The sequence below is a fragment of the Ahaetulla prasina genome, chromosome 5 (genome assembly GCF_028640845.1).
Source record: "Ahaetulla prasina isolate Xishuangbanna chromosome 5, ASM2864084v1, whole genome shotgun sequence".
NCBI lineage: Eukaryota > Metazoa > Chordata > Lepidosauria > Squamata > Colubridae > Ahaetulla > Ahaetulla prasina.
The window spans coordinates 97,359,157-97,647,514 of NC_080543.1; the positions used below are offsets into that span (position 1 = coordinate 97,359,157).

The following is a 288,358-nucleotide window of genomic DNA, read 5'->3' on the forward strand; positions in this document are numbered from 1 at the left end:
CAATTTTACTGGCTATTTTTCTACTATCAATAATCAAGTTCTCTTCTGCTTTTCCACTCTTCACTTCCTTAAAGCAGCAAGTCTTTTCCTCCAGTACATTCCATAGCTTTAGGAGACTGAGAAATTATAATTAAATCTAAATGAGCCATGTTTCCATTTAGAGAAAATACTAGTGAAAGGTAAATGGATATTCACGGTTATTCAATTTAAGATTGCCTATGTCAACTAGGTGAACATTTGAACTGTTAAACTACTAACCAGAGCATATAAAACATTTGGTAGACCAATTCTTGAATACAGCTCACCTGTCTGGAACCCATACCTCATTTCGGACAATAATACAATTGAGCGTGTCCAGAAATATTTTACAAGAAGAGTTCTCCACTCTGATTACAACAAAATACTTATGCCACCAGACTTGAAATCCTGGGTTTAGAAAATTTAGAACTCCGCTGCCTTCGACATGACCCGAGTTTAACTCATAGAATCATCTGTTACAATGTCCTTCCTGTTGAAGACTACTTCAGCTTCAATCACAACAATACACAAGCACACAATAGATTTAAGCTTAATGTGAACCGCTCCAATCTTGATTGCAGAAAATATGACTTCAGTAACAGAGTTGTTAATGCCTGGAATGCACTACCAGATTCTGTGGTCTCTTCCCAAAATCCCCAAAGCTTTAACCAAAAACTATTGACCTCACCCCATTCCTAAGAGGTCTGTAAGGGGCATGCATAAGAGCACCAGCGTGCCTACCATTCCTGTCCTAATGTTCCCTTTGATTGTATACAATTTTGTATAGCTATTACATACTTATGCTTATAACAATATAAAAGCTGTCTGCCTCTGATAAATCTTCCAAGATATAATTAATTGTAAATTGCTAGCAGAGAATACCTCTGCAGTAACTTTTGGGGGTTTCAGCTTGTAAGCCTGTTGGACACTTTAAGGATTGAACTGGATTTTCTACATGCAAAATATATAAATTGAGTAAATAAATAAATTAAAAGCATGAGTTGCATTGCATCACAGAGTGAGAGAATGTGCGGAAACAAAATACAAGAATGGGCTAATTAAAATAATGATCTTATATAGCACTAGACCAGGGGTCTCCAACCTTGGCTGTCTGAGGAACTCTGGGAGTTGAAGTCCACAAGTCTTAAAGGGACCAAGATTGGAGACCCCTGCACTAGACTGATCTGAGAAACCTTCCTCATCTGCAAAATATAGGCTGCCTTTGCTACTCCCAGATTAACTGAATTTGCAAGTTCAAAATCAAAATATAAAATCAAGGAGGACAATGCATCATGTTAAGATATAACCGAGGCTTCCCTCTTCTTCCTGAAAGGGGCTAGATATGAAAAATGACAATGGGTGGAATTTTAATCATGTGATTACAGGGATACTAGCAGCTGCAACTATGAAAGCCCATTGTAAATTCCCCTTCTTCAGCACTGTTGTAATGAAATGTTCACTAAACAAATGGGCATTAAGCAAGGACTACCTGTACTCTAATCCTTTTGGAACACCCCTCCCCGCCTCTTAATCGCTTGTTCAGGACAAGATTTGAATTCGATCACACTAAGAAGAAAATAGCAACACATTGATCGATATGGCAAATGAACAGGCATTTCAGAAAAGAGAAGAGGCACAAAATCATGGTATCCTGCTGTGCCGGTTGGGGGGGTTGGGAGTGGGAGGCACCGTTTATCTGGCACCTATCTCTCTGACCGGTCACAGACGGTGTTGACAGGGGGGCAGAGGTGAACCGCGAGGCACCTTACTTGTGGGGTGCCACAGGGGTCGATTCTCTCGCCCCTCCTGTTCAACATCTATATGAAGCCGTTGGGCGAGATCATCAGTGGCTTCGGGGTGAGATATCAGCTGTACGCTGATGACACTCAGCTGTACTTTTCCACCCCGGGCCACCCCAACGAAGCTGTCGAAGTGCTATCCCGGTGTTTGGAGGCCGTACAGGTCTGGATGGGGAGGAACAGGCTCAAGCTCAATCCCTCCAAGACGGAGTATCTGTGGATGCCAGCACCCCGACACAGTCAGCTGCAGCCGCAGCTGACTGTTGGGAGCGAGTTATTGGCCCCAAGGGAAGGGGTGCGCAACTTGGGTGTTCTCCTGGATGCATGGCTGTCGTTTGAAGATCATTTGACGGCCGTCTCCAGGAGAGCCTTTCACCAGGTCCGCCTGGTACGCCAGTTGCGCCCCTTCCTTGATCGGGATGCCTTATGCACAGTCACTCATGCTCTCGTTACCTCTCGCCTGGATTATTGCACTGCTCTCTACATGGGGCTCCCCTTGAGATGCACTCGGAGGCTTCAGTTGGTCCAGAATGCAGGTGTGCGGGTGATAGAGGGAGTTCCACGTAACTCCCATGTAACACCTCTCCTGCGCAGACTGCACTGGCTACCTGTTGCCTTTCGGGTGCATTTCAAGGTTTTGGTTACCACCTTTAAAGCGCTCCATGGCTTGGGGCCTGGGTACTTACGGGACCGCCTGCTGTTACCTCATGCCTCCCACCGACCCGTACGCTCGCACAGAGAGGGACTTCTCAGGGTGCCGTCCGCCAAACAATGTCGGCTGGCGGCCCCCAGGGGAAGATCCTTCTCTGTGGGGGCTCCTACTCTTTGGAATGAACTTCCCCCTGGTTTACGCCAAATATCTGACCTTCGGACCTTTCGCCGCGAACTGAAAACATACTTGTTTGTTCGCGCGGGGCTTTCTTAGACTGTTTAGATTCTGAATTTAAATTTTATTTAAGTTTTAAATTGGGGTTTTTTAGATTTTAAATATTTTAATTTGTTGGCCAAATTGTATAATAAGTCTTTTAATTTAATTTTTAATTGTACATTGTTCATTTTTATCCTAGCTGTACACCGCCCTGAGTCCTTCGGGAGAAGGGCGGTCTAGAAATCTAATAAAATAAATAAATAAATAAAATAAAATAAAAATTACATACCTAACATAAGATGTACCACAGAGATAGAAACAGCATAGATAATACAAAGGAGGCTCACCTTTCATTCATCAATTACAACAAGGCCCTTGACTATGTAGATCATAAACACATTAACACTAATGGGTATAAGAGAACATCTAATAATTCTTGTGAGACATCTTTACAATGATAAGTTACTGTAAAAATTGAATTTGGAGAAACAGAATGGTCAGTGGTTGGATTCAAATATTTTAACAACTGGTTTGCAGAGGGTCAGGTTGGCTGTCGTGCGAGACGTGGCCCATCCCTGTCCTCCAGCTCTTCTGCACATGAGACAAGCCTCCCGCAATGGCCAACCTGACCCTTGGTGAACCAGTTGTTAAATTACAACCCCCCTCGCTATCAAAGTGGATCCTGGGTGCTGCGCTGCAATGGAGAAATGGGAAATGGAGCATCCGGCATGAGGGAAGGAGGAGGAGCAGGGAGAAGAAAGAGGGAAAGTGGCCTTCTCTCACACCAGCCGCTCCGTTGCCCATTTCTCCATTGGAGAGCCTCACCACACCGCGGAACTTGCCCCACCCACCACCGCACAGATGCCTTCATTTCTTCCAAGCTTTTCTTTGCCTACTTGATTTTCAGGACCGTCGTGTTTCTCCATCACATTTCTCTTCATGGTGTGCAGGGAAACAAGTTTGTGGGACTAAAAAAAAGTTCAATCGATCAATTCCAACTTTCCGAGATTATTTTTTTTTCACGAGAAGTTGGAATTGATTGATTGAACTTTTTTTTTTTAGTCCCACAATTTTTTTGGCAAGAAATGCGACAGAGCTGGAAATTAGGTAGGCAAAAAAATGCTTGGGGGAAACGAGGGCATCTGGGTGCCAGGAGCTGAAAGGGGCCCATCTCTTTCCAGCAGCTGCCCAGATCTGCTGGAGGGAAGGCTGGCATCTATTGGCACTTAAACGTGGTGGCATTCTAGCTCTGGCCAGGAGGAGGCAGCCGGCATGGACGCTGCAGGCAGGACACCCGGTTTCTTTAGCACCCTCCCAACCCTCCGGTTCTTTGGCCCTGGGCTTCTGCCTTGTGTGAAGGCCCCACCTCCACTGCCTGAGACAGTTTTCACCTGAGTGATGTGATCAAAGGTTTCTGTCCTTGCTCCCTTGGACTTTTGGAGAGGTGTTTTTTTTCCCCTGCCTGGAAGGAAGTTGAACAAAAAAGAAATGTGTTCGCCAAACTCAGCAAAAAATTAGGTATTGGTTCTACCGAACCTGTGTGAACCGGCTGAATCCCATCAATGAGAATGGTGTATATGAAAGGGTGTACATGAAAGAAAGCATTCTATACCCATATCTGATTAATATATAGGAATGACAGGAACAGAACTGGAATAAATGATATCTGGCATCAAAATAAGGTGCCCAAACATGAAGAATTTGAGATATGCAGATGACACTACTTTGATAGTGGAAAGTAAAGATGACTTAGATGTTGCATCATGAAAAGAAAAATGGTGAGAAATTGGGATTGGTCACTTATTTGGATGTAGAGGCTAAGACGCTAATTGACTTAAGTTTTCCTGGTCATAAAGGTAGTATATTCTTATTGTGTATATATAGTTGATGGTAATAGTGGTAGATTTTGTTTGTTTGTTTGTTTTGGGAGATAAAGATGGATAGTATGCGGGAAAGAAAGAGGAAGTTAATTCTAGCAAAGACAGCACTCATACTTTAGACAAGATCAGAAAGAAAATGACATTTCAACAACAACAATCAAAGTATGAAAACACAATAGCTTTGTCCACTTATAATATATACTTCTGAAAGCTGGATACTAACTAAGGATGAGTGAGAAAGAAAAAATGAGACTTTGTGGACTTTGAATTACAGAGATGGTTACTAAAACTATAATGAAATGCAAAAAGGATCAAGCGATTTGATTAGGAACATATAAAGATTTCTCCCAGGAGTAATAAACTGCTAGCACAAATGCCTCTGCTTGGGGCATGTGATGTAAACAGATGATGCCCTGGGGAACAGGAAAAATATTCTTAGCAAGATTGAGATACATAGAAAAAGAAAATAACAAGCAAGGATAGGAAAAGTGATATCACTGGAATGTCCCAGGAAGTATTATAGGTTTTCACCTGTGGTAGGTGGAGGTGGAAGGCACTGTCCTTACCATTATCATTATTTGGGTTTTAGTCAGTGGCATCTAGCAATAGCACTTAGACTTATATAGCACTTCACACTGCTTTACAGCCCTCTTTAAGCAGTTTACAGAGTCAACATATTGTCCCCAACAATCTGAATCCTCATTTTCCTGACCTTGGAAGGATAGAAGGCTGAGTCAACCTGGAACTGGTGAGACTTGAACTGCCAAACTGCAGGCCGCCGTTAGTCAGCAGAAATAGCCTGCAGTACTGTACTACATTCTAACCATTGTGCTACCACAGCTCTTCTAACTACTATGATTACATTATGTAATATAATAAATGTTCTGGTCTCTAATTAAAACTTATAGTTTGGGGGGCAACTTTCAATATCAGTGCATCTGAAGTTTTCAGAAGCCATATGCTTCCTTGGAGTCTTTGGCTGTCTAAGAGATGGTATATCTTTTCCACTGCTTGAAAATGCATAACAGTTAGCTTCATTTTAGGAATCACTTATGGCACCTTCTCCCTGTTCCTCATGGGAATTAGTTATTTCTAGGTATAGCCATTCAACAAACACAAAGGAGAAATCAATTCCAAACACATGTGTACACATCTCCCCTCTCATTACTGGTAGCTTAAAAAGCAAGGTCTTTAACTGTAGTAATTAAAGCAGAAATTGCTTTCCTAATACGGAACTCTTTGGTGTGGTAGCTTTTCATTAATTGTACAGTATGTGGGAATGATCTTGGGAGAAAGGAGGAAGAGCTGTAGACTAGACAAGGGTCAGACAAGAGGCAGTGAGTTTACAGAAGGAGTAGGAACATGGCCCAGTTGTCTCAGAAGATTTCTTGATTGTAAGCTGTCTAGAGTAGCCTCCAGCAGCATATAAATTTAATAAAGAAAAATTGCCATATTAGTATATAAACTAGACTCCAATTAGTTCACAAAAGTTATTCAAACATCAGGCTAAAACACATTATCCTTCACTGTGCAAACGTTTTTTCCTTATTCCTTCAAAGATGGATTCTATATATCCTAATGTTCTACAGATCTCACAGGGCAAATTTCAATAAGTTCTAACAAAATAAGACTAAGTTGTTCAGAGGCTGTCTAATTTACTCTTTTGGGGCACCAAATGTTTTTAAAAGGAGTTATGAACTATATTAGCTGTCCTACAAACTAGAGATATAGTAGGTATAATGCATAATTCAGATTTCATTTTCTGCGATGGAGCTGTGGTGGAGCAATGAAATGCAGTACTGCAGACTACTTCTTCTGACTGCAATTTGGCAGTTCAAATCTTACCAGGCCAAGGTTGACTTCGCCTTCTATCCTTCTGAGTAAAGTGAGGAACCAGATTGTTCTGGGCAATACGCTGACTCTGTAAACAGCTTAGAGAGGGCTGTAAAGCACTGTGAAGTGGTATATAAGTCTAGTGTTATTGCTAAATGTTACTCACAGCAGGAATAACATGACTGGGAATCTTTAGTTTATTTGCTCTGAACAAAATAGAAATCTTTTGTAACATCTAATACATGCTAATTCATATGATATCAATAAACTTCAGATCTGTTGACAGCGCTGGTTAAAGGAATTAAAAAATATTCTCTCTCTTTCTCTCTGTCTCTCTCTCACACACACACAAACACACACACAAACACACACACATACACACACACACACCAATATTTGGGGGAAGGTATATTTTTTATTACATGCCAATGTTTTTAAATAATGCATTGTTTTCTTGCCAGTAACGCAATGCTATTGAATAAGTCAAATGCAATGTTTTCGTTCTGGTTTTTAGTCAGACAGGTGTCCAAAGCATCTCGAAAAAATCAGTTATAGGCTTACACTCTAAAAACACAACACAACGTAATATTAATGCATGTAAATTTATTTATTTATTATTTATTATTTTCCTCCATCTCCTAACCATACCACTCAGTCTGAAGTGGGGGGAAAACATCAACTCAAAAAACCCTCAGTTAATAAAAACCAAGTAAGGAATTCCATCCCCCAATTTTTTTCAAAGGAGCAAAATGAAACAGGAATTCCACAGTTAAATTATTAGTCATAGCAGAGAAGCAATCTTGACTACATCTCAGGCTACTTATAACATTATGGAATATGTAAATAATTATAAAATTATGGAATATGTATCATAACATCCCAACCCTGCAAGTCTTGTGAATATCAAGATTGATGTCAGTCCATCAGCTGATGTGCTGCGGAATCTCCAAGATTCTTAATGATAAAAGCTGGAGATTTAGAGTTTCGGTTTTTCTTTAATGATACTAGATAAAGGTGACTGTTGCCCTCGCCCTGTCTCCTTCCTACATCTGTACTGATCTTCTGCAAACAGTCCTTGGTTGAAATGTTTGTGCAATGGAGCCATCAAACATGACTCATCAAAGGTCAAGGACTGTAAAAAGATATAGAAAGTCTGACTAAAATTATCGACTACAGTAAGAGCAATAACCCTTTTCCCTATAGTAGTACAGCTTTGACTGCGACCAAAGACAGAACTTTACAGTGCTAAGGATTTATTTATTTTTTTGAATAAGAATCAACTGAGATCTTCCCGAGCTAATGGGGGAAACTTTTCAACCATATTACTTTACACCAGGGGTGTCCAAACTTGGTCCCTTTAAGACTTGTGGACTTCAACTCCCAGAGTCCCTCAGCCAGCAAAGCTGGCTGAGGAAGTCTGGGAGTTGAAGTCCACAAGTCTTAAAGGGACCAAGTTTGGACACCCCTGCTTTACACAAATAAAGCCCATCACTGCAAACAACGCAGCTTGAGAGATCTTACAATCAATGAATTATTATTTCCATCATGCCTTATTTTCATTATCATCACACTTCTTAATTTAAGTTCCAGAATCGCATCAGATAGTAACTGATAGCTGGCTTTGGTTGATCTTAACAAGGTAAATAGGATCAGACCTGGTTAATACTTTGATGAATTACATTCAGGAAATCCTAGGGCTATAAGACAGAAAGTACATTTTTTAAAATAAAATCCAGAATAATACAATAGAAATTCACTTTTGTTTAATATGCACTCAAATAGCAGCCAAGCTTAATTAGTGACTTTTCATAAAATGCATGATCCTATTTTGACCTTTTTAATCACTTCTAAGCAGTCCTTTAATACAAAGGGTAGGGGAAAACACTGTTATATGCGTGTAGTGTGTTTTGTGTAATTGTGCACATATTTTATGTTTGAACGTATATCCAACAAATGTGATTAATGCCTTCTCATTACACAGAAGGAGTGAGACCTCTAGAATTTAGACTTTCTTTTATATTTATATTCCTACCCTTGTTTAATAAAATATATTGTGAATGTTTGATGAAATACTTTTTGTATATATACATGGATGTTGGAAAGGCTTTGCCTACAGCTGGATGACAACTCCCATCAACTGACCCAGGGGTGAAATGCTCCCTGTTCAGACTGGATCACATGATCCGGTAGTGATGGCGGCGGGTGGTTCAGAGAACCGGTAGCAAAAATCTCTGCCCCTCCCCCCCACCCAGCTGAGCTGCGCGATCATCAGAGGTTTTTTTGTTTTTTTGTTAACTTTTAAAAGCATTTTTTTTCTTCGGCCGAAAAAAATGCTTTTAAAAGTTTAAAAAAAATCACGTGGCTCAGCTGGGATCGTCAGAACCCTTTAAAAACATTTTTTCAGCAGAAGAGGTTGTAAAAAAAAGTTTTTAAAAGGTTCCTCTGGCAATCCCAGCTGAGTTGCCTGATCATCAGAGGCTTTTAAAAGTATTTTTTTACAACCTCTTCAGCTGAAGAGGTTGTAAAAAATGTTTTTAAAAGGTTCTGGAGATCAGGTAAGTCTGCTGGGATCGTCAGAACCCTTTAAAAGCTTTTAAAAGGCTCCTCTGGCGATCCCAGCTGAGTTGCCTGATCATCAGAACCCTTTAAAAGCATTTTTTACAACCTCTTTGGCCAAAGAGATTGTAGAAAAAATGCTTCTAAAAGTAAAAAAAAAAAGTTGGCCACGCCCACCCAGTCACATTACCCACCCCCCACCAAGCCACGCTCACAAAATCAGTAGTAACAAATTTTACATTGCACCCCGAACTGACCTAATATGGCTGCAATGAGAGCTACAATGTATCACACAAGAGAGCACAAAGATGAGGAAGTAATGTGGTCCCATCACAATGATCAAAGGCAATTTATCATAATGGATGGATAACATGACAGTGCTTCATAATTCGTTTTGGACTAGTAAGATGCAAAGTTACTCAAAAATCAAAATGGCAGGAAGCACTAATATCAGTACCTTATTTAATGGGAAAAGCAGAAGGATAATCAGCCTCTGAATCATCAGACATTTATTGTTGTAGGAAATGCAGTCTATTGACGCAGAATGTTGTTATTTTTTTACAAATGTTCTTACCTTTTGTTTCAGTTTTTTACTGAATCATTAGGACACAGGATATATAGCTAATACGACTGGTATATCATTTCAAGAAGCAAACCTTTAAGCATCTGTGTTAGGCTATTCTTGATTTATACTTTCTAAAGTTTTTCTTTGAAAATTCTGCCTAGAATTTCAAACAAAACCCCAACCCCATTGCTACCTATCATTTAATTTTCTTATTAATATTTGTGCCTAATTCCAGACAAAAATAATCTCTCAAACCACTTGAACCCTCTCCCAAAACTTTTGAATCTGGCCTCCATGGGTATTCAAAAGTTGCTGTTTGAATTATACCTCTTAATAAAACTGAAGTGACCAATATTAAACAAGGAGCAATCCTGTTAGCAATTTAACTTTAGCAAATGAATTTTAAATTCAATAAAAATTTAGTTTCTCTTCTAGGTCAGTCTTTGTAACTTTTGGCTGCAAAATGATTGTGATGTCACAAAGTATCAAAATATTCAGGTGCAGGTTTTCAACTACTGTTACGATAAGTGCAGTCTACATTTTTCAGTAATGCACATTACTTTGAAATGTGAGCATCTTTACACTTGTGAACTTATCTCCTTAAATCTGAATCTTTTATTTTGCTAACATACATAGATATCTTAATTCAGTGTTCCTCAATCATGGCGATCTTAAGATGTGTGGACTTCAGTTCCCCAAATTCCCCAGCCAGTATGGCTCAATCATCTGTCTCAGTGCCTCAACTATTTACTTTCTGAAAAATATGCATTTGAGTCAAAAAGTGAAATGGAGTTTAGATAAGAAAAGGATGCTATTATGTTGGAGTTCTATCTCCATTTTTACCATGGATTTAGATCCTTGGAAAAGTTTCTTTTTAAATCTTCACTGGTTTGTTTTCCTCAAAGACTGTTTCTTATGACTAACCAGGAACAATCATGATGGCTATTGTACTTAGGCACCAAGTAGATCTATTGGAGATATGTTCATAAAAGAAGGTAACTTATAATTCATGGTATCAGGACTATGTATAATCATATTAAATGTCAGGAAATCAATTTTAAGTAAGGAATTTAGGGAATAGGGACCCAAAATAGAGCCATGAAGTTTCTGCTACCATGTTTCCTGCTGCAGCTGGGAATCCAATTATATATACTCTGCACTACATCATGATTTACTGACCATAAGGGGGCAGTGAAGGATTCGTACCCTAACCCTCTTTGTCAGGCTCTCTGCTCTTTCTCTAGTCTAGGAGATTGTAATCTTCATAAGATTCCTTCAGCCTTTGTTGGCAGGTGTGCACCCATAGAGCATATGTTCTTGGACTCTCCTTTCAGAAGGAGGTTGAATGAGTAGTAGGCTTTGCCTACTCACTTTATGTAATGGAAAGCTGCCCAGAGTCATTTACTAAGATGGGTGGCTATAAAAATCAATCAAACAATCAATCAAACAAACAAATAATAAATCTACTTTCTATTATGTTTCTGCCATCTTAATCACTGTTTGTATGAGTTTCCCACAACCTCCAACAGTTCCGCTACCACAGACCCACAGCAAAGTGTGATCTTAAATACAGCTGTATGAATTTCTGCAGCCTTAAAAAGCCTCTGATTTTTATTTCAAATACGACAGTGGTGAAGGTGGCTGCAGATCAGTTTGATATGAACTATCTCCACTGGATCTTAAGAAAAAGAGTATCAAAGGAAGTCTGGTTGTGTTGAAATCTTCAAAAGTGGTGAGATTAATATTTTTTAAAAAGATGTTATAAATGTGATAGGATTATCTTCACCACTTGACCAGACAATAAATATCTTATGTGCTAATGAAAGTATATATTGGTAGTTTTCACATAACCGTGATAATTGGCACTTAGAATTTCTATCGCTAAGTGAAACAATAATAAAAGGTGGTGTCCTATGACCATGCTGCTTGTGAAGGCAGTCCCCGTTACTGCTGTTAAGTAAATCAACACAGGTAATTAAACATGGAACTCAAGATTACTGAATGGCTGGATCACAATCATATGATTGTGGGGTGGTGTGGTGGCCAAAACTGGTCGTAACTACTACTCATTTAGTGCCACTGTAAATTTGTAAAGTAGTTGAATGAGTGCCCTCCACACTTCTGCCCATATTAGGGACAGTGGTATCTAGATAAGTGGTATCCATTTTTTTTATTATGAAGTGCTTTTTTTCATTTGAAATTCCATTCTATACATAATGCCTATAAGAAATTAACAGGGAAAGATAACTTTTGATATGAGATCCGTCTCTTCTAAAACATATATTTGAGACTAGGTTCCTGTATCATGATGGGTTTGCTTGTTTGAAATCTAGTTCTTATGGTTTGATTATTAAATCATGGATACCAAAATCAGGGTTTTAGTAAGATGTGCAACCTCCCCTAACTCCCTCTCCCCCACCCCCAGATTAAAATCTAACCAAAGTTCATGAATGTCTTCTCTCAATTCTCTTGCTGAGTAGAAAGGAGCCCCCAGGAATTGGTATGGATACCACTACATTATCTTTATTCCAAACACAGTGAACTTGCTATCTTCTACAGCTGCTTGAGTGGTATTTAACACTGTTGGGTGTCACTATGATAACTGGTATAAACAGCATTTTACTATATACCACTGCTGTAAAATCCCCATTACCTTCTGAAAATTGAATGAAATGAATGAAATGAAACAAATGATGAAATGTTGCAAGGTCACCATTTCTTGGAGGTATTAGATCATTTTTATGGACACATCTTATGGAAAGATGTTTCCTTTCATTGAGGATTTTTCTGAGCATATCTATTATAGTGAGATATGAAGGATCACTTGAGCCTTTCAAATAATCTCTATGGGGTTGCTCCTGACCACCAGATCATTTGATCAGATCCTTTCAGTCTTCTTCTCCAAAAAATTTCAACAATATTAAAAAATGTGTGATCTACCTCCTACACACAAAATTAAATTTTCAGGCATTTGCTAAACGAAATAAAGGAAATGCTCATGTCCTACCCGTTTTCTTCATTGGAATTTCTGAAAGTTTTTAATAGACTTAAGAGCACAATTCATATTGAACTCTACTGACACTGACATGGATGTCTTGTCTGAGGTGCTTTTGAAAACTCTGACATCATCCCCATCACCTCCAACATTACTGTCATCACTATATACACAACCATTTTTGTGAAGACTTGCCCTTACAGTTTAATTCTTGTCAGAGTTGAGGCAATGAGACACAGGCATAGATAGATCTTCAACTGGATCCACCTTCAAGTACTCGTTTTGTACATTTTGTTTAAAGGGCAGAAATTCAGTTTATACCTTCAGATTTTTCCCCTCACTTGCCCTTTCCTTGATTCTACCAAAAAGTTACATGTGTAGGAAAATTTAGGCAAAGTTAAGAATGCTTCAGTGACTGAAATTACAGTCTGTATTTAACTCTTCCACCAATATGAGCGGGGCTTTGAAAGACTTCCATATGACTCAATTGTGGTTATGTTAATCTAATAATAATAGATATTGGAAACTAATATAATAATGGCCTCCATCCTGTGAGCTGAGCAATGGCAAAGTGGTACCCTGCTGGTTGACCCTATTTCTGAGTGTCGGTTACTTTAAACTGCCAAATAAAAGCAGCTGGAAAATGTTACTAATAGAAACTCTATGATAGAGTCACCCTACTGAGTAGGAGGATATAGGACAATGTACAATCAGAAGCTGTAAATTGTTTAATAATAATAAATGATTTGTTAACAACATTTAAAAAGTTAAGCACCCACCAAGTTCAAACAGCTTTTCTTCTGACTGAACAATTGGGTGGAGCATTGCATGCAAGTCTTTTCTTGTATATAGTCACACAGGAAAGACTAAGACACTCTTTTTTGGGGGGAGAAAGCTCTGATGTCTGGAGCTTCATGCACAGATAATGACTCCCTATAAACAGTAAATTGGCAAAGATATTCATGGTGATTGTTTTTGTGCAGTTCCGTTGACATAGTTGTGGACATGGTTTGCTATTATCTTCTTTTAGATTTTTTTTTAGTTCCCCAGTCTAATCAACAGCTCTAGAATTCTCAAGTTTTCCAATCAAGTATTTAACCAGGTTGATCTTGCTTAGCTTCCAAGATCAGTCAATATTGGCTACATGGTGTCACTTGCTGAATGCCATCTTCCCACTATTACAGGGGTCTTCAACCTTGGCAACTTTAAGACTTGTGGATTTCAACTCCCAGAATTCTTCAGCCAGCTTTGCTGGCTGAGGAACTCTGAGAGTTGAAGTCCACAAGTCGTAAAGTTGCTAAGGTTGGAGACCCCTGCACTATTATATTACAAATCTTAAAATCTTTCATTTTTTTCATGGTTAACATCTTAGTCCAAAACATTTTGACACAAGACTTGGACCTGCAAGGAAATCCATGCTTATTAGAGTGTTCCAAATGCCCTTTAATGAACTTCCTGAGCTATTTCTTGTGCCCCATGTGCTCTTTTTCTGTTCATACTCCGCAAAGATAGGAAGGTGTCAAAGAAACTGAAATGAGGTTTCATTGAAGACTATAGTATGTTGAATAATCTTTATCTGCCATGGAAGATCTGTGGTAGATTATGCACTTGCTCAGGTTGAACGGAAATGCTGTTTTATGGCTGGCTAAATTTGAATTTCCTACCACACTGCTCAAATGCTTCACATTTGTTTTATTGCTGTTGAAACAGATATCAGTTATAGTGATCCAGGTCAGAGGTGGGTTTCAGCAGGTTCTGACCAGTTCTGGAGAACTGGTAGTGGAAATTTTGAGTGGTTTGGAGAATCAGTAGTAAAAATGGTGACTGGCCCTGCCACCATCTATTCTGTGCCTCCCAAATCCCAGCTGATCGGGAGGAAATGGGGATTTTGCAGTAACCTTCCCCAGAGTGGGGTGGGAATGGAGATTTTACAGTATCCTTCCCCTGCCATGCCCAACAAGCCATGTCCACCAAGCCACACTCACAGAACCGGTAGTAAAAAAATTTGAAACCCACCACTGATCCAGGTATCAATCTACCATCTACTGCAGTGGAGAAAGCAGCAGTAGAGAAATAGTGCATGAGCTAAATGGAAGTACAGATGTGGCTTAAGTGGCAAATAAATGTACATTTACATTTCTGAGTGATTATTGTTTTTGAAAATATTGAGAATTAGGGAAATTTGCACTGGACAGCAAGGGGAGAGAATTGGGGTTAGTTCCAGGATTATTAGCTTTGAACAGTTTGCAAAGACAGGTCCCAAACATATGGTGCCAGGATTCCAATTTGGAGTTTTCAGGCTATTTCAAAGTGAAATGTATTGTTTCTTGAACTCTCACTAACAAAATTAAAATCGATCATATTATTTGGGCCCAAATCAAAGCTGCAAAAAATGGCCAGTTGACTGCTTAAGGTATGTGGGTACCCTAAGTCGTGGGTATCCATGTTTGTGTCTATGTTTGTGTCTGTGTGTAAGGAAAGAAAAGTGCCAAAGAACTTTATATGTATCATTGCAACATAAAAACACCACAACACATATTTCATCATTTTGGAGTCACCGAGTTGAGGAACAAACACCTATGTCTGCTGTATAAGTTGTGGCAACCTGGTGTGTACAAGGAGACCTACAATAGGTGTCTATTGAGACTAAAATTCCAGGATTTTCCAGCTACCAAAGATTCAAGATAGTAGGGGTATAGTCCCAATATATTATAGGATAATGGGATAAAGCAGGTTGCTGTCAGCATTGCATTTGCAGTATTTAGAGATGAATAATATGGGACAGTTAATCAGTATTGGAACTCCGTCGCCTTCGACAAGACCTAAGCTTAACTCATAGAATCACCTATTGTGATGTCCTTCCTGTTAAAGACTACTTCAGCTTTAATTGCAATAATATAAGAGCAACCAATAGATTTAAACTTAATGTTAACCGCTTTAATCTAGATTGCAGAAAATATGACTTCTGTAACAGAATCATCAGTGCTTGGAATACTTTACCTGACTCTGTGGTCTCTTCCCATAATCCCAAAAGCTTTAACCAAAAACTTTCTACTATTGACCTCACCCCATTCCTAAGAGGACCATAAGGGACATTCACAAGAGCACAAACGTGCCTACTGTTCCTGTCCTATTGTATTTCTTTTTCTTCTTCATATATATATATATATATATTCAAAAAAATCAACAAATATTTTCTTTTTCCTGAATGGATGCTGGATGTTAATATGAAATATATTAATTGCTAGCTCATTTTTTATCAGCAAATTATCTGATACATTAAGGACCTTTGGTGTGTTGTTTGTGTGCAGAAAATAACGATCCATGATTGTGATAAATGAAGTTGACACTGCTGTCTAAAGCACTGGCCCTATCCTGAGAGGCATATATAAAAATCCTATTTTGTTTTGCAAAAATACCTCTCCCCTTTTATACAGTGGTTTAACTACACTAGTTAGCATCTTTATCTTTGTACCACAGAGTCATTCAGAAGGTGGATTTAGTTGTCAGGCAGTTTTCTGATTTACTAGCTACATCCATGAAATCAGAGATCAAGTATTTTGCTTGTTTGCTTAATGGCGAATCCCTCCAAAAAAGTTGGCTTTCAGTTATCTTCTATGTTCTGTAAATCTGAGGTGATGCCCAAGTGGAAGAATAAAAGAACATATCAAATAATATCCATGTAAGAGAATCAGAATTCTGGATAGGTTCTAATAATTAAAACTTCAAGCAGATAATATGTTTTTTTAGTTTAGTTAACCAATGATATTGATTTATTCAGAAAGGTGTGTAGGGCCAAAGCCAAACTCAGGAGCAATGGTCACACTCAACAGAGAAAAGGTAAGAACTGCTCATTTTCATTCTGTAATTTCCACTTTTGCAATACATTGAAACAGTTGACACCTCTGAGAAAATAATCCTCCTTTATATGAGAACCTACCTGACCCATCTAGAAATAATAACAGGGAAGCCCCAAAGTGAACACATAGGAAAGGGCATTGTAATGCATAGGCAAATATTTATGATTACCAAATGGCAAACACCTTGCAATAAGCTTTGAGTTTTGAGGCCCTACCTTGCTAACTGAGGATAGAAGCCTTCAGGGAACTTCAGAGTAATTACTTTCTAGTCTAAGACTGTGAGACTAACTGGACCCCACCCAGAAAATAAGGAAACTGAGAAAGGCTCTGGGCTAGTGTGTACAACCTTAGTCAGGTTTCATGATGAAAGTGAAAAGAAATATCTTTAGAATAATATTAGTTTCAAATTCTTCCTATAAAACAGAATCTCCAAAGTCCTATTTGGGCCTTTTGTTTTCCAGTTAGATACTTATTCTTGTGAGATGGGAAGAAGGGTAATTTAAAATTCAATGAGTTTTAAATTTCCCACAGCTATAAATAACAATGATGAACTGCCATCAGTCTGGCTAAATTATTTGACACACCCTAATCTGCCTAGGTGGGGGGGTCTGAGTTTTCTCCCTTTAGCCCAAGCAAAAATAATGTTGCTTTAGACCTTCTTGCCCAAAGTGCAAAAGTTATGATTTTAAGAAGTATAAAATTAATTATTTTAACAATCCTAAGATTAGCCAAGTGATTGTATAATTCTGCATGGTGGGAAAGAATAAAGAATTCCTTTTTAAGCCAATTACGTAAACAAAATCAGTCAATTAAAAAACAGAAGCTCACTGAGGGGAAAAAGAGAGAGGGATACATACTACATACATACTAGCAGGGCAAGATCTTTGAAATCCTACACAGCTTGTTTCCAATGGAGTTGAAGGACCATCACCTTCAGGTAGAATTGACCTGCGCAGTATAACCATGCCAGCTGAGGACCAGGATCATTTCCAGAAGGTATGAGAGAGGTTACATTGAAGCCTAATGACCATTTTGGTGGTAACCTGTTCTTGGTGGAACAGTCTCTTTCTAGTGGACCGTCTGTCACCATCTGTGGCATCTCTTCACAAGTTTGTTGAAACAGCGTTTTCCACAGGGCATTTGAAAAAACGTACTGGCCAGTGCAAATTTGGAAGATCTGGGTTTTTAGGATTATTTTTATTGCTGTTGCTTTGTTTATGGTTTTAGTTGTTTTTCCTTGTTATTATGGTAAACCATGAGAGCTGCAGTATTCAGCAGGATACATATGAAAGAATAAACAGGAACAAAACTAATATGGTTAAGCTCACCTTTGACTGTAATCAAGAATGAGTTAATCTGAAAGCTACTAATATAGCTGATATCATTGTTGTGTTCATTCTGCAACTGTAGAATAAGACAGGTCTGTGGCCTTAAATACCAGAAAAAATATCCCAAACACTCCTTTTAATTCAGCATGCCCACAGGAATATAGAAAATAAGTCACCTGTCCTCATTAAACAAATACATATATTTTTTATTATATATTGTATATTAATGTTTTAATGTTTGATGAGCTGCCTAGTATTATTGGCTATATATACAAAATAAATGTTGTGCAATATTGTGATTTGTCATTAATTATTGGCATAATGCTATCATATAGTTTATAGACCTAGATTTTTTTGATTTTTTTTTTTGAAGTAGACACAACTATTAAATACAGAGATTTCTCAGAATGGCATCAGCACACAAGTTCTTTTGTTACACATATATGTGATGTCATGACACAGATACAAAAACCGGTTGGGTTATGACATTACAATGCACTTTTTTTTTTCATTTGCCTTCCCCCTTTGAACATCCATGTTTTGAAATAAAATCCCATGCCTGGCTCTTAGATAAATGAGGATACACTTTCACTGGAATTCTCTTAGAGATGCAAGTGAATTCCAGAACACTTAGTTTAGCATAGAAATCTATGTCAACTTTTTGATTTCCCTTCTAAGAGAAAAGCTACCATTAATGCCAAGCGTTCTTAAAAAAACACTTGTGGTGGTAATTGCTTTCTGTTCTTAACTGATGCAATAGTTCTCGTGGGACTGATTTAGGACCATGATAGTAACCACCAGTGCAACTAATTGCATTTAAAAAGGAAAACAGGGAAGCTTCCAGATATGACAGAGACAACTTTATTTGAAAATTTTCATACTCCAAACCATCCATTTCCAGTTAAACTTACTCTCTGAAATAAGGAGAGCAAATAATTCTGTTATAACTAAACTCAATGTAGCTTTTCTGTAGCTACATTGTAGCTTTTCCCTGGAAGAAGGAAAGATGCCAATATAAAATCAGTAGGTATATTCAAGATAGCTACCTTCAAAACTTATTTCAACAATACTACTTTTAACTACTTGGTCATTGTGGGGGTGGTAATAGTAAAAGGGAAATATTTATTATAATAAATATAAAAGCAAATTATGAGAGTCAAACTCTGAGATCAAAAAATAATATCTGGAATATTAAAAAAAATGTTTTCCCACATTCATTCAAGTACTCAATTTGTGCAATTATATTGTGGCCATTTACAGGATTACTATCACAAAATAAGGTGCATGTATGAGTTTTCTGGCATTTATACAGCAATTAGCGAGCTATCATAAACAGACTGCAAAAATCTGCATGACCACTAGATTGCAGCAAAGAGTTAGAGTACCCTACTATTTTGCTGCCATTTAGAGTATGATTATATATTTTTTTAACATAGGTACAGTAGCCCTCTGCAATTCTCCCAGTGGTGAAATCCAAATTTTTTTACTACGGGTTCTGTGGACGTGACTTGGTGGGTGTGGTGTGGCTTGGTGAGCGTGGCAGGGGAAGGATACTGCAAAATCTCCATTCCCACCCCACTCTGGGGCCAGCCAGAGGTGGTATTTGCCAGTTCTCCAAAATTTCCGCTACTGGTTTTCCAGTAGCTGTCAGAACCTGCTGGATTTCACCCCTGAATTCTCCCCTTCACAGTCTTTATTTTATGTAAATAAATAGTCATCTCTGTATCTGTGTTGCCTATAAAAAAGGAAACCACTGAACTATGGAAAACATTTGAATCAAAAGTTAATTGCTGATTAATTTTTTTCATCAGTGACCAAGTGAGTGAAGTACATATTTGTTTTAATCTTAAGTTATTTTGGCAACAATATGAAAAGAAAGGCGTTGGAAAATATTAAAGGTAGCCTTTCCCCTACTCTTACCATGAATGACAGGATTTCCCTCCTCCTTTCTTCAAACATTTTAAACAGAGACCTCTGTTGAAATGCTGGCAGTATTTATATGTATCTTTCCTTCACTTTTCAAAATCTAGAGGTGATAAGGAAGCCTCCTGTTGGTAAAGCACAGAAAGAAAATATCATCATGCTTCCTGAGTTTTTCAGAAGAGTCTCTGAAAAAGACCTTTTAGGAAACATTCCCTGAGTGGGGAAACTTTTCTCACAATCAGTGAAAAAACAACATATAAAACCAAGCGAATAAAAATTGAGACAGCTGAGTGGCCGTGGAATCTGCACTGATGGGAAGGAGATGAGAATGACAAACCAGGTGAGTAGCATGTGGATAGGGAACAGAGCAATGGAGGAGCAGAACAGGACAACTCGCCTGTTGAGCCACAGAGCCTCTGGTGGCTCAACAGATTAATACAGTCTGTTATTAACAGCAGCTTGCTTGCAATTACTGCAGGTTCAAGTCCCAGCAGGCCTTCCATCCTTTATAAGGTAGGTAAAATGAGGACCCAGATTGTTGGGGGCAATAAGTTGACTTTGTATATAATATACAAATGGATGAAGACTATTGCTTGACATAGTCAGAGAAGGGCGGGATATAAATGCAAATAAAAAAAAAACTTGCAGCACGACAACTTGCCATGGGACAATCCAAGAAATACTAAAGTGAAGTTAATTTCAATGGAACCCTGGCCAATAATATAAAAAGGAAGTAAATCCATAAATACAAAAGTTACAATAATTTAGATGAAAACAATAATAAAAGTAACTGAATGAAATGATTAATATGTAGTGTTAAACTGGCCTGCAGTGAGTTGCCTGTCCTGTGGCGAGTTGCCCTAGACTGTTTGCTACAAGCAGCTATTGAGTCCATATTGTTGGAAACTTAAATAATATCCAGAATTATTCTAAGTGTTGCACCAAATTATTTTCTAAAATGATCAAGAAGCTGAATTGGCCCAGTAGATATCCAGTGGGTGCCAAGAATTAACATTCCTCCTGCTGGATTCTATAGTTCTTGTTTCAAATGAAAATGTTGAGTTCTTGCTTGTAGATAAGATAACCTTCTTGTAACATCCACTCATTCAACGCTTTGACTGTCAGCAAGAAAAGCCAATTGGAAAACTGACAGGAGCTTGTAAATGGTGGTCACATGACCATGGGATATTGCAATAATGCAGGATTCATGTAACAATGGCAACTGGAACTGCCCAAACTGCCATTGTTAAGTTGGTATGGTCACTTGATGACCATGACTTCATGATCTTGTAGCTTAGTGAGTGAGTTCCTAGTCTCAAATTACTGTTGGTAAACGATGACTACTTGTACTGCTTAGAAAGGTGATCTTTCTTCCATTTGACCTAAGCAACTGTTAACTGCAGCAAAGCAAATTATTGTCAAAGCTAAAGTCTGATGGGCTTTCAGGTGAATTCAGCATGAAATCTATAGCACAATTGCTAGATTTCTTAAGAGGCTTCTTGAAACTCTTTTAACTAATGATAACTAAAAAAAAAAAAAAAATTCTAGGCATTTTGGATCAGACCTAATATGAGCTCCACAGGCACAGGTGCTAATCTGTTCTCTGATCCTATGAATATTCTCTAGGAAATTCCTTTATGGGTACAATTTACTCTAATTATGGGGATTGTTTTGTAGACTCTACAATTTAAGAATTCTCAGGAATTCAATGATCCTTCAGGAAGAAACAAACAAATAATTCAAATAAGCTGTTTAGCACTTGGCAATAATAGCACTTAGATTTATATACTGCCAGGGGTGAAATCTAAACATTTTCCCTACTGGTTCTGGGGGCGTGGCTTAATTGGTGGCATGGCTTGGTAGTCAGATGACTGGGTGGGCGTGGCCAATAACAATAAATAATAAAATAATAAATGAAGTATACAAAACAATAAGAGGTACCAAAAACCAACTTTCACATTTTACACACACACAGCACAACACAACTGACTCACACACAATGTAAAAGCAGCTGCACTTCACCCAAAATGGCCCCTGCAACAAGCAGGAACCTCACACAGCCACAAAAAGCTCAAAAACCAACTTTCACACTTTACACACACACAACACAACACAACTGACTCACACACAAAAAATGCCACATACAACTTTGTGAGATTTTGTGTGTTTGTATGGTTAGAGTGAAACACTACAGAAACACACCAAATCTCAGAAAGCTGCACAAATATTTTATTTTATTATTTTATTTATATATTTTAGATCAGAGGTCTCCAACCTTAGTAACTTTAAAGTTTGTGGACTTCAACTCCCAGAGTTCCTCAAACTGCTTTGCTGGCTGAGGAACTCTGGGAGTTGAAGTCCACAAATCTTAAAGTTACTAAGATTGGAGAGCCCTGTTTTAGATAAAAGCAGCTAAATTTAAAACTTCCTTAATTTTAAATTGCTGTCTAAAAAAAAAACTCCTTAAAAAAAACCCAGTTAACTCTTTTTTAAAGCCCCCCCCCTTTACTTACCCAATTGGAGGCAGGCAGATTGAGTTGCTCACCAAGGAGATGGGTTGCAGACAGGTAGATTCAGTTGCTAGCTGATGCAATTGATTGCAGCAGCCGAAGCAAAGCAAGGCTTTGCGAACCCGAAAGGAGCAGCAATTAGGCAAGTGGGGACAGGGTGATTGGGTGGGCATGGGCAGGGGCTGTTGTACGAGGTTGTAAAAAAATGATTTTAAAAGCCTGTCATGATCAGGCAACTCAGCTGGGATCGTCAGAGGGAAAAAAGTTTTTAAAAGGCTCCTCTGACAATCCCAGCTGAAGTTGCCTGATTGCCAGAACCTTTTAAAAGGATTGTTTTAACAACCTCTTCGGCCAAAGAGCTTGTAGAAAACATGTTTTTTAAAGGTTCTGATAATCAGGCAACTCAGCTGGGATCACCAGAGGAGCCTTTTAAAAGCTTTTTTTTTTTACAACCTCTTCGGCCAGCTGAACTGCGTGATCATCAAAGGCTTTTTTTTTTACTTTTAAAAACATTTTTTCGGCTGAAGAAAAAATGCTTTTAAAAGTAAAAACAAACAAACCTCTGATGATGGCCCAGCTCAGCAGGGGTAGGGGGCGGAGCCAGGGATTTTTGCTACCGGTTCTCCGAACCACCCGCCATCCTACTGGATCGGGTGATCTGGTCTGAACCGGGAGCATTTCACCCCTGATACTGCCCCATAGTGCTTTACAGCACTCTCTGAGCAATTTACAGAGTCAGCATATTACTCCCAACAATCTGGGTCCTCATTTTACTGACCTTGGAAGGATGGAAGGCTGAGTCAACCTTGAGCCTGTCAGGATTGAACTCTGGGTTATGGGCAGAGTTTGCCTGCAACACTGTATTTTAACCACTGTGCCACCAGAGTTCTTCTCCCTTTTGCCCTTTCTTTGTCTCCTTATAAGCCAGGGTGGCTGATTTTTAATTTACTATTTATTTATGTGCTTCAATTAGCTTCAGTATACAGTAATTGTAGAAAAGGTGCTGGTTATTTTGGAGTGAGATTTGCTGTTTCTTGTTCTACTTAATATTCAGATAGAAATCCTGTCATGTTGTTTCAACAGAAGAAATGTCTACTACCAATGTAAAAGCAGCCTTTACCTTAATTAAATGAATGAAATGAATTTATGGGCAGATTTTTGATGACGTAAGTGGCAGCTAAAGAAACGCACAAACAGCTTTTAAGCAAGCTTTATTTACTGTCAATATGCTAGTGGAAACTTCAATATAAATGCAAACAACAACTTTGGTTAGGTGATTTCTGGCTGCAGACAGAATCTCAACAGTTTTGAGGGTTTCCTTGAATTTTATTTCCATAACAAACTAAAATATGCATGTTAATTACATCCTTATAATTAACCAATTGGTGTCTAGATGACCTTAAAAGCTTTACTATTGAAGGTCAACCAAAGAAATCCTGGCTTGAATCAGATTTATAGCACATGAAATTAGGCACTGCTATCTTAACTATTTCTATTAAATAAATGCTATAATATTTCTATAGTGTAATACCTTTCCCCACCATTATGCAACTGAATACCAATATGATTAGATTTGTGCATCTACAAACATACCATCTAGCAAATTCTGCATGGCCGTCTTATAATCAGATTCACATATCATTTTGGGATTATATATTAGCTTGGAAAAATCAGGTAAATACTAGACACAAATTCTGTTGGTCCAATCTTGATTTAAAACAAATGGGAAGGGCAAAGTTAACCAAAGCTGCTACACATGGTGAAATGCTTCTACATAACTATTTGTGCTCTGTGTGTGCATCTGTATGTTAAAAGTGTTAGGCAGGAATTGTAATTGTAGAGAAATGTATAGTTTATTATTATATTTATTTTTATATATGCAAAGTTGTCATGGGTTTGATGGAGAGGTGGGTTTCAGCAGGTTCTGCCCAGTTCTGTACAACCGGTAGCGGAAATTTTGAGTAGTTCGGAAGATCGGTAGTAAAAATTCTGACTGGCCCCGCCCCATCTATTTTCTGCCTCCCAAGTCCCAGCTGATCGGGAGAAAATGGGGATTCTGCAGTAACCTTCCCCTGGATTGGAGAGGGAATGGAGATTTTACAGTATCCTTCCACTGCCATGCCCACCAAGCCACACCCACAGAACCCGTAGTAAAAAAATTTGAAACCCACCACTGGTTTGATGCCTTGATTGTTCAGGATTGAGTCGGTATTTCTGTAACTCTAAACTGTTATATTGTTTATATTGATTTTTTAAACTTTCTTATTATAGGGCATAAAACCTGCTTAGAACTCTCAGATAGGAGCAACGTATTAGTGAAAAAAGTAAAGACTTCTACAAAGTCTGACTCTAAAGTTGAATAAGCATCTGTTGCTCTTTTCATTTTGTTTGGAGCTATATAAACCAAGGTCTTGTTTTGACAACCTACAATGCATGTCTGAGGTTGCTTTTGGCTGGGATCACACAAGCCTGTACTTTGTGTCACCCTTAAACATTGACACTCAAATTCACTGATGTTTGTGCCAATGAAATACTTGAAGGGCTAAATAAACTTGAAAAGTTAAAAACACACAAGTTGTCATGATCCCATTTATCATGTCTGAATAAGCAGGATTCCTACAATTTTATCACTCTGTTGGCTTATAGGAATTCAAGAAGTTTTTTTTAATTACTCAGTTGAGTGAATGTTTATATGAATTGAACCTCTCTCCTAGCTAAATAAATATTATTTTTTAATAGAAGTTCTCTTTGAAACAGGTCGTGTCTGTTTGATTATTCTACGAACTGGTAGATAAAGTATATATAGGCAGTCCTCCACCTATAACCATTTGTTCAGTGACCTTTTGAAATTATGAAGTGCTTTATATATGGTGGTTATAATCAGTCCTTGGAGTTCTGGCTATCCGAGCTTCCCTATAGTCATGTGATCGTGATCAGGGAGCTTAGCGTCCTTTGTACCCTCCCCAAACCATTCCTGTCATGCATCTGTTTGCAGTTTCATTCACTCTCTCTTGCACCCATCCCCGTCCCTCCCTTCCTCTCCAGCCTCTTACTGCTGGATGACCTGGGGCTTGCATTTTTCTGCTGGCTCCTCCACTGATTTTGGTTAGGAAGTTGTCTTGTCTAATGAGTGTAGGATTCAGTTAACAAAGGCAACTGGAGTTGCAGTAATTGCCACTGCTAAGCGATGTAGTCATGCTTTATGACTGCATTGCTTAGTAATGGAAATTCTGGTTCCAATTGCCAAGTTGAGAAATACCTGTATCAAAAATCACTATTATTATTGTTCTTCTTCACTGTCTCTTTTTCTGCTTTTTTCCATTTCCCAAGTTTTGTAATTTTCTTCTCTTCTAATGGATTTTTGTTTTAAATGTGGCAAAATATTTTGACAAATACTTATGCATCTTACAACATTTCTGCTGACTTGTAGAACAAAGACCAGACTTTAGGTCCTGGCTGAAGGACAATCAGGGTAAGATCTGAAAACTGTTTTGCAGAATCTTTCCTGCTGTAGCAACGCAGGGCTATTAGCAGCATGTCTACTGACTGTGGACACACATTACAATCCTTTTAATTTCAGTTTCAGGTTTGGTGTTTATATGACATTTAGCCATACTACAGTTTTAGATGGATCACAGGAGTATACTCAGCAGACTTTAATTAGTATTGGAAGATGTTAATAATATAACTGTTCATATCCTGAACATGGTGGTGGTGGGGAGAACTGGTAAATCATGACGACAGCTTTGAGAATGAAAATCGACATATTTATTTATTTAACAGTATTTAGAGCCTGGATCAATCCCAGAGGACTTTTAGTGGCACGCAACATCAAGAAAATGAAAACCAAAAATCCAAATAATGCCAAAAACAAACTAACAAGAGAAACTCCGAATAAAATGCAAGAGAGGTACCCAGGTAAGTCAGCTGAAATCAAAAGCATATTGAAGTAAAAGAGTTTTAACCTTTGGAGTGGTTGGTGGTCCTAGTTGCACTGATGATGTTACTTAGTTTGGGAATGAAATGTCTACATGAAAAAAAAAACACCAAGTTCAGATAGCACTAAGGACCCTACAGTTCAACACTGAGCTACAAATATTCTCTCCTTTCATTTTTAACCTGTTTCTGGATCTGTACTAAGGTGGCTGCTGCACATATTTTGGGGGCAGGGAGGGATATTTCATAAAGTGATGACTATTACACAGAAGGCCTACCATTTCAGCTAATGCCTATAAACTTCACAAGGGAGGGAATTTTCAGCAGTTTCTCCCTCTCTCAAGCATTTATTCAGATGATTAAGAATTTACCAGTACATGAATTCAGCTGTAGACTCCACCAGAGTTTTCAGAAATATATCAAGTGGAAAAATGTTTATATTGGATTTATGCCAACTTAAAAGTATTCAGGTCATATACCTGATCTTCTTCTATTGTGTCCTTTGAACACTAGAATTCACACTGACTATATGCAGAGTATTTTAGTGGAAATGAAAGAAAATAGAAGAAAATATTTCTCGCTTCTACTTTTGTAATGGACAGCATCTTTACGCATCCTGAAATGTTCATTGTTTATATAAATATAAACAATAAATAAATAAACTTTAGGGATAGTTATTTATTTGAGATGGTATGCTGCCTTAATCCTAGATGCTAAGCAGTCTGCAGGGCAATAAAATAATATTCTGGAATAAAAATAAATATCTCTACTTTTCTCTCTATATCCTTCAAGTCAGTCTTCACTTCTAATGATTGCATGGATAAGTCCCTGAAGTTATCTTGGCAACATTTTTAGAGGACCTTTGCCCTTATTTATAGTACTTTCTAGGACTGAGAATGACTAGCCCAAGTTCAGCCAGTTTTGTTCATAAGATGGGAATAGAATTCAGGATGTCCTGGTGCCTTGAGAACTATACCAAACTGGGTCTCTTGGAATAAAATCAAAATAATCAATGATAAAAAAATATAATCACACTCATTAGCACTATTCCTATATGTTACTGGGCTACAATGTGGTTTGTAGCAGTTACAAGAATGCAGAATAGCACTGCATTAACAGCATTCCTATATGTTAATGGAGGGGGGGCACTGGACTTGCTATTTCTAACAGAGTGGGAAGATCCTCATTTCTAGGAGCTAATCTCTCCCATGTCTGTCAGGATAGGGCCCAGAATGTGCTGTCTTGACAAGCTGATGTGGTATCTCCCAGATACTGTCATGTGTGACACAGGACAATTATGCTCCACAGCAAACTTTCTCAACCTAAGCACCCTGCAGACTTCTATTTCTAGAATTCCCAGCTGACCTAGATCTTGATAAGAATTTTGTGAACTGGTGTCTATACATCTTGAAGCTGTGTAGCATTTCAAAAGCACTATTATTCCTGAGAAAGTTCTTCTTTTAAAAATTAGATCATTTAAACTACCTACACAGAATGATCATTGCAAGGACCATTACAGTTACAGTATCTTTTTATATTAAATAGAATACTATCTTTTTGAATCATTTCAACTACAGCTATTATCAGCAGGATCTGATTGTGAATTCTGACTGAAAGACAAGCTCAACATTTGTTTCAGATTCTGAAAGCTATTTCCTCTGTTAAGTGAGTTAAAACAAAGAATTTCAATTTGAAAAAAAGTATAAAGGTATCTCTATGCGATTTCCAGCTGATGTTATTCAGATGGTATTCCACTATTATCTTTAAATTACTAACAATCAGCCCTTTTGTAATTGGATAAAAATTCTGTTTAAAGCAGATTGCATTGAATGAATTTCATTGATGAACTGAATAATCAAGGTAAAAATAAAAACATGAAAAATACTTCATATTAAAAGGATGCTAATTCTAAAAGTGAGCCTTAATGAAGATAAAAATTTTTAAAAAATTTGGAAATACACTGATGGCAAACAGCAGCAACTTTTTATTCAGAAATTAAACAGACTAAATCCACTCTCTCTTTTTGTGTTCTTTGCCCAAGAATTATTTCACCTTCTAAATGCTTCTTTGATGCACACCAGTTCCATACAGAGGAAAGCTTCTAACGCAATGCTATAAAGACAAAAGAGAAACACACTCACCCTATGAAAGAAATCAATGTATCCATTTAGGATTAGGGAAATTACAGAAAAATGTGTGATTAAAGTAGACATATTCAAGGATAATATTGGAAGACATCTGATAAACGTAAATGAAATTACAGAGAAAGATAGGAATACTATACTGAAACCCTTTACAAATGCAATTATAAAACTGTAGTCAGTAAGTGAAGACTATCTATATATTAAGGAAACTATTCTACTAACAATTGAGATGGAGTGGGTAAGTGGACTAGGTATCAGGTGCAGATGACTATACAATTTTAAAGCTATAGAAGAAAAGGCAGTTAGAGCGCTAACAGCATTATGGCAAAACATATGAATAAGATAAGGAACAGGTAAAGACACCTGGCCTAAACAGGTAATTATACCCTCAAGCTGACTGCACCTATGCAGGTTTATTTGGCACTGTTACAAAAATGGTTTGCCATTGCTTTCTTCTCAGCCTAGCTAAGAAACTGAACATACTGATATATATTTTGAGAGAAGACTATAAAGAAGAACCAGTGGTGCTTGAGGAGGAATGGGCTATTAACACTTGGTAAATAAAAAAGCCACAGAAGTACAGGTAGACAAACTTTCACACAGAGCTATTACAAAGTCTGGTATGGAAAATGCATGTCAGTCCTCTGCCAATACATATAGAAAAAGCAGCCTGGCCTAAAGACTGGAAAAAGTCTCTCTGTATCTTAATCCCTAAAAAGGGACATTCAAAGTATGTTCCAAATAAAGGACAGTAGCTTTAATACCATCTGATTTGCCAGTAAGACTGTATTGAAAATTTTGCAGAAAACCATATAAAAACAGTTTTTTTCAAAAACAAAACAAAACAACAACAACAACAACAAAAACCAGAACATAAGATCAGCCAGCTAATATGAGCAAGATAGTTTCAAAAAGAGTTCTAATTCTGTTTTATTAACTATACCAAAGCTTTAGATAAACTTTAGATTACATCATTTGGGAAGATTGAATGAGTTAAAGTGAATGGATATTATATCACTTTTCCTATTTAGTGCATATACTAAACAAATACGTCATGTGAATGGCAGGTTTTGAACTACACTAAAGAATGGATCAAATTTGTGGAAGAAATATCAATAATTGAAATATGCGCACAACACTAACTTGGTTGCAGAAACTGAATCAAGGCGAAGTATGATTATTTTGAAAGGAAAGCACACAGATAGGATATTAAGGGATCTGACTGAATATGAAAATATCATCATCATCATCATCATCAAATTTTATTCATTAAACATTAAACTCAGTCAACGGAACATTTAAAAAATTAAAATTTGTGATACATTTTTAATATCATTGACCCCATGGACAACGTTCCTCCAGGCCTTCCTGTCCTCTATCATCTTCTGGAGTCCATTTAAGCTCATGCCTACTGCTTCAGTGATTCCATCCAGCCACCTCGTTCTCTGTTGTCCCTTTCTTCTTTTGCCCTCAATCATTCCCAGCATTAGGCTCTTCTCCAGTGAGTCCTTCTTTCTCATTAGGTGGCCAAAGTATTTGAGTTTCATCTTCAGGATCTGACCTTCTAAAGAGTAGTCAGGGTTGATCCCCTCTAGGACCAACCAGTTTGATCGCCTTGCAGTCCAAGGGACTCACAGGAGTCTTTTCCAGCTCCATAGTTCAAAGGCCTCAATTCTTTGGTGCTCAGCCTCAGTCCAACTTTCACAGCCATACATTGCAACCGGGAAAACTATAGCCTTGACTATACACACTTTTGTTGGCAGGGTGATGTCTCTGCCTGTCTAGATTTGCCATAGCTTTCCTCCATATTTACTTCATATTTACTGGGCCTTTTTTATAAATTGCTGGTGCAGTAGAATTCTGAATCTGAATACATCAAAATTGTGTGATCAAATGGATATAGAGTTTGAATGCAGAAATATAGATGCAATAATGAAAATTTTAGTGGAAGAACACTGAATTACTCTGAATATTACAGTTAGAGAAAATTAGTATATTATTTTATTATTAGCATTTCTGATTGCTAAAATGAACAGTTCATTTTCTAAAAATTGTTAGGAATGAGCAAGCGAGATCTATTTTTCATATTTTGATAGTGGCAATGCTGTAAAGCTCAACAATTCTGGAAAATGATCATACCAAAATGAAATATCTTTTAAAACTTGAATACCCATTTCAATCTGTAACATTCTTATTAAACTTTACTAAAACATATTGTATTATTTTATATATGCTAACTGCTGCAAGAATATTATGTGCTTTTTTACTGGCAAGGTCACTCAACAGAACAATGGCTGACTAAATTGTGCAACTGCTTCAACTTCACAACTTCATAACTGAAAACAAATATTTCAATTAATTTAATTAAAATTGGGAAGAATTTCTTGATTACAACTTAACACATGGATTTGTATTGCATCAAAATGTAGTTTACTGTTCTTATATGCACAGAGTCTATATTCTAATTTCACAGGGTATCTAATATTACTAATATAATTTACTAATTTCTTTTAGTGATTTATATTGTGGTGACTATAGTTCTTGATAATTCTTAATTTAGAATTAATAGTGATTTTAGTCCTTTAAAACAATCAAATATATTCAGTTATTTACAGTTAATTGTATTACACTGGAAAATTATAATAATTTCTAAATCCCTTGCTCACTGATTTGTTTTGTACTTTTTATAGTCCCTTCTTGTATTTTAGTTATCTCTGTTTGTATGTTTTGTGTGACATTCAATAAAAATACCAAAAGCAAAAAAGTAAACCTGCAGAGTAGAACATCAGAAAAGTAAGATTATTTCAACTGGAAAACTAGGAGAATTTAATGTAAACAAGATGACTGAAGTAGTTAACAGTTACAATTTTCTAGGGCCTAGAATTGATAAAAATGATACAAAAGAAATTCAGGAAAGAATAACAATGGACAAAAAATATTGAAAAGGCTAATGAAATAGAGGAATTTTAATCAAGGCAAATTTTTGATTGGCCAATTCCATTGTATTCCCCATTATGATCCATTAATGTGAGACATAAACTCTGTACAAGAACAAGAGGAAAAATATTGACTCATTTGAGTCACAGTGTGGAGAAGTCTGCTTTGCATCCCTCAGATAGCCAAGAGAATCCGCCATTCAGTACTAGAGGAATTGAAGCTCATTGGCCAAAGGGTCATCCAATTAAAAACTATTATACTTTGAACACATCATAAAGGCTGCTGCATATATGTACAAGATGACAATGGCATGGGCATGATGGAGGGAAGGAGAAAAAAAGTGTTAACAACGCATGAAGTGGATAGGCAGAATACCAGATGCCAAATAATGCAACTGCAAAAACTGTGTAAGGGGATGGAACAGGTTGAAAAGCTTTTATCTATACAGCCAACAAGAATCAACTACTGTATAATGTAATGGAGTGTTAGAAGAACAATCTTTACAATTGTGATCTTGCCAAAATGTGTATTATGTTTAAAACTGAGTTTAGGAAAAAAAAACCCAGTATGACTCAGAACTGGAAAAGGAGTATGACAAGAATGCATATAGTCCTCATATGTAATTAGCTATAGGGAATTCTCTCTATATATTACTAAAACTTTTGTTTCTGTATCATTGAATGGGGTGAACCTGTGCATCACAGGGCAATAAGGCAACTAAAGTACCTCAGATGAGTTAATTTATAGAATGTCTCGAAAATTTGGGACCATGACTCCGGGAACCAGCCTCTCTTTTGACCACTGGAGATCAGGTAGACCAATCCTGCCTTAGCCCTCCAGAGGCCTGGTAGCCAGGTCCCATCATTGGCTGTTGGAAGGGGGTCAGTTGCAGTCAAACTGGCAGGAAGTTGGAAGTCACTCCTGCTCCCACTACTTTTTGCCCTTAGTCATTCTGTTTATTTAGGTAAGGAAATATCTCGAAACAATGAATCCACATATCAGAGGATCTAGATACTATAAGAATTGTCAGTACTGGAAAATAGGTGAAAATATAGATGAAATATGAACCCTAGATGTACAGACAATGCCCTTTAATACTAATTTTTTTTCTTGGACCCATGAATTAAAATGTACTGATTGTCCTACAGAAGTAAGGAGATTAATTCTATGAAAGAAGGTAGCCCATATCATGAAACCTATGGCTATTTCAACAACAACGAACATAAGAATAGTTAAAAAAAGTATCAATGTAATGTAGTACTCAAACTTAGTACCACAATTTAGCCCAAAATTTATGTTAAGTGAGAAATTTGTTACGTGAGTTTTGCCCTATTTTATGACTTTTCTTGCCACATTTGTTAAGTGAATCACTGCAGTTCTTAAATTAATAACAAGGTTGTTAAATGAATCTGGCTTCCCCATTGGCTTTGCTTCTCAGAAGGTCGCAAAAGGAGATCACATGACCATGGGGATGCTGCAACGGTCATAAGTGTGAAAAATGGTCATAAATCATTTTTCAGTGCTGTTGTAACTTCGAATGGTCACTAAATGAACAGTTGTGTCGAAGACTACCTGTATAACTGTGAAAGTGCACCTAAGAAACAGCAAGAAAAAGAAGACAGATACTTCTGAATAAGGAATTTGGAGACAGTTATGAGGAATACCACAGATGATGCAAGAAGTAATAAATTCAGGCCTGGAACAAATACAGACTTATTGTTCCCTTGGGGCAATGATCAGCTTAACAGAAACTCACATACTTTGGGCATGTGAAACAAATGGGTGGTGGACTAAAAAGAATTATTATATGGGAGACTGAGAAAAATAAAAGGGAAAGCAATGGATAAATAATGGCTATGATAGGATCAAAGATGTTATTGGAATGTAAGCTAAAGTCAAATGAAAATGGCAAATTATTTCCCTACAATCACGAGAAGTCAACCCCCCCCCCACTTGATGGCATCTAAATAACTAATCTAGTAGTTTCTTTTCCTTGAATCTCAATTAAAAAAGACAAAATGAAAACATTCTGCCTGAAGTTCTAGAGAACAATTTATAACTGAACTAATACAAAACCAGAAGAACAATGACTCTTATTTTTCTATATTCAGTTTTTATGCTTTTAATATTTATTTGTACACAACCCAGAGTGGTGAGGAAAAAAGGCAATTTCTAAATTTGATAAAAGAATGAATAAATAAATAAATAGTCCAAAGTGGTCCAAGGCACTCTGATATTCGTCATAGTATGACTCAGATGGTTTCAGTTCAGGGAATTTATTACTCTATAAGGATAAAAAAAATATAAGGACAACCTAGGTTTCATTGAAAAGTAGGTACCTATAGCAGGAAGCTACCTTTCTTAAGTTAGGCCCCTAATGTATTTAGATACTTTTGCCAACTATGTGTCCCAAGGATGTGTTGGAGAATATTCCCACAACCCATAATTATAAGGCTTCAAGGACAGTGGTGAAATCCAATTTTTTTACTACCTGTTCTGTTGGCATGGCTTGGTTGGCATGGCTTGATGGGTGTGGCTTGGTGGGCGTGGCTGGGGAAGAAATCTCCATTCCCACCCCATTCTGGGGCTAACCAGAGGTGGTATTTGCCGGTTCTCTGAATTTCTCAAAATTTCCGCTACTGGTTCTCCAGAATCTGCCAGAACCAGCTGGATTTCCCCCTGCTGTAGGAGTCACCTCAGTTTTTGTTATTGGGAAATAGAGTCTACATTAATTAGATCTGGGATTTTCTGGAAGTGGCTTTCCTACCCCTTCCTGGTGATGTCATATAATTGCCCTGAATAAAGAGATCATACCACAAAGACAGAGGGAATACAGTAGTCCTCCTATTGTATAATCAAAAATTACTGGTGGTATCAGGCCTACTATGATCAATGGCCTCTGGCAAGCAGGTTTGAGGTGAATAGGATCAAGCAACTCTTAACTACCAGACAGCCTTCCTAGTCTTTTTAATTAATCAGAGCCATTACTGATTTTCTTAATGAGTGCCTATGTATTTTAGGAGTTATGTGTGCTAGACTAGCACCAGGGAGACTCAAGTTCAAGTTCCATCTTATGCAGGCTGTAAGGTCAGCCTAGCACTGTTATCTCAATTATTTATTTTTTTATTTTTTATTTTTTTATTTGTATAACAGCATACATAAGCATAAGCATGAAGCAACTATATAACATATAAGCATATATATGAATATAAGCATGTAATAACTATATAAATTGGGTATAATGAAAGGAAACAGTAGGACGGGAACGGTAGGCACCTTTGTGCTCTTATGCACGCCCCTTATAGACCTCTTAGGAATGGGGTGAGGACAATGGTAGACAGTTTTTGGCTAAAGATTTGGGGATTTTGAGTAGAGACCACAGAGTCAGGTAGTATGTTCCAAGCACTAATAACTGTTATTAGTTTCATGTTTTCTGCAATCAAGATTGAAGCGGTTAACATTAAGTTTAAATCTATTGTTTGCTCTTGTATTGTTGTGATTGAAGCTGAAGTAATCTTCAACAGGAAGGACATTGCAATAGATGATTCTATGAGTTAAACATACATTTATGAATTTATGAGTTAAACATAAATTCACAGGATTGTTATTGTGGTGAAAAATAGGAGGGGAGTTTTAATTCCTGATTGAAAGGCACAATGTAAAACAAATGAAAAAACCCCCAACAACTTCTGGCTGAGTCCTAAATGATGGGATGACATAAAATCACTGTTTTAAATAGGTTGTGGAGGATTTTCACACCAACTTGAAAGAATGACACTGACTTGCGGGCCTTACGATCATGATTGTTCCCACCTAGTACATCTTTCCCTCACATAAATGAAACAGTTGCCCAGAGCCTGCATTGTTCAGGAAGTTACCTAGAGATACCTTATTTTCTGGAGAGCGAGGCCTAGGTGGAAAGCTCTCCGAGACAACTTCTATCCATTGTTTTGGGCCACACCCTGATTGCCTATCGATAGATTCGCTCCAAGGGAGATTTCCCTAGGCAGCCTCTGCCTGAAAGCAAGAGACGACACCCCCTCCTCCCCTTCTTCTTCTTCTTCTCCCCCCCCCCACTTCCATTTACCCAGAAGTGCTTTGGTTGCGCGTGTTTCCGCTGGGTTTTCCTGTCGGAGAAAGAAAGAGCGAGCTGTTGGCTTCCTCTGACTTGAGAGTTTATTTTGTATCCTTTCGCACCTCTTTCCTCCCAGCGCTCGCTTTGTTTCCCTTTCCCAGCGCCGGAGGAAGCTCCCGTGGAAAAACCAGTGTCTCTGCGCTCAGGGCGCAGCAGCAGCAGGAGGAGGAGCAGACAGAGAACCAAGGGGTGGGTGGGGGGAAGGAGGGAGGCAGGGAGCGACTGTGTCCGGGTGGCGTTTTATTGTTCGCGTGCTCCGGTGGGCGGGTGGGTGCGAGTTGGTCTGCGCGCGCGCGCGCGCGCAAGAAAGCCGCCGCCGCCTGCCCTTCTCCCACCGCCGGCTCTTGGGTTCTTATGTTAGATGTAGCTGCCTGGGAAGAGACGCCTCTTGGGAGCGCCCGCTCTTTCTTCCCGATGGTGTGAATCCGCTTCAGAGCGACCTTCGCACGAACTGAGATCGAAAAGGAACTATTTTTGAAGCGGCAAAGAAGTCACGGTAGCCCTACATTGCTCGGTCTCCTCTTTCACCGTAAAGCAAAGCAGCAGCCTCCACCGCCCTCCTTCATCTCCATCTCTCCATTGAAGAAGAGTTTTACCCCGGACTGAAGAAAGCAAGAAACGGAAGGGCGGAGAGAGAGAGACAGACAGAGAGAGAGAAAGAGAGAGAGAGAGACAGAGAGAAGAAAAGAAAAGAAAAGATCTTTCTGAGAAGCAGACACAGAAAGAAAGACAGACCGACAGAGACAAATCAAAGGGGTGACGCTTTATATTTTCGCCGTGGCGTGCTAAGTGCTTGTCTCTTTATTTATATAGTTAAGAAAAATAACAAAAAGGAAAAATGGCGAATGACTCTCCTGCAAAAAGTCTGGGAGATATAGACCTTTCCTCTTTGCGGGTGAGTGTGACTTGGGGCGAGGGGGGGCGGTGAGGATGGAAGGGAAAGCAAGGGAGAAAAGGGCTGCTTGCAGACGATCCTTGGCCGTCTTGTCTCCCTCCCGCTATCCACACAAAGCGGGCGACGTCTTCCCTGGCGTGGCTTTTGTTGTTCGGAGCTGGGTTGGGGCGGAGGGGGAGGGAAGGAAGGGAGGGAGGCTGAGAGGAAGACTTGGGATTGTACATTGCGGGGGGTGGGTGGGTGGGAGAAGAAACCTCTGTCATAAGGGATGGGTTGTTACACCCTTAAAAAAGGCCCTTTACTAGTTAGCTCGTTGGCTTCCCATTTTGTGCCCTGGGCAGAAGCGAGGGGAGGATGAGTCCAGTCTTGGGTTCCTTTCCTTTGTTTGCATGTATTGGCATGTGCGTAGAAAAACAGGGTGAAACAACTGCACTGCTAAACGGTCCACTCCAGTGTGTGCATTTGGGGATCCAGCAATAATTGCCTAAAGATAACAATCATGTCTTCTCTCCCCTCCCCTCTCTTTCTCCCAACCATCCTTTCATTTTCCTCACCTTTATTGTGTAGGATCCTGCTGGGATTTTTGAGCTGGTGGAAGTGGTTGGAAATGGCACATACGGGCAAGTTTATAAGGTTTGTGTTAAGGTTTTTTTCCCCCTTTAAAAAAACCAAACATATTATGTACATTTTCCTCCTGCACGAGTAGCCATGATGTTGGGCCATCCCTGCTTTGTGAACAAAAGTTAATAGAAATAAATTTTCTGTGCCTTTGTGACAGGGATTATCAGCACCTGTCCTTGTTTTCAAGGGACCCGGTTGTCTTCATAAGTTCATAAGGCACCAACTCTTGCTGCCCCTATGTTACAAACCAAAACTCTTTTTTATCTTTTATTTTATCATGTGGTATTTCCCTGTCTCTGCACTGGGCTGATAGTGGAGTGGAGAAACTGGGGGTGTTCCTGTCATTATCAAAAATGATCAAATAGCCTTGCATTCAAAGAAAGAACAGCCGGCTTTCTTTGTTATGAATTTGTCAAGGTGTGAGGAAACTGGCATAATATTGTCTTCAGTGTTACCTCTATAAGAGGGTGTGGATGAAAAGGGTGGGGTGAAAGTGGGGAAAAAGAGTAGGAAAGGTTATTCTCAGGCTGGAAAGCAGAAAAATCAAAATTTCTGGAACAACCTGTTTGACAAGTAGATGAAATGGGGGGGGGCACACCACTCACACAAACATCCACAGACATGGGTAAGATAAGTTGCTGTGAAAGTCTTCAAGATATATACCCCCTTTAGAGGAAACAAATACTGCAATATCATGGGCTGTGTAATGTTTAGTCACCTATATGACTAAGTTTTCCAGTATATATTGTTATGGGAGTGAAACATCAGCCAGGGTTTGTTTATATAAAAGACTAACATTAATTTGAGGAAGTAACAAAATGTATTTCTTGTGCTATGTTGCAGATCTTAACAACTGTTGTTCATCAGTCATCGATTTTCATCTCTGGGTATATAGTAGAAAAGATGCATGATTGTGAACAAGTAGTTTCTGACATGTACTTGTAGATCATCTTCATATCTTATTGTTATTGCTGTATGGATTGGTATACTGTTTGCAACTGTAAAAATATTGCAGTGAGCTGAATTGCTCTGGCCTTGCTTTAGACAAAAAGAACTAGGCCTATGTAGGAATTGAATGAATCACTATGAGTCTGAGTTTGAAGCTGATTTATAGGTGACCTTTTGATACCTGGTTTTGAGTCTCATTTTTCTGCATTGTTATTGCTTGTGAAGGTTACATCATCTTGGGTGTGTCTTTTTCTGCCTCCCATTCCCCAGAATGGAGTTCAGTTGTATGAATGTATACCTCACTATCAATTAATTCAAATCTTGCAAAAGACATAATTTAAACTTAAAATATTGCAGGCTAATTAGTACACTTTTGGAGTTGGCAGAAGGTTGATTGAAATACTTTGGTTTGAGTTGCAAAGTTTTTCATGAAATGGAAGTACTGGTGGTACCTAAACATTGCTAGACCTAATATGAATAAACTGCATAAATGTCTGTACCTTGAAAGAAGACAGTTAATGTAAACTAGTGTAATTCTTCTGATAGGCTATTTCGATTTGGTAATATTACAATGGGATCAAAATGGTTTGATCCTCTCTTATATGCACAAATTTGCAGTGAAAATTTTAATGCCTTTTTTGAAGGAGCAGCAATTGATTGGGTTTTTCTTAGTTTGTACCTGTATCCAAATTTGTGTGCCTTTTGTTAGCCATAGTGATGCTGAAGATGGGGCATTACAGAGCAGTTACTTCATGAAACTTTTCAGTCTTCATTTCTTCCTTGTAAATTGGTCTAGTCTAAGATGTGGAGCAAGTAAGATAAATTTATACTGTGCGATTAATTTAATTTAATTTCCTTTCTTTTATGGGTATTTTTCTAAAGAGTTTGGCAACAAAGCTGCGTAATAAACCTTAGCAGGTTGTATGAGATGTTCAGACCAAACAGAAATTAAGCTGACATTTTGTGCTAAACTATAGCTTGCTAAATCCTGATTTATTATTTGCCTTTGGCTTGACATGCTTTGTGACCCCATAGTTGGCTGGGCTTATGCCGTATAAACCAATATTTGCTTCAAACAGTATATTGGTAAAAGACAACCAAAGCATTTTATAGCTTAATACAGTGTGTCAGTGTGACTTTACAAAAGAGTTTTATGGAATAAATGTGTTTCCCAATTTGAACAACTTTAAGCTGTATGGCCCCCAATTTCCAGAATTTCCTAGCCAGCATGGCCATTCTAATAATTCTAGCAGTTGAGTCCTCATGCTCAAAGTTGCCATGGATAGGAACCACATATTTATTCCACACATTCTCTACAAAACACAAGACAAGACAAGAATCATATGTTCTTCCAGAGGTGGAACTACAGCTCCAGGCTTCCCTAGCTACTAAGCCTTAGCAAGCCTTCCCCACTGAAGGCTGGTGAGAACAAGGATAAAAATTTATCCCCCCCCCCACAAAAAAAATATTTGCTAGATCTAATGGAGTGACTCTCAAAAAGAGATTTGAGAGTTTGCAAGAATTTTAGTTGTGCTATTAGAAAACAATTCATATAACACTGAATATAGCCTTTAGTGTTTAACAAAATGAAGAAGGATGGCTACTCTGAAGTGTAAATAATGGATTGTCTTCTTTTTTCCCAAGAGTGCTTGAGATAAAGTAGAATGAAGAAAGAGACTAATAGTTTCCTTACTTTTACTGTTAATTCTTTTCCATATAAGTTCAGTTTAGGTAAAAACCATAGTTTTGAGCCCTTTGTGGAAGCTTTGCTTTGAAGTTTAATTGATATGAATGATTAGCTGCTGTGGTGTACAAATTAAGACATTTTTTTTCTAGAAAGCAGGATAGTGTTAGAATAGGGAGAGTAAAATCCTCTTTATCAATCTGAGGTCAACTGTTTCTCAGCTGAATGGCATGTACAGACTTGCTCACCAGCATTCATGTTCTTATTGCAGAATAAGGAGCAGCAACACTATGGATGTGTTTTCTAATGAATTGGGTGCCCTGATTTTTCTTTGAAAGGCAATAGAATAAAACAAATATGAAGCCCCAAAATAAATTAATTATTCTAAGGGGCATTTGAATTAATGATGATTTGGATTTAGTAAAAGGATTGTCTGCATATTATTTTAGGTTCTTATATTATGTGTTGCAATAAAATAGAAACTTGTAGAAAAAATTGTAAAAAAGAGTTCACCAAAGCTTTATCATACATCTTAAACAAAATCCTGTAGTTTAAAAGATTTAGATTATTGATGGTATTAAATCTTATTGCTCTATAATTCTTGTGATTTATTTATATTTTTAACTAAGATCCATTAATAAATAGTTTTAATATCTGTGAAGTGATGAACTTCGTGGATTTTACTTCTGGTTGTTAATCTAAGAGAGAGGATTTCACTTGTGGTACCTTCATGAGAGTAAGTGTATGAAAAACTCATATGAATTGAGTCAGTGACTGGTGGTATTTTAGAAAAATAGTGATATTCAACTTGCTGTTTGCTTTGTTACAGACGTGATAAATTATATTTTTCACAAAGTATCTTGTCTGTCTGTCTATCTGTCTGCCTGCTTCCCTGGTAGGTAGATTTCCTGCCTACTGTGGGAAATCTTTATTTTGACTTATTAGCCTTTTATCATCTGGAATTGAGTTTCTAAATACATGTTGTTTGGAAAAACCAGTTTGACAATGATAATGTGTAAAAGACAGCTGAAGAAAGGATATAACCAACGACTTTCCTCCTGTAAAGCACTGAAATAAAAGCGAGGCACTGGAAAAACAAGTATCCTTTGCAAACAGCTGCTGTAAATATTTCCCATGTCTGTTCAAAGACCCCAGCAAAAGCTAATGATTAGGAAATAACGGGCAATAGTAGGCTTGAATACCACAGGAAATGTGCCCTTATAATTGGGAATGGACTCACGCTGCTGCTCTCTAGAATCCTTGTGAGACAATCTGTTGTGAAGGCTTCTTTTACTTTATTCATATTTCAGCATTTCAAGAGCACATATAAATTATGCATGTTCCCTGTGTTTTTGGAAAGGGATGTAATGGGGAAACCAGTTGTGTGTGAAAATACTTTGAACAACTTGAGACATTATACTTGACAAAATATTTTTTCCTGTACATTCTACCTCAGTGAAGTCTTTATCCTTTACTCTGGGATAAGAATTCTGCTGTTTATTCCTCTGCTGCTGCTCTATGTTAAACATTCTGACTACATTTCTCTTTTGTTCATCTTTTCCCCAACTGTGGTATGCTTTATGTTCTAAATAATGTTTCATACATGTGATGAAGTGGTTGTAATCCACAAAAGCTTCTTTACTAATAAAATTGTTAGTCTTTAAGATACCATATAACTCCTTGTTTTTGTTACAGTATGCTAACATGTCTAGCCACACTTAGAATTATTAGAAATTACATATACACAGTTTTGAAGTTACTGATATCGCCATTGTTTATTATTTTTTTTAAAAAAATAGAGTTGGCTAATAGTACCCCTCAATATTGTAATAGGTGTTTCTTTTTAAGTAGATAAACAATGTTTCTGGTGTTCAGTGTTTCAATGTACAATGTTTATTTAAACATGACCATTGCGGGTTAGTAAATAATTTTCTCCTTTAAGAAGCTTCCCCAAATCTGGTGTCTTTTTCATGTATTTGCCATTGTAATTCTTAGTATGTGGTACCAAAAATGGCAGTACTACAACATGGTGGAATTGAAAATGTCTGTAGCGTGGTTGGGTAGTTGTCCAGTTTAAGTGAATTTTCCCACATTTTTCAGCACTTATAATATCAGCAAATATACGTTATATGTTGCATAAATGAGTGCAGGAGCCTTGTAGGAGGAGAGCTATGTTAAGATTATCATGGGGAAAAAAGTTTGCTTTAGCATCCTTTCCGCCTAATACATTTTATTAAAAGGCTCATATGCTTTTGTGAGATGTTGTTTACTTACTCAGATAAGCAAAATGACGCCGATGCATTAAGCTGGTGTTTCTAGCTTAAATCTTAAATATGTGTAAAATGCATGTATCTCCCCATTGATGGAATGTGGGCAATTTTCTATGGATCTAGTCCGATAGAGTTTCATGATCATACAAGGGCTAAAACTGATGAGAATGTTATCAGTTAGTATTATTTAAAATTGGTATGATATAGGTTGCCCATGAAATTAGAAATCCAAAGGTGGCTGTCTTTGCATATTATACATGGGCAGTGATAATAAAATGATTAAAGATGAGTTTTACAGAAAATTTGTACAACATTCTGATTTAATATATCATAGGGAAAATGTTTAGTGACAGAATGGTATGAATGAGTACATGAGTGAGTACGGATCTTTTAGAGAACCAATGTGAATGAATATGTGATGGGGAAAGACCTATTTGTTAGAAAAAATGTTTTTTGTAAATATATACATTTAGCCCAAATACTACTTATGTATACGCCTGGAAAAATAATTAATCATAAAGCATGATTTATATGACTACTTAAAGTGATTGAGAAAATTGGTGGACAGAATGATGATGAAAGATTTTGAATATGGAAGAGACCATTATTTGGTGTTATTAAGAGATGGTCTTGGGAAAAATGGGAATGGACAAATAGAAAAGAAGTGAATGCACTGAAGTAGTAGAATAATTGCAGGAAGGAAAACTATAGGCCTCTATTAAAAAGTATTAGAAAGATAGATTAATATCCAAACAGAATGTAAAAAGTAAATATTAAGAAAGATGATATGGAAAATACTTGGGATTGAATGAAAATAATTAAAAGAAGCAGAATAAGTGTGGAACAGTTTTTATGGAAGGGAAAATTTATTTTGGAAAGTAGTCAAAAGGTCTAAGCAGGGAACCTTCAGTAGATTTAATTAAATCTAAATGTAATTTAGATTAAAAATAATTAAAAGAAATGGTATAAAATTAATTAGGTTGAAAGTGAAGTGAGGTAATGTTGGAAGGTGCATTTTAGAAATTTCTATGTAAATGATAGTAATGTTGTAAAGAGTGCAATTGAAATAAGGAATGTAAATTTTTAGAAGTAAAAAAAAAATACTAAATGCAAAGAATAATAATGAAAAATAATATGATAGGTGTAGATGGCAGTGATGGAGAAATGTTAAAATATGAACCACTGCTGCTTTATGCAAGATAAAGAAAGTGTAGACCTGATTTTTGCTCTTCAGCTGGTAATTAAGAAACCCATGAGTATGAATTTAGGTTGCTTTAGAAAAATCTGTATGTTAAAGTAAATAACCTTGAATTGTTGCATACATTAGGAGAGGGTAATGGTTGCCTCATGGATAAGAGTGGCATATGATGGAGGTAGAACTCAGTGTTTTTCTAAGTTGGCAATTTGAAAATGTGTGGCTTTCACCTCCCAGAATTTCCCAGCCATGCTTTGCCATATATCATGCCAAATTTGGAAAACATTTACCCTAGTTGTTTAAAATATTTATGGAATAAATAAAAAATTATTGTGATGTTAAGGAGGGGTGTTGTTGGGGATGTGAATATACATGTGTATATTTTACATGAAAACTCTCAAGAATTTGAAGTCAGTCTTCACTTCAGATTACATTTTCTAATGCTAGTCACTAATTGGACCTAAAATTAATGTATCAGAGTTGCATCTGACAGGCAAAATTGAATGAATACTTACAAGTTATACATAGAGAGTGAGAACTTAGAGTAAACACATGAATTTTATCATCCAATGTTAGCAGATAGACCTGTTATATCATGGGTGTCATATGCGATCGCGTCACGTGATGTATCATGATATATTGTGACATTTTTTGTCTTTGCGGAGCAGGGTGGGCGTGGCCTGCACATCCAGCCTATGGGTCACCAGTTTGACACTCCTATGTTACATTGATGCTATGTTATTCTTTCCATAGTATTAAGGAACTTTTTTCAACTTTTTTTTTCTTTTCTAAAGGAATTTCTTTCAAATCCTTGTCTTAAGTAGCTAAGAAAAAAACTGAACAACAATTACTGGTATATAAAAATAAAAGTAGTAGCCTTCAGCTAAAGTACTTTTATTTTATATTCCCAAATAATATGTGTTGTATGGAAGTGTATTATTTAATCAGTATGCCTTGTAGGATTTTTTTTAATACTTTTGTGCTTCTCCATATAACAACAACAGAGTTGAAAGGGACCTTGGAGGCCTTCTAGTCCAACCCCCTGCCCAGGCAGGAAACCCTACACCATCTCAGACAGATGGTTATCCAACATTTTCTTAAAAATTTCCGGTGTTGGAGCATTCACAACTTCTGCAGGCAAGTCCTTCCACTTATTAATTGTTCTAACTGTCAGGAAATTTCTCCTTAGTTCTTCTTTCCTTGATCAGTTTCCACCCATTGCTTCTTGTTCTACCCTCAGGTGCTTTGGAGAACAGCCCGACTCCCTCTTCTTTGTGGCAACCCCTGAGATATTGGAACACTGCTATCATGTCTCCCCTAGTCCTTTTTATTAAACTAGACATACCCAGTTCCTGCAACCGTTCTTCATATGTTCTAGCCTCCAGTCCCCTAATCATCTTTGTTGCTCTTTTCTGCACTCTTTCTAGAGTCTCAGCATCTTTTTTACATCGCGGCAAAGTGATGTAAAAATGGCAAAGTGATAACCACAAGAGTGCTTTAATAGTATACTTAATATTGTATATAGGGTGTAATAGGGTAAATGGGTGTAAAGAATTTCTGGTCAAAGCAGAAATAAAGTCAAGGGCCCATTGATGACTTTCTGCACCATCGTATATGGAGAACTGTTAAGATATGCTATTACAAAGATAATAGGTAGTATGTGGTCAGTTAAGAATGAATATTTATTGAAATCTGGATGGATGTGTGGTTCTTTATTAGATGTTGGGAGAAAGATAAAAATATATTCAGTGTAGCTTAGTATGGAATTCTTAATAAATGTATGTATTAAAATAAGGAAGAGGGAAAGGAGATATAGGTGCTGAATGAATTAAATATAAATATGAGTGACCAGAAAGAAAGGAGAGAAAATATTGGATGAAGTTGAAGAGAATCTGAAAGAGACAGGTAAAAAACTTAAAATACAAAGGTGTGCAGAAGTAGGCTTAAGGGGCTGTATATTAAGTATGTGCATTCTTTCTTTACTTGTGGACAGTTCCTTAAAGGAGCTCTGTCTCTTCCTTGATGTGCACATAGGATCAAGCAAATGCTGATTGGAAAGCAGGGTCATTATGGGATAGTGACAGAGTATGATTTTTTTCTGATTGTGCCAGAAATTGAGGTACAGGGGATTCTTGTTATTTGTGGGAATTAACATTCTGTAAAATCACCATGAACACCGAATTAGTGAATACCAAAATCTCAGATGGGAGTGTGTTTGTTGGATAACTCAAATTTTTCACTGTTCTTACTGTGCATGAATGACAGTTCTGTGATTGATTTTGCAGTTACAAATAAATGTTAACAAGTAGATAAATTCACAAATTTGGAATTTGAAAATAATGCAAATTGACTGTATTGTCTAAAGTGGGCTCTCCAATCTGCTTGCAGTATTGAAAACCGACTGTAAACTTAAATGTAACTATTGTAGAAAGTATACATGATGTTTGTGTTAGAACACAGAAATATTAGGGATTGCTTTTGTTTTGAGAATAGTTATAGACCTATGTGTTCTAACTTTTCAGAGAAAGGCAGCAGGGGAAATAATAAGCAAGATTTCTGAATCCAGTTCAGAAATCTTTAGCTACTTGTTCAGTAATAAATGAATGTTGTCTGACAACTATGGAAAAGATGTAAAACAATTTTAAGTAGAAATAATATTTAGAACACTTAATACTTCCTTATATAGTGATATGAGATTATGTTGAAACACCTTGTTTAAAGCTGCATATATGAATAAGCATTAATTAGATAGATTCACACATTAAAGTTTAACTATTAAACTATTTTAGAGCATATGCACTGACAAATTCATTGTGTGTCCAATAACACTTGGCCAATAAAATTCTATTCTATTCTAAAAATTTTATTCTATTTGTAGATTATTAAACCACAATGCTGAATTTAAATACATTAAAAACAACTACATATTTTAGTGTGATATGTCACTCTAGAATACTTTTACTTTTTTTCCCATTGTCTCATATTAATTCTGATTTAGGAAAAAAAACTATCTTGCCATTTGAATAAATATCTATTACCCAAAGAATAATACCAATATTATATTTTTGTAGTTCCCTCCCCCCGCCCAAATGTGTCTGTTTTTTAAAGAACTCTGCATTTATCATTAATGGAACAAAAGTACAATTTTTAAAAATGAGTTTTTCAAGACTCTGGAAACATTCCAGATTCAGGAATTGATTCAACTCTATAACTCAGTTAGAAAATAAGATTTATTCAGTTATATTCTCTCTGCTGAAAGCGGTTTAGCTTTCTAACTGTATGGGTAATTAAGCAGTTAGTGTCAGCTGTGCTGGGAAAAATGTTCATCACTGTTTGATCATGTGCTAAGAAAGGTATGTGGAGATCTGCAGATGTTATTATAATATACAGTACCAAATTAGGACTTCTGCTTTGAATTAATGCTATATGTTACGTTGCATAAAGGAGAATTGCACTATTTACAATTCTGAATTTATAGACAAGGAATGCTAGAAGAATATCTAGTATAGCTCTTTAGCAGAATAGGGTGTTTTATTAGTTAATTCCTGGTTAATTTTCCTTGGAAATTCTTCTTAAGTACTGGTATGATGTTAACTTCTCAAAGATTGAGCTTTATTCTATGAATGATTTCTTATACCAAGATTCAAAACTTACTTTCCAAACATAGATCTATGAACAACAACAAAAAAAGTAACTTAGGGGGCCTCCATTTAAGTATATTAATTATGATTATAGTTAATAATCAGTACAGTGGTTCCAAAAGTTTTATGCAGTGTTACAACGTTTATAAAGGAACCTGTTGCATCTAGCCAGTCTTGGTTGATCTCTAGGGAGCTAAAACAGAGATCAGCCTGAGTAGAACTTGGACCTGATACCACCAGCAAAACCCATAGCTGTAGTTTAGAGTGGGAAGTTAAACAAGCATTTGGGGGAAAAGCACTGAAAACCCCTTTTCATATTGTTACCAAGACACTTACCTGGATAGGCCCATAAAATCATTGATGTCAAGCTTGACACAGGGGAGATTTGCCTTAATCAAAGATGTTTCCAAGGGCACACCTTTCATTGTTTTAAGATGTTCATGGAATTTAAACAAAGCTAAGAAGATTTAAATTATGCATGTCAGAACAAGAAATCCAAAAATTTTCAGTAGGGCTGAAAATATATCTTAAGTAAGGTAAGCTGCAGGTTATATGGAGTGATCCTATATGTCCTGTAAAACTGTAAAGATGTATTGTTGTAGTCACCACAACTTGATGGCAGTTTTTCCTTCATGTCTCTAATACGAGGACAGGATTTCATGCTTCACTAGATTTAATAAAAGGCTGTTAAAATAGCAACCTAGCCGTGATGGGGAACCTATGGCACATGTGCCAGAGGTGGTGCACAGAGCGATCTCTCTGGGCACGTGAGCTGTCTCCTGTTGCTCTTTCGGGTTCCGGCACTCCAGCCAGCTGGTCTTCACATGCGCAGGAGTACCGGAAACTGGAAGAATAGCTGCCCGGTGTGCATGTGCGCACCGGGAAGATGATCTTCTGGTTTTCAGCGTGTGCATGCACACTGGTGAGCTGGTCCTCATGCGCGCATGCATGCCAGAAACCAGAGGATTAAGTAGCCAGTGCGCATGTGCGCAATGGAAATCAGAAGATCATCTTCTTGGCCCACATGTACACCTGGCAGCTGCTCTTCCGATTTCTGGCATGCATGCATGTGAACTCATTTTGGCACTTGGTGCCGAAATGAGATCACACATAAGGTAATGCTCAGTGGTGGATTAAGGCCCACTGGTGCCCTAAGCATGACAAATCTTGATGCCTCCCTCCTTTGTACATACTGTACAAACAAAACCATTTTTTTTCTTTCTCAACTTTGTGGTTCCCCCTTTGGGCCTGATGTCCTAAGCATGTGCTTAGTCTGCTTAATGGTTAATACACCACTGGTAATGCTACATCTAGAACTACTGGTGTTCTCTAAGAGTGTTAGAGCTAATCTGTTGCCTGATGTTTAACTATAACATCTAATAACATCCAATTCTTAGTTAAATGTAGTCCAATTCTAGATACTTTCTGATGTTCTGTTGACTCTTGGGAGATATTCACAACTTATTTGTTGGCAATATTGTTGAGTCCTTCAATCAGTCCTTGCAAAATCTATATATCTGAGAAGTTTTGGTTTTTGGATGTCATAAAGAAAGGCATGAAACCTTGTTTCTTCTGGCAGAATAACACATTGCAGAGAAAAATTGGGCAGTTATATATGAGAACTGGAAGAAGTTAGCTAAAATCTTTCAATCCGTCAAAACTTTAAAATGTTTCTTTTATTCTGTTTGATGAAAGAAAAGGCCATAACTACATTTGTAAGTAACCGGAAGTCTTTTATGGACTTTTTGCTTATAACAGAAAAAATAAGTTATTGATTTATTATGGGTTTGATTAATTAGAAATCATATAATATGCAAAGAATGGAGCCATCTATAACCTTAGAGAAGATAACATCTAAATGCATTTATATTTGCTCTAAAGAAGATTGTAAGCCACCTTATTTTTTCTTTTTCTTTCTTTTATTTTCTTCAGTTTACTGATCACTTTTCATGTACTTTTCTTTTTCTCTTTAAATTAGATTGTTTTTCTTTGTAAAAACTTCTTCAATACAAATTAATTAAAATAAAATTACTTTTATTAAATGTATATAGCTGCCTATTTCACTGTATTGTCTCTGGATAACTAACACAGTTAAAAAAACAAGCAACAATGAAAATAAAACTTAACAACCAATGTTAAGACAGTTGAAGTACAGTAGTGACCAAAATTGTGGAAACCAGTGGTGAAATCCAATTGCTTTTACTACCGGTTCTGTGGGTGTGGCTTGGTGGGCGTGGCTTGGTGGGCGTGGCTTGGTGGGCGTGGCAGGGAAGGATTTCCATTCCCACCCCACTCCAGAGGAAAGGATATTGCAAAATCTCCATTCCCACCCCACTCTGGGGCCAGCCAGAGTTGGTATTTGCCGGTTTTCCGAACTACTCAAAATTTCTGCTATCGGTTCTCCAGAATCTGTCAGAACCTGCTGAATTTCACCCCTGGTGGAAACCTTTTTGGAAAACTGTATTTTTGAAGTTTGATGGCTAATAACACCACTTTTTTTTGGAGTTTCAAGATAATCATATTCCACTGCTGGAATGGCTTGGGCATAGCCCAGACCTTAACCCAATCAAAAATATATGGAGCTGACTAAAGAAACTTGTTAGTCAGAAGCGACCCAGCAATAAAACCCAGTTAATAGAAGCAATCATTCAATCTGGGTTTCACATTATAACAGCTGCAGAACTAAAACATTTTGTTCACTCCATGGGAAGATGTTGTAAGGCCATAATTCATGCTAAACGTTACCCAACTATTAACTAACATGGCAATTTTTGTATATCTCATTTTTCTACATGTTTCACTTTTATTCTTTACACTGTAACTGCTATTCTAATAGCAAATCCTTCATAAAAGTTCTTGATTAAATTATCTTTCCATTGATATATAATTTTATGGTACTACTCCCCCAAAAAAGTGGTGTTATTAGTTAGTTTTAGAAAATACATTTTTCCCAAAAGGTTTCCACAATTTTGGCCACTACTGTAGCATTAATGTAACATCTGGGCTCTGACTAGTCTGATCCTCAAACCCAGTAATACTTTTTACTGAAATATTTACTATTAATGAAATGATTTATAGTTTCTTGATTTCCTAGTGCAATATTACATTTCATACAATGATTTTTTTATAACAGTATTTAGTATTTTCTTTTAATTTATATATATTACTGCTTGAATATAAGAATCATGTGTAAATATTTTCCCTTTTTAAATATGGAATTTTTTTTATTAAAAAAAGTTTTACAATTTTTTTTAACAATTATTCCCCCCCTCCCCCCGAGACTTCCCAGAACAAAATACAGGGTATAAAATCTAACAGTCATAAACTAAAATACAACAAAAACCATAACCCATAGTTTCTCCTCTCCCTTTGCACCCTTAACTCCCCTTTCCCATTTAAACAAATACATTAATATAATACAATTCCCAGATTCACTCATAAGCTATTTGGTACTTTTTAGTCTGATACTTATTTTGAATATAGTCAATCCAGCTTCTCCATTCCAACATGTATCTTTCTTGAGAATAGTCTTTCAAATATGCAGAAATTTTAGCCATTTCTGCCAAGTTCGATACTTTAAGTGTCCATTCTTCAATTGTAGGTAAATCTTCTTTTTTCCAATATTGCGCAACCAAAAGTCTTGCAGCTGTTATTAAATTTAAAATCAATTTAGTCTCTATTACCATACATCCCGTAATCATGGCCAATCTGGTTGTTTAAATTTGGAATTTTATAGTGCTAGTCATAGGAGTCTTCCAGGATAAACTGCTCAAGGTGCTAGATAAAAACTTTTGAAGTGTTTCTATTTGGTTTTCAAGGCCAACTTCATTTAATGTTTGTGAAATGAACCGTAGGCTGAGATCAATACATGGCAGCTTATGGTAAATATGCACACTTTTTTTTCTTTATCCCACTTTGTTTTTAGAGTTGTTAACAGATTAAAGGGATTTTAACTGACTAATAGAATTTTAAAGCATTGATTCACCATAATTACCAGCTTATTGTGAAACTTCAATTGGGGTACCTTCTGAATATCCTTGGGTCCTCTTGCAGCTGAGATGGTTAAACAGCCTAGAACAATTCTGTCTGTGGATTGATTAATTATTATATGTCAGAGTCTGTGGCTGCTGCTTTTCATAACAAGCCAGACTTTGTTCTTATGACTTTGTTAAAATGATGAACCTATGTGTCCTACTTTGTAAAAGAAAAGAAAAAAAAGCTTTTCCAACACACCCAGGAAGGAATCTTCTAGAATTTAATCAGTCTTTTTGATGGCTTATTCTATATAGGAAAGAATACACTTAATGCATTTTCACACATACCTCCTTTGTGAAAAAACTGGAATTCTAAAGAATTTTTATTGCTGCATAAAGTTAATCCAGTCTGGGTATGTGTCATTTTGTCTCTACAGTTTATCTCTTGCATACTTACAAAATAAATTAATATGGGTAAAGTGAATGTAATATGCTAACTTCTTAATAATTGAGGAATATTTTTGTCTGAAATCTATGTAGAAATGCACCAATATGGGAATAATGGTTTTGATTTTAAAGGGTGGACACATTATTGTTTATTCTTAGCAAATCTCTTAAGAAGATATAATGATGATGCAATACATCTCCCATAATATGTCTTCAGGAATACAAAATACTGATTTGCAATTCTTTGCAATTCTCTAAAGACAGCCGTAATGCTGTTTTTTTCACCTTTTTACTACATAGTTCCTTAGTGTTGTTAAGACTGAAGGAACACTGAAATATCTGCTCATTAATTTGAAGCACACATTTTTTCTCTGTATTGAATAAGATGTAATAGTAAAAAGTAGACCATTTAAACATTTATCTGAGAAATTTTCTTCCTCTTTGTACTTAAGAAAATAATAATAAAAAAAACATTTAAATATTTTGAAATCTAGAAAAAAACAGGTTTGGGAAGAATGCTTCCATGGATCTAATAGTTGGTTAAATACTTATTTAGCATTATTGCAAAAACAAAATTTTCTCAAATTATTGAAGTTTAAATAGGTACGTATTCTAAGTATAATATAGAATTGTAGAATTAAATCTTATCATTTGGTTGCAAAACTTCGAAATTACATTTTTTATGAACAATTAATTATGGATGTGCTATTATTAATAATAATAACAGAGTTGGAAGGGACCTTGGAGGTCTTCTAGTGTTTAGATTTGCTTTTTATGACCATTGCACGGTCTTTGTATAAATATCTTTCTGGATCAATTTATGGTTGCAAATATTGCTGAATTTTAATACAGCTACATTTTGAAAGAAACGATTTCAAATCTTCTTTGCAGCAGTTACATAGTAATTATCTTCTCTGCCCTTTCATAAACTCTGTTTCTCCCATAAACAATGTTTTTAATCAATAAATCCCAAAATCAGCAGTTCATTTTAATCTATGGTACTTTCAGTAAAAAAAAATTTCAGCCTTTTATAAAAGGAGTTGTAGTTCCCTCCTTGATCCACAGGTGAATTTGTCCATTTCTGCTAACTGAGCCATCTTATGTATTTATTTTTTTATTAATTAAATGTTTACACTACCCATCTCCTCTATAAGATGACTCTGACAGCCATTACTTCATTATTGATGCTTTTAGTCTTCCATCTTTGTGCATATAATAGTTTCACTGCATTTAAATTCTCCTTTTTACAATCTAATCTACATAGGCTATTCTTAAGAAAATTATGCTATTACTACACTCTGCTAATTCGCTCTGTAGCAGCAAACCTCCTGAAATTGTAAGAAGTGTCAAAACAGCCCAAGTTAACTGTGGCTTTTAAACACTAGTTTGGCTTTGAAGAGAACTTTGCTAAGTATGTCATGTGGAAAATCAGTCAAATTGTGGGGTTTTGATATTACTGTACTGAGATTTTGATTCACTTAAAAAATTAACTATGCAATGTGACATGTTTGGGTCACCCTTATTTGCCATACAATACAGACTGCTCCCTTAGCAGAAACCTGGTGAAGGCTTTTCTTCTTCTCTGCTGACCCATGGAACTACCTGCTATATTGTTGGGAATTGCATGAGGAAAGCTGTACCTCTGCTCCCCAACTGGTGTTGAAACCCCTCCAGCTAGCCCTACCTTAGCTGCAGACTTCCTCGTCCTTTTCTTGCTGCCCACTGCTGTCAGATTCAGCCTTGGTGCAAAGCAGCCAATCACTGCTTCCTTGCCACCAGTTGATTGGGCATAGCGACCAGACACCACACCATCTACAGGTCCCTGGGAAATGCAGTCAGAAATGACAAATCACATTACTGTGGCTGGAGCCAATGGTGTAACAGTGCTGAAAGGGCCACAACTTTGCCAAATTTCAATCCCAGTAATGGCTCCTAGATTTTGGACGCATTCATTAAATTAACCCATTTGAGATAGACTGATTCAGAAACTATTGTCCTGTGATCACTGTTTTACCAAATGGAAAGTTACAAAGAGACAGCAGAGTTTTAGTAGTATATGGATGTAATGTGTTGAAGACCATGAGCTTCTTAAATGTATGGGGGTCATAGGCTTGCTGTTTTGACAAATTTACTGTAGACTTCAGCCCTGGTCTTCAGTGTTTTCTTTTTAGTACTTTCCCTTTGCTTCTTATATATTGTATACTGTGATCTTAATGGATTTGGAGTTATATGGGAAAGTACTAAATTACTTTTTCTTTACTTATAGTACAATTGTGTGTATTTGATTTGTAAGAAAATACAGTATACAGTTTCAAACTGTATATTGCATATTTTACCATCTGTTGCAAGCCACTTGTGGAATGTGTGGGAAAGTAAGTAGGGATGTGAGAGAGACTGAACTGAAGATATATTTTGACAGCCAAGCTATTATGTTGCATGATTTCTTGTGCTTTGCAATGCATGTGGTCCTTCCCCCAAGTATTTTGACTTCACACTGCATTCATGAATGTTCACTATCCTGGTGGCAGCAGTTACAAGTTACTAGTCCTGCTGTTCTGTTCATTTATGTATCATTCACATTTATATGCTCCTTTCTGCAAGGAGAGTAATACAGCTCTATGGAACCTAATGCCTTTCAATTTCAAGAAATATGTCATAGAGTTCATTTATAAATTTTTCTGGATATTGACTTTTAGTATTTGTGTGAAATTAGTGCAAGGAGTCGTGGTGGCACAGTAGTTGGAATGCAATATTGCAGACTAACTTTGTCCACAGCCTGGAGTTCTATCCTGACCAGTTCAAGATTGACTCGGCGGCCTATCCTTCTGAGATTGGTAAAATGAGAACCCAAATTGGCAATATGCTGTCTTTGTAGACTGCTTAGAGAGTGCTGTAAAGCACTGAGGGACAGTATAGAAGTCTAAGTGTTTTTGTTACTGCTAAGGAATCTTCATTTAATGAACCTATATATTTTTTTCCTTCAGTTAGTGAGGTTTCTAATATTAAAAATGTAAACTCCTTGTTCCAGTCCAGTGCATTGCAGACTACAGTTCCCATTATCCCCAGTCAGCCAGATTGATGGAAAATTAGCAGGACCCAAACTAGTTCAAAAATAAAGCTTTTAATTTAGAATTCCAAGTTTGGCTTATAAATTTATTTTTACCTTAATTTCTCCCCCTTCCCCCCATTAAACAATACATGCAGGTAGTCCTTGACTTATGATCACAATTGAGCCCAATATTTCTGTTGTTAAGTGAAACATTTGTTAAGTGAGTTTTGCCCCATTTTACGACTTTTATTGCCTCAGTTGTTAACTGAAGTTGTTAAGTTAGTAGCACGGTTATTAAATGCATCTGGCTTCCCCATTAGTTTCCTTGTCAGAAAGTCACAGAAGGTGATCATGTGACCACACAGGCCATTGCAACCATCATAAATAACCATCATGCCTCCCACCGACCCGTACGCTCCCATAGAGAGGGACTTCTCAGGGTGCCGTCTGCCAAACAATGCCGGCTGGCAGCCCCCAGGGGAAGGGCCTTCTCTGTGGGGGCGCCCACACTCTGGAACGAGCTTCCCCCGGGTTTACGTCAAATACCTGACCTTCGGACATTCCGTCGCGAACTGAAGACACATCTCTTTATCCGCGCGGGGCTGGCTTAAATTAGATTTAATGTGAAATTTTATCAATTTTTAAACGGGGTTTTTAGTATGGAAATTTTTTAATTTTAGGCTAATTTAAATAAGTTTTTTAAATGGTATTTTAATCTGTATATTGTATTGTTTTATCTTGCCTGTACACCGCCCTGAGTCCTTCGGGAGAAGGGCGGTATAAAAATCAAATAAATAAATAAATAAATAAATAAATATGAGTCAGTTGCCAAGCATCTTAATTTTGATCACATGACCATGGGGATGCTTCAAGGGTGTGAAAAACAGTCAAAAGTCACTTTTTTCAATTCTGTTGTAACGTTTAATGATCACTGAATGAACTGTTGTAAGTTGAGAACTACCTGTATATGGATATAAAAATTTGTACATAAAGTTCTCAATTTACGACTACAATTGGGCTTGGAAATTTCATCCACTAAGTTAACCTGATTTTATGACCATTTTTCCTGCAGTCAGTAAGCAAATCACTGCGATTGTTAAGCAACTGATATAATTTTTAAGCAAATCCAAAGTCCTCAATTGACTTTGCTTGTCAGAAGCCACCTGGGAAGGTCACAAATTGCAATTATATGACCTCAGGGTGTTTCAACTATTATAAGTGTGAGTGCCATAGCCCACACTGAGCGGGTTATGTGATGGTCGTAACTTTGAGGATGGGTTATAAGTCACCTTTTCCAGGTCTGTTGTAACTTCAGACCATCATTAAAGGAGTGGTCATAAATTGAAAATACACCCACACAGATTATATGTACAGATTGTTTAATCTAACTATTTCCATTTGTTTAATCCAGGGGTAGTCAACCTTTTTATACCTACCGCCCACTTTTGTGTCTCTGTTAGTAGTAAAAAAATTTAACTGCCCACCGGTTCCACAGTAATGCGCCGTGTATCGTTGTCTTCGCATGCCTATCGCACATTGTGGATTGGGTTTGGGGTGGGGGTGCTGGCTACCAACTCTGCTTGTCTGTTATAGCTGGGTGGTGTGGGGGGAAGATGCACAAGCTATTCTGGGATGAGGCTCTTTTGTTTGTGGTCACACTATAGCGCCATTTAGTTTCACTTACATAACGTGAACTAAACTTATGCACAGGTGATGCAAATAATATATTTTCAGAAATTTAAATTGTCGCAAGGAATTTTATGAAAACCTAATGAAAATGTTTTTAAATAATGCTATGAAATTTGTTTAAAAAGTCAATTTTTTTAAAAAAGGAAAGTGCTTCAGTATCAGACAAAACCTCTACCGCCCACCATGTAAGCGAGAACGCCTGCTACTGGGCAGTAGGGACCTGGTTGACTACCACTGGTTTAATCTAACTTTTACCAGACAATGTGTAGTACATTCTTGTATTTAAAAAAAGCCTTCCAATATATTTTAGACTATTTATGAATGCATTGAGTATTTCTGATTAATTAAAGGTTTATATTAATTATATAATTACTGGGAAAAAACAAATCAAACATGCTTTTTGGAGGCTATAGAGAAAGCTGAACATACTTTAGAAAGTTGAAACAAGTTTCTGAAAGCATTTATATAGGGAAACAATTTTAAAAAAAACATGTTTAAAATAATTAGCAGTCTATTACTTAGTAACCCAGCACATGTCTGTTAATACTTCCTTTCATGGGTCTGTATCAAATTAATCAGTGTTCTACCTTGCACTTACTGAAATTGTAGCAGTAAAATCTTTAAACATTGAGCTAATTGAAGTTATCCTCTATCTTTAGGAATGCATGGATGTATGTCTGTATATTCTTTGAGATACCATTATAAAATATTTTCAAGCCTTTTGTAGATTCTCAGTACAAAACAACAACAGTATAAGCATATCGAAAAGAAAAGAAACCGAGTAAAGCCTATTGCTTTGCCTCCTAAATCATAATCTCAAATTGAGATTGTGCTGAAGCATATTCTTTTTCTTTCAAGAAAAGGAAGATAAATGGAATTTGAGAAATTGATTAGACCTGATGGGCTGTGATGAAATTATTATAGTTCTTTCCCTAATATGGATACTCTATTTTCTTTCAAAAGTATGTCTACCTCTAGATTTGCTTAATACAGAGTTGCTTAATACAGAAGTCACTTAAGTTTCCCTAAGAAAACATTGCCAAGTATATGTGTAGTTTGCATCTTGGTACATCTTTCTAAAACTTGAATTCTGAACCAATAACATTGAATTACAGAAGCTATAAAAGGCTTCAAAAGCAAGAATCGTTGACTTGATTGGCTTGCTGTCAGTGTTAATTGTGCCAATCTCATATATCTGTTGAGAAGTATTTAGACTACCATAATGCTATCCAGAACCATTAAAAATATGGCTTAACTGCTGCTCTAAAGAGTTCACATATCATAATTTACTGGTATTCCAAAGATTGAAGTTGGCCTTGTTTGAAGTCATTTTTTAATTTTCTAATTTTCTTTTTTTAAAAAAAAATAATAGTTGAAGTGGTAGTGATGGACACAATCGGTGCAGTCACATGCTATAAGCTGCTTGCAAATACCACACTGCCTTTATCTGGTTTATGTGGTGATCTTCAAACACTTTTGAAGATAATATATTAGTCTGCATGAAGTAAGATAATTGTTGAAGCTGTTGAATATGTCCAAAAGAATTGATTATGTTCTTAATATTTATATATTCTGAATTTAATGAGAAGCGTTCTCCTACTTTTCCAAAGGAATTTGAGGACATATTATGGAGCTTCACAAATTGATATTCATGAGGCTTGGTCACTCACCCAATGGTCTGGTGTTCTCCCTTTTTAGAGGAAAGAATAGATGGGTACATTTTTAGAGATAACGTCTGCAGCTGATCTTTATATTTTATTTTATAAGCATGTTTTTATGCTTTAAAAAGTTGGTTCTGACATTTTGCTTTTATTTATTTAATGTTAGTGCTGCCCAATTCTGGAGCAACTCTTGAGCTTTCCATTATTTAATTGAAAATATTTTAAAATGTAAAACTGAGGTGGTCTGGCACATTTTTGCTCTGGGATATCATACTAAACATACAAGATTGTATGTCTGAAAACTGAACAACCTTCAATAATTTTAAAAGGTGTTTCTTATTATGGAGAAGAAAAAATAATAACACCCTAGCTAATAACTTTGAATAGACCTAGATTGGGTTTCTGCCTTAGAATTGGTAAACCATCCATTCACCATAGCAAATGCTAATTTAAATGTTAATTTTTCTGGTTCTATAGTTCTATAGCTTATGCTTATTGAAAATTATTGTTCCTGATAATTCAAGATATTCTATAATATCATACAAGTAGTCCTTAACAACTGTTCAAAATTATAGTGGCCTTGGAAAAAGTGACTTACAATCTGCCCTTGAAATTGCGACCATCATCCTACCCTTGCAGTCATATGTTCACAATTTTGGCGCTTGGCTCGTATTTATGATGACTCCAATGTCTTGCAGTCTTCCCAGCTGGCTTGCAACAAGCAAAGTCAATTCAGGAGGCCAGATTTGTTTAGTGACCATGTAATCCACTTCAGGACCACAGTGATTTGTTTAATGACTGGGGTAAAAATAGTTATAAAATTGGATTCAATTACATAATAACTTGCTTCATGACTGCACTAATTTACAATAGAAATTCAAGTGGCATTTGTAGTCATAATTTGAAGACTACCTGTACTGTTGTATTGATTATTTAATTAATTTACGTTTGTTGCACAGTTTAATATAAATTAAAAGGTGTGTGACATTTGGCTAAAAAAAATGGAAAATATAAAGTGGTTTATGGACATGATGGAAACTTGGATGGCTTGCAAAAGAGAAATGTATGGAAAGGTACAGTTAACAAGGTTGGTTGGTACAGACCAAACTCAATTATACTTATTTTTCTTCCTTCTATTATGTCTGTAATTTCTTTGACTTATTATTTTTTCATTTTTTGGCTGACATCTGAAGATTTAATTAATCCTCGCTATGAAATAGATAGATTTAAAAATTCAATTTGTATCTTGCATGTATTCAATTGATAACTATTTTATGTCTTAAAAAAACCTTATATTTTTACATAAAAATCAAGGCTAAAATACCCTAAAAAGCCTAACAAATAAAACACCATAAATAAAATAAAACATTTGGTGTTTTATTTGAATGACTTTTACAGTATGTTTAGCCATTATATTGATTTGGTATGAAGAGCTTTTCTCTGAGTTGCATGTTAAAATATGATGACTTATTCTGTTGATTTATATGGAAGTCATATAGTACTTCGTAAACATTTTAAATGGTGAAGGGAAGTGAGGCAATTATAAAATTTATGAGTTCATTTTTGTATTCATGCATTGTTTGTCAGCAATTATAATGAGATATTTTTTATGTTGTCAATTTCATATCCTTGTCAATCAGCCTTTAAAAATAAACTTAGTTTAATCCTAACAAATGTGTACAATGTGAATTTAAAGCTTCTATAGAGGATTGAAATGGTCTTTTTCACAAATGAAATTGTCTGTGGGCTTCTGTTTGAATTTCACACAAGTGCCTTATTGGTTAGGATAATTTTATCCTACATTAGATCAATGGGAATCCCATGAGATTGTCCGAATTGAACTAACCGTTACAGACATCTAGTTTTATTAGGGAAATGTTTTGAATAATATTATTATTGTGGCTGTGGGAATTGTATCTTTAATAGATTGTATCTACAGAGTAAATATATGCAAATGTGATTTTCACTGGATACACTGACTGAAGAATTTGAATGATCAAAACTTATGTTGGAGACAGTGCTGTTTATATTTAAACTGAAAATATTTCACAGTTTGACAGCCATATACTTGCAACACTTGTTTGTGTGTGTGAGAGAGAGACAAAGTGGATAATCTTATGATCTTTGAATGGAATAAGTATAGTACATAAGAGTAAGCTACTATGTTGGCATGTGTACATAAACTGAAAGTATCTTAGTCTGTTCACATTATTACAAATGAATGAATGTAGATCTATTTCTAGCTTGGATTAATTTGCAGGCTTTTGCAAATTAAAAAAAAATCTTGAATTCTAAACTAGAATTTTAAAATCTAATGATGCAAAGATTTATTATGTTATTTTATTTTGAATTGATAACATCAAGTATATTATGAATTGTAAGCTGGCTAGAATTAAATGGAATGGGGTAATATAGGAAAAACTTTTAATTAACATAAATAATGTTTTTTAATCAATGGCCTGTAAGCATAAGATGAACATCTTGTGAATTCTTTTATAGAAAAGTTAAACAGAATTATGTGGGTGTCAGGTATAGACTAGACAAAGATGGAAGCAGCTGGTGGTTGACCAGAGTAAAACCAGTAGTGACCTTCTTGCTCATAACCTCATTAAAGTCCCCGAGAAAAACACGGCTGAAACCCCTCTGCCCTCTGGGTCAGGAGGCCCTGAAAATCTCACCATGAGATGTCTCTTTTTTGCAAAAATGTAGCACTCTCTCCTGTGGAGACTTGTAATTGTAGTGTGCTTAGCAATTACCGAAAGCAGCTGCGTGGGTTAATTCTATAAGCTAATAACACTTTCTGATTTATCCCATACTTGATCCATTATATTTATGTATCATTGCTTGGTTATATGTACCTATTGTCTCCTTTCCTTTCAACCATAGGTTTCATGTTCTATAAGATAGCAATCTTAAATTTTGACTTTAATTTTCGGTTGCATTTTTATTTCTGCTGCTTCATGGAGCGCAAGATGCATCTTGTTCTACTTTCTTTAAAAAATTGTTTAAACATATTTTGAAGTAGGTTTGGGCTCAAAGGGGAGAGTGATAAAATACAATTACCTTGGAAAGCTAGATGGGCATTTGACCCCAGTTCTGCTTATTTTTTCAGGTAACCTGGGAGTTTGGTGTAAAAGGACATCTAAGTTATGGAAATGATAGAACAAATACAGTATCCTAAGATACAGGGTAAAAATGGCCAGGATCTTTTTAGAAAGAAGAATGAGTTAGACCTCCACTTGTGGTGTATATATAATTACATTTAATTTTCATACACCAAACTTGGCCAAAAATTTCCCTCACATTTTAAAAAACTATATATGCATAGGAAGAAATTCTAAAATGATTGTCCTACAATAAAATTATGCACAAAAATGTAAGCATCACTTGTGTGCACATATTTACTAATATTCATTTTGATATTCCCATATTTTGGGGATAGATGGTGTACAGTCTGGCTTAGAAGCTCAAAAAATATATCAGAGATGTTTCATTTTCCAAAAGGTATTGTAGTAGGTGAGCCAGTGCTTGATCCATAAATTTTGATCTTAATATTTTATTCTTTCAAGGTGTACAATAATGATTTAAACTGTTTACACATACATTGTTTTAAAATTGGATCAGATTTTAATCCAGTGGTAGGTGGTATGTGTATTAAAGTATGTGTGCAATAAAGCAACAAAAGATAAACTTTTGTTTTCTTCCAACTTTTCCTTAGTGACTTAGCATTTGAGGGTTCCCAACATTTTATTTAGGAGACCAATTTGATGTGGTTGGCAGTAGGCTAGAAACCAGGTGACTGTGACTTCTAGTCTCAAAGCCAGCTGTATGACCTTTGGCCAGTCCCTTTTCATCAGCCCTAGAAAGGAGGCATACTTCTGAAATAGCCCTAGAAACAACTTCTAAAATATCTCACCCAAAAAACGATAGGGATTTCTCCAGGCAATCTCTGAGAATCAGACACGATTGAATGGAAGACAAAAATATTTACTTAGATAGGCACATTCATATAACAATAGAATATTTATTTCCCATTTCTGTATTTTTATCTACTCTGTTCAATAATGGGATTTCTTATCTATTAAGCTAAATATGGTTTTATGAAATGAATTGCACATCAGTTAACATGTACATAGATGTTGTATGAAATGTGAATGCATATATTAAATATTTTAAAAGGTAATGGACAATCTAGGTTTCTTCAGTGTTACAGTTGATAAATTGTTCAATAAGAAATCTTGATAAATTAATTTGATGGTTTGAACTGCTAATAGATATTGCCTGAAAGTTTGTTACTGCTTTATTCAAGCCTTGTTGAGACTAACACACAAATGGATTGATGTGGAAGAGGAGAAAGAACAGGTGGCAAATACTGTGTGTTCAGGGAACAAATATTAAATATATTAATATAGTGGATATGGTTTTTTTAAACAAAAAATCATGAAAGCTTTTGTGAATCAGGGATCTTCTAGTATTTTTATATTGCATTCCAGGCAATTTGCTACCGTCTTTGCTTAAACCTAGAAGTGGAAGGGACAGATAAATTACTTATCCCATGATTGTAAAAGCTTATTTCCTGAAATGCATGGTTATAATACTATACTGGATGTAAAGCCTATTGTTTTGTTTTCAGATTCTTTTTAACATTATACTTTGAACAGGGTAATCCTTGATGATAATTGTAAACAGAGTATGACAAGCGATTTTAGTACTTGATGCTGGCTCCAAGTACATTCAGGATTTTTCTTAACAAGCAACCTAAAATAACTGAGGAAAGATTATATGTTAAGCACTGGAATATCTAATTCCAAATGAAACTTGCTCTTGTGTATTGGTACATTTCTCCTGTGTACTGCTTGGAGAATCCAAGCATGGGTTCAATTCCATCTGATTGGCCAGAGACTGAGTTGTAAAATCTTTGGCCACGCCTCTTTCTCCCGGCCGAGCCTCACTTTTTTTCAACTCAGTCGGCCTAGAGAGACACAAAAACGAGATGATCCTTACAAATTTGATTGAATTGAAGGAAAAGAAGTAGAATTAAAAGAAATGCAAGAAGTTGCTGTGGGGGGGTTGCTAGAGCGCGGCAGAGATGCAGTTTATCTTTTTGTGCTGAGATCAGTGCCGTGACTGTCACCATTACCACGTGGTTGGGAAGATTGCAAAGACAACAAGCAACGTTTTGGGAGCTGAGCCGGAAGGAGCCCAGACATTGTGTGACTATCTGGAGACCAAGAATTCGGTCAGCAGCAAGGGAAACGGCCAGGGAGCGCGCAAGTAAACCGTATTGCCGGTTTTAGTGCTAATATCACACTGCAGATGTTTGTGACCATGTTGCCGGTCTCATGCCCTTTGCCTCTGCCGCTTCTGCTCTGTGCAGTGGTTTTTTTGGTGCTTACAAACTGTGTTGCTGGTTTGGCACCCAATTGAGGCTTGGATTCGCAGTGAGTACCCGGATTTATTATTTGTGGGTCAGATTGCCATTTTGCAATCTAACACCTCAGTAATTGTGATCTTATTCTTCTGGGCCCAGTTTGTCTCACTGCAGATAAGATTAGCAGTTGTAACTTAAGATGGCGGCCCGCAGGGAGTCAATTAGCAGCGTTTCTGCTGAATCATCTCCCAATCATCAGGAAGCTGAGGTTTCAAAGCCCAGGAGGGCCAGATTGGTGTCAAAAGGGCCTTCTACCATATCTAAGACCAAGGGCTTGAGATCAACCTCTTCTGCTTCTGATAAGGATGCAAAGAGCTTTGGAAAAGCAATTTGCAAAGGCCTAAAAAATGGCAGAGGCTGCAAAAGATCCAGGAGTCCCTGGGAATTTCAGGGCAGTTGGATTTCCCTTGGGAGGGGAATTGGCCCTCCAACCTTTACAGGATGATCAGCTAAACTCCTAACGTAATTATGAACCTCCAAGAATTTCAGAACCTTGCCCTTGAGAAAGAGGCTGCGTAGCCCAAGTGCTGTGGTGGCTGCACTTCTCATCGAATGTGCAGTAATATGTCGTGCAGCAGGCCTGACTTGATGTTTATAGGCCAGTGCGATGCAGGCTTTCAGCCAGCGTCCAATGGTAGATGGTGAAACTTTCTTGCCCATAGACCTGGACTGGAAGGAAACAAAACAGCAATTCCAACCGTCTGAATAAGGCCGTCTGCTGTATATACTTGCGAAGTGCCATGCAGATTCCAGCGATGTTCACACGGATCTCTGGGCTTAGAGCAAAAATCTGTCAGGATCAGTTCTTGTGCCCTGTGAAACCAAGTGTTGTAATTGGTGGGCATAGCTTGGTGGTCAGATGACTGGGTGGGCGTGGCCAATAACAATAAATAATAAAAATAATAAACAAATATTAAAAAACAATAAGAGGTACCAAAAAACCAATTTTCACACTTTACACACACACAACACAACTGACTCCTGCACAATATAAAAGCAGCTGCACTTCACACTTCACACAGCCACAAAAAGCTCAAAAACCAACTTTAACACTTTACACACACACAACACAAGTGACACACACACACACACATACACACAAAATGCCACATACAGCTTTCTGAGATTTTGTGTGTTTGTGTAGTTAGAGTGAAACACTACAGAAACACACCAAATCTCAGAAAGCTGCACAAATATTTTATTTTATTATTTTATTTTACTTTTTTATTTTATTTTATTGTGGACTTCAAATCCCAGAGTTCCTCAGCATTAGTTGATCACTGAGGAAATAGATTAGCTAAGCAATTGATTCTGTCTGGCTGAAAGTGAAACTGGGGCTTTCCGGCTGGAAAAAAGCCATGCGTTCATCAGTAATCAGGTAAGTGCCTTAGAATCTCTACTCTTGCTTGTAGAAAACATGTTTTCTACAAGTAAGAGTACAAGTAAGGTTCTGCTGATGAGGAACTCAGGTGAGATCGCCAGAGGAGATTCTAAATTTTTTTTTTAAGTTTAAAGGCTCTGCTGATCTCAGCTGAGGGGCAGGATCCTCAAAGGCTTTTTTTTACTTTTAAAGGCATGTTTCGGCTGAAGAAAAACCGGCTTTTAAAAGTAAAAAAAAAACCACCCTCTGCTGATGGTGCAGCTCAGCAGAGGTGGGTGGGGCAGGGCCAGGGATTTTTGCTACCGATCCTCTGAACCAGCAGCTGCCATTACTACCAGATCGCGCGAGCCGGTCCGAACCAGTAGCATTTCACCCCTGGATGAGGCCATCCTTCATGACTTTCCTCTGATTAACCCATAATGAAGTGAGATAAGCTGTGTGATAGAACACTGCATTTTCTTCTCTGTATAGACTTACTTATATTTATATTTGCCACCCATCTCATGTCAAACAATTTTGGGAGGCTTAGAACACAATATCCTGCAAAAACTGAGGAGAGAAAAGTGTTCTCCGGAACTTCTATGATAAAAACATTGATATTCCTTTCTTGATTTCCACTGTTATCTTCAGACTCCAGGATTCTCAAAAGAAATCTCAAAAGAAAAGACATGTCCTACCCTCGAGCCCAGCCAAGAATCTAATGTGGCTTATTCTTGTATAGGTAGATTTGATGATTCTTTTTCTTCCAGCTGTTTAGATGGAAATGAGGGAGAGGAAGCATGGAAAGAAAATGTCCATCACAGGTTCTGTGAGACCGTTATCCCCAAACAATTTCATTCTCCAGTGCCTGAAATTCTGTAAAGCCTTCAGTTCAAGGGAGTTTAATTCCAGCCCAGCCATTCGCATAGGGCCGCGGTGTGGCTCAGGCTGTAAGAAGCCTGTTATTAAACACAGCTGCCTGCAATTACTGCAGGTTCTAGTCCCACCAGGCCCAAGGTTGACTTAGCCTTCCATCCTTTATAAGGTAGGTAAAATGAGGACCCAGATTGTTGGGGGGGGCAATAAGTTGACTTTGTATATAAATATACAAATAGAATGAGACTATTGCCTTACACAATGTAAGCCGCCCTGAGTCTTCGAAGAAGGGCGGGATATAAATGTAAAAAAAAATAAAAAATAGTAATGCCAAGTTATTATCTGTGGACATAGAAGTGATTTTCCTCCCCCTAAGACATATACTCTAAGAAAAGTCTTTCAGTTGTCTGATATTTTAAAACCCCTATTTATAATGCTTCTGTAAACTATAGGTTACAGGCATTTTAGATGATGATATGCCCTGCTTTCTGAAGGTAGACTCAATTACTTTCCTCTGAAGGGGATTCATAATGACAGTATTCTTGCAGTCAAGAGAATAGGTCCAGATCCATGTTTAATTGTGTGATTATATTGCAGAAATAATAGAATGTAGATTCTCTTCCTTTGCCCCTTTTATCTCAATACAGAATCATAGCTGCAAGAGATCTGGAGCCATAGGTGATGGTTGAACTTCCAGCAGAAATAATAGCATATGCAAAAGCAGCTTATGATGCCCTGTGGAAAGCAACAGTTGCTTTTAAGATCTACCAGTAAGAGGCAGATTTTGCCTCTTTGTTTACCACTGTTCTCTCCACAACGCTGAGGTCTGAATGCTTAGGAGTTCATGTCAGTGTGGGTTTCACTTACCTTTGCTACTGGTTTGCTTGCTTACGCATGCACAGAGCGTATTTGATGACATCTGGGCGGCCTCCTGCTACTGCAGCTACCTATTTACCTGAACCGGTGGCAACCCGCCACTGGTTCATGTGTTCTAAGACATAACTCACAATCAGTTACAAGTTTCCCAAATCACAGCAGAAAGAAACACTATTGAATGTGTCAGGCAATGATAGCAGTTAACACTGCCAATTCCATTATCAGAAGGTTCTTACAGTGCTACTCAATTGTCTTCAAGGAACCAAAATTTATTTATTTATTATTCATACTTTTATACCGCCCTATCTCCCTAGGGACTCAGAGTGGTTTACAGCCATATAAAAAACATAAATATATACAGAGTAAAACATTAATTTAAAAAACTTATTATATAGGCCAAATATTTAAAATAGAGATATAAATAATAAAACCCCATTTAAAACCAGATTTAAAATTTAAACATTTAAAAATTTAAAATTCTAGTCCAGTCATGAATAGTGATTGAAAATACATTCTGGATTTGCAATGTAATACAACAATCTAGGTTACAGCCAACATAGGGACTTCACTAAATCTCCAAGTAGGGTACTTGCCATGCCAGTTGCTAGTATTACTTGCGGTTTCTAAGATTCATATATCTGGGCTGCCACTTCCAATAAACTGCCCTGCTGATTGCTGTATCATCTCAGAGAAGAAACGATTGTCTCAAAATTGACAGCATATGAAAATTATTTTAGACTTTGTCCTATTCCCAAGTTCGAGGAAGCATAAGTTAAATAGTTAATCAGGTCAATGTTGCATACCCAGGCTACTTCATTGACTCAATTTTATGAGCCCTAATTGATTCATAACAACTATTTGCCTGGATTCCATTACAAGGTTTGCACGGCTGGTGGATTGATGGACTTCAAATCTCATTCTTGGAGTTCAGTTGATAGGATAAGGATATTTCATTCAGAAATTCAGTTTTCTACTATATTGATACCACATGTCAATATTAATTCATAACAATATGGCCTGAATTCATGTGATATGCTAATACAGAACCAAATTATATTTTCTTCAAGGATGCTAGAATAGATGTAGCCTCATTTTTCTCTCTGTCTGTCTGGGTAAAACATATTAGTGCTCCTTTAGATTGACTGAATCAGTTCCTTGCATTCCCCAGTTTCCCATAGAGATAACTTTGGCTTCAGATACCCTGGAAGGAAATAACCCAAGGGTCTTCTCTATCTTTGTCTGTTTTCTTCCCTACTGATCTTTATGCTGGACAGTATAAAGGTATTGGAGAAAAGTGAAGTCATCCTGCTGTTCCCCCCATGGTATTTTGAATTGATATAGCTGCTCCTATACCTTGATAAACTCTAATCTCCAGATGAGATTCTTCACCAAGGGTTTCAGTGTTTATTTAGGTTAGAGCTGTTGTATCTTCATACTCAGAAGTTGTAAAGTGATTCAGTTTCCCTCCAGGCTCTCTTAATCTTCTCTAGAGTTTCGACAGTCTGATTATATGTTGTAATCCGGTATGCTATCTACCAAAGGAGCAGGAAATGGTGGTGGTTGCACAGACTGTGTGAGTCAGTTCCTTAGATACTGACTTTGTGCAAGTTGTCCTTGACAGTACATGTGATTCAATACATTTGAAATGAGAAGTCTCAGTGATGGCATTAGTTGTCTTAGAGTTGGATGATCAACCATTTGAGCAGAGGACATGCTATGTGAAGAAATTGTCCTGAAATCACTTTCTGTTCAAAAATTTCTCTCCTGGGATTTTAGATGATCCTATAGACCTTAGTATATCATTCATTCAGAGTTCTTTGCTCAGCAGACATAACATTTCTTATCTGGACAGTAACTTTCCTATCAGGTAGGCAGGTATTTAGGTCAATGAGGGGTCCTTAGTGCTCTCTGAGCTTGCTTTTTTTCTTGCAGACGTTTCATTACCCAAACTAGGTAACATCATCTGTGCAAGCAAACTCAGAGAGCACCAAGGACCCTTTATGTCAATGCTGAGCTACAAATAGGGAACTGCTCTTCCAGTTTCCAGCGCTCCTGTGCGTGCACGCGCTTCTGTTTTGGGACTTGGTGCTGAAAAGATTTGCCAACACTGCCCTATACCATTTCAGACAGATGATTGTCCATTGTCTGAAATGTCCTTTCAAGGAGTCTTTTCTTTAAAAAGACTCATGGTAAATCTTGCTACTCATTGTTTCATTTTGGAAAACCTCTTTTAGCCTTAATATGCTTTTATTACACCAACCTGGCTCTCTTTATGTACTATAATAGAATATAAAACATGTCTTCCAGAATTGTGTGCCTTCATTTTATGCTTCATATTTAGAATTGCTTCACTTTCTTTGAATAGGAAATGAGCGGGTGTGTAAAGCTGGAGGCAGTGGAAATCAGCCATATGAATGTAGCAATCTGGCTTCTATTTATTGGTTAACCAGGAGAAAGAAAGTTAGTCACCTGTCCAAAGTTTCTTCACTTCCTGTGGGCTAAATCTGGAATAATTCACAGGGAATAATAAATATACAATGGGGAGCAAGAAAGATCTTGAAGGGATCTTGGGAGAAAGGGTATTTATCATTGTACAAAATTCAGGAAGAATACCAACCAAGTGATAATTTGCATGGCAGATACTAAAATTTGACTTATATATTTTGTTCTAGGACTTAATTAGAGAGTTAAATAAATTCTAAGGGATGGCAGTTTTGAGAACTGAAAAATTATGTATGCCTATGTGTGAATGGCTAAAGAGGTGAATGGCTAAAGAGTGAATGGCTAAAGAGATAGGTAAAGAGGTAAAGAGGTGAATGGCTAAAGAGGTGAATGGCTAAAGAGATAGCTAAATAGGTCTATGTTTGCACTTATAGGAGTTTTGATGAGACATCATCTGGACAGTGATTCATTGTGTTCATATGAAAAACTGTCTCAGAAATACATGTTCTTATGTTATCCTTTGTAGTACTGATAAGAACTATTGGCCAGTTGGGGATTGTCTGCTGTCTAATTTCTGTTAGCAGTTTTCAGAGTATGGTTTGGGGCACTCAAGGCCCTTTCTGGGGATCTTTTAATTTTAAATTTTCTAAATTTTAAATTCTAACAAAATATATTGATAAATACAACCCACAACTGTTCAATATAAACCAAAACTGTTTAGGGTTCTCAATCATTTTTAAGAAATAAAGGGCTCCTGAGACCAAAAAATTTGAGAACCGCTGATCTAGGAAACACCTCTGTTCATGTGGAATGGATTTTTCGCATAGTTATTGCTGAGCTGTAGCTAAAACCAATCTGCCTTCTATATATTTATTTAGGTAAATGGTCTTTTGGGATAGTCAAGGTCCACCGGATTTTGTTGAACTTTTTTTTTTTTTTTTGCTAAGCTAATTCGTGTTTTTGTGTGTTAAGGCAGAGCTTGACAGTCAGGGAGGTCAAAGATAAATGTTAAATTGCTGTCTCTAACTTTTACAATCAGAATGACTTTGTTTTAGACCCAGAATTTCTTGTTTAGTAGATGTACATGACTACTATAATTTCAACAAATGTTTCTTTCTTTTTTTTTTACTGAATTGCTATTATTATTTATTAATAAATTGAACTAATTATTGGTAAGGGTTAACAATATTCCAAACTATTGTTAAAACTATTTCTGAAACAGAAATAAGAGCAATGTACTTCGTAGAAATAATACCTCTTGATTTGTCTTGAAAGATTGTATTGTTTGGGATTATATTGAAATTACATGGAACATAGCCTATCACATCCCCAAAATAATGTGACTTTAAACTGGGGACATAGGAAATGAAGATTCAAAATTAGATAGTCCATTTTAAATTTGGGCAAAAGCTTACTTTGTAAAGCAGCAAGGTGGATTACTGTGATGTGCTAACTTCTATAAATCCACACAAATCATAGTTTGCTCTAAAACTGAATGTTGGGGATTTGTCTCTCTGGAAGCCCCTTTTGGAATTTGGAAATACCTATGGAGACAGAGCACCTGGTAATATAATGGGGTAAAGTGGCAGCTTTAGTGGCAGAGTTTCAGTTTAATCACTGGCATCTATAGAAAGATAATGGTGGTAGGGTGGGGTAGGGAACCAGTGCTGTTGATAGACAGTGTAGTAAGATAATGACATGAATATTTGATTCATTGAAAAAATGTTTCTTGAGTTAATATTTATATGCATTACTGTACAAAGGCAGGGAGAGGCCAGGTACAGCGATTGGCGATAAATCTTTGAGGTGACTCAGGCCCTGATGCATGGAAATTGTTATGTCATAGCCTGGTCAGTGAGCTTGAGCAGATTTTGTTCCTGAACTTAACTCTTAAAAGTCTTCCTTGTTCCTTTCTATGGTTCTGGTTTTTAAAAAGTTTCCAATACCTTGTGTAGTTTCCTACCAATTCATTTTATGAATTTATGCTAGTTTGAAGTAAATTTAACTATAATTTCATTTCAGACTCTTCAGGATAGAAATACAGTGTTACTGTATTAACTCACTTGCTCTCTCTGTGATTTCCAGCTCCTCGCAGCTTCTGAAGATTGATTTGAGAAGGAGATTGATATTAAGAAGCATAATTGGAGAAGATGGAATGTTTTAAATAACTGATTAAAACACAGTTTTCTTGAAGTGGTAATATGTGCTTACTAGTGTCTAAAAATAATCCATTAGTAATATTTTTCTCATTATTGTGTATTATTTTAATATAAAAGTATGAAAGAAAGAAATGTCACCAAAGCCCTTAAAACATTTAATAATATCTCAGGGCTAAATTTCTAAAGCACACTAGAATCTCTCTTTCTCTCAAATAACTACAGGTAGTCCTTGATTTATGACAGTTGGAACCAGATTTCTATTGCTAAATGATGCAGCCATAAAGTGCAACCACATTACTTAGCAATGCAGTCTCTTTGCCATCATTAACTAGATCCTATTGTCATTAGGCAAGGCATCTTCATGCTAGCTTCTCACAACCAAAGTCAGTGGGGAAATTGGCAGGAGATTGCATGTCCCAGGATGTCTGGCAAGTAAGTAGGGAGGGAGAAAAGGGTGTCCAGGGTTGTAGTGCAGGTTCAGAGAGTATTTGCAAGGGTGTGAGGTAGGGTGCATGTAGTGCACAAGAGACATGGAAGGATGCACAGGGAATTCATGAGAGATATGGTATGGGTTTAGAAGAATGCATAAGAATCACATTATGGGTTGAGAAGGGAGCACAAGAGGTGCAGGTTGGGGTGTGTGCTTAGCGCTGAGAGGGATTCACAAGAGGCATGGTACAGTTGGGAAAGGACTGCAAGGGAGAGTCGGGGAGGATGTGCCGGATTGAAAATGTGCATGAGGATGTGAATGAGGTGTGGCAATGGTTAGGGAGGTACTCAGTATGTGTGTGTTTGAGTGAGTGGTTAGCATGGCTGAAGTGTAGAGGGACTTTGGTAGGGCACATGGGTAGGGGAGACTTAGCCCAAGAACTTCCAACCTTTCCTGCTGGCTTCCCCATTGACTTTCTTGGAAAGCTGGCAGGGAAGATTGCAAATGGTGGTATATGATTGTAGGATACTGCAACTGTTCATTATTAATTGCCAAGTCTCCAGATCATGATCACATGGGATAGTCAGATCTCTGGACCAATTGCAGACATTGTAATTTCAAACTGTTGCTGAAAGGATGGCTGTAAATCAAGGACTATCTTTGTGCTTATAATATAGATTTAAAATATGCTTGAAACTGAAAATAGCTGTTGCTATTATCTCCTCCAAAGGAGGAGATAAATAACTTTTATTAAAAGAATATTTTACAAAGATTTAAAACAGAAACAGAGGAAGAAATAGGAAAAAGTCATTACAAAAGGGTAAAAGAAAAAGTGAGGATTAACAAAAAATGGAACAAAAAAGATATCTAAAAAAGTGACCTCAGTCTTCCATCTCCACCTCTCCCATATTTGTATGCCATAGTTTCCTTCTTTCCATAAAAAAACCTTTTTAATGAATAGAATACTGAAATCAACAATTCATTTTATCAATATTCAGCAAAAAAGTCTATAAAAGTTTTCTAATTTTTTGCAAAAGAAGTTGTAGTTCCCTTCTTACAAGTCAAAGAATTTCTGCACTCAGCTATCATTACTGATTCTCTGTAGACTTCCCATCTTTGTGTGTATAATAGTCTCTCTGTAGTTACCATATATAAACTCAAATTGTCCATGAGCCTTTTCTAGGTTTTCCATAAGTATCCATAAATTCTAATAAAAATTTCTTTTATCTGAACTTTTTAAAAAAAACTCTGCATTACCATTTCTATTTCTCTACTGTATCTTGTCACTTTTGCACAAGTCCAACATTCAAGATAAAATGTCCTTTCATGTTTTTCACATTTTTCAACAGTGACAAGAAAGTACCTTTATACATCTTAGACAATCTCTGTGGTATCATATGGAAGATCATTTTCTGAAAGTCAGTTTTAAAAATATGATTGGTATTAATTATCAAATAATGTAAAAAAAAATCCAAAAAAGAAAACACTTTAAAAATCCTTGACTATTCATTGTGAAGAAAACAATATGGCTGGGTCTGCATAGCCATTTCTGCTCAAGGGAAACTTCATAATAAACAACAGAACAATAGTATTTTTCTCAAAAATCTTGGCACAAGTGTTTTATTTAGTTCTTGTAAAATGAGTTCTGTCAGCATTTCTCATCCTGGTGTCTCCAAGATGTATTAGATGGTAATGTTACCAGGAAATGCTGTCGGGAAATTCTGAAAGTTGTTGTCCAATACATCTGAACAACAGGATTGGAAAAGCATCATAAATCAATTCATCTGTTTTGAAGATGTTAATATTCTACTAGGAAAGCAAACTACTATGTAAATAGATAGAGACCCGCCCCCCTAAAAATATGCTTCACTATGATCTGCTTGTTTAAAAACAACAGCACAAGAAAAACTGAATAAAATTAGACTGGATTCAGTTATACTTTTTAAAATAATTATTTGGATCTGGTGCTGGGCTTATAAATGCATGCTATGGTGCAGATATTTCTGAAACTGCCTACTTTGTTTTAATTCCTTGTGAAAAATGTTTTCACTGTGGTTTGTAAATGTATTATATGACTGAAGATATAGAGCAGTTGAAAAGCTTTATTCTATGAAATGATATGGAAATAAACTTTGGGAATAGGACATGTTTTTTCAGTGTTCAACATAATAAAGTAACGTACTATCATTACATGGACATTGCAGAATCAAAGCTTAACTAGTTAAGTTTTAGGCACTTTGGGTTTGTTTTAAAAACTTATGTATAATTCTACATTGCTGTAGCAGAACTACTTGAAAAGAAACAAAAGACCTCCAGGCATCTGGGATAGGTTTATGAGATTATTTGCAGAATAACTTGCTCATATTCACTCAGGTTGGAATGTATTTCCTCAGAGTCGAGGGACATGCTAGAACGTAATAATAGCTCATATCATTAGTCTTTTGATCTGCCGGAGCCTGAGAAAGTGGTCCCTTTTGCCATCTCTGGGCTGGATTTATGCCTAGCTTGTTTCCTTTGTGGAACTAGAGGGGATATGCAGATGAATGACTCTTTGGGGGCGATAGGAAGGGCAGTATCAGAAGGGCAGTGCTTCACTTTCTCTTAAAGAAACCAAATCCTCATCCTTCGTTTTTAGACAACTTCTGCAAGAGGCGCTGGAGATGCATAGTAAATGCATAGCAAAGAAGAAGAAGAAAAACTTGTAGAACACAAGATATTTAGGTGCTGTCACTGATGACAGTTCTGTTCTGCTATCACTGATGACAGCTTCTAAGCAAGAGCTTGCAAAAGTTCAGACAAATAGTTGCTAACAGATAATCTTGATGAAATGGCATCTGTGTGTCTAGATTTGGAAACAGTTGAATGACTGAACAAGAAGAATCCCTGGCTAACCAAGAAATACTGTGGCATGTGTGGAAGCTGAATGGTGAAAATAATAGCTTGAAGACTATTTGGAAACTTCAGTTATAATGCAGTAGAATGAGGCTTGGTAGTTTTACCACGTTATACAAACTCCATTGCTTGCTAATAGTTTCTGAGTGCAATTCAGGGTACTGAATGCTATTTGGGGTTTGGAACTTCAATAGTTTAATTATTTCCTTTCCCCATTAGGTTCTGCCCATCATATCCAGACAGAGACTATTTGCTGGGGAGATTCCCTCTTTTCAGGGGATAGAGCAGGAGGGGTTTGACAGTGGGCATTTTTTGTAGCAACTCCCTTCCTCTGGAATAATTTCTCTCCAAAGGGTATATAGATACCTGGAATGTCTTATTGACAGAGTTTAAATTTACTATTTAAATCTATTAGAAGTGTCTGACAGTTAATAGACAAAATGAATGTATGTATTACAGCACGGGTGTCAAACTCGATCGCGTCACAGGCCGGATCGTGACGTATCATGACGGTTTTTGCCTTTGCGGAGCCGGTGTGGGTGTGGCCTGGATGTGATGTATCTGGCCGCAGGCTGCCAGTTTGACAGGCCTGTATTACAGCTTAACATATGTTTATAGTTAAATCTTTGGAGATACCAGATGTAGAGAAAGTGGGAAAGCTGTCACTATGTGCTTTTTTGAGATCTCTAAGGGTCAGTGATCTGGCCACTTCTGGAAGTAGAATACTGTGGTCCATTGGGTGGATCCTTATTATCCTACATCTTTTATCTTTATGTCAGCCCATATGTTTCACTAATCTTGCTATCGTTGCTCAATAGGAATGCTTTTTGTTGCATTGCATATCTAAATAGAAGTAATTATTAGGATGTTGTTTTAGAAAAAATAATAAAGTGATAACAGGGATATGTCACAATCTTGTAGGAAAAAATGAATGAAATTTTCCTTTCGTTTTTCAAAAGACAAATCAAAATTGCTTGAAGGTACTGAAGATCCCCCCACCCCCACATGATTCTGTATAGTTGTTGTACCATTGCATATGAGACACTAAATATAGATTTTTGTCCACGTGTCTTCTATAAAGCCTGAACAGGGAGCTATTCTTGTAATCATTTTTCAGCTCCTAGTGATAGTTTATACTGTGTGGTCTAAACCACTTTAAGGGTGATTGCTCAGTAATTATAACTCATAGAATTAGCTGCCAGTGGTAGAATTCCACAAAATAGCTTTGTGTCTAGATGTGTCTAACCAAATACAAACAAACAATCCAGAAATAAGGTGATATTTTCCCTGGAAATGGCTTGAAATACTGAAATGTACAACTTAAAATCATAAAATATTCTGAAATTTTAAATATTTGTTTCAAGAAATAAAGCAAGTAAGAGGGATAGTTTCACTCATAAGATTGCAGATACAACTTTGAGAGCTTTTATATTTATAAATTTATATAAGTTCTATTTTTTTTGTTTAAGAGCTCTATGTTGCTCAATAAAAGCTTAAATCCTTTCTTTGTAAGAAATTTGGAGCTTATTTAGATGATTATCAAAATGTTTACCTACATTTGTAGTAATATAGATTTATAGTAAATAATATGGACATTGAAATGAGTAAAAATGAGTATCAAAACTCCTGAATCTGTAAGTAAAAACAGATTATTTTTTGTCCAGAATCTATTGAAATAGCTAGAAATTATTACCTCTATAAAAATGTTCTAAAAATATTTTAGGAGATGAATGAAAATAACCCTATAATTTTGTACGGAAAAATTAATATTGTAAAAATAAACTTTTTTCCGGACTGATACATATATTGATAAAAAAATAGCTATTTTGATTCTGCTCAAATATTTCTAAACAGATGGATAACTTGTTCATATTATGTTACAATATTATTTATGGATATTTCCCTTTACTGAGCAATATTAAGTAGTTGAGACGTCGTTGACAAACTAAGTTTTAATAGATGAATTAAATGTTTCTTAACCTGAGACTTTTGCTATGTCTAAAGTAAAGTATTTATATATATTAAAAAAAAAATATTTAGCAAGCCTATTTTATAGTTTGGACCAGTTGACCAGCAGTTACTAAACTGAAATCACTAAACATTTGGAAAATATATTCAATATGATATTGAGTTTATACAACTTTCACTATTTCGTTTTTCAAAAGACAAATCAAAATTGCTTGAAGGTACTGAAGATCCCCCCACCCCCACATGATTCTGTATAGTTGTTGTACCATTGCATATGAGACACTAAATATAGATTTTTGTCCACGTGTCTTCTATAAAGCCTGAACAGGGAGCTATTCTTGTAATCATTTTTCAGCTCCTAGTGATAGTTTATACTGTGTGGTCTAAACCACTTTAAGGGTGATTGCTCAGTAATTATAACTCATAGAATTAGCTGCCAGTGGTAGAATTCCACAAAATAGCTTTGTGTCTAGATGTGTCTAACCAAATACAAACAAACAATCCAGAAATAAGGTGATATTTTCCCTGGAAATGGCTTGAAATACTGAAATGTACAACTTAAAATCATAAAATATTCTGAAATTTTAAATATTTGTTTCAAGAAATAAAGCAAGTAAGAGGGATAGTTTCACTCATAAGATTGCAGATACAACTTTGAGAGCTTTTATATTTATAAATTTATATAAGTTCTATTTTTCCTTTCTTTGTAAGAAATTTGGAGCTTATTTAGATGATTATCAAAATGTTTACCTACATTTGTAGTAATATAGATTTATAGTAAATAATATGGACATTGAAATGAGTAAAAATGAGTATCAAAACTCCTGAATCTGTAAGTAAAAACAGATTATTTTTTGTCCAGAATCTATTGAAATAGCTAGAAATTATTACCTCTATAAAAATGTTCTAAAAATATTTTAGGAGATGAATGAAAATAACCCTATAATTTTGTACGGAAGAATTAATATTGTAAAAATAAACTTTTTTCCGGACTGATACATATATTGATAAAAAAATAGCTATTTTGATTCTGCTCAAATATTTCTAAACAGATGGATAACTTGTTCATATTATGTTACAATATTATTTATGGATATTTCCCTTTACTGAGCAATATTAAGTAGTTGAGACGTAGTTGACAAACTAAGTTTTAATAGATGAATTAAATGTTTCTTAACCTGAGACTTTTGCTATGTCTAAAGTAAAGTATTTATATATATATAAAAAAAAAATATTTAGCAAGCCTATTTTATAGTTTGGACCAGTTGACCAGCAGTTACTAAACTGAAATCACTAAACATTTGGAAAATATATTCAATATGATATTGAGTTTATACAACTTTCACTATCGCTTTTCTGTTTTGTTTTATTATTGTGCATGATAAAAGGTTTTCTGAAGAACTGGAAAATAAGCAAAGTATTTGGGAAAGTATTCTATCATTTAATGCCTTTATTTTGGAATGGTTCTTATGGTTAACAAGACTGCTGTTCAGCTGGCAATGAATAAAGACGAATAGAGTTAGAGATACCATTGGAATGATACCATTGGAAAGAACCATGGAATGGTTCTTATGATTAACAAGACTGCTGTTCAGCTGGCAATGAATAAAGACGAACAGAGTTAGAGATACCATTAGAACATTTTTATCCTGTACCTAAGTAACAAGCATAAGAAATATAGTGACTATTGATTCTGCTATACATGTGAAAGGAATTATTGAATAAGCATTCAGGAGAGCTTTAAATATGTACAGTTATTGTAATTGCAAAATAGATAGCCAAAATGCATGCTATGGAGGTGAATGCAACCACAGATACAAAAATCTTCTGTTGTATTCATGTTAATATGTTGTCTTATATGAAGATAATGAAAATGGTGTCTGCATTTGTGAAACTAGAAAACATTTAGATGGGAATATCATTATTTGACTTTTACTGTGTCAGTGATCAGAAAGAAACTTCAAATTACCCCACCCAATGAAATAAGAGGCTAACTAATAAAGAAAAAAAGATAGTCACTATGATGTCATAGGATAGTCCCACAAGATAAGTGACAAGGTTAAAAAGGTTAGCTTGATATTATGCATTTATTTCATTTTTATACACTGCAGGTAGTCTTTGACTTATGACGACAATTGAGCCCCAAATTGATAAGTGAAACATTTGTTCAGTGAGTTTCGCCTCATTTTATGATTTTTTCATGTGACAGTTGTTAAATGAATCATTGCAGTTGTCAAATTAGTTACATGGTTGTTAAGTGAATCTGACTTCCCCATTGACTTTGGTTGTGAGAAGATCGCAAAACCTGATGATTCAGCCCTGGGACACTGCAGCCATCATAAATATGAACCAAAGTTCCAATTTGGAACTTTGCCAAGTATCCAAATTTTGATCATGTGATGCTGCAATGGTCATAAGTGTGAAAAATGGTCATAAGTCATTTTTTTCAGTGCTGTTGTAACTTTGAACAATGAATAATGAACTGTTGTAAGTTGAGGACTACCTGTTTATATTACTATTTAAGCAAAATTTTGACATTGTTGCTGATATATTTTTCATAAATAATCATTAAAAAACTGATTTGTACTTTTGAAAATGCTGACATTTTTTCCCCTAATTTTGAAGCAGCCTTGGCATGTGAATTAAATTTATGGCTGTTCTCTTTTATGTTGTAATGGTTAATTTCTGGAGTATTTATGGATATTTCTGGAAATAATGATGGAGGACTTTCATATACTATAGATCATTTTTAGAATTACCAAAAGACAGCTATTAAGCTATTAGTTAGTATATAAATACTGAGTGAGGTAGATACACTATCATTCAACATATATCTTCCAAAAACTCAGTGGAAATCAGTGGAGCTCTGTGTTTTCAGTTTTTATCAAGCATCTGCACTTGCCTCATCATCTTAGTCTGGCCATATAATGCCTGCAATAAGATTTTGTAATGTGATTTCATATCCACATTAAGAAATTATAAATCTAATTACTTTTTCTTTTTCTCTTATATTTTCACCATTCCCTTTTTAAAAAGATTGTGGTGGTTGTCATTGGATTCTAAGGATATTTCTTTTTAAATATATTTTTGCAATTTTAGGCAGGATATATACCTGTATAAATAGTTCAAATAGCTGAAGAAGGTAGTAACTGAGAAAACTAAAGTATAGAAGAACTACAAGTACAGGCAATGATTAACACAAGATGTTCTTTTGCAGTTAAATTAACTGAATCCTGGAAAAGGAGAAGAATGTTGATTTTAGGATATCCACTTAGAGTGATTGCAGGATTTAATGAGAGTAGGAGTGAAATGAAGTGACGTACAAAATATACAAATCTTGTTGAGGCTTGTTTTGTGACCAATGCATTAACAAAATATAGAGTCATAAGAGGAAATTTGCATCAGAAATTAAAAAGGTTACAAGAGGTAATGAATACTTCTTTACACTTGTTCTGCTCCAGTACTCTTAATGTACAATACTAAAAATATTTTTTAAGTTTTAAGGAATGGACATTGTTGCAGCCCTCTTTGGATGGCATGTTGAAATGTTTCGTTTTTATTATTATTTTCCTTTAAGTATTTCCCTGAAAATAAGACCCTGTCTTATGTTTTTTTGAACCCTGAAATAAGCGCTTGGCCTTATTGCCATGTCAAAAGACCGATTGGGCTTATTATCAGGGGATGTCTTATTCTGGGGAAAACAGGGTAATTGGGGTACAGGTAGTTGTACCGCAACTACTCCCCAACTGTAATGAACTTTGCCCATCACGGTTGTAACTTGTGACAGTTGTAAAGTAGATCAATTGTGACCAACTGATTTTATGTCATTATTTGCAGCAGTTATGAAGTGAATGCCATGATTGTTAAGTGAACTTCTCAGTAGTTTTCAGCAGAGCTATCATAAAAAATGGTCACGTGACTTTGGGATGCTACAAATGGCTGTAAATGCAGTCATGTGACCATGGGAATGAGTCTGATTATCAGAACTTTGAATCCAGGTTGTAAGTACCCCCTGAAATTACAGACACTAAGCAAATGGTCGTAAGTCGAAAACTACCTGTATAGGTATTGAAGAAATGGACAGAACAAAGGAAAGGAGTATGCAGGTACTATGTATTTTGTTGCTGGTGTAATAAATAAAAATATTAAGCCATATATTTGTAACAAAATTCATTTTATCTTTATTTTGTTACACTTATTTCTGTTGCTGGTTACTTTGCTTGAGCATTTCCTTTGCATTCAGTCTTGTTATTCAAAACTTTAGATATTTCTAACTAGCCTTCTACCAGCTTTATGTTCAGAGGAAGATTTATTTCCAAGGGTACTATGAATTTCATAGTGATAACTTTGACAGTTCTGTTTGTAAGATTCATAGGTTTTTAAGAAATATTGATTGGTATTTGTTTTAGATGGATCTGGAAAAGCATCCATGTAAATTATAGTACTAGATTTCCCTTTTTGTTACCAACAATACATGTCATTATATAAAAGTATATTTTGAACAATCTTACTTTTTCCTCAGACGAGATTGCAATACATTTAGATTTGTTAACCACAAAAGAGACTGATTTATTTATGTACTATTTATACATATAACTTAGGTAGCCACCCATCTCACAGAGATACTAGGCAGTGAACAGAAGGTTCAAAAACAAACAAAAACACAATGCAAAATAAATGTACAGAACAAACAATATAACATATGTGGGAGGATTAAAATACTCCCACTTTTAGTACAAAGACCAAAGCAAACAATCAACCAACCAACCAACAAGGCACATTTAACTGCCTAGCCCAAAGCCCTGAGAAAACACCCAGTTCTCCAATGCTTTATAAATGGTTAATAAAATCAGGGCCAAGTCCTATGGCCCATAAGATGGCACTCTCTAATAGAAGAGCCACCCTGCCAGCTCTGGGTATGCAGGGACAATTAGAGAAATACAGACTCACTAATAATCTGACGTGTGATGTAGGGTTTTATAAATAATAACCAGAATTGAACCCATAAATCTACAGGAAGCCAATAGATCTTTTGTTATCTTGGCTACATAAATCTATCACTAGATGCCACAAACTTCTGCATTCTGGACAGTTGCAGTTTTTGAATGTTCTTTTAAGAGCAGCACCAATACAGAGAGCATCACAGCAATACAATTGGGAAATGACTGAGACATGAGTCACTTTGAACAGGGTTTCCCAACCCAGAAGCAAACATAATTCTCCTGAGAGATAAATGTCTGAACAAAACTCTTCTAATTATGGCTGCTACTTGCTTTGAGTCTAAGAGAATCCCCAAATTGCTTATCAGTTTTGTCTGAGGAAGAATAATCTCACTCAGAGCCAAAGGTAGAAAGTCTGGATTTAGGGGATCTCCAAACACATACCCTTTGGTTTTGCCAGGTGGAACGTAAGACCATGTTCTTCCCTGTGCAAACCCCCACAGCCTCTAGAAAAGAACCTCCCTGGCATCACATGATTAGCCTGGGCAGAGATGTATATTGGTAGTATTGATAAAACCTTACTCCATGTTAAGAGATAATCATATTTAACAGCTTCATTATAAGAAAAAAAATGGATAGAGAGATTTACCAGTAAGGGCAAATGGTACCAAGCTAACAACTGCATGCAAATAGAATATTAAAAATTGTGAGCTGTCCAGGGGTGCTGAAGATGGGTGGCCATTTAAATATTTTATATAAATAAAATGCTTTAGCAAAAGATTGGTAATAATTCAGATTTCCTGTGTTTAAAACTTAACAAGGTATTCATGCAATATATGGGGTATTATCCAATCTGAATAGAAAAAATAATAAGTTATCAGTTACTTTAGAATTCTTGCTGCTTTTGCTTGATGCTTTTATTCGTTTTTATTGAATTCACAATATTATGTTATAAATGATAGTGTGAAATTTCTGCATGGTCCACCACCTAGACCCAAGCCAAGTTCTGGAAAGACATTTCTCAGAAGGATTATAATCCTGATTCACATGTATTAAAATGTGTACCATAATAAGGAAAACTACTGTCATGCACAGAACATTAAAATAAATTTTAATGTTAAAATCTTAAAATAGCAGGCAATTCCACTACAGATTCACTCACTCTTTTGATACAGTTTTAATTTTGATGTGGTTGTCCAGATGAATACATATTCAACACTTGAGAATCCAGGAGTCTAAACTTTTCAACTTAGCAATTTCTTTGCCATAAGCAACAATTAGGTTAAGACTGCTGAGTTAAATGTTTGCTGAGATGCTTACTTTGTTCAACTGCTGTGATGATTAATTAATCTGTAAAAAGATATAGAGTTTGTTTTTCCATCTAAGTCAGCATCTTATCTTGTTTGAAGTAAACCCCAAAAGGCATAATCTTTGTACTAATATTGAATTTAACCTGAGCAATAATATTTAGCTAAAATTACTAAGAGTTTGGATAGAGAAATTCTATTATCGATGTTATTCAAATTTTTAGCCATAAGATTTGTTCAGATATTGAAGAAAGCTGGTGATGAATAGGACTGTGGCCTGTAGTGTTAAACCATTTGTTACCTCTTATTTCCTTTTGCTTTCATTAAGCATGTTAATTTAACCAAAAAATGCAGTTGCAAAGAAGTTGTTCATAATACCGGTAGTGTAAGAATTCTTAAAATACTGTAACACAGAAATAACATTTTTATAAAATCTAAAATTGCTTATTTTATAGCTAACATCTGCAAATAAACTACCTCAGTTTATTCTGTAGCAATGAATTGTAAATTTCTTACAATGACAACACATTTTACAGAATAAACAATTATTGTGCATGCATTCTTTGTATGTAAAATTCTTTAAATTACTCCATAAAGATATACCATAACTGCACAAGCTAGAGGAGCAAAAATGTAGATGAAGCATACTTCTGCAGTTATGTTATATTGTTTGTCTGAAATGACACAAATTGCATTTGCCTGAACTGTGCCAAGCCCTCATTGACCCAAGTAAGTTCGATATGTTTTTTAAACTCATGCTTGAATTTATTAACGCTAGATGTTAACTCCATCATGATTGGTTCAGCTTTTAAATATAACTTTTAAATACAGGCATTTAAATGAGGAATTAATATTTTACCCACCTTTTATGCTGTTGTCTCAACATGCATGAATTATTGTAAAAGGAGTTTCATACATGTCTCAACATGTACAAATGACTGTAAAATGTTAACAAATATTTAAGCATAGAATGTATTGAATTAAACAGGAGTAAAACCAAGTTATTTACTATGTAGTCCACATATGCCTGACATCCGCACCTGTGATTTCTAGTCTCTTAGCCAAAGGGTAAGAGAACATTGCTCTAAATTGCTGAATTTAAATTACGAAATTTCAGTTAAAACTACAATTTAATGCAGATATAATAAAAACAACATCTGAGTTGGATTTTTCCAGCTGATTTCAACTGTATGCCTTTAGATAGATGTGCTTGGCTGCAGCTTTCATTCTCTTTCAATCATGATTGGCATGCAAGAGTATAATAGAGTAACCTAATATGTGTGGAGAGCACCAGATCTGGGAAAATTGCAAGAACATAATCTCGTCTTCTAAAATGATCCACAAAATATATCTTGATTTCATTATCTCATTCAGTCTCTTCCTTTCAATAACCATTATTACCCCAAGAATTCCATTTCAGAGGTAACAGCACAGTGGGTGGACTTCTGTCAACCATATTTTCATTGACCTTACAAATAATCCTGGAATTCTTTTTTCTATAATGTTGAAAATGTTGAAAATTTTAACAATAAAATTAATGGAATTAGCAGTGCGATCAAAGCCAGCCTACAACTAGTTTCAAATTTCAAAGGACAATGGAAATATATACACACCAAAAAGAAGGTGCAGGAAGAATCTGCCTAATTGGAAAAACTGGACAACACTAGATCTGTGAAATATTCAAGAAAGAAATTGATGAATCTGGAGTGACTGCTTAAGCACCAGTGGGAAAAACATGCAGTTATTACCCAGTAAAGCTAGATTTATTTTATAGAAATTTATTTTCTTCACCTAAATGGCTCCTTTTCCTTATGATTCAAAACTAATTCTTATAATAAGAAATCAAAGTTCTTACATTACTTTTGATGAGCTCAGATTATATTCAAATAAGAAGGGATCATATGTTACCAATATAAATATATGCAATGTGCTTATCTGAAACTAATTCCCAATGTATGAGTTTCGAATAAACATTGATTGATAACGATTGTAAATTTATTTGGTAGGTGACTACTAAAATATCCTCCCAAAGGTGGCATGGAACGAGAATTCTTAATAAGATAGTATAGTTGCAAAGGAGAAAGGAGTACAGCATAAATGGTTATATATAAAAACAGCCCACCATTTTGAAGGTAATGCCTTGAGGAATTAAACTGCTGTAAAAATACAGCTGAAATGTCTAATTCAAGATGCAAATACTGTAAAGAAGAGGAAAACAAAAACCTATGCTTTTCATTGTAGCCTTTGCTGCTGTCCAAAGTAGAGCAAGCAATTAACATTTTTTCCCCCCAAGTCTTCTCATAAAATAGTTCTCTGTGTGAACAATTTATTCTTTATAAACATTCTAAAGCACAAACTAAGGACAGGGAATAAATCATAAAGACCAATTAACTTCATCTCCAGTGACAAATGGTTTAAAAGCATTAATTCTATGCATAGAAGTAGGTGGAAAATAAAATTGTAAAACAGTTTATGGTGCACGTGCGCTTGGGCACTGCAATCATCTCTGTTAATACACAAAATAAATATCTTACATGTTTTTCAGAATGTGCATGCCCGACATTAACAATGGTGCTTAAAAGTTAGTGAACTCTTGAAAACCCAGTTAAACAAATGAATAAAAAATATTATACTTGCTCATTGATTTAACTAAAATGATCCAAAGCTATATATTTCTATATCCAAAAAAAAAAAAAAGGATGTGAAACTTAAATTTTAGTAACAGGTGTGCCTAAATGGTGGGTTTCAATTTTTTTTCTACTGGTTCTGTGGGTGTAGTTTGGTGGGCGTGGCATGGCATGGTGGGCATGGCAGGGGAAGGATACTGTAAAATCTCCATTCCCACCCCACTCCAGGGGAAGGATACTTGCAAAATCCCCATTTCCTGGGACTCAGGAGGCAGAGAATAGATGGTGGGTGGGGCCAGTCAGAATTTTTAGTACTGTTTCTCTGAACTACTCAAAATTTCTGCTACCAGTTCTCCAGAACTGGTCAGAACCTGCTGAAACCCACCTTCACATACACACCTATTCCCACTCTTGGAAGGGGAACAATGGTATTTGTACAACCTCCATTTGTACATGATCTGTCTTACAGTGGACTGGTAGAGTCCAAACTCTTTGGAAACAGTTTTCAAACTGTTTGTAGCCTGTTGAGCTTCCATAACTATATTTCAAGGGTCCTTAGAACTTTTTTTTGTGTGAGCCATAGTATGCTTTCACTTCCACTTGTGTTGTGGAGATAAAACTTGGATACTGAATGTTAAAAACAGGACCTCTGACACCCAGACTTACCTCTAATTACTTCTTCAAATGAAATGATAATCCTAAAATTTACATATTTTTACAGCACCTAAATTTTCCTTATTAAATAAATAAACAGTATAATGTTTCTGACTCATTTGTTTAAATTTATCTCTTTATCTAGTTTTGGGATATATGGAGAACAGAATTTCATATTTTAAGTTACATTTATGCAGCAATGTTGAAAATTCCAAAGGGTTCATGACCTTTTAAACTCTGTAAACTTTATTTTTCCTACTACCAATATTATAAAAACAAAACAAAAGAAAAATTTATTTTTGTGCCAAAATATGTTATGTGTGTGTACACATGTCATTTTATTGTAGAGCTGTTTTCTACTGAATATCTCAGCTAAGCTTTTAACAGACCTAATGTTATATTTTTAACCCATAAAAAGATATCATACATAAAAAAGTTACCACCAAAACTGCGGCAGATCTACTTGCTGATGTAATTATCATATTGTTTTAAAAAAAGCAGTTGCAGCAGGTAATACCGTAGGCTGATTTTCTTGGGGGAGTAGGAGGGAAGCTGGGCTTTCTTAGACAGGAGACCTACAGGATTTTAATGGCTTCTGTTAGAAACAAGAGTTTACAATCCAACAATCATATTTCCCCATGATGACTTACAGTATAAGACTGACCTGTTTTCTGCTTAAGCAAGGGATTGTATTAGAAGACCTCCAAGGTCCCTTCCAACTCTTTATTCTGTTATTTGATTTAGGTTTTGTGTCACATGTGTCTTTTGTATTTGTCTTCCCAATTGCCTGGAACTATGGTGATTTCTGAATACAATGACCTACAACTCCCTGGTCTGGATAATATGAGAGGCCAATTTGTTTAAGAGGAATAAAAATATGAAAAAAATGTAAGCATTGTAATAATATAAGCATCTATAAATGTGATGGTGAACCTTTGGCACGTGTGCCACAGTTGGCATACAGCGCCCTCTGTAGGCACACGAGCCATCACCCCAGTTCGGCTCTGCCGCACATGTGTGTGCCTCCCGCTGGCCAGCTGGTGGTTGGGTCTCTGCTGCGCATGCGCGGGGTACGTGCAGGGGTGCATGCATGCACAGGGGTGGGTGCATGCAGGGGGCTGCACATATGCACAAGGCACGTGTGGGGGGCGCGTGTGCATGCAGGGGGGGCATGTGCCTGTGTATGTGCTGGGGGACGGGGCACATGCAGGCATGCACACATTGCATTTTGAGGGTTCGGATACGCGCGCCCTTTGGACATGATTAGCCCATGATGGTTAGTCATCACTGATCTATAAGATCAAAGGGCTAAACAATTCCTTGTTGCTTAAACATTGGAACAATTTCTTTAAAAAAGAGTTCATATTGGTTCTTCATTTGGTTCAGTCAAATGAACCAGTGGTTTAGTTCTGAACTGCTTTTAATATTTGTATTTAAATGTGAATAATCATAGATCAAAAACATTAATTATATACTTAAGACCTCTCCCATAGAGTCAGCTATAATAAATACATCAGTTTTCATATATTTGTGCAACCATTGTAGCCTTTTCTAGTTACATATTCATCTGTATACAGGTAGTCCTCGACTTAAAGCAGTTCATTTAGTGACTGTTCAAATTTAAAACATCACTGAAAATATGTGACTTATGACCATTGCAGTATCCACATGGTCACATGACCAAAATATAGACAATTGGCAACTGATTCATATTTATGACAGCTGCAGTGTTCCAGGATTATGTGATCAGCTTTTGCAACCTTCTGACAAGCAAAGTCAATGGGAAAACCAGATTCAGTTAACAATTGTCTGAGTCTTCGGAGAAGGGCGGGATATAAATTCAAATAAAAAATAAAAATAAAAAAAAATTGTGATTTAACAATTGCAGTGATTCACTTAACAACTGTAGCAAGATAGGTGATAAAATGGGGCAAAACTCAACTTGTTTAGCATCGTGAATTTTGGGCTCAATCATGGTCATAAGTACTCAAGCAGCATATGTACTCAAGCAGCAGTTCTTGGACACAGAGTATCCAACTTCATAAAGTTGCATAAAGTTGCCTTCAAATCAAATAACATTTTATTATGGTCATAGACTAGCATAGAAAAGGTAGAATACAAACAGTTAATAATTTTAAAAAGTAAAAAAAATAGAATACACATAATTAAAAAAACTATTATATGTAAAACAAATCTTAAAACTATATATAACAATGTACTCCATATATTGAACATAAAAATTGTTATATGACTAACTAAATCTAGTTAAGCTTACCGGCTTAATATTTTAAAATGTTTTCTGCACCTATGTTAAAATGAAGGTTAAAATGAAAACAGGCTTATGTTAATTTTCTTTTTGTTTTAAATTGATATTATTTTTTCTGGAACATGAATGTTGCAACAGATACTTGTGGCTTAAGTATTGTGTAGGCGGATGACTGTATAACTTATCTTTTTCAGCTATTCCTATAATGATGTGGAAGATATTGCTCACTTTGAAGAGTCATCCTAAGATCAATAACATATACTCTTCCTCCTTTAAGAAATAGTTTTTTAATCCAAAAATTTTCTTACTTTCTCCAGAGTCCTGTATCACAAAGATTATAAACCACCAGTTTAGTATAGCAGGGTTTTTTCCTTAGCTCACTCAAGCGTATGCTTGATGTTGTTCAGTCTCCTGTCTTTAAAAAACTTTCAAGTACAAAGCACAGAGTATATAGAGACTTCACTGTACATTGTTTACTTCTATTTCAGGCAGAAATGTTACCAAGCTGTGACATTCATAGAATCCTATATTTTACATTATAGTCTAATATTTTCTATTTTGTGAATTGTAAGCAATTTTTAAACTTCACTGTTTCTTTTAAATTATTGCTTAATTGCAGATTGAACAGCTATACATTATTTAGTGTAAGCAGTGTCTTTTTCATTAGTGAAGACACATGTCACTTATGACCATTGCAGTATCCACATGGTCACATGACCAAAATATAGACAATTGGCAACTGATTCATATTTATGACAGCTGCAGTGTTCCAGGATTATGTGATCAGCTTTTGCAACCTTCTGACAAGCAAAGTCAATGGGAAAACCAGATTCAGTTAACAATTGTCTGAGTCTTCGGAGAAGGGCGGGATATAAATTCAAATAAAAAATAAAAATAAAAAAAAATTGTGATTTAACAATTGCAGTGATTCACTTAACAACTGTAGCAAGATAGGTGATAAAATGGGGCAAAACTCAACTTGTTTAGCATCGTGAATTTTGGGCTCAATCATGGTCATAAGTACTCAAGCAGCATATGTACTCAAGCAGCAGTTCTTGGACACAGAGTATCCAACTTCATAAAGTTGCATAAAGTTGCCTTCAAATCAAATAACATTTTTATTATGGTCATAGACTAGCATAGAAAAGGTAGAATACAAACAGTTAATAATTTTAAAAAGTAAAAAAAATAGAATACACATAATTAAAAAAACTATTATATGTAAAACAAATCTTAAAACTATATATAACAATGTACTCCATATATTGAACATAAAAATTGTTATATGACTAACTAAATCTAGTTAAGCTTACCGGCTTAATATTTTAAAATGTTTTCTGCACCTATGTTAAAATGAAGGTTAAAATGAAAACAGGCTTATGTTAATTTTCTTTTTGTTTTAAATTGATATTATTTTTTCTGGAACATGAATGTTGCAACAGATACTTGTGGCTTAAGTATTGTGTAGGCGGATGACTGTATAACTTATCTTTTTCAGCTATTCCTATAATGATGTGGAAGATATTGCTCACTTTGAAGAGTCATCCTAAGATCAATAACATATACTCTTCCTCCTTTAAGAAATAGTTTTTTAATCCAAAAATTTTCTTACTTTCTCCAGAGTCCTGTATCACAAAGATTATAAACCACCAGTTTAGTATAGCAGGGTTTTTTCCTTAGCTCACTCAAGCGTATGCTTGATGTTGTTCAGTCTCCTGTCTTTAAAAAACTTTCAAGTACAAAGCACAGAGTATATAGAGACTTCACTGTACATTGTTTACTTCTATTTCAGGCAGAAATGTTACCAAGCTGTGACATTCATAGAATCCTATATTTTACATTATAGTCTAATATTTTCTATTTTGTGAATTGTAAGCAATTTTTTTAAACTTCACTGTTTCTTTTAAATTATTGCTTAATTGCAGATTGGAACAGCTATACATTATTTAGTGTAAGCAGTGTCTTTTTTCATTAGTGAAGACACATGTCACTTCCAGGCAGGTACTAAATAGGTTCATTGCAATTATTCTTATTTATGAGATATATTCTGGGAGCTAGATTTTATTACAATGCCTGTAATACTGTAAAAAAACCTGCACATAGGGCTTACTATGAAGTCCAGTTTTGCACAGCGAAGACTAGGTATCTTACCCATTAAGCATTATCAGAAAACAGTTATTACTAGGGGCCTGATCAGTATTTGCAATCAGTCATTAGCAAGGTTACAAATATTACCCTGAAGACTATAGAAATTAATAGGATATTTATAGAAATATGGTAGGAGCAGTAGAATTATCTGTAAAGTATCCAACTTACATCAATAATTCTGGATAATGATACAGTGATTAATAGATTGGAAGAATTTCAATGACATACCAATATCAAAAAAAGGAGACAAGGGTTTGCAAACTATTGTATTATTTCTTTAATTTCACATATTAACAAAATAGTTCTTAGTTTCACCCAACCTAGATTTGAGCCCTGTATGGAAAAGGAGAAATATTTAAATATTGATTTATGCTCAGTTTAAACAATACCAAGGAATAAGATACATTATTGCTATTGCAGCTTGGATAATTAAGAAAGCAAAGAATATCCACGCCTAATCAATTTGTGCTTTGTTGATTACTATATAGAAAGGCCTTGGACTGTGTTGACTATGTCATGCTGTGAAATGGATTTAGGAAAATAGAAATCCCAGAACATCTTACTGGGTCATGAAAAACCTATATGTACACAGGCCAGGAAGCCACAATCTGGCTGAAACATGGTGAAACAAACTGGCTTCAAAGTGGCAAGGAGCAAAAGAAGGTTATATATTCTCTCCTATGTATATCGAGGGAACCTGCACATAAGCATGATTTTAAATTGATATTATTTTTCTGGAACATGAATGTTGCAACAGATACTTGTGGCTTAAGTATTGTGTAGGCGGATGACTGTATAACTTATCTTTTCAGCTATTCCTATAATGATGTGGAAGATATTGCTCACTTTGAAGAGTCATCCTAAGATCAATAACATATACTCTTCCTCCTTTAAGAAATAGTTTTTAATCCAAAATTTTCTTACTTTCTCCAGAGTCCTGTATCACAAAGATTATAAACCACCAGTTTAGTATAGCAGGGTTTTTCCTTAGTGAAGACACATGTCACTTCCAGGCAGGTACTAAATAGGTTCATTGCAATTATTCTTATTTATGAGATATATTCTGGGAGCTAGATTTTATTACAATGCCTGTAATACTGTAAAAACCTGCACATAAGCATGATTTTAAATTGATATTATCTTTTCAGCTATTCCTATAATGATGTGGAAGATATTGCTCACTTTGAAGAGTCATCCTAAGATCAATAACATATACTCTTCCTCCTTTAAGAAATAGTTTTTTAATCCAAAAATTTTCTTACTTTCTCCAGAGTCCTGTATCACAAAGATTATAAACCACCAGTTTAGTATAGCAGGGTTTTTTCCTTAGCTCACTCAAGCGTATGCTTGATGTTGTTCAGTCTCCTGTCTTTAAAAAACTTTCAAGTACAAAGCACAGAGTATATAGAGACTTCACTGTACATTGTTTACTTCTATTTCAGGCAGAAATGTTACCAAGCTGTGACATTCATAGAATCCTATATTTTACATTATAGTCTAATATTTTCTATTTTGTGAATTGTAAGCAATTTTTTTAAACTTCACTGTTTCTTTTAAATTATTGCTTAATTGCAGATTGGAACAGCTATACATTATTTAGTGTAAGCAGTGTCTTTTTTCATTAGTGAAGACACATGTCACTTCCAGGCAGGTACTAAATAGGTTCATTGCAATTATTCTTATTTATGAGATATATTCTGGGAGCTAGATTTTATTACAATGCTTGTAATACTGTAAAAAAACCTGCACATAGGGCTTACTATGAAGTCCAGTTTTGCACAGCAAAGACTAGGTATCTTACCCATTAAACATTATCAGAAAACAGTTATTACTAGGGGCCTGATCAGTATTTGCAATCAGTCATTAGCAAGGTTACAAATATTACCCTGAAGACTATAGAAATTAATAGGATATTTATAGAAATATGGTAGGAGCAGTAGAATTATCTGTAAAGTATCCAACTTACATCAATAATTCTGGATAATGATACAGTGATTAATAGATTGGAAGAATTTCAATGACTTACCAATATCAAAAAAAGGAGACAAGGGTTTGCAAACTATTGTATTATTTCTTTAATTTCACATATTAACAAAATAGTTCTTAGTTTCACCCAACCTAGATTTGAGCCCTGTATGGAAAATGAGAAATATTTAAATATTGATTTATGCTCAGTTTAAACAATACCAAGGAATAAGATACATTATTGCTATTGCAGCTTGGATAATTAAGAAAGCAAAGAATATCCACGCCTAATCAATTTGTGCTTTGTTGATTACTATATAGAAAGGCCTTGGACTGTGTTGACTATGTCATGCTGTGAAATGGATTTAGGAAAATAGAAATCCCAGAACATCTTACTGGGTCATGAAAAACCTATATGTACACAGGCCAGGAAGCCACAATCTGGCTGAAACATGGTGAAACAAACTGGCTTCAAAGTGGCAAGGAGCAAAAGAAGGTTATATATTCTCTCCTATGTATATCGAGGGAACCTGCACATAAGCATGATTTTAAAATTGGAGCAAAACTATTCATAATCTGGATTACTTTTATGACACTATTCTAATAGCTGAAAATGCAAATGTCCTGCAGCTTCAGTAATGAAAGGAGCATAGTTTAAAAAAGGGACTAAAATTGAATGTAAACAAAACCAAATAAAATGACAACAGATAGAGTAACCAGTTTTAGAACTGACAGCGAAGATGTTCAAATAATGGACAGCTTCTGTCTTTTAGAATCAATAATCAACAGTAAAGGAACCAGCAGTCAAGAAATATGCTGCAGACAAGCACTTAGAAAAGTAGCAGTTAAGGCCTTGGAAAAGATATTCAGTTTTTGTGCTGTGTCTTACCCACAAAGATTAATATGGTCCAGGTGATTCTATGAAAGAATGAAGGGATAATAACATATTTTAAAAAGAGAAAGTTGGACTTTGAAGAAGCTGGTTAGAAAGAGTGTATCTTTGAGCTTTGGTTTTAGGGAATACTCATAAAAATTGCATGGATAACAAAACAGTGGATCATCAAATAACTCAGCACAGATTTTTTACTTGTGGCACTAATGAACAGGTTGAGATTATCATGCTTCGGATACATTGTATAAGTATTTTAGCTTTCTTGAGAAGTCCATAATGCTGGAAGAAAATAGAATAAGAGCATAGCCAGCAGCAAGGTGGAATTTAGTGGTAATGGTTTAGTGGAAGATCTAAAGACCAGGTTGGAACACATCATCTTGCAGAACATCTATGTAGTTGCTTAGAGTTCTACACTGACGTGATGGAATATAATCAAGCAATAGGGTTTAATATCTCTCTTCTACAACGCCTCAATTTTTATTTGTCTGAGTTCTCTTGATGGTGTTATTCTGAAATGGGAAGATTGTTGTCTCATTTCACAGGAAATGATTTAAGAATCTTTTTTAGCTTTGCCATCAGAATCGGTGGGAGGAAGTAATGGCTTCAGGAGGACCTGTCTCCACTGTAGCATAGTTGGCTCACTATAATATTCTCTACCTTGATTATGTACTATTGCAAAATCAGATTTTTTAATTTTAGTTTTGACTACTGTAAATACATTGTAAAATTGGAAAGCTGATGCCCTTGAGATGCAGACACTTTGGGGGGATGGTGTTATTGAAATTGATACTGTCTTCTAGCAGCACTCCCCAGTCTGGTGCTTTGTAAAGATTTTTGAAATTGCAGATTTCAGTACACATAGTCCTTGACTTTTAACAGTTCATTTAGTCACTGCTCAAAGTTACTGTACAATGGCACTGAAAAAAATTACTCACGACCACTTACGACTGTTATAGCATTCCATGATCATTGATCAAAATTTTGGACACTGGGCAATGGATTCATATTTAAGATAGTTGCAGTGCTCCAAGGTCATGTGATCACCTTTTGCGATCTTCTGACAAGTCACTGGGAAGCCAATTCACTTAATAACCGTGTCACTAACTTAACAACCACAGTGAGTCACTTAACAACTGTGGCAAGAAAGGTTATAAAATTGGGCAAAATTTACTTAACAAATGTTTTACTTAGCAACAAAAATTTTGGGTTCAGTTGTGGTTGTAAGTCAAGGACAATCTATATATCCACTCCAAACATCTGGATGATGTCAGGTTATTGGAAGCTATCTCAATACTTTTGAGATACTATAATTTGAGGCAATTTTGAATATTTATATTTGAAAAAATAATATATTGAACCCCATTATATGACTACAGCAAGGTGAACATTTTAGAATTTATTTTTCAAAAATCCCTGCTTCTGAAAGCCACAGGTGGTTAGATATTCCCAAAACATTATGATAAAAAATTGCATTATATATTAATATGAAAGGCTGGTTGAAGATTGGAAATAAGATATTTGATTTGATGTATTAATTTGATTTATCAACTCAAGATACTATATATTAATATTTGGGGTGGGATAAAGATTGAGGAACAATTTTTCCCTTCTATATAGTAGGGATTAGATCATGAGTCTTCAGATTATTGTACCATTGTTTTTTGGCCTGAGGCAGAAGCAAAAAGCATCCAGGCAGTTTTATTTTTAATGTTAACTGAGGAAAAAGTTTTGTTGAAGATGGTAACATCATTTCACCTCAGAAATTAGAAGAATTTAAGAAAATGTGGCAGAAATTAAGTGCAATGGCTTGTGACAAAGATGTAGAACATTGATATCCTTTTTAAAATTTCATACCTTATAACCATGATGGCGAACCTATGGCATATGAGCCGGAAGTGGCACACAGAGCCATCGCCCATTGCTCTTCTGGGTTCTGGTGTGCCAGTAGCTGGTCTTCACGAGCGTGGGAGTGCCAGAAACTGAAAGAGCAGCCACCCAGTGCACATATGTGTACTGGGAATATAATCTTCTGGTTGTGCATATGTGCGCCGACCACCTGGTCTTCTGGTTTCTGGTGCGCATGCATGTGTGAAGACCAGCTGGCCAGTGTGCATGGATGCACAAGAAACCGGAAGATCATCTTCTTGGTACTTGCACCAGGAAGGCTGCTCTTTCAGTTTCTGGTGCTCCCACGTGCATGACGACAAGGTGGCCAGCGCTCAGGAACCCGGAAGACCAAGGGAAGCAGAGCTGCCAGCCAGGATGGGCAGGCCGGGGTTTCCTTCCCTTCCTCCCCGAGCGGGCTTCTTGTGTGGCCTCAGCCCACAGAACCGACATGCTTCCATGATCCAGAAAGGTTTGTACATGCTCCCATTTCGGCACTCAGTGCTGAAAAGGTTTGCTAACTGCCTTATGAGCTTGCCATGGGTCAGTGTTTGACTTCTTGAAGTTATAAGAATAATGCAAGGTTTGGCTTGCTGAGGCTGATACCTAGTGAACAACTGAAAATAAGTTAACCTTTTTTAATGTCAGCTACTGAAAATGGAACAATTCAAGTGATAGACCGCTATTCACAATTAGTGCACTTGAGCTGGAAGAAGTTATATATTTTTAATGTAAAAATAACATTAGAACTCACTGATACTTGGGTTAAGTAGCTTATGTCATCATTTAGTGTAATTGTCTGGTTCATACAAGCAGTGTTTGTTAGTAAAAGAAGAAAACTTGGTTTTCAAACTGAAATTTTGAGTTTGGGGCAGAATATTTACAGACTGTTGTATTTTCTGATTGTAATGGTTTAAATAACATTTAGCTGAAAAGCACATTTGATTTGTAGCTGAGAAAATGATTTTGGGGTAGGGCTGCTTCTTTTCTCTAGTTATACTTTCTACTTCAAAATGACCCTAACCAATTCTTAGCTGTATGATAGCTTTACAGAACATTCTATTGCAATTGATCATAAGGAAAACAATGTAAATATAAGAAATCTTAAAGAATCTTTATTGTAGAGAAAATAACTTGATCTATAGCATCTACATTTTGGGGATCAACTGTTAATAGAGGCACAGATGACTTTTGTTTCTGACAGTTAAGCGATAGCTCACTTTGTGGGATTTTTAAATGCTTCTTGGTTTGTGGCCTTAGAAGATTTATAGGGTTGTTGGCTTAGTGGCTTATGGCAGTGGTCCCCAAACTTTGGGCACCAATGACCAGTTCCATGGAGAGAGGTTTTTCCGCAGACCAGAGGGAGTGTGCCTTTGTGTGCTGCCTGCATCCCACTGATGGGGCTTCTGTTGTTTGTGCGGACTGGTTGTTAGCATGCACAGACTAATTTATGCTGTAAATTGAAAGGGCTATAGACACATGGGTTGGAATTTTTGCACACTGTCAAAAACTATAATCCTTTGTAGCCAAAGCATCTTGTGTCATGGATTTGTATTGTGCAATAGTTTTATTAAGCTATTTGTTCTATATTATTTTCAAATTACATACACACAGAGATATAGAATAAAAAGTAAACACAAAGCAAGTAGTGGGTAGCAGCTCCTGTTGGGAAAATTAGCTTAAGTTTTGTAATGTATTTCTGACATATTAATCCCTACTAATTTTAAAATATATATCTTGATATTTAGATGTTAAATGTTTATGTGGAATAATGATTCAAAACTATTGCTTTATACTGACCAAATCAAGAATTAAGATGGATTAAGTCATCTTAATTAATATATGCTCTGTGATAGTATCTGATTTGATCACTTTTATGTACAATGGTCATTTGTTCATTACAGCTAATCCCCGGGTTACGAGTCTTGATTTAGCGACCGTTCGAAGTTACGAGATAAGCGCCCCCTAGTGTTTACGAGCAATTCCCAAAATTATGAATGCTGCAGCACCACAATTGTTCACTCTTACAAACAACTGCAGGTCTGCAACATTCACACTATTCCCCATGCCCCCACTCCCCACAGCTGCTTCCCCCTTCCATCCTGCCTCACCAGAATCACTTATCTTACAAGGTCTGTCTCCTTTCTACCACAGATACCTTGCTTTTGAGGGAGAGGAGAGTTGATGGAAGCTCCTGGGTGCCATAATATCACACAAGTTCAGGTACACAACCTCTTTTGCAAAGACTAGATGCCTGAACTCTCTCAAGATCATGGACCCCAGAAACTTTCATTCTCGGTATGAAAAGTGTTTGCGATGTCTATCTCCTGCTCCTTCCCCCAACTCCTTCCCACCACTACCAGGGCACTTTTCAACGAGATGGAGACTTGAAGGAGACTGGAAGCTTCATGGAGCGATTCACTCGGTTTTGAAATGCCCCATAGACACCTAGGAGGCCTTTGAAAACAAAGCAAATCCCTCCATTTTCAATGGCCTCATAGCAGTGTATGGGACATTTCAAAACAGAGTGAATTCCTCCATTTTCAAGGTTGTCATAGGTCTATGTCATGTTTCAAAAGAGAGCGAATCCCTCCGTTTTCAAAGGCCTCATAGTTGCCTATGAAGCATTTCAAAATGGAGGGATTTGTTTTGTTTTCAAAGGCCTCAGGGGGCATTTTAAAATGAAGCAAATCCCGTCATTTTCAAAGGGCTCATAGGCATCTATGGGGTGTTTCAAAACGAAGAGAATCACTCCATTTTCAAAGGGCTCATAGGTGCCTATGGATCATTTCAAAACAGAGCAAATCCCTCCATTTTCAAAGGCCCCATTTGCACGCAGATGAAGTGTCAAGTCTCCATCAGATCTCCATCTAGGCGAAAAGTGTCCCAGTGGTGGCAGAAAGGAGTTGGGGGAGTGGGGGAGAGGAGTAAGAGAAAGGTGCCATAAACACATTTTGTGCCCAGGAGCTTCCATCGAATCTTCTCTTCCTCAAAGTGAAAGAAACCATGGCAGAGAGGAGACAGATCTTTGCAAGGTAAGTTAGTCCCACGTGACAGGGGAAACATGAGGTATCTTATTCGGTTGGGGAGGCCTTGGGGGCCTGTTCCATCACAAGCACACACCCCCTCATGGCCTTCCCCACCCTGAGATATCTCATGTGCACTTAATGAACTGTGCATTCACCCATGCATTAAATTAGCGAATGCGTGGGAGAAAGCAGGAAGTGATCTCCTTCAAGTTATGAGATTCACTCCCACGAATCCTTGAGGTAAAAATGGAATGGGCAGGCTCCATTACGTTCGTAACTCAAGGACTAACTGTACTACGTTAAGCAAAAGTTATAAACCTTTTTGTAAAAGCTTATACATATGAGAGTTTAGCATAATTTACATATGTTTTTAATTGTGCAATTTCCATGTTATCCTCCCAAAGTGGGAGTTAAAGATCCTTTTATCCATGGAATATAAGAGCTGCGGAAAAGCAAATTGGAGGCATATGTGATCTTGCGTTCTCTTCCCTCAACAAAGATGAACTACAACAAAGAGTTGCAACTGTTTTCTCTCATACCATTTCCCAATAATTAATTTATCCGATATGAGATATACAGTGAACAGTGAGCCTCCCTTGTACAGTTCCAATATTTTTAATTAGTTTTCTTTAGTTAAATCCAATTTGACCCATGGTTAAAAATTATGAGTTTTTATTGTAAATATTATGATTTGGCTGTTTTTAACCTTTGAAAATAAAGTCAGACATAGATATAGTTACAACATCATAAACATGTGAAAATAAAACTTGTTTTTCAGAAAATATGTATCATTCCATCCCTTATATGTGGGACTCCCTTAACATCTGGCCTGAATACCTGGTGTCTTAATGGCTCAGGTCTTAATGGTCTTACAGGGCTTCCAAATAGTGAATCACTTGGTCTGAGTTAATATCTAATAATACAAATAGGTAACATATAATATAAATAAAAGAAATAAAAAGAAAATGTATGGAAATTTGCATAATAAATACAAGTCCTAAATAGTCAAAAGTTACGGTATCTTCTTTCTATTCTGTCAAACAGCAAACAAATGCAAATATTTACCAGCAGTTCATACCAATCTGTTGTTCAAATCAGATATAATTTAGTTTTCTTAAGACTTAAGCCATGTAATATATATTTTAAAATATCAGGAATATACCCTAACTTGGAAACTAAGAAGCAGTGATCACTAAAGCTGTATTTGCAGTCCCATGAATTTCAGAGCAAATGATACTAAATGTCCAAATCATAATACCAACAAGGTGCTTTAAACCAGTTCTTATAAATATTTTGTGAGGTAACCAATTTACAAACAAAGCAACTACTTACTGCATTTTAAAATCGAAAAAAAGCAACTTCAGAGTGTTATAACAAGTTTTAAAATCATGCTATTCAGACTTTTGTTCAAAATAGCACATAAGGTATTGATATCAATTTCATACTTCAATTTATTGCAAAGATTATTTGCTTAAGAGCCTTAGTTAATGTTTCCAAAACTTCCATATATACAACTTCGAATGTAAAAGAGAGTCAGTGGGGTATAATGTTAAGCTGCTGGACTAAGAGTGGAAACACCCAGGAAGCTGCTGGCTGACCTTCAGCTAGTCATTTTTTCTTAGCCCCCAAACAGCGTCAGGCTCTGCTACAATCTAGCTGAACAACAAACCCCTTGTTGCATCCTACAGTCATAGGCTCCCTGTAAGAACCAGGCAAGCACAGTGCAAAAAACAAGTAGACTCTACAATCATGCAGGACAAATGTTTAAAAACGCAACAAGAAAACTTAAAATGCAATAATTGATCAGTATCAGTGCATCCAAGGAACAAATGTTTAAACTTGAATAAACTAACCAAAAGCAATCAATTGTAACTCAAACCCTGTTTGAAATTTTACCTAAAAGCGCTTGGAAAGGGCTAAGCTGTTTCATTGTGATAACATGAAGAAGTGCCAGAGTATTTTTTTTTAAAAAAACCCGCTTTCACTAGCTATCTTAAAAAGCCCGATAATGTAATATAATAATTGGATTCATATATTATAAAATTATTTTTCTTAAATATAGTTTTGCAAAATCCTAAAATAATACAGGTAAGCCTATCCATCTTTTTATTTTCATTTATACATCAAATTTATATAGCTACTACTCTCATAAATGTGACTCAGGGTAGTGTAAAACAAAACAAACAAAAATAAATGTGTCATTATTAAAGAAAATTAGACATAAAAAAACCAAGATTTGTCTTGCAGGCTAGCTCTGCCCATTGCAGGTTTTTGATCCTGACTGGCTCAAGGTTGACTCAGCCTTCCATCCTTCTGAGGTCGATAAAATGAGAGCCCAGATTGTTGGGGGCAATATGCTGACTCTAAGCTTAGAGAATACTGTAAAGCACTATGGAGGGGTAAATAGGTGCTGTTATTTTTGCTATTGCTTTCCTGATAAAACTGTTCAAAGCTAATGGATTACAGCCTTGAAAATTCACTTTGGCGAAGAAAAATGGTTAGATTCGCCTTAATTTTGTATAGTAACTCATAAACTTGTTTCAAAATATAAATGAACTTTGGAATGAAATACATTTTAATTAAAATTATCTTGCCCCTGATAATCAAATGAAATCTAGACCACCTTTCTACATCTTCTTGTGCCAAAATTGCAGTCAAATTGTGTTTACCAATTTAAAAAGCTGTTTAAGAAATGTTATAACAAGGTTTTTTAAAAAAATAAATCAGAACACAGCTTAAAGGCTGAAGTCTTGTGACATGAGGTCTGATTTATCCCAGTTGGCTGTTATCATCCAAAATCCACAGCTGTTTGCTCTTGCTGATTGTTCCTTGCAAATGAGTAAAATGCCTGTCTTTCATTGCCTTTGCATTCAGAAGGATCAGTCACTGATCGTAAGAAAGAAATATTTTTTCCCATTGCTGAACTATGTACATCGTGACACCATCTCATTTGAATGCTGCTGCTGAATTACTTTTAGCAATGACAACTCTTGTCTAACAACAACAGCTAGATATTTAGTAAAGTTTCTCTTAAACATGCATTGCATATTCTACTATGACAGAACTTTTCCATAGGCTTCTAAAGGTGTTCTTCTGAACAGCCAGCAAATAGAAACACGGTTTTAGCTTTATTAAAGCCATTTGTGTAGACAATTGTAGTGGTGGATTTGCAGTGCACTTAGTCCTTTCTTTGCATTACTCACATGGGGAAATTACATCTGTGAAACATGTAGGGCTATGACAATCAGAGAGGACAATGTAGAATCCTATATGCTTATCATTTTTTATTAAATAAATTATTTTTTTCTGCAGAGAAGAGAATTAAGGCCAAAACTTCTATAGAGGCATTCTTATAGGTTGCATCATACTTGGATGTGTGGTGGGATAGTGTACATATAACTGTGGATGTAGAGAAACACTGAAGGCCGATAAAGAACTATATGTATTATACAATTAATTGATTATACAATTAAAATAGTAGCATTTGTTTTCCTGCAACAGAGATCTGCATTGTTTTTAAGAAGACAGGTGGAGTCAATTCATATACCAATACACTCTAATTTTGTTTCTTCACTCTTTGAATTCAAAGAAACTCTTCTAATAATGGAAGATGTGCCTTTAAGTACATAGAAATACATTACGTAGACATTACATAGGTGTGCCTACTGTTTCAATTAGTTAAAGCAAACTTTCTAATGATTCAAACTTGAGACCTAGGGATTTCATGGAAGTGTCTATGTATTGTCATGGTGATTACTCTATAACATGGGTGTCAAACTCAATCCTGTCACATGACATATCGTGACTTTTTTGCCTTTGTGGAGCTGGAGTGGGCCTGGCCTGCATGTGATGCCTGCAGGGCACCAGTTTGACAGGCCTGCTGTGTTAAGATCCAGCATCCCCCTGAGATTTGGAAGGCTCTCAACTGTTGTTTTCTGGAAGGTCAAAACCTAACTTTTCCATCAGGGGGAAGTGTAATGTATTACTGTAAGTTTTGGCGGGAGTTTTAGGCGGGAAATATCTCGTTTCTGATTGGATGCAGCCTCAGGCTGAAGTGTATATAAGGAGAGGTTTTTCTCCAGAGTTTTGCTGGGTCACACTATATTAAAGAGCTGTTGTCACTAACCTGGTCTCCTGCCTCGTCAATACCCAAACTTAACATTGGCGACGAGGATGGGATATTGAGGCAGAGCACCAGAACAGAGCTGAACTCACTACGAGAATCAAACCCAGCAAGGTGACGGCGAATGCAGCGATGACCGGCTACACGCCACCCACTCCGTTTGACCCTGCCCAGGAGACATGGGGAATATATATGACCCGTTTCGAAAGTTTCCTGGAGGCAAACGAGCTACAGGGAGTCTCCGACAACCGCAAACGGGCTTACTTCATAAGCCACTGTGGGTCCGCAGTCATCGCCGTCGCAGAAGCCCTAGCGGAGCCAACACCGCTACACTCCGTATCGTGGCAGACCCTTCAGACCCTCCTGAAGAATCACTACGCACCAGCCCCGTCCAAATACGTTCGACGGAACGAGTTTGGGGAGCGCAGGCAACAAGAAGGCGAGTCTATCAGCGACTACATGGCAGCCCTGAGACAAGCCTCCAAGCATTGCGAGTACCGCGATCTGGACGAAGAGCTGCTGGAACAACTTATACGGGGGGTCAGAGACATCCGTTTGAGGAGACGGTTGCTAGCCAAGAGCAACCTGACATTGGCAAACGCTCTGGACGAAGCCAGAGCCCATGAGATGTCCAACCATGCAGCAGACACCTTACAAAAGCGACTCACGCCGATGGCGGGCGCAAAGCCGAGCACAGTCCACCACGAAGAAACCTATCGTGAGTCAACCAGCGAAGAGGAGGAAGAAGTCCACTACACCGGAAAATCGACAAAGGAAGACCCGGAGGAATGCGGAAGTTGCGGGGGGCGACATCAGCGCCAAAGATGTAAGTTCAGGGACGCCATTTGCCGGCGGTGTGAAAGGAAGGGGCACCTGGCTCAAGTCTGCCGAGCACCCCAACCTTCCCGCTGAAAATTCAAATCGGCCAATCAGAGCGGCTCTGAGTCAGAGATGCAAACCCCACATTCCCGCCGAATTTCAAACCAGCCAATCAGAGCGAGATCGGCGAGGCGACCCGCGATTGGCCAGGAAAGAAAGAGCGAAGTCAAACCGAATGACTGTTACCATAGACCACGCAGCTACCCGCATCAAGAAAAGATCTTCACAAACCCGACAATTGAAGGCGTACCGTGCCGACTGGAAGTAGACACAGGATCAGCTATCACAATCATGTCCTGGGACACTTTTGTGAAAGCCTTGCCGCACATCGCAAAGCGCAAGCTACAGAAACAACGGCCCGGGTGCAGGATTACCAGGGCAACCGCATCCCTGTTCGAGGGACAACGACCGTCGAGGTCAAGTACGGGACATACGAAAAGACCCTGCCCATCACGTTAGTCGAGGGAACCTTGCCAAGCTTGCTGGGGCTAGACTGGTTCCGGGCGTTGGGAATGGGGTGACTGGCGTCCACGGAGCGGATGCAACCTGCAAAACGCCCTACTGGAGGAATTCGCAGACGATTCGAGGACCGTTTAGGCAAGTACAAGGGACCCCTATCTCCTTCAATTTAGACCCCAAATAGCTCCCATTAGGTTAAAGGCAAGGAGGGTTCCTTTGCACTCAAACCTAAAATCGACAAAGAGTTAGATAAATTAGTCAGCCAGGGATACTAGTGCCAGTTGACCATGCCAAATGGGAGACGCCAATCGTCACCCTATAAAACCAGACGGGTCCATAAGGATTTGCGCTGATTACAAGGCTACCTTGAACAAAGCATTGCAAAAGAGCGCCTACCCAGTTCCAGTAGTGCAACACTTATTGCACTCACTAGGGCACGGACAAGTTTTCGCCAAATTAGACTTGGCACAAGCGTACCAACAGCTACCCGTAGATGCTAGCACAGCTGAGGCCCAGACCATTGTAACGCACCGGGGTGCCTTTAAGTGCACCCGGTTACAGTTCGGGGTGAGTGTGGCCCCGGGGCTATTCCAAAATTTGATGGAGCGGCTCCTACAAGGGTTACCGGGAGTCGTACCCTATTTCGATGATGTGTTGGTATCAGGGGAAGATTTAAGAGAACTGGGGAAGCGATTAAGGAAAGTTTTGGCCATTTTTAGGTCGGCAGGATTAAAAGTCAAAGCAAGCAAGTGTCAGATAGGGGTCGAATCTGTTGAATTTTTGGGCTATAGAATAGACAAAAAAGGGATTCACCCCACTGAGAGCAAAGTCAAGGCGATAAAGAGAGCCCCAGCACCCAAAAACAAGACAGAACTCCAGGCTTTCCTGGGTCTGGTAAACTTTTACGCCGTGTTTTTAAAAGACAAGGCAACCGTTGCTGAACCGCTGCATAAATTGCTTGGAAAAAACACTGCTTGGTCGTGGGGGAAGTCAGAGAATAGGGCATTTGAGGCAGTAAAAAGTTTGCTATCAAGCGATAGCCTGTTAATACAATACAACAACAGACTGCCGTTAGTATTGGTTTGTGATCGTCCCCTATGGAGTAGGAGCGGTACTTAGCCACAGACTCCCAAACGGCACTGAAGCCCCTATAGCGTTCTATTCACGAACGATGTCCCCGGCTGAAAGGAATTACAGCCAGCTAGATAGGGAGGCTCTCGCAATAGTGTCAGGGGTGAAAAAATTTCACGAATACGTTTTTGGGCGAGATTTCGAAATTGTCACTGATCACAGACCGCTATTGGGGTTACTGGCTGGCGACCGCCCAACGCCAGTAGCACTCTCACCTAGACTGACCAGATGGACTATTTTTTTGACCGCATACTCCTACAAGCTGCAGCATCGGCCTGGAAAGGAGCTGGGGCATGCGGACGCATTGAGCAGATGCCCATTGCCAGGGGAAATCGAGGACCCCACCCCGGGCACACCCGTTCTACTAATTGACTCTTTGGACTCGGGGCCAGTCACATCGCAGGAAGTGGCTCGGCCTCCTACCGGACGTTGTTTTAAGGACTGTAATCAGTTGGGTTCAAGGGATGGCCGCTGCCGCTAACGTTGCAAGGAATTTGTAAAGAAAAAAGGGGAATTGTCTGTGCAAGGGGGGTGCCTGCTCTGGGGGGATAGGGTGGTAGTTCCAGAGAAGCTGAGAAAAAAAGTTCTGGAACTCCTGCATGAGGGTCACCCAGGAATTGTGAGGATGAAGGGTTTGGCTAGGAGCTATGTCTGGTGGCCCCTAATGGACAGGGAAATCAGTGACAGGGTTGGCCGATGCCAAGTATGTCAGGAATCCAGACCACTACCACCCACGGCCCCAGTTTTGGAGTGGGAGAAACCCCAAGGCCCTTGGTCCCGCATACACATTGATTTTGCCGCCCTTCCACGGCCAAACATTTCTAATTGTGGTGGATGCATTCTCCAAATGGCTGGAGATCATCCTAATGAAATCCACAACCGCTGGAGCTGTCATCTCAGCACTAAAACACCTTTTCGCCACGCACGGGCTACCGGACACCCTCGTGTCCGATAACGCCCACAGTTCACCGCAGCATTATTTGAAGGGTACCTGGCTGAAGAGGGCATCCGACATGCCCTCTCAGCGCCGTTCCACCCTGCGTCGAACGGCCTTGCTGAACGCTTTGTCGGAGTGCGAAAGAAGCGCTATCACGAAGCGGCCCGGCGATTGGCAGGCACAAATCGACGATTCCTAACCGTCCAACACAGGACCCCTGTGTGGCCACCGCCGCAGCCCAGCCGAGCTATTAATGGGCGGAAGCTACGGTGCCCGCTAGACCGGCTACACCAACTACGTACAGGACGGGTTCAAAACAAAACCAGATAGAATCCGAGAGTTAAACATAGGAGACTCGGTGTGGGCACATAATTACAGCGACGGCCCTAACTGGAAGAGGGGATAGTCATAGACAAACGGGCCCCAAATCTTATCTAGTGGAACTAGACGATGGCAGAATCTGGAGGCGCCACATAGATCAATTAAGAAACAGATTGAGCGATAAGGCAGAATTAGGCGAGAACAGCCCTGACTATGATTTAATTAACCCCACAGCTGACCGGAGCCAAGAACAAACAGAAAGCGTAAGCAAAGAACCAAACAGAGACTTATCTGTGTCAGGCGAGGTCCAGCGACACCCTCCGGTCCCCCTTGTGGACAGCAGGTCCGAGCCGGCGAATAATCCAGGGCCGGATGGCGGGAGGAGGAGCTCAGAGGAACGAAAAGTCCCTCCGGCAAGCTCGACTCAACTCCAGAAAGTGAACTGCGCAGGTCCGGGAGAGTCAGGAGACGCCCCACGTACCTGCAGGACTACGTAGAGAAGTAATATGCAAATATTGGCAAAGTGCCTTCTGGGAGGGAAGGAGTGTAATGTATTACTGTAAGTTTTGGCGGGAGTTTTAGGCGGGAAATATCTCGTTTCTGATTGGATGCAGCCTCAGGCTGAAGTGTATATAAGGAGAGGTTTTTCTCCAGAGTTTTGCTGGGTCACACTATATTAAAGAGCTGTTGTCACTAACCTGGTCTCCTGCCTCGTCAATACCCAAACTTAACAGGAAGATACTGGATTATTAATAGAACCTGGTTTGGATACCCTGCATTGTCAAATAGTTTGTAGGGGCCTCAGTGACGATCATGTCAACCCATGGGGGAAAGATGGCCAAAAGTGTTTTACAGACTGTAAAGTACCCTTTTTTGGCAGTCAAAACTTCAATCCTTAAATGACCAGTAATAGAATAGAATAGAATAGAATAGAATAGAATAGAATAGAATAGAATAGAATAGAATAGAATAGAATTTTATTGGCCAAGTGTGATTGGACACACAAGGAATTTGTCTTGGTGCATATCCTCTCAGTGTACATAAAAGAAAAGATACGTTCATCAAGGTACAACATTTACAACACAATTGATGGTCAATATATCAATATAAATCATAAGGATTGCCAGCAACAAGTTATAGTCATACAGTCATAAGTGGAAAGAGATTGGTGATGGGAACTATGAAACGATTAATAGTAGTGCAGATTCAGTAAATAGTCTGACAGTGTTGATGGAATTATTTGTTTAGCAGAGTGATGGCCTTCGGGGAAAAACTGTTCTTGTGTCTAGTTGTTCTGGTGTGCAGTGCTCTATAGCGTCGTTTGAGGTAGGAGTTGAAACAGTTTATGTCCAGGATGCGAGGGATCTGCAAATATTTTCACGGCCCTCTTCTTGATTCGTGCAGTATACAGCTCCTCAATGGAAGGCAGGTTGGTAGCAATTATTTTTCTGCAGTTCTAATTATCCTCTGAAGTCTGTGTTTTTCTTGTTGGGTTGCAGAACCGAACCAGACAGTTATAGAGGTGCAAATGACAGACTCAATAATTCCTCTGTAGAATTGGATCAGCAGCTCCTTGGGCAGTTTGAGCTTACTGAGTTGGCGCAGAAAGAACATTCTTTGTTGTCCTTTTTTAATGATGTTTTTGATGTTAGCTGTCCATTTGAGATCTTGCGATATGATAGAACCTAGAAATTTGAAGTTGAGGACCACCTGTATATTGACACTATCAAAATGTTTGATTTTAGCAGCTTATATTTATCAATTTTTACATTTCAAGAGCTAGTATTAGTAATATCATTATTACTGATATAATTAAATAAAAAGGGCAATAAAATTACACAGTATGTTTACTAAAAGATTAACATTAATATCAGATCTTTCCTTGTATGTGATTTTTTTTTCTTAAATCCAGCATTATTTATATACACAGGGAGGGATGTAGGGATGTAGGGAGATGTACAGCAAAACTACTTTACTTTCTCAATGTTGTTTTGATATTCCTTTTTTTTAATAGAAACAAAAAGAAATGAGAAAAACATGGTTTAGGAGGCCAATTCAAGTTAGCAATCTTTGCAGCCCCATTGCATCCTGCGGCAGGATAATTGCAAGGGGAAAATATTGTCTGGAAACTTTACTGAATTTTTAAGATATCGTCCCAACATCTGTCTTATCAGCTGAAGGGTAGATCATATTGCTGATGTGTAATTAGACAAATCAATTTGTTTTGTATTTTTATTTTATATTATGGTCCAAGGAACAAGTGAAGAATTAAATGCATTAAATTTAGTGGCATGTTGGATCTGGGAAGAGGAAGAGTCTGTGAAAGTAAATTGATCTTGTGATAGCATTGTATGTGCTCCTGTAGCCAATCTCAGAATCTTCCATATTATTCATACAATATTAAGTCTTTCATAATCAGGGTAGTTAATGATTCCCTCTAGGAGAAAGTGGAATGATTTATTTATACCATATAAAGTAAAATCTTTTAAATGATATCAAGATAATAAGCTGGTACACTGTATTAGACTCTGTTGAATTTTTTTTTAAAAAGCAATGCTTTTAATGGAAGCTTTCCTCCCCCCCTTCACCGATGATAGCGATAGCACTTAGACTTATATACCACTTGATAGTGCTTTACAGCACTCTCTAAGTGTTTTGCAGAGTCAGCATAACAATCCTGTAATAATTGTGGTCCTCATTTTATCAACCTCGGAAGAATGGAAGGCAGAGTCAACCTTGAGCCAATCAGGATTGAACTCCTGGCAGTGGGCAGAGTTAGCCTGCAATTCTGCATTCTAATTACTGCACCAGCTATTCCCACCACTATGATACTAAGTTATATACTGTCTGCATTCTGTTTGCATTGAACTCTGTAGTACATCATCATCTGGATTTGAAAAATGGATCCATCCATCCGATTTTGATTAGATGAAAATTAATATCTAGTGTGATTTCTTGTAATTAGGTGTCTTAATTGCACTGGATAGCATTCTTCAAGCTAGACACTGATCAATCCATAATACTACCAATAATGTTGCAAAAACTGAGTGAATTGGGGGTGGGTGGGAGAGAGACCTTCCTGCTTTTTCTCACCCCTTATTATTTTACAGTTGAATTTACAATTCCTAAGTTTTAGTGATCCAAATAAAAATATAAACAGGCCATGGTTTATGGATTCTTCCTCAATGTATTATTGTTTTTCTAGCTCTGTTAATGAGGGAAATTACAAAGGCTGTTTTCAATTCTGTCTACTGAAACAAGAAAGCTTATGAGTTTTAGGAGGCTCCTGCAATGTTGCTTTTTAAATGCATAATGTTTTATATAAACAAGTTTGATTGTATAAGCAAGGATGGTATTTATGACATTCATTTTCTAGTATGCAAGAGCAGAATATTGGAAACAGCTGTGTACAAAAAGACTTGGTTGTTCTAGGTCACTGTATTATTTAGACCTTTCCCAAATTTTAGACAAAAGCTTTTACAATTTTTTTTTTATTCAAAAAGTTTTACAGAAAATTTTTTTCCCCTTTCCCCCCACCTCCCCTCCCCCCTCCCTTCACAACCCCCCTCCCCCCCCCCGACTTCCCGGAACGAACAAAAGGTATAGTTAAAAATAAAACAAACATATGCTAAAAAAATTTCGTCCCAACTTAATTATACCCCTACAATCATTAATTCCTAACTTCCCCCGAAAACAATAAAAAATAATACATCATAATCATTCAAAAACAGTCTGATAACTCTTAGTCTGATATCTACTTTGAATATAGTCAATCCATTTTTCCCATTCCTTTAAGTATCTTTCTTGCGTATTGTCCTTCAAAAAGGCTGATATCTTCGCCATCTCAGCCAAATTGGCAACTTTCAATATCCATTCTTCTATTGTAGGTACTTCTTTTTTCTTCCAGTATTGTCCTATTAGTAATCTTGCTGCTGTTATTAAATTTAAAATCAATTTAGTCTCAATTACTATACAGTCCGTAATAATTCCCAACAAAAAAAATTGCGGCAGGAACTTTATCTTCTTTTTCAAAACATTTTGTAAAATCCACCAAATTTTTATCCAAAAGACCTTTATATCCTTACAAGTCCACCAAATATGAAAATATGTAGCATCATCACAATTACATCTCCAACATTTTGCTTGCATATCTGGGTACATACACGATAATTTCTTAGGCTCTAAGTGCCATCTATAAAACATTTTATAAAAATTTTCCCTCAGATTCTGTGCCTGCGTGAATTTAACATTTTTAATCCAAATTTTTTCCCAAGTTTCCAATAATATTGACTCCTGAAAATTTTGTGGCCAAGCTTTTACAATTTTAAGTAGATCTTTTGGTGACTGGGCTAAACCATTTTGCATTGGAAGCATGCATTTTTCTCCTGAGTTATGGTTTTTTCTTGAATCACAAAAGATTACAAAAAACAATACTGAAAGATTTGTCCCTATTCTTCAGACTTACTAGATTTCAAACAAAAAAAAATTCAGTGTAGGTTTCAGTTGAAAAATGAAGTAAGCAAGGCTTATTATCTTATCTTATTATGTACAGGTGTCATTGAAAGAACTTGAAGGTGGAAGTAATAGCTGAGCTGGGAGATATATACATTGTCATCAGCACAACAGAGGTATATCTCTAACCAGAAACTATTTCACATTATTGCCCTAAATAAGGACAGATTTCATAATCACACCAACCCAACCAATCCATTGGGTCTAAAATACCTAGAATCAAATGAGAAATTGTAATTGTGTGATGAATTTGAGAGTAAATGGTATTAAAAATAGACAAGTTAATGTGAAAGGACTTACATTGATTAATGTAAATTCTGTTGATTTTCATAGGATCTGCTATAAATTGTGTATCTGTGTTAAGTTCTCATTTAAAGCTCTCCAAGCTATTGACTGTATGGGTTTGTAGTGCAGAGACAATAATAAAGATAATTGTAAAGAACTGAATAAGGGAATGAGTGAAGTAAGGGAAGTGCTTGTTCTGTATTAAATTGAATGGGAACAACATCAGGGAGTAGTTGGAAAAGTTAGTTATGCTGTATTACAACAATTTGCCTAAAAGCAAACTGTTATCTTATTTTAGTATCATAATGATGTAGTAGGAACTTAAAATTTGCCTTTTAGGATTCCACATAGTATCTAGTTAAATAACTAGCCAGGGCCGGGATAGCTCAGGCAGTAGAGAAGCCTGTTATTAGAACACAGAGCCTGCAATTACTGCAGGTTCGAGCCCGGCCCAAGGTTGACTCAGCCTTCCACCCTTTATAAGGTAGGTAAAATGAGGACCCAGATTGTTGGGGGGGCAATAAGTTGACTTTGTAAAAAAATATACAAATAGAATGAGACTATTGCCTTATACATTGTAAGCCGCCCTGAGTCTTCGGAGAAGGGCGGGGTATAAATGTAAACAAAAAAAAAAAAGTTGCATTATGGAAAATCTAATTTTGGCACAAAAGCATTCCTGTTTAGTAACAGTAGGCTGAGAACTGGGTGTATGATTCTATTTGCATTGGCTTGACCTCTGCATTTTTTTACCATCTGCTTATCAATGTGCATCTATGTGGTAGTACTTGATTTCATTTTCTTACCCTAAACTTGTGAACTTCTGAAAACCCTTAGTATAAGTTCACTGTCTGCAAGATTTTGTCTTCTAAGGATCCATTTATGTTAGGTTGTAAGTAGCCTTTGTGTTTGAATCTTGGATTTGTTCCACTTCTGCTAAAAGAACATAATTCCACAATGGTAATGGATAACTTATATTCTTGTTGGTGGACTTCAAGTCCAATAATTCTTCACAAGACTGCTGATTTGGCTTATTGCTGTTGAAGAGAAGTAAAACACAATGGTATTATAATGATGAAAATATTGTAATTATAGCAATGTGGGATAACAGATATGCAATGAGTAGAGATGGGCAGCACACAAGGTACAAGTCTTTCTTCCAAAGATAAGGAACTGTTTATTGACTTTCAGGAATAATTTCACATGGATCTTAGTAAATTAAGACAGTCATGTCTTGATTTATATTTACATTTAAATAGGAAGTATTTTGTGCCAGTTGGTTGCTTGGCAAGGGCAAATGGACTCTGGTGTTCTTTAATTAATAGTTTGAAGCATTGCAGAAACTATTCTTTTTAAAGTTGTAGGACTGCTTAAGTAGTCAGACATTTAAATACATGCTATGCTGCAATATGCTGTGCTGAAATATTGTGCAGCCTCTATCATAAAGCATTTGTTTGAACTGAGATACTTTTGAGTATTGCACTTCCTTTCCCACAGTCTTAACTTCTCATTCCACAGATTCATAATATTTTCCTGCATGGCCTGGGGAAAGCAAAGGAAATGTAGACCTTTCCTTAAGGGAATGAGAATGAAATTTGCTTCAGTGTATTTTTGTGGCTTATAGCTGCAACCTCAGGACCTTTGAAACTGCTTGGTTTTACTTCTCCATCCCCCAAAGAGGAATGTCTTCTGATTGTAATCAGACTTAAGGGTGGGAGCATAAGGTAGGGATAATCTTGAGCAAAGACTCTGAAGTCTGTTTTTCAGTATTCTTCATGTCTGGTTATCTAAAGGTGTTCACTTACCCAGTTTTTAAAATACTGTACATTGTTTTAAAATTAAATGAAATTGTGAGCAGACTGAGTAGCACAAATAAAGAAGGAAATCCTCTTGTTCTTGGTGAATCCTTTGTCTAATGCTTTCTTGAAAATTGAACGACTATTACATTTTCCCATTCACTGGTGGTAGGATAAGAGAACATGAGTCACTCTTAGCCTTCCTGTCACTTTACTTCCTGCAGTAAAATGAAAGACATAGGAATCGCTCTGGGAACTAAATGACCCAGTCAGCAAGGGTTACTTGGGCTGCCTTCCCTATTAGGTTTTCCAGCAAAGAAAAAGAAAAAGAATTTCCCTCTTAAGTCTTGAAAGCTATGGCTGTAGTTGCAGAGACAATTCTTCTATGCCCGATTTACTTATTGGAAATTGCCAAAAATGTCCTTTTGATTCTTTGTTGCCATTTAAAAACTTTTAAAAGCATGAACTTATGTCTACCAAATAAAATGACTATCTCAGCCTTCCTGATCTGAAAATAATGGCAGCAGTGTACTTTTAAGTCCCTAAATTAGAGAAGTGTGATCATACTTAGTTCAGCATCCTGTTTCCTAAAGTGGATTGCAAAGAAATCACAAAGCCAATTGTGCTTTTCCGTGCTGTTTTCCATGATGCATATTATTTCTGTTGGCTGTAGAAATACTTTGCAGAGAAATGAAAGGCACAAAATACTTGCTTTTTCATAAAAATCACATCTTTTCAAGGAATTGCCTAGGAAATTACATCATCAAAGTTTGAATGCGTAGGTTTACTATCAACAATCAAACAGATACCTTATCTCTGCACTCTGGTCTTTTGCATATTGAAGTCACTATTAAGAGTTCAGAATAATGAAGAGGTTCAAACTGGTCTAAAGAAATGGACAAAATCACTAGTGTCAATAAAAAATATTTTTGTTTTTCTGTAGTGGTTTCAAAGTGGTTTCAAAGGAAGCAAATTTCACTGGGGGTTCATGAATGTGGATTATTGAATTTTACTTTATAATAAATTTTGAATTGCAGACAATTGGAACTCCTTGTTGGTTTTCCAAGAAATATATTTGTGATGTCCTCATTTATAAGACATATAGATAGTCCTCAACTTACAACTGTAACTGAGCTCAGAATGACGGTCATATTATTAGAGTTGTAAGTCAAGGCATCACATGACTGGACTTGGTTGTTGTTGTTTTTTGCATTTTTGCAGTAGTTGCTAAGTGAAGACTGTGGTCATTAAGCAAATCAATTTTCTCTAACAGGAATTTTTTGTCAGAAACTGGAAATAAATCCTGGAACCTCCCCCCCCAAATCATGGTCAGGTGATCACAGGACACTAAAACAGCCATAAAGACAAGCTAAGTGTCTAAAATGTAGTCACATGACTGCAGATGTGTGTGTGTGTGTGGCTGCCGCATCTTCAAAACTGGGTTATAAAAGCTTTTGGGAATCTGTCATAACTTCAAATATTTGTTAAGTGACTGGTCATAAATTGAGTACTACCTGTAAATGTATATGTATACTTACACTTTACTTTTAGATTGTTGGGGGTGATAAAGCTGTATACTGAGACCTTAATGTGTTCTTTTGAACCTAAAACATTGGCAGATTAAAGAAGATTGTGGACTGGGAAGTTAAGAAAGATTGACACTTCTGATGCTTGTCTTCAGACTCATAGTAAACAATGTGGCTGAGAACTGATTACTGTGGATTAGAAGAAAGGGTCACTGATGGCTGTCTTTAATAACAGTCATTAGGTTGGTGTCACTTATCAGTCACCTTTGTGAGAGTCACATGATCTTGATGCTTTTGTCCAGCTCTGCTCTCTGTATGTGTGGAGCATCATGACATGCATGCAAGAAGAGTGCACCAGAATGACAGAATGCTCCCTTCACTTGTAGACACCACAGGCGGCCTTGTTTTCCCAAAAATTAGTTGACGAAAGGCTGTACACTGTACAAATGTTTACCTACAATTCTTCAGTTGAAGAATATATTTTGGCAGTTCTCTTAAAAGGCAAAATGCTGAATTATTTTTATGTTTAAATCTACATTTTTTTTGCTTGTTATAAACATTTTGAATGAAATAGATATTTTGTGAAACAATGAGCTGCAAGCGATTTGATATTAATCTTCTAATTAGTAATGTGAAGTGTAAAAATTCTTTCTATTTTTTATTAGGGTCGACATGTCAAGACAGGTCAGTTGGCAGCTATTAAAGTCATGGATGTTACTGAGGTAAGTTTTGAATTAAGACGACTTCTTTTTTAAAGAATAATGTAAGAATTGCCTTGGCTCTGAACTTCATGGTGAGAACTTTTTATTCAAAGTCATGTGTATAGAAGTTTGGACGGGAGCCAATGTGAAATACGCACCAATCTGAGAATAAATGTACGTCCTTTTTTAGGTTGAAAAGGAAATGGACCTAATAAAGGTCTCGAAGGCCCAAATTCAGAACATCTGCTAAAATATCGAGCAGATTGTTGGTATATTTCAGCAATGTAAAGCAGGAGTTGTAATGGACTCAGGGGGATTTATTGTGGAGCGTTATATGAGAATGGGGAGGAATTAACATAGCCAGAGAGACAAAAGTATACATCTGTAATTGAACCATGATCTTTCATAGTATCAGTTAAAAGCTCTGGAAATCAGTTTTTAATTTCAGCAGTATTTTAAAGATTGGAAAACAGAAAGGTTTATCTAGGAATGATATATCTATAGTTATATAGATATAACTTATAGACTTATATATTTGTCAACTGTGTTTTGTTAACGTAATAGTCTGTAAAATGTTTGAATTCAAACAGCTTATTGCTTCCAAACCTATTTAGTACAACTAATTTATCCTGAATTGTCTTTGTTCAATTGGCAGAATAGTTAAATTAGCTAAATACAGCACCTCCTGGGATCTCATGTTCACTTCCTAACTTTAATCTGAACACTTATTTTAGTCTTGACCTATATTTTTTAAAAACATTTCGGTTGATAAATTGATTTGCTCTACCAGCAGGGATACTAATTTGTAAGCGAACAAGTTAGTTGATGATTGTGAAATTCCTATATTGTGAGATAGTTAGTATTCTTGAGGGAGCTATATGAAAGCTACACAGAGCCACACAGAACCATACAAAGAAATTTTGTACACACAAATTTTCTTTAGAATAAAATAGAATAGAATTTTTTATTGGCCAAGTGTAATTGGACACACAAGAAATTTGTCTTGGTGCATATCCTCTCAGTGTACATAAAAGAAAAGATCCGTTCATCAAGGATCATTAGGTGCAACACTTATTGATAGTCATAGGGTACAAAAAAGCAATCAAGAAACAATATCAATATAAATCATAAGGATACAAGCAACAGAGTTACAGTCATACAGTCATAAGTGGAAGGAGATGGGTGATGGGAACGATGAGAAGATTAATAGTAATGCAGAGCAGTGTTGAGGGAATTATTTGTTTAGTAGAGTGATGGCGGTCGGGAAAAAGTGTTCTTGTGTCTAGTTGTTCTGGTGTGCAGTGTTCTATAGCATCGTTTTGAGGGTAGGAGTTGAAACAGTTTATGTCCAGGATGTGCGGGGTCTGTAAATACTTTCACAGCCCTCTTTTTGACTTGTGCAGTTTACAGGCCCTCAATGAAAGGCAGGTTGGTAGCAATTGTTTTTTCTGCAGTTCTAATTATCCTCTGAAATCTGTGTCTTTCTTGTTGGGTTGCAAAACCAAACCATACAGTTATAGAGGTGCAGATGACAGACTCAATAATTCCTCTGTAGAATTGGATCAGCAGCTCCTTGGGCAGTTTGAGCTTTCTGAGTTGGCGCAGAAAGAACATTCTTTGTTGTCCTTTTTTGATGATGTTTTTAATGTCAGCTGTCCATTTTAGATCTTGTGATATGGTAGAACCTAGAAATTTGAAGGTCCCTACCGTTGATACTCTGTTGTCTAGTATTGTAAGAGGTGGTAGTATGGGAGGGTTTCTCCTAAAGTCTACCACCATTTCTACAGTTTTGAATGTGTTCAGTTCCAGATTGTTCCGGTCACACCACGAGGCTAGTTGTTCAACCTTCCGTCTGTATGTGGATTCATCATGGTCTCGAATGAAAACGATCACTGTTGTGTCATCTGCAAAGTTCAGTAATTTAACAGATGGATCGTTAGAGATGCAGTCATTGGTAAACAGAGAAGAAAAGTGGGAAGAGCACACAGCCTTGGGGGGCCCTGTGCTAATTGTACAGGTATCTGATGTGATTCTGCTTAGCTTCACCTACTGCTTCTTGTTTGTTAGGAAGCTTATGATCCACTTACAAGTGTGTTCAGGTACCGCTAGCTGGTTTAGCTTAGTTAGAAGAATGTCTGGAATGATGATATTGAATGCTGAACTAAAGTCTACAAAGAGGACCCTTGCATAGCTCTTTGGAGATTCAAGATGTTGTAGGATGTAGTGCAGAGCCATATTAACAACATCATCTGTTGATCTATTTGTTCGGTATGCAAATTGAAGGGGTCTAACAGTGGATCCAAGATGGTTTTCAAGTAGGACAGCACTAGCCTTTCAAAGGTTTTCATAAATACAGATGTTAGAGCAACTGGTCTGTAGTCGTTCAGTTTCTTAATGGTGGGCTTCTTCGGCACTGGGATAGTAGAGCATTTGAAGCAAGAAAGAACATAGCACATCTCTACTGATTTATTGAAGATACGGGTGAAGATGGGGCCAATTGGACAGCACAGACTTTTAAGCAAGAAGGAGTTATCTTGTCTGGCCCTGGAGCTTTTCCTGGCTTTTGTCTGTGAAATAGGTCTTGCATTTCCTTTTCTGTGATCACTAGAGGTTGTGAACCCAATGGATGGGGTCAGTTGTAGGAGGCTTGGCTGTTGTTGGTGTGTCTGAGATGGGGGTTGTGGAGATAGGTGGCTATAGTTTCCTTTCAAACCTGCAGTAAAACACGTTCAGGTCATCTGCCAGTTGTTGATTTCCTTCAGCCTGGGAAGGAGGTTTGCCGTAGCCGGTGATATTTTTAAGAGTTTTCCACATGTTTGCTGGTTCATTTATTGAGAACTGATTCTTTAAACTCTGCAATAATCCACTTGAAAAAGAAACATCATTAAAAGACACTGAAAGTGTCATCAATGTCATATCAAGAAAAATAATTGCTGCAGAAAAAATAATTGCTACCAATTTGCCTTCCATTGAGGATCTGTATACTGCACGAATCAAGAAGAGGGCCGTGAAAATATTTGCAGATCCCTCGCATCCTGGACATAAACTGTTTCAACTCCTACCCTCAAAACGACGCTATAGAGCACTGCACACCAGAACAACTAGACACAAGAACAGCTTTTTCCCGAAGGCCATCACTCTGCTAAACAAATAATTCCCTCAACACTGTCAGACTATTTACTGAATCTGCACTACTATTAATCGTTTCATAGTTCCCATCACCAATCTCTTTCCACTTATGACTGTATGACTATAACTTGTTGCTGGCAATCCTTATGATTTATATTGATATATTGATCATCAATTGTGTTGTAAATGTTGTACCTTGATGAACGTATCTTTTCTTTTATGTACACTGAGAGCATATGCACCAAGACAAATTCCTTGTGTGTCCAATCACACTTGGCCAATAAAATTCTATTCTATTCTATTCTATATGAAAGCAAATGAATAGTTTGCTTTAACAAAACAAATCAGTTTATTCTAATATTGTATCTTAAGTATAATTGGATTCAACTATTTATTTTCTCCAATAGGAATTTTGGTTCTTCCATTCACAAAAAGAAAATCTTAATTCAAAAATGCTAATATGTATTACATAGTACCAAATTAAATAAAAAGAACAGAGATATCAATAGAAAACCTGAAGATTTTGTGATTTTTAAAAAATTCTGTAGAATAGAATAGAATACCTTTCTTCAAAAATCTAGGAATAGTTGTAAAGCAATTGCAAAGTGAAGAGCTTTGTAATTAAATTAATGTATTTTGGGGGAAAATACTTCCTGCAAGTCACCTTTTAAATCTCAAAAAATGCAGCATGGTTAAGATACAAATTATTCATGGTGCTTAATCATTAAGCTGACTCGACTCTGTTATGAAGAAATAATTTATATTTGCATGAGATATAAATATGAACTTTATGTCATCAAGTTTGCAAAAAACTTGACTCTGTTATAAAGAAATAATTTATATTTGCATGAGATATAAATATATAAATATAAATATGAACTTTATGTCATCAAGTTTGCCAAAAACTATATGAGTGATATCTATGTCACACCAGTGAGTTGCATTATAATGAATTTAAGGGCATTATGCTAATACTCAATACATTTTCTCCCAAATTTATATTTGAATGTTAATATAATGCTTTTTTGTGCTTTTGAAATTTGTAAAATTTATTTTGTAATGGGCTTAGTGGAATTGGATCTGTTTGAAGTTTCTAGTGATATTTGTCAGCTATATGACAATAACATTGTGATTTTGTTTTATAACTTAAGACAATATTTCTGATTTAAAAATATGGTCTTGTTTTGTTTTACTTGTAGTAGCATAAGACATGTAGAAATATTGTTCCAGTTCCCATTGTCATAGCAGATAAATATTTGCAACATGGGTGATGTATGGAGAAATGAACAACACTGGATTATGGAAAGTTTGCCCCTTGCTACAAAAGTTGGGGAAAAATGTTTATTGACTAAATGTGTATATTGACTCATAAGTAGCTCCATAAAATCTGTACAATGACTTTAAAAAATTGTTAGAGGACAGCTTTCAATATGCCCACTCAGCAAGTCCAACTGAATTCTTGAGACTGAGAGCCAAACACATCTGGAATTGGAAAACATTCTTATAGTAGGGATGTGTATCAGTATGTAAAAAATGGAGGCATAATGCCAAGAGCTTTGTAATGTGATCCTGCAATAATGAGTGAGGCTAGGTTATCCCTAGTATTGTTGTCTAAGTTTCCTTTCTTTTGTTTCCAATCTAGTAAGTACTTCTAAGTAAATAATCACCAAATGCTATAATTGCTTAGTTGAAAAGGAAACACTGAATTATTTTCATTAACATGCTGTTTCTCGTCCTAGTCCTTCTTCTTATTCAGTCAGTTGTCCTGAAGTGAGCTTTGTGTAGATGAAATCATCAAGAAGGCATGTCTTTTTATTTCATCTATGGATAATGCTGACATCTGATGAACCATTTTTAGTCTTTTTGCCACCCCTTCCATATTTTATTAATTTTGTTGTAATTTTATATTTTATGATCATTTTGGCTGAACAGGCTTATTAATGTTATTTTAAATGAATAATTTTTTTTTCAGTACATTAATTGGGAACACCTATATCTGAATCTAATAATTTTTGTTTCTTATTGAGAATGAGAATTAGAACGTGTGAAGACTTTGGTATTTATCATTATTAAAGATTCATACAATGACAAGTAAATGAAATCATGCAGGCTTTATAATGTGTATAATGTGTATTGTGTAATGTGTATATACACTGCATATTTATTCATAAAATTGAAAATATTGTTTTATTTCAAAACCCAAACAAACCATCATGTTCTAGAAATTGTGCTAAACTCTGTCAGGTCAACCATTGCAAGTGGTTATGCATTTATGACTGTTATTGAACCTGGTAATTATGATCATAAGTCATGACAGTATAAGGCAGGTCATCATATAACTGGATTCTATTTATGACCTTTTTTGCAGCAGTCATTAAGCAAATATCATAGTTATTAAGCAAACCCATTATTGCCTGTGTGGGTTTTTTTTCTGTAAATGGGAAGTGAATGCTGGTTCCCATAATAAATCATGTTTGTGCAACTGTAGGGCACAGCAAAAAAAGCTGTAAATCTGGGCCAGTTGCTGAGGGCCCAGAATATAGTCATGTATATATGATGGTATAATAACTTGGAACCGGGTCATAAGTAGTTTTTTGGGGGGGTAGGTTCTATCATAGCTTTAAAATGGTTGCTAAGTTACCAGTCGCAAAACCAGGGCTACCTATATTTGCCATAACTGGAACATTTTGGTTATTCAGGTTTCAATTGAAACAAAACAGAAGAGGCCAAATAAGCAATGGTAGTTTACATCTTTCCAGCTTCTTCACAATTCACAGTACAGCATAACTCACTGTTGAAATGGTCTTCAACCTTCTCAGTGTTTTCCCTTTTCTCTGTCTGTTGGTAAATACCTGCATAATGTATCCCACTGATGCCTGGCCTGGGACATCAGAATGGAAGGCATTGAGAAGATTGGGGAGCAATTGGCCATGTATATGGTACAGTGGAAGCTGTTGACAAAAAGCAAGAACATTGTCCTCAATGACATTAGCCATTTTTGCTTGGAACAGCCATTTTATGCATTGTTATAGGCCACTACAAAGATGTTTTGTCCCATGCATGGATCAGAATATTTTAAACATGCATGGTTTGGTTTGGACATAGAAACTGGCTACTCTGTATACAGAATAGTTTATGAGCAGAACATTTTATCTGTTCTAGTAAATTAATCAAACTCGATGAATTGGTGATAAATGATAGGAATGAAAAAGGCAGTATCTTATTCAAACCAGATTGAGTGCCCTTGCTACAAAATGATTTCTGGCAGATATTCATATGTGTGGAGCCACAGAGAACTGTGACAGTGAATATTTTTAAAACTTTGTTAAGCTTTTGTCTGAAATGTTTACAATATATCTTTTTAAAACTAAGTATCATATTGTGAAAAATGGCATATTCTTTTTTGAAAGTAAACGTTTTTGGAAATCTCAGCTCTACTGCTGTTCAGAAATCCAGAATGCAGTTCTGATTTCCATGCAGTTAATTAAGACTGATAAAAATCCAGACACTGATCACTATAAGCTCAGCATATATACAGGTAGTCCTTGCTGGTCCATAATTGGGAACAGCAACTCCATCGCTAAGTGGCACAGGTATAAAGTGAAACATCATGTGACTGTCTGATTTACATCAGTCCCAGCAGCCCTTGTTGAGGCAATCACCGTGGTCGTTCAATATGATGTTACATGACCATGACTTGAGACTTTCCACCAGCTTCCCAAATAACTTGGTCAGAAGCTAGCTGTGAAGATCACAAATGTTGATCACATGACCCCGCAACACTATGAATAACATAAATATGTGCTGGTTACAAAGCACCTGAACTGTGATTGTGTGACTACGGGACACTGTGAAGGCTGCAAGTTCAAGTTCTGGCCGTAAGTCTCTTTTTTTCAGCACTGTCATAACTTTGAACAAGCAGTTGGTAAGCTAGGGCTACTTGTATTTCTAACACATAAATATTAATTTGTGTATTTTTTGGTTAGTAGCGAAGATGATAATTTTAATATTCTATATAACATTATGAAATGTTTGAAAATATAAATTTCTGGTCACCCTTTTTATCTATTATGTTTATATTATTTATGTTTATATTAATGTGTTTTTGTCAATTGTTGTCAATTGTAGCAACAATATTAATTGTTGCTAAATATAAATCAGATCTTTTTATCTATGAAAACAAGATTTTAGATATTCATGTTTTTGAAAAATGAGTTTTGAGCATGTATAAAGGTCTCATCTTGAGTTTTCATATTGCTAGATGTTAGCCTAGAACAGACAGAGCTGCACACATGTATAACATAAACCATAAAAATATAACATAAAACAGGACATAATATGTCTAAACACATAGATCATGAAAGTAATCATACGTGTACTATATAATATAACTTATTAAAAATCCTCCTGAAGGTCATTTATGGAAAACACTGCAACTCGCCTGTCTCAGTGACTGTGCAATCCTTGCATAAAGTTTCAAATGCTGATCTTAAGGTTTAAGTAGGGACAAATGTACTATAGGTAAAACATGTTCCTTTGGATCGTCTTTGGATCGTGTTTTTTTTGGTGGAAGATATTTAACTAAAATTACCAGTCATTTCAATTTTTCATAGACCTTAAAAATAGGAGCATTATTGTAAATAGGTATTTCAGTTAGAGTACTGTAACGTTATGGCATCTTGACCATTTGGCTAGGATCAAGTATAGGGTAAGAGTGATGTTTATTCTTTGCACAAAGTTATAGTAGGGGTGGAGAGAAGTCCATTTTTCTATCCTAAGTAAAAAGCCTCTTATTCTTCAGATAAAATCATACTTCTTACTGTTAATTTCTTATATTTTCATTTCTAATTAGCACAGTTACATATTGTATGGTGATTGGCATCTTTTAAATTAGCTCCAAAATATATGTAATAGAACTAGGTAAACAATTACTATAAAGCTCATGCTGTATTCAACTCATTAATCTTGAAATTGTCATAATGCTTTGAATAAATGCTTAATACTTATTGCTCTTGAATGATGAAGTTCACAGAGCTACATTTTGCAAACTGTAACCTCAGCTGAAATCCCTTAATCTCTCTCAGCTGCTGCAGTCTGTTCTGAGCGGCCTTACAGATGAAAAGGAGTCTTTGATAGCTTTCTGTCAAGGTCCAAGGGATGCTGAATCAGGGCAGCATCTAGCCGTTAATGGGCAACTATGGATCACAGCAGTAGTGATACAGTTACTCTTTGTAAGTCAGCTCTGGACATGTATTTATATAACTTCCCTGCCTTCCATGTGCTTCTAAGAGTCTTTTGTTTTCAGAGGTAAAGCTAAGCTCATGAACTCAAGTTCTGAGTACTAAACTTTATCTTAAAGGAGACGGAAGAGGACAATTTAACTCTGGAATAAATGAAATAATTATTTCCCCTTGATATTTTGCATTAATTATTTTATTTCATCTTAATTATTTTAAAATAAACACATTTGCTTTCAGACATTGATCATACCAAAATATTTTGATAATGTTTCAGTTAACTTTTACAGCTTTCTAAAATGTAGTTGCTCCAGATGCTTGGGGTCAGTGATGCAGATTATTAAAATAACTGAGTGGAAAGGTAAAATAAATAACATAATGACATTTTAGGATATTATTCTGTCTTGTCTTTTGTTTTCCTTCTCCCTGGCAACTGTGCATGTTCTCTGTATATTTAAGAGGAGAAGGAAATTCCTGTTGACTGTCAGATTTAAACTGTTGTTTGGTCCTTTAGTCCTGCATTCACAGTTGTGTTTGTTTTGAGCCAAGATGTCTTGGAACATCGTGGTTGAAATGGCAAGAGGTAGAGTTTCCCGCTTCTTTAAACAAGTCCAACACTTTGCTTTTATGTAGAAGCTGTAGCCATGGCAACCTATGCATGGAAGCACAAAAAGGCTACTTTTAGAACTTTAAGCTGTCACCCCTTTCCAATAATAATTTTCTTGAATGAGTGTTGTGTATCTTAATCCATGCTCCTCACTACTCCTAAGGAAATGTAGAAATTAACAACTTTAAAAAGTTTATGGATGTGATTATCACAAGTTTTAAATCTGTAATAAATCAGTTTAGGAAGAAAGATGGACCTATTTGTCTGGTTTTACAGGAAAGTCTTCTTTCAATGATTGAGGCAAATAACTTTTTACATGCAGATGGCTTTGCTTAGCCTTTGGGTGGAACAGCACTGCAAAATAAGCAGAGATAAGGCAAAAAAAATCATGATGTCACTGCTTATGTACTTTATATATTTCTCCTTCTGTCACATTAAAATTTGCGTATGTCTTCCATGCTCTAGTGTAGAATATCATTTACTGTACATAGTATTTTAGAATAGAACAACAGAGTTGGAAGGGACCTTGGAGGTCTTCTAGTCCAATCCCCTGCTCAGGCAGGAGACCCTATACCATTTCAGACAAATGGTTTCCCAATCTCTTCTTAAAACTTCCAGTGTTGGAGCATTCACAACTTCTGGAGGCAAGTTGTTCCACTGATTAATTGTTCTAACTGTCAGGAAATTTCTCCTTAGTTCTGGGTTGCTTCTCTCCTTAATTAGTTTCCATCCATTGCTTCTTGTCCTGCTTTCAGGTGTTTTGAAGAATAGGTTGACTCCCTCTTCTTTGTGGCAACCTCTTAGATATTGGAGCATTGCTATCATGTCACCTCTAGTCCTTCTTTTCATTAAATTAGACATACTTGATTCCAGCAACTGTTCTTTTTATGTTTTAGCCTGCAGTCTCCTAATCATCTTTGCTACTCTTCTCTGCACTCTTTCTAGAGTCTCAACATCTTTTTTACATCGTGGTGATCAAAACTAGATGCGGTATTTGAAGTATGGCATTACCAAGACATTATAAATTGGTATTAACACTTCACATGATCTTGATTCTATCCCACTGTTAATGCAGCCTAGAACTGTGTTGGCTTTTTTGGCAGCTCCAGCATACTGCTGGCTCATATTTAAGTGATTGTCCGCTAGGACTCCAAGATCCCTCTCACAGTTACTACTAGATATAAAAGAGATTTTATATCTCTTCTTTAGTATTCATTGTGTGGTACACATTATTAATATTTGTATTAATATATTCCAGCATGCACATCCATGTTGCTGTTGTCTTCTGTGGTAAAGGCCTTATGCAGAATTAGAAAAGACATTGAATCAATATTAACTGGATTCTTTGTTATCAATTGCTGTTGGAGAAGGCTGGTCAGCCAAGAAAAATAAACTAATGGCTCATCAGATGTATCCATCCAGAATTCTCACTCAAGGCACAAATAACCAGGCTCAAATTATCCTATTTCAGACACATTCGGTGAAGATTTAGCTGTGAATGTGACAGAAAAGAAGAGGACATTGGTGTATGAGCTTATCTACAGAGTTGATGAATGTGTAGTTGGAAGACATGAAAAACCAGGCCAGGGACAGATTGTCATGGAGAAACTGTATGTGGTTTCTCAGTTGATACTGACTTGGTAACAAAATCCACTTTGAAACTTTTTGTGGAAGGAAAGAAAGAACATATATAGGAATTTAGCTTATTGGAGTCAGGCTCAGACATGAAATAACCATATCTCCTAGATGCTAGAATCAAATGGCTACAGCGTATTCCTTGTTTTGTGTAGTATTGCAAGCAATGAAATGGTAATAAAAGTGGCTTGAACAACTATGGCACAACTGGATAGATGCAGTGAATCCTAGTATCGGCACCATTATAAAATTCATGGCAATGAAGGAAAAGAAAGGACATGGGTTTTCTACTTAATTGCTTCTGTTGAAACTGCCCAAAGGAACTTTTCAGAGCTGAGCCAGGCTCCAGACTACAAATAGTAATGTCAGCCTTCTTACTCCAACTAGGCTTGTGAGCTTTTTGCAAATACAGTTGCTTGGAAGCAGATATAACTCTTAGTTCTGTTCATACAACTACTTGCCTGTTAATTTATAAGGCTGTCTAAACATTCTGCCCTGCCAGTGATTATTTAGATCATTAGTATTTTTCTTTTCTTAATCAAATACCTTGCTAACTTGGATTTGGATTCAATTTTTTCATGAAGGCAGACTTATTGATCAACTAGATAGGAAAGAGACAGGAAAGTGAAATACAGGTAGTCCTCAACTTATGATCACAATTTCTGTTGCCAAGTGAAACAATTATTAAGTGGGTTTGCCCTGTTTTATGACCTTTCTTGCCACAGTTGTTAAGTGAATCATTGTAGTGGTTAAATTAGTCAAATTGTTGCTAAGCGAATCTGACTTTGCCATTGACTTGGGTTGTCAGAAGATTAAAAAAGAGGATCAGGTGACCCTGGGCGACTGCATTTGTTATAAATAGGAGTCAATTGCCAAGCATCTGAATTTTGATTACATGACCATGGGGACATTACAATGGTTGTAAGTGTGAAAACTGGTCATAAGTCAATTTTTTTGTAAAGCCTTTGTAACTTTGAATGGTCACTAAACGAACTGTTGTAAGTCAAGGACTACATGTACTAGTGATATTCCTGGTTTTCTTGATTACACCTATACAACAATGTAAAGTACATTGTTTCAGTACTTAAGAGAGCTGTTCTTTCCTATCCCTCAGTTCAAGCTGAAAGTGAAACAGGGAGATATATGCTTGTCCCATCACAAACTGTCCCAAGGATGTATAAATAGGGTCATGCAATATTTTATCTCCTGTGTTATTTGAAGTCTATATGAAGTTGTTGTCAAGGTTTACAGCTGCCTTGGGAGATAGTTGTCATTAGCAGGCTGATGATGCTCAGTACTAATAATAGTTTACTGCACATCTTTGTTTACATGTCTCCAGATTCCTAATAGCTGAATATTCAGGCAAGATGGAGCTCTTACCAGTTCTGGAAATGGATTGGTGAATTCAGAAATATATCTGTTCAATAGGGTTTCTTCCTTTTAAGGAATGAGTCTATAATTCAGGAATTCCCCACCATCCACCACTGACATTGATTGGGTAGCACATCAGATAAGTGGTGAGAAGGTTTGCTTATCTCTGCTTTTGCTGATAAAGCAGGCACATCCATATATTAAATGACCAGCTATATACTCACTACTTCTAGCAGCTCTCCAGATTCTGACTCACTACAGAACTCCAGGTCTTAGTCAATAGCTACCAGTAGTTTCAGATCTAAAATGGCCTCTCAGTGAGCCTTCTGTTCTCTGCTGTTCCACATCCCTCTCCCAGTTTTTCAGAGAGTAGCAGCTCTGAATGAGCCGATTTGAATGGCCCAGTTTTGTTTTAATAGAATAGCAAATCACAAAGTCCAGTTGTATTGCACAGAATACAGTAGTCAAAGCAGTTGACTACAGTTGCCCCTCTGTTCAAAGTACAGTACAAAACAGCATACTATTGTTCCATACTGGAAATGAAATTCAGTTTTGTTTTAAGAAGAGGACACTCAAAGCTGTTGCATTCAAGCGATTTTTCATAGTCCTATTTATTTGATATTTTCACTTTTCTGAAATCTAGAATTTATTTATACTTGCTGGATATATTAGCAAATTACATCCACACTGTAATCCTGTGAATTGATAAACTGGTAGATGTAAGGTTACTATTGCTTTCAGTGTTGCTCTTGGATTTGGGGATCTCCCCAAAGTTGCTTAACACTGAGAACTTTGCAAACTGCACTATCCTACTTGTTATTCAGGAGTATACCAGACATTGCAATGTATTCTTTTTGAAGAATAGTTTGTTTTACAAATCAGATTATGCTGAAATCCCAAATGCATCTGAAATGGTGATTTATGGTTAGCATGTATACAGCAGCCATTCTTTCTGTGTGGTCCTAAAATCTTCTCTCCCCCCCCCACACCCTAGCATGCCTGTGGAATTATTTTTTTATCATTTTTACTAGGACATCAATTAATGTTAATATAGTATCGAGTTTAGCATATCTATACATAGGATTATTTGAATATGGCAAGGGTTATTTTAAATAGAAAACAAATCCACTGAGGAAAATCAAGACTCTAAATGAAAAGGCTACATTTTGGGCGAAATGAGCATATCACCAAAACACTACTTGGGACACTAGAGTGCAATTCCTAGCTGCAGAATAGTTATCTGGGACCCTGCCATTATGTATTTACCCTATAACACATGTACAAATTACAACTTTATAATTTTCATTATAAACTATATTATTGTATCACTCTTGCATTTTTGTTCAAATCATAAGCATGTTTTATCATTAGTTACAACATTATTTGGTTTTCTGGGTATACTATTTTGTCATATATTTTTCCCCTCAGCTGTAATATTTTTCAATAGGAGGAAAAAAAATAATTTCCCTTATTTGTCTCCAGTGTAATATCTTCATTTGTACGTTGTCATCTACTATATGCATTAAGATGTAAACTAATTTTAATAGAACATTAATAAAACTAGGAGATTTGTTATTTAAAGTAACTTTTTCAGCTAAGCCAAAAGTTGTTTTAAAGCCTATTCATACTTTATATTCAAACTCTGTATTGGCAGTTAAAATTATGCTGTGCATTTATGCATTCTGTGCCTATCTTTGCCATGCAAACATCAATACCCTTTTTCTCTTTCAGGTTTGCAGTAATCATGTTTTGCTATCACATCTGAAATGGACAGGTGGTGCTTACAATTAAGCCCAATTAATTGTGAAAATTATGATATACTAAGCCAGATCATTTGACCGATAATTTCCATACACTGTTCAATGTTCTCAATTTCAGTTCCATTGTTATCCCTAGGCAGAATAATCAATGGCAAAAAATAATAGGCATAGATCATGTACTTGAAACACCATATTTTCTAAATGTTTGAGAGAGACCCACAGACAGAAACTTGATAGAATAAAATTAAAATTGTGTTTTAAACTTTCCATATTTAATAGGATTACCTAGATTGTGGTTGAAAGATAGACTAGTACAGTAGTGGCCAAAATTGTGGAAACCTTTTGGGGAAAAGTGTATTTTCTAAAACTAACTAATAACACCGCTTTTTTTTTTTGGACTATTACCATAAAATTATATATCAATGGAAAGGTAATTTAATCAATAATGTAATGCAATAACTTTTATGAAGGATTTGATTTTAGAAGAGCAGTTACAGTATAAAGAATAGTCTAAAGAACGTAGAAAAATGAGATATACGAAAATTATAACCATAGAAAAAATGAGATATACAAAAATTATCACCATGTCAGTTAATAGTTGGGTAACGTTTAGCATGAATTACGGCCTTACAACATCTTCCCATGGAGTGAACCAAGTCTTTTAGTTCTGCAGCTGTTATAATGTGAAACCAAGATTGAATGATTGCTCGGTTTCATTGCTGGGTCGCTTCTGACTAACAAGTTTCTTTACTCGGCTCCATAGATTTTCAATTGGGTTAAGATCTGGGCTATTCCCAGGGCATTCCAGCAGTGGAATATGATTCTTGAAACTCACCCCCCACACACACACACAAAAGTAGTATTATTAGCCATCAAACCTTGTTTAAAAGTCAGTGCTGACCAATTGGCCCCGATCTTTATTCGTCTCTTCAATAAATCGCTAGAGATGTGCTATGTTCCTTCTTGCTTCAAACGCTTTACTATCATCCCAGTGCTGAAGAAGCCCACCATCAAGGAACTGAATGACTACAGACCAGTTGCTCTAAAATCTGTAGTTATGAAAACCTTTGAAAGGCTAGTGCTGTCCCACTTGAAAACCATCACAGATCCACAGTTAGACCCCTTGCAATTTGCATACCGAGCAAATAGATCAACAGATGATGTTGTTAATATCGCTCTGCACTACATCCTACAACATCTTGAATCTCCAAAGACCTATGCAAGAATCCTCTTTGTAGACTTTAGTTCAGCATTCAACACCATCATTCCAGACATTGTTCTAACTAAGCTAAACCAGCTAGCGGTACCTGAACACACTTGTAAGTGGATCATAAGCTTCCTAACAGACAGGAAGCAGCAGGTGAAGCTAAGCAGAATCACATCAGGTACCTGTACAATTAGCACAGCCCCCCCCCACAAGCCTGTGTGCTCTCTCCACTTCTCTTTTCTCTATATACCAATGACTGCATCTCAAATGATCCATCTGTTAAACTACTGAAGTTCACAGATGACACAACAGTGATTGGTCTCATTTGAGACAATGATGAATGTTCAACCGCAGGTTGAACAACTAGCTCGTGGTGCGACTGGAACAATCTGGAACTGAACACAGGAGAAACCCTCCCTTACTACCACCTCTTACAATACTAGACAACAGAGTATCAACGGTAGGGACCTTCAAATTTCTAGGTTCTACCATATCACAAGATCTAAAATGGACAGCTAACATCAAAAACATCATCAAAAAAGCACAACAAAGAATTTTTTTCTGCGCCAACTCAGAAAGCTCAAACTGCCCAAGAAGCTGCTGATAAAGTTCTACAGAGGAATTATTGAGTCTGTCATCTGCACCTCTATAACTGTCTGGTTTGGTTCTGCAACCCAACAAGACAGACACAGACTTCAGAGGATAATTAGAACTGCAGAAAAAACAATTGCTACTAACCTGCCTTTCCTTGAGGACCTGTATACTGCATGAGTCAAAAAGAGGGCTGTGAAAATATTTACAGACTCCTCACATCCTGGACATAAACTGTTTCAACTCCTTCCCTCAAAACGACGCTATAGAGCACTGCACACCAGAACAACTAGACACAAAAACAGTTTTTTTTTCAACCGCCATCACTCTGCTAAACAAATAATTCTCTCAACACTGTCAAACTAGTTACCAAATCTGCATTACTATTAATCTTCTCATCGTTCCTATCACCCATCTCCTCCCAATTATGACTGTAACCTTGTTGCTAGTATCCTTAAGATTTATATTGACTGTTTCCTAATATGATTTGATTGCTTATTTGTTACCTATGACTATCATTAAGTGTTGTACCTTATGATTCTTGACGAATGTATCTTTTCTTTTATGTACACCAAGAGCATATGCACCAAGTCAAATTCCTTGTGTGTCCAATCACACTTGGCCAGATAAAGAATTCTATTCTATTCTGGGGAAAAAAAAAACCCACCTCAAAAATACACTTTTCCCAAAAGGTTTCCACAATTTTGGCCACTAGGGTATGGTATGGAGAGAGAGATGAATTATATTTGTTTCATTAGACAAAAGCTTGATTTTTCTCCTGCCTGATTAGTCTTTCTGCTATTGTTCTTAGGCAAGTATGGTAAATGTAGATGCCTGCTTATTGTCAACAGCTCTTCTGTTGGTTATGAGGTCATGTCTGAGATAGACACAATTACCTTGTGACTCCCTTCATTATTGCTTATGTCTACATTTTAGCTGCAAGGTTTCTATATATGCCTGGCAGCATTGATGTAAATATCTGACCCAAGAACATACTCTTATCAGTCCTATGACTGCTGGTACTGCACTACAAATCTGGTAAAGAAGACTTTATCTTAAGTCTTAAGACTTAAGATAGGTATGTCAAGGTACATTAAGTACAACAGCACAAAATAATCCTTGATGCTGAATAAATTGATACTCACAACTATGCAAAGCTTACTAGGATACAAAATGGATAATAAATAGTTATTTGTTTAAAAAAATATTTTAGATCTGACTTTTAATTTGATTCAGATTATTAAGAGTTACTAAAGTATTTAGCAACAAATAAAAAATAGCTCAAATTCTATGATGAACATACACATTTTATTGCTTGCTATTATGTAAAAATAAGCTAACAGATCTGATAAAACCTTTAGATTTTTAAACCAAATACCTTAAGTTTGGGTTATGGAATGGATCTAAATAGAAAGTAAAAAGAAATTTCTAGGGCATCAAGGCCTTTTAAAGACCTCCTCATTATCTTAATTCCCTCAGCTTCAGGGACCCAAGGCTATTTTCTGTTTCAAATGAATAAAGAGTAGCTATTGTAGTTACTCTTTCTGCAGGTAGAAGTATCTGACTGATCTTGTCTGGGCCAACAAGCTAAGCAGGCTGAGGCTTAATTAGATCTTGGATGTTAAGTACTTAGGCTATAAGTGCCAGACTAGGAAGTGGGAGGAAAAAAAATCCAAAAGATGACAATGATAAATCACTTTCATATTAGAGCTAAGTAAATTGCATGGACATGTCCACAAAGGCAACTCCAAGACTTTGTTTTAAATATGGCAGTTTTTTTCTTCATATGTCTAGGATTAGTGAAAACTGTGTGTGGTGGAGCTGTCTGCTAAAAATAACACTTCCTTGGACAGATTCACTCTTTTTCAAAGAAATCACTGTAATGGTTATTTACATGTTCTGAATAAGCTACATGTAGCATAATTTAGGCCAGTGTTTTTTAAACTGAGAAACTTTACAATGTGTGGACTTTACTCCCAGAATTCTCTAACCAGCATATTGGCTAGGGAATTCTGGGAACTGAAGTTCACATGTCTTAAAATTGCCAAGTTTGAAAAACACTGAGCAAGGCAACAATGAACGTTCTGAATGCTATTGCTTTTAATAAAAGGATAAAGTTACCTCCTTAAATTAATTTTGATTTTAAAAAGTTTTACTGTGTTTCATTTAGCCCATAATTTTTGTTATAAATTGTCTACATATTTATTGCAATTAATTATTCAGCAAAAAATGAATAAGGTTTTGTATGAAGTTCTGATATAGTTTTAGGAACCAATTCTCTCTCTGTCTCTCTCTCCCCCCTCCCTCCCTCTCTCCCTCTCTTTCCCCCTCCCTCTTATCCATATCATAAATTGCTGCTTCAAGTGCTGGAGAATTAAAAATATAGTAGCACAGATTGAATTCATGAAGAACCAATTACAATTATGAAATTAGAATAGGTGGTGCCTTACCAGTGACAACAAACAAATAAGTTTTCTCAAAGTAATTACTAATGAATTGGAGCCTCTTACATTTGCTAATTAGACTAGACAAAGCTCTGGAAAATAAAGAAGGAGGCATGTGGATAGTAGAAGACTTCAAGGTGTGAATACTGTTATTTTGTTCTTTGTCAGTCCACCCATCCCTACTCCAACTTCCTTTTTTTGTTTTTCCCCCCCATGAAAGTAGTCTGGGTATATATCAGAAAGAAGGTAGCATAGGCAGAATCAATTGTAATGTAGTATTTTATAGATATATTATTTTTATAGTTATTTTATATAGATGTATATCACACACATCTGTCTTCTGTCCTGATCTTCTATTACATGCCATTTCTGGCAGACATTCATAAAGTATGATACTACCTTACTAATTGGGCAAGCAAAAAACTGTAGCATTGGTTTTTGCTGGAATTAAAAGTGTTTTAGCTATGTTTTAACCTTACCTATTGTGTATAATTCCCTGACATTATTTGGTGCTGATTACATATAAGGTTAACTAGTATTCTTTATAATGAAACTAAAGAAAAGTACCTTTTAAAATCAGCAACAGAACTGAACACTATACTGAAAGAATTCAGAGTGGTTTTTATTCAAGCCTGAAAAGCTACTTTCAAACAGATTCAAAGCTTTGGGCATGGCAACCTGGTAACAAAAAACGTTGCATTCTTTAACTTTTTTTGAAAAGGAACCAGAATGTTTCCATGCTGATGTGAACCACACTACTAACATTTTATATCATTGTCATCTGTCTGACTTGACTTGTCTTCAGTTGGAATCTGCTCCTTATGAAATAATAGTTTTCTCTGGTGTCATCACTAGTGCCACAGGAAGTCTTTTCTCATGCTTGATCATGATACAGGCACCTAGTTGTTTTAAAAATAATGTTAACCACACGTCCCCCCAAAAATTTGTGTCCTTATTACGTAATGACTGACTTAGCTTTAAAAGAATAGACAAATTCACAGTCAACAATTTTTAAGTGGCAGCTACTCTTATGCCCTAGGATGAGATGCAACTTATCAATTGACATGAAATATGTAACAGGATAACTATTGCTGATAGGTTCCTGTTTTGAATTTCTCATAGATGAAAACTTAGCAAGAGATGCAACATTGGATAGGCGTCTGATCTTTTCCAGCAGATTGAACCGTATTTTCTTTGTACTCTGTTTTCTTGAGGTCTTGTTAAACTGGATTACATATACTTTTGTCACTTCAATGTAGCAGGAAGTTTGTAAACGTGCCTTGGTTTCCGAGAGCCTCAGGAAATCCTTTCTAATGTGTCCATGATGTTAAAAAAAGTATATATTTTTTAAAAATACTATGGAGACACCAGAAAGTGAAGCTGTTAACAATGTGGTGTTAGACTACAAGCTAAAAGTTCCCAACAAATTATAAGTTTTGTTATTTTGAATTCCAAAACATACTTCTCAGTGTTCCTAAAATCTTATTTATATGGCATCTAAAATATACCTCAACTACATTTTCTTCTCTTTCTACCACAGGTTAATTTAAGGTTTCCTCCATTTGTCCTAATATAATTCCCAGGCCTTTTTTCTTTGCTCAGGTAACTGGCCAAAATAGATTCATGGCCATGGCCATGAAATTGTATAAAAGTGTAATATAATATTAATAGGTTCTTTTCACAGGATTTTGATTTTAGTTCATTCTATATGAAAAAATAATATTATAAAAATTAAAATAACTACTTAATTCATGGAGCTTTTCAAATTCAGGTCTGTAAAAAGATTTAATTTCTGTTACTTGAGCTTTGTTAAGCAAAGTAGGTCCTATTTTTTCTTTATTGCATACACTTTTCTATCCTTGTATTTTGCTTTCTGAATTTGGATTATATTCTGATTCACTATTAATTAAAGCATACTTATCTTAATAGGTTTTTATGAACAAGAATCAGGAAAAATTCAATGACAACATAAGAAACAAGATTTTTTTATTCTTCACATGCATCCCTGGATAGGAAAATAAAAACGTATTAAGTGATAGCATATTTGTGTTTCTAAAAACCTTAAAAAATGGTGTGATGCTGTATCAGTAGCCACCAGATGTCAGTGCAACAGATCCTATCTTAAGCTGATTGATTTTTTTCTGATTCTGTTTTGAACAGAATATATTCTGTAACCTACAACCGTGCAGTAACTATATATTAAAGATTTAGATATATTGATTCATGACAAGTATCTTAACTATTATTAGAAGGTAATATTAAAGATTAATACTAAAATTAAATAATTATTAATTCAAAAAGTACTGGTATTTCTTTATTTCAAACATTGGACTGCGATTTTATCTACGATTTTATGAGTAATGAAGAAAATGTTTTGGAGGGAATTTTTCATTTGGTTCAGAGTAATACCATATATTTTATCATCTACTTTTTGGTGCTGCTGCTTAAAACTATAGTTTTCTAAAGATAGCCATCTACAATGCTCTGTATCCCCTTTAACATTTTTAAATGTTCAGCTACATGTGTAGAAGACCTAAGTCTTATCCTAAACTAAAAGTATTGACTTTATATTTGAATCACATATCACCTTTCCTTGATCTAACTTTCACCAGACCCAAACCAATTTTAAAAAATCAAGTAGGACACAAACAGTTAGAAAATAGGTTCCAAGAAATATAAAGACTTTACTTCAGAATTTCAAATGTTAGTTTAAAATGTCAGTTATGGGACAGTTTTTAATTATGGGAATCATATATTATAAAGAGCTTTTGCAATTTAAAAAAAACTATTATACTAAATATGTGGAATAAAAAAATTAAGCAAAAATATATGTGGACTAATGAAATATATATAATCACTTTCTAAATAAAGGGATAAAAATATCACCCGTTTGCTGGGTACCTAATATACAGTTACAGATTTATCTTGTTTTAAAGGAGGGTATAGGCTTTTTTCCCTATTACAATCTGCTTTACTTTTTCTACCTATTTATTTAATATATATTATATCCCTTCTTTTTATATAAAAAAGCAAAGTATGGTAACAAAGTGAAGTAGTGCCTGTAATTTTTAAGAGTTCTGCTTGATTTAGGTAGCGAAATACTTTCTGTAACTAAATTAAGATCCTGTCTTATGGATTGCTAGCAGTCCTACTTTGCAATATATTACGGCATAACATTGGTTACTGTAAAGCTAATAAGTTAAAAATATATTTGAGAATGTATCATGTATATTGCAATAGGCTCATTATTGTTGTTTTTCCAAGGATGAAGAAGAAGAAATAAAGCTGGAAATCAACATGCTGAAAAAATATTCCCATCATAGAAATATTGCAACGTACTATGGTGCTTTTATTAAAAAAAGTCCCCCAGGACATGATGACCAACTGTGGGTAAGGACATCTTTCATGAGTTTGCATATAACTTTTCCTCTTAGATCTTGAGAGCATCAGGTTAAATAAACAGGATTAGAATGCAACAAAGTCTTACAACATTCTAACAGAATTAAAAAATAAATTGCACATTTGTGTGGCACATCGTTATACATTTTTGTGACATGATTTACTGACAGCAAATATTTATACCTGTGTTCTGTAGCAGAGCAAGAATATGAAAGTAACTATTATATTCCTGCTTTTAACACTTAATAGAATAGAAACACTCTTTTAAGTTAGGGCAAATTCTTTTTGCACAAAGATTTTAGTGAAATTAGTATTATTACAAAAACAAAGAACTAAATGCTTTCCAGAGCTAGGTTTGTTACATCTATTTAGACAATCCAGTGCTTTACTTAAAATAAGGAGCTATTTATTTACTTCTATTTACTTTGCGCAACAAAAGTAACTTTGCTCAATGTTGGACATTTTTTGAAAACTTAAAAAAGGATTTCTCAGTTGCTTTGTGAGAAACAGTGCTCCACATGACGGCAGAAATGTCTTCGAACAGTGCTGATTCAACAGCCTTGAAATGGAGATGAACACCACCGCATATAGTCAGCAATGACTAGCAGAGTAAAATCCTTAGGGACTCCTTTCCTTTGCAAGAAAAAAAATATATTGATAGAATAAACAGGTTTCCAAAGGAAGATTTACAATTTTACCATGCTTTGTAATAGCATGTTATTTGTTCGTAACAATGTGAAATCTCTGTCTATGGAGATTCTCAGTCATTCAGGTCATGGTTGTCCCAAAGGTGCCTTTTTAAGAGGCAATTGGACTTTCTGGTTTTTCTCTGAAGACGTTTTACTTCCCATCCAAGAAGCTTCTTCAGAGCTGAAGAAGCTTCTTGGATAAGAAGCAAAATGTCTTCAAAGAAAAACCAGAAAGTCCAGTTGCCTCTTGAAAAAGCAGCTTTGGAACAATGTGAAATTTTAGCTGACAGTTCTTTTGTGGGTGTTGGCCTTAATATACATTGAGTTCTTCCCCCAAACCTAAGAATTTATATTGTGTTGGCATAGTAGATGTATGGATCCAAACAGCATGGCCTTTATTGACAATATTGTCAATGAACAAATTTTCTATGTGCCATCAAAGATTTTTTGGTGTACCACCTAATGTGTTGATAACCATTGAGATCACTACAACTCGTTTATATCACAGTTTTTGACTACTTTTTGAACTGTATATTCCCACCATTTTTTCATTACTAGAAAAGATGCAGTGCCAAAAGTGGTGAATATTGTTTCAATCAAAGATCTTCGTATATACCTTAGTTTTGTAGTCTTGTTATTTATGTACTGCATGATTATCTGTATCATGCAGTACACAAGTAGGGTTTGCACATAATGATAAAAGAGCAGTCTTCACATATTACCAACTTTGAAAATTGAACCTCAGTAGTATTGTTTGGTATCACTATAAATAGGGACAGTTAACCAGAACGTCAGCTTTGGAAGCCATATTAGGCCGGAGGCTTCCACGCTGCCACTTTCCCATGTGTGAGAAAGTAGGAGGGGGGATTTGGTAGAAGGGACCATTAGACATAATAACATTCTTCCTACTGGTCAAGGTCAGGCCGAGGTTACATCTGGAGAAGGAGTGGTCGGAGTGATATCTCGAGATGGGATGGTTGGCGATTGGAGCATGTGTTCGGCAGAGGGATCAAGGGGGTAGTGATTTTGGAGTTTGTCTTACTGAGGATAAACCCGGATCCCCAGATTCGGAGTTTATCCAGTTGTGCCAGTTTATCTATGATAGTAAAAGAACTTTGAAAAATGGTTGCTTCGGAGTCTTTTCTGCAGGAGGGGGTTTTCTGGAACGCTGACACAGAAAATGATAGGAAAAATCAGTTAATGTTGGGGAGCAACAAAGAGGATGATTTTATGGAAGGTTCTTATAACTGGTTAATTTAGGTTAAGTTAGCTAGTTTTTACATAGAAAAGAGCCAAGGCAGAGTAGTTAGACAGCCAGTTTAATCTTTTATAATATAATGTACAAATATAGCCATGAAGTGTACATCTTATTCTCTGAATGCTAATAGGCTGATATGAAATAGACCTATAATTGTCACTGAGGTTTAAGTTATAATACATATGATACATTCTTATGGGAACGTACTTTATTTCAGTAAATTCATCCAAATGACATGTCGTATATGGACTGAAGGTACTATGAACAATTGTTTTGCATTGTTTTTTTAGCTTGTTATGGAGTTTTGTGGTGCAGGCTCTATTACGGATCTTGTGAAGAATACAAAAGGAAATACTTTGAAAGAAGACTGGATAGCATATATCTCCAGAGAGATTCTCAGGGTAAGAAACATGAAAAATACATTTCTATTTAAATTGTTAAATTTTAAATTCTGCTTTAACTTTGATAAGTCTTAACAATGAAGGTTTTAACTTAGAGACATATGAAAGACAAACTTACTATTTTTAATAATTTTTAAAGGTAAAACAATGATGTAACAGGGTGCATTAGAAACTGTATCTGCCTAAGCAGGGTGTTGGACTAGAAGACCTCCAAGGTCCCTTCCAACTCTTTATAGGATAGGATAGGATAGGATTGCATTGCATTGCATTGCATTATTTGGTACAGCCTATGTTTACAGCTTACTAGAGTATTTTCTTAGTCCTCTAGAAGAGTAAAATACAACCAGGGCTTGCTACAACCTTGTGTACAATTCTGCAAACTGCAAAGCATAATTAAAACCAATATATATATATGTTTTCTGAGGTTTTCGCGGGTGTTTGTATGTAGATCTTTGGTTACACATTGCTCCCAGAAGCACGAAGCTGAAGCCTGAAGCAATCACACATTGCTCCCAGAAGCACGAAGCTGAAGCCTGAAGATGACGAATGAGACTTCGTCGAAACGTCGCCAAGACACTTCCAATTTTACGCGGGAGAAAACCCGAATAACCAAAGATATCTATATATATATATAGATATAGATATAGATATAGATAGAGATATAGAGATATAGATATATATATATATGTATGTATATATATATATATGTATGTATATATATATATATGCTATCTACCCAAAAAAGTAACCAAGATAATGTACAAGTATAATGAACTTCATATGAAGGAATTACCTTGAAGTTAATTGGAAGCATTACTGTTATAGTTATCACTGATGATAAAAAGGGTTTTTTTCCATAAGAGAGATTGCAACTGTATCAGACTTTATACACATTCATGCAGACGCATACACAGAATAGAACTTTGCATTCCTGACCAAACAGTATCTTTAATCTGCAAATAACTAGATAAGGTTATATTCTCCCTTATATAGAGAAATCTCTCTTTTTCAGAATACATTACTACAATAGCTTGTGTGATCTTAATTATTGAGTCAAGTTATTGTCATTCCTATTTTATATTCTATAATGTCTTGCTATAATGCCTTATCTTTCTGTACAAGAACCTGGTTTTATTAAGTTCTCTTTATAAGTCTGATCCAAGCAATCATATTTTTTTGGTAGAAATTCATGATTACTGGTCATGATAGTATTCCATTCATAAAAAGCAGTTGGTTCAAAATATACTTTGAATTTCGTTGATATATGAATGAATGAAAAGAAACAAAGAATTGTCAGGATTGTGTGTGTATTTATAAATTATCAGTTATAGGTAATATGTCAAATAACCAGGTTTCCTTTCAAATTATACTTTGCTTGCTATATATATTATCTACTCTTGCCAGTAATTTTCCATAAAGATCTGTAGATTGGTTTGTCATACAGAACCTTAGACCTTATAACATTTGCTCTTATCAAGTATGTTCCAGAAATGTTTTATAAGTTGTGAAGTTGTTATATATATTAAACAGTCTAAAATTATGCATGCTCCTTTCCTTATGTTTTATGAGTAGTCTGTGTTAATAAAACATATTCTACAGTTCCTCTTGCTAAAGAACATAGAACAAAAAACGGAATAGCAGTAATAATTTGGGGAAAACATAGACTGTAGTATGACATACTGCAAGCCTGAATGTTGCATATTTAAGGAAAAAGAAACAATGAATTGTTTCTCATGAATTGTCTTGCTTTTTTTTTTAAAAAATGTAGGGATTGGCACATCTACATGCCCATCATGTGATTCATCGAGACATCAAAGGACAGAATGTATTGTTAACAGAAAATGCAGAAGTGAAATTAGGTAAGTTAATTAGACTGTTCTTAATGTCCTTCTGGCTTGTTATTTCATCTCAATTATTATTTCATCTAGTAACAGCATAGCTGGAGAGGTATTGAGAAACTATCTGAATAGTCAATACTATTCAAGGAAATTTTGGAGAGTGTGAATTTATCATAGTTTATTTAGTAATAAACTAAATTTATTTATTTATTTTTATTTATTTAAATTTTTATACCGCCCTTCTCCCGAAGGACTCAGGGCGGTGCACAGCCAAGTCATAAAAAACAGCACAATATACAATTAAAACAAGAACTTAAAACGAGCATAGTTCATAAATGGCCGGAATTAAAACAATCAAATTTAAAACCCTTAAAATTTATAAATAATATCCCCAATTAAAATTGTATAGAATTAAAAATTTAAGCCAGTATAAAATAAATAAACCACCATGAGACGTGGTGGCTCAGTTGCTAAGATGCTGAGCTTGTTGATCAAAAGGTCGGCAGTTCAGCAGTTTGAATCCCTAGTGCTGCATTACGGGGTGAGCTTCTGTTACTTGTCCCAGCTTCTGCCAGTCTAGCAGTTCAAAAGCACATAAAAAGTAGAAAAATAGGGACCACCTTTGGTGGGAAGGTAACAGTGTTCCGTGCGCCATTAGCGTTTAGTCATGCCGGCTACATGACCACAGAGACGTCTTTGGACAGCGCTGGCTCTTCGGCTTTGAAACTGAGATGAGCACTGCCCCCTAGAGTCAGGAACGACTAGCACTTAGGTGCGAGGGGAACCTTTACCTTAAATAAAAATTTGTAATCCTCTAACTCAAAATCACAGTTAGTTACTTTTTAACATTTCATCTGCTTTTTCTTCCTTTGAATTTTAATGTCTGCCCTTTGCTGAAAATACCTAATTTGAGTATGTTAGGATATTGGATTTGAGTATGTTAGGATATTCTTGCATTAGTGCTTAAGATCCAAGCTATTAAGTATATAAAAACAGTGCTGAAAGGGCCCAACCCATAATAGAGCAAAATCATTTAAAGATCCTCTGGCTTACTCTGCAACTTAAGACATGAGACCTATTATTTTCTATCATAGTTGTTAATCAAATCACGGATTATTAAGCGAATATGGCTTCCTCATTGATTTGCGTGTTAAAAGCCAGCTTATGGTCTACTGACTGCAGGAGTCTGTAACTCTCATAAATGCAATCCAATTACCAAACACCGAAATGCAAACACATGACCTTGGCAAGGCGTATGACCATGTCAAGGATAGTTTGTAAGTCATTACAAAATGGCATCACTGGATGAGACATAGTGGTTCAGTTTCCTTTGGATAACTGGTTTGAAGTTTTCTGCCAATGTTTGTTAGGTCAGTCCATCAGGATTGTGGTATAGTTTTAACCACTGGTAAAGATTCACAATTCCAAAAGCTGGATTGACCTCCACATTTTATTGTATTTGGGACACAGTGAGTAACTGAAAATGCATCTCAGAATTTTTATTTTATTTCTAAGATAGCCTTGCTGTTATATGTTCATAATTTAGCCACATATAGCATTTGTGCTTGGGCTTTAGCTGCAAGCAATTGAATTGAACCAGGATTATTGAAGGTTAAGATGGAGGCAGTGTAATTTGTTGATGGAGATCCCAAAAATTTTTGCAGAGGGTTTTTTTAAAAAGCACTTCTGGAAGAGGAGAATGTCAAAAGGAAAGTGAGAGCAAAATAGGCATGATAAGTTTGATGAGAGGGTGAAGAAGTAGAGAAACAGAATCTGAGAATTTGCAGAGGAGAGAAAAAGGGGTGCTTGAAAATGGAGTTGGAGAAAATGGAAAGAGAAGATAGAAAATTTATGACTGTGTAGCTCCCTTGGAATCCTCTAGATCTTTCTAGACTCCCCTGATCTCCCCTTGATTTTACTGGCTTAATTTCTTGGTGCTGTCATCGATTGGAGCTAAGCCTTAGTCCAAGAGCCTGAGAGTTACCAGATGCAGCTTTGAGAGATTGCTGGACTTCTTGATAGAGGTGGAGCTGAGGAAGGAGATGAGTTCTCCTGACTTTGCCGGCAGCTGGACCTACTCACATGGATAGGGCGAGTTGTCCCATTCCAGAAAGGGAATCACCATGGAGAGGACCCTTCTTCTTGGTCTTGCTAGATGGAACTGCACTGCCTTTTTGGCAGCTCCAGCACACTGCTTGCTCATATTTAAATGATTGTCCACTGGGACTCCAAGATCCCACTCACATTTAGAGAGAGGGGGTGGGTGGGTGGGAGGATCTTGGTCTTGGAATAATGTATTATTATTTTCTCCTCAATATAATCATTCATAAGTGATCTTTTAAAACCAATGGCATCTTTTAAGAGAAGTCAATGGAAGTGGAAGTCAATGTCAGAATTACTGCTTCAGTCTTATGTTTTGATGAATTTTAATGAGTAGCAGAAGCAGATGTTTGTTTATTGTAGTGTATTTAAGAGATTCTCTAGATTTGTATCAGGGGTGAAATCCAGCAGGTTCTGACAGATTCTAGAGAACCGGTAGCAGAAATTTTGAGCAGTTCTGAGAACCAATAGCAGAAATTTTGAGTGGTTCAGATAAAATACCAAATACCATCTCTGGCTGGCCCCAGAGTGGAGTGGAATGGGGATTTTGCAGTATCCTTCCCCTGGAGTGGGGTGGGAATGGAGATTTTGCAGTATCCTTCCTTTGCCATGCCCACCAAGCCACGCCCACAGAACCAGTAGTAAAAAAGTTTGATTTCACCACTGATTTGTATGCATACTTTCTAACTTATTGTTACTTTCTTTCCACCCCAAAAATTCCTTTAGGATTTATTGTGATATAGTACAATTGTTTTTGACGATCTTTAATCTTTAATATGAGGCTGGATTTAATGAAAAATATTGTACAATGAAAAATATGATGAATTGCATACATTTTAATGGCATTCCATTTGCTTCAATATTTAATTAATTGCCTGGCTTGTATTAATTCACTATAATTGCACAAGATTTCCTCAATTAATCCTTGAGAACTTACTTTCATGTGTTTAATTATCCATTTCTTCCATTTGAATATAGTGGATTTTGGTGTTAGCGCTCAGCTGGACAGGACAGTTGGTAGAAGAAATACTTTTATTGGGACACCTTATTGGATGGCTCCAGAAGTTATTGCCTGTGATGAAAATCCAGATGCAACATATGACTATCGAGTAAGAAAAATATTAATAATTGTGTTTTATTTCCAGTACTTTCATCCATTAGTTTTGTAAACAAATGTCTTTATTTCATAAATAATCATTAAGGTTTTGTAAGGAGAGCATTATATTCCTTCTTTTGACTAAGGAAGTTTTCTTTTTAAATTGAGGAGCAAGATAAGCCAACATAACCTGGAAAAATAAATCTTAGATCACACGTGATAATCTCAAATATGTCAAAGCTTACTGTTTTAGATAATAAATGTTGCTCATTTTTTAGTATTTCTGTTGTAGGAAACAGAAAAGGTAATCTTTTTGGACTAAAGTGCCACCAATCAAGTGATTATTTGGTGGCTCCTGCTGAGACAGAGAGCAGATGCTCCTTCTTAGGTGTCATTTTCCTACCACATTCATGTTCCTGCAGCTTTTCAAACAGCAGAGGCCTAAACTCCTACTTGGTTTATGTGTGGACCTTTGAATCAACTTGACTCCTGGGGACTACTTAGCAAATTTACACAATTTTCTTGGGGCCATTGTTCAAAAGTGGTTTGCTCTTGCCTTGTTCCTAGGACTGAAAAAAGCAACTGGACGAAAAAAAGTCACTGGTTTCCATGTCTAGGGTAGAATAAAAATTCAGAATTTTCTCATTTTTAATTCACTATTGTTAACCACTAGTCCTAACTAGCTGGGATTAAGTGATCATGAAATCAATCTTAAGAGGAAGTTGTGGTTGTACAGCTGAATCCTGTTAAATTAAATTTTAAAGACTGTCATGTTAAATGGATTTCTTGTTTTTGAAATTGAGTTTGCTTCTTCAAGACCATTTTGAAGAAGCAAACTCTTCAATTACAGAAATATCTGAGCTTTATCATAGGAAACTAGTTGGGAAAAAAGATAACTTGGTATTTAATGTTTTCAATTCTAGAACTAAGTATTCATCTTGCTGAGGAGCTTGAAATTTTTCAGAACCTTGGGGAATATGATTTTACATCAGACTAAATACAATTTTTAAGTACACCTTTGTTCCCCAATGGGTAATTATTAGTATATAATTAATATACTAATAATTAATGCACAGTATTTGACTGTGCATTAATGTGGAATAAGAAGGCCAGGAGATTAATAATATTGGAGATAGTATCAACTGTTTATAATTGAATGGTCTGTCATACAGCAAAGGGTAAATATGGAGATCATTGATATAAAATTGACTTCATTAGAAATAATGAAAAGGGGGATATTTTACTGCAATACCTGTTAGATTTCATAAAAGAACAATAGTTTGAGGTACAGTTGTTTCCAGCTGTCCTTTATATCTGTGTTGACAGATAGTTTATTTTTTCAGTCCTGAAATGCCAATAAGAATAAGACAGATAGAAATTAAATTAAATTAAACCACCTGACTGATGATTACCAATTTTCTTTAATTTAGTCATACTGGTCGGGTGTGATAGGAATTACAGTCCAACATATTTCAGTGATACTAGTTTGACGAAAGCTGTGTGCAGCCTGTTACAACTTCCTAAGTTAGTATTGGAGTAAAGGAAAAGGTCTCCCTCCCTCCCTCCCTCCCTCAGTTTTTCCTCATTGCTATTAAGTGACTCTGTATTGGTCTTCAAGGTGTATTCTATTATTGGCTATGTCTGCATTGAAGATAAGAGACTTTGCATTGTTTCAGGTCTGATAAACATTTTCAAACTTTTTTAAAATAGAGTTCATTTTTCTGGAGTCTTGCTAGTTAAAAACTTACAGTAGTAGGCTACTGAGGAGCAGCATGTCCACATTCTTGAATCTCGTACTCTGAAATTTATTTTTACATTTAGTTTGAAATAGAACAAGCAACATATTGGCAAAGATTTATAAGCTTTTTATAGTAGTGTTCTTGAATGTTTTACAGTACACTTAATGTCCTAGTAATTTAATTTTGCACAATCTTTGCTTTCCTGTTGATGTAACGCCCATCAATTTGGTTTTGGTTTCTGAGTAATTGCATATCCAAAACATCAGAAAAACATCTGCTAGAAAAATATAGCCGAAAGATACAGAATTTATATAAATGTTATATCCATGGTTGGAAAAGTGTTGTTTTCACTTTCAGATATATAGGAAATCTATATGAAAACATGTGAATACAAGTATTTGCATTATTTGTAAAAAAAAAATGAAATATAAACTTTGAAGCGGAAGAGATTTAAACTGCAAAGATGCTAGACATTGTCCTTCATAAGTTATTTTAATTTTTTATATTTACATAGGTAAATAACACATTTCTTATTTTTTTCAGAGTCAAATTAAAAAAAAACCTGAAACTATTTAAAAACAGTGAAGGGGGATTGTAATTCCAGTATTTCCTTTATAATATGTGAGCTATAATTGACTGAGAGAAAAGTGGATAATGTGTTTGCTGACATATGGTCTCCCTTTGTAGAGTGATCTTTGGTCATGCGGCATTACGGCCATTGAGATGGCAGAAGGCGCTCCCCGTAAGTGATACATATATATTATTTATTTATCTGATTTCAGAAATGCAACCTATTCTTTGACTTACTCTTTGTAATCTAAATGTACCCTTGGAATATTTGGGAACACAATGATCCTCCCACTCTAAGACAGAAAAAATATGAGGTACCATAAATAGAATTATTAGGTAGCTGTGACAAAGCCTAATTTTGCAGTGATTGTGCTAAGCCAATAGAAATCAAACAATAGAACAAACCCTGCAATACAGAATTATTGAATTGATATTAAATCCATGCAAAATTTCTGATGAGGTATTTGATTCTGAGACAGTTTTTTTAAAAAAAATTACATTTATATCCCGCCCTTCTCCGAAGACTCAAAGCAGCTTACAGTGTGGAAGGCAATAGTCTCATTCTATTTGTATATTTACAAAGTCAACTTATTGCCCCCCCAACAATCTGGGTCCTCATTTTACCTACCTTATAAAGGATGGAAGGCTGAGTCAACCTTGGATCTGGTGGGACTAGAACCTGCAGTAATTGCAGGCAGCTGTGGTTTTTTTTTAATAACAGGCTTCTTGCAGCCTGAGCCACACCGCAGCCCTTTAATAAGTTAACACTTATTCATTGTAAGAAGAAGGCTATGCTGGTCTGTGGAGGCAAAAGATAGCTAATCTGGTAGCACCTTTTCCAACTAACACATTTTATTTAAAAGCATGAACTTTTACTTCACTTCAGTCCAATCAAATGCATGGAAGGTCTGAATTGATGTAGAATTTAAAATAAGTAAGGGATGGTGGGTGGGGAATGGGAGAATAGTTGGTTATACAGATGTATGTTTCATGTGGGAGAAGTTACAGTTACCTTATCAATTAACAATTGTTGTTAAAAAAACAACAACATAGTGGGCAGTTGAGACTTTGTGAGATTGCCTGAAACATTTTATGTATGTCAGTTCAACACTGCTTGATGTTTGATGTTCCCCTTCATCTGATGACAAACAGCTTATGGCTTTGAATAAAATTTGTTAGTCAGAAAAGGTGCTATTAGATTCCTGATTTTATGTTATTAGCAGACTTAATGTTTAGTGTTTATAGAATGCCACAGAGCTTATTGTACATGGCAAATCCCTCATATACTGTTTTGCAAAGGAAATGAGTGTTTGGTCTCTAATTTCCAGGAGCTATGTGAAGAGGTAATTGTTATACTTAGCTCTAAGGCATTTTATAGAACAGATGGTGCCTCTGAAATCACAGCACCTCTCTCAGCGTAAACACGATTCTATCCTCTCTTTGATCTACGGTTGTCAGGTCTATCATTTTTATAATCTTTTGTTCTTGTCATAATCCCATCATTGCTTAGTTTACAATGTTAAATATATGTAGATATAATTCAATAATACGATAGAGCTGAAAAATCAACTATGCAATTTTTTTTTTAGCCCTTTGTGATATGCATCCAATGAGAGCCCTGTTTCTTATTCCCAGAAATCCTCCTCCACGGCTAAAGTCCAAGAAATGGTATGTGGGATTTGTGTGTGGGGGGGGGAGGTTGCTTTTTCTCTGATTTTGCCATAGCAGTTTCGGTCACAAGACAGAGCTTTCTTTACATTAACCTAAAAAGTAACTTAAGGGGACATGATGGCTCAGCAGTTAAAGACCAGTAACCGTCCAGATATGAGACCCAAGCACCACGTGACGGCTAGTTCCCTTTACTTGCCCCAGCTCCTGCTACTTGGAAGTTTGAAAACATGCAAATGCGAGTAGATAACAACGGTGGGAGGATAACAATGTTCCATATGCCTTGGTGCATAGTCATGCTGGCCACATGACCACAGAAATGTCGTCCTTCAGCTAAGAAATGGAGATGATCACCGCCTTACAAAGTCAGACACAACTGGACAGGGGAAACATTTACCTTTGTAAAAAGCAATCTACAGAGAGATAAAATAAGCTTTCTATGCTAATGAATCTTGACAATATGTATTCAGAAATATGTCAGGGTTCCAAGTAACACTCCCAATGAACAAACCCCCTGACAAAATGAATATGCAAATAGACATTTTCAGTCACTCACACAGGCACACACAAACACAGACAGACAGCGGACAGACAGATAACAGATACTTGTCTTTTGCATTCTTCCAGAATCACAGGGCAGGGCAAGTTAGATGGAGAAAGAATGAATGGTTGGTGCAAAGTATGGTGAATAACTTTCATTTATAATGCTCAAAGAAATTATTATTAAATAGTGACATGCTAACAGATAGTTTAGTCATTATAATTTCTTAATAGAAATTCTTTTTTTTTAAAAAAGAAAGAAATTCTCTTAATTTTTTTATCTAAAATAGAGTAAACAGAATAACAATGTCACTGATTTTTAGCTTGACCATTGCTTTGTTAAAATGTGTGAGGCTTTCACTATCATAATTACAAATGAGATAAAGAGCAGTTACTTTTCTTTCCAGCTGAAGGAAAGCATACTTTTATAGTAGAACTGCTTTTATACAAATTGGCACATTAATTCTCACTGGAAAATTAAACCCAGAATTTTGGTGAAATTTAACCTTGACAGCAAGTAGTGTTTGCTGATTTTTAAATCTTATATTAAAAATAATGGGAATTAATTTGAAGACTGAAATGAAAGTTCACTGTAAAATACACTCAGATATCAAGTTGAGATGCTTCCTTTTTCTTTAAGACTTTGAATAGTTTGTTTAATTAGTTTAAACAGAGACTTGAAAGGCTGGTAATATTGTAGTCAAGGACTCTAGCTTAATACAAAAAGGTAATCCTTTCAAAGAAATTGTACTTAACTGTTATGCTGCTCTTTAACCCAAGAATTCTGTTTCATTAGTAAATACCGTATATACTCGAGTATAAGCCGAGTTTTTCAGCACGTTTTTTGTGCTGAAAAACGTCCCCTCGGCTTATACTCGGGTCTATACGGCTTATACTCGAGTTTTTTTTTTTTTTAAGCCCCTCGGCTTATACTCGAGTATATACGGCTTATACTCGAGGTTTTTTTTTTTTTCTTTTTTTCACATTTTACCGGACGGTGCGGGGAAGCCCTGCCGGTGCAGTGAGAGGGCGGGGCGGGGGAGCCGCCAGCCTTCTCAGCTGAGGGAGGGAGGGTTTCCCCAACCGGTAGGTGCCTCATTTCCCACCCTCGGCTTATACTCGAGTCCCCAGTTTACCCCAGTTTTTGGGGTAAAATTGGGGACCTCGGCTTATACTCGGATCGGCTTATATTCGAGTATATACAGTAAGTACTATTTGCAGTAACCATCATATAGTAATGACTTTATACAGGGTCAGGTTTCAAAACACGTCACTACTGGTTCGCTCGTGGGCAGGCTTGCGCGTGACGCTTCTGTGCATGCACAGAAGCATCCAGGTGGGTGGGCGGAGCTTCCCACCACCACCACTACCGGTTCTCCCAATCCGGTGCGAACCGGGAGCAACACACCACTGACTTTATAGACATGTGCAGGTAGTCCCCAATTTACAACAGTTCATTTTGTGATCTTTCAAAGTTACAACAGCACTGAAAAAAGTGACTTATGTCTGTTTCACACTTATGACTATTATATAGTTATGTGATCAAAATTCAGCTTGACAACTGACTCTATTTATGATGGTTGCAGTGTGCCAGGTTATGTGATTCCCTTTTGCAATCTTTTACGAGTAAATTCAATGAGGAAGTTAGATTCACTTAAAAATCATCTTATTAACTTAACAACTACTGTGATTCACTTAACAACTGTGGCAAGGAAGGTTGTAAAACAGGGCAAAATTCACTTAATAACTGTTTCATTTACTAACAGAAATTTTGGATTCAATTGTCATAATTGTCTTATATGGACAACTTATATGTACTTACTTAGAATGGGTTGTAAAATAATAGTAAAATGTAGACACAATGAAAACAATACAGTTGGACTAGTACAGTATTTCTTTTGACAGAGGACTGATTTTTCTAATGCTTGGAAGATAATTTCATTTGGTGCATGTATATTGCTTGAGCACATTCTGGTATTTAGCCTGTATAATTTTTAAGTTCAGCCTGATTAGGGAAATACCAACTCTTACCATGTACACTAGTGGTGGGTTTCTACCGGTTCGCCCCGGTTCAGGCAAACCGGTAGTGGAAGTGGCAGCCACCAACCCGGATGTCATCACAGATGCTCTGCGCATGTGCAGAAGATTTTACGCATGCACAGAAGTGCTGTGTGCGAACGAAGCAAGAAAGCGCATGCTCACAGTTCCGAACCAGTGGCGAAGGTAAGTGGAACCCACTACTGGTGTACATACATACATACATGAATGACCATTTTACTCACAAAATTAATTCACTCTGTAATAATGTCACAGATTCTTTTTAAAACCATGCTCAATTAGATTGACCCAGACTCGAGGGAGATCCAATTTTGCTAAACTGTTCTTTCACAAATATTTTTTTTCTTCAGTAGTGTGAAAAATATCTCCAAGGACTTGTCCGAAGACGTGGTTTTCAACATAATTAAGATTACTCTCTCTTGACACCTTAACATTCACATTTCTTTATTTGTAGATTAGAAGCAAATTATCTGAGTCCCAGAATGTGCACTGTATTGCTGGTTGTTCTAAAAATTTTAAATGTTAAATATAAATATAGTATTTAGCATATAGAGGATTCTTAGTTGATAAATCCATACTTTCCCGAATAACTGACATATATATTTCTTTCTTTTATTTATTTATTTATTTTGCTCAGGTCAAAGAAGTTCTTCAGTTTTATAGAAGGCTGTTTAGTAAAAAATTATATGCAACGACCTTCTACAGAGCAGTTGTTAAAACATCCATTTATACGTGATCAACCAAATGAAAGACAAGTTAGAATCCAGCTTAAAGATCATATAGACAGAACCAGGAAGAAGAGAGGAGAGAAAGGTATGTTTTATTTTTGAAAGTAGAATCACATTTCTCTATACATAGAATGTAAGACTACATTAATTTTATACTAATTAATTAAACAATAAAGACAGCAGTTCCTTTATAACATAGATGGGAACAAAAGGGAGACACAAAGGAAATCAGAAGAAAAAGAAAAAGTTAAGCCAGAATTGCAAATTCAAAAGACTTTTTCTGCAATGCGTACTCAGCAAACAGTACAGTGGATACTATATAGTAGACTAATTATACACCATCAAAGATAAATTGTATGTGTGGAAACTGCTTGTTGTGATTTCTGATAAGTGATTTTTCCACCCAGCCTCACTTCTAGCACTATGGCAGACTACTTTGGAAACAGAAAAGGAATTGTGAAAACTATTTGGCATGGCTGTTTTCTGTTTATATAGAGCAGTGGTAGTCAGCCTGGTCCGTACCGCCCACTAGTGGGCGTTCCAGCTTTCTGATGCTGTCCGATATTGAAGCAATTTCCTTTTTTTTAATTTAATTGACTTTTTAAAAAAATTTCATAGCATTATTTAAAAACATTTTCATTAGGTTTTCATAAAATTCCCCATGATAATTTAAATTATTATGGACCTCTGGTGGCTCAACGGACTAAGTCTGTCTGTTATTAACACAGCTGCTTGCAATTACTGCAAGTTCAAGTCCCACCAGGCCCAAGGTTGACTCAGCCTTCCATCCTTTATAAGGTAGGTAAAATGAGGACCCAGATTGTTGGGGGCAATTAAGTTGACTTTGTATATAATATACGAATGGATGAAGACTATTGTTTAACACATTGTAAGCCGCCCTGCGTCTTCGGAGAAGGGCGGGATATAAATTCAAATTAAAAAAAAAAATCTGAAAATATACTATTTGTATTGCCTGCGCATAAGTTTAGTTCACGTTACATAAATGAAACTAAATGGCGCTATGGTGCGACCGCAAACAAAAGAGCCTCGTCCCAGAATAGCTCGCGCATCTCCCCCCAAACCACCCAGCTGTAACAGACAAGCAGAGCTGGTAGCCGGTGCCCCCCCCCCAAACCCAATCCACAATGCGCGAGAGGCATGCACAGACGATGATACACAGCGCATTACTGTGGAACCAGTGGGCGGTTAGAAAATTTTACTACTAACAGAGATACAAAAGTGGGTGGTTGGTATAAAAATGTTGACTACCCCTGATATGGAGGGTCAAAAAAATGATTGGTACTAACACTTTGCATCTGAAGATCCTAGTTTTCAATCCCGTGTCAAGTGACCAAGAGAGTTGTCTTACTTGCTGTAATATTTAAAAACGGGCCAGTATAAAATTTTAATATTTAAATAACAGCAAGTCTATTCCCTTGATGTAGACTATTCTATATGAACTATACAGATGAACCTGAGAAGTAGCACTATCATGTAACGACATAGAAGAGTGAAGTCTTCTTAAATTTCAACTTTAAGTTTGCGTAAATAACTTGGTGTTAGTTTATGGGCCTTTTCTCTAAAGTTCATAAGGAAACCATACAAAAGCACTTTTTCATATGAATTCTATAAATTTTAAACATGTTATTCCTGAAAGCTTTTAAGACTTATTTGTGGACAAAATTACTTTTCATGGAATTTGCTTGAAGAGATTTGTTGCCATTGTTTATTTCCAATTTCTGTCAGATGAAACAGAATATGAATATAGTGGAAGTGAAGAAGAGGAGGAGGAAGTGCCTGAACAAGAAGGAGAACCAAGGTATTGTAATCGTGGTATTGGGCTAGTGAGAACTGTATTATGACTATCTCTGTGAATGAGATGTATGGTATCTAAATTTGATAAACAGGTAAATATCTCAAATATCTAAATCTGATAAATAGGTAAATATCTCAGAGTCTTTGACAACCTGGTATATTCAGAGATCTTATACCAGTGATGGCTAACCTTTTCCGGACAAGGTGCCCAAAGCGCGTGCACGCGAATCTCCAAAATGCAATGCGTGCGTGGCTCCCTACATGCATCCCAGCATGCGCCCTGCCCCCGCACATACATGCACAGCCCCTCATGCATCCTGCACATGACCTCCCGCATGTGCCCTGCACATGCGTGGGTCAGGATTCCAAGTAACAACCCCAACGGAAAAAAACTCGGAGGCTTGCCATTCCTCAAGGTTCCATTTTATTAGAGATGTCATATTGGCACATCTGGGGAAACCTGAATCTGCAAGTTTCCAGGTTTTCCCCACCCAAAGGAAAGTTCAAGTTCCTGCCCAGCACGCACAAGTTCACCACATGGTCCAATCAAAGCACCGTCTCAACTGGAGATGCCATGTTATTATGACTATATATCACCCCTGCTCCATACAATCCCCCTTCCCAGTTTCCCACAGCAGTAAATGTGGCAGGCCTGAAGACCAAAGGTAAAAGATGGCTTCCAGGCCTGACAGCATATGTGCTCCCCTGCGCATGTGTGGCAGAGACCAGAAGAGCAGCTGGCCAATGGGAGGGGCGCATGTGCAAGTGCAACAGAGCTGATCTGGGGTGATGGCTCACGTGCCCATAAAGACGGCGCTGTGTGCCACCTCTGGCACATGTGCCATAGGTTCACCATAACAGTCTTATACTTTTATAAGTAATCTGAGCCAACATGCCGAAGTATCTGGAGGTTGCAGAAGCTGTTTTAGAGGTAGAGCACAGAGAATGATTTATGTAGCATAAATCACTATATAGTTGTGAAGCTCTTTAGCTTTGTGGTAGCCTTTTAACAATAGAAATTAGAACAATGCTTTTCTAAAGTAGTTTATAGAATGACAGTATACAATAATACTATTTAAGTTCTTCAATATCTGTAATGCAATCTTCTCTAAAAGGATACAAGGAGCCATTATTTAGAATGGATGTTTTGTGGTTATTGTAATTGGTCTTCATGCAGGTCCATATCATGCAGGTCAGCATTATGATAGGCAGTGTGTTGTGTGTCCCTTGTTCACAATTAATGATGTTTTTTACTGGTTCATTCAAATGCCCATTCAAATGAATGGGTTTGCTTTACGATTACCACATTTGCTTAACAACTGCTGTGAAAAGCACTGAAAAATTATTTGGATGCTTCAACTTAATGACCACATAATTATGATTGTAATTCTGGGCTCAATTACAGTCATAAGTCAAGGACTAAATAAATCATTGATTACTTAGTAGGAAGATCTTGACTGCTCAGACCTTGGATATGTCTTGAGAACTTAACCTGAGTCACAATAAATAGTCAAAACACAGAGTTGCTTGATACTACATAATCAATAAAGGTAGTCCTTCACATGTATTCAAAGTTACAAAGGCACTGAAAAATGTGACCTTTTTTCATATATAGCACCGCTACAACATCCCAATGATCACATCATCAAAATTAAGATGCTTGGCAACTAGTTCATATTTATGACTGTTGCAGTGTCCTGGGATCATATGATCACCTTTTGTGACCTTCTGACAACCAAAGTCAATGGAGAAACCAGATTCATTTAACAACAATGTTACTATCTTAACAGCTGCAATGATTCACTTAACAACTGTGGCAAGAAAAGTCATAAAATGGGATGAAACTCACTTAACTGTGTCAGTTAGCGATAGAAAGTTTGGGCTCAATTGTGGTTGTAATTTGAGGACTACCTATACCTGCTAAATACTAAAATTCAGGCATTTTTCTGTTTTCCTTTTGTAAGTTTTGAAATATTCAAATTTCTAAACAAAAATGAGGCTTTGTTTTCTGTTGGCTTGACTCTCTTGTATTTCTCTACCATGTTTCCAAAAAGCACAACTGTGCTTCTAGTGTTTGTGAGAAAAACACGGAAGATGTAAAAATAAAAAAGTTTCCAACCTTTGTTTAGTTATTTGCTTAGACTTAACCTTTTTTTCTCATGCAGTTCTATTGTTAATGTGCCTGGAGAATCTACCCTCAGACGTGACTTCCTGAGATTGCAGCAGGAAAACAAGGAGCGTTCTGAGGCTCTTCGGAGGCAACAGCTGCTACAGGAACAGCAGCTCCGCGAGCAGGAGGAATACAAGCGGCAGCTGCTGGCAGAGAGACAAAAGCGCATTGAACAGCAGAAAGAGCAAAGGAGGAGACTAGAAGAGGTAGAAATGGGTCAAGGTTGAAAAGGCACACTTTTTTTAAAATTGTCTTTTGTTCAAGAACCAAAGGATTGAATTTAGAATCTATTAAATGACTGCATGAAGATGTCAGAATTTATCACTCAGTGCCAGAATTCTTCAATGGAGCAATAGTGTTTGGTATTAGAAACTGCAATTCCCATGAGGATTTGCTTGCTTTTTAATACTGAATCCCTTCTGCAAAATTGAATTTAAGTATGAAGGTATGGGTAGGATAGGAATGGAAAAATAGTTTGATGATTTTCTGATGTCATATAGGCTGTCGATAGGATACTACATGAGCTAATAAAATTAGCCATGTAATAACAATAATCCCAGGTTTAAAAAAATCCCTATATAGCATAGCAGCTGGATTATTCATTTAAAAAAAAACTTTTTTCGCCCGTATTTATATAATCAAACAAAAGAGAAAAAAATAGAAAAAGGAAAGAGTTGGAAAAGGAAACAAAATGAAGTAACAAAAATATTATATATACCTAGACTTTTCATACTTGCAAGTTTTATACAATAAGAATAACTACACAATATTTGTTTATCGTTAAATCTGAAATAACACAACTTCATATTTGCTTCTCCACTTTGATCCCTGAAAAGAGTTAGTAACAATTAACGTTTTTGCAGTTTACTAAATGCCAAATGACTTTCTTAAGGGATTTGCTATTTCCCTGATCTGGAAGATTTTGTATGTTCATTTTTGCCTTTGTAGTCTTGCATAAATAGGCTGGAAAAAACAAACAACAGCGTCTCATTGTTTTTCCTGCAGACCCCGCAGTTGCTAATGTTGCTATCCAGTTGTTACTGAATTAAATATTACAGGAACAAATTCAAATATAAATTTGATTAATTAATACATACTGCTGAAACTATTTTAGAATTTTTAATCAGAATACTTAAAACATTTGAGTGTGCCCTTATTTTTAAACTGAAGATTAAAGATCTGATACTATTTTGGTCCATTTTAAAGTATCACAATCTCAGACTAAATAAATCCATGTTTATTTTAAGAAGGATCCCTTATTGGCCTTTCAGCACCAGGTATAAGTAGAAAAATACACACATTATTTAAATTATAATTTTTAGTGACTGCAGAGTTTATTAAAATAAAGCACAAATACATGCTTGCATCCCCATAAAATGGTGCTTTTTACTGCTATAAAATATATCTGTTTTTTTAAAAAAACATTAGAGATTTGTGGAACAAAAATGATTTCACCTGATTCAAAAGTTTTTACAGGATAGAATTCATGAATATGTATGTAGATTTAGGCATATATACCTACCTGGTAGATTTAAAAGACACCAAAAATTTTTAGCGCAAAAAGTACAATGAAAAACAAAATTATAGGCATCTCTTTTGAATTCTGGATCCCCTTGAGAAATAGACAGTAGAAGGGAACACACACTTCCATTCAAAGTGCAATCAAATCTTTATCTCTTTGGAAGAATACAATTATTACTGTAAAAAAGATGAAAAACTACTATATGAATCATCAATTCAGTTTTAGAGGATAGAAGCCTTCATCAGATTAAGAGCCATAGCGACACAGTAGTTAGAATGCAGTATTGCAGGCTGATTGTGCCAACTACCAAGACTTTGATCCTGATTCGCTCAAGGTTCACTCAGTCTTCCATCCTTCCAGTGTTGGTAAAATGAGGGCCCAGATTGTTATGGGCAATATGCTGACTCTGTAAACTGCTTAGAGAAGGCTGTGAAGCGGTATATAAGTCTAAGTGCTCTTGTTATTACTAAATGCATATTTCGCAAGCTTGATACAATCTCATTTTAAAAGAAGGGTCATTTCCTAGTAATCATATTGCTTACTAAGTGTAGGATATTTCTGCCGAAGGGAAATGTTACATTTGAAAAAGGCTATTAATAAATCTATACAGAAATACCTAAAAAGTTAGGTAAATCGGAAGAAATACAAAAGATTATCAAGTTTGAGATTGTTAAGAATGTTAGTGGTGTTTTAAGGGTAGATGTGTGTGTTTACTGGTAGGTAGATAAATGAATAGATGTGTGGGTGGATAGACCAATGTTGGTCATTTGATAAAGAGAGTCTTTTGGACAGGAAGCTCATATAATAGGATTGGGGTTAATTATATTTTTAGAAGCACTGTAAAATGGAATGTAAATCAGAATGTAAACCTAGACTTTATGAAGCAGTAACTGATAGTAGAAATTGACAGTAGAAACTTTGGATCAATTTGATTAAAGATTTTTTTAAAGGATTATGTTTTTGATGAAAAGGATTATATTTTTCAGAGAATTTGTGAGTTTTCTTTCACTCAAGCTCTCCAGTAATTTTCTTTTCAATTTTAAGTGTTATGTATCTGATTCTTACAGGTAGAAAAGCTCTATGGGCTCTGGAGATTATATCTCTTGCACAGGCATTCCTGTTGCAGCAACAAATGGAGCACCTCATAACTCTGGTTCAAAGTTGGTCCAATTAATTATAGTATTGGCATACTCAGTGAGCATATGGTAACAAAAATCTCTGGAAAATTTTTCCTTATTTTCCTGACGAAGAGCAATATCTCTTCATTTAGCACTTCAGTGTGTTCACTTAACAGCAGAGCCACAAAATTAGCACTTGGTGTATACTATGCCCTCTAAGTTGTTCCTCAGCATGTTGATTTGTTGGTCATGCCTGAAAAGCCACCAAGCTGGGGCTGACCCCGTCTTTCTTTTCTAAATGCAAAAGTGGACTTTCTTAGGATGTTGTTATCATTGCATTAAAATATTCTATAAATCCATAATAAATTCCTCCTATAGAGCAACTTTGGGAGTTTTCTAAAACTATTCAAAGTTGATAATTCCATTGTCATCTTCACCTAATTGGCAAGTAATGATACTGCTTCTGTTCACTGTTGCATCAACTATCTAAGATTTTTCATGGTGGCAAGAGGTACCTCAGTATTTGAGAAAGCTCCACTTTCTAACATGTGATCTTAATACTATTTCACATGTCTCATGTCTGCAAGTAAATCTTTATCTATTGATTGATATTGGTACTTTCTATATTATGTGGTTCAGAAGCACAACAGAATGACCACTATGACTTGTTTATTTTAGATTATTCTTTTGTTTGTTACTCAGACTCATCAGTCTATATCTACCTTTTGTCCAACTGAAGAAGGACCTTATATTTAACAACTATTATTCAGCTAATGATTTAGGTGAAGTTTTCAAACAGTTCCTACTACTGAAATAAGATCTGATATTTTAACTGGCTAGTTTTTAAGCCAGGAAGGAAGTTGTCCTTCCTCTCTTGTCTGTAAGGTGACAGAAGTGCTTCATTTTCAGTAACCTTTGCCAGGCTACATTGATAGATGCTTCATAAGGGCAGTTCTGAGTATTGACAAAAAAAGGCTGAGAATACACTGGGATGAAGGATAAGAGCCGTGATGGTGCAGTGGTTAGAGTGCAGTACTGCAGGCTACTTCTGCTGATCACCGGCTGCCAGCAGTTTTGGCAGATCGAATCTCACCAGGCTCAAGGCTGATTCAGCCTTCCATCCTTCCAAGGTGGGTAAAATGAGGACCCAGATTGTTGGGGGCAACATGCTGACTCTGTAAATCGCTTAGAGAGGGCTGGAAAGTACTGTGAAGCGGTATATAAGTCTAAGTGCTATTGCTATTGCTATATATAAGGTAGCAGTTTTTCTTTTAGGGTTGTCAATAATCAAGCCTGCATAGCACATACCATCATTTTTCCTGGTGAAATATGGCATTTATGCTCATTTCTTTCCTTAGGACAAGCAAATGTTAAGTGGTTTTTTTTTCTTATAGAAACCAACAAATAATAGTACCCAATTTCTTGCAAGAGTGACTCCGTTCAGTTTTATGCTTGGTTCAACTCCTTGGTTTTATCTCAGGTACCACATCTTTTAGCAGAGGATCTTCCTTTTGATGCTGAAGGCTCTCTTCATTATACACTGGTGGTTCTATGAAATGAATGCAGAAATTGAAAATGGAAGGGTGTGAGATAATAATGTTTAGAAACTCTACAGTATTAACAGGTCTTACTTTTCAGAATTTCTTCCTCTCTTCCCAGTCACATGCTTCCTAAGGAAGAGGTCCTTCAATCTGCTGTAACAATCAGTTATTCCAATAGTAAGGCAGGGTGAGTTGTTATGAGTAGATGAGATTATACTCACCATTTAGTTTCAGCAAATGCTCTAGGATTGTCATCAGTGTGCACTAAGGGTGTCTAGCCTAGTCCACTCTCACAACATGCCAAAAGTCTTCCACACTATATCAATTAGTGTTACATGAATAGTCTGAGAGAAACCTCTGTACTGGCCAGAAGTATTCTGAAGCCCATGAATTGCTTCATTCAGTTGAATTTGGGTGGCCTTTTAGTTTGACAGAGCAAATCAGAACACTTCCGTGACCGTATCAAAGTAAGACTATGTTGTTTCACCACAGCCAAGTATGAACAGTGACGAACAACACCACTACAGTCTTTATATAGGCAAACATAGTAGACTCTGTTCCTGTTCTGTCTAGTAGTATTGGTGCTTCAAGGGGACAGTGATTCAATTTGCAAATAGCAACAGGCATCAGGCAAAAAGCACTGTAGTAGACACATAATACCACACATCAGTGGATGTGTTATCTTCAACCCTACTTTTTAGAAAGGGGATTGTCAAATTGGAGCATATTCATTGGAGAGAAATCAAGATGATAAGGATTGCAGAATTCTAGATGTATGTAACAGGAACAAGAACAAAAACAGGACAGGACAGAATGTAACAAGAATAAAAGGAACAAGAATAAAAATAGGACAGGACAGGACAGGACAGGATAACAGAATTGGAAGGGACCTTGGAGGTCTTCTAGTCCAAGAAAAGAACAATTTATGAGGAATCACTAGAGAGAGAAGACTGCAGGAAAATATGATTATTGTGAAAGCATTAGAAGAAGGATCAAGTAGAAAAGTGGAAGAATTGTCCAGTATCATGCCAGAAGACAGAGACAAACTAAAAATAAAAGTAGATTTTAGATGGAATCGGGAGAAAAAAATTATTTATTCTTGAACTATTCACCAGGAGAACAAATTATCCTGTGAAATAGTGGATTCTGCTTCACTGGAATTACTTAGGCTGGTTCACTGTCTACCAGGAATGCTGTAATTGTGGATTCATGAGCTAAAAGGTTTGAACAAGGTCTGTTCAAATCCTTATATTCCATGATTCTATGAATAAAGATTTTGGCTGCCTCAGGAAGTTTTCTACTAGGATAAAAGAATGGCACTTTGTTTCAGGAATAGCTGCTGACTGTTTAGTTATATTTTCAGTTCCTTTTTAGTAGGAGGCTTTCATCTCTCCATGTCTGTTTTCCTGTGATCTCTCTGTAGATCACCTGCCAGTTAATCCATGAAGCACAGACTAATTCACCTGAACACAAAGCATTTCCTTAAGGAACTGATTATTCTGTGTTTCAGTCTATATTCTTGCAGACGTTCCTGACTCTGAAATAGGGTTTGTCAGTATATATTCATGGTTTTGATCTTGTCCCTTTTAGTCCTGCAGTTTTCAGCATAAAATGAACTACTTTTATCTTTTAAAATAGCCTTAGGTAATTCTGGATAGTGTACAAAAATTAAAAACCAAATAGAATAAAATTATTAATAGCAATCCAAATAGCCAAGGTTGAAAAAAACAAACATTATATCAGTCATCAGTTAACTAGTGGAACTTGCTGACATCTTAGTCCAAATGCTTAGGAGAAATTCTTTGTTTATCTGGTTCATGAAATTGCTAGAAACAAGTGTCTGATGACAGCCTTGCACTGTCTGTATGGAAGCAATTTTAGTACTTTTCCTATATTTGGTGATTTCTTATTGACAAGCATAGTATTCACATTTTCCCACATGGTAGCCAACCATTTTAAAATATTAGCAATTGTAATTGTAGAAGCGCATTTCTAAAAATTACTCAGATAATCCTGATTCAATGAAAAATGAAATTTGACTGCCACCCTTCTAAATGGTGCTGGATTGCCAGTCTACTGATTATGCTGGATTATGCAATAGAATCCATAGGTTCTGTATTCTGATTTGATCAGTTGATAAAAGAAAGAGATTACTATATTCACTGTTACTTGAAATGCAGCAACAGAGAAGAGAGCGTGAAGTTAGAAGACAGCAAGAACGGGAACAGAGGAGGAGAGAACAGGAAGAAAAAAAACGATTGGAGGAGCTGGAAAAAAGGCGGAAGGAAGAAGAGGAAAGGAGAAGAGCGGAGGAAGAGAAGAGAAGAGTGGAGAGAGAGCAGGTAAACCTGAAACAGTGTGAATCAATTATGTATGTTTTCTCTTCCTTCTCTTTACTATAGAAGACACTAAGGAAACTATTGGATACAGCCTAAAAAAATATTTTCCATCAGTCTGGATAGTGTATTAGTATAGTCATTCCCTATATGACTAGGGTATGTAGCAGTGTTGCAGACTATTAAGAGAACACTAGTTTGGGGGACCTGGTTAGGAATATGGGAAAATCTGAACTAATATTTTACGATGGATTCCGTCTTCCTGATTCCGGGCAGTAAGTTTCTTCCACAAAGTCACAACATGTAAAATATAGCAATAGACTTACTTTATCTGCTTATACTGAAGCAAATGACTTTATTTAAATGATTTAAATGTATTCATTATCAATATTGGATCTTTGAAAAAACTATATTAGTTTCTCAGTCTCATACACAAATCTTGCCTGTTTGAAATATAATTTGTATATAAGACAGAAATTGGGGATATTCATATTGGAAAAATATACTAAGCTTTAAGAACATCACTGTGCTATTTAAAATTTATTGTATTCTGCTATAAAGTTTATTTGGGCTTTGATGTCAAATAACATGTAATATATAATGGAATTTTGCAGAATACATAATAATAGAAATGTTGTTTTAGAATTGTATGTGATACTGCACTTAACAGTGTAGTTTAGCTTCTCTGAACTTGGCATTTTCCAGAAAGTTTAGAACTGCAGTTCTCAGAACTGCTAGGTGAAAATGCATTTGGAGAGGGCTAGATTGGAGAAAAAAATTTCCCAAGTTATTTTTGGGAAATACACGTGCAGTAACAGTCAGTTGTGTAAAACAGATAAAAAGATGTTCTCCCTGAGTAATTTAATTGGGTCTTAGGAAACCATATTTTCATGTAGCTGAAGAAGTGCATCAACCATCTGCCATTGTTTGCATGCAGCTAGAGATGTATTGTTAACACACACTTTCCAAAATGTACAGGTAGTCCATGATTTACAACCATTTGTTTAACAACTGTTCAAAGTTATGACGCAAATGAAAAAAATGACCTACAACTGGGCCTCACACTTAGTAGCCATTGTAGCATCCTTGTGATCACGTGATTAGAATTTGGTGCTTGTCAGTCGGCATGTATTTACAATGATTGCAGTGACCAAGAGTCATGTGATTGCTATTTATGACTTTCCCAGGACTACAGCAAAGTCAATGGGAGAAGCTGGATTCACCTAATAATTACAGTATTTGCTTGAGCATAGTAAAAGTCGTAAAATTAGGTGCAACTTACTTATCAGCCACATCACTTAGCAATGAAAGTTCTGATCCCGATTGTGGTGAAGTGTCAAGGACTACCTGTATTGCTGGCATTGATAGATTTTATTTTTAAAAAACCCATATCGCTACAAAATGTTAACTCCACTTAATTCTGGGTATGCCAGGATTGTATAACAAGCTTGTATGCACCTTTTTTTTTTTAATTTTGTCTCGTAAGATTTCAAGCAGTCTCATTTTGCCATTGCATTGCGTCATTAATTCCTTTTGTGTTCACTGTCTTTTCATGTGTGTTTGAGTGCATGTGTTTACTTTCCCTCATTAATTTGCACGACAGGATGTTCTTAGCTTTGGATATGTTGCTGCATATTTTGACTTGGCTTAGGAATCCAGACTTCTGGAGTGTCACTGAAAATGCATTTGGAGTTATATCTTTCTCTAGTGGATGTTTTTTTATGTTCTGTCATAACCACTACATACTTCAGATTGGCATTGTCTGCGTTGATGATGAGGCTAGGATCAGTTTATAGTTGAGGTTAAGGTTCTAACTGACAGATCTTTTTGGTAGAAAGCTTGCAAAAGGGATGCCTTAACTAAGCCTGGCTCTAGTTGTTGCTCATGGTTCATCTTAAGGTGCAAAACTAATTCTGTTATTAAAAATGCATGTGATTTTGTGTTGGCTGTGTTGATAAGACTTGCTAGTATTAACTACCAACCTGTTTTTTAAAATTCATTTGCTTGTTTTTAAGTCAAAATTCTACAGGCAAGATTAGCTTTTCCTAGGCCACAATTTCTTTTCCTCTTTTCAGTTAATTTTTTGGAGGGAGGGTCTATAATGGATTTTGCTCAGTCCTTACTTTAGCTGATAGGGTTTTATTTAATTGTTCTTTAGGGAGTCCCATTATTAAATTTATTATTGAATTGTCACCTGAAGGTGAATTGGGATAGGTGGCGTTTTTCTTTTTCTTTTGTGTGGTGTTGTACTCAGGTGCTTTGGTTACATTCCTGTTGTGAACAATTTTATTGCTGGGTAATTTCTATGTGACAGGAGTATATCAGGCGACAGCTAGAAGAGGAGCAGCGGCACCTGGAAATTCTTCAGCAGCAGCTGCTCCAGGAGCAGGCCATGTTACTGGTAAAGCACCGTATCTGTTTTGTTAGTAGCTACTATTCGGGATTGCTTTCTCTGACCGGTGTCCCAGGTTGTCTTTAAATGGACACAGCTGAACTTTATGCACAGTAGAGCCTGGCACAAGAGCTAATCATCCTACAGTGTGGATGGGCTGGCAGACCTATGTGAACCATGCTGTATGATGATCTGACAAGCCAATCAGTGAAGATTTTTTCCCCTCCCTAAGTTAAATAAGTTCCGGTTTGGTAATTGACTTTCTGAACAACCCTTCTCAAAAGAACTAGAGTGCAGGCCATGTTATTTTATTAAATATTGGATATAAAAGTCAGGGTATTGTGTTTTTTTTGGCCCTCCCATTCCCCCCACCACAACGAAACCACTCTACCCTTCAGTGGCAAAATAGATTTATGACTGTGCCGATCACAGTAGGTTAAATAATACTATGCCTGTAAGTACTGAATCTTGTTAAGTGTAGCGTAAAATGTTTTATAAATTAAGGGAAAACATGTGCTCTATTTGAATGTAATTTTGAAGTTTGGTATATTTACTCACATTGGAACTGCAGCAAAATGTATAACCGCCAGAAGATAAGCAAGTGCCCGCCAACGTGGTGTTCATATTTTGACCTGTTCTCTCAAAGGAATACAGATGGCGAGAGATGGAGGAACACCGACAAGCAGAGAGGCTTCAACGTCAGTTGCAACAGGAACAGGCATATCTTTTGTCACTTCAGCATGATCACAGGAGGCAGCAACAGCAGCAGCAACAGCAGCAGCAACAGCAGCTCCAGCAGCAAGAAAGGAATAAACAAAACTATCATACCCCAGAGCCTAAATCCCATTATGAGCCTACTGAAAGGCCACGGGAGGTAAATTCTATCTCAAGATATTAGAACCAGTGTTGCTTTTAAAATATCTATCAGAATGTATATAAAGACCACCTTCCCATAAGAATGTCAAGAGAGGAAGATGAGTGTGTCCCATTACCCGTCTTGGAGGAAAAGGATAATTTTTAAATATACTTTTACAGAATGTATACCCTGTATGGTGTCTTTCCTTTCATAGAGCACCAGCAGGTGGCATGTAACCAATTTCTATATTTGAGGTTTACCCAGGAAAAATACATCAGGGACCAGCAATTTAGCCCATAAAATCTCTTCACTTCTCAAAACAATAGATAAGATAGCTATAATAGTACACTAAAGTCATATGAAATTTATTTGAAATTTCACTAATATTACACTAAAGTCACATGAAATTGATTACCAATTGCTATGTTGCAGTCACTTCTGAAAAAGAACCTCTAGTGAATGTACAAATCAATTTTCTTAACTTTTAGCAGTGAGAGGTCTGTCGTGACTGGTAGAATTTGGATTAAATAAAGCCTAGTAAAGATGGAAAGGGAGACATCTAATTTATGTTATTGATGTGGTGGCTTAGTGGCTAGGATGCTGACCTTTCAATCAGAAGATTGCCAGTTCAGCCGTTCAAATCCCTAGCACTGCATAATGGAGTGAGCTCTCATTATTTGCCCCAGCTTCTGCCAACCTAACAGTTTGAAAGCATGTAAAAAATGCAAGTAGAAAAATAGGAACCACTTTGGTGGGTAGGTAACAGCGCTCCATGTGCCTTCGGCATTTAGTCATACCAGCCACATGACCATGGAGACATCTTCGGACAGCAGTGACTCTTCAGCTTAGAAATGGAGATGAGCACCATCCCTAGAGCCAGAAAAAAACAGCATGCATGTGCGGGAGCACCTTTACCTTTCCCTTATATATTTTATGGCCAGAAAATAACACAGTAGAGGTCTTCTACACACCATTCATTAGTGACTATTGTATTATAGCATAATTTATATTATACCAATGATCTCAATAAAGATTTTCTATTATATTAATCCATAATACAACTGATGATAATGTGACAATTTACCAAATAGTTTCATGGATGTATAAACATGTTTTGGGTGCAACTTTATTACTACATTAAAGATTACATTTTTGGAACAACTTCTGGAGAAATTTGAGGATTGTACTTAAGGCTTTTAGAAAGCATCACAAGACTCCAGGGCCCAAGTTCTAACAAGCTTCAACCTTGTTTAATTTCCAAGTCCAAATAAAGTACCCTTGGGATACCCAACAGGTACTGTTGGGATAATTTTCACTAAAACATATTTTTCACAAGAATCATGTGATATCTTCAGGTTAACATTAATCCTAGCATGTTGAACTGATGCTGGACACTGACCATTATATGGAAGAAAATGTATTTATTTTATTGTATTTAAAGTGTAATCCATCCCAATCTTAAAGAGCAATGGACAGTAGTAGAGATGAGCATACTGTCTTATTGGGCTGGGAGCTGGATAATAAGCTTGGGATTCTAGATTACCACTGTTATTTGTAGTGAGTGCAATCTGTTGAGTTGATCAGAAACATGATGCTTATAGTTTCTCTGGAAGAATTTAATTGCAATTTCTAAGAATCATCTTTTTACTATGTCAGTTGAGTCTACATATGGCTTTTTTTCTCCCCAGGTTGATGACAGATATAGAAAGAACAACCAGAGCTCCCCGGAAGCCCATTCTAAACAGGGAAGCAAAGTGTTAGATCCACCAGTGCCTTCAAGATCAGAGTCCTTTTCAAATGGAAATTCCGAGCCAGTTCAGCCATCATTGCAAAAACCAATGGAATCGCAGGTAAAATCTTTGTGAAATGTATGATGATGGGATGGGAAGAGCAAGAAAGAGTTGGGAAGTCACATATATGAAAACTAACAGATTATATTACACTGGTATATGTATGACACCCTAATAGAAAACACTTTTCCGTATTTCTGTGTGGGACTCTTGTTCTTCTCCCTGATAGGCTAACTAACACTCCATTAACATATGTACTCACAGTAAAAAGCATATTTTTTCATATCTTTTCTTGGCATTTCTTGAAAATTTATTTAATTCCTTCTGAATTTGATATTTTGAAAGAAAAATTCTACCTCCTTTTCCATTTGATAAAATTGATTTTTCATGGCATGCATAAGCAGTGGATAAAATAGAATCTTGCTCCTGTTTAATGCATTTTTATACAGCATTCTTGAGATAATAGTTTAATTAACTAGGGGAAAGGGACACAATTTCTGCCTCAGGGACATGTTCAGTTTCTGAAAGCCTTGAATGCAGTACCTAGAGTCCTCCAGAGGTTGCTATCAAAACACAATATTTAATGTACTGGGGACTATTGTTAAGTACCTGACTTAATCATTAAGTGTATTAATTCATTCCAATTTAATTAAATGGAAGTGAAAATGAAATGAAACAACATTTAATTTTGTTTCTATACTCCATTTAAAAGCAAGCTTGCTCTGGTAGAATGAAAATACTGATGAGAAAATTCAATGAGAAAATTCAAGCAGGTGGACACAATTTCCAATCTTAAAGCAGCATCTAATGACCAATGTGTGATCAATTTCCTAATATGGCTTGCTTTCTCAAGATAACTTTGGAGAGACAATGATCTCTCCAAGAGACAGATTTAATGATATAGTTTACTGTGTATTTAAAAACAATTACAGATTTTTGTATAGATCCATCTGATAAGTTTGTCTTTGTAAAATAATATATGGTTTTTTTTTGTACCTTTATGTTGACAGTTGGCAGTACTAAGTCAAAACAGTACCATATGGTACTTGTAATCATCAAAAATACCCAACTATTTCTAACTAGGAAAATGTTGGAAATCTTTTGGGGAAATTATGTTCAGAAAATATAAGCTAGTTATGAATATTTGTGGTAGATAAGAGTGTTCAGTTTTTAAAAACTATTTAAAAGAAAGTTCTTTTAAAATCATTATACTCTTCTAAAATATATTTTATGTAATATATTTATGCTATGGACAGTTCTAAATTTACAAGAACTTCCTTTAGTCATCCTTTTCTTTCTAAAATTCTATGAAACTTATTTAGGTTTCATGTTTGAACAGCTTCTGATACTAAAGAAAAAATGTGGGCATAGTTTAATACTACAGGTGCAGTGATAAATTTTTATTGTAAAGTTTACCTTGTACATGATAGTAAAGTGCATATGATCATATTTCTGTGGTCTCTAATGTGCATATATGCAAAAAATATATACAGTATATGCATATATCACATATTACATTATCTTTGTATGTGCATAAGTGTGTACGTATGGTGTTTACAGTGTGTATACACAAACACACACACACGTTCACAAGGGCACATATATAAACAGATATAAACTAGTACATATACTTGCTGAAAAAGAAACATGTAACTCATGTAATTACATGTAACTCTTCCATAATGCCTAAATTCAACATATTTCACATTCTGAATATACCAATAAATAGTTTCAAAGCCATTATATTTACTGGCTTCTTGGTTGCTTTTTTTGACTTCTGCTACTACTCCAAAATTTGATTCTTTTATTGATGTTTTAAATTTGGTATACGACGTATTTGGGACCTTGGCCATACGTTAGAACAAGTGGGATTTGCTGTCATTCCCTTCCAGTGAACCTATATGTTCAGAATATGCTTTCCGACATGCCAGTACACTACGTTCACAGCTTTTCATGTTCTCTAAGCACTTTCCTTGCTTTAAGCCCATTGATTTCATCATGTGCTTGCCTTGCTTCATATCTCAGATGTGACCATCCTGCTAGCTAAATCCTTCTTGCCTTTTATTCTGTGTTTAATTGAGAAAAGCCAGTTGTACAGAACGCATTGAATGTTCTATGTTTTGTTTTTTTTGTAAGGTACAGTGGTCTCACCTGGCATCTCTCAAGAACAATGTTCCCCCTGTCTCACGGTCCCATTCCTTCAGTGACCCTTCTCCCAAATTTGCACATCACCATCTGCGCTCTCAGGACCCATATCCACCTTCACGCAGTGAAGTGCTAAATCAAAGTTCTGACTCTAAATCTGAGGTACCTGACCCCACCCAAAAGTCTTGGGCTAGATCAGACAGTGACGAGGTGCCTCCAAGGGTAAGAAATAGAAAGACAGAAGTTTGACTTCTTTAAACCAAAGAATAACAGAAGGCATGTGCTAGGTTTTTAATTAATGAATACACACCTGTAGAATACCAGAAGCAGGCAATTTGTGCTTTTAATATGTTCATATGCCAACCCGGGAATTTTTTTTAAGAGTAGTATATAGTAATAGTTCTTCCTCCTCCTCCTCTTCCTTGTTTCTTTTTTTTCCAATAAGAATTTGCCTTTTGAAGTAGATGATAACAGAAAATTGAAGATCAGCAAACATTTATAAGCTGTCTACTATTGATAAATAAAATATTTATCATGCTATAAAGGTAATATCCAAGAAAGCACAAAGAAAAAAATCATAGCCAAAAGTTTATTTCTTTAAAATTCCTTTAATTAACTTAAGTCAGTAAATATATTAAGATATTATTGACCACAAAAACATTGTTTTAATGTGATTTACTTTTATCAGATATAATCTTGCTTTCCTCCTAGTCTGCCTTTTACTGATCCATTACTAAGCATTTGTTGGTTCCTTAGAGCTTAATTTTCTAAATCCCCATGCTATTGTAGCCTATTGCTTTGTGAATCCCTTGCTTTAAAGTTCTATGTTCTGTCTTGATTGTCTGTGAGTGGGTAGTTATTGGTGTCTATGCTAGCTATTTACTAAACGTCTTATTTTTTCAGCATTTTAAATGCAGTCCAACTGGGTTTATGGGTTCTATAGTTGGTGAACATTTTAACCAATAGAATTACTTTATTTAGATACTAGTAATATAATTTTATACATTTAGTAATATATCTGTGTATATATTTATGTATATTTTCACAGGAGCAAAAACACCTTAGTTTTGCCCATGCAACACTATATTAATTATTTTTATTCCCACTTGTTCACTCCATAAGGTACCGGTGAGAACCACATCCAGATCACCTGTGCTATCTCGCCGAGATTCTCCACTACAAAGCACTGGGCAACAAAATAACCAAGCAGGTCAAAGAAACTCCACAAGGTTTGCAATGTTTTCTTCCTACACCATGATTGAAGGAGGTGCACTGGACATACCATGTTCACTCAGAATATAAGATTTGAGTGGTATTGATTTTTTTTAAGCCAAAGTCTGCTATAGCTAAATAATCTCAAAAGGGGTATTTATACCATTAGGAAGTAATAACATCTTAATGACTTTCCAGCACCATTTTCCTTCTGAAGAACTGTGCTAGGTTATCATGCTTTGGCCTCTTTTTTAAATATATATAATATGTCAGAGAATGATAGCAAAAATAATAATTTAGATATTCATATTAGAGTTAAACTTATTATTTAACTTCATGGAAATACCAGAAATGATTGCAGAAGCCAGTTATATTGGCCAGTTTTAACCAATCTCCTCTTTAAATAATAAGTTTTTTAATTGATATTTTATTCTGTATTTATATGTACCTTTTTATTTGCCTGTGAACCGCCCTGAGTCCCTAGGGAGATAGGGCGGTATACAAATGCGAAAAAATAAATAAATAAATAAATAAATAAATTTAATTCTGTTTAATTATGACAAATAAGTGGGACATTTTATGGGTTAAAGTAACTTACATCTGGTCCGTCAGATACCAAAGTTTTAGCAGTTCCTAATCATGTCTCTTATACCTGTTTTGTGATTTTGTCAGCTTGTGCAGACTGAGAATGTGAATTATATGTATAATCAGTCTCTTAGGCACATGCATAGTTGCATTAGCTTAAATTGTCTAATTTAATCATGAGAGACCTGCAAGAGTAGGTGATAAATGTGTTGAATTTGCAGTGAGACTTTCACCGAAAAAAATCCCTCATTTGATTTCATCATATTAAAATATTGGAAGATTTTGATGTTTCTCATTTTTTAGGCAAGAAGGGTATGATGATTTTAGCTTTAGTCATTTGTAGACTCCAGCTTGACCTCTAGAGACCCTAGAGGTTATTTTAGAATATAGACTACATTTTCCCAGACCCACAATCAACACAGCAGTTTATTTTTCTTTTGTCATCAGCCCCAAGAAAATTACTAGATCTTTAGGCGTATATCATGTGACAGGCTAGATCAGGATCAACATATTTATTCATTTATTTTAAATCCTGCCTTTTCCCCAAAGACTCAAGGCACTATACATAACATTCCATTGTTCAATTTTTCCCACAAACCTGTGAGGTAGATTGAGCTGTGTTACAGTCATTCAGTAAGCTTTCAATGGTCAAATCAAACACTCTTTAAAAGAAGAACGAAAGAAAAATTCACAATCTGTTGCAGTGTCCCATAATCTAATGTTTGAATGTGATTAGTTGGAAATGGTAGTCTGTACTACCATGGGTTCCAGTTTAGGTTGGTGGATTATATGGCCAATTTTTCCTCAGTTATATCACAAGTGGATTACAGTAATGTACTCTATCTGGACTGTCTTTAAAGAATCCTGTGAACTTATACTGATCCAGAATATAGAAGCAAGTATGTTAATGGATACATATTCATGCATTGATATTATATTAATATTCCCTTCTAAATTTATTGCCAATTTGCTTCTTGGCATACATTAGTATTGTGATTACAACTAGTCCTCAACTTACAACCACAGTTGACCCAAGAATTTTTGTTGTAAGTCATTGTGATCGTAAATTAAGTCACTATATATGACTGGACTCAGTTTTATGTACACTTTTAAGATGGTCATTAAGCAAGTCATTGTGGTTGTTAAGCACATCACATAATCGTCAATCCAAAGTCATCTTATCCAATAGGCAATTTTTGCCAGAAAGTGGCAAAACATGATCATGTGATCATAGGATTTTCCAACTGGCCATAAACAGGATCTGGTTGCCAACTACCTGAAATGCAATCACGAGATTGCAGGGATAGTCCAAAAGTCTTAATGTCAAGGATGGCCATGAGTAGCATTTTCCAAATTCATCGTAATTTTGAAAGGTCTTAAGCAACTGGTCATAAATTGAGGACTACCTGTATAACTCTAAATAGCTTGGATTCTAGAGGCCCAAAGAAGCATCATATTTCATAATAGCTTGGAGATAGTGTTTGAATATACTTTTAGTAGTAAAGAAGAATGTGGACAAGAACACCATCCAATTTCTAAAAGTCCGGAGAGAGGCTAGCAGAAACCTGTTCTTGCAATTGCTTCAGTGGTGGGTTTCAAATTTTTTTACTACTGGTTCTGTGGGTGTGGCTTGGTGGGCATGGCTTGGTGGGTGTGGCAGGGGAAGGATACTGTAAAATCTCCATTCCTTCCCCACTCCAGGGGAAGGATACTGTAAAATACCCATTCCCTTCCTAATCCAGGAGAAGATTACTGCAAAATCCCCATTTCCTCCCGATCAGCTGGGACTTGGTAGACAGAGAATAGATGGGGGAGGGGCCAGTCAGAAGTTTAACTACCGATTCTCCGAACTACTCAAAATTTCTGCTACCAGTTCTCCACAACTGGTCAGAACCTGCTGAAACCCACCTGTGAATTGCTTGAATGTAAGTGTTGTTCTAATTCAGAATCAGTCCTGAATAGATTTTAAAAAGATTATTTCCTATACCTCACCTAAATCAAAATCAATAAGATACAGGTGTCCAATGACATAATTGATAATAACTTTCAGATATGTGGAATGTATTCTTTGTATTGTGCTGGGGTTTTCAATGGTTTAAAATTATACCTAGGGACATATTTTTTCTTTAAATAAATACTTGCTTTATTATTTTTTTCAGTTCTGGAAATACAAGAAGTTTTGATAAAGCATGGAGTGTTGCAAAGTATCTTTTTACAAGGGTTTAATTTTGCATTGTTGAAACACACACTTTATATCTCAAGGGCAATGGATCAAAAATAGTAGACAGTGTAATTTTGAAGATGAACTTTCCAGAAGCCATGTTTAAGCATTAGCATAAAATAGCTGCTAGACGCACATAAACTATATTTGCGTTATTTTTGTTGGGTTTTTGCCTTTATTATGTTCTATTTGTGGATTGATAAGATCAGAGTTCTGAAATGTAGAGTTTTGTCTTTTTCAGAAAGGTTATAAGCAATACAGATTAGATTATTAGAGTTTGAATAATATAATTTGGGTATCCCCACGCCTCTTCTTATTTTAGTTGTTATCATTGCTAACTATTCCCATGACTTTGTTTTAGCATAAACTGCATCACCTTCCAAAAGGAAAACACAACATGTACAACTTATTTTTTTCTTATTCAAACAGGTCAGAGCTCTTGTAAGGACCATAAGGTCTAAGTAGCTTCAGGAGTTGGAAATGGCATTCCTAGTTGATAAATAACCCTCAGTAGATACCAACCTCGTTGGCTTAATTTGCCAAAATTGCTAAATGTTTTCAAATTGTTTGACTTTAGTTTTTATGTTCAGAGTGACTCTTTAAGAGGATATAAATTAATAAAATAGACTTAAATGCAATGACCAAAGGGTGATCTTATCTGCTAGAAAATAGAATAGAATAGAATTTTTTATTGGCCTAGTATGATTGGACACATAAGGAATTTGTCTTGGTGCATATGCTCTCAGGGTAATAAAAGAAAAGATACCTTCATCAAGGTACAATACTTACAACACTATGCTGCTATACAAGATGTTGCTAAAACTGAGATTAGGGACATTCCATTTCAAATTGTTCATAAAAATTTATGTGTGTCCTTAGGTTGGCCCTTATCCCTCAATCTTGCCTGCCTATAGAGTTGTTATTAAAATAGAAAGAGTCCCATGTGCAGATCCAAGGGTAGGAATAAGAAGCTTGATCTAGGGACAGCAGATTCACTTCTGCAGAGACAATCAATGGATGAAGTTAAAAGAAAGATGCAAAATGTCTTTTTATATTCAGGAAAAGACAGCTGAGGAGAAATGCTGGTTGAAAATAGATTAACTTCTGAAATTATTCATGCTATTTTTTTATTGAGAAAAGGCATCGAATTAGCAGGAAGGAGAAGAACAATCTTTGTCTAAGCTCTTGTAAATCAAGCAGGAAGATCTAGCAAGCCTAAGGTTTCCAATCGTTGTCCAAGAAGAGAGGCAGGATATAAATTCTAATTTAAGAAGAAGAAAGCAGGGTCAAATTAATATTTTTTTTTTAAAAAAAAAAATCTCCTTTTTAGCAATATAGAACCTCGGTTGCTCTGGGAAAGAGTGGAAAAACTGGTGCCAAGACCAGGAAGTGGAAGTTCTTCGGGATCAAGCAATTCGAGTTCACAGCCTGGTTCCCATCCAGGCTCCCAGAGTGGATCTGGAGAAAGATTCCGGATGAGATGTAAGGGGGGAAAATACATTATTCTCATGAAGGCATTCCAAGTTCATTGGAACCAGAGAGAGATTTTGAATGAGATATAAGCAAAAAACTGTTTCAAGTGAAGAATAGCCATATGCTACAAAAATGTAACTCTTCAAAACAATATTTATTTATTTATCTATCTATCGTCTGTCTGTCTGTCTGTCTGTCTGTCTATCTATCTATCTATCTATCTATCTATCTATCTATCTATCTATCTATCTATCTATCTATCTATCTATCATCAATGCTTGCTTGCTTGCTTGCTTATTTATCTCTCCCCAAAAGGAAGTTTTTACAACCTATGCTTAACAGTTGCAATAAGAGTAGCAGACTTTTCCTATATGATGCTGAGATTATACTGGCATAACACATACACTTGCATGCATTTTTCACACACATATATTCATACATACAAACACACATATATACACAAACACTTTTCTGTTTCCTAGTCATTTTAAGTTATAAGAACTATGTATGTAGGGAAATTTAAGCAGAATTTTAATCTGAGAAGAATAACTTGGAATATGTTGATAAAGAAATGTACAGGTAGTCCTCGGTTAACCATTCTTTCAGCAGCCATTGAATGTTATGTTGTCACTGAATGAGAAAACTTGGGATTAGTTCTTGAAGTTACGACTGTCACAATATCCCTCTGATCATGTAAGGTGCTTGACAATTTATAATTATGATAGCCACAGTGTCCTATGGTCATACGTTTTTCATTTGGAACCTTTACTGCCAACTTTCAACAAACAAATGAGACTGGCAGGAGGTGTAAATGATGATCAGATGATGACACATCTAATGACCATGTGGGATTTTCCTAATGACAAGTAGAACTACCAGAACTGCCATTGTAAATTGTCACACTAACATAACATCACACTCAATGAGTCTGTAGAGATTCTCAGTCATCCAGGTCATGTTGTCTGAAAGGTACTTTTTCAGGAGGCAACTGGACTTTCTTGTTGTTATTTTTTTCTTCGAAGAAGTTTCACTTCTCATCTAAGAAACTTCTTTAGCTATCCTGTCAGAGCTGAAGAAGCTTCTTGGATGAGAAGCGAAATATTTTCAATGAAAAAGAACAAGAAAGTCCAGTTGCCTCCTGAAAAAGCACCTTTGGGGTCACACTCTATGGCCACATTCTTTGGTAATGGAGTTCTTGGTCTGAATTATTGTTAACCAAGTACTACCTGCATTATTTCCATATGATTTGTTATTAATAGGGAGTCTATTAATCAAATTTTTAATAATTATTTTCTGTTTCAAATATTTCAGAAAAATTTTCTTATTTATTGTGTTCCTCCTAACAGTGGTTTTGTTTTGTTTTGTGCAATGGTAGCAAGAACTGTCTGATTGTTTGCTGCTTGTTCCCATTTATTTTCTAAATCAGATTTTTTTTAAAAAAAAATAACCTGGCCTTTTGTGTTACTTGATTATTTAGCATCATCAAAATCTGAAGGTTCCCCTTCACAACGTAATGAAACTGCAGCCAAAAAGACTGAAGAGAAGAAAGAAATCTTCAGACCTTGCAAACCTGCGGTAAGGCTCCTTCTGTTGCTGAAAGGCCAATCTGTACAGATAATAAAAAGACATCCATTTCTTCTTTCTCCTAGCTGAATTTCATCCAGCAGTAAAAGGGATGTTGCCTTTCATTTCTATAATTAAATCTGTACTCATAGTTTCCCACAATTATAGTTTTCCCATACATTAAAATTAGCTTGTTTATTTATGCACTAATAGAAAGCTTTCTGAAGCTTTCTAGATTCAGCGGGGCCAAATCTAATTTGATTCAAATATTCAAAAAATTAATTTGTTTCCTTAAATCTCACATTTGCCTTTTTCTTCCCATTGATAGATATCATTTTGACTTTTTGTGGAAGACCATTTATCTGATTCAGCACAGATGTTTTTGGTTTTTATATTACTGTTTCTTATAAAATTTAAAGGAAAATGGGGAAAAACAAGCTGCTTCTTTCCGTTATCCTGATTCTTATTTATAATCCCATGTCACGCTCTTATTTCATGCTCTACTTTCTTAGTCATTCATTTAAAATTTAAGTAAGCCACTGCTGTAATTTTAGTATCTTTAAGACCCAAGATAACTGGATTAGTTCCTGAATTAATGTTGCAGTTTAGTTATGTATTTCATTCCGTCATTTAAATGTTTAAGAACCCAATGTTATAATTTTAGTATTGTGAACCTCCAAGATAAGTGCCTTAATTCCTGTACTAATTTTGTATTTTACCTTTCTTTCCCAAACCATGCACCATACCTTGGTCCAATGTTGATTTGCTTATTTTGACATGTGACTGATCTTTAGGGAGAAGTGGTAAGTAGAGTTAATTATGGAATAATGTCAAACCTTAACATGACTTAATTTAAATTTACAAAACTTCCCATCTTCTTCTTCCACAAATGGTCATTTGAAACTGCCCCCCAAAATATATGGAAACTCAGGGACTATTGCTAGCAAAACTGGGCAGAATATAGCAGGTACTATAGGGATTATATGATAAAACTAAATTAAGGAAGTTTATAGAAAAAGAAATCCATTAAATTACATCCATGTACTATCTCAGGTGATGTTAAATTTCCAATCCTGCTGTGAAGTTTATATTAAGTGAGTTTTGCTTTATTTAATTCTATTAGAATTAAAGCATTAAAACAAATACCAGTTTATGAGTATTTCCTAAAATCATTTACGGCTAGGACGTTGAGCTTGTCGATCAAAAGGTTGGCAGCTCAGCAGTTAGAATCCCTAGTGCTGCCGTGTAATGGGGTGAGCTCTTGTTACTTGTCCCAGCTTCTGCCAACCTAGTAGTTTCGAAAGCACGTAAAAAAATGCAAGTTAGAAAAATAGGGACCACCTTTGGTGGGACAGTAATAGCGTTCTGTGCGCCTTTGGCATTGAGTCATGCTGGTCACATAACCATGGAGACATCTTCAGACAGCGCTGGCTCTTCGGCTTTGAAACGGAGATGATGATGATGATGATAATAACAATAACAATAACAACAACAACAACAACAACAACAACAACAACAACAATAATAATAATAATAATAATAATAATAATAATAATAATATTTTAATTTGTATACCGCCCTTCTCCCGAAGGACTCAGGGCGGTGAACAGGCCAATAAAATACAGACAGAAACATACACCATAATTAAAACAACCCTTAAAAAACTGATTCGATATGCCAGAGAATTTAAAGTACCATTACACCCCATAAAAATGACAGGAATTTAAAACCCACAATTAAAATTTAAAATTTAAAATCAGGCCAGTCCAGCCATATGGAGTAAATAAGTTTTAAGTTCGCGGCAAAAGGTCCTAAGGTCAGGTAGTTGTCGAAGCCCGGGGGAAGCTCGTTCCACAGGGTAGGAGCCTCCACAGAGAAGGCCCTCCCCCTGGGGGCCTCCAGTCGACATTGTTTGGCTGACGGCACCCTGAGGAGTCCCTCTCCGTGGGAACGCACCGGACGCTGGGAGATAGAGGCCGGCAGTAGGCGGTCCCGTAAGTAGCCCGGTCCTAAGCCATGGAGCGCTTTAAAGATGGTAACCAATACCTTGAAGCGCACCTGGAAAACAACAGGTAGCCAGTGCAGTCTGCGCAGGATAGGTGTTACGTGGGAGCTCTGAACCGCTCGCTCAATAACCCGCGCAGCCGCATTCTGGGCTAGCCGAAGTCTCTGGGTGCTCTTCAAGGGGAGCCCCATATAGAGAGCATTGCAGTAGTCCAGGCGAGAGGTAACGAGAGCATGAGTGACCGTGCATAGGGCATCCCGGTCCAGGAAGGGACGCAACTGGAGGATCAGGCGAACCTGATAAAAAGCTCTCCTGGAGATGGTTGCCAAATGATCTTCAAAGGACAACCGACCATCCAGGAGCACGCCCAAGTTGCGTACCTTCTCCATCGGGGCCAACAACTCGCCCCCGATAGACAGCCGCATCTGCAGCTGACTGTACCGAGATGCCGGCATCCACAGCCACTCCGTCTTGGAGGGATTAAGTTTGAGCCTGTTCCTCCCCATCCAGACCCGTACGGCTTCCAAACACCGGGACAGTACTTCGACAGCTTCGCTGGGGTGGCCCGGGGTGGAAAAGTACAGCTGAGTATCATCAGCGTACAGTTGGTATCTCACCCCAAAGCCACTGATGATCTCACCCAGCGGCTTCATATAGATGTTGAACAGGAGGGGTGAGAGAATCGATCCCTGCGGCACCCCACACATGAGGCGCCTCGGAGTCGACCTCTGCCCCCCTGTCAACACCGTCTGCATCCGGTCAGAGAGGTAGGAGGAGAACCACCGATAAACGGTGCCTCCCACTCCCAACCCCTCCAACCGGCGCAGCAGGATACCATGGTCGATGGTATCAAAAGCCGCTGAGAGGTCTAATAGGACCAGGGCAGAGGAATAACCCCTATCCCTGGCCCTCCAGAGATCATCCACCAGCGCGACCAAAGCTGTCTCCGTACTGTATCCGGGCCAAAAACCGGACTGGAACAGGTCTAGATAGACAGATTCATCCAGGTACTGGGGTAGCTGACATGCCACCACACTCTCTACAACCTTCGCCGTAAAGCGAAGATTGGAGACTGGCCGGTAATTCCCTAAAACAGCTGGGTCCAGGGAAGGCTTCTTGAGGAGGGGTCTCACCACCGCCTCTTTCAAGGCAGCGGGAAAGACCCCCTCCCGCAAAGAAGCATTTGCAATCCCCCGGAGCCAGCCTCGTGTCACCTCCTGTGTAGCCAGTACTAACCAGGAGGGGCACGGATCCAGTAAACATGTGGTGGCATTCAGCCTACCCAGCAACCTGTCCATGTCAGATGAGCACTGCCCCCTAGAGTCGGCAAGGACTAGCACGTATGTGCGAGGGGAACCTTTACCTTTTAGAATAAAAGTATCAGTTAATTAATCGGATCCAATTAATTGGAAAAAACTGTTGAAACAAGCAGTGCTCATCATTAATTTTCCAACATTATTATGATATGCTTTTTTTCCTAGGATTTAACTGCTTTAGCAAAGGAATTGCGGGCAGTGGAAGATGTACGACCACCTCACAAAGTGACAGATTATTCATCATCAAGTGAAGAATCAGGAACCACAGATGAGGAGGAGGATGATATGGAGCAAGAAGGAGTTGATGAATCAACTTCTGGCCCTGAAGATGCCAGAGCAGTGTTAGTTGTATTTTTCCTATTTCCTTTATCAAAGAATCTTTGTAATTTATAGGGTTGTCCTTTGTTAGCATATACTTCTAAAAAATAAACTTTAAGAAAACTGTATAATAAACTGAGAAAAATAAAAGGCTAAGTCCATGATAACTAGACTTAGTTAGCCATGCCAACAATAGCAATTCATTTAATTGCATAATCTCTTAAAACGGGGGTTTCCAACCTTGGCAACTTTAAGACTTGTGGACTTCAACTCCCAGAATAACTCAGCCAACAAAGCTGGCTGAGGAATTCTGGAAGTTGAAGTCCACAAGTCTTAAAGTTGTCAAGGTTGGAGACCCCTGCCTTAAAATACAGGTTTTTCACGAATACGTAATAAGTGATTCTTTAGAAAGTCCATAGTTGCAGTTATTTTAATATTGTAGTGGATCTTGAATATTGAAGCACCAATGATAAAATGTCGTCACCAAACAGATCCACTTTGAACCTCAGCAATGGAGAAACAGAATCAGTGAAAACGATGATTGTGCATGATGATGTGGAAAGTGAACCTGCTATGACCCCTTCCAAAGAGGGCACTTTAATCGTCCGACAGGTAATGAATCTTTCAGGATGTAATTTGTTCCTTTTCATCCATTCCTTCATTCTTCATTTATCTTTTCTCATTTTAAAATTGGTTAGAGACCCAGATGATAGCCATTTATGAATAAACAGACTTAGAGCATGCAAAGAGAATACTAGTTTTCACCCATTGTTTCCACTGTGTGTTGCATGCATACATTGGAATGACTGTTGTCTGATTCTACAGTGTTTATTTTAATCTCTTCTAATGTGGAATAAAAAAACCTGTAGATGTTGTAGCAGGAACCTGGTATAAAGCCAGTTGCATTTGTATCACTTCTAATGGCATCTTAAGAGAAGGTAAAAAAATCAAGTGGTGAGACAGCCCTGAGACAGTAAAATAAGGATCATCTAGTTCATTTTAAATCACTTACAGTTACACCACACTATCTCACTGCAGAATTCAGCTTACACAAGAATTTCCTATCTTGGCAGGATTCAAGACTAAGGCAGCTTATCTTTAGGAAATGTTGGGCCATAGTCTTGGTTTCTTAAGAGATTATGTAAGAAACTATTGAGAAAATGCCTCTGTTGCCTTGAACTTCCTGGCATATTAGGTTAGGTACATCAAAGTGCATGAACTTTACTAATTACATTTCTTAATTTTCAAGTAAATATCATTTTTGTAATTGAGCCCCGTATTTAGATGGCATAATTATGGTTTAAACAGCTAAATTAGGACATTCGCCAGAATGATAATTGAATGCAAGCATAATAGCAAGAAAAGTCACAAGGAGAATGCACATAGGTGCCATCATAGATGTGATCTGTAGAAACTTAAATTTGCCAGTAAAGAAATTGGCTTTGCAAGAAAAACAACACTTAATATAGTAAGCCCCACTCCACAGTGAAGGCTTGTTTGATTAATGCGTTGGTTGAAACATTTAAAATAGATCATTTTGCTAGGGGCATAGACTTGTACACAGCACTTGAGCAAGACAAGTGTGCCTGTTTTTTCTACAGAGTACAGTTGACACAAAGCGTGCCAGCCATCATGAGAGCAATGGCTTTGCCGGTCGTATTCACCTCTTGCCAGATCTCATACAGCAAAGCCATTCCTCCTCCACCTCCTCCACCTCCTCCTCCCCATCCTCCAGCCAGCCGACACCCACCATGTCCCCACAGACACCCCAGGACAAGCTAACTACTAATGAGGTATGTCTTGCACCACAGCTGGCTGCTTTCACAGGGTTATAAATGTATTTCCTATTAGATAGTATCCAGAAGATTTCCAACTAGTGTCCCTTCTGCTGCTCTTCTTCCTGTCACTGTCCCTTCACTCCCCCAAAGTAACACATTTCAGCTCTTATGTACCAACCCTCTGAACTACAGAATTTTTACCCCAAATTTGCCAGTTGACTACTATTTTGTTTTGCTTTTTACAAGTGATTAATTGCATGGCTTTTGTATCACCTAAACCAAGTGTTTTTATCACTATTTCTTTCAAAGTTATTTTGGGAAGAGTGTCTATAAGTAACCCTAGTGTGATTGGCTTTTTCAAGTAACAACGCTGCCTGATTTAGCACAGTGCTGGAGAAATATGCACATAGAGAGTCCTTACCTTGGAAAAGGATGTACTATATTACAAAGGAAGTTTTCTCCATCTAGCCATAAGTGGAACCTAATATAAATAATAATAATAATAATAAATAAATAAATAAATAAATAAATAAATAAATAAATAAATAAATAAATAAATAAATAAATAAATAAATAAATAAATAAATAAATAAATATAATAATAAACAACAACAACAACAACAACAATAATAATAATAATAATAATAATAATAATAATAATAATAATAATAATAATAATAAATAAATATAATAATTTCTTTTTAGGAATCACTAAATTTGTTTTATTTTAGAATGTTATTTAAAATGAGCTGTCTTTGTTTTTAACATATGGTTCTGCTCTGACAGGAGTCTTTAAAATAGGAGGCTGTTTTCCCAGAATACAAATACCTTTTCAGTTTACAGGCTATTAAGAGGTGTAAAATGTTATCTGCTGGCAATAAAGAAGATAGGTTAAATTACTGCATGTGAATTCTTCTAAATACAAATTTTAGCATAGGAGCAGTTTTATTTCGTTCTGTAGGCTAACACTTTATTGATTCTTCATGTATGAGAGCAATGAAACTCTTTTGAAATTTGTTACCACATGGAAGTTAAATACCCCTGTTTTCAACCACAGAGCAGTGGTCCCAACCTTTGCATCCCGGCGGCCTTGCGAGGGGGGCACCAGGCACACGAGTGGCAGACCAGTATGCACATGTGTATGTGCAGATCAACTTGTGCAAGTGGTGGATGAGAGCATGCAGATCAACCTGTGCAAGTTGAGCTGCATACATGTGTGCACTTGTGCTGGTTCACCATTCACACAAGTTGGGTGCGCACGCACATGCGCACCGGTCCGCTCACGCTGCCTGATTCCAAATGAGGCATGGCCTGGTAGTGGGCCATAGCCTTGGGATTGGGGACTTCTGATTTACAGCTCTTTTTCAGATTTTCAATCCGAAGCAAAGCATGCCACAGCAATAATAGGCTAATCCCTGTAAAATCACCACAAGATTTAAGAGTTTAAATGGCATACAGCTAGTCACAGGATGCTTAAAACTGTAATGGCAGCTCATGTTTAGTAATGCAAAAAGGCAGTCTGGCAACTAATTGTGTAATTTTCTGGTAAAAGTGTCTGCCATTTAAATTCTGAGGGAAAATTTTAATTGCAGTTTGAGGGGTTGGTTCTGAACTAAGTTTTGAGATGAAATCTTTACCCAGCTTCCATCATTGTAAGAAATCTTTACCCAGCTTCCATCATTGTAAGAGAATGAGGCTAATAAACCACAGTAGGTATACCTTGTAAACAGCAATTAGATTATATGCCTCATTACTTCCTGAGAATAACTTATTTCACATTAGAAAAAGGGAAATCCTTATATATTGCTTTTTAAAATCATACAGGCATTGTCAACCACATGACATGAAGCACAGTGATGTTGCTTGTCCAGTAAACAGTTAAAATGTCTGAAAATAAATCTATTTAATGTAGAAATTATGGTAAATGACCAAAGCTAAATACTTTAGAAATAGATGTAGATTGCATTCAGATAACAAAACAAATTCTATATAGCATATGCTGCTTTGATTACATGTGCCGTTTCCTCTTAAGATCAGATGCATTTAACTAGTCATGGATATTTTGTCCATTTAGTAGGTCATATAAACTAAAAAAATGAAAAAAAAACCCAGAAAAATAAATATGGTACCGGATTCTAGACCCTCAACTTAAGCCGCTTTCACATTTTCCTAACTCCTCTGTGAGTGTAGTTCCTAGCATACCACTTCCTAGTTACACCTACTATTAAGAGGGCTCATTATTTGATAAGTTGTATAGTTTATACATTTAATCTTCTTATGAAATGAAACATATGACACCCAAGCATGCATTCAACTGAACAGAAAGGCTATCTTCTTTTCTGAAATGAATTGAAATTTTGTCAAGATGCTAAACTATAAATGTAATTATGGTTTATATCAACACTTAGATAATATCAGTATGTAATGAGAAATTCTGTATCATGTAATGGCCAGTTCTATTTAAATGCTCTGTAAGCAAAGTAAATAAAAATGCAGTTTGCGCAGTTCTTTTAGGTAATATAACAAATGGAGTCCCTTATTGACAGTAAAGCTTGCGTTGAGGACCCAGATTGTTGGGGCAATATGCTGACTCTGTAAACTATTACAGAGGGCTATAAAGCACTGTGAAGCCTAAGTGCTATTGCTATTGCAGGTATTAATGTAACAATGATAAAGATCTCCCTAATTCTTTTTTCTAATAAAGTTTTTGAAAATAATATTTTTGCACATCATTTGATACAAATAGATTGTATAAAATGGTTTTATTCTACTAGTGAAAGCTTCATTTATTTAGCATGAACTTGCTTAGCTGATATTCATCCTATGGTAAAAGGGAGCCTTCCATATGAAGAAATCTTACATCAGTAATTGCACAGTACGATCAACAGGTAGCATAGTGTGCTAGCCTCATTATTCTCTTAATGTTACAATATATATACTTTGTTTCTGGAAAAAATACATCTTATGGAAACAAAATAATATACAAATGAGAAAAAACATTTTTTGTTAAGAGGCCATGGTGAAAAATATCCAATGATAGAAATTTACTTGGAAAGAAGACTGAACAACATGAGTGGAAAAAGCATGAAACAATTTAAATGTAATTTTTTTTCTGGATCAACTTTATATGGCATACTTAATTTTTCACTCCTGTCATTCTCTTTTAAGATGCAGCACAATCTGTACAACATTTAACCCACATATATGACAAGTTTTAAAAGCCATTCTAACAGTTTCATCATTTCATTTTCCTTCCTTTTTTGTGTTTTTCATGTTTGGTGTTATAACAAGATGCACCAGTGCCTTCATGTCATCATTTACACCTTTCCCCTCCTAATAACTCCACTTGTTTAATACTGTCTTAATATTTTTCTGTGAAAATGATGGTGGAAGAACATGCTGCAGCTTTCTGGCAAGAATCTAATTTTCAAAATAAAAATGTAAAAAAATAATCCTAAAAATCATCGCAAGTTAAAATTATAAAGCTGATTTTTATTTGCTCATACTTGGTTGCATATGGAGGATATATTTCCCAATTGGTTACTGACAGTATAAAAGACACAGGGCAGAAATACAATATAGGAAGTAATACAATGAAATTAAAAAAAGAACAATTTGTACAATAAAGTCCAAGGTTTAGAAAACAGGGCCTCCTATTTCAACAGCAGAAGATTCTTCTAAGTTTTAGTGTAAAGCTTAATACATTCAGAATACAGTCTGTAAAAGCTGAAGCAAAGGCTGCTTAGTGGACAAAACTTATCATAGCAGTGATAAGCACTTTAAATTTTACTTATTTTTAAGAAATACTGAGGTTGCTTCTATATAGGTAGCGCTTGGGGAAAGGGAGATAAGAAAGCTGCTGACAATAAGGCTATATAGTAACAGCTAGATGAAATGTCTGTTTCTTTAAGAACGAAATTGTTTTATTAAGATGATTATTTGAAATTTACATTGCAGACTCAGTCCGCTAGTAACACACTGCAGAAACACAAATCTTCATCCTCCTTCACACCTTTTATAGACCCCAGATTACTACAAATATCTCCATCTAGTGGAACAACTGTGACTTCTGTTGGTAAGTTAAATGAGTAGCAACAAATCAATAGTATAAAAATATTTTTAAAAGTGTATATACATTTATAATGTCCCTTTATTTTAATGTTTTCATTTATATTTTTCTAAAGGCAAAACCCAAACATAATTATTTTGAGATCATTGAGATCTTTAACATAATGTGTTCGTGTAGGTATAACATCCGCATATTAAGATTACTAAATATTTTTCTATTTTTCACATTTTTCTCTCTTCTATCCCTCTCTGCAGTAGGATTTTCTAGCGAAGCAATGAGATCAGAAGCAATAAGGCAGGATCCAACCAGAAAAGGATCCGTTGTTAATGTCAATCCTACAAATACACGGCCACAGAGTGATACCCCAGAGATCCGCAAATACAAGAAGAGATTCAATTCTGAAATCTTATGTGCTGCCTTATGGGGTATAGAATCTATTGCTGACTGCTACTTCATTCCTATATTTGAAAGTTGTAGGCTTATTCATAAAATCAAAAATCTATTAAGAGTATAGAAGTTGTGCTGGTTTTGTAACTGACTTATTAATTAGATCTGGATCTAGTCCTACTTATGAACTTGGAAATTAAGATGTGTTTTAATGATAAGTCTTGATTTGTCATATTTAAATGTTGTATTAATAATTTTAATGGCAAGCTTTGAGTCTAATAGTAACCAGTAAAATTGTTAACAAATATTAACTGAACTGAACTGAAAATTGAAGCTGAGTATGAACATTTCTGATGCAGGGCTATGAAGTATTTCAAAGCCATTTCTGGGCTATGAAGTATTTCAAAGCCATTTTATAGGTTTAAACCATGGTAATATTTGTTGGATATTTAAATAGCTAAATATTCCACAATAGCAAATCCAAAATCCAATTAACTTGTGTTTGTCTTAATCTTGTTTATTCTAGGAGTTAATTTATTAGTGGGGACAGAAAGTGGCCTGATGTTATTAGATCGGAGTGGTCAAGGGAAAGTTTATCCACTAATAAACAGAAGGAGATTTCAGCAAATGGATGTACTTGAAGGTTTAAATGTCTTGGTGACAATATCAGGTAGACAAAAGTTATTTTTTGATAACCTTAATAGAAGTATTACTAATGCGCTGTGCCTGTATTTTACACTTACAAATGTCTGCTTCCTGCATGAAGAACAAATAATATTAGAAGCTAAATTTTTTACTATATGATAATAGTTTTCATTTTTTCCCAAAGAATATTTGATAAATACACTATCTGATTAAAAATCTGATGAATATTCAGGAGTAATTATAATACCTGTTTTTATGATCAAGGTTGCTATAAAATGGGTATAAGCTTATAGAATGACTCCATTGTCACAGCAGTTCCTACTATCCTTCATTATCCTTGCTTACATTATGTCTTGACTAAAACTATGTTGCTTTATGACTGTAAATCACAGCTTTAAAAATTGCTACTGGATTACAAAGTCAAACTGCCTTGTTAACCGTGAGAGCAAGCATATATAAATTGTAAAGTTTTCTGGCTTATATCTGTTTCATGATATATCATAGTCCAAACCTATGCCAAAACTCAAAGAAACATGGTAAAGGCAACTCTTATTTATACTATCTGAATCATTGATAACTTTTTTGATTTATATTACTGGCATCATTCAAACTGAAATGATATAATAAAATAAATGCCATTCAACCAGGATTGGTCTGAATGATGAACATATAAACTTGCATGCTACCTTTCATTCATACTATTCCTGTGACCAGGAATAGTATGAATGACCAGTTGTTCATTCTTTGACCAACCTAGTCTACAGGGCTCTTATTGTGGGAGGAAAATGGAGGAGGATGTGCTGTGAGCTACTTTGAACTCCTGAAGGATAATCAGAATATGATCTAATAAAATAGCTGCTACTTCTACATAAAAACATTCTGTAACCTGATTTCTTCATATTAAAATTAGGATATTTTGTTGAAGAAATTTTATTAAGACATGACTTCATTGTTAAAGGTGAAATGTTAATTTAATTTAGTAAAAGTTCAATATGAATTTCATTTATCAATTTTTAAGAATGGATCTATAAAATTGAAAATATTGAATAATCTAGCTAAAAAGTAGCCCCTCCCACCCCACCTTCAGTGAATAAATGCATTCTGGAAATAATAGATACAGCATATGAGTTTGCATAAATATATTGAAACTTGGAAATGTGGTTTGGAAATATGTTGCAGTATTTTAATTAAAGGTATACTTTCTAAGTAGAACTAGGGGCAGCTAAAATGATAACTGGATTTGAAAAATTGTCTTATGAGAGGAAGATAACATTTGAAGTGTTTAATTTAGAAAAAAATGAAAGAAATTCTAGAGGTATCCATCCATTATACATGGCTAATATATACCTTGTTTTCCCAAAAATAAGACATCCCTTGATAATAAGCCCAATCAGGCTTTTGAGCACATGTGCTATAATAAGCCCGCTCCTGAAAATAAGCCCTCCCAAAAATAAGCCCTCCCCAAGAATATTTAACCGCATGCACAGCTGGTCCCTGTCATTTCCTCCGATTAGCGTTAGGGAGACAGAGCTTGAAATCAGGTAAGATGGCAAGAGGAGCCCTGTCTTGTTCCATGCGCCCCAAAATAATAAGACCTTCCCGAAAATAAGGCCAAGTGCTTATTTTGGGGTTCAAAAAAAATATAAGGGTCTTATTTTGGGGAAAACACGGTACTATGTGGTTACCATAGTTATTCTTTTAATAGCAAAATCAGTACTTCTAGGCAAATTAAATGGCAGGAATTTTAAGATTAAAAAAAGAGTAGCACTCCTTCTCAAACTTCATGAAGTCACCAACTTAGCTGACTTTGAAAAGTATCAGACAAATTGATTGAGGATGAAATTATTAGCTGCTAAGAATTTAACTATGTTGGATTAGGTGAAGGGTGGATCAAATCACAGCTATAGAGGCCAACTAGATGCTCTTACAAAATTTGCATTTAAGACATGGTGCTTTGATTCAAGCTCTATCTTGCATAAATTGGCACAACATAATTAATAAGTCATTCAGATACAGAGGAGCAGCTCTGATGATTGCTACATTCTGCACATTTTCTAGCTAAAATCAGGTAACTAGAGCTGTACATATAATTCTAGTTCAGCCATTTGGGATTGTACAGGCATTAATGTATTTAGCAAGTTTATTTTCACTCTTTCTTAATTATTTCTAGTCATGCCTGGTTGACATTTTCTATTATTGTTGATTCTTTTCCTGGTTTCTACTAGCTGAACAAGCTTGGATTATTATTATTTTTAGTTTTATTTGGTGGTGATGTTTTTGTTTTTTGTTTTGTTCCAAAGTGAATCACTTTGCATTCGGGCACATTGAATTGCATTTTGTAATAATTTTATAATAACGTTTGTCGTAATAAAGTCAGTTCATTCAGTTTGGACAAATTATTTTGTAGCTACTTGCTAACTTATTTTAGTATAATTTAGTATCTGATACAATTTAGGCACTTTCATATTTGTCACACTTTTTAAATGTTTGCTTCAGTTCTTCATATTCTCTCCTAAATACATCACTTGCCCACAATTCAGTCACAAATCTTGCCTGCCATTTCAGTGATGACAGTGGAGGCTATATAAGGTTTTAACGTGAGAACCACAGAACAGCTGTTATATAGAAAAGTCTTCTAGAAGTTACTATTGCATTTACATCTTGACATAACATAACATAACATCAGAGTTGAAAGGGACCTTGGAGGCCTTCTAGTCCAACCCCCTGCCCAGGCAGGAAACCCTACACCATCTCAGTCAGATGGTTATCCAACATTTTCTTAAAAATTTCCAGTGTTGGAGCATTCACAACTTCTGAAGGCAAGTCGTTCCACTTATTAATTGTTCTAACTGTCAGGAAATTTCTCCTTAGTTCTAAGTTGCTTCTTTCTTTGATCAGTTTCCACCCATTGCTTCTTGTTCTACCCTCAGGTGCTTTGGAGAACAGCCCGACTCCCTCTTCTTTGTGGCAGCCCCTGAGATATTGGAACACAGCTATCATGTCTCCCCTAGTCCTTCTTTTTGTTAAACTAGACATACCCAGTTCCTGCAACCGTTCTTCATATGTTTTATCCTCCAGTCCCCTAATCATCTTTGTTATTCTTCTCTGCACTCTTTCTAGAGTCTCAACATCTTTTTTACATCTTGTCTAAGCTCCTTTTGATCATGTGATTGGATAAAAAAGTACAGTGATAGATTTTGCGCTCTTTTGTGTTCTTAAGGTTTTTTTAAATAAATGAAAATATTTCATGTTTTTATCAAATACAACTATTCTATGAACTTCATTTTTGTGATACCTCTGTGCTTATATTACTATGTTACTCCATTACTCAAGTGAGAGTCATCTCTAGTAGATGATTCTTTCTTCTAAACAGATTACTGGTCCTTGGGTGTAGGGTATATTTTCTTTTAAAATGTAATTTAGGAAGTTTGCCTTCATATATCTTGTATTTGGAGTAGGAATATTATGGCTACTTAAGCAATTTTTTAAAAAAGTTGAAGTTCTGAATAAGAACCTCTATGGCAGATAAAATTACGTGGGATAGAATCATATACAGGTGCTTCCATACTGAATTATTCTACATAGGGTAATAGTGTAAACCTTGCCCTGTTCTTAAGAAAATACTTTATGCCTAGGTAAGAAAAATAAATTGAGAGTTTATTACCTCTCATGGTTAAGAAACAAGATCCTTCACAATGATCCCGAAGTAGAAAAAAAACAAGGTTGGACAACTGTAGGTGATTTAGAAGGTTGTGTACACTACAAAGTTGGTGAGTAATTCATTGTCTTCATTTGAAAGCAATTCTAGTTATAAGTGAACTTCCTAACAAAAGAGAAATTTTGATTTTTATGAGTAAATCATATGGCATAAAAATACAGCTGTATATTTCACATTTTCAAAATAAATGCACTTAAGAATGCCCTGTTTTGTTGAATTTATATATATTAAGGCATGCTTTAATACAAACAACTGTGAATTGAGCATGAAGCTCATATTTTCCTCTTCCTTGGCGTCATCTCATTTCCTAAAATGTTCTAAGATCAAAGCATAGAGAGAAGTAATTTCCTGTCCCATACATTGTTTTACCAATTCTGAACACGGCAGAGATTAATTATGTATCAGGATCATACAGTATATATATAGTTTGACCCTCTTATTCTGTTGGAAAATATATAAATGAAACACCAGGAAGTCATTGACTGCTGCCGAATCTATTGCAAAAAAGAGATGCCATCTAATTTTGGGTCTGGTTTTAGTTTTATCTTAAAGCTAAATCCATAATAATCATTCTCTGTGGATTGGCTTTCTTTCTCTACCTACCAACATTTCTAATCATTTCTTAGTATTTATAAGTACTGATAATTGTTTTCTCTCTCTCCCTCCCACATTTTATCATTAAAAAAAACTGTTAAGAGTCATTGAATACTTTTAAGAATATGTCTGAACTAGAGTCTATATTTAATGTTTCAATGAAGAAATAGCAACCTAGTTATTTTAGCAGGATACATTATCTTCTGATCACTAGGGGAATTAATGTATACACACACACACACACAAATACATGCACCTACTGTATTACTGCCTAAGGAATAAAGTAGACTTTTAGTATGTTTTATATGCAGAAAGTAAACAATTATAATTATTGATATATTTTTATGTATCAATATTACCTACATATAATGTTAGGGACGCGGTGGCACAGGGGCTAGGACATTGAGCTTGTCGATCGAAAGGTTGGCAGCTCAGCGGTTCGAATCCCTAGTGCTGCCGTGTAATGGGATGCGCTCCCGTTACTTGTCCCAGCTTCTGCCAACCTAGCAGTTTCGAAAGCACGTAAAAATGCAAGTAGAAAAAATAGGGACCACCTTTGGTGGGAAGGTAACAGCGTTCCGTGCGCCTTTGGCGTTGAGTCATGCCGGCCACATGACCACGGAGACGTCTTCGGACAGCGCTGGCTCTTCGGCTTTGAAACGGAGATGAGCACCCCCCCTAGAGTCGGCAACAACTAGCACGTATGTGTGAGGGAAACCTTTACCTTTACCTTTAATGTTAGTTATCATTATGTAATTTGAGATAATTTTAGAGCAACAGTTCATAATTTTGTGAATTAGGCTATAAACTCTCTGATGTGTCTATTTATATTTTCTACAATACATATTGAAATTTGATGCCTTATCAGCTGTATAAAACATTTTACTTAAATAATTTTATAAAATGTTTTTGTCCTTTTTAATTTTAGTAAAATATGAAAGAATCAAATTCTTAGTAATTGCTTTGAAGAGTTCTGTGGAGGTCTATGCCTGGGCACCAAAACCATACCACAAATTTATGGCATTTAAGGTAAGAATCCCTCTTTCCCTTGAAATATGTTAAAAGTTATTGAAGAATGTCAGAGTGAACTAACTGTCAATAGTTTTTAACTGTGATATATGGTGTTTTAAATAGAGGCCACTATCCATTAGGCAGTAACAAATCCAAATTCACCCAGTAGTATTAGGGAATACTGCTATTCTAGAATTGAAATATAGCTTATATCTACCACACTCTTGGGGAACTCTTGAGTTGATGTGATTTAGGTCTATGGCTATTAAGTAAAAAACTGATTCTTCAAGAGAGACATTAATCCTGTAAGGAAACCAGGAGCATGACTTGACATCTTTTCTTGCTTCCTTTATTTTTATATAAGGATAATTGCTTTTATAGAAACATGGTCTGTGTATGAGAGATAATATGCTGGTGTCCTTTAGTCATGAGACTTGTTGCCAGTTCTCCAGTCAGAAATGTTGCAATTTTCCACATTACTCTTTATTTTCCTTTCAGTTCGTAGGTTTTTATTAAGCATGACTTTCCATGTACTAAGTTTTAAATTAATAATCATGCAAGATGAGCTAGGCAGCACTACATAGGAAAAATGATATAAGACTTTGTTCATTGATCTGCTTAAGAATATTCAAGGTGGAGAAAGGGAAGATTATTAAGAAAGAGATGAGGGAATCAAATGGAAACAAAAAGGGTTGATAGGAAAAAACTAGTCACTTGCTTGCAGTCTTAAAGTTCTGAAAAAATGACAAACTTACTTAAGGGTGAATTTTCATATAACACTTTTAAAATATAACACTTCTCCCTTTTCTTTTAATTGGTATTTTTCTTTTTCATTTATGTAAAAGTTCAATCAGTACTTTTTTCAAAGGAAATGAAACAGTAGCGATCAAACTCAAAACTTTTGTAAAGGATTGTAAAAATCATACGATTATCTCATCTAAAAATATGAGGGTCATTCTTCTATTTCAAGTTCATTGCCATATAGCAAGTGAACAATAATGATGGAATCAATGAATACTGCTTAGTCCATTCCAGATGAAATATTTTCCATAGTTGTTTCCAAAATAATCTCTTCAATATATATGTATATATTTTATTACTTAACAGTCATTTGGAGACTTGGTACATAAGCCATTATTAGTGGATCTTACTGTAGAAGAAGGCCAGAGACTGAAGGTGATCTATGGTTCCTCTGCTGGTTTTCATGCAGTTGATGTGGACTCAGGATCAGTGTATGATATTTATCTTCCAACCCATGTAAGTATGTAGCATTGTAACCATGTTAATTAACCCATATTTTTGATAATGGACAAAACACATCATTCAAAAAATACTAAAGGCAGAAAGGATGGCATATAATTAATAATTTATGTCCCAAAGGTGCTTTTCCAAAAGACAACTGGACTTTCTTGGTTTTTTTGTTTTGAAAATATTTCACTTCTCACCAAAGAGGCTTCTTTAGTTCTGAAATGTTTTCAAAGAAAAAAAAACAAGAAAGTCCAATTGCCTTTGGAAAAGCACCTTTAGGATAACTGTGACCTGGATGATTGAGAATCTCTATAAATAGTAGAGAAGATGAAGATTTTGTGTTTTGGTAAGCAATAAATAAAAGAAGAGCTGTGTGACACAAATCCATTATATCTGAGAACATTTATGATCCCATAGATTATTTCTCAGTCTAGGACAGTGTTAGTCAACCTGGTCCCTACCGCCCACTAGTGGGTGTTCCAGCTTTCATGGTTGGCAGTAGGGGTTTTGTCCGATACTGAAGCACTTTCCTTTTTTTAAATTTAATTGACTTTTTAAAAAAATTTCATAGCATTATTTAAAAACATTTTCATTAAGTTTTCATAAAATTCCCTGTGACAATTTAAATTTCTGAAAATATATTATTTGTATCGCTCATGTATAAGTTTAGTTCACGTTACGTAAGTGAAACTAAATGGCGCTATAGTGCGACCGCAAACAAAAGAGCCTCGTCCCAGAATAGCTCATGCATCTCCCCCCACTCCACCCAGCTGTAACAGACAAGCAGAGCTGGTAGCCGGCGCTCCCCACCCCCAAACCTACTTTATAAATCACCATTATTGTGGAACCGGTGGGCAGTTAGAAAATTTTACTACTAACAGAGATACAAAAGTGGGCGGTAGGTATAAAAAAGTTGACTACCCCTGGTCTAGGAAATGTGTGGTTCAATTCAGAGAAAATGAGGAATACCTTGTTGCCAACCAGGAGTTGACAAATACATGTATTTGCAGATTCAGTGTAGTATCCAGCCCCATGCGATCATTATTCTTCCTAACACTGATGGAATGGAACTGCTTGTTTGCTATGAGGATGAAGGAGTATATGTCAACACATATGGAAGAATCACCAAAGATGTGGTTCTGCAGTGGGGGGAAATGCCTACATCTGTGGGTATGTATGCCAAGCTTTTACAAAACACTTTCAGAAAATGGTAGATAAATGGTTCTTTATCTGAAATTCAGTCACTTTGGCTATTAAACAATCTAAGATATCATGACAGATTGTTAAATATTATATTTTCTATTTCTATTGATAAGTCAGAAGACATAATAATAACTATTTTGCTGCTATACCTATGCATTATTCAGTCCACCTGTGCTTAAGTTTAATTGCTTTGGATGGGGGGAAAAAACACCAAATAGACCACGAGGCGTAATTGCACCTATCAGGTGTTCAGAGGTACTGCAGAAAAGCAAAATATACATACCCCATAGATACTTTTGTATGGCAGCAAGTTCAGAAAGAATATGTTTCAAGCTTCTTGGACCCGGTTAGATTTTTCTAAAATAACCTGATATTACGTATTTTTGTCTTGATAATATTATTAAAGAAGCAAATATTTATAGGCTATCATTGTATGTATATTGGGAGGTAAACAATATTGAAGAAAGAATATTTGTTGTGAATGTATATGCTTACAGTTATATGTTCTTGTACTTTTAACAATTGAAGAGGTGTGTGTGTGTATTTATTCATTTATTTGCTGCCTTTATAATTTTTACAAATAACGCAAGGTAGCAAACATATCCAACACACCTTCCTCCTTCTATTTTTCCCATAGCAGCAACGGTGTGAGGTGTGTTAGGCTGAGAGTGACTGGCCCAAAGTCACCCAGCAAGCTTTCCTGACTAAGGCAAGACTTGAACTCATTGTCTCCTGTTTTCTAGCCTGGTGCCTTAAGCATTAGATTAAACTTCTGTTTTAGTAGCAGTCCATCTGCACTTATTTTAACAACAATTTATTATTACAGTCTTCGATCAGAGACCAGAACAAATAAAAGTATAAAATAAATAACTACTAAAATCTATAATAAAATCCAGTGTCAATTATACATGGTCTGACTATACAATAGTTGCAATCCCTAAACTGTGTGGCCCGTTGTAGATTCAATGCTAAAAGGGAAATGACTAAGCAGTGCAAAGGGTTTGCCACAACTGTTATATAACATCGCTATGGTGGAGAAGACACGTGTTTGTGACAAATCTCCAGTGCTGCTGTGCAGAATCTGGCCACCTGCACTATAGTTACTGACTATTCATCCTTAAGCAGCTACTGAAGATAGGCAGTGTCAGAACGGCCAGGATATCTAGAAGTTATTGGCAGAATATGTTTTTTCCTAATCTCCGTATAAGAGAGAGAAGATGGTAATTAATTAAAAGCTTATCTAAACTCAAAATATTCTCTTTCAATTTTTTAAATGAATATTTATAGCATCAAAATTAAATGTAATTTTTTTTTTGTATGAAAAATTAAGAGGATGTAGAATGGCCAAGATGGAGATTACTGTTTATTATTATATTTAAAAGTGCCTTTTTTTTTTTATCTTAAAGCCTACATTCGATCTAATCAGATTATGGGCTGGGGAGAAAAAGCTATTGAAATACGGTCAGTGGAAACAGGACATTTGGATGGTGTATTTATGCACAAAAGAGCACAAAGACTCAAATTTTTATGTGAACGTAATGACAAGGTAAGATATATATGTATATATTTTCTACTTCTAATACTCAGTTTAGCAGTTTTATAATTACTGTGGAGAAGAAGAAGAATGAATGATGACACCAATCCTCTGACATTTGAGTGTGGGCAAAAGGATTAGAGGTCCAATGCTCTTGATGCACACTGAACTTTTGATTCCTGGAATAACAGCAAGGCTTTAATTAACATCAAAGAGCATGTAAGATGTCTTTCCACATGGTTTTTCTGCTACACGCAGAGGCTTGGGTGTCACCATTAATGAATAATAATCGTTTTCATCTTGATCCCTTCCAGATGGGTCAGGATTGAAATTCCCATAATTTTTGTATCTGTACATCACGGAAGGCATTATGACAGGAGTGAAAAAAGCCGTCCTTGTTCTGTAAATAAATTTAGCCCCGTGATTGTTTTCTGTTGGTTTCCCACCTTTGCTCCATTGTCTGATAAGTTTGTTTTCTCTTTATCTCTTTCTTCACAGGTTTTCTTTGCCTCTGTACGGTCTGGAGGAAGCAGTCAAGTTTATTTCATGACTTTAGGCAGGACTTCTCTTCTCAGCTGGTAGAAGCTCTCTAGTTTGGCAAGGAATTGCTGTCCTTTGGAGTCTTCATAACTTGGAATCATTTGCAACTGGAGTACAGACCTGCCATGATGCATTCCAAACATGCTATACTGCGTGTGCCAGCATCACTGGTGTTGGGTTCTTTTCATTTTTAAACTGAGGCTGCAGGGTGCAGCTGGTGCTTTTGGCCATCAGGTGCTATCTGATTTGGGATCCCACTAGAGAAAGAATCAGGTCTCTCCTTTTCCTCCTTTCCCCGCTCCAGCTCTCCTAATGAATAAAGGAAGAGACTAACCAGGAAAACGATTTTTGGAAGGAGGCAGGCAGGAGAAGGTGCAGGAAGGTGACATAGATGGGCTCTGTGTCACTGAAGCAAGGGGCAAATTTAATATAGTAATATTAACAATGTAATTTAATTGACGTTTCTTTTTCTTTCTTTTTTTTTTCATTTCTTTTGTAATGTGACTGTGGAAAAACAGAAAGATGCAGGTTTTAAAAGTTAATATTTATAAAAATGTGAAAGGCACAGTGGTTTAGGGAAGGTGGGATGGTTTTCTTTTTAAGTTTTGGCCTGGCCAAGAATTCAGTCCTTCTTCTCCTGTGTACCAAGTTTTGCCTAAAAATCACAGTGAATGGTTTTTTTAAAAAAAAATAACAGCATAGTTCATTTTTCTACAATGACTCTTCATTAGGCCAGAACTTGGTAATTTCAGTGTTAGCACTGCCTCAGTTAAAGGTTTAATTTTTGTTTAAACCTAAAATGTGCAACAGCTTTTACTACCAGCCTATGGGGAAAGAAAATTCCAAACATGTTTATTTTTATGCCTACCTCATTGTTTCTAATGCATACAATAAAAGAGGTGGTTTAGGTTTATAATTTTTTTAGAGGAACCAGTACTAATATCCACTTAATTGTGATACCAAAACTATCAGATTACAGTTTTGACTGTTACTTTCATACCAGGTTTTAGGAGATCAGACCAGTAGTCACTTGTAATGATTAAATTAGATTAAGGACTAGAATTCAGTGACTTAAGTAATTGAGGGGTTTTTTTTTAGTTTTGAAAGAAATCTTTTAATTTTATTTTTAACAGTTTCATTACCAATGGAACTTAAAGAAGTTTAGCCTAAAATCCAGAAAGGTTTACCTTTAACGTGAGAGATTTAGTAACACACAAGTAACAAAAACTAGGCAAATTCAATACTTTTGTAAGAAATTTGGAATGTTTTCCTGTTCTAAAAATGCAATGCTCTAAAACTATAAGAACGTAGTTAATTCTGCTTATTCGATTTTTTTAAAGCAGTATATATTTGTGTTTCAGTGTAAAATCTAAATTCTTGGATCGTTTTCTTTCCCCTGTCCCATGTTTTTAAAGGGGAAAAGCTCCACAAAATTTTGTTTTAGCCAGAAGATTTTTGGCCTTTATAATAAATCTGTCAAGACTAATACTTTGAAAGGCTACATGTGTTTATTACTTGAGAAGACTTGAGTGTGTAATTATCTGTTGGTGATGTAATAATGCACAGTGTCATGATACAATAATTATCATTTTTGAATTTTTGAAAAGGATATTTGAGGTAATTTAGTTGACAGTTGCCTTAAGTTCACTGTTTTAATCAGTGAATTGGATTCCAGTGTTTCATGGCATGAAAATTAGGGACTTACCTGTGATTCTTCAGTTAAGAGGCTTTGACAGATCAAGTAATATAGACCAAATGACTTGCTTTGTGTCAAACAGCACCAATTGAAGGAGCCTAGATCTGAGTTAGTAGTACTTAGGTCATCAGTAAAAGTGCTGTTTCTTTTTCTTAACTAACTTTCTCCTCTTTATTAAGCAATTTCTTTGAAGAGCTGGAAGGTTTCTCCTTCCCTCAAAAGTAATCTTGTATAAAACAAATAAGAACAAATTTCTGGTTTGATTTTTTTTTTTTTAAAAAAATCATGTCTTCTTTAATTGCTTGGGATTTGGATTTGGATAGCACTGAATGTCAGACCCAAGATTACAGGTGACTTTCACTTCCCTTCATTCCTCTTAGCAAACAGTCAAAAAATCAACTCTAGATTGAATAGTGGAAAATGAATGGGATGCAGGAGATTGGTGTTGCCACCAGCAATAGGATTTTCTCTGGCACTGGAACTGTAGCATAAGATAATAGAGCCAATGGGCCAGAGGCGCTGAGGAAAAGTTTAGAATCACATTATGTGATTAAAACTCATTTAATTTCTGCCCTTGCCTCTCATGCCACCATGTTTGTATGCATGGGTGTGTACACACACCCCAATGCATACTCATACATATATATATATATGAAGATATATGTATGTAAATATTTAAAAAGAGACTACTGTTCACAAATGGAAGAATGTTGTAATTTTGAAGAATTCTGCCAGATTATTATGCTGGTGAAGCTCTGTCCATCAGAATGAAAAGAAGATGGAAAAACAAATCCATGGTGGCTAATTTTACAAGTCAAATCAGTGTTATGAAACCACTACATACAAAATGTTGAAATCCATTTAAAAGCAGTGCTGTTGGTAAGCATTAAGAGTACTCTTAGTTTAGTTTAAGCTTTAAGTAATAATTTCTGTATCCTATGTCAAAGTAATTCTAACTGTATGAATGCAGTGACTTTATTTTTATCGTATGCACATGTTATGTTGGAGAAAATGTTTACAAAAATGGTTTTGTTACACTAATGTGCATCACATATTTATGGTTTATTTCAAAGTGATTTTGTGGGGTTTAGGTTTTCATAGTGATAGCAGTACACATTTTTGTGTTTTTTTTTTAAATAACCCCAGGTATTGCCACCTATGAAGATGCTTAAACAATAATACAAATGACAAAATTGCAGTAAAATTACTAATTGTAGAACTGCAAAATAGACTGGTGACAAGGAAACACCTAGCCTTTTTGCAGTGATGTCTAATTTTTTTTTGTGTATTATAAATTACTGTTTCCCACCCATTTTTTTCCTTAAATAAAGTAAAAATGGCACCTATGTGTATGTGGAAAGTATTTTGAGTAACTTTCTTTTTCTCAAGAGAAAACTTTTTGAGAGAAATTATGGAGGATTCTTTAAATGATACACTTTGTGAAATATATATTTTTGAGGAAAAGCTAACACAAAAAAGGAGTGATGCTATAAATAGTATGTGGAAATGACTTTGGAAAACGGAGAAGAGCCACGAACAGCTGTGGGACCAATGGCAGTTTAGCCAGCAAACAAACAAACAAACAAATGACTACATGTGGGGGGGGGCAAACATCTCAGATGGAAACTTCTGTAATTTCTGTGGCCTGTAAAGGCAAAAGGGGAGAAATGGACTTCCAGACTTGCAAGATTGATGCCAGCCTACTGAGACAATCCAGACAAGAAACAAAAACAGATGGAGTATGTTAACAGAACATTGCAAACCTGAAAGCACATCTCTCTTTTGTGTTTGTAGTCTTAAGAAACTAGAGATTTATCAGATGTTTGGAGGTTCAGCTGCCCCAGCTGTGGTCTCTCCCTCCCTCCCTCTCTCTCTCTCCCCTCTCCCTCTCCCTCTCTCTCTCTCTGTCCCTCCCTCCCTCTCTCTCTCTCCCCTCTCCCTCTCCCTCTCTCTCTCTCTGTCCCTCCCTCCCTCTTTCTCTCCCTCATCCCAAAAGACCATTGCAGATGTGCATCTATTCTGAAGTAAGGTAGAATTGATTTACTCAAAACACAGAGTAGCCAAACTATCTTCTTTTTCCTTCCCAAAGATTTAACTAGGGTTAATTATTAAGGTCTATATATATGGAGTGTTCATGTGAGACAAGTGGTGGGTTCTAACCGGTGTTACCACTGGTTCACTTTGCACACGCGCTTTGCGCGCGATCAGTGCGCGCATGCTCACTTTGCTCGCATGCACGCCGAACTTGTGCTTTGTGCAAGCGCATTGATTTTCTGAACAGCTGAGGCAGTGCAATCTGCTCTGCCGCGGCTTTCAGCTGGGCTAAAAACGTAGGCATAAAGGTAAGTATAGCACAGGGGCAGGCGGGAGGGCCCAGATGATGGTCGGAATGAACCGCTGTTACTTCAACATCTCCACTACCGGCTCTCCTGAACCAGGGAGAACCGGTAGCAATCCACCACTGTGTGAGACATGCATCATCTGTTATTTGTATCTCACTGCATTTATATACATGGGTGGTGGTGGTGGTTGGTTTCTTTGTTATTTCAGAACAAACTCTGTTTTTATTCATATTTTAAACACCATGTACTTTAAGCCTCATGCCTTAATACCTTTCCTATAAATAAGTATCACCCTATGGGCAAACCATAATTTACCTATCCTGTTTTTAGGAATGCACTACAAATAATTAGTGATCATGCAAATGTGTAGACGTGAGAAGAAAGAGATATGGGGAAACTGCATGGAGGGAAGTGTGAATTGGTACAAAGTAAGATTACGAGATAATATACAGTGAATAAAAATGCTAATGTTTCCTTAAAGTGAATTTGATTGGATAACACTATGGGGAGGTGGTTCTTAGATTAAAGTTCCTTGATTGGGAATATTTTGAAAGAAGAATGGTATGAATCACAGTCATCATATTGAAAAGCATTGCAGTGTCTGACAAATGATCAATAAGAGATTTGCTGGCTGTCCATATTAGTTGCTTTCTCAGACATATATCCCACCCTTTGTATAGTTGCTCAAGAAAGGACACATCACTCTCTATCCTTCTAGTTTTCTTCCCAACAGGAGTCCTGTGCTTTGGCTGATGGAGAAGAGCGCATCCAAAGTTTCCCCATGAGCTCACAAAGGTAGACTTGATCCTCAGTATCTGTGAGGCTGACCCGACATCTTAGCCATTCCCCACATTGATTTTTTTCTGCCAGAATGTGCATTAGTTTTCAAAATATTTCCTATACTAGTGTGAAAAAGCGTATTGATTCCTGCTTATGTTTATTGTTAGGGTTATCTTTTTAATACTTTGACTGAGTTTGTACAACATTACAAATACACCCAATAACAAGCTAAGCTTTCTTTGTTTTACGTTGGACTTTTTTCTGTTTCAGTCCAGCTTGTTTTATTAATTCACTATTAACTACTATTCACTGCATTGTGCAAAACCAGAAAATAAATAACATTCATTAAAGAATTCAGACCTAAACTATGTTAAATGACTGCTAAAAGCTTAATCTAGAGTTAAGCAACCATCTTCCTGTGAGCAGACTAAATGTTGAGATTTTGTTCTTGGCAATGACAACCATATTAGAAGTGACCAATTACAATACAGTCATTTGCGAGTAGGCAAACTATTTTTTTTCACTACTCTCCGTTTCCCCCAGTTTAGCCTGACAAAACAATATTTTGGGTTATTGAAAACACAATTTTCTTCTTTATTTATTTTGAAGCATTCCCCTCCAAAAACAAGCCAGTCTGTATTAAAATTATGCTGGCATAATCAGCAACTGGATTTCTAGAAATTGCAATAAATAGACAATGAATTTTTGCAGAGTTTTCAGTGCACTGAGCCAGACTTTCCCAATCAGATATTCCCTAAATGCATTGGATTTCAACTCTGGTGCAATCACCAGCTTGTTTGTCACTGGCCACACTGATTGTGTGTATTCTAAATGTTGAAATCTAGCATATCTGATTGAGAGATATTGCACGTGCACTTCCTCCCAGGCAAGAAGACTAATTACAAAATTTAAAATACAACCACCGCTGGACCAACATTTGTGGAAGATCTAAACCTATAAGCCTTTCAAAATAATTATTGCACATCCTAAATGTGTCAGCCTGTCTCTGTTTATGTAGATCTGCAAAAAGAGAAAACTAAAATTGGATGAATGAGCAATTTAAGTGTCATTTCTTAGTGTTACTCTTACTTGTCACAAGAAAAAAAATATTTTAAAGTACATTCATGTTCTATGCACATAAGCACACATCAAACTAAAATTCCATTAACTTCTATAAATTGTCTAAATTTTCTTTTGTATAATTCTGAGTTTTTTAGTCATGCAGGGCATGGACCTGTTGTTTCTATCTTCTACATTATATTCAGCAACTCTTTAAAAATGAAACAATTGTCTCTGAGCCTTGCATGTGTTGTCAGTCATTTTTTGTAATTGTAGATGATACTGTATTTTTGGGAAGAAATTGACTGTGAGATTGTGTAAATGTACTTTCTTAACTATCTGAGTAACAACAAATAGTTCAGATGTGCTATTCCATTACAACACGCTAGGGTTTTGAAACTCCTGTGAAAAGTACGTGCTGTACATGGAAATAAATGATCGCTTTTTTTTCTCCTATCATTCAGTTTGTTTTAAATAATCTGCAAAATCCTCTATCATTGAATAACATTCCCAAATTATTAGGAACTACACTTACTCATTATTCATTTGTTTTTAGGACATGAGTTAAGGCTTTCCTCTTTAGCTGTGCTTTTTCAGTATGAATTAGCTAAGATATTTTAATTGTTGTAACATATTTAATGCTTTATCTTCTGACTTATTTTCCATTAGTATGAATGTACACAAGACAGAATAAGTTGAAATAAGTTGAAAAAGAACATTGCCATCATATTCCAGCCATTCATACCAATAAATCTAGATCTCACAGTCTAATTAGTTGGTATTAGAAAGAAAAGAGATTGGATACAGAAGTTGAAAATATATATTCATCATTCAGTAAATTAAGCTCTTTGATCACATAATTTTATTCGATTTATTGACGGAGGAAGATGTTGCTTCCAATTTGAAAAGGAGGAATACATAAATATTCCAATTCTGCCTAGTTTATAATTCCTAGGGATTACACTATTATATTACATGGGTATTTAAAAACACAAAAAACAATTACCGTATATACTCGAATATAAGCCGATCCGAGTATAAGCCGAGGTCCCCAATTTTACCCCAAAAACTGGGGTAAACTGGGGACTCGAGTATGCCGAGGTGGAAATGAGGCACCTACGGTTGAAACCCTCCTCCCTCAGCTGAGAAGGCTGGCGGCTCCCCGCCCGCCTCTCACTGCACCGGCAGGGCTTCAGTCCGTAAAATGTGAAAAAGAAAAAAAAACTCAGTATAAGCCGTATATACTCGAGTATAAGCGAGGGCTTAAAAAAAACTTGAGTATAAGCCGTATAGACCAGTATAAGCGAGGCGTTTTCAGCACAAAAAATGTGCTGAAAAACTCGGCTTATACTCGAGTATATACGGTAATATACATTTTAAAAGAGTGTCCAAATTAGCAATAATGCCTATAGAACCCTCATCAATATAAACAAATATTTTAAAATTGTCAAGATTAACAAGAATACAATATTGGTGAGTGGGTTAATGGCAACATACTAACCCATTTTTCAATAAAAAGGTGCTTAAGCTCCTTTTAAATAGCCGTGGTGATGCAGTGGTTAGAATGCAGTACTGAAATCTAACTCACTGCACACTCTAAGAGTTCGATTCTGAGTGGCTCAGGGTTGACTCAGCCTTCCATCCTTTTGAAGTCGGTAAAATGAGGGGGCAATATGCTGAGTCTAAACTGCTTAGAGGGGGCTGTAAAGCACTGTGAAGCAATATATAAGTCTAAATGCTATTGGTATTTAAATTCCATTACAGAGGCAAAGGCAAGATAAAACAGTTTTGAGGAAGGTTTCTAAAAACCCAGAACCAGGAGATCACAACTTTGGAAAGGAGAACAGAAAGATCCAGCCCAGAGATAATCAAGGAACTAAACAGGATTCTAAGAGAAAGAATGATAAATATTAGAGGTGCAGTGGGAGATTATGACTTAAGGGATATAAATGCAAACATCTGTACTTTAAATGGAGAACTAGTGAAGAACAGTATCTTGCAGTGAAACATGAGGATAGTGTGGAAATTCTGAGCAACAACTCAGAATTAGGGGTTAGAAAAATTGGGAACATTATTTGTAGTAATCTAAACTTGAAAAAGTCCATAATGCTTGAAAAAGTTGAAGGAAAAAATGATATAGTCAGTGGTGGATAGATTGTATTATCACACAAAGAGATTAAAAGGCGAAGTTGAAGATAAGCCTTTCTGGAAACCCCACGGATTAGTTTTGATATTAACTTTATAGCATTTAAGTTTGTAACAGCCCAGGAAATAAATTTATGTACACTTCTTATGTACCAATAAAAATTTGGACTGCTCCATTAAAAAACTCATGATTCTACAGATATTCATACAATAAAAACTAGCTACTCGGCCGAAGAGGTTGTAAAAAAAGTGCTTTTAAAAGCCTCTGATAATCCCACCTGAGCCGCGCAATCATCAGAGCCTTTTTTTTTTACTTTTAAAAACATTTTTTCGGCAGAAGAAAAAATGCTTTTAAAAGGCTCCTCTGGAGATCCCACTGAGTTGCCTGATCATCAGAGGCTTTTTTTTCTTTTAAAGACAAAAAAAAAGTTTTTAAAAGAAAATAAAAGCCTCTGATGATCAGGAAACTCAGCTGGAATCATCAGAGGAGCCTTTTAAAAGCATTTTTTCTATAACCTCTTTGGCCAAAGAGGTTGTAGAAAAAATGCTTTTAAAAGTAAAAAAAAAACTTGGCCACGCCCACCCAGTCACATTACTCTCCCCACCAAGACACAGAACTGGTAGTAACAAATTTTACATTTCACCCCTGGCCATTACTGGGCCAGTAATCAGCCATGCAGTACCATCTTTAAGTACTAATTTGAAGATTAAAAAGGAATCAAAGGAGCCTTAACTGGGAAAACCGTTTCAGATTGTGTATCAAATGCTGCTGTCAGATCTGAAAAAACATGATATAAGGCAAGTTCTCTACCAGAATATAGTTTTATTAAAAATGTAGGGGTTATTTAGTGTAATTTATATGAGTTATGAGTGCAGATGGAAAGGAAAATTACCATCGAAACAATGCTTTTCTCCTTACAGGTTGTTTTCTTTGTAAATATATTTTGCTGAAACAGAAGTTGTTCTGTTACTAGTTTAGTCTTACAGAATTCAGAAGAATTGAAATTGAGCTAGAAATTATAAAAATGTAGTCTCAATTCCTTGAAATCTCCTTTAAGGACAGAAGTAAAGGAAGTAGTAAATTAAAAACCATTTCCCAGAGAGTAAGTAAAACCTCAATTGAATGGATAAGAGGAATGTCTGCTAAATTTAAATGTCCATTAAATCAAAAATTGCATTTAGTAGGGGGATTTCACCATCGCACATCCACCCAGAAAGCAGACCCAAACCCACACTGATCATGAAGCACGACCAAGGACCAGAAGCCAGACCGCAGCTGCAACATTAGCCATTTCAAACCCCTCCAATCCATACATACAGCAGACTGACACCCACTATGAAGATGTAGCACGACCACGAAGCCAAACAACAGCAATGCAGCTCACCAGCTCAAATCCCCCTGCAACACAGACTAAACTGAGCACAACCAAGCCCCCACCCAAACAGAACACACCCCCATCCAATCAGAGCACAAACCCCCCCCATCCAATCAGAGCACAGCCAAGCTCCCACCCAATCAGTTTAAACCCCCACTAGCAGTTAAAAGGAAGAAACAGCTGCGATCACACATTGCTCCCAGAAGCACAAAGCTGAAGCCTGAAGATGACGAATGAGACTTCGTCGAAACGTCACCAAGACACTTCCAATTTTACACGGGAGAAAACCCGAACAACCAAAAATCTACATACAAACACCCGTGAAAATCTCAGAAAACAAATATATATGTGTGTATGTGTGTGTGTTGTATCAGTTTAATGTCTCCAATCTCTCTGATTTAAATAAACTGGTTGAAAGTGAGTCAGCCTTGGACAGGTCTCCATTTCAAAGAAACTCCAAGATGGCTGAAGTGTCCTCCTGTGGTCAGAATGGATTTGAACTGGAAAAGAATATGCAGACTCCGTAACCTAAAGGGAACTGAAGTGGATGTTGGCTGACTTCTGTCTGTCAAAGTTAAAGCAATTTGGAATTTCCCTGAATGTACAAGAACAAAAGCACATGTATTGAAAGTCAGAGGAGGATTCAAATTAGAAGGATTACTTGTTACATGTGGAAAAATATTCAAAATACAAGAAGCTTGCAAAAGCAGAGAGGGTAATTATAAATACATTTTCATTGGGACTTGGCTAGAATTCAACAACCATATATTTTGTTATTGATTTTATTCAGAATCTTGGTATCTCTAATTCTGGTTTACATTTTCAATGTTTTCTTTCAATCTGCATGATTTCCTAGCTTTTGGTCTTTAGCTGTGTACAGGAATTAATATGTAAAATCTCAACAGAAATTATTAGGTAAGGCAAAACAACTATGTATTCAAAAATCCACATAGTTTTCTTTTCAGAGCAAATATTGCTGATCGATACTTTATTTGGCATTGCTTGAATACAAACAAGTAATACTAGTCCTTCATTAGCTTATTCTTTCCCCTTGCATTCAACCTGCATGTAAATTTAAGGCCATTATTTCATGTTCTGCATTCACAGACGAAACAGTAGCTAATTATTTGGGAAGTCCCATGATAAATCCATCATCAAGTTTGAGACCCAAAAGAAGCTCACTGGAGAATCTATGGCTGAAGGACTCAAAGTCAAAAGCAGATTTCCACATAGCAACGGTTTTGACAAGCTGGAGCTTATAGGTACAATTTCCATGGATACACAATTGGCCAGTGAGTCTGCTTGTCCAGAGCAGAGTTCATTCAGATATATTGATTTGTTTTTCAAATTTATGCAGCTGCCTGTTTCACAAAGCTAATGAACCTGCAACAAAGATAAAAAAGTAAAGATAAGGCTTAATTTTCATCACAAAAGTTCAGCTGTTGAGGTATTTAGTCCTATCCCTCCCTGACTTCTGATTTTTTTTTATCCTCAAAGATTGTATTCATAAGGCCTGCATTGAGGAGGCAGAGTCTACTGATCCAGCATGGGAACTGTGAGAAAGATTCCTGGGAACAATGAGAAATACTGCTGGTTCAGCATGGATGATAGGGTCAAGACATAATGTGTCTCATTGTTGGGATAGTTCCTCCTTATTTAAAGAAAACTTGAGAAAGGACCTTGATGGGCAACATTTCTTCAGTTGTGTGAAATGTAACTGTCCATAAACTTCTCTTTTTTATCTTTATCTATATCCTAGTAAAAGCCTTGTCAAAGTGAGTATCAATCTGCAGCTCAAAAACGAAAAGGGAAAAAAACCCCATCTAATATTTAGAACCTAAGTTCAAAGTCAGTATTTCCAGGAATTTTATCATATGAAGCAAATGATACCTTGAACAGCTCTTATTTTGTACAGGTGGTCCTTGCTTAATGACCACTCATTCAGTGACTATTCAAGCTTTAGACTGCTGAAAGAGTTGTGTTTATGAGTGGTCCTCGGAGTTCTGGCTATTGCAGCATCATTAAAATTGTGTCTAACGTGGTTACCCACCATCATGTGTCATCTGGCCACCATTTGTGACTTTCTGCTGGCTTCCCTACTGATTTGCTTGCCAAAAGCTTGCAATGATCATAAATAGTGACCATGTGATATCCTCATTCAACAACTCACAGTGATTCACTTAATGATAGCTATTTGGAGTGCCAGAATTGCTTGCACTAAGCAACATGGTCGTGTAACATCACACTTTACAACTGCATTGTTTAGCAATGGCAATTCTAATCCCAATTGTCATTTTTAACCAAAGGCAACCTATATTGCCAAAGAATGGCTATGTGATTCTTTTCTCCATGTGCAAAACTGATCAAGCATGCTCTAGATTTTAGAAGTCTGCACTATTAATTGCTATGAGGTTTGCAACAGAAGTACTATTTCTGTATCTGATTTTTAGTAACCAAGCATAAAATCCCAGTATGCAACTGCATTTTCTTGTACGTCTTGCTATCCAAGGGTTTTCATATAATAAAGTGAGTCATTTTAAAGCCCTCGTATTCCGTATCCAGCCCTTGTCAACCTGCCCCATAAGATCTGCATGGTCTTGACCCTGTCTCTTTCAAATGACCGGAAATCCTTGCTTTTTCTGCTCTAGGCTGGGATGTTAGGAGCCCCCACCTGTATGGCAAAGTGAATAATACTTCCCCACCCCTCCCACCTCCAATATGCATGTATTAATTGTTACACTGTTTTCACCCTTTTAGCCACAGAATTGTACATGTGTGAGTGACTATAGCCGAGAAGAAGCTACACAGTCCAGAGAAGAAATTTGAGACTCCATCCTAACTTGCTACAATTAAAGCTGATTATTTTCTTTTACAGTTTTTAATGTTTTTTCATTTCAGACCAGCACTAAAGACATTTCCTGAATTCCATGCTATTCTTGCTTTTCTGATTTTGCCAGCTATGTGAAGCCTTATGAGATATAATTGGCAAAGAATACATAACTATGTCCAAGAAAAATAGGATTATAAAAAGGTTCTTGATATCTCCAGTGCTGCTATTTGTTCTAATGATTCTGGAGAAAATAATCCCAAAGAAACAAATCCATTTTATTCTTCACTTTCTGAATTACAATGTTTAAATCCTTCAGTTAGTCTCCCAGAACTATTCAAAACAGAGGTGACCTGGTTAAATTTGAGTTCTAGAAGAATTAGAAAGGGAAGGCCACCATGTACTGTATGTCATTCTATGTGAACGGGGCAAAGAATTAAGAGTTCCCATTCACTTGCATAATTGCTGATGAGGCTTTGCCATTTCCAGTTCTTGTTCATTCAGACATTTGTCAACATGAGTGTCGTTTCATCCAGCATGCGATGATGAACCATCTCTTGATCTGTCATCTTAGAAGTCTTCATTCTGGAATTTCCACGTGTTACATAAATTTACACCTCTCAGATCAAACGTTCTGCCTCCATTGGCTTTGAAAGAGTCTTGTATATTTTCATCATTTCAAGATACCTTAACATATATAAATATATAAAGCAAAGAGATACAATAAAATGGCAAAACAATATGATAAATCTTGGCATAAAGTTATTTCATTTTCAGGATACTACAGTAGATGATCAAAACCCACTTATAATCCATATAAACATAATCCCTTGTAGCATCTGGTATGTGGAGAAATCACACTTTGGTTGTTTTCTGGAATTTTCCTGACAAGTAGGATCTATGAGATTCAGAGGTGTTTGAAAATAGGAATGAACAACATCATTAAATATTATTGAATTCTAAATCCCACAAGTCATAGCCTGCTTGGCCACTAATGATGGACAATTGAGTTGCAGTTGAATAATATTTGCAGGTTTACATGTTATCCGAGTTTGTTTTATAGATATCATTGTTAATGTCATCTAAAATGTCATAGAAGTCTAGGGTAGTAAATAGATTCAATAACATTTCAAGGAAAATAGATCCACCTAATCATTTTCCTGACACCTGAGTCTGCTGTGGGAAAGTCCTATTTGGACTGATTAGGAAGAAACAATTCTTTACTTTCTTAGCATCCAGGAACTTCCCAAAGCAGAAAACCCATAAGGTAAAAACATCCATGAAATATCAATATTGAATTACACATTAATAGCAGGATAGTTTAGCAGAATTTACCTGAACAGAGAAAGATTACAAACTGGGTCGAAACATCTATCTTCTTTGAGATGGAGTCTTTCACTTAATGTATGACTTAATTTTGTATGACCATAGCAGCCAATGCAGTGATCTAATTAGAGGAAGGGGCTTTGAAATTCTAGACCAAAGTTTTTTTCCAGTTTCGGTTATTTTAAAAGAGATGTGAATTAAGAGGCTTACTTGTGGTTCTGGGGGCCACAATTCATTTTCTTTAAAAACATTGAACATTGAATTTCATGGTAGAATTTGGGGTCTTGTGGTCTTTAATCCTTAAATTCTTGGGAACTGAAAAGTTCTTCTTATTCTTTTTTTCTCTCCAGGCAACAATAAATCCATTTGCTGTGATTAAAGCAATATAGCACTTGAATATCAATTCACAATAACTTTTCTTCAAAGAACAGAAATATATAGAACTGGAATTCACCAACTGACCTGAGGACGATGTTAATTTGTTCAGAAGTAAATATTTCCATAGGAAGAATAGAAAAGTGAATCAAAATATAGTTTCTGAATCCATAAAATCCATAATTAGTGAAACCTGTACATGTTCACATAAACTAACTGTTATTTTGGAAAGGTCCTAAGAACTAACCAGAGCATATAAAACATTTGCTAGACCAATTCTAGAATACAGCTCACCTGTTTGGAACCCTCACCATATCTCTGACATCAATACAATTAAACGTGTCCAGAAATATTTTACAAGAAGAGTTCTCCATTCCTCTGTAAACAACAAAATACCTTATCCCACTAGACTTGAAATCCTGGGCTTGGAAAACTTGGAACTCCATCGCCTTCGACAAGACCTAAGTTTAACTCATAGAATCATCTATTGTAATGTCCTTCCTGTCAAAGACTACTTCAGCTTTAATTGCAACAATACTAGAGCAACCAATAGATTTAAACTTAATGTCAACCGCTTTAATCTAGATTGCAGAAAATATGACTTCTGTAACAGAATCATCAGTGCTTGGAATACTTTACCTGACTCTGTGGTCTCTTCTCATAATCCTAAAAGCTTTAACCAAAAACTTTCTACTATTGACCTCACCCCATTCCTAAGAGGACCATAAGGGGCGTGCATAAGCGCACAAACGTGCCTACCATTCCTGTCCTATTGTTTTTCTTTTCTTCTATACCTTTATATACTATATAACCTTTCTGTATGATAGTTACATATATTGTTGTGACAAAATAAATAAATAAATAAATAAAATAAAAGAAACCGCCTACTGAAAACTGTCTACATAGCCTCTTGCTCATTTGGATTTAGAATTTAAAGAGCTAAGCAATTACATCTGGTAATAAAGTGCTTCTGTGATTTGCCAAAACAATCCTCCTAGGCAAAAAAAAAAAGGTCAAAGAGCATGTTTCTGAAATCCAGAGATAATGTTTTCCAGTAAATGAGGCTGCACACAACATACTTTAATTTAAAAAAAGCCTCAAATATCATGTGAGAATTGTAATTCTTTACCACTCTAGTAAAAAGATATCAAGGGCTTCCCAGAAATTGATTAGCACTGGCAAATCTCCATTCCTTACTCAAAAGCCATATTTACAATATAAACTTAGCTTTCCAAAGGATTCAGGAGAATAGCCATGCAGACATTAAGAAAAAGATTAATGACAAAAATCCTTTTTTAAACAAAATAATTAAAATTAGTTCGTACAATATACTATAGACATATGATGTGAGAACTTATATTTGAGTAATCAGAATACATGGCTAGGTGCATAACACATTTAGAATAGAATAGAAAAGAATTTTTTTATTGAATAGAATAGAATAGAATAGAATTTTATTGGCCAAGTGTGATTGGACACACAAGGAATTTGTCTTGGTGCATATGCTCTCAGTGTACATAAAAGAAAAGATACGTTCATCAAGGTACAACATTTACAACACAATTGATAATCAATATTTAATAATATTTAATAATAATTGGCCAAGTGTGATTGGACACACAAGGAATTTTCATCCTATAGGTCAGTGCTTTCCAACTGTGGCAAATTGAAAATGAACGGACTTCAGTTCCCAGAATTCTTAACAAGGGCAATGGTATCTGTGGTATCCTGGGAATTGAAGTCCATATATTTGGAAATGGCCAGGGCTGGGAACCCCTACTATAGGCAAATGAAAGAGCTACTGGCTTTAGGACTAAATTGTCAATCAACATGAGGAACAGCAAAAATCTTTCTTTCCTGGTGACAAACTGATTTTGTATCATTAAGTCACTGTTGACTTGGGGGCGCAGTGGCTTAATGAGGCTGTAACTGCTGGCTAGAAATGATCTGCACTCCAGTGGTTCGAGCCTGGCTCCGCAAGACAGGATAAGCTACTGCTGCCTGCTCCCTGGCTCCTACCCACCAGCAGTTTGAAAACATGCAATACTACAAGTAGATAAAAAGGTACCACTTTGACAGGAAAAATCTTGCTGCGTTCGTGTGTGCTGAAGTAAAAGCCAGCACTGCACCTGGCCAGATATGAGACAATGCAACACAAGACAGGCAAGGAAAGGCAAAAATGGTGGAGGAACCCAGAAGAACTAGCTAGTCAGCTGCTGTAGGCTAGTTCACCCCTGTGGGGCACCAAGGATAGGCACTCAAGCACTGAACAAAATGAATTAGCAATTTAGGTGGTCAGGACTGCATTATGTCTAGCATTTGTAGATTTCCCTGACATTGTATGCTGTATGCTAAATAAATAAATGTTGACTCTTGGAGTTGATATAGATAGACTACATCTGGGATGATTTATGCCAGCCTGACTTTTCCAATTTTCCAATGGAGTACTTAACCACTGCTGCAATCAAACATCTTGTTATTGATTATTGTCTTGTCTTTTATCCTTCTTTGCATAATGTGTCCAAAATATGATGAGTCTGATAGTTTATTGGTAATTCTTAGAAAAATTGATTTGTTTTATTTTCAATTTGTATCCTTTCTTGGCTAACTGTTATACACTTCAGAGTTTTCTTCAGCACCAAAATTCAAAAGCATCAATACTCTTCGTATTTTGAGTCTTCTTTAAGTCCAACTCTTGCCTTCCAAGAGTGTCACAGGAAACAATAATTTTCTGCATGATTTTGACCTTTGTAGGTATAGACAGATCCTGCCATGTAAATATCTTTTCACTGTTATTATATCAATTGCTAGTCCATGATATATTTCTCACAGTGACTCTAGGCAGTTTGCAAGCAATAAAAATGCTATTTAAGAAATAATAATTTTAAAAACCCAATACTCAGCCCTATGACAACACACAGTCAAATGAGCCTGCTGGCAAAACCAAGTCTTCAGGGCTTTACGAAAGAATGTCAAAGTGGAGGCCAGTTTAATCTCTGTGGTGATGGTGTTCCAAAGGAAGGGAACCACCATGGAGAAGGCCCTTCTTCTGGGTCCTGCCAGATGTACCTCCTTAATAGACAGGACTTGCAACATTCCTTGCCTCCCCACTCTAGATGGTTGGGTGGATGTGACCGGCAACAGTCTTTCGTATAACCCTGTCCCAAACCACAAACAACTTTAAAGATGACAACCAGCACCTAGAATTGCACCTGGAAGCAAATTGACAGTCCACAGGAAAGGTAACACATGTGCACACCTAGCTCTGCACAAAACCATGTGGGACACTGCATTTTGAATCAACTGGAGTTTTCAGATGCCTTTCAAGGGCAGCCCCATTTGAGTGGCTAAATTGACATGATGGCTTGGAATTTTTAGAAAACTAATTATGAACCCCAGTTTGGTGTAGTGGTTAAGGCATGAGGCTAGTTGATCAACCTCCTGTCTATATGCAGATTCATCATCGTCTCGAATGAAAACGATCACTGTTGTGTCATCTATAAACTTCAGTAGTTTAACAGATGGATCATTAGAGATGCAGTCATTGGTATACAGAGAGAAGAGAAGTGGGAAGAGCACACAGCCTTGGGGTGGGGGTGGGTGGGCTGTGATAATTGTACAGGTATCTGATGTGATTCTGCTTAGCTTCACCTGCTGCTTCCTCTTAGGAAGCTTATGATCCACTTACAATTGTGTTCAGGTACCGCTAACTGGTTTAGCTTACTTAGAAGAGTGTCTGGAATGATGGTATTAACTGCTGAACTAAAGTCTACAAAGAGGACCCTTGCGTAGGTCTTTGGAGATTCAAGATGTTGTAGGATGTAGTGCAGAGCCATATTAACAGCATCATCTGTTGATCTATTTGCTCGGTATGCAAATTGCAAGGGGTCTAACAGCGGATCCGTGATGGTTTTCAAGTGGGACAGAACTAGCCTTTCAAAGGTTTTCAGGACTACAAATGTTAGAGCAACTGGCCTGTAGTCATTCAGTTTCTTTTTTTTTTTTATTCAAAAAGTTTTACAAAAAAAAAAACTTTCCCCCCCCTTTCCTCCCAACCCCCCTCCCTTCACTAATACCCTCCCCCCTGACTTCCCGGAACAAGCACAAGGTATAGTTAAAAATAAAACAAACATATGCTAAGAAAATTTTTCCCCAAAACTATTATACCAATTTTCCCTCTCTAGCTCTGACTTCCTCCTAACATAACCAAAATCCTTCAAAAAAGAAAAAAGAAAAAGAAAAATTAACAATTAACAGTAATAAAATATATAAATCAATAGAACAAATTAATCCTAAAGTATTTAAAACCAGCTAAAGCATAAAAATCCAATCCAATTCAGAAAATATCTCCCTTATAGCTTCTATAACAATATAATTTCCCCCCCAGGTCTTTCTTACATAAGATCTTTTGAGAATATTCTATTTAAAATTCAGTGCAACACATTATAAAATTTCAATACAGAAAATTACAATACCTATTCAACTTTAGTCCTTCCTCGTCAAAATCCAGTATAGATCTAAATATCTAGTCTTTTATGATAGATATAGAACATATAATCAACCCGTTTCTTCCAGATCTTCCTCACATATTGTCTTTCCGGGACACTAATATTTTTGTCTGTTAATATTTCAAAAAAACCTTGTTTCAAGGATAATACTTTTTCTCTTGCCATTTTTTTTGATGCATTAATCTCTGTCTTTCCTTCATTACTCCTTTTGAAAAGTCAGTCACAATATTTCCTAGTAGTTCCTTATGTCCAAGAATCCACAAATTACTGCCGTATATTCCATCAGTCCAAAAAGAGAACTCTTAGAAAACATTAACCCTGTGAGTTTTTTCGGTTCGGAAGACAGCCTCCTGTAGCACAAATTCAGGCATTTCATCCAAACTATTTAAAGAAAACTTCTTTACATCACTTGTTTATTCACGATCATATCTTCATATTTATCCACTTTTGTTTGTATCTCCTCCATTCCATTTTCCAAGTGATTGCACTGGTTAATTTCCTCTAAGCTCTCATCCAAAACGTCCCCATTTTTTATCAATTCATATTTTTGAATAATTAAATACATACTTTCTGTGTAATCCTATATAAAGTCACGAATCCATTCTTCTGAAAGAATCTTCATGACAAAGTTCCTGCTGAGAATCCCCTTGTGAAATACTTAAACAACGTAATATAATCCAACAATCCACGGTCAAACACAATAAGATAAAATCTCCATTCAGTTTCGATTCCGCAGCAAGGCTCCCTTTGATGTCTTGCTCTGCTTTCAGTTGCTCTCAAACGCCATTTTAAACAATTAAAAGAAGGGGGGGGGAATTTCTCTTTTTTAAAAAAGGTGGAAGTCAGGAAATCAAAAATACTTGCAAACCAATAATTGTTCACTCATGCTTCTTCCGTCTGCTTTTAGAAATCCACAAAAAAAAATCAGTTGTTAGCAGAAGTGGACACCTTCTTCTTTTCCTGCTTTTGCAGGAATGCAGTGAATACTGGAGATTAAGGGAGTATTCAATGGGATTCGACCTTTCGGGACTTTGCATAACAAAAACAAAGCCCCTAGGGGAATCTACCACTATCCCCCCCCTGCTCTTTCTCTCTCTTTCAACCAGAGAGGGAAATTGAAGCCGGGAACAGCTGCTTCCGGGTGGCGCCACCTTTCTCGCTGGGTGCTAATTTATGGCACTCCGCACTGAATATGGTCATTCAGTTTCTTAATGGTGGGCTTCTTCGGCACTGGGATGATAGTAGAGCATTTGAAGCAAGAAGGAACATAACACATCTCTAATGATTTATTGATGATATGGGTGACGATGGGGGCCAATTGGTCAGCACAGACTTTTAAGCAAGAAGGAGTTATCTTGTCTGGGCCTGGAGCTTTTCCTGGCTTTTGTCTGTGAAATAGGTCTTGCATTTCCTTTTCTGTGATCACTAGAGATTGTGAACCCAATGGGATGGGGTCAGTTGTAGGAGGCTTGGCTGTTGTTGATGTGTCTGAGATGGGGGTTGTGAAGATAGGTGCTGTAGTTTCCTTTCAAACCTGCAGTAAAACACATTCAGGTCATCTGCCAGTTGTTGATTTCATTCAGCCTGGGAAGGAGGTTTGCCGTAGCTGGTGATATTTTTAAGATGAACCGCATGTTTGCTGGTTCATTTGTTGAGAACTGATTCTTTAGCTTTTCAGAGTAGCTTCTTTTTGCTGCTCTGATCTCCCTTGTTAATACATTTCTGGCTTGATTGTACAACATTTTATCACCTTTTCTGTAGGCTTCCTCTTTGGAACGATGTAGCTGCTTACGTTTAGCTGTGAACCAAGGTTTGTTGTTACTGTATATTCGCAAGTTCCTGGTGGGTACACATAGGTCTTCACAGAAGCTGACATATGATGTTACAGTCTCTGTGAGTTCATTTAAGTCTGCAGAGGTACTTTCAAAAACATTCCAATCAGTGCCTTCAAGGCAGGCCTGTATCTTTAACTTTGCCTCCTCCATCCAGATCTTCACTGATTTAATTGTTGGTTTTGGGGTTTTAAATCTTTGCCTGTAAGCAGGTACAAGGTGAATCATGCAATGATTAGTGTCCCACAGCTGCTTGTGGTAAGGACCAATAAACATCTTTTAGTGTTATGTAGCAATGGTCTAAAGTATTCTTGCCTCTAATGGGATATTTGACTTGCTGAAAGTATTTTGATAGCTCTTTTCTTAAGTTTGCCTTGTTTAGATCTCCCAAAATAATGGCCAGTGAATCAGCGTCTTTGGCTTCAGCCTCCATAATTTGGTCAGCTAGAGTTTGTAATGCCTTGTTTACACAGGCTTGTGGTGGGACATAAACAGCAATTAGAAGAAATGAGGAAAATTCCTGAGGTGAATAGTATGGTTTGCAGTTGATAATTAATGTCAAAGTTTTCATCACAGAATTTATATATTATAGTTATATCCTGAGACCAGCTGTTGTTGATACATAAGCATAAGCCTCCTTCCTTCTTTTTACCAGATGTTTCTGCAATTCTGTCTGATCGTTGAATCTGAAACCCTGGGATATTCAGGCTGCTATCATCAATTGATTCATTTAACCAGGTTTCAGAGAAGCATAGGGCTGCTGAATTGAAAAAGTCAAACTTGTATCTGTTTAAAAGGAGTATTTCATCCATCTTATTAGCAAGTGTAGATATGTTGGTTAGGAAAATTGAAGGCAGAGGAGTTTTATTTCTCCTATTCCTTAATCTGTTTAAAATCCCAGCCCTTTTGCCTCTCTTTCTCCGCTTTTTCCATTTGATTTTTTTTGTAATCCATGGCTCTGGGGAAATTGCTTCTTCCTGTGTTAGAATCTCCTCCGTGTTTGTAAAGAGGGGGGAGTGGGATCACAGAAAACTGCTCCTTAAAGAAACATTGCTTAATTTTTAGCAGATGGTCTCGTGAGTAAGAAATCCTTAGTGAGTTGCAGAGAATAATTAAAAATAAAGAAACCATTAGAGAGCATTTCACAGAGGCAGCCTTCGGCGGCACCATCTTGGATTTGATTATGATTGATTTGTGGTCACCTCCCTTTTATGAAGTGAAGCAGAAACACCAAGATAACATATTAAAAGGAAGTGTTGAGAACCTCAGATTGAAGTAGATTATGCCCTCAGTGGATCAGTGAAAATTCACTAGTGGAAGAACTAGAAAAACAATGATGCATATACCAGAAACTGAATGGCTACTAGATGCATCATGCACAAAGGTATCATAAAATGTTATTTGCACATGTACATGTATTTTGACTTGTAATACTTATGGTACATTATTTTAATTTGTGGGAAACAGCATCCTTGGTGTTCAGAGTTTTAAGAGGAACTAATTCTAACTCATGCTTCTGGCATTGCTTTGCAATGGCTTTGCTCATTTCTCTTGTTGGTTGCTGGTTTATTTATATGTTATATTTGGATCTTTCTGCAATCTAGATGATTATGGGGTGTTAATATGATATAAGAAACATTATATCAATGGAAAGCATGCAAGTCAGCATAGAATCAGATCACAGTAATAATGGCAATTACCCCAAAATCAAATAAAGCATAACCTTTCAGAATGTTGTGGTCCACCAGCAGCCTGCAGAGCTGGCAGTGGAGCTGGACAGTGACGAGGCTGGGGAAGACAGTGGGCCAGTCCTGGAGTCAGGGGAAGGCCAAGACAAGGGTTCTGCATTGGAGGCAGAGATGGGGCCAGGGCCATCTGAGAGTGATGTGCGGACTCCGGAGCCTCCAGAGGCAGACAGCAGAGAGGCAGAGGAACAGGAGGAGCCTGCATGCATGAAAAAAGCTGTCAGAAGGCAAGAGCTGCTAAAGTAAAAAAGGATGACTCGGGAGTAAGGCCAGATGATGATTGGCCCCTCCCATAAGGCTAAAAAAACCAGCAACAGCTCTTGGGCTCTTTGTAGGAAAGCAATGTTGCTACATTTGTTTTTAGTCATCATCTCTTGTTTCTGAACTTCATGGGATTTTGCCAAGAAAAACCTTTTGCAGAATGCCAAAGAAGACAAAGATTTATGATAAGGCCGAAGGAATTTTTCTGAAGGACTTGTTTAAGAATTAATTTGGACTAAGCTGAGAATGAGGTAATTCTTAGCTGTTCTAATATGTTTGTTTAGGACTGATTGTGTCTGGTAATAGCTACTTAGGCCTAGGTCACAACACAGAACAGCATCTTTCTGAGATGCTGGAAGGGGCATCTCAGGAAGGGGAACTGCTCAATTTTCAAGATGGTTTTTCCAGAGAACTGGCCCTGTTGCTGTGAAGGTTGAAGCCTAACAAAAATCTTCTGCCACCCACGAACCCTGAGAAAGCAGCTAGTGTCAGCAATTGCTCACAATAAGAGCAGACCAGAGGCTGTCATAGTCTATGACAAAGCAAATGTGAGGTTTAATCAACCACTCAATTCCCACACAATTGAAGAAATGGATGAGAAGGAAGCAATGTCTTTAAAAATATATTTTATGTAAATATAGTTGTTTCTGTCATTTACCATCTAAACTGCCTGAGTCACTTGGGGTTTAATGACTTTTTTTCTATAGGAAGTTTTTGCTGAAACATTTTCTTTTTCCGTTCTAGTTTATGCGGCAATCTATTCTGGAGACCTGTGATTTCAGCAAGAGTTTCCTTTCATTTTTTATTCTATTCCAATTGTACTTGGGTTGTGGAAAGTAGATATCTCTATACACAGGTATCTCAGAGATACTCAGTGAAAATTTTGTGGATTCAGCCAATAAAGCTTGAGAATGTAATGATAATCTGAGGGAAATTAACACATTTTTCAATTAATTCAGTAAATGACCTACTTCAGTGAAGGTCTCCTATGAATGACAGATCTTCAACTTCATTGAAAATCTAAATAGCAACAACCAACGGATTTTCACTGGTGAAAAGAAGCAGCATCTCACACACACAAAAAAGGGAACTTTGTGAATATCTATATGTAGCAGTCATTTCCCCTGTTTTGGGCAATATGCTTACTCTTGGGAAGTATTGATTCAAACTCACACACACTCCCCACCACAACATTGCTACACCATGTGGAAAAGGTATTCTTCAAGTGACTTTTCTAACAAATGTTGATTGGGAAATGTGGGGAAATTTCCCTTGCGTTTTCTCTGGGGTATTTAAGATCATCTACTCTTCTCTTGTAGTTATCTGGATATTTCTAAGGCCAGACAATGAAGAGCTACAGGTAAGAGAAAATGGGCTTGTTGTGTTTTAAAGTTGAGGTGGAAGAGAAATCAGTTGATTGCATCATTAGATAGCCAGAGTAATAGAAAGACAGGGAATTTGACTATTAAGTGGAAGGCAGCTTGATTATTCTTAAATGTTGTAATAAATCATATGTGGAGAACCTTCTGGAAACATTTATGAGAATACACATTTTCAAAAATTAAAAATACCCCTGCCTATATAATTGGATGTAATTCAAGAAGCAAGAGACTCTGGTCACTGTGATGCTGTGCAGATTTTCAGTAGTGGCAGCTCATGTAGTTTGTTCAGGGTGGGATCATTGTCACCAATTAATGGTCTAATATCAGTCCTGATCTGCAGGCCAATCTGGGATGGAATTCAGCTTGAGGCAAAAAAGCAAAATAGTCTTGCCTCATACTACTCTATATGGGGGTGGTGGGGGTGGGGAGGGGGTGGACAATTAATTTCCCCAGGGGTCACATGAGAAACTCAAGGACAGTTGTGGAGGGCTAAACCAATAGGGCTGTGAAGTTCTGTAGGCATATGCAAATTGAAATAAAAATAGTTGCTTTCAAAATAAAAACAATGCAGTTGTATTGCATACATAGCATATATTTACATTTTATTTCTAATTTCTGATTGATCTCACATGGGGCAGACAGGGACAGCCAAAGAGCCAGATGCTAAGGTCTGCTCTATAAAAGATTTCACCAGTCCAGCTGGGCTGGTGCTCATGTCTGATTCTTAGCCTAGGGAGCTTCCGTCATCATACAAAAATCAGATCAATTAGAGGTGAATCTTATTCAACAAAGGCAAGAGGAGGCAGGATATCAAGTATGTTATATTAATATTAACTTATTAAGTATGTTATGAGCAGCAAGAGTTTTTAAACCCATAGTATGAACAATTGCTACTTGTTTCCTGTTGATTCTGTGCCAAAACATTCCCCACTTTTCCTCTCATTTATACATCAGTATCACTAGGAAAAAAAATTTTCTGGCCAATAATATGCTTCCCAATTTCACTAGGGATTAGTTCATCTGGACTGTTTTATCTGAAATTATACATGCCAAAAGAATATCTTCTCTTGCAGAAATCAAAGCTGTTCAAATCATAATTTTATTCCTGCCCCATGATTTGCTTAACTGTTGGTTGAATAAGTAGCAGGGCACCAGGTCTACTTATCACACTAAGGCAGAAAACATAATTTATAAATTGCAGTACTGTCAGGCAATTTAAGGCATTGCCAAAGCCAAACAATTCACATTAAGGGATTAGCACTCTGTATGAAACAAAAAACAGTACAATTCTTCATAGCATGACTTTGTGGGGCTTCAAATAGCCATATAAGTAAAACCTGTCAATTTTATTCAGAGACTTGCACTGCAGAGGGGGACCACATATACATTTTCATGTTTTTCCCCAGTTCTGATTTATATCCAGCAGTAACATGTACGAGGCAAGATTCAAGTTTCACATCACAATTGCAAATTTGAACAGGCAGGAAACAAATTATTGAGTAATGAGTAAAGTACACTGTATTCAGTTGCCTCAAGGTTAAGACACCCTGACTATAGTTCAAGCACTTTTAACTGGCTTTTTCCTGTGTCATTCATAAACAATAGCCTTGTAGCAATAAGAAGCATATTCTTGAGCAAGAGACCTAAATTGTTCTGTTCGGGGGAAATAAACTAGTTCCACTAGACCTTTGCTGTCAAAAGTTTGGAGTCCTTCTAAACATCCTAGGTCATTTTAGTATTCACTACCCAACCTCCCATATAATCAAAAGAAAGTAGTGGAGGATGTAAGACCTCCAACCTGTTTAAGATGGTCAAGATCCATGCAACACTATGACTTTTTTCCCATCAAAAAAGGTAAAAATGGTAGGAATTGGGGAGAAGAGGGGAGGTCAGCAGCTTCTTAGCCTTCTTTGCTATGCTAGGAAGACTAACAAAATAGCTGCTATGTGAGAGCCCCAGCTATCCTGCTCCAGAAAGATAGCTGGACTCTTTGTGTTAGATGTAAACAGAAGCAACATCAGGTACAAACTCAAAGCTCTGGAGTTTTCTTGTTTTAGTTAGATATATTTCTGGTTTAGTCAAAACTCAAACAGAGGTATAGATATAGATATAGTTCTTTGGGTTTGAAGAAGACACACTGTTTTGCACTTCAACATGGAAGTAGGTCTGCAATCCCTGGATAGAAGCACAGAGTGTACTACTGGAAATCCATTGTTGTAATAACTGTGAATGTTATTTTGTGATGCTGTTCATGTTGTTGTTTTTTAAATCAGTTTTTGGTGGCACTTGTTTTCAAAGCCATTGGAGGCTTCATAGCACAGGACTTGCCAGTGGCTTCCCTCAGCAACTGCAGCTTTAGTTCCCTTAACTGGATGTCAAAGTGGCATAGGATCTCCTTCACATCAACCTAGTAGTTCTTGGGTGGATGAGCTTGAGGTCTCTTCTCAGTTTCCAGTACACGGTAGAACAATTGGCAAGGCATATGTTGGTATTCCATTCTGATGATGTGTCCCACCCACCGCATCTGACTTCTGGTAATCAAGGATTTAATGCTGGTGGACTTTGCATGATCCAAAATCTCAAAGTTAGAGACATAGTGTTTCTAATGAACACCAAGGAGGCAACTGAGGGCATGCATGTGAAATTTCTCCAGTTAGTTGATGTACCACCAGTACAAAGAGTTCAGGACTCACATCCATATTAGGAGAGAAGGGATAACCACAGCCCTGTAGACTTTCAGCTATGATTGTTGCATTGAGCATTCTTGTATGCAGCAACCACAGAGCCTGGCAGCTGGTATCCCTTAGGAGTTTTGGACTTCAGCTTGCATTAGAATCATCTAGTATATTCATAAGAAGAGACTGTGGGAGTTGTTTAAAACATCAGGAAGGCACCATCTTGCTTAGCTACCTTAGAACAGAAATGAGATTCCTTTCATGGCAAAGTATTAGAAATGACATGCATGTTTAGCATTCCTTTTCTATATGAGTATGCACTTCAAGTCAGTGTTGACCCCTGGTGACTATCTGGACTAGATTCTACAGTTTTCTTGGGAAGATTTCAGAAGTGTTTTGCCCTTACCTCTTTCCAAGCCTGAGAAAGAGTGACTGGCCCAAGATCACTTGACTGGCTTTGTCCCTGAAGCAGAGCTAGAATTCACAGTGTCCCATTTTCTAGTTTGATGCCTTTAACCATTACACCAGAATGGCTTTCTATGGCATTTCTTAGCAGAATCTAAGAGCTTCCTGAGCCTAGCATTCACATGCTACCTGCTACCTGTGTCTTTCTAAAGCACAGAGTAAGTTGTCCATCTCACCCATAAGGCAATTTGCACTACTACATGTTGCTCAAGTGTTTCCAAGTTCATAATTTGGACCTGACTTGGACATATTTGTCAAGAAAGTCTGTTGCTGGTAATATGGAGGGCTTACTGGCATTTTGTTTTCATTTGCAGGTCTCCATATGTCATCCACGATTTTTCTCTTTTCTGTTTCATATGGAAAGTGGTGCCCAGACTCCTGTGCATTTTCAGTGCTAATATGCTCAACATTTCTGCCTTCCGAATCCATCGTGTGGAAAGTGCAGGTGAAAGTTCTCATCATGATAGACAATTCATGGAAAGAAGAGACTCCTATTGTTGGTTCTTCTGGTTCTTCTTTCTCTTTTTTAATAAAAAGTAATTCTGTGTTTACGCAGATGACTGCCAAGATCACACCACATACTCCTGGCCTACTTTTGTCCTGGAAGGAGAACCCACGGTCCTAAAATGTCTACAATACAAAAATACAAAGCCTTTTGATCTGCCCCTTAACCTGACTTGGAAGAAAAAAGGTTCATCAACTATTATCCCTGCAGGATTCAAGAGTCCAAGAATAATGTCACAAGAAGATGCTGTCTGGCTTTTACCAACCATTCTTCAAGACAGTGGGGAATACATCTGCACTCGAAGGTAAGCATACAACTCATGAGGTCATTTTTACTTAGCTTATCTTTGGAAAGAGAGTGCATTTAGCCAGGAATAGGTAAGAGGTTAGTGGAAAAGACACTAGAGTACTAACACAGCACTCACGGTATATTCTTTGGAAGAAAGTTGTTTCTTATACAATATATCTTATGTACCATATGTTGAATACACTGTTGGAAAATATATTAGTCCACTTTTACTAACACAAAGCTTAACTTGATTTAGGATCAAGGAATAGGACAAATACATTTAATTTGCATATTTAAGTGAACTGATTTTTTTTTTATTCCTGGACTAATGTGAACATAGTTTACCTCAGACTGTGCAGCTTCCCTGAATTTTGTAATATATTTGGTGGTTGGCAATTTAGGGATTAATGGTGTCCACCTTAAAATTTATCCATGATAACAAAATGATGTCTGAGTTACGAAACTACTGTATACTGACAAAAAAACAAATTAGATATAATTTTTACCATGTGAAGAGTTTGAGAATTTAGAATTTCCAAAACATGATTCAGTGCTAAATAAAGCATTATTTCAGTAATTTAGTCAATACTGACTACTATTTTAATATAATTCTTAATTAATGTATGGACCACATTGAAGAGTGATAAATTACACACACACACACACACACACACACACACACATTTAGTACTTTTATATTTTCCAGTCAGTTTCCTCCAGTGGTGAAATTCAATTTTTTTTTTGCTATCAGTTCTGTGGACGTGGCTTGCTGGGCGTGGTGTGGCTTGCTGGGCATGGTTTGGTGGGCATGGCAGGGGAAGGATACTGCAAAATCTCCATTCCCACCCCACTCCAGGTGAAGAATATTGCAAAGTCCCCATTCCCTCCCCACTCCTGAGGGAAGGATATTGCAAAATCTCCATTTCCACCCCATTCTGGGGCCAGCCAGAGGTGGTATTTGCCAGTTCTCTGAACTACTCAAAATTTCCGCTACTGGTTCTCCAGAACCTGTCAGAACCTGCTGGATTTCACCTCTGGTTTCTTCCCATTACAACTAGAAAAGCAAAAACTTTTCACTGGCCATGGATTTACTCTAAGAGTGCAAAAATATGATTCATGGGTAACTAGGTGACTTTCAGCCAGTCACTGTCTCTCAGCCCAATTCACTTCCCAGGGTTGTTGTGGAAAAATAGGATATGTTCACTGCCTTGAGTAAAAATAATAGAGGTGGAATATAAATAAACAAAAATAAATAATTGTGGCCCATCACTACACATAGAATGGAGGATTTGAGAAGGTTTCTTTTTACATTGGAGAGATTTTGGAAGTTACTTTTTGCATTTTTATGAGCACTAAAAATCCTTTTAAAAAGCAAGCACCCTGAAAGACCTACTTGAGATCTGTCATGCTCCTCAACATGGATACAAATGCAGGTACAGCTCTTGATTCTATGAAGTTGCACTTGGGCATATTTATGTGACCATTAAGATGAGTGCTGTACTATAGCTATACTTAGCTTTATTAAGATTAGGACTTTGCTATTGTTTTCTTTTGGAGAAAATGGTAAGGAGAAGGCTTATTTAAGAGATAGGCAATAAGTCGTAAAAAAAATTAGTCTGGGGTTTCGTCGACCTCTCATTCTGTTCCAGAAAATCCCCCAACTCTGAGGAGTGGGGGGTAAAAGAAGAACACCAGGATTTGTCTGGCAAAAGTGTTTTCAACAAAGTCAGTGGACACAATTCAGTATGTCAGTACTGTCCAGTTTCTGGAATTCCTATTACATGTTGTCTAAAACAATTAAATATGAGTAATAAAGAATGAAAAGTTTCATCTTTGTATTGTAATGCTGCAATTCCTCATTATGAATTTATCTTTTCCCTGCAGGAATTCCTCTTACTGTGCTAAAGTGTCAATGCATTTAAAAGTTGTCAAGAGAAATGAAACCAATAATATTTCCTATCCTCAGAAGGCATTCCTGCTTAGTTCCGGAAAGATAGTTTGTCCTAATCTAGAAAATTTTATACAAAACAATACTAATTATGAACTCAAGTGGTACAAGGTATTATTTTCAAATCATTTCTAAATTTTTATATGGGGATTTGAACTTGAATTTCCAATATTCAAAATTCATTAAATAAGGTACAGAATCTATGATCCTTCAGAGCTTAATGGATTGCTGGTTCCATTACCTCTGATCTGTTCTGTCTTAAACTCAGGGAACTATACAACTATCATCAGCTCTATGTTATACATTACAAACTAAATAGGATGAAACATTCAGTAGTCATCAACTTGTGATCAACTCACAAGTTATAACATAAGTGAGGCCTGTGTTATAGCTAAGTTTGAGTTCTGGAACACTCACATCACCGTATCATTGTAATTCAGCAATATTGTTCTCGAAACCTGCAATGATCTTACTACATTGTAGACTTTTTTCCTCTTGCATTTTAAGATGTTATTGTCATCCCCTTCCCCAAAATGCTGACTGTTAAACAATAGCCTATTCTCCACTAGAGTCTTTGAGCATTTTCATAGTATTATCCAGCCATTGTGGCAGTGATATCAAACCTGTTCTCATTATTGTTACTTTAAATCAATGATATTTGGGTGATTGTAGAAGATGCTATAAATCACTGTTTGAGAAATGACACACACACCCTTCTTTGAACCTGTAATAGATAAATAGAGGTGCTAACTCAGGTGAGTTGGATATGCTAAAACCTATTTATTAAATATATCTGAAGAAAATATATCTCTGCATCAGGTGGCCTATACTTCATAACATTTTCTTCTAGGCTTCCAACCCCAATTTGATCTTTTAAAAAGTTATTGGCATGCTACAAAGCAAAGAACCAGCCATGTGAGAGAAAGTATTTCCTGACATCCATCACATGCTCTCAAAATCCCAAAAGTTCCCACTATTGGTAGAAAAAAAATATGCAAGAAGAAAATTGGCATTACTTAGCACTGAAGCAAATCTGATACTACAATTAACCGTTAAATAGCTCCTTTCTTTTCTTTTCATCTCTAGGACTCTATACGTCTGAACATGGATAATAAGAAGTTTGTAGCTGTGAATGGCACTAATTATCTCTTGATCAATCCTATTTTGATGAATGATTCAGGCTATTATACTTGTGAAATGACCTTTGAGTTTGAAAAGGAACAATATAATATTACCAGAACTATTCAGCTACAGATACTTGGTAAAAGAAACACAAACACAACAAAATGTTTTGAGCAAATGGAGTAGTTATAACTATTAAATATGATACTAACAGTTGTATTTTAATTTGATTTTTATATAATGAGTTTCCATCAGGATAAATTTTATAACTCGGGGTAGGGTTTCAAAGTATAGAATACAGTGCTGTAGCTCATTATGAGGACCAATTTTGCAAGAAAAAGGTTATAGAATTAGTTGTTAGTTCCAAGTAAGATGGTGAAAAATTCCTTTCTGTGACTCTTAAAAGCTGTGGCCAGGGTAGACAGCACTTATCTAGATGGCACAATGGTCAGTTTTCAAATAAGGCAATATTATGTTGGCTTTCATATACATGTGTTTTTTATTTCTGCTAATTCCATTGGATGGCCAGGTCATGATATGTAAAGTTTTGCAACCAGCCTTACCAATTACTCTCACTTTTTGGATTTGTTTCTTGATCTAAAACCAGAAGTATGATACAGTAAAAGAAATAGAGATATGTAGTATGTACTCTACTAGTATTACTACTACCGGTACTACTACAATTGTACACCAGTTGATTCATCCAACTTTTTTTCTTTGTAATTCAGATGCACAAAATCTGCTTATCTCTAAGTATAAATAGTTCATTCAAAAGTGATCTGGCAGAGAATTGTGAAAAAAAAGAAGATGTAAACAGAAACATCCTTAGCTTCAAGTTTTTCAGCATTAGAGCTGTCAAATGCCAAAATTGTGAGATTATCCAGTTCATCATTCCAGCTACTTGTTTCAGATAACTTTCTGAAATAACTTCATGGACTGACAACATAAATCCTTAACTGTCAATGGAAGCTAAAACTGGTATCTTAAACAAGGAAATGTAACAATTATATCCAAAGAGAGCTGTTTGAAATAATTTCAGGCAAATAGATGTACTTCATGAAGAAAAAAATAAACTAAGGCATGAGATTTTCTTCAGAAGAAAAAAGTTTTTAAACTAGCTTTCTTTTGATGGATTGAACCATAAACAATATGGGAATGTGTTGCCTATAAGTAGCCAAAAGATGGCAGTAATGTCTAAAAACAGTACATTACTCCTCTTTGCCAATGTTAAAATGTTTCCAACTAGCAGGGATCTTCTATAAAATTCAGAAAAACTAGCAGGGTTTTTACCTCTATGTTTTAGGTAGTGAAGACAACAAATCCACCATGCCACTTAAAAGGCCTAAGGTGAGGTAAAAATTAGCACTGGAAATGGAATTTAAAATATGTGCTACACCCCAGCATGCATCAGTGCTAATTCCTGTGCCAATTATTTCCTTTCAACTGCCCAGTCTGGTGCTGAAAACCATTCCATATTCAACCTTTGCTCTTTTTTTTTTTTTTTTATTTTGTAACTTGAACAGAACAAGAATTATTTTGGTGTTTTCTTTCAAACTATAAGATATGTCCTTTTCTGCTGCTACAGCTGAGACAAACTATGGGCCTACTGGAGTTACAGTCCCCATTTCTCCCACTCTCTAAAGGACCAGATTAGTTAATTCTGCTCTAGAGCTCACAAAGATTCAACTGTATTTAGTATTTTACTTCTTCGTCACACCACTTGCTGCTCTATGAATTTGTCTACATTCCCGATATGTTAAAAGAGCAAGCAAGCAACTTTACTTACTAACCATGGTTTTAAAAACAGATTGAGTTCATGCAGTTTCCTGTTTAAATGCCCTGAATTGTAGAACCATAATGATGATAGAAATAAAATGAACTGCTGTGGGTATTCTGTTGCTAACCCCATGTTCTTGGAAATGATCACCGTTTAATTGTAGAAAAGAGTGCATATTTTGGAAATATTAATAAGCATGTTCAGTTGGATAACCCCCAACTTTTAAACCACAGGGTATAATACGAAGATAGGCTCAAGCAATATCCACTTTTGTCAACTCTAGCGTGCCTATATGACACCCTGTTTTCCACAGATCCTATCACCTATTGATCTCTGGGTAGTCACTATGAAATGTCCAGATTTTTGGCCTTAAGTTTAGACCCAGCAAGTCTAAAAGACACAAAGAATCAGCTATTGTAGGAAGTAAGGTTCATATTTCTGGAGAACTCCTAGGCTGAGTAGGCTGTCTTTATCTTTTTTTTATTTTTTTTAAAGAAAGTTTTTTTCCCCCGCAATAAAACAACAACAACACATCCAATAGTTACAACGTGCTGAAGGGGTGTTGTGCAATCTCAAAATAAATATCTCTTTCATACATATATTTTATATTGTCTTTTCTAGCATAACTTTCCTTCTAGCCAATAATAAAATAAATCCCATATTTTATAATATTGCTTATCTTCTTGTTCTCTAAAGGCTGTTTTTATTATATTAATGAATCAAATTTATATAGTCGTCCATCTGATAGGAAGTGACTCTGGGTAGTATAAAATAATCCTTATCGCTTCAACTCTCTGCCAACAGAAAGCTGCTCCTGCAGATAGCATCACAATGGTTTACTCACAGCCTAGATTATAGGTCAACATGTGAACCATAACCTGGGCCAAATATTGATTTGAAATTTTTTATTGTTGATTTTCAGTTTTATCTAGTTCTTAAGAAAAGTTCACTGTGCTCTTATAGCAGTTATTCGAATGCATGCATGTTGTATGTATGCATGGTAATATATTACTTCAAACATCTAATGATTTCCCCTGATTTTTTTCACTAGAACAAAAGAAAAAAAATGTCCCCGTGATTGTCAATCCAGATGAAGGGATTACATCAGCAGTTCTCGGTAAGGCCAATAATTAATGGTTAACCTAATGTCAACTGCTTTTCTGATTCTGGCAGAACCAGATTAGAAGCTCAATAATGCTAGTCCATTCTTCATAAATGTCTTACAATAACTGTCAACTCTAGGATACATTCCAGCTGAAATTACAGCTAATGTTAATGTTAATGCTAAATGTCTCAACTAAGCCAACCTTGTCTGGGGTTGGATGTTAAACAGACTTAAGCTTTATTAGAAGTTGGATGGGACACTAACAGTGAATGGCTGAGTTGGGGGTTTGCTTGATTTGAAGAAGATTTTTCACTGGTTAGCATGGTATCAGGACCAAATTAAAAAAGAATCCAAAATGTTGAATGAATATATACCAGTACATTGCAGCCTTAAATCAATGTCTAAAATGTAAATGAATTACACTCTTGATGACTTCATGGACTCTTCCAGATATTTCTTAGAAACAATGAAGATATGATTTACCAATGAAAACTTTCTTGTGGGAAGGTTTTTTTTTTAACATCCTGGTCTTGAACATAGCCTGAGGATTTTGTATGGTCTTCTATTCTAATTACCAATGATAGCCTTGACCTTATAGAAATTTCCCCAAAATTTGGTGAGAAGTTGCTGTCTAGATGGTTACATTCCATGATGGAAGCCACAATTATTTGGAAGCATCCAAGTCAGGTGTTTGATGCCAATCTTCAGATATTCTTTCCTGGATTCTTTGCAGTAATGGCCCAAGGCTATAACCTTGGGCGAGTTGAAAGAAGAGTTTCCAGCACTTCTTTTTCCTTGTGCTGTTTACATAGCAAAGATATACAAACAGTAGTCAAAGGAGCAAACAGTGAAATTCTGCATGGTGCAATATTTTGTGCATAGTTCTGCCCGGAACCATGAATATGTGCAATGACCAGATAGGAAAGGGAGACCCCGATTCTGTGACCACAGCATTGGAAGGAAAGTAAAAATGGCACACGAATCTAGATGCATGTAACATGGTCGGGTTTCTTCTCCTCTTTCTCCAGTTGGCTAGCCCACTGGTTCTTTGTCCTGGAGTAGCCCTGATAGCAAATTGCAACACAGCCTAGCATAACAAGTGCCATGCTTGTACAGAAGGTGGCTAATGTGAGATTCAGCAACGAGTGCATGAAAGCAAAAATAGACTGGACTTCCTGCTGAAAACCATGAGATCTCTGCTCAATTTGGCCTACTGGATCTCTGCCTCTTCCTTGAAGGATGAGCAGAAGTTTAACAACTGGTTTTCAAGAATCAGACCAAGCTGGCTAGGTAATAACCCTAATAAAGAACTTCATTTGTGAATGAATTGAATGTATGTCCTAGCAGATTGCTCTGCAGGAATAAGACAAAGGCATAAAACAGCTGCATTGACTTACATGATTCTAGTCTCTTGAAATGGAAGCATGACTCAAGAGGGATGTGGTTGAAGGATGCAGTATTGCTAGTTCAAGGAGTGATTAGTTAAATAACATTGAAACTGGTTTTTTAAAAAATTCTGCATATACTGGGTAAGCACTGTAATGCTAAATAAAATGCTCAAATCTCAATGATATTACCAGCAAACTTTTATTTTCTTGACTTCAGTGTTGGTCTGAAGAACCTGTAGGGAGCTAATAAATTCTGTAAATATTTTACAAGCAGTAATGTGACAATAAAGTATTGTTTGTTTACATAAGCCAGTTGTAAAAACAAATTAAACTCTAAATTGTGCATAAAATGAGTTTGCGAAAAATGCTGATGCTCTATGGTGCATACAACACACATAATATGGAGTCATGAATAGACATAGATTACAGATGAACAAAAAGTTCAAGTGCTGTAAATTACTCTTCCTATAACTATTCATTATCAGGCATTATGGTGTGATGGTCAATATTAGTCACCTTTTATCAACAAGAATAAAATACAAAACAGAAAAACAGAAAAACAAATATCTTACACTAACAATAAGAAAAAAATGGTGTTCAAAAAGGGGTGTTGGAAGAAATGTCCATCCGGGTTCCGTTCCAAGTGGGGATAAAGACACTGGAAACATGGAGACTTCTTGGAAAGATGGTTTAATGGTGGTCAGGTTCACATGGCTTGAGTTCCTGAACAGAAAAGGGGTGAGATGCTGAGCGTGCCCTGGCTTTATGCTTTTCTCTGAGCTTTGAACTTCCTGGGGCACAGGAAGAGTATCCTGATTGGTTGTCAGACTCCCAGGGGATGGGGGTCTTAACTAGCCTTGCTGGCTGATGGACTCTTCCCAGGTGCCATGTGATGAGTTTCTGTTGCTAGATGGGTCCTATTGTGTTGCAGATGATGGTCCCATTGACAAAGGTGGGGAGAATGAGTTTCTGTCTCTGACCCATTGACAAAGGTAGTGGGAGGCAGGGAGCTGCAGGGAGCTGCTTTGTCTTTAAAACATGTTTCTCCATTTCTCATCCGGGGAAACATATTTTGCCTTTTTAATATTTTCTAAAATATTTCATTCTTCTAGGAGGGGGGTGAGTACTAACTTCCTACAGGGGAAAGAAAAAAAGGCCCAAATAGATAGATATTATTATATATTATTAGTCACCTTGATTAGAACTGCTAAAAAGGAAGCAGTTTTAAACTCAATTTCCCACACTCCAGAGGTGGGAGATTTTTATCTGCAGTATATTTATTGAAAAAAAGTAAAGATTTTAACTACCCTTTCTATTTTTTTTCATTACTGCATCTATGGAAGAGTTCTCTAGACACTAATGTGGCCAAATTATCCATCCCCAAATGCCAAATGGTCAACAGGATTTTTTTGGGGTGGGGTGGGGTTGGGGAATGTACTTATATCAGATGGTCATGAACACAGTCTGCACTATTATCCCTATTCCCACTGAAGGCTTCAGGCTGGGTCTTTGATCATGCCTGTTACATTGGTGAAATGAAAACGTCTTACGTTGGCCTCCTGATTAGATAAAACTGTTTTTTGGAGTACTTGTCCAATTCAATACTTGCAGTTACTAAAGTGGATTCCTACCTGCATTTCATAACTATTTGAAATACAACAGGATTACAGTATTTCAGAGTAACTGCATGAGAATTGCAAACTGGTATATTCTTGAACTAATACCAGGACTAATAAAAATTAAACAAAAACTAGTGAATATGCTGACATTAAACCTCCCCATTAAAGTTGAGTTACCTCATAGCTACTTAATCCTGGTTGCTAAAAGAAGAATTTCCTTATGAAAATACCTTAAAAATTCAAGGTTGGGGTGATTTGTTTCCGTGGACATATATTATCTGGGGTATATATATCTATTTTCCTTAACTCTGTATTTCATTTCAAAACAGGTTCTCAACTCACCATCCCCTGTAGAGTTTTTATTGGAGCAAATAATCATTCTGATGTTGATGTCTGGTGGCTGGCTAACAACAGTTATATACAAAACATTTATCCAGACAGAAGGGTTAAGGAAGGAGAAACTGGGTAAATGTTGTTTTTTATTTTTATTGCTTTTAAAATAATAACAGGAAAAAACAACATCTATATATACATTGTCAAAAAGAAAAGAAAAATACAGGTACTTAAAAAAACAAGTGAGAAAATTACAACAGAAAAAATTATTGATATATATCCATTCATATGTGGCAAGTTTAATCAGGTCTTCAATCCACTAAGTAAATGTAGCCATACATTTTATCTTTCCAGTGTTGCAAAACCAATATTTAGCCATAGTGAGAACATGGAGAATCAAATGTTGTTTAGTTCAAATTCCAAATATGAGTTGGAATGATTCTCAATCATCCAGGTCACAGTTGCCCCAAAGGTGATTTTTCCAAGAGGCAACTGGACTTTCTTGTTTTTCTTTGAAGACATTTTGCTTCTCATCCAAGAAGCTTCTTCAACTCTGAGCTTCCAAGTATGAGACATATAATGCACAAGAATAATATCATCTGAAAATGTTAGTTTTTCTTACACAATTATATTTCTTTCTTTCTTCAGAAGTTAGTAAGTATAGGATATTGCAAAAACACATCTTTTTAAGAAGCATTGTCCTCATTAAATCTTCCAAAAATGCTGTCTTAGACAATCCTTTTCTGTTCAAAAGTAATGAAATCCAATAAATTATAAATATTATTTTTAGTTGTATGAATCGTAGTTTAAGGTCCATTGATACCCTTGATATAAAGGTTAAAACACTATCCAATTGTCTAGATGATATATACATATATATATATATATATATATATATATATATATATATATATATGTATGTATGTATGTATGTATGTATGTATGTATGTATGTATGTAAGTATGTATGTATGTATGTATATGTGATTCAATGTTGTTGAAATGTTATGCTAGGTTATACCAGGTAATATCTTTATAGGACATCTACAAGTCAACAACTAGCTTATGTTTCTGTGATTTGTAATCTATAAGCCTCGCACAATCTTCCCTTCAAATGCAACTTTTGGATATATTGCACTTTAATTTTCACTGTTCTATCAGACATTAGCCATTATGGCTATAGATTTTGAGGATAGGCATTTGGGCAAGCTACAATTATATCATGTGTGCCATGATATAATAGCAAACAATGCAAATTATTTAATTCTTGTCTCTTGCACGATGCCACACATGATGTCTTTTGTTGTCTGTGTTACCCACCCTCCTGAAAACACAGTTAATTAAAAATTTATTTGAACGCTAATTGAATTTCAAACAGAACCATATTCATGGCCAGAAAAAGTAATTGCTAAATTAATTTGTTACCTGGTAGAATTGAATTCAATGGAATTTAGTTTTAATTATATAATTGCTTATTTTAGTGAAATCACTATTGAGTTACCATAGAAACTGAATTTTCATTAATTTTGAATGAGATTTATAATGGCCAAGGCAGATATGCTTTGTTTACATTTAACCATTTTAAGAAATTGTTTCAATTAACATCCTTGTTCACGAACTTTAAAATAAATAAAATATTGTTAATTCACATAAATAAATAAATAAATACAAATGTATTTGAACACCTAAAGTTGGCAGGTTGTGGACTTGCTTAACCTCAAATATCATTTGTTCCAAGTTCACTTGGAATAATGGTTTGACATCTAAATGGTGATAACTTGAGATCTTTTCAAAGATACATTGCAAATGTGAATACATTAAAGGTAAAGGTAAAGGTTCCCCTCACACATACATGCTAGTCGTTGCCGACTCTAGGGGACGGTGCTCATCTCCATTTCAAAGCCGAAGAGCCAACGCTGTCCGAAGACGTCTCCGTGGTCATGTGGCCGGCATGACTCTACGCCAAAGGCGCACGGAACGCTGTTACCTTCCCACCAAAGGTCCCTATTTTTTCTACTTGCATTTTTACGTGCTTTGGTGAATACATTAGTGCCAATTAAATCAAAGTAGACTGGTAGGTGCAATAAAATCATTTTTCCACATCTGTGTCTTCCTTTTAATCTAGTTTAATGTGATAGATGAGCTCTGTAATTTTTAGAGCAAAGAGATATGTAATTTTTAGAGCAAAGAGGATGTGTGATGAGGTGGTTACATCAATTCTTTTTCAGTTTAAGTTTACTTATATTAACAGCAGAGGTGCGGTAAGAGGGAAATAACTCAAATAGCAGGATTTTTATTTTATTTTTTAGATTTATCTTTTTCCTAAATGAAAAAATCCAGGCTACATCATTCTTCAGTCAGTCAGTCAGTGCCTTCTTCCTTCTGAGCACTTCTACTTCTCTGCCTAACGATATAAATGATTATATTCCCTCTTAGGCAATTTGTAGAAAATAACAACAGATCTATTGAGGTGCAATTGATCTTTGACTCCATCACAGAAGCCGATTTTCATACTGATTTCAGATGTGTGGCACAAAACGGTGGTGGGAATCGTGTGCAAACAGTGACAGTCACGGAAAAAAAGAGAGGTCTGTATAACAACCTAATTATGCTTATTGCCATCTTTTCCTCATTATTATTTTTTTCGGGTGACTCTGATAATGGCCATTCATTTTCTCATTTTGTAAATACGGAAAAAAAATTAAGGGATAAAGTGGCCAAAGGTCTAGAATAACTTCTGGTCAGGTCATGTTTATATTACATGATTTCTAATAAGTTGTTTTACTTTCAAATGATTTCTCTTGGCATGTTTCCAAAGGAAGAGGATAGGAAATTATGTACATACAAAATTATCCAGTTTTGTCAAAGGTTATCCCACATTTTGCTTATTACTGCTATGTAATGGTTTTTTTTAATACTGTCTGGAATCCATAACATGTAGCTAATAAGCAAAACTTCTCAACTTATGCATCATACAGATCACATGAAAAGTTCCCCAGTAAATGCCACATCTCTACTAGGGCCATTGAATCTCATTTGGAGGGCTTCTTAGGTGAGCTTCTTCACACTAATCACATTGATCTTCATATGAAATCAGACATGGTTCCAGTTTCTGTTCTATCTCACCAAGTTTTTGGGGAGGCATTTTCCTTCACTAATGTGAAGAAGTAAGCTATATAAACAGCATCTACATTGACCGAAGTCAAGTATTTAGGACCAGTGCAAGATATAATATGCTATTTATGGGTTCTCTCATTTGCTATCTTCAAGCAAAGAATAACTATCATATCTCATGATTGAATATATTAGTTACAACTTGGAAAATGAAATATGCATATATACAGGGGTCACCAACCTTTCGGACCTCAGGGACCACTAAATTCATAATTTTAAATCCTGCGGACCACTAATATGATCTGCCTAATGACTGGCTGGGTGGGCATGGCTAGGTGGTCATGTGACTGGGTGGGCATGGCCAACTCGATGTCACTCACATGGAGGGTGCCTCACCAGCCTCTACTCGCCACTCCCAGCCACTCCTTGCCTCCCCAGGCTTCTTAGGGTCCCAATAGGAAGTAGTTGTTGGAGTGAAGCAGCCACCACGAGAAAGAGTTGGCAAAACAGCTGGCTCAGTTCAAATTGGATCTGGCCAAGAAGGAGGCTCAATAGAAGCACCTCACTGAGGACTAGGAGCATAGGCTTTCCAAGCAGAGCAAAGACCTCCGGGAGTGCAAGGCCAGGTACTGGCACCTGGAGGCTCAGCGGGCTCAGAGGGTCTGCCAGTTCCAGGCCATGAGGCAGTCCCACTGGAACAAGGCCCTTCGGCTCTTTGCCACCAGCAGCACTTCCCTCCAGCCTTCGCCCAAAGCCCCGTACCAGAAGGCTGAAGCAGACCCCAAGAATTTTTACCCCCCTTCGACCCAAAGAAAAAGACCCCAAAGGGGGAGACTCTCACACAACCATTCATTGCATGTATCCTGCCCAGGGACCATAGTTTGAGGACCTCTGATTTAGTGCAATATAAAACATGCAAATAATTTTTCTGAGGACCCCCAAAATTTTCTCATGGACCACCAGTGGTCTATGGACCACCAGTTGGTGACCGCTGCATATATATACATGCACACACACACACACATACACACACACACACACACAATTTTACAGAGAGAAAGAGAGGGAGAGGGAGAGAGGCTAACCTTTCCAAGAGTTGTGGATAGGAAACTGATGTAAGAGTCAGATTACTCTTAGTCAACAGTTCTATTGAATTGAAATAAACATCCCACCAATATTTTTCCCATCCTAGCCTGCTGAATTTTTTCTGAAATTATCTGTTCAATCCAATGTTTTGTGAGAACTTTAGTGTTCTGTTGGGCAATAGCTTGCTCAATCTGTACACTAAAACATTGAAGGAATTCTACTTCAGTGGAGAGTTTGTAGCAGCAAATGGAATTATCTCTTAATTCCAACTAAAATTGGCTTCGGAATTTCACAACTATATATGAGTTGGCAGAAGTGCAAGAATGGGAGACATATGTATCTTCAGGTGTTGTTGAACTGTAGCATAAGTGTATCCCAATGTCACCTGAAAAGTCATAGATTAGATGAATTACATTATATCAGTGCAACATGATACCTAAAAATATAACACACCTTCAGAGCAAAGGACAGCACTGAAGAAGTAAAAAGTTTGCCATTTGTACGCTGTTGTCCATTTACACACTTTTGGAAGCATCTGACTTGCCCTACTTTAAAGCTGTGCACTGATTGTATATTCTTACAAAATTTAACCAAATTTCTTTTTATTGCCATAAATATGGCACCATGTTGTTTTCGATTCCATCTGTTACTGATTAAACTTGTGTTTGTGAGAACCAGGGAGCTTAGAAAAACAATGATTTAACCAATGCATAGTATGTTGTCTAATGTTGGCTTTCTTTCTCTCTTTCTTTCTTTCTTTCTTTCTTTCTTTCTTTCTTTCTTTCTTTCTTTCTTTTTTTTTAAAGAACGCGAGTTGTCTTGGTACTTGGCAGTTACTCCTGTGGCTCTGGCTATTCTCATCATAGGAGGAGTGTATTTGAGTAAATGCTGGAAGCAAAGATCTAACAAGGGTTATGTTGTGGCCAACTCCTAATGAATATACTTTTATTTCTTATATATATTTTATTTTAACATCCTAAATGATTTTCTCATCTGTCCTAAGATATCTAGAATCCTTTCGGTTGTAAAGAGAAATGAAGTTGGTGTTCTGATGCTTGTTAAAGGAAATCTAATGCAAGTTCCTAAAATAGCAAAAATATAATAACTGTATTTTTTTAATGTTATTTCTAATTTTCTATTTTTTACTGAAATCTGATACAGAAAAGGAACTTTAATAGTAAACATGAATCAGCTACTATCTTATTTAGGTTTTATATTAATGGGGGTATGTGTGCATATTTTATAAATTGCATTGAATTTTTTTTAAAAAAATATGATTAAATTTAAAACAAAGAGAGATGGCAGAGAAAAGAGAGAGAGAGACTTTCAGTGACTATAAAAGCCATATTTCTTTTAAAAAACCTAACGAAATTAATCTTCCAAGGAAAAAAAATTACATTGTGAACCTACCATTGTTATAATTCCAATTTTTCACTTTAGTACCAAAACCTTATTTTATATTTGTTATTGCAAGTTATGCAAATTATATGTTAATTATAATGTCTGATTTTTTTGAATTTTGGAAGCCAGTAAGGTATTAAAGCTGAGCAGGGTATATAGCAAATGTTGTGAATTGTATTATAATTACAATTGTATACATTTGATGTCATATAATAAATTATATTCCTTCTCCAATGTTACTGTTTTTAGGGTTTACTATATTAACTGAATAAGATTAATTATGAAGAATAATTTATTGATTTATTTACACTATTACAAAACTTTTTGCTGCATCTAATGTTGCCAAACTGGCTGATCCATATTATATGCACAAAGAACTCACATGTCTGCTGAAAGAGTCATATAATCAAGCATCCTTTAATTAAACCAAATAATCATCCCTGCTGTAATCATATAAGCCTACACCATAGTAATATTAGCACCAATATTTTTGATTTACATCTGCAGAGTGCAAGTCATCAGACCACTGGTGGAATTCAATTTTTTTTACTACTGGTTCTGTGGGCATGGCTTGGTGGCAGTGGTGGGATTCAATTTTTTTAACAACCGTTTCTGTGGGCGTGGTTTATTTTAGGGTGTGGCTAGCTGGTCATGTGACCGGGTGGGCGTGGCTGGCTGGTCATGCGACCAGGTGGGCGTGGCTGGCTGGTCATATGACTGGTCATAAGTGTGAGGATTGGTCAAAAGTGCAAGAACCTGTCAGAAATCACTTTTTTCAGCCCTCTGGGTAGTCCCTATGTGCAAGGGACTACTCAGAGGGCTGAAAAAGTTATTTTTGACCGGTCCTCGCCCTTTTGACCAGTCCTCGTACTTACGACTGTCCTCACATTTTACGTTTTGCAACCTATCTTGTAACCGTAGTGAAGAGAAGCAGTTGTGAAATGAGTGACACGGTTAAGAATGCTGCAACAGGCATAAATGTGAAGATGGTCATAAATGCGAGGTCTGTTCAAAGGTGTCAGAACCTATCAGAAATCACTTTTTTCAGCCCTCTCGGTAGTCCCTATGCACATAGGGACTACCCAGAGGACTGAAAAAAGTGATTTCTGACAGGTTCTCACACTTTTAACCAGTCCTCACACTTATGACCGGTCATCATTTATGCCTGTTGCAGCATTTTTAATAGCCATGTCACTCATGTCACAACTGCGGTGCTTCATGTGACCGGGTGGACGTGGCCAGGTGGTCATGTAACGTAGCTTCTTTGCCCTAATGACAGTTTGCTGCAATGTTCATAAGTGTGAAAAACGGTCATAAGTCACTTTTTCAGTGCTATGCTTGTTAAACCAATTACCAGAACAAATCCATTCTCCCTCCCTCTTTCTCTCCATCTTTCTCCCCCCTCTTTCTCTCAATTTTTCTCTCCTTAATCTCTCCTTCTCCCTCCTTCTCTTTCTCTCCATCTTTCTCCCCCCCTTTCTCTCCTTCATCTTTCTACCCCTTCTATCCTTCATCTCTCTTTCTCTCCTTCATCATTTTCTGCCCCCCTCTTTCTCTCCATCACTCTTTCTCCAAATGGGGTAGGGTAGGCTGGCCCTGCCCTGGTATTCTAACATTTCTTGCCTGAGAATTTCCTGTCGTGTCCCACTCCTCCGCTGACGGCCGGGTCAGGGAAATCCGAATCAGGCTTGCCTCTGCAGCTCTGCCCAAAGTCCTAGCAAAGTCCTCAGAGCAGGCAGGAGACCAGAAAGTGACTTCAGCAAGATAAGTTCGACTTTGCCTGACTCAGAGACTGCCAGAAAGCAGATCCTTTATATAGGCCATGGGGTGTGGCTCCATGACTCAGCACTCATTAAGGCCTGCCCCTCCCTTCCTTCTGTTGCCTCCGCCTATCCAGTCTTCTGATGCGAGGGTCACTCCAATCAGCAGCTGTTGGAAATAAACTTTCCTCAGGCTCACATGCTGTGGAGGAGGGGGAGGGGTCTAGCTGCTCCGTTTGCCTGGGCATGGAGCCAGGGCTGGGGCCGGGGGGGGGTGCTCCCTCCTCTGCAGCCTGCTTGGGCATGGAGCCAGGGCTGGGGCTGGGAGATACCCCCTCCTCAGCCTGTCTGGGCATGGAGCCAGGGCTGGGGCCGGGAGGACATTCTTCAGCGTTCGGAAACAGATAAACAGACCCCGGCTGCGGTGAGAGCGGGCAAGACACAACATTTCCTGTATATGAATCCTGTTGTAGAGTCTCATAAAATGACACTGTTTTCCCAATCAAGCAGTTATGTACGATTTTTTATTTTAAATGCATCACAGTAATTGTCAATTACATCTGCCCAGAGAGTCATCTCAGTTCTTCCACAATTGTTGTGGCTGAATTTATAACCTGGCCTCTAAGTTAACTCAGTTTCTGAACAATAAATCAGCTGGGTTCACGCCACATTCTGAGCCCCCCAAAAACTACTTGCATCCAGTTACAACTCCAAGCTGGAGAAAGCTAAAGGGTGTGTGTGTTAGTGGGAGAGAAATATGAGCAAGGAATCAAATAGTTCGGGGTGTGGGGTTAAGAAGATAAGAAGGGAGAAGAAAGAAAACTCATGTTGCCGGAGGGAGCAGAAGCACCAGCTGTTTGGGAAGAACAGAAGGAAAGAAATGCAGGAGAAGAGATGGGGGGGCTACGATGGGGATCACCACCACTGGCCTTCCCTTCCCTTCCCTTCCCGAAGCCGGGGTCTCCCCGGGCTGGGCCATGACCGAGTCAGCTCATCCCCGTCACGCCGAGCCAGGTCCGCCACGTAAGGAGACGAAGCTGAACGCATCTTGACAGGCGAAGGGGGCGGGGAATCGGCGGCGGCGGGAAGGAGGGAGCGCGAGCGGCTGCTCATGCGCCTGGTGGCGTCGAAAGCTATGGGGAGAGAGGAGTTGGGGGGGTTTTACCGTGCTGAGGGCTCATAGCCTAGCGGAATGTAGAAGCTGCAGCAGCTCCCTGCTTGTCAGGGTGATGGAAGTGGCTGCTAAATTGTGGGGGGGAAATTGAATGGAAAAAGCTGGGATGAAGATGCCTCTCCCCACCATTACTTACCGGTGTCTGTCGGTGGCCGCGTGGTGCTTGGATCGGGTGTGCTATGAGGCCACCATACAAGCATCTCTCTAGCCAGCGATTAAAGTGCCTCGCTGGCCACGTGGCCAGCGAGGCGCTTTAATCGCTGGCTAGAGAGACGCCTGGATGGAGGCCTGCTTTGGTCGGCGGCCTCGCAGCCCACCCGATCCAAGCGCCACACGGCCGCCGACAGACACCGGTAAGTAATGGTGGGGAGGGGAGGGGCAAAAGGAGTGGTGTAAAAGGGAAGGCTTTGGTTTTATTAGTCATGATGTCTGCAACTGGTCCAATGAAAAATTGTACAAAAGAGATGGATTGCATCCATCAAAGAAAGGGACTGAGTTACTTAGCAATACATTAACAGATTTTCTGGATAAACATTTAAACCGAACAGTGGGGACAGAGAATTAACTGATATAGAAAATTTCTGTCCCCAGCAATCGAAAACTAAAAGGGTTATCAGTGCATGTAACATAGATGTCTGTATGGGTAAGACTATCAACCATGCTATCAAGCAAAACCAAGCATTTAACAGTGAGTGCCATACCATGTGCACTAAACCAACAGGTGGCATGAAAGTAGGGGCAGTCAACACAGGTTATGTAGACAGTAAACACAAGATCAATCCAAATGGACTCAAATGTCTATACACCAATGCACAGAGTATGAGGAATAAACAGGGTGAATTAGAAATCCAAGTAAATGAGGGTAGATATGATATTGTTGCCATTACGGAAACTTGGTGGGATGAAACTGACAAATGGAACATACAGCTAGAGGATATAAATTATTTAAAAGAAATAGACCAAATAAAAGAGGAGGTGGAGTTGCACTATATATAAGAAATAACTACATCTCTACAGAAATAGAGCACAACAATGATGAAAATCATCTTGAATGTATTTGGGTCAATATAAAAGGGTGAAAACGATATTGCCATAGGTCTATACTATAGGCCACCCAACCAAACAGAGGAAGTAGATGAACTTTTGCTAGTCAGCTAACTAAGGTATGTAGGAAGCACATCACAGTAGTAATGGGGATTTTAACTACCCTGACATCAACTGGGAAACAAACTCTGCACCAAGTGGAAGATCCAACAGGTTCCTAACAAACCTAGCAGACAACTTTGTTTCCCAAAAATAGAGAAGGCGACAAGGATCAGCCATATTGGACTTAATTCTCACTAACAGAGATGAAATGATAGAAGGTGTTGAAGCTACAGGAACCTTGGGGCAAGTGACCACGCAATATTGGAATTCAACATTAAGCAAATACAAGTAGTAGAACAAAGTCAAACTAGAGTCTTGGACTTTAAGAGCTAATTTCAATAAACTTAGAGAGATCTTGAGAAGGATTCAATGGATGAGAATCCTCAGGGGGAAAACAACTCAAGAAGCTTGGGAAATTTTGAAAAGTGAGATTATAAAAGCACAGTCTAACACAATACCAATGAAGAAGAAAAATAGTAGATCACAAAAGAAACCAGCATGGATGCATAAAGAACTATCTGACAAATTGAAAGACAAAAGGACAAATATAAAAAGTGGAAAGAGGGCAAATAACTAAGGCAGAATATCAGCAAATAGCCGAGCCTGTAAAGATGAAGTGAGGAAAGCTAAGGCTCACAATGAACAAAGGCTAGCGACAAAAGTAAAAATAATAAAAAGCTTCTTCCAACATGTTAAAAACAAGAAAAAGTCAAGGAAACAATTGGCCCATTGCTGGGAGAAAGTGGCAAGAAGATGACAAGCAACAGGAGAAAGCAGATCTACTTAACTCATATTTTGCATCTGTCTTTACACAAAAGGAAAAACAATCCAACCTACCAAAAACAGCACTACAAAAACAGATTAGAAACACAAGTTAAAATAGGGAAGAAAATGGTAAGTGAACACCTGTCTACCCTAGACGAGTTCAAATCACCAGGACCGGATGGATTACACCCCAAGGTTCTGAAGGAACTGGCAGGCGTGATCTCAGAACCACTGAACTATATCTTTCAAAGATCCTGGAGCACAGGGAGCTGCCAGAGGACTGGAAAAGAGCTGATGTAGTTCCCATCTTCAAAAAGGAAAAAAACAGATCCAGGAAACTACAGACCTATCAGTCTGACCTCAATACCGGGGAAGATTCTGGAAAAGATAATCAAGCAACGAATCACCGAACACCTAGAAGCAAACAAAGTAATAACCAAAAGCCAACATGGGTTTGTCAAAACAGATCATGCCAGACTAATCTTATCGCATTCTTTCACAAAATGTCAAACTTAGTAGACCAGAGGAATGCTGTTGATATAATTTACTTGGACTTCAGTAAAGCATTTGATAAAGTAGACCCTTACCTACTACTAGATAAAGTAGAAAATGTGGGTTAGACAGCACCACCACCAGATGGATTCGTAACTGGCTGACCAACCGCACTCAACGTGTAGTCCTCAACGGAACTACATCCACATGGAGGGAAGTATGCAGTGGAGTACCCCAAGGCTCTGTTTTAGGCCCAGTACTCTTCAACATCTTCATCAATGACTTGGACGAGGGGATAGATGGGGAACTCATCAAATTTGCAGATGACACCAAGCTGGCAGGAATAGCCAACACTCCAGAAGATAGGCTCAAGTTACAGAAAGATCTTGACAGACTTGAACATTGGGCGCTATCTAACAAAATGAAATTCAACAGTGAAAAAGTAAGGTTCTACATTTAGGCCAAAAACAAAATGCACCAGTACCGTATATGTGGTACCTTGCTCAATAGTAGTACCTGTGAGAGGGATCTTGGAGTCCTAGTGGATAACCATCTAGATATGAGCCAGCAGTGTGCAGCAGCTGTTAAAAAGCCAACACAGTTCTGGGCTGCATAAACAGAGGATAGAATCAAGATCACGTGAAGTGCTAGTACCACTTTATAATGCCTTGGTAAGGCCACACTTGGAATATTGCATCCAGTTTTGGTCGCCACGATGTAAAAAGATGTTGAGACTCTAGAAAGAGTGCAGAGAAGAGCAACAAAGATGATTAGGGGACTGGAGGATAAAACATATGAAGAACGGTTGCAGGAACTGGGTATGTCTAGTTTAACAAAAAGAAGGACTAGGGGAGACATGATAGCAGTGTTCCAATATCTCAGGGGCTGCCACAGAGAAGTGGGAGTTGGGCTGTTCTCCAGAGCACCTGAGGGTAGAACAAGAAGCAATGGGTGGAAACTGATCAAGGAAAGAAGCAACTTAGAACTAAGGAGAAATTTCCTGACAGTTAGAACAATTAATAAGTGGAACGACTTGCCTTCAGAAGTTGTGAATGCTCCAACACTGGAAATTTTTAAGAAAATGTTGGATAACCATCTGACTGAGATGGGTAGGGTTTCCTGCCTGGGCAGGGGGTTGGACTAGAAGGCCTCCAAGGTCCCTTCCAACTCTGATGTTATGTTATGTTATGTTAAGGGGCGGGGCGAACCAGCAATTTAACAAACAATTCAGCCGAACCATCTAGAACCGGTAGAATCCCACCACTGCTTGGTGGGCATGGTGTGGCTTGGTGGGCATGGCTTGGTGGGTGTGGCAGGGAAAGGATACTGCAAAATCTCCATTCCCACCCGACTCCAGGGGAAGGATATAGCAAAATTGAAGGTGTCCCCCAAGGTGTCCTCCAAAGCAGCGTTCTAGGACCAACACTCTTCATATTATACATTGACCTCTATGACCATATTATAAGTAATTGTGTTCTCTTCTCTGATGATGTTAAACTATTTAACACTACCAACAATGCGGTTACCCTTCAAAAAGACCTTGACTTTGTGTTGGAATGGTCAAAAATTTGGCAACTCCAAATCTCAACCAGCAAATACTCTGTCTTACACATTGGAAAAAAGAATCAGAACACTAAATACAAGCTTGATGGTCATAACCGTGTAGATGACCCTCACCCGTCAAAGACCTTGGAGTTTTCATATCAAACAATCTAAGTGCCAAAAGCCCACTGCAACTACATTGCAAAAAAAGCTTTAAGAGATGTAAACTTAATCTTGCGTAGCTTCTTCTTCAGAAAGATTACACTACTAACCAGAGCATACAAAACATTTGCTAGACCAATTCTCGAATAAAACTCGCCTGTCTGGAACCCACACCTCATTTTGGACATTAATACAATTGAGCGTGTGCAGAAATATTTTACAAGAAGAATTCTCCACTTCTCTGATCAAAACAAAATACCTTATGCCACCAGACTTGAAATCCTGAGTTTAGAAAATTTAGAACTCCGTCGCCTTCGGCATGATCTGAGTATAACTCATAAAATCATCTGCTACAATGTCCTTCCTGTCGAAGACTACTTCAGCTTCAATCGCAGCAATACACGAGCACACAATAGATTTAAACTCAATGTGAACCGCTCCAATCTTGATTGTAGAAAATATGACTTCAGTAACAGAGTTGTTAATGCCTGGAATGTACTACCTGACTCTGTGGTCTCTTCCCAGAATCCTCAAAGCTTTAACCAAAGACTATCTACTATTGACCTCATCCCATTCCTAAGAGGTATGTAAGGGGCATGCATAAGAGCACCAGCGTGCCTACCGTTCCTGTCCTAATGTTCCCTTTGATTGTATCCAATTCGTATGGTTATTTCATGTTTATACTTACATATACAATTGTGTTTGACAAATAAATAAAATAAATAAAAATAAAGGATATTGCAAAATCTCCATTCCCACCCCACTCTGGGGCCAGCCAAAGGTGGTATTTGCCAGTTCTCCGAACTACTCAAAATTTCTACTACTACTTCTCCAGAACCTGTCAGAACCTGCTGAATAGCACCCCTGCACCAGACCCTTCTTAAAGTGTCCCAGACCATATTAGAGAAATATAGGGCAGAAGCTGGTCTGTGGAAATTGTATACGAATCTGGAGAAAAATATTGCCAGGATCCAAGCTACATATTTGTTGAGCAAGTCCTGATGAACTGACAGAAACCAAGAGAACAGCAAGATAGGACAATCACTGTGTCTTGTTTATCTCTTGCTTGGATATCCTCCCTGGGATGCCTTTGAAAAGCAGTCAGAAAAGATAGCTGATCCAGAATTTAACAACTTGAATAGTCATAAAGGTAAAAGTTCCCCTCGCACATATATGCTAGTCATTCCCGACACTAGGGGGCTGTTGTGACTCCAGTCCCCGAACCTGGCCCCATGCCCGAAAGTGACTCTGAGAGTGAGGGGGAAGGGCCGGTAAAGCTTACCTTGGGAGCACCGATTCCTTTGGCCCGGCTCCAGGAGGCAGAACCAGGCCAGTCGGAGGACGTAATGAGGCCGTCATCCCCTGATTCCTCCCTTCCCCAGGCTACGCCTTCAGACCCAGCTGATAATAATAATAATCAAGCTTGGATTGACCCGCACTTCAGAAGATTAGAGAGGCGTCATCATCAAAGGGAAGGATGGGGCAGGAGCCCCACCCCACAGGATATATAAGGAGCTTTGGGACTGCTCTCACTCCACGGGAAGCAAAAGTTTAGCTGAACCGTTTCAAAAAGAGCTGAAAGTCTTGCTACATGAGTCATTTGTTTGAACTTTGATAGGCAGCTGCGATTTCTCTGCCAGGACTGATAAGAGCCATGAATCCACTGGCTGAAGGCCAGCTTGTTAATCCGAAGTGGGGAAGGAGACAGAACAGGGGTGGTGCTCATCTCCGTTTCAAAGCCGAAGAGCCAGCACTGTCCGAAGATGTCTCCGTGGTCTTGTGGCCGACATGACTAAATGCCAAAGGCTCACGGAATGCTGTTACCTTCCCACCAAAGGTGGTCCCTATTTTTCTACTTGCATTTTTACATGATTTCAAACTGTTAGGTTGGCAGAAGCTGGGACAAATAACGGGAGCTCACTTCATTACGTGGTGCTAGGAATTCGAACCGCCAAACTGCTGACCTTTCTGATCGACAAGCTCAGTGTCTTAGCCACTGAGCCACCGTGTCCCTGTGAATAGTCATAGAGACATCTTATTCACCCATGTAACATTACTATTTCAAGAGCTGCAGTGGTTGCCAGTTGGCTTTCAGGTACAATCAATGTGCTGATTGTCTCTTTTAAAGTCTTATCTGTCTATCCACTGAGATCTGGTACAGCAGATTCTCTCCATAGCCTTGCCTTCAAATAATAAAAATCACAGAAGTTAAGACTTCCAAATTGTTGTAGAATAGGATTTTTTTAGAATTCTGAATCTCTCTGACCCAGTTTCTGAAAAGTTCAGTGAAACCTGGCTGTTCCAGCAGCCCTTGCAAGTGAGATGTTTTAATGTTTTTTTTTCTTTTGGCATTGGAATATTTGTTTAATATACTGTAACAATCTCCTGGTGTCTATATGAGTAGATATTCTTTGTTGATAACTGTGATGGTCTGCAAATCCACTGGAAGCAAGCAACTAATTCTGTTTTTGTTTTAAAAAAGAAAAAGTGTTTTTAAAACCAGTCATTTGTGTTTTCAAGCATCGTTTATTGATGTCATAATGACCAAACTATGTTTATCTAATTGTTTCATTTGTAAAGTATTTATACCATGACTATGCATTTATAGACTAAGGGATTACTAATTATAATTAATCATATAGATAAATGCTATTGTGTTTGTCATTTTCGTTTTACAATAGATGTTGATAGCCAGAGCAAGAAAAACAAATGTGCTGAATGATTTGCTTTTGGGAAAAAGTCTGGAAAGGAAGCAAAATATTATTTTCCAGAAATGATTTGGCCTAGCAACCATATATAGCAGTAAGCAATGTGATTACTGTTTTATCACCAGTCATACTTTCAAATTTTCCCATATTAAAGAATTCATTTCTTGTCAAACCAAGAAATCTGCTTCTTTTATTCATTAAATTTGGATATGACTATTTTATGAGACATGCATTAGTCATGTTTGAATTTTCTTTACACAGAACCTAGTTATTCCAAATACAGCTTCATTATCTTATTGATTACAGCAATTTGCAGAAGAATCTTATACAAAGTATGCTAAAAACTCTGTCCCTAAATTTGGAGCTATTTTTCTGCAATGTTCACACTAAAACATGTTTATCACCTTCTCATAAATCTTTACTTGCTAGATATAAATAAATAGTCATCCCAGATGAAAGTCATACCATTTCTTCGAAAATAAGACCCAACTGAAAAATAAGGCCTAGCATAATTTTTCAGGATGCTTATAATATAAGCCCTACCCACAAAATAAACTCCAGTTAAGATTGTCAGCCAGATGGATGTATTTAGTACTGTATTTCCCCAAAAATAAGACCCAACCAGAAAATAAGCCCTAATATATCTATTGGGGCAAAAGTTAATATAAGACCCGGTCTTATTTTTGGGGAAACATGGTAGTTTAATGTTATTCACTTGTAGTTAATTCTAATAAATCAAACAGCTTTATGAGTAATTTAATCACATTATTGGAATGAATAAATAAAATAACATTTGAAGTTTATTATTGGAATGAAAAATAACATTTAAAGTTTGTCTATCCATTTTCACACAGCGTGGATGTTCCACATGTAATTGAAGTTAAGCCCTTGTATAAAAAATGATTATACATTCCTTCTCAAAAATCTTCTTCATATATGGGCCTGTGGTACAACTACTAATGGGAATTAACAATAAAGCTAGAAAGGACTGCTGTAAAAGTGCTACTTCAGAATATTAGTACATCCATATAGACTTGAGTTTGCAACATCTATTCATTATCAAAAAATTATGCCAATTATAATAGCTACACACGTTTTATTAGTCCTTACATGAAGCATCAGCCATCAAAATGATCCTTTATATAAATTATTCTTTGGTTTAATTATGTTGGTGGTTTTTTTTGGTACTTATACAGGTTACTCCTATGGTGTAAGAAGTGTTAATGCATCCACATAATTAGCTGATACATCTTTAATTGGTGCACAAGACATTTCAGTACTGTATTATGTTATAAATGACAAAGTATGACCTCTTTATGGCAAAAACGGCCATGGTGGTCCCACACTGGGTGCCATCCAAAAAAGTCTTGGACATCACAGAAAAACTATGCATTGACAAACTTACCATCTGTCACTTGTAAAAGGCCACACTGCTTGGATACACACATATATCACAATGATACTCAGTGGTCGGAGTCAAATAATTTAACAACCAGTTCTCTATCCTAATGACCAGCTGGGTAGGTGTAGCTGGGTGACTAGGTGGGCGTGGCAAACTTAAAGTCACTCACATCGAGGAGCGCTTCTCATCTGAAGACCCCCTCCCCAGATAGAAAAAGAAACCATGAGGCAAGAAAAAATCCAAACATACCAGAATGTTTCCTTCCTGTTTTCCTTACAGGATTAGCCATGTAAAGTGGAAAAAAACAAAAGGAGATTTCTTCCAAAAACCAGTTCTCTCACCTGCTTAGAAAGTTACAACTGTTCTAACCAATAGGTGCAAACCAGTTGAATCCCACCACTGCTGATACATTATGATTTCCTTGGTTCTTGGGAAGAACTTGATGCATATGAAGGCCCACACCAACTAAAAAAATGGCAATTGTGACTTTACATTGTTGTGAACAGATAACAAAAACTTGGGGATGACTCCAACTGCTGACGTTGTCTCTAATAATTTTTGCCTATCATCATAAGAGAATTCAATATTTCAATATTCATATCATGGCCAGCTGTAGAGGTGAAAGGTCATGGTGTCGCTGTGTGCACTAAATTGCTACGGCCCAACTGCCTACGTACCTTGCCTGTCTGTGTTATCTCGTTCTGGCTATGATTTGCACTACCTCACCTTGACCTCACCACCAGGGCCCCTGGTTGGTATTTCAGGGGGGAGGAGTATCTACCAATGAAAACGCTGTTACCAGTTTGCCTTATTCTGCTTGTAAAAACTGTATAAAAGTAATAAAGGCAGTGAGTAATAAAGGCAGTGAGACATCTTTGCACCTTGCAAATGCCTGGACCCTGATTACTACAGCCAGCTACTATTATCATAACAACATCATAGAGATCAGCAATAAATTTCCTATATTCTTGAATTTTTGAACTCCTATGTTTTGTATAACTTGCAATCATGCTGTAATTTTTTTCCCCTCTTCAAATATCAGACCATACACTTTATTGAGATAGATTTTATGAATAATTATTTAACTACACAATGTTAGGTGTAATTTTACAAAAAGCATACTTTTTATCTCAGTGTCACTCCCACATTTTCTGTGCTGTAACATTCCAAATTTTCTTCAGAACCCCAATGCATGAGATCACTCAAATGTCTTTAAATTTTGCAATGATTTCTCTGTCTTCATTTCCTAACATTCTAATAGTTGTTTCAGAAGTCATTCAACAATCCAACCACTTCCTGTGCTGTGTTCATAGTAAGTCATAGAGAAATAGATTGCTCCCAGAAGAATTAAAGCAGCTAGTGAATATTTTCTTTATTTTCAGTTGCAGACAACAAATTTCATTGTCTTAGCTTTATTTTGTCAGGACCAAGTCCTGAGATCCTACATAGTTAGATAAAATAGGGGAGGCAACACACTTTTGGTTGTGTTGAAACTTTAATTCTTGATTAAGCAGCTTGAAAGACAAAAATGGCAGCCAATTTTTAGAAGGCAGACTCAATAATATCTTTACTATCCGAAACATGAATATTCATTAATTGTTAATGTGACAACATATACTTGGATAATTCCATGAACTGCTCATCTGTTATTTTTTTAAAATTACCTTTTAACATCCTTTTATTTTGATATGATTAACAGTTGCTTTTAACTTCTTTTCTAATTCTTGGCAATGTCCTCTCTGAACTAGTTCTCGCCGTGAACTAAAAACATATTTATTTATTCAAGCGGGACTGGCATAATAGTTTTTATTATTTTAAATTGGGTTTTATTGTCTTGGGTTTTAAATTTTAAATTTTAATGTCGGCCTTTTTTTGCAATTTGCTTCGTTTTAAATTCTGGTTTTAATTGTATATATATTGAGTTTTATCCTGGCTGTACACCGCCCTGAGTCCTTCGGGAGAAGGGCGGTATAAAAATTTAATAAATAAATAAATAAATAAATAAACTAAGAATTAAACAGAAACTGCTTTTATTCGTATCGGAACAATAAGGCTACAGAGCATAGAGAGATATATTAAATAAAGATAATAAAGCACAAACTCTATTCTGTATTTTTTCTTTGAAAAATAATATTTGATATGTATTATTGGTTTTGTATATAGGAGGCTGCAACTTAGGAGCCTTAGAAGATTTCACTGATTTGTATACAAACACAATAGTTTACTTTGGTCTATAGATATGGATGCTCACAATATATATATTCATGCATAGTTTCATTTTATGGTATGATACTTTTTAAATCATAACTCCAAGAAGTACTGTAAAAGCTGCCCTGAATATTCCCTATTTATGTTCTTTCAAAAGCTGAAATGGATTTTTTTTATAGAAGCTGATTTTTCTCACTCCTCTAATTAATTTTTGTCTATAGAATACTAAGTTTACCAAGGTAACGTAGGTTATTAAGGTTGTCCAGCAAAAGTAGGATATATCCTTTTTGTCCTCATGTTCTCCATCCACAGGGATAGTCTTAAAATCAAATATAGTATTGTCTAGATATTTTGACTAACTTCCTTAGCAGTTCCTTCCCACAGCACAGTGGTTCCGTAATAAGTGCTAAGTTCACTTATTCTGATTAGTACCCTCTGGTTGACTTGGCTGCTGCCTGAAATTGACAAGACTCTAATCAGTTCCATTCAAAAGGCTGTAACAGATTCCTGCCATTGAAAAATCACTTTTTCTGATAATGGGGAAAAAGTACCATATTTTTCAGAGTATAAGACACACTCCCCCCCCCAAAAGTGGGTGGAAACGTCTGTACATCTTATACAGCAAATATTGATGAAGCCCCACCCACTTCTGGCCCCCACCCACTGGCCTCTGCCTCCCAGCAATTTGCCTCCTTGCAGCAAACAGCTAACAGCGTGGTCAGCTTCAACACAGCCTGATTTAACACAAACAGCTGATTGGCAGTTGGATCTGCCTTCTGGAATATTTCCTATCAGCTGTTCCAGGCTGTGGGGATCGCCTCCACCCATTGGCACCAGTGCCGCCCATTGCTGCTGCCACTTATTGTTGCCTCTGCGCGTCCCATTTTCAGCCTTCGCATGCCTCATTTTTGGCCCATTCCAGGTGGCTGTTGTTGCTTATCCCTGCTGCCTGGACCGGGCTGAAAATGGGATGCATGGAGGCTAAAAATGGGGCATGCGGAGGTTGAAAATGAGATGCACGGAGGCTGAAAATGGGGTGTGCAGAGGCGGAGATAGGTGGCAGCAGCGATGGGTGACGACGGTGATGGATGGCACTGGCACTGATAGGCGGCAATTCCTGCAGCCTGGAACAGCTGATAGGAGGTATTCTGGGAGGCAGATCCATCCGTCAATCAGCTGCTCATGCTAAATGAGGCTGTGCTGAAGCTGACCACGTTGTTTGCTGTTTGCTGAGACAGATTTTTTTCTTGTTTTCCTCCCCAAAAGCTAGGTGTGTCTTATACTTTGGAGCATTTTATAGTCCGAAAAACACAGTAATTTTATATACATATAGGTCTACGAATTTTTTTGCAGTTTTTCATTATAATTTTTGTTATAGATATCAAAAAATTAAACAATTCATTTAATTTTGTCCTCCTCCTTATCCGTATCCTCCTTTGCTGATTTAGTTTTCAGATAATTCTACCCAGTTCTTGTTCTTTGCCAGTCACATCACATATTTTCGATATATATGGAATAATTCTCAGAACCCCAGATGATTAATTTTGTTTATTTTTCAAAAGTTATTTATTTATTTATATCCCACTTTAATTATTTTTATAAGAAACTAAAGGTGGTGAACATATCCAACATTCTTTTCTCCTCCTATTTTCCCCTATTTTCCACCATCCTGTGAGGTGATCTGGGATGAGAGAAAGCCCAAGGTCATCCAGCTGGCTCTCAGTTTAAAAGGTTTACATCCTGCTATTGCAAAATTGGAAACTGAGGCTAGTTTGAATTCTTTCGTAAGTAATCAAAGTTTCTTTTTGTCTGAATTCTATAATTCTCATATATGAAGCATCTGAGAAAAAAATCAACTCTAATGGACAGTTTTATTCATAAAAAGTCAGATTTAGTATGTCATAGTAACTAGATTTCCTCCCCACCCACCATGTGGTTTTAAAATTTAATTTTAACCATTTACATCGATGCTTAAACTTTGGGTAAAAAAAATATATGTTGAGCTGCATAGAGTTATAGCTGTGTAAAAATGGCCTTCGGTAATCTGGGAGGAAAGAGTAAATGTAAATCTGAAAATGATTCAGAAGTCATCTTCCAAGGGTTATTCACAGTTTTTTCTGTTTATCTTTTGTGATCTTCTGGATGTAATAAAACATGTTGGGAAACATCCTTGAATAATCTATTTTAACATGCCATCTTTTAACAATCACAAAATCCACACACTGCTTAAATCTTGAGTAAATGTTGTGCTTGTGTAATTTGATAATCTTCTGGGAAAAAAGACTTTAGAAATTGTTTTCTCACATGATATTTGCAGATTTTTCTGCGAGATTAAACCAAGGGCCAGAAGAAAACACCACTGAAAATGATTCAGAAGTCAACTGCCAACAGCTATTTATAGATTTTTATGTTTATCTTTTATGATCTTCTGAATGTAGTAAAACACGTTAGAAAACATCCCTGCATAAACTATCTTAACATGCCATCTTTTAACAATCACAAAATCCACACACTGCTTTGAGTCATGAGTAAACATTTGCTTCTGTTTCATATCAAGAGAGAAAAAAAGTAATAAAATATAGAATTATGATATTTGTCCTTCTATTGTGTGATTGCCATCTATTGTACTTTTTGGAGTATAAGACACACTTTTTCCCCCTTAAAAAAAATGTTGGTGTGTCTTATACACTGAATACAGCCATTTTTGGCTTCCTAAGCTGCGTGTCTCATTTTCGCCAAAAATAGGCCCATTTTTTGCAAAAACAGGGCCTGCAGAGGATTTGGGAAGCCTGGAGAGTGCTCCTGGGGGTCGGGGAGGGCAAAAAAAAAATATTTTTTTTGTTTACCTCTTCAAAATCTTGGTTCATCTTATACTCCAGTGTGTCTTACAATCTGAAAAATACAGTAAGTTGAACATTTTTAACAAAACAAGATTCAAATCTCTAAAGTTATTGAATCATGTCAGATGATTTATAATGTGTCAAAGATATTTGTAAACAATTAACTTTAAAAGTGTGAAATATTGATGCAGTTTCTCTTCTACGCAATCAGAAAGTTGGGGTAGGGTTAAATAGTATGATGGGTTCTTTATATTAGCCAGAATTCTCTTAACTCTGAAAAGTTGTCTAGCTGTAATAGAATGAGGCAAGTAGAAGAGCAGAAGCCTAGACAATGATTGTCCTCACATTTCCCCATCATTCAGTCAGAACTGAAGAAGCTTCTTGGATGAGAAACAAAACGTTTTGAAGGGAGAAAAAGCAAAGAAAGTCCAGTTGCCTTTTGAAAAGCACTGTTAGGACAATCATGATCTGGATGATTGAGAATATCCATAAACACCTAGACCAATGTTGGAGAACCTTTTTGGCATCAAGTGCCGAAATGGGAGCGTGCGCATATGTGTGCGCAAATGCCAGAAACCAGAAGAGCAGCTGCCTAGTGTGCATGTACATGATGGATGGCTGCTGTTCTGGTTTCTGGCATGTGCATGCGCACTGGCCACCTGATCTTCCGGTTTCTGATGCTCATGCGCATGCGAAGATCAGGGAAGAGCAGCCGCCCGGTGTGCATGTGCATACCAGGAAGATGATATTCTGGTTTCCAGGGCATGAATGCGCACTGGCCACCTGGTCTTTCAGTTTCTGGTGCATGTGTGCATGTGAAGACCAGCTGGCTGGTGTGCTGGAATCTGGAAGAGCAACGGGTGATGGCTCGCATGCCCGGACACATGGCTCTGCATGCCACTTCCGGCACGCGTGCCATAGGTTCGCCATCATGGACCTAGACAATAATCTGATAAAGTAAATTTTAATCCAAAGGTAGAGAGGATGGGGCAACAACTCAGACCTTCCTTAGTGTTCATAGGAATAAAAGTAAGGGTCAGGAGGGATACTTTTAGACTTGCAATATTCTCTTAATATAATTGTTGTGGCTCCAGCCCCCTCCCGGGCCTGGCCCCCTGCCAGAAAGTGACTCAGAGAGTGAGGGGGAAGGGCCATCAGGGCTCCCCACTGCAGGGCTAGCCTCTCTGGCTCAGCTTCAGGAGCCAGAGGCAGGCCAGATGGAGGAGGTGACAAGACCTCTGTCTTCTGTATCTCCCCCACCCAGGCAACGCTTCCAGACCCAGCTGTGGACAATCAGTCCTGGTTAGACCCCAGATTTCGTAGACAAGAGAGGTGGGAACAACAAAAGAAGGGGTGGGGCAAGCCTAGAGAGTGCTGAGTCTAAGGGTATAACGAGCTGAGGATTTTGTACAGTATCTGTCTGATAAAATCGCTCAGATTCGGGATGGCTTGGACACTGATTGGATAGATCCGGGTGGGATGGCGGGGACGAGTCTTGAGAATGTTATCTGGGCTGAGTTCGATCCTGTGACTCCTGATGACATGGACAGGTTGTTGGGTAGGCTGAATCCCACCACATGTTTATTGGACCCGTGTCCCTCCTGGATGGTACTGGCCACACGGGAGGTCACACGAGGCTGGCTCCTGGGAGTTACCAACGCTTCTTTGTTGGAGGGTGTTTTCCCCTCCGCCTTGAAAGAGGCGGTGGTGAGGCCCCTTCTTAAGAAGCCCTCCCTGGACCCGGCTGTATTAGCGAACTATCGTCCAGTCTCCAACCTTCGCTTTCTGGCGAAGGTTGTTGAGAGTGTGGTGGCATATCAGCTTCCTCAATACCTGGAGGAAACTGTCTATCTAGACCCGTTCCAGTCCGGTTTCAGACCCGGATACAGCACCGAGACGGCTTTGGTCGCGTTGGTGGATGACCTCTGGAGGGCCGGGACAGGGTTGTTCCTCTGTCCTGGTGCTATTAGATCTCTCGGCGGCTTTTGATACCATCGACCATGGTATCCTGCTGCGGCGGTTGGGGGGATTGGGGGTGGGAGGCACCGTTTATCAGTGGTTCTCCTCCTATCTCTCTGACCGTTCGCAGATGGTGTTGGCAGGAGGGCAGAGATCGACCCCGAGGCGCCTCACTTGTGGGGTGCCTCAGGGGTCTGTTCTCTCGCCTCTCCTGTTCAACATCTATATGAAGCCGCTGGGTGAGGTTATCCGTGGGTTCGGGGTGGATTATCATCTGTACGCTGATGATACACAGCTGTACATTTCCACCCCGAACCACCCCAACGAAGCCGTTGAGGTGATGGGCTGGTGTCTTGAGGCCGTGCGGGTCTGGATGGGGAGGAACAGGCTCCGACTCAACCCTTCCAAGACAGAGTGGCTGTGGGTTCCGGCGTCCCGGTACAGTCAGCTTACACCATCGCTGACTGTGGGGGGGGGGAAGTACTGACCCCCAGGGGAGGAGTGCGCAACTTAGGCGTTCTCCTGGACGATCAGCTGTCCTTAGAGGATCATTTGACAGCCGTCGCCAGGGGAGCATTTTATCAGGTTTACCTGATCCGCCAGTTGCGCCCCTTCCTTGACCGGGATGCCTTACGCACGGTCACTCATGCCCTCGTCACTTCCCGCCTGGACTATTGCAATGCTCTCTACATGGGGCTCCCCTTGAAGAGCACCAGGAGGCTCCAGTTAGTCCAGAATGCGGCCGCGCGGGTGATAGAGGGAGCACCACGTTGCTCCCATATAACACCTATCCTGCGCGGCCTGCACTGGCTGCCGGTAGCCTTCCGGGTGCAATTCAAGGTTTTGGTCATCATCTTTAAAGCGCTCCATGGCTTAGGACCGGGGTATCTACGAGACCGCCTCCTGCCGCCGATAGCCTCCCAACGACCGGTGCGCTCCCACAGAGCGGGCCTCCTCCGGGTGCCGTCGACCAAGCAATGCAGGTTGGCGACCCCCAGGGGGAGGGCCTTCTCTGTGGCAGCACCGGCCCTGTGGAACGAGCTTCCTCCAGGGTTACGGCAACTCCCAGACCTCCGGACCTTCAGGCGTGAACTGAAGACTTTATTATTTCAACGAGCTGGACTAGCCTAAGAATAAAATATTTTAGTTAATTTTAATGGGTTTTAACCGTTTTTACCGTTTTAGTTATTTGGCGATTGAAATATTTTGTTTTAATTGGGTTTTAAATTGCTTATTTATTATTGTTGTATTTTAATATGCCTGTGAACCGCCCTGAGTCCTACGGGAGATGGTGCGGTATAAAAGTATAAAAATAAATAAAAAAATAAAAAAAAAGCAGGAGGGGCTGCTCTACTACTTCGTGATGGACAAAACAAACTGACTGGAGGAAACTTGAGCTGAACTATTTGACTGAGCATTTGGCCTGGATTGCTGTTTGTTCCTGACTTCCTGGTTGCTCCAGTAACAATCTTCTGTGACGCCGGCATCAGGGAAGATAAAGAAAACCTTGGCAGACGATTGCTAGTTTGCTGCTAGAGCTGATAGCTGCCATGGACTAAATTGCTGGCTAATTGAGTCAGTTCACGTGTCTCCTGGACTGAGGTGGGGGGAACAGAATAATCTTACAATAAAGATAGAGCTAGGTGTGCTTCTTGTCGAGCTTATCCTACAGGGCTGACACTATTACAGCACTTAAGAGACTGCTGGTTTATCTTTATGTCTAATTTCTGCTAGCATTTGTTAGGTGGATTCACTTGGATCCAACCTTGAATTTCAATTTGGATTTTCATTTTAGCTAATTATTACACCCATAATATTTATTAGCAAGCATTTCCAAGTATAGCTTTGTGCATAGGATTACCCTCTTAATTCCTAATATGAAGCAACTGTTGGGAAAACATACTTGTCTGCAAAACACATATTTGACTTTTTTTAACTGTGTAATTTGAGATGTATTCAGTAACAAATTTGCTTTGTTTATAGGCCAATTTACAAACAATGAAAATCTTCATTTCTTTGAAGGAAATCATGAGGTTTATCTAATGTTTACCACTCTTACAATTACAACACAGTCATGCAATCAAAGAGATGCCCAATAGTTTTCTGGCTCATGGATATACTTAGTCCTAACAGGGGGTGAGAAGATAATAGCGTTCCGTGCGCCTTTGGTGTTTAGTCATGCTGGCCACATGACCACGGAGACGTCTTTGGACAGTGCTGGCTCTTCGGCTTTGAAACAGAGATGAGCACTGCCCCCTACAGTCAGCAACGACTAGCATGTATATGCGAGGGGAACCTTTACCTTTACTTTTAACAGGTGGCAGAGTGGTTGGAATGTAATATTGCAGTAATACTCGACTCAGGTGAGGCGCCCGAGGGTGGTCTTGGTGACATTGTCTGGGATGAGTTTGACCCTGTGGCTCCCGAGGACATGGACAGGTTGTTGGGTAGGCTGAATGCCACCACATGTTTACTGGACCCGTGCCCCTCCTGGCTGGTGCTGGCCACTCAGGAGGTGACACGAGGCTGGCTCCAGGCGATTACGATCACTTCTTTGGTGGAGGGTGTCTTTCCGGCCGCCTTGAAAGAGGCGGTGGTGAGGCCCCTCCTTAAGAAGCCTTCCTGACCCGCTGTTTTAGGTAATTATCGTCAGTCTCCAACCCGCCGCGCGAAGGTTGTAGAGAGTATGGTGGCATATCAGTTTCTACACCTGGATGAAACCGTCATCTAGACCTGCTCCAGTCCGGTTTTCGCCCGTTACAGCACGGAGACGGCTTTGGTCGCGTTGGTGGATGATCTCTGGAGGGCCAGGGATAGGGTTGTTCCTCTGCCCTGGTCCTATTAGACCTCTCAGCGGCTTCGATACCATCGACCATGGTATCCTGCTGCGGCGGTTGGGGGGATTGGGGGTGGGAGGCACCGTTTATCAGTGGTTCTCCTCCTATCTCTCTGACCGTTCGCAGACAGTGGTAGCAAAAGGGAGAGCAAAACATATGAATATCCCATGCAAGGATTTGTTTATATGAAGAATTTACACTGTTCAACTTTCATGAGTTAGATTGCTTAATTCTGGCAGCCTCAGCTGCTGTTTCCTGTTCTATTCTATTCTATTCCTCACCTTTGCATACTTTTCAGTGATATTATCTTTGATATATTTTTAGAAATGATTGAAATGTATTTAATTATGGGATTAACAGCAGGATTAACAGCAGGATTAACAGCAGGATTAACAGCCTATTAACAGTAAACAACAGCCTGAGCGAGGAAAAAAAACTCGAGTATAAGCCGATCCGAGTATAAGCCGATCCGAGTATAAGCCGATCCGAGTATAAGCCGAGGTCCCCAATTTTACCCCAAAAACTGGGGTAAACTGGGGACTCAGTATAAGCCGATCCGAGTATAAGCCGATCCGAGTATAAGCCGATCCGAGTATAAGCCGATCCGAGTATAAGCCGAGGGTGGGAAATGAGGCAGCTACCGGTCGGGGAAACCCTCCCTCCCTCAGCCGAGAAGGCTGGCGGCTCCCCCGCCCCGCCCTCTCACTGCACCGGCAGGGCTTCCCCGCGCTAATGCAAAAGCCCGCCAAGTTTGCGCCGGTAAAATGTGAAAAAAAGAAAAAAAAAAAACTCGAGTATAAGCCGTATATACTCGAGTATAAGCCGATCCGAGTATAAGCCGAGGTCCCCAATTTTACCCCAAAAACTGGGGTAAACTGGGGGCTCGAGTATAAGCCGATCCGAGTATAAGCCGAGGTCCCCAATTTTACCCCAAAAACTGGGGTAAACTGGGGACTCAGTATAAGCCGTATATACTCGAGTATAAGCCGTATATACTCGAGTATAAGCCGAGGTCCCCAATTTTACCCCAAAAACTGGGGTAAACTGGGGACTCAGTATAAGCCGAGGTCCCCAATTTTACCCCAAAAACTGGGGTAAACTGGGGACTCAGTATAAGCCGATCCGAGTATAAGCCGTATATACTCGAATATAAGCCGATCCGAGTATAAGCCGTATATACTCGAATATAAGCCGATCCGAGTATAAGCCGAGGTCCCCAATTTTACCCCAAAAACTGGGGTAAACTGGGGACTCAGTATAAGCCGATCCGAGTATAAGCCGAGGTCCCCAATTTTACCCCAAAAACTGGGGTAAACTGGGGACTCAGTATAAGCCGAGGTCCCCAATTTTACCCCAAAAACTGGGGTAAACTGGGGACTCAGTATAAGCCGATCCGAGTATAAGCCGTATATACTCGAATATAAGCCGATCCGAGTATAAGCCGTATATACTCGAATATAAGCCGATCCGAGTATAAGCCGAGGTCCCCAATTTTACCCCAAAAACTGGGGTAAACTGGGGACTCAGTATAAGCCGTATATACTCGAATATAAGCCGATCCGAGTATAAGCCGAGGTCCCCAATTTTACCCCAAAAACTGGGGTAAACTGGGGACTCAGTATAAGCCGTATATACTCGAATATAAGCCGATCCGAGTATAAGCCGATCCGAGTATAAGCCGATCCGAGTATAAGCCGTATATACTCGAATATAAGCCGATCCGAGTATAAGCCGTATATACTCGAGTATAAGCCGTATATACTCGAATATAAGCCGATCCGAGTATAAGCCGATCCGAGTATAAGCCGAGGTCCCCAATTTTACCCCAAAAACTGGGGTAAACTGGGGACTCAGTATAAGCCGATCCGAGTATAAGCCGAGGTCCCCAATTTTACCCCAAAAACTGGGGTAAACTGGGGACTCAGTATAAGCCGAGGTCCCCAATTTTACCCCAAAAACTGGGGTAAACTGGGGACTCAGTATAAGCCGTATATACTCGAGTATAAGCCGATCCGAGTATAAGCCGTATATACTCGAGTATAAGCCGATCCGAGTATAAGCCGATCCGAGTATAAGCCGAGGTCCCCAATTTTACCCCAAAAACTGGGGTAAACTGGGGACTCAGTATAAGCCGATCCGAGTATAAGCCGTATATACTCGAATATAAGCCGATCCGAGTATAAGCCGAGGTCCCCAATTTTACCCCAAAAACTGGGGTAAACTGGGGACTCAGTATAAGCCGATCCGAGTATAAGCCGTATATACTCGAATATAAGCCGATCCGAGTATAAGCCGATCCGAGTATAAGCCGAGGTCCCCAATTTTACCCCAAAAACTGGGGTAAACTGGGGACTCAGTATAAGCCGAGGTCCCCAATTTTACCCCAAAAACTGGGGTAAACTGGGGACTCAGTATAAGCCGATCCGAGTATAAGCCGATCCGAGTATAAGCCGAGGTCCCCAATTTTACCCCAAAAACTGGGGTAAACTGGGGACTCAGTATAAGCCGTATATACTCGAGTATAAGCCGTATATACTCGAATATAAGCCGATCCGAGTATAAGCCGTATATACTCGAGTATAAGCCGAGGTCCCCAATTTTACCCCAAAAACTGGGGTAAACTGGGGACTCAGTATAAGCCGTATATACTCGAGTATAAGCCGAGGTCCCCAATTTTACCCCAAAAACTGGGGTAAACTGGGGACTCAGTATAAGCCGTATATACTCGAGTATAAGCCGTATATACTCGAGTATAAGCCGAGGTGGGAAAAACAAAAGAAGGGGTGGGGCAAGCCTAGAGAGTGCTGAGTCTAAGGGTATAACGAGCTGAGGATTTTGTATAGTATCTGTCTGACCCCCAGGACTTCAAGCTTCCGGACCTTCGGACCTTCCGCCGCGAGCTTAAAACATACTTATTTAATTGCGCAGGACTGAGCTAGATTTTAATTTACGGGTTTTAAATTGGGTTTTATTCTTATATTTTTAATTATTAGGCTTTTAGAATAAGTTTTTAAATTGTTTTTAGACTGTATTTATCTGTTTTTAAATGCCAGTAAACCACCCTGAGTCCTTTGGGAGATAGGGCGGTATATAAATATGAATAAATAAATAAATAATAAATAAATAGTAATGTAGTATTACTCTGCCCACTACCAGGAGTTTGATTCTGACTTGTTCAAGGTTGACTCAGCCTTCCATCCTTCTGAGGTCAGTAAAGATTGACCTCAGAGGTCAGATTGTTGGGGGCAATATGCTGACTCTGTAAACTGCTTAGAGAGTGCTGCAAAGCACCATGAAGCAGTATATAAGTTTAAGTGCTATTGATAAGTGCTATTGATAAGCTGCAGCTTGCATTCCAAAATACTTGGGAAAGAAGAATTAGTGTGCAAAGAAAATTTGATCACTGTTGGATCCAGGCAAAGTAACATAGATGTTTGTGCAGGTAAGAATATCAACCTTGCTTACAATAGGCCACCTAACCAAACAGAGGAAATAGATGATCTTTTTGCTATTCAGTTAACTAAGGTATGTAGGAAGAACATCCCAATAGTAATGGGGGACTTTAACTATCCTGACATCAACTGGGAGAGAAACTCTGCACCAAGTGGAAGATCAAACAGGTTCCTGATAAACCTAGCAGACAACTTTGTCTCCCAAAAAGTAGAGAAGGGAACAAGAGGATCAGCCATATTGGACTTAATTCTCACTAACAGAGATAGAATGATAGAAGGTGTTGAAGCTACAGGAACTTTGGGAAAGAGAGATCAAGCAATATTGGAATTCAACATTATGCAAGTACAAGTAGTAGAACAAAGTCAAACTAGAGCCTTGGATTTTAAGAGAGCTAATTAAGAGAGCTAACAATAAACTTAAGAGAGAACTTGGAAGGATTCCATGGCTGAGAATCCTCAAGGGGAAAACAACTCAAAAAGCTTGAGAAATTTTGAAAACTGAAATTATAAAAGCCCAATCTAGCACAATACCAATGAAGAAGAAAAATAACAGCTCTCAAAAGAAACCAGCATGGGTGCAATGAATCAAGCAATGAATTAGTGAGCACCTAGAGGCAAACAAAGTCAACCAAAAGTCAACATGGGTTTATCAAAAACAGATCATGCCAGACAAATCTTATTGCATTCTTTGACAAGGTGACAAAATTAGTGGACCAGAGGAATGCTGCGGATATAATTTGCTCGAATTTCAGCAAGGCATTTGACAAAGTAGACCACAATCTACTACTTGACAAGATAGAAAAATGTGGCTTAGACAACATTACCACCAAATAGATTTGTAACTGTCCAACTGCACTCAACAGGTAGTTCTTAGTGGAACTGCATCTACATGGATGGAAGTATGCAGTGGTGTACCCCAGGCTCTGTCTTGGGCTCAGTACTCTTCAACATCTTCATCAATGATTTGGATGAGGAGATAGTTGGAGAACTCATTAAATTTGCAGGCGACACCAAGCTGTCAGGAATAGTCAACACTCTGGAAGATAGGCTTAAGATTCAGAAGGATCTTGACAGACTCGAACATTGGGCGCTATCTAACAAAATGAAATTCAGTGATAAAAAAAGTAAGGTTCTACATTTAGGCAAGAAAAACCAAATGCACAGGTATAGTATAGGTCAGTGATGGTGAACCTTTTCGACATTGAGTGCCGAAAAGGGAGCACTTCATGGTTGTGCATGTGTTCACACTCATCTGAGCCAAGACCAGGAATAGGACTTGCCCAGGGGTGTGTACGCGCCAGAGAATGTATTTGAGGTTTCTTCAGGTTTCTTCTTCTTTACTGTGGTTTCTTCTTCTTCACTGCTGGCAAGTCTTCAGATTACTGCCGTGCACACACTGCACACATGCACACACACATATGCCAATCAGCTGCTGAGCACACACTGGAAATTGTACTTCTGGTTTCTGGCACATGCATGTGCACCAGCTGGTAAGTTTTCAGGCTACTGCCACGCATGTGCATGCGCCGATCAGCTGGCCAGCACACATGCTTACACCAAAAAATGGAAGACCAGCTCAGACGCAAGCACAAAGGCCAGTTGACCATCACATGTGCATGCGCACCAGAAACCCAGAACAGGAACAGGCGCTGCTGCACATGCCAGGTGACATGGCTCCATGTGCACGCATAACATAGGTTCGCCATCACGGGTATAGGTGGTACCTCACTGAATAGTAATAACTGTGAGAGAGATCTTGGAGGCCTAGTGGACAATCACTTAAATATGAGCCAGCAGTGTGCTACAGCTGCCAAAAGAACCAACACAGTTCTAGGCTGCATTAACAGAGGGATAGAATCAAGATCACATGAAGTGTTAATACCACTTTATAATGCCTTGGTAAGGCCACACTTGGAATACTGCATCCGGTTTTGGTCACCACGGTGTAAAGAAGATATTGAGACTCTAGAAAGAGTGCAGAGAAGAACAACAAAAATGATTAGGGGATTGGAGGCTAACACATATAAAGAACGGTTGCTGGGATTGGGTATGTCTAATTTAATGAAAAGAAGGAATAGGGGTGACATGATAGCAGTGGGGTTATCTCAGGGGTTATCACAAAAAGGGAGTCAAGCTATTCTTCAAAGCACCTGAGGGTAGGACAAGAAGCAATGGATGGAAATTAATCAAGGAGAAAAGCAATCTAGAACTAAGAAGAAATTTCCTGACAGTTGCAGTAAAACAATTACCGTATATACTCGAATATAAGCCGATCCGAGTATAAGCCGAGGTCCCCAATTTTACCCCAAAAAACTGGGGTAAACTGGGGACTCGAGTATAAGCCGAGGGTGGGAAATGAGGCAGCTACCGGTCGGCGAAACCCTCCCTCCCTCGGCCGAGAAGGCTGGCGGCTCCCCCGCCCCGCCCTCTCACTGCACCGGCAGGGCTTCCCCGCGCTAAAGCAAAAGCCCGCCAAGTTCGCGCCCGCCGGGATAATGTGAAAAAAAGGGGGAAAAAAAAAAACTGAGAGTATACTCGAGTATAAGCCGAGGGGACGTTTTTCAGCACAAAAAACGTGCTGAAAAACTCGGCTTATACTCGAGTATATACGGTAACCAGTGAAACAACTTGTCTCCAGAAGATGTGAATTCTCCAACACTGGAAGTTTTAAAGAAGAGATTGGACAACTATTTTCTGAAATGGTAAAGGGTCTCCTGCCTGAACAGGGAGTTGGACTAGAAGACCTCCAAAGTCCCTTCCAACTCTGTCATTCTACTCTATTCTGTTCTGTTCTGTTCTGTTCTGTTCTGTTCTGTTCTGTTCTGTTCTGTTCTATTCTATTCTATTCTATTCTATTCTATTCTATTCTATTCCTCACCTTTGCATACTTTTCAGTGATATTATCTTTGATATATTTTTAGAAATGATTGAAATGTATTTAATTATGGTTTATGATTGAAATGTATTTAATTATGGGATTAACAGCAGGATTAACAGCCTATTAACAGTAAACAACAGCCTGAGCGAGGAAAAAAAGAAAACAACTCTCCCACCAATATTGATAGAGCAAGTCAGTTGTATATAAACAGAGAGCAAACCCCACCCTCTTCTAGCACTGAAGATGTTACTTAATTGGGTAATTAAACATCTGTAAGGAAACAACCAAGTTCAGAGCGGACCAAAGACTCTACAGTTAACTGTAGTTCTTTATCACCACCATTTCCATGCCATTCCTAAGCAGGTCTCATAAGCAAAGAACAGCAAACTAAGTTTAAAAATATTCAAACAATAACAATATATATTACAATAAGCTAACCGACAGGGGTAGATGCTAAAGTGAAATTTAACACCAAAATTTCCCCTCCCAGAGAGGTTTTCACTTTTTGCAGAAAATGGAAAGGGAGGAAGTTGTGCTTACACATACCATGGCATGTGGGTCACCATTGAGGGAACTCCAGCTGGAGAACGAATTCCTTCAGAGATGGCTAAATTCTTCCAGGACAAGCCGATTCATTTAAGAACTGATGGTCCTGAGGTTAACCATGAAATGTAGATTGCTGATTTCTAATTAAACAGCACTGAACGTCTCATGTTTTCATCATCATTGGCATCCTTCAGTCTCAAAAGACTATGGTATGTTTTAGGCTTATTATATTATTAAATAATATTTTTAAATATGTTTTGCTTTAGTTTAGTTTCCAGATCCAGTAAAGTCAACCACTCTAAAACTGGTGTGAGTCTCTGGAAAGCTACTCCTCTAGCCTCTCCTCTCTTATACAGTACAAGCTGATGCTTCTAAAACACAGGTGTCAAACTCACCGCATCATGTTGATGTCACATGACATATTGTGATCTTTTTGCCTTTGCGGAGCTGGGGTGGGCACATCTGGCCCATGGGCCGCCAGTTTGATACACCTGTTTTAAAAGAATACCAGTAGAGAGTCTGGAAGCCCAGCACAGAATCATATTAAACATTATGGGTATATTAAATTAATTTTATTAGAATTTTAAGGAGTTTTGTAATTTGCATCTATCTCAAAGAGGAACTGAGTTTACATGGAAGATTTTGGGGTTTTTTAATTACTGAAATTGCTAATTCATCATGAACATATAAAAAGCACAGAAGTTAATCAGCAGATTTGAATCAAAGTCAACTATTTCTGTATTTTTAACTTATGGGTGGTTACGAAACTGCCAAGACATCCTGATCTACGGTAGGTAATACTAATAGAGGCCTAGGCTGAAATAACAAGTTTAAATAAACAAGGTCAATGAAGATCTTCTTCCCCCCCTCCTTTAGCCTCCCATAGATCTGATAACCAGCCTCTTTAAAACTTAGTCTTAAAGAATTTTTTGCATACCTTCCTTAATGATTGTGTATTAACAAAAAGCACCCAGTAAACTCAGGCCTTAAAACTCAATCATTCAATGAGCTGCCCTATGATTGTTCTAACCTTTGGACTTCTGATTAAGCTCATAGTGCATCTTTGGTCATACCAGACAGGGGACACCCAGTCCTGCAATGAGCAACCACCTCTTAAAATCCTTTGGGAATCTGCTGAGTTTTCCTTTACTTAGTTCACTCATAGCTGTTCAGTAGTTTAAATAGTGCAAAGTAATTAATCATGGCTGGAAAAACAGCAGATGCAACTTTGCATAAATGTTCAGTTCAAACTAAATACGACTTTTCTAACTTGATTTGGCTTTAAAATAGTTTCATAGCCATATCAATACAGTATTTTCCCATTAGGGAAGCAGAAGTCAAAATTTAGCAACGATTATTCCAGAATGTAAGTTGGTTCATTCTTTTTATTTATTACTGCATTTTAGTTTATGCATTCAAACATGCCCATACTGTATTGGGATTTAGAGTAAGTTATATTAAGGAAAGTGAGGAAAGAAGAATTAGTGTGCAAAGAAAATTTGATCACTGTTGGATCCAGGCAAAGTAAAAATTCCAGTATGTTTATTTTAGATTCAGGTATACTAATCATCATAGAGAAAACTTTTAAAGTTTAGTAAACAGGAAATCATGAAGTAATTAAACAGTAGTTTCTATTAACCAGAACAAGTAATTAGAAGCACTGTACAGACAGAATCGTTATTCATTTGAACTCAGACAAAGAAGAAATAGTCCTGTTCATTTCTATAGTTGCTGAAAGATGTTAGAAATAAAGAACAGGCGGCAGCTAGTCACGCATTATGTCATGGAGAACTGTGAAAATTCTAGATGAGGTATTTTTCCCAAAAGGATAAATGATGTGCCAGAACAAGCAAATGGCACCTCGGAAAGATTTTCTAAGTTAATTCAAATGATATTTCCTGAAAAATTAATTAATCTAGAATCCCATGTAGTGAATACTATCTTGAATATGAAGCTGAACCTTAAAAGTTCTAGATCAGGGCTGTCAGACTTGCAGCGGCCCCTGGGCTCAATGCATCACGCTGTCCACGCCCACCCCTAATTTAGCAAAGGGGGAAAAAGTCATGATACGTCACGTGACGATGCAAGTTGGACACTGTTGTTCTAGATTAACTGGGAGACTATGGTTTAAAGTTATTTATGGACAAGTCAGATAAATCTGGTATTACCTCCACACATATTCCCAGGCCATGCTTTGCATCTATTATTTTTTATACTAAATACTCATGTGGTGGTTAAATACGATGTTCAGCAGGTTCAGTGTATACGTTGTCAGCTTTAGATCTTCTTGTCTTGGAGTTAAGCTGACGACTGTTCCTAGTTCTACAAGTAGGCTATGAAAATGGTGGATGATCTCTGGAGGGCCAGGGATAGAGGATGCTCCTCTGCCCTGGTCCTATTAGACCTCTCAGCGGCTTTTGATACCATCGACCATGGTATCCTGCTGCGCCGGTTGGAGGGATTGGGAGTGGGAGGCACCGTTTATCGGTGGTTCTCCTCCTATCTCTCTGATCGGTCGCAGACGGTGTTGACAGGGGGGCAGAGGTCGGCTCCGAGACACCTCACTTGTGGGGTGCCGCAGGGGTCGATCCTCTCGCCCCTTCTGTTCAACATCTATATGAAGCCGCTGGGTGAGATCATCAGTGGCTTCGGTGTGAGGTACCAGCTGTACGCTGATGACACCCAGCTGTACTTTTCCACACCGGGCCACCCCAACGAAGCTATCGAAGTGTTGTCCCGGTGCTTGGAAGCCGTACGGGTCTGGATGGGGAGAAACAGGCTCAGGCTCAATCCCTCCAAGACAGAGTGGCTGTGGATGCCGGCATCTCGGTACAGTCAGCTGAGTCTTCGGCTGACTGTCGGGGGCGAGTCATTGGCCCCGATGGAACGGGTGCGCAACTTGGGCGTCCTCCTGGATGAACGGCTGTCTTTTGAAGATCACTTGACGGCCGTCTCCAGGAGAGCTTTTTACCAGGTTCGCCTGGTGCGCCAGTTCGCCTTTCTGAACCGGGATGCCCTGTGCACGGTCACTCACGCCCTCGTGACGTCTCGCCTGGATTACTGCAATGCTCTCTACATGGGGCTCCCCTTGAAGGGCATCCGGAGGCTTCAGTTAGTCCAGAATGCAGCTGCGCGGGTGATAGAGGGAGCCCCTCGTGGCTCCCGTGTGACACCTATCCTGCGCAGACTGCACTGGCTGCCTGTGGCCTTCGGGTGCGCTTCAAGGTTTTGTGAACATCTTCAAAGCGCTCCATGGCATAGGGCCGGGTTACTTACGGGACCGCCTACTGCTACCGGATACCTCTCACCGACCCGTGTGCTCTCACAGAGAGGGACTCCTCAGGGTGCCGTCAGCGAGACAGTGTCGTCTGGCGACACCCAGGGGAAGGGCCTTCTCTGTGGGGGCCCCCACCCTCTGGAACGAACTCCCCCCAGGACTTCGTCAACTTCCGGACCTCCGAACCTTCCGTCGCGAGCTTAAAACACATTTATTCATCTGCATGGGACTGGATTAGTTTTAAATTTGGGTTTTAAGGGTTTTAAATGGGTTTTAATGGGTTTTAATGGGTTTTATTATTTGCTAAATTTTAATTGCGGCCAAATTGAATAAGTTTTTTAGTGGTATTTTAATAGTATTTATTTTGTAATAGTACTGTTTATTTTATCTGGCTGTAAACCGCCCTGAGTCCTTCGGGAGAAGGGCGGTATAAAAATTTAAATAATAAATAAAAATAAATAAATAAAAAGTTTTTATTTTTCTTTTTATTGTATTGTTTTTAACCCAGTTTATCCAGGTTGGGATGTACCCTGCTCAGAGATATTTGCCAGAAGTCTAGGAAAATAAAATAATTTAAAAAAAGAATTATATCATTTAATTTATATTCCTTTTTTCTCCTCCTCCTTAATAAAAATTTTAATACAGAGAAGGCTGATGAATAGATATTAATGCATATTTATTAAATATATTCTTTTCCTTATATTCTGTACTTAGCCAACCTGGTTATAAATGCCACAGATAAATATATAAAGAAATAACAATTATATTCTGCCAGTCTTGGGACATACGTTATTGGCATAGTGGCAAAGTGACATATATGTTTGCCATGCTTTTCCTATGTATCTGAATGTTGTATGCTGTGAAAGTTGTGTCAAAGGCTATTGTGTAGCACTGCTAGGTGTCACAAAAGAAACTAAACAGCCCTGGATGTAATGTCCTCCAATGCTAGTTCTGTTCTTTTTTGAAGTCATGCATTGGCAGACTTGCTTTTTAAGACACTAAGAACCCTTTTCTGAAGAAAAGATAAGATCTAATACAAATGATAGCCTCTGCCTCCACCTGGCTCTGCTGCACACTTTCTGCCCACAGGGAGACAAAGATTCGTCTGCTTCCAAAGGAGATGCTTGGAAATGGAGCTAATCACTCCATTTCAAACTATCCCTTTTGCAGGCACACAAAGCTTTGAGTCTATGTCATTTCTCCATCCAGGCGAAATGAGGTGCTTGGGAATGGAGCAAATTGCCCCGTAGGCAACCAAACACTTTTTACCCAGATGGATGGAGAAATGGTGGGAAAGTGTTTGGGCAGCTACCACTGGTCCCGCCCTCTCCGTCCCACTGTCTGCTTGTTTGTTTACATTTATATCCCGCCCTTCTCCGAAGACTCAGGGTGGCTTACAGTGTGTAAGGCAATAGTCTCATTCTATTTGTATATTTACAAAGTCAACTTATTGCCCCCCCAACAATCTGGGTCCTCATTTTACCTTCCTTATAAAGGATGGAAGGCTGAGTCAACCTTGGACCTGGTGGGACTAGAACCTGCAGTAATTGCAGGCAGCTGTGTTTTAATAACAGGCTTCTTACAGCCTGAGCACACCGCGGCCCATGCTTGCCCATGGACTCAATTGGGACCAAGCTCTTGGCATGCCCTGGCCTCCACCACCCCCACCAGGAAGGTAAAGAGCCCCCGCAAGGCCAGCAGCAGCATAGGCACCCACTTGGTGGCCAGCAGACCCCCCACCATGGCCAAGAAGTGTCCCAGGAGCAGCTGTGCCAGCAGGCAGGGCAGGTGGAAGCCAGGGAATGCCAAGAATTTGGCCCATTGCAGCCATGGACAAGCAGACAGTGGAGCAGAGAGGGCAGGACCAGCGGTAGCTGCACTTCTAGTCCCATTGGCTCCCATCCTCGCCACCTCCTGCACTTAAAAAAAACCAAAACTGCCCCGCAAATAAGCCCGACTGCTTATTTTCAAGCTCAAAAGAAAATAAGACTGGGTCTTATTTTTAGGGAAACATGGTAGGAGAGTTTTAGTAGCATATAGTATATTTTTGAGTAGCCATGTTATTTACAGTACATTTTGTAATTCCTACGTACCAATCTTTCAAACCAGACCAACCAAATAGGAAAAAGTGATTCTCGTAAATACATAAGCATTTCTGTTGATTCATGCTTTTATTCAGAGCAGGAGTGCAGCCAAAATCTACAACTGCTGCTCTATTTATCAAGGAAACCTTTCTAAGCCATGAACTGTCAGTACTGGCTATGGGAAAATGTCAAGCACAGCAGGAAAGCTTCCTCCTCCCCAAACAGATTCCAGCTTTAATCCCGGCCAACATCCAAGGATGAAGGAAGCTCTCTTCAAAAGCTATACCAGGTATTTCCAAGCTTTTGAACAAACTTCTTTTATGTACAGCATGAGTTACATGTTTTTGTTAGCAGATAAATCAAACACAACCCATAATAACTGAAGTTGTAATTTAGCTTTTGCTGGCAGCAACCAGAAAATAATACTGATATGTTTTGTAAGAAATATAATCCAATAATTGAATTTAGACATTAGAGAGGGATATACATACACACAGAGGCACAAAGGGAGAGAGGGAGGGAGGGGGGAGGGAAGGAGGGAGGGAGGGAGGGAGGGAGGGAGAGAGACTCACACAGACACATATTTGAAAAATGACTTTACCTGTTAAAACAAACATCTATTTGGTTGCTAGGTATTACTCATTCTTGAAGAACCTGATAGTCACAACACTGTGCACTTTTCACATGTTGAGTATAGCAGAGAAATAATTTTTTACATGAAGTCCTTCAGTGGTTTATTACTGTATTTGTACCTTAGTACAAATTCTCTAGAAAATTCTCTAATGAAAAATGAAATGAATGAAAATTTCATTAGAAATTCTCTAATGAAAAAAAAAATTCAGACCCTTATCAAAAGAAGTAAACCAGTAAATGAAATATGAAATATTTAAGTGAAATATTTCACATGTTCTAATTTGAGAAATAATAAACTATCAAAACAAATGCAAATTTCCAATTGAAGAGAATATATATAGCTCAGTGTTGAATGGTGGAGTTTTTGGTGCTCTCTGAGCTTGAACACTAACACACAGTCAGAAGACACAATGAAAATGCCTCACTCTCACAACATATGGACAGTACCAACAGTGGGTTGCACATTATGGTGCTACCGGTTCACCCTGTGCGCGCACGCTTGCTTTGTGTGTGTGCGCCCCTGGTTTGTGCACACACCTGCCTTCTGCGCATGCGCCCGCCCTTTCGCGCATGTGCTTTGCTTGCATGCGTGCCTTCTATGCATGCACCTGGCCTTAAAAACATCCCTAAATAGGATGACATAGAGCCGAGGTGAGTGGGTGGCCACCCGTGCTTTCTGCTACCTGTTTGATAGAACTGGTCCAAACTGACTGAATACCACCTCTGGACAGTTCTCAACCTTTGTTTCAACTGAGAATCTGTGAGCATCCTTAGACCAGGCTAAATCCAATAATGCTAGGGATTCCTGGAAGCCTGTCTTTCAGACCTTTCATACATAGACATAAACTACATTTACATACCATTCAAAACAGACAATAAAAAACTAAGAAGGTAACAAACAGACTATCCTCTATGGCATCCTACGTCCAGATATTTAGTGATTAACACCAAATAAACAAGCAGAAAACAATACCTAATCAAGGAACTAACAAGAAGAAAACCACACTGGCAGGGCAAATTATTATGTATAAACAAAGAGTAAACCTCCCACTCACTAGCATTGGTGTTTTCTAATTGGGTAATGAAACCTTTGCAAGCAAATAACTAAGCTTAGGGAACACTTAGGATGTTTGGTGTATGTTTTGTCATCGATCAAGTACTGTATTTTCCTAAAGGAAAGGAATCCAATCTAGCCTGGCAGTCTAAAATTTCAGGTCTCCATACTTTATTTACTGTTTTTATCCTTTCGGCTAAATGCGTAACAAGTTATTGGTGATTCTATCTCTTCTCACCACTTTGCAGACCTATGTCAGAAATATAGCCTCACTATGTTTTCATTTCTAATTTTTCAGTTACACTGTGGCAATAACTGTTTATTAGTCTTCAGTGCCTGGAGAAAAATAGGGAAGCCTATTTTTCATCTCTCAAAATTTCCTAGCATTCATTTTTCTGTTCCACACAAGTCACACAGAGTAAGAGCTCACCTACATTTTGCCAGTAATTATGAGAGGAAAGCAAGATGTTTATGCTATCACTGCATCCTTAGAATACAATCTAAAATATACTTTCCCAAAAATCAAAATCCCACAGAATCTTTTGATAACAGAATGTTGTGATATAAATATTCGGTGAAGCATGCAAGATAATTGCTCATCTCATACTGACCTTGGGACTGGAGCTGGATCATTTCTCCTGGTGGTGCTAAGCACGATGATTGTGAAATATTGTTCTTTCACCCAGACACACTGTAGACTAATTTGTTTTGGAAGAAGTTGCATGCTGTTGGCAGAAGGCCAATAGTTAGTTTGAGCTTTCTCTTATATTCAGCTTTGTAACTACAACTCCGAAGTACAGTCGCTCCGAAGCTGATCGGACACTAGTTAGGACCTATTCTAGGACCTACCTAGTGGCAATGAGGGAAGCGAGGCGCTCCTACGCCTCCACCCTCATTGCGTCGGCAGATAACCGCCCGGCCGCCCTGTTTCGGGTGACCCGCTCTCTCCTACATCAGGAGGTGCGGGATGACCCTTTGCAGGGACGAGCCGAGGAGTTTAGTGGTTATCTATACGATAAAATCGCTCAGCTGAGGGACGGTCTGGACCGAATTTGGGATGATCCAAGCGAGGGAGAGGAGGCACGTCTTGTTGAGCACATTTGGGATGAGTTTGACCCTGTGGCTCCCGAGGACATGGACAGGTTGTTGGGGAGGCTTCACGGCACGACATGTTTACTGGACCCGTGCCCTTCCTGGCTGGTACTGGCCACTGAGGCGGTGACACGAGGCTGGCTCCAGAGGATTATCAACGCTTCTTTGTTGGATGGGGTTTTCTCTGCCGCCTTGAAAGAGGCGGTGGTGAGACCCCTCCTTAAGAAGCCCTCTTTGGACCCAGCTATTTTGGGTAATTATCGTCCAGTCTCCAACCTTCGCTTTGTTGCGAAGGTTGTAGAGAGTGCCGTGGCGCGACAGCTGCCCCAACACCTGGAGGAAGATGTCTATCTAGACCCGTTCCAGTCCGGAATACAGCACGGAGATAGCTTTGGTCGCATTGGTGGATGATCTCTGGAGGGCCAGGGACAGGGGATATTCCTCTGCCCTGGTCCTATTAGACCTCTCAGCGGCGTTCGATACCATCGATCATGGTATCCTGCTGCGCGGTTGGGGATTGGGAGTGGGAGGCACCGTATATCGGTGGTTCTCCTCCTATCTCTGACCGGTCGCAGACGGTGTTGACAGGGGGCAGAGGTGGGCGCGAGGGGCCTCACTTGTGGGGTCCCACAGGGTCGATTCTCTCGCCCTGCTGTTCAACATCTACATGAAGCCGTTGGGTGAGATCATCAGTGGTTTTGGGGTGAGATACCAGCAGTGCGCTGGCGACACTCAGCTGTACTTTTCCACCCCAGACCACCCCAATGAAGTTGTGAAGTGCTGTCCCGGTGTTTGGAAGCTGTACGGGTCTGGATGGGGAGAAACAGGCTCAAGCTTAATCCCTCCAAGACGGAGTGGCTGTGGATGCCGGCACCCCGATTCAGTCAGCTGCAGCCGCGGCTGGCTGTTGGAGGCGAGTTACTGGCCCCAAAGGATAGGGTGCGCAACTTGGGTGTCCTCCTGGATGATCGGCTGTCGTTTGAAGACCATTTGACGGCCGTCTCCAGGAGGGCCTTCCACCAGGTTCGCCTGGTTCGGCAGTTGCGCCCCTTCCTTGATCGGGATGCCTTATGCACAGTCACTCATGTGCTCGTTACCTCTCGCTTGGATTACTGTAATGCTCTCTACATGGGGCTCCCCTTGAAGTGCGCTCGGAGGCTTCAGTTAGTCCAGAATGCAGCTGTGCGGGTTATAGAAGGAGCTACGCGTAGCTCCCATGTAACACCGCTCCTGCGCAGACTGCACTGGCTGCCTGTGGCCTTCCGGGTGCACTTTAAGGTGTTGGTTATGACCTTTAAATCGCTCCATGGCTTAGGACCTGGGTACTTACGGGACCGCCTGCTGTTACCACACGCCTCCCACCGACCCGTACGCTCCCATAGAGAGGGACTTCTCAGGGTGCCGTCCGCCAAACAATGTCGGCTGGCGGCCCCCAGGGGAAGGGCCTTCTCTGTGGGGCTCCACACTCTGGAGCGAACTTCCCCGGGTTTCGCCAAATACCCGACCTTGGACATTTCGTCGCGAACTCAAGACTCATCTTTTATCCAGCAGGGCTGGCTTAAATTGGGATTTTAATGTTTAAATTTATTAATTTTAAACGGGGTTTTCTTAGTATGGTAAATTTTAATCATTGGGCTAATTTAAAATAAGTTTTTTAAATCGTATTTTAAACTTGTATATTGTATTGTCGGTTTTATTATGCCTGTACACCGCCCTGAGTCCTTCGGGAGAAGGGCGGTATAAAAATCAAATAAAATAAATAAATAAATAAATAAAACCTAAGTGACTTTGAGGCAACAAATATGTCTTCTTAGTGGTGGCTGATTCACTGTCATAATGATCCAGTTTCTAGTAAGCTTCAGTGATGAATAGTTTACAAAACTGGATACAAGCTGTTTCATTCCATTTGTATAAAAAATTATGTGCTGGGATTTGAAATTAAAGTTACACAATATCATCATACATACGCACACACATATTTGGTACAGAAATGTTCTCTAGAACACATTGCACAGAAAGAAAAATTGTAGTTACTCTTCAAAATAAAATCTATAGAAAGGCTAGGGACAGTTTTTGAAAAGGAAGCAGAGTCCTATGGAGGACATGGAATCTAATATGAAAGAAACCACATTAATATATTACGTCACAGAACCCACAGTAGGAGGAAATAGCAGTGCCAAAAATATATTAACACCAGAACTATAGCCTGTGGCTTTTACCAAAACTTGATAAGTCATCTTGGAATGAAGAAATTCAAATGCAAAGTGTTGTAATAATGGGAAAAATCAACTGGCCTTACATCATCAATTAGATTTATGTAAGTTCAGGAGAAAAAAAGATAAAGTAAGTGCCTGCCTTTGAGTGGTTATTCAAAGGAGTTAGTATTTGATAGATTGCTATGTGGATATAATTCCAAACAACAGGAATTATTCAGGAATTAATATGAGATGTATGTTTTATTGAGCCAGCTGGCAATTCACATGTATTTACAAGTTCAATTTAAATGGCAATGGAAACTTGCCCAGAAAGTTCAAGCCGTTATATTTAAAGAGAAAAGATAACACTTCTAAAAAATAAGAGAATTAAGTATAAGGAAGCTAAAAAAGTATTCTCACTTAAGTTTCTTAGAATTTAAAATCACAGTAACGGAAACTCATAAGAAATGCAGAATGCAATTCAAAAGAATGCCTGTCAGATTAACCAAATGCATAAATATACTAAACCTGCAAACAATATACATGGTAACATTGTTCCTAGCGCAACACATATGCAGCAGTTATCAAAGAGGACAAAAAGAAAGCCTCGTTGTACTAGACCGAAAGAGATGGAAAATCTCCTTACATGCTTGAAGAAATAAAGCAGTTCCTGAAGGTGAGAGACCTGGGGGATGATTGATCCTGAAAGGCAGAGGCTTCCTTGAGTCTGTTCCAGGGGTGAAATCTACTTATCTTCCCTACTAGTTTGGAAGTGCATGCGCTGCGTGATGAAGATATATTCCAGCCTATACATAAATCAAAGTTCAATATTAAATTGGCAATAGATAAGGATCAATGGAATGGGGAGGGGGGAGGCTGGACTTGGATTTCTTGTGGCAACTCTAAATTGACACATTTAATTCTTCACACACACACACCAGCTCTACCTGCTCTTCTCCTTCACCTGTCAACCTTGAAGTGAACCTGGCCAAAGCCATCTTTGAGGCTTCAGGGTTGTCACAAAGCAGAAGAAGGGATGGGGATGGGGGGAAATAGTTAGATCGGGTTTTGTAGTCAAAACAAAACATTTTCCTGTGGGAACTAAGATCATTCTCACAGATGGCTGGCCAGAGGAGAAGTGAAGTAACCAAGCAACCAGCCAGCATCTTGATTGGGCAGCGTGACTGGTGACTCGGGGGAGAGGGGAAACTTTACTTTTTTAATTAGGTGAAAGCTGCAAGAACTTTCAGTGTTGGCTTTCACCAGTTGTGCCAATATGAAGTATCCAATAAATTGTTCTTTGAGGAATCCACCTGCCTCAGAGTTCTGCTTTCTATGGCTGCATTACTTGGAACACTGACATCACTTTGCAATGTGCACGATAAAATCTGTGGTTACACCACCTGACTATGCTGCTGCCTATTCTTTTCTTCACATCATCAGCTGGCAGGAGATCCAATGCCAATCAGTGCATTGCTGGGAGTCATGTTGGCAGATATTTAGATGCACAGGTTTAGCCAACTGTCGAAATGTGCACCAGCTAGATCAGTGGGTAGGGCCGAAGCCTTCTTTCAGAACTCTGTACCCACATGTGCCTTCAGCTCCAGAGTTTTCAAAGTGCTCAGCCAGGTGCCAAATTTTGAAAGAATTTTATCAGCACTTTGTAGGAGGGCCTGGCTTTTTTGAATCTGTGAGAGAGCAATTATCCTGTGGTTGTGTGGAAATAATGAAAGGCTCTGGGATACTTCTCCAAGCAATCAAAAGTTGCAGACATTATTATAAATTACTATTTTAGTCTATTTTTAATGTCTTGTACTATTACCTTTTAATTGAAATGATTCTGCAAAAAATGGATAGGTTTGCCTACATTTTTGGGGGGGTACAACCTTGTATACATTTCTTAAATAATCTTCCTGGTTAGAAAATAAATTCGCCTTTTAAAATGTGAATTTTTGTGAATTTCTTATTACTTTCCCTATGTCTGAACTTGTTTAAACATCGCCTGGAATACTGATAGGAGATACCAGAACAAGCAGAAAATGGCATCAATTCTATAATCGCTATGCTCTTCACAATTAGTGAAAAATGCAACAAATAAATTATTTGTAGACATTTATACCTATATCTAAACCGGTTTCAGGAAGGCTACCTAAGCAAATATAAGAATAAATAATGCAAGTTTGTAAAAAAACATATTTTATTTCTTTACCACCACCTCCCAAAACCCCTAAACAGCTTTTTCCTTAAATCAAACTCTTGATCCTTAAGTGGCAATTAATAACTCACGGTAGTTCCCTTCAAAAGGAAACTCGAGGATTATCAAAAATTGGATAAGTCCAATTTCTATTCTAAGTAAACTGTTTATAATAGAATGTGAGAACAACTTTGGAAAAAGGGGTGGGGGTGTGTGGAAATGCTGCCTACGGAACAATCAGATAATAAAGGGGAGGAGGAGCCAGCAACTGAATAATGGGCCAAGAAAGAAATTTAGAAAGTTTCCACTCCAATTTATCAAGCACTAAAAAGACATGGAAGAAGATTTGTACTTTTAGACTTGCAAGATTTTGTTAAGGTAGCCTTACAGTAAAGTAAAAATCATTCATTTTATCATGTCTTGTCCACTTGGAAGGTCAATACAGAGAGAAAATGAAGAATTAAATAAGCAGGAGAGTGTGTGAAAACAATCTAACCTCAGACTGTGCTGGAAACCGAGAGTGGTCAAACCAAAAAGGTTTACGCAGGTCTTAGAAAAAACAAAGAAATTGCTTTTCAGCCTTTAGGAAATTGTGGGTTAAGTGTGTGTGAATGTATGGAAGCTGCTAAAGGAATTATTGGTAGTCCTTGTTTAGCAAATGCCTCATTAACAACTGTTTGCAGTTACAATAGTGAGGAAAAAGGAACTTTATAACCAATTCTTGCATTTACAATCTGCAGGTCTATAAAGCAAAGGAAAGCTAAATTAAGATAAGGACAGTTGTTTCATTTAGCAACTATTTTGCTGAACAACCGAACTGCCAGTCCTAATTGTGGTTGCTAAATGAGGACTATTTTTGTAATCCCCCAAGATGTATTACTTTCCATCTTTTAAAGTAATTTGCATGGTACTAACTAAAGTTTTATGAAAATTAAATGGATTTATATATTTGTTATCTTCTTTTGGTTAAGCAGAATGCAGGATATAAATTGAAAAACAGAACAATGGTAGTTTTGTTATAGTCACTGAATTCTTGATTGCTGAATCTTGTGGCATGGTTTTCTAGCAGGTATTTTCTGGTACATTCATAGAAACCCCAGAGAAATTAAAACTTCATATAACTAACTAATTAAAAACAACTGTAGAATGTGAAGTTGCCTGATAAACCTTAATTTCAGCACATCCTGCTTAGTTTTGTTCTGCACATTTTAAAAGACTGAGTGATAAATGGTGTTTACATCCTGGGTTTCCTATAACCTGATCATAAAAAAGAGCCTACAGTTTTTTCTCTCCGACTTGCTACCAACAAGCTTTTTTCCCTCTGTATATGACAGGCTATCCAAAGTTTTACTGTTTTCAAAAAGGAGTGGGAGGAGGGGAGGTCACAGTAACACAGATGTTTGTTATCATTCTAATTGTAAGTTCTTCTTCTTTCCAGCCTAACTATTTTAGAGAATAAGGCAGCAGAGCAGATGATGAGCAACTCATTGTGGACATACTATTATGAAACTTTATTATACCAGACCAGGTTTCTGCTGTTATGATGCATCAGATAATTGTTAGTTATAAACCAAGATCCTACAATTATGAAGTTCATGTAACTTTTCTAGGGCATAATATGGAGGAAAGGCTATCTGGTCTCTATCTTCAAGAATACCTGGGCCAGTCTTGTCTAATGCTATACAGGTAGAATTGTTTCACATTTCACTTGGTTAGCTATCATTGTTGATACCTGTACTATTTCTTAAATCAATTAATTTACTACAAAATGTATACAATGTAAAAGGGGTACTGACACAACTGGATAAAAGGAAAGAAGGGTTGTACCCACCATATTCTTCTGTGTTGCTGTCTCCGTAGCTGTGTACTACATAGCTGCTTACATAATTGCCCTTTCTGATATCGTAGAGAAGAAAAAATACTGAAAGTTTTGGCTGGGCGGTGGTGAAATCTAAGAAGCGAAGGCCAGCAGGTCTCTACCATATTCATTGAACAACAGCAGTATGCAAGCAAAGCCACCTGTTTCATTCACCATAGGTAAAGGTAAAGGTTCCCCTTGCACCAGGGGTGAAATGCTACAGGATCGGACCGGATCAGCGAGTAGGTAGCAGAGATTGGTTCTGGTTCGCCGATCCGGTAGCAATCGCTGGCTGGCCACATCCCCGAACCACTCCATGGCCCGCAGTCCAGCCTTCGCAAGCTGGATACCAGAACACCGGGAAGGCAGTTCGCCACTTGCTTGCCTTTTAGTCGGGGCCGGGGCCCATTCCCCGAGGCCCTGGAGCCGCCACCTGCCCCAATTGGGTCAGGGAATGCACCATTCCCCGACTCTGGCCTTTCCCCGGAGCTGACGCCCGCTCTTCCTTTGCCCACTTGCTGCCCACTTGCCGCCTGTTCCCCCTTTGCCTTTGGTCAGGGCCCAGGGATACCTCATTCCCCTGAGACCCCAGAGCCACCCCCTGCTCGCCGCCTGCCTCAACCGGGTCGGGGAATGCACCATTCCCTGACACCAGTCTTGTCCCGGAGCCGTCGCCCGCTCTTCCTTCGCCACGCAGCATATTTATTTATTTATTTATTTATTTTATTTTATTTTATTTTATTTATTAATTAAATTTTTATATTTAATTAATATTTATTTATTAATTAAATTTTTATACCGCCCTTCTTCCGAAGGACTCAGGGCAGCCACCATTGCTGCTTGTTCCATGCACTGACTGCGCAAGCGCACACCGTTTATTTCATTTATTTATCAGCGGTAGGTTGGGTGTGCGCTTGTGCAGCCGGTGCATAGAACAAGGCGGAATATTCAAGGAGAGCAACTCTGGTAACTTTTGGACCCTTGCCTTTCCTGGCAGCCAGCCGCTGGAGGAAAGTAAGTATATGCCGCCTGGTGAAGGAAGAGCGGGCAGTGGCTCCGGGACAAAGCTGGTGTCGGGGAATGGTGCATTCCCTGACCCGGTTGAGGAGGCGGTGAGCAGGAGGCAACTCTGGGGCCTCAGGGAATGGGGCGTCCTTGGGCCCCGGCTCCTGACCAAAGGCGAAGGGCGAACAGGCGGCGAGTGGACGGTGAGTGGGCGGCAGCTCCGAGAAAGGCCGAGTTGGGGAATGGTGCATTCCCTGACCCCGTTGAGGCAGGTGGTGGCTCCAGGTTCTCCCTCTAGGGAGAACAGGTGGCGAGGGAAAGGGAAAAGGCAAAATAGAAATTAATTTTTTTCCCCTACTGGGTTCTGTGGGCATGGCTTGGTGGGGGGGGGTTGTGACTGAGTGGACATGGCTGTGAGTGACATTGAGTTGGCCACGCCCACTCAGTCACAGGACACACCCACCCACCAAGCCACACCCACAGAACAGGTAGCAAAAAATTTTAGATTTCACCCCTGCCTTGCACATACGTGCTAGTCGTTCCCGACTAGGGGGCGGTGTTCATCTCCGTTTCAAAACTAAAGAGCCAGCTCTGTCCAAAGATGTCTCTGTGATCATGTGGCCGGCATGACTCAACGCCAAAGGCGCACAGAACGCCGTTACCTTCCCACCAAAGGTGGTCCCTATTTTTCTACTTGCATTTTTTACGTGCTTTCAAACTGCTAGGTTGGTAGAAGCTGGGACAAGTAACGGGAGCTCACCCCATCACGTGGCACTAGGGATTCGAACTGCTGAACTGCCAACCTTTCGATCGACAAGCTCAGTGTCTTAGCCACTAAACCACCACGTCCCTTCAGTCACCATAACAGGAAGCCAAATTTCACTTATTAATAAGCCTTACTATTACAGAGAAATTATGATTTATGCATGCCATATTCCTCTTTAGTACCAGGTCAATAACTATATGAGACTGAGGATCATGTCCAGCCCAACTGTTAGAAAATCTAACAATCATTAAACCCTTACTTTCTGAAGCTGTTTTGTGGAGAAGATTTAAAGATCCTTCAGTTTTCTGTAGCATCCTGATAGCTGTCTCAAGCGCTCAGGAAGTCTCTAGGGCGGTGATGGCGAACTTTTTTGGCATCAAGTGCCCACACCGGAACATATGTGTGCGCGAGCGCGCATGTGCGCCGCAGTCCTGGGAAACCTGAAGACCAGCTGGCCAGTGCGGATGTGCATGCCAGCCACCTGGTCTTTGGGTTTCCGGCACATGCATGACCACCGGACAGCTGGTCTTTGTACATGCTGGAGCATCAGAAATCGAAGACCAGGTGGCTGGTGTGCGTGTCCATAGAGAGGGCTCTGTGTGCCACCTCTGGCACATGTGCCATAGAGTCACCATCACAGTTCTAGGGAGAGTGGATAAAAAGGCTTTGGGTCTGCTAATGAGCTAAAAGAAAAACCAACATGTCAGCTAACATCCTGCTCCACACATCTATCTGTGGGGATAAATAAGGATGAAGTGGGCTGGACATGATCCCCTCCCTTGGCATATTTAAGAACTCTGAGATTTCTATATCAGCTTTCACAATAGCCAATTTCCTTTACAGTTGGCAGCATTTATTAACTCATTTATTTTTGAAAACCCAGACAACATATTTTTTCCAATTATCACACTGCTGAGTTCCCATCACCATCACCCTTATTATTATGCTCCTTTCAAGTTTTTTTTATTTTTATTATCATTTTATTTTGGTAAAACTGGTGGGCACAAAGTAAAAGTCTTTTACAGTTTCACTACTGATATTGTGTAATTTTTCCGATTAAAATATTGCTGTTTGGAGAAATGCTATATCTTAATCCTTAGGTTGGTTTCAAAAAATATTTCCATGTGACAGAAACTGGATTATTTGGTTATTTTAAGCAATTGTTAAGGAAACAAAGGCAACTTTACCACAATATTGAGCAAACCAAATGGCTGAGAATGCTTTCCAAAAAAAACAAGCAATAATGAAAAAAAAAATCGTGTTTCTAAGAGTTCCATAATGCAATATCGCTACAAAAAATGTTCGAAAAATTACAGCTTAAAAACATTACTGAATAATAATGTTAGTAAAGGTTTTCATTAAAATCATCTCAAGTGCTAAAGATTAAATGACAGGGATATGACACGCTGCAGAAAAGGGTGTGTCTGTTGCTTCACAGCTCAATCTTCCATATATGCATGCTCTTTTTCTGTCTTGGGTTGCATTGGATTTGGGATAACTTTAGCATTTCTCTAGAAATATCCAAAAACAAAACAAAACCTTTTTTTAAAAATCAGAGCAAGTCAACTGCATTATAGATCCAACCAATTTTAATTCTAACATTTTCATTAATATCATAGGAAACAAGGACTTCAATGCTTGGGATGTTGCTAATGAAAATGCTGGGGCTCTTTGTTTCTCTCGCACAGGGGTGGGGAACCATGGCCTTTTTATGGCTTGTGGACCATTGGTTGGATTCAATTTTTTTTACTACCGGTCCTGTGGGCGTGGCTTGGTGGGTATGGCATGGCTTGGTGGGTGTGGCAGGGGAAGGATATTGTAAAATCTCCATTCCCACCCCACTCCAAGGGAAGGATACTTCAAAATGCCCATTTCCTCCCAATAAGCTGGGACTCGGGAGACAGAGAATAGATGGGGGCAGCACCAGAGGTGGTATTTACCGGTTCTCCGAACTATTCATAATTTCTGCCACTGGTTCTCCAGAACTGGTCAGAACCTGCTGAATACCACCTTTGTTGTGGACTTCACCTCCCAGAATTTCTGAGCCAGTTGGCTCAGGAATTCTGGGAGCTGAAGTCCACAAGTCATAAAAGGGCCATGGCTCCCCATATCTGATCTAGCAGTAACACCTTTTTGCCTTTCCTTTTGCCTTGCAGATATAATTTCTCATACTTAAAAAATTACGAGTAAATTTAGAGCTAAATGTTTAAAGACAAAAAGAATTAGAATGTTGTACAAACTTGGCAGATGAGATACTTGTTTTGTAATAAGGAAGGAATTACTGTAAATTTGGACCCTTGAGAATATGTGATCATACAATATTTGCTTAGTTTCATGGTAGCTCCACTAAAAACAACACAGAGAAAAGATTGAGGAATTATTTACCAATGAGTGTTTGCATATGCTCAAATATTAGTCACATTTGATATCTTCCGGGATACAATGTAATAGGTATTAGGAAATTTTTTTTATTTAATCCTTTTCTGTAGGATTAATTACATCATACTTTTGTTAAAGACATGGGCGTCACAGTCTACTTTGAAATTTGAACAAACATTCATTTTTCTGTATTATGTTTCCCTTCAGTGTATACATGATGGCAAACTCATTTCTCCTTGCAACATTAAATACTAATAGTCAGTTCCAATGCAATACATGCATACATCTAAATTGTCACAGCCTAGCCCATGCACATTCACTGGGCTGAAACCTAAGTATGGATACTGATGTATAATGACAATTTCTTAATCCTAAACATGGAGTAGCTTTAAATGGAATATATTTCTTTGAAAAACTATGTGATTTAAATATGAGTTTTATTACATATACACTAAATATATTTTACTGCAAGTTTTGAATATAAGTATGTCTATTGGAAACATTGTATGGGGAAAGTTGGCCATCTCTGGGCCACATTACCTTTTATATTCTATTGCTTTCTCCCTCCCCTCCTTTAGGAATAAGGTGAGACCACAAATGGACAAGAGGTTGATGTGAAATTCAGAAATACTTTAATTTAATCCAATTTATTCTAGAAACAATCCAGTTTGACAATTCTTGGTTTCACAGCAAGACATTGGAAAACCAGAGCTCCATAGGCAAAACACTTTTATTTTTCATTAAACTTTAATTGAATTTTCAGGCAAGGGACTGAATCATACTGAACTTCACAGAAATTAAACAAAGATGTTCCACCTCAGATTGTCTAGTTGTTTGGGAACAGAATGTGATAAAATATGCTTAAAACATTTAGTTTCTCTACCATCTTAAGATGTATATTTAAAATTCAGTTGGAAGGCTTCAAACTCTTATGGTTCCAAAGACTCCAGTGGCTGTTTTTTGTTCATGCTATCCATTGAGATTTTCTGCATCCTTAAAAGGGCTTGATTATGTTGTAAGATGAATTATTGTGATTTTTTATGATAGGTGAAAGAGCTGCCTTGTTGTTGAATAAAAGCTCTGAGAAGGAAGTTGTTTTAACAAAAGGTTCTTTAGAAGTGTTTTGCTTTTCGATGAACAATGCGATAACTTGGCTTCTTCCTGAAGGTCTAGTTTAAAGAGCTCTCCACCCGTGTATGCGCTGGCCCAAAACTCCTTTAACATAGTATTTTCTGTCCCTACTTTCCAGAGGATGGTACTATCATTATTTATAGTGTATTGATGCAATTAAAGATAAAATCAGTGAATTTCCACAGCTTTCTTTACTGCTTTTCAGAAAATATCACAAAGGAAAACATTTTTAGTTGCTCTCCTTAAGGTATGATGGAACTCAAGGAAAGGTAAGTTTTGACAGATGGCTAGATATATATTTGTCAAAGGTTATGCTACCCCTGGTAAAAGTGTTGGTGTAAAGGCCTTCAGACAGAGGTATAGATAATGTGAAATAATCCAGAGTAATGAATCCATGGAAAAATACCAAAGATTTAAAGGTTTAGCAGGCCAGGCCTAGTTAATACTTGGACAAGAGACCTTTAGCCAAAAATGTTTTGAAAAAGACCATGACAGACCGATTCCATATTGTTACCAACAGAATAATATGGGCATTTAGTGCTATAAAAATGATAATTTAAAGAACTAAAAAAATATATCTGTTTTTCACATTTTAAACCACCCATCTCCCTCAGAGGGGGAGACTATTGACAATATAATAGGTAGTTGTAGAAAAATTGTCCGGGGAGATAAATAGGAAAAAAATACATTGAAAATTTAAAAAATATGAATTTCATGTGCAAAAGTATTGGTATGATCATGTGTTGAAAAAAGAGTCCAGAATACCATGTAAAAAAATTAATGAAATATCTAGAATGCAACATGCCAAACATCGTAGTATTTAAAAGCACATATAGTGCACATGTGGCAATACCAAGTGACAAAGTACTGAAAAGAAAAGAAACCAGGAAAATTTAACCTCAGGATTTTAAAAAATGACAACGTAAATTATAGAATAATCTTCAGTGTCTGGAACATTCAACAAAGTGACAGAACATTGACTATGGATTAACACTTGAGTTCGAAAAGAATGGGACTTTTAGGGTTTATAGAGACCCAATAGCAGAAATTACTCAAAGAAATTGTGCTTCAAGATATCTTTGAAGTTGGATACCATATATAAATGATAGTCAATAGATATCAATCAATCCTTCAATATGAAACTTTGGCAATAACTTTGGTAACAGAATCAAGGTTCTTCAGACCATATATAGCCTAAAGCCATATTTGCAAAACCTATTAAAATGTTAATTATCAACATTAACTATTTTCTCATCCAGATCAACTATTTATTCCCATAACGGGAAGATCCAAGTAAAAAAAAAAAGGAAGGCAGTCCAGACATATAATACATGCAATGAAAACTTTAAGCAATCAAGTGAGAATCCATATTCCCAAACTTCATGAATTTTCTCCATGCAATTCTTTTTCTTGCAGTATGATTCATACATTTTAAATTGCAAGCTTCAGGGCAGGAGCTGTATAATTATGGAGCTTTGTATGCTGCTTACAGGAGCCTCTTTGGCAGAAGAACTAGATATCCTTATAGAAATGTTGGTATATTTCCTTAGTTTTAAGTCTTCAGGAAGAAAACACCGGCACATTTGTAAAAATAATAAAAAAAAGATTTCCAGAACTGCTGTAAATTGACACTAGCTAAATCAATTCACAACCTCTTGTTCCATTTCTCTGTGACATTTTCAAAAAACTGTGTGTAAATCAGGCATGTTCCAGGATGCAGCCTGATACTTTTGACCTTTGTTCACAGACATATGATTTCTCTTTTTAAAAGCCAAATTGTTCTTGTCTATTTGCCCAAAATTAGTATTCACGGCTTCTGGAAATAAAATCCAAGTTTCATTTCTGGGAACCAAAGCTGTAGTTTGAAGGACTTAATATACCATTGTAGCATTGAATATTAGCTATGATTGCCAATAATGCTCTCTATTTATTTAAGTCAAGATTAGGGTAAATAATTGGTCTAGTGGTTAAGACACCAAGCTAAAAATCAGGAGACTGTGAGTTCTAGTTGTGCCTTAGGCATGAACGCCAACTGGGTGACTTTGGGACAGTCACATTCTCTCAGCCCACGATGTCAGGCTTGGGTGAAAAGATGATCAGTAAATTCCTGCCGCAATCAATGGATCAACATGTGGTTAAAACAAAACAAGTGGACCCTGCACTTACAGGAAAATGCTAGGAAGAAAAAACATGTCTTAATGAAATTTGTTTTTATTAGAAGGACATACCAGGACATAAGAGGATAAGATCAGGAATAAACCAAGAATACCACTGCTAGCTGAAGGAAAAAGACAGCACTGAGGAGACTGGAAGTTGGATGAGCTGGTGGGATATGCTATGCTGGCAACTGATAAAAGCTGATATACTCAAGCTGTTTCCCAAATAAAATCACTCCGACATTCCTTCAGATTTTGTCTCACTCAAACTGAGAATGTTTATTTATTTATCATCTCACCGATACTTCAAAGCTTATTCCAAAAAATCTTAGACACAATGAAGTGACTACTCCAAGTATTTCCAATTTGTCTTCCTTCCTTCCTTCCTTCCTTCCTTCCTTCCTTCCTTCCTTCCTTCCTTCCTTCCTTCCTTCCTTCCTTCCTTTCTTTGACTGTTTCATTTGCCCAACTAGCTAATTTGAGCTTAGGAGTTGTATTAAATTATTTGGATCAAAAATATTGTCTATCCTTTCTGTAAATGGAAATTCCAGCACTAAACTTAAAACCAGTACATTTGCCATTCAAATAGCTGGCCATCTAGTTGGCTATTAGTGTCATCTTAGTTCAATAAATCTTAATTAAATAAACAACATTATTGGTATTTCTAAAATCCTATTTACTATTGTCCATATGTTGTCAGTCATGTTTGATGCCTTCAGTTTCATATTTGATAAAAAATCCAATGCATATACTGTAAAAATGACATAATACGTATTAGATGCAAGTTGACTATATCTAACTAGCAGAATAATTATTAGATAAATACATAACCCATTCCAA

At 37.3% G+C, this 288,358-nt stretch overlaps 2 protein-coding genes across 6 annotated transcripts; both read left to right on the forward strand.

Annotated features, from left to right (window-relative positions):
- The first annotated feature begins 35,560 nt into the window (after positions 1-35,560).
- MAP4K4 (mitogen-activated protein kinase kinase kinase kinase 4) lies at positions 35,561-197,312 on the forward strand. 4 transcript variants are annotated; one of them, XM_058185731.1, is made up of 33 exons: positions 35,561-36,182; positions 36,750-36,815; positions 114,139-114,195; positions 135,420-135,545; positions 137,792-137,902; positions 139,671-139,761; positions 142,819-142,949; positions 145,363-145,417; positions 146,835-146,913; positions 150,149-150,324; positions 151,986-152,058; positions 154,220-154,430; positions 160,586-160,747; positions 163,056-163,142; positions 163,780-164,007; positions 165,678-165,839; positions 167,916-168,146; positions 169,047-169,153; positions 173,273-173,424; positions 174,893-174,990; positions 175,773-175,781; positions 178,465-178,640; positions 179,109-179,229; positions 180,219-180,410; positions 184,353-184,470; positions 184,719-184,889; positions 185,378-185,521; positions 189,132-189,266; positions 190,737-190,837; positions 191,927-192,076; positions 193,078-193,237; positions 194,677-194,816; positions 195,303-197,312. In XM_058185731.1, exons 1-33 carry the CDS (start codon positions 36,126-36,128, stop codon positions 195,384-195,386), a joined length of 4,161 nt encoding a protein of 1,386 aa, XP_058041714.1. In that variant the 5' UTR covers positions 35,561-36,125; the 3' UTR covers positions 195,387-197,312. The 4 variants fall into 4 exon arrangements, with proteins under 4 accessions (XP_058041714.1, XP_058041715.1, XP_058041716.1 ...); XM_058185732.1 differs by lacking the exon at positions 180,219-180,410 and having other exon boundaries at positions 35,564-36,182; XM_058185733.1 differs by lacking the exon at positions 167,916-168,146 and having other exon boundaries at positions 35,565-36,182.
- Positions 197,313-218,877: 21,565 nt separating this feature from the next.
- Positions 218,878-237,969, forward strand: IL1R2 (interleukin 1 receptor type 2). Of its 2 annotated transcripts, none has more exons than XM_058185723.1 (9): positions 218,878-218,976; positions 222,453-222,583; positions 222,695-222,947; positions 224,816-224,990; positions 225,966-226,140; positions 228,830-228,895; positions 232,220-232,355; positions 234,659-234,810; positions 237,229-237,969. In XM_058185723.1, exons 1-9 carry the CDS (start codon positions 218,963-218,965, stop codon positions 237,354-237,356), a joined length of 1,230 nt encoding a protein of 409 aa, XP_058041706.1. In that variant the 5' UTR covers positions 218,878-218,962; the 3' UTR covers positions 237,357-237,969. The 2 variants fall into 2 exon arrangements, with proteins under 2 accessions (XP_058041706.1, XP_058041707.1); XM_058185724.1 differs by having other exon boundaries at positions 222,854-222,947.
- The last annotated feature ends 50,389 nt before the right edge of the window (positions 237,970-288,358 follow it).

Excerpts from the sequence above, each read along its gene's own strand:
- IL1R2 (XM_058185723.1), top strand. Across the intron at positions 228,896-232,219 it reads GATTACATCAGCAGTTCTCG|GTTCTCAACTCACCATCCCC; the intron begins GTAAGGCCAATA and ends ATTTCAAAACAG. Across the intron at positions 232,356-234,658 it reads GTTAAGGAAGGAGAAACTGG|GCAATTTGTAGAAAATAACA; the intron begins GTAAATGTTGTT and ends ATTCCCTCTTAG.
- MAP4K4 (XM_058185731.1), top strand. The coding sequence starts at position 36,126 with ATGGCGAATGACTCTCCTGCAAAAAGTCTGGGAGATATAGACCTTTCC. Across the intron at positions 114,196-135,419 it reads AAGTCATGGATGTTACTGAG|GATGAAGAAGAAGAAATAAA; the intron begins GTAAGTTTTGAA and ends TGTTTTTCCAAG. Across the intron at positions 168,147-169,046 it reads GTGACGAGGTGCCTCCAAGG|GTACCGGTGAGAACCACATC; the intron begins GTAAGAAATAGA and ends TCACTCCATAAG.